The sequence below is a fragment of the Ammospiza caudacuta genome, chromosome 8 (genome assembly GCF_027887145.1).
Source record: "Ammospiza caudacuta isolate bAmmCau1 chromosome 8, bAmmCau1.pri, whole genome shotgun sequence".
NCBI lineage: Eukaryota > Metazoa > Chordata > Aves > Passeriformes > Passerellidae > Ammospiza > Ammospiza caudacuta.
In genome coordinates this window covers 33771004-34059361 of record NC_080600.1, presented here as the reverse complement: position 1 = coordinate 34059361, position 288358 = coordinate 33771004, and the positions used below count along the sequence as shown (strand labels likewise).

Sequence of the window (288358 nt, the reverse complement as noted above, 5' to 3'; positions counted from 1 at the left end):
CTTTCTGTGGTTTATGGTGTGCTAACAAAACAGCAGGCACTTAAAACAGAGTCCAAAGCTTTCAACCCCTCCAGTGCAAGAGAGCTGAACATCCTCACTACACCAGCAATGGCTGTGTTTGCTTTAATCCTCCTTGTTCCCAGGAAGAGCACCACAAACTGCTTGCTGACACATCCACATTCCTTCTAGGAGCTCTTCCATCTCCTGCAAACCCAGGTGGGGAGAGGGAGATGAGTGAAATGGAAAAGAGGAGAGAAGGAAAGCATCACCATGCTGGGATTCTGCCAAGAGCCTGGTAGAATTAGGCATTCCATTCCCACTACAGTTCTGTAGATGTTTAGTGCCAAAGACCATGAAAATAATTCAAAAATCCCTAAAGAAATGACTACATCTACCCCAGTTTGCCAAAGCATGGAGCTGCCTCCCTGCTGTGCTATGGATTTGTCCATAACAGTGTAGGTGGACATATTTAGACACTAACATCAGGCAGAGGAGCTACTGACTCAGAATCTGCTCTGAACTTTCAACCTAACAGGAATCTCCCTTTGCAAAACTTTTTCAGTCTTGAAGAAACCAATCCATGAAAAGGTCACAGAAACCTCCCTCTGAGCCTACCCAACAGATATTGCTTTTAGTTCACCCCACAAGCAAAGATACTCTTCTTTAGAGTCCAGTATAATTGTCAGAGAAGTCAGAGGAAAGACAGTTCAAGTTCCAGGGCTGTCACTTCCTTATTCATTTTGGGAATACTCTCAGATGAAGAAAAAATGTCATTAGGCTTGTTTCAAAATTTCAAACAGGGAACAACAGCAGAGTTTGACTCTTATTTGTAGTTTATGATTCTTTAGAGCAGTGCCTTCTATTTCCTTGCAATTGGCAATTATCTACGCATGGTTTTAGAAATCTTATTTTCCCAACTTTTGCTGTATAATCTTAATGAAAGACAAAGTATCTGAATAAAAAAACAGAGTTGGAACTTGATCAGTAAAACTCAAGAATTCTGTGACAGTTGTCAGCAGTGAGTAGAAGGACTTGATGGCTCTGGGTGGTTTTCACACTCAGTGTGTGTGTGTGCATGCACACACCTTCTCAATACACACAGGAATCTCTGGATCTTCTAACAATTCTGCTATGGGTCTGCAAAGCAACCTCAAGCAATCCACATTTCAGTGCCTCTCTTTTATACTTCTGTAAAATGGGTATAGTGATACTATTTTCTTCACAAGAGTGGCAAGGAACCCTTGTTCTAGTTTACAGTGTTCTGACATGCTCAAGGAGTGCTATTGAAAAGTGGAGAGTTAATTGGTTCATAAATTGTCAACCTTGTGGTTAAAAATAGCTTTAATACGTCAATTCTTTCGGAGTTAACACAGAAAAAGGCAATTACTTATGACAAGGTAGGAAGATTGGGGTTTTTTTGCTGAAATGTATCCAAATGCTAATTATTGCGTAAACAGTTTTAACAAACTACCACTCTTTGGAGGCCTCTAAAACAAACTTCAGTACAAACCAAACAAAAGCTACAGCACAGGCTGCTATGCACTCATCACACACACTTTGTAAGATATTATTATAATACTAATTGCTTCAAGACACTGTGATGTAATTATAACACCATTATGGAGACAAAACATTGTTTCCATGGTTCTGTCACGATACCCAAACCATTCTGTGAGTCTCTATCAGAATGAAACTCAGTGTGCACACATGGAGGAAACACTGGGCTGCCAAAGGGAAATGAAAGGGTGATGCTGTGAATCGTTGAGCAACCTTAAAAGAGAAAATGGAAGTGACACTAACATGATTCTGCAGAGATGGCATGATGTCCAAATTAAACTGAACTAAATCAGAGGCATTCAATTTAAATCATGTTATGAACAAGAGCCATTTGTGCATTAGTGATTCAGCTTTTTAAATGAGTCAGTGACAATAAATGACAATGTTTTGACAGTTCATCTTGAATGGCAAGAGCATCATCTGAGCCACAAGCCTTGTTTTTCCACCCTTCCTCTGATCACCTTCCAAAGAGACTGTAAGTACATTTCTGGTAAGCAGAATGGTTTCATAAAGACAACACTCTTGATATCTATGTTTACTCATTGTCAGTGACCACAAGAAGAAAGGTCCATTCCTACTTTTTTTCCCCTAAAAAGTCTCATTTTTACTATAATGTCTGGAGAACATGCTAAGACCAGATCTTATCTTTCCTCATACTATCTAGACTGTGTTTGCACACAGTGCCTTGTTTGGAAGAGTTTGTAGCCTGAACACCAGAACTCACTAGGGAGTTTCAACCAAAGTATTACATTTTAAGAAAAAGTCTTCCAAATTTCAGAATTTCCCAACAGGAATATTCCTGATTTGCTGACTTACTTTTTTTCTTCCATTTTATGATAGAAAAATCAAACTTTCTTTTTTTCCTTTTCTTTCAGCTCAAATTCCTTACCCTTCCACTGTCACCTAAGATTAATCCTCCAGTGTGAACCACTTCTCGTGATAAGTCACATCTCTGCCTTTCTTAAGACACCACATGTTGCAGGAGCCAACCTCTTAAAAAAATCCCAACCATATAGGAGAAATATCCTTCCTGAAATTGTGCACAAGTAAAGATGGGGCAGAAGCTGGAATCCAGACCAGCATTTAGGCACATTTGATTTCTTGGCTACATCATCCAGACCTGTGCATGTGGAGAGGCACTAACACAAACCCTACACTGATGTGCAGCCACTGCAGCCTCACAAAAAACCTTCAGCTGACACATCAGTGCCAAGCTCATCATCCTTCTCCTTTTCAAGAGCCTCTTCAGTTGAAGGAAATACATTGTACAATGCAGAAATCTTTCTCAAGTGACCACCCAAAGGATTAGTGAAAATGGGCTGCCCAGTAATGGCATTGATTTTTATTTGACCTGCAGTTAAAAGTCCAATCTGGGAAGGCTGATACTGGAAATAGCCTGTATGGCTCATTGCATTGAATAGAGAGAGGTATTAAAGACACATCCTGCATTAAGATGACTTTACTCAAATAATTTTCTAATTTTTTCTGACTGTCTCCTGCTTCAGGGAAGTGCAGTTGAACAAAGAGACTGAACTACCATCACCTCTTCCACTCCCATTTGAGCGTGGAGAAGATCCAGCATGTGCATACTGTAACCTCACAATTTCCATAGCAACACCAGAAGGGTCTTGTTAACCACAGGTAGCACAAAACACTCAGAGGTTTTAAACCATTCAGCAAGTCTCAAAAAAAAAATAAATCCCCAAGTACTAAATACGTTGATTAGAATTTAAAATTTTCTGATAAGAGCATAATTTTAAGGTAGCAATTGAAAAAGGAAATCTCTTTCAGGTTGAAATAGTGTTGCTGTTGCACTCATCCAGCTTATGGTGAGATAACTCCATAAGCATAATTTTCTGCTTTTTAAAAGGAAAGTATTAGTTCAGTAGTTAATATGAATCACAAGGGAAACTTTACTACAGAAAAGAACACATCATTACATCTCTGTAAGTGTTGTTTTTCTATACATCTGCTATATAAAGCTATAACACAACCTACAGCCAAAGAGAAATAGTGCAGCAATGGGGCTATTGCTCCCTCTACTGTAAATATTCATGATTTCTTATTACAGGTGATACAATGCAGGCCAAGTCATTAAAAATACTTCAACTAATCAAAAAAACCAAAAAACTAAAAAAAAAAAAAAAAAAAAAAAACCAAAAAACCACCAAAAACAAAACCCCAAACATTTTCAGAATGACTTAACCAAATTATTATGTTTCTGAGCAATGCAGTAGAAATCATATCCAAAGAAATATTATTCTTTTTGTTTGTTTTTTTCACTATATAAGAAACCAGCAAGATATGTGTAGGTTTTAACTTAAAAAATAAACACATGAGGAAACCTTTCTGCTGCTCATCACACTCTTGCTTCCTAGTGGCAAATGAAAAAAAGAAGTAAGTGCCCAGGGAGAGGCATTGTGACCTTCTGAACAGCCTCCAATTACAAACATCAGCACTGAGGAAATCAGCAAATTAATCAGGGAGAGTGGAAAATAAACAAGAAGGTGATTCATGAGTGTCGGGAGTTTAGTTCAAGCATGGCTTAAAGAAAAAGGCCACGAAGCCATGCAGCTGAGAGAAAAGTAACAGGTAGCTGTGAAGCAGTTTCAAAGCAGTTTCCAGCCTGACTTCTATAAACAATTAGTCTCTCTCAGGCATCCTTGTATAAGCAATAAAGTTCTCAGGCAGTCTTCCCATAACAAAGGTAACATCCTCTCTGGGAAAAGATGGCACCCTGGGAACAGTTATGGAAGTTTTGGGAACCGTTCGTATCACAGTGAGAACACTGATTTTGTTTGATGTAAACAATCTACGGTATTGTAAAACAAAAGGAGTGGTTAGAGTTTTCTCTGTTAGCCTATCATAAAGCTGTATTTTGGAATATGCATGAAGTTCGTTAACACTATTATTTAAGGTGACGGATCGATCAATAAAGTTGGAGTTCGATGCATTATAGGATGGTCGTTCTCCCCCTCACTTCAACAAATTGGTGACACCCGGACGTGATAGCGGACACCACGACGATCGCGGCCATCACGGGGATTGCGAACACCAAAGGATAAGTGAGGAATGGTTCAGGCTCCGAAGCAGCGGGAGCGGCAATAAGCGCGAAATTAAAGCGGAGGAAAAAAGAAAACCGCCGATACGCGCCGTGCCCTGGCGACCATAATCAGATGGGCCAGCTGATACGTGCGGCATAGAAGTCTTGGAATACGCTGCTAGGTGAAAGTGCGCACTTAAAAAGAGGTATGGAAAGACAAGCCGCATATGAACTTTTTATTACATTTTTGCAAAAAAGGCAAATTAAGGGTATAGACTTACAGAAAGAATTGCAAGGTCTTTTGGCTTATGGTCTGGAAAGGGGAGTCTTTGTGAATCCCCACACGGTTCACGAGTTGTCGGAGTGGCGTAAATTTGGTGATATATTATGGCAGGCTACGTTAGACGATGATAAAACTGCTAGGAAAATGGGTAAATTATGGCGGGTTATTAACAACGAACTGTTGCAGTTTCAGGCGGAAAAGAGGGCTGCCTATCAGGCTACTGCCGCTCACGATCGTAATAAAGAATACGATCAAGAGAGGGAGTTTGATAAAGAGTCGGGGACTCCTCCTGGCCCTGCAATGAGGACGGTTTCATTACCGACCTCGCCTCCTCCCTCGGCAGCGAGCCAGGTTCCGGTCCAGGTTCCGAGCCAGGTTTCAAGCCAGGCTCTGAGCCAGGTTCTGAGCCGGCCTGTGAGTCCGGCTACATGCCGGGCTCCGAGCCCAGCTCCGCAGGGTGCTTTACTACCCTCTGCGCCGCTTCTACCGCCTCCTTTAACGAGCCAGCCTCCCCTGACGAGCCAAGCTCCGCAGGGTGCTCCGCAGGGTGCTTTATTGCCCGCTTCGCCGCAGGCTACGCATAGCACTTCTGAGTCTCCCGTATTGCTTGCATCGCAGCAGCCAGGGCCACAAACGTGTGTCCCGTTCCCGAAAAGTAATCAGAGCCCTGGGTTGGAAAACGATCGAGCGGTGATGATTGCACGGGAAAGACGGGATGCGTGGGCAGCTCTTGCCAAAGATGCAATGGAGAAGGGAGACCAGGAGTTGATAAGCTTAGCGAGCGAACTGGCTTGTCCGGTTATTTTCACCCCCCAGGCTGGCGGAGGTATGCAAGCGACAATTAGTGCTTTAGATTGGAAGATGTTATCTCAGTTGCGAGCTACTGTTAGCCAGTTTGGCTTTAAAAGCGAACCAGCCAAGCAAATGCTCGACTATATTTTTGACACCAGTATTCTTCTTATTAATGATTGTCGTGGCATAGTTAAATTAATCTTTACCCAACATCAACAATTGCTGTTTAATGCTCATTGGCAAGCGCTCGTTAGCGAGTGCGTGGCAGTACAAAGGCAGCAGGGTGACCCTCTCCATGGCGTCACTGTTAGTGAGCTTATGGGTCTGGGACCTTTTTTTCGTCCTGAGGCACAAGCCTTAATAGGTCAAGAGAAGTGCCGGGAGGCAATAAGGTTAGTCAGACTCGCGATGGAAAGGGTAAAGGAACCAGAAGAGAGACCTATATATATAGGAATCAAGCAAGGCAGAGAGGAATCATTTAGCTCTTTTGTTGACAAGGTTGCTGCAGAAATTGAAAGAGCTGAGGTGCCAAAATATCTTAGGGGAGTATTGCTCAGGGAGTGTGCTCTCCGAAATTGTAATTCTACTACTAGGAGAGTACTTAACACCCTAGGTACTAATTGGACTATAGAAGAGGCATTAGAGAAGATGGCCCTCATATCTACGGGACAGCAGGCTTTTGTGGTAGATACGATCAAACAGAAATCAACGTCAGGAATAGGCTTGCAAGAACAGGCAAAGTCCTCTCAGAGTCAGGTATTAGCTGCTCTTGCACCTCACCAAGCGTCAGCTGCATTTGCAAATCAAATAATATGGGCCCAAAAATGCCGCTCGGACGACCAGGCACCAACAGAAGTCATCGCTGCAGCATCGGCACCTTCTTCTGTCTCCAACCCGACACCACACGAAGCCGCCGCGGGGAGAGAGCGAAGCCGCCGCGGGGGGAGCAGCCACGGGTGCAGCGGTGCCTGCAGCAGAGTCAGCCTGCCGGCGAGTAAACAAAGAATCCAGCGCAGGGGGGGGGAGTTTTCGCCCGCTCCGACACACGCACCGCGGGACTGGAGCGCTTTTTGCAGCGGGAGCGTTTCTCCCTCCCCCCACAGCCGGCAAAAGCTTCAGTTTAAGACCTAACAGCCTAATGGATGTAACTTTTGTCAACAAAAGGAAAAGATCCCTGTTGAAATTAAGAAACAAGTGATGGTAAACAAGGAAAGTTAAAGGCACTTTTGTTTTTCCTGGCAGAGACTGTGAAACAGGAATCAGCGTACTGTATGCATGGGTCAAATTTCGGCCGGTTTGGCTCGGCATTGGTATGCTGTCTTGAAATCACCTGTATTGGCAGAGACTTTAACATCAGAAGCCCGGATGGCTCAGTCAGTGGAACATCAGACTCTAGAATTATATTTTGAAAAGTTTAAAAATGTTAAGATATGTTAGACTGATTGTATGAGTGAGATGTTGTGAGTGTGCTTTTTGATATAGAAATGCTATAGCAAACACGTGAACAAAGTTATTTTAGCTTAATATTTTAGAATCAGGCCTGTAAGTAAGTTATAGTAAATGCTATATTTTATGTCTATAGTAAGTTTTATCTGTTATTAAGTAGTTTAAGTTAAATTAAATGCTAAATACTATTAAGGTTAAGTTTGTTAAGTTTATTTGCTGTTAAGTTTCGAGGTCTGTTAAGGTTAAATCATATTAGGTTTAAGATAAGTTAGATTCTGTTAAGTTTGATCTTACATTATTCACAAATAAGTCTAAAATCAGTTAGATTTTGTTATAGTTTTGTTAGAATTAAGAGATTTTACATGTAAGTTCTGTTGATTTAAAATTCTATTAAGTTTAAGTAAAGATAAGTTTAAGTAATGTTAAGTTCTATTAAGTTTAAATATTTTAAGTTTAAGTATTTTAAGTATAAGTGCTATTAAGTTTAAGTGATGTTAGATTTATGCTTTTACAATAGGTGTTTGTTTTATGACTTGTGTTCAAAGTGTTGTTGTAAACATCAGAGAAACCTTGCTAGCTGAAAATACTATTTAGTTATTAGAATTGCCTATTCTTATGTTGCAAAGAGTGTAGCACAGTCAGCCCATAGAATTTTGAAGCCAGTTAAGTTCTATTAATTTGAAAATAAGTCTGCTAAGTTAAGTATTTTAAGTGCTTCAAGTGCATACTACTTTCTCACCACTCCAAATCAACAAAGGACTGAGAATCGCCCAGCTGATGCCATTTCAGCCAAATGACTAAAGGATTACAGACTATAAAACTGATTTTGAACATTTTTGAGAAACCCAGGGAAGATGTGGATGTGAAAATCTCAAGGACAGAAAGGATCGTTTTCAGACTTGTCATTCACCTCCTCTCCAGGTTCACATGAATGAAAACAGCTAACAGCTTTCTTTTCTTAGTCCAATTACCACCTACCGTGCAATGCCTGATAAGGCCGGACATTGTAGCTCAGCTGAGGGTGGTTTTAACCCTTTGGGATAAAACGCTGTTGCCGGACGACCGGGGAACTGATTGACATTATTGAATCATTATCATCTTTCCATATAAAAGGATAGGCAAAAGAGAACTGCCTTGAATGTCACAGCCCACATTGTGCTGCTTGGGTTGCACTGTGTTGTGGAGGTTGTGATGAGACCTTTTGGGTGGATCAGTTGTCATTTTTTCGTTTATGGTGTGATACCTGTAATCGTGGACATAACTGGGAATGTAATTGGGAGTGGGCTCTACGAAATGCAACAGGACTCAACACTGCCTCAGCTTTAGATCTTTATGAGTCGCATGAGCAGAAAACCTTGGCTTATTATCGGTGGGAGGTACAGTGTGTTTTGAAAAGGGTTAAAGGTTAAGAACTGATAAGAAAAAAAGGTCAAAGTAAAAACAGAAAAATGAGGTTTACTTTTGTTATATTGCTAGGTGTAGTAGTAGCTGAAGAATTAAGGGTAATACAGTTTAATCAACCTAGAGATAATGTATGAATAACACTTGCTAGACAGATTAATCAGTCGTCGCTTTGTCTCAGCATTGCCAGTATGGTCTCCTCAAGAATTCTGCAGTTTTATTAATAACCGTGCCTTATGTATGCACAGTATGGTAAATATTAAATTGCCTATAGGGTATACTGCCAGTCAGAGTGATGGCTACCGTCAATGCCTGTTAGTTCAATCTCTTAATATTCCTTTGCATTCTCCACCTGAGGAGTTGGAGCTTTTTGGAAGTGCAAATGCTAGCATGACCAGCACTTCTGATGGTGGATGGTTTAACTTTGATTATTCTAATCCTCAAAAGATGAATCCATATAAACAAACATGGGCTACTCTGGATTCAGCTCTAAAGCCAAACATAGTGTCTAAACAACTCTACAACCATTGTAAAGGCTCTAGCATCATGACACCTAAGAAATTACCTACAGGAATATTTCTAATTTGCGGAGATAGAGCCTGGAATGGTATACCTGCTCAACCTCAGGGTGGACCTTGTTATTTAGGCAAGTTATCACTATTTCACCCTAATATATCTGTGCTGATGCAATTAAGTCATCAGGTAAGCAGGCAAAAGCGTAGCTTACATGACTTGGACTGTAGTCAAATAGGAGATCCGTGGTTCTGGAGTAAATTTAAACAAGTGATGGTTTCAGCTTTCCTACCCTGGGGTGCTGCAAGCAAAGCATTGACTCTAGCAAAACAAATAGGGTGTTGGGCTAAGGGTGAACTAAATAAAACTTCACAGATATTAGATATGTTAACTTCAGATGTACAAAGTGTTAATCACGCTGTTCTACAAAATAGAGCTGCTATAGATTTCTTATTATTAGCTCAAGGCCATGGGTGTGAAGAGTTTGAAGGAATGTGTTGCATGAATTTATCTGATCATTCTGTATCTATTCATGCTAAGATAAAAGAGCTACGGCTAGGACTTAATAAGCTTAAGGAAGAAGAAGGATTGGGAATTGATGAGTGCCTTAAAAGTTTAGGATTGGGACCATGGCTAAGAAACCTTATAACATATGCTATAGGGATATTAGGAGTACTCTTATTGTTTTTGCTTATATTACCTTGTTTCTGTAGCTGTATCCAAAAGATGGTTAGTAGGATGATAGAGAAAATGTGGCAAACTAACCTCCTTTCTTTTAAAGAAAAAGACGGGGGAAATGTCGGGAGTTTAGTTCAAGCATGGCTTAAAGAAAAAGGCCACGAAGCCATGCAGCTGAGAGAAAAGTAACAGGTAGCTGTGAAGCAGTTTCAAAGCAGTTTCCAGCCTGACTTCTATAAACAATTAGTCTCTCTCAGGCATCCTTGTATAAGCAATAAAGTTCTCAGGCAGTCTTCCCATAACAAAGGTAACATCCTCTCTGGGAAAAGATGGCACCCTGGGAACAGTTATGGAAGTTTTGGGAACCGTTCGTATCACAGTGAGAACACTGATTTTGTTTGATGTAAACAATCTACGGTATTGTAAAACAAAAGGAGTGGTTAGAGTTTTCTCTGTTAGCCTATCATAAAGCTGTATTTTGGAATATGCATGAAGTTCGTTAACACTATTATTTAAGGTGACGGATCGATCAATAAAGTTGGAGTTCGATGCATTATAGGATGGTCGTTCTCCCCCTCACTTCAACACATGAGGAGATTTACAGGGCTGAATTATACACGTATGGGAAAGCAGATTATTGAATCACACAAGCCTTCCATTCCCAGAACTGCCTCATTGCTCAGCTCAGCATTGGAACGGGATCAGGGCAGAGGTGCTGGGCTCACCCAAAAAGTCTTCAAACAAACTCTGATTCTCTGTCAAAGGCCAAAGAGGCCAAACACAATTTTATCCAAACCATCTAAAATTAGATTGCTATTGAGCAGAGGACAGAGATGAGTTGTCTTTGCACCAAATTGCTCTTTCAGAGCTTTATTCCTTTGCAACCAGAGATTCCTAATTTTAAAAAGAAGCTTCTTCTATCTTTTTGCAATTTTACAGTAATGGAGAATGAGAGTATAGCCACTAGATTTTTAGTGTAAGATTCCTGCTGGGAAGCAATATGAAATTGCCTTCTCTCTTTCTCAGTATCTGCCATGGCTCAAAGCAATCAGCAGCAAAGGGAGTCCAGCCAAGGAGGGGCTGATGGCAGGCAAATACCAGAACATGATCCTGGACTTGGTTGGTGTTTGCATAGGCAGCAGAATCTTTGATAAAGACCTCTAAGACCACAGGACAAAAAATATTCATGCCCCTCCAAACTTCCCATCTAAATATTTCCCTTCTATACTTTCTCTAAAATACTTTACAGGAAGGAATGAGATAATTTCTATTTTCTGCTGATCTGAATTCTGTAGGACAAGGTTCCTCAACTGATTAATTTTAACACAATCTCCACTCTTCAGCTTGGACAAAGCACCTCTTCTTGACTTATCACTGATTAAAATCAATAGTAAAATCCTCCCTGATTTCACTGAGCGATGGATCAGCTCCCCGTGCTCTGCAGCCCGCAAGGATCTGAAATCGTGGCTGTATTTAAACATAAGAGATTTTTCCTTTTGTGCCAGAAGGCAATGTCAGGCACTTTGGGGAGTGTCTTCCAAGGGTCTTGTTCACTCTGGGCTCCCTGCTTGGGGAAGCATATGGCTCTTGGTGCTCGAAGCCCTATAAATCTGCCTTAGTTTCAAATATATGAATGTGAGTCATTAGCCTATGATTTCAGAGCTAATAAAAAAGAACACAAAGTCACTTCTAAGAATTAGAAATTCTTAGAATTTCTAAGAATTACAAATTACTTGTAAGAATTCCTTAATTTGACATTATTGCGTCACTGACCACTCTTGGCACAGCTTTTTCTAGTGAGAAAAACTTAAAGTTCAAAAGGACCTTTTTTTTCTTTTGAATCTTCCTGGACAAATACCCAAAATAGCAGCACCATCACTTGAATCTAATTAGAACCATTTGTCAGAAACATATTTTAAAATTCAATGAGACTTGAATAGCCAGCCTTGAAATCAAACTACAATTATCCTGGCCTGTGCATAATTGGAATCACAGGGATTAATGAGCATGTACAATTGTGATATTTTTTCCCTCCACCAAAGTTTTTCATTTTAGAGGAGGAAAGAAATAAGTCACAAAATAAAAGTTGTGCATTTCAGAATATGCTAAAATAAAAAGCATTCGCAGAGAATAAAGGTGGTTTTGGTATGAAAGAAAGACTTGGCCAAGTCTGGAACTACTTACAAAACTTTTACTTCTAAACTATTTTCATGACCTGGCTAGAAGGATTTGATATTCAGGTGTGTTTGTTTTCCGACACAAAGAAAACAAACACATTTATTGTCTTAAATTTAACTTGAAAGTTCTAGGTGTTTAACCACTGACTGAATTAACAAAAGCCATTTATTTCAAGTAAAGAGAAAATACACATTAAATTACAAGAAGGAAATTCCTTCTTTACATGTACCTCCTTTCCACTTTGATTATTCCTTATCTAAAGACATGAAAAAATAAAAGTGAGATATAATGCCAAAGTGGCTTTCCACTACCTTAATGTACCTCTCACTTCAAGCTTTTACCAAAACCTTGCAGCTGTTCCTTGTTTTGTGTTGGGGCACAAAGGACAGAACAGATAGAAAACAATGAGCTTTTACTAAAACTTCTCTCCAACTGTAATTTATTAACTCACCTGACATTTCTCCCATGGTAGATTAGAGGTGAGCAGCAACAGGCTACTCCAGCTGCTCCACATCACCGAAGATGAGCGGAACTAAAAAGGATAAATTGCAAAGATCCTGCATCTTAAATCACACTGCTATCACGAAAAGAGAGATGGTGTGCAAAGGCAAGGAATAGCTTTTATTAGTTTACCAGGTGTAAGTGAGAAGCAGCAAATAGGATTTTGGGTGCAGAATTCTTCCTTTAGACCTTTGAAATACTTTTTCCTAAAAAGAGGTATACTTTCCCCAAAATATATATGTTTTTTTACTAGTAATTCCATCTCATCTAAAATGTAGAATGTTTTGCTCTATTATTTGATTTACTTATACTTTAAGGTTTGATCATCCCAGCTGCAACACTGCAATGCTGTGGCAATACTGAATTCTACATTTGTTGGTTGTTTTCTAGCTGGCTGGGGAGGTACCAACAGCCTTTCATCACCCAGAAATAGTTTTCCAACAGTAATTTTAATCCATTTCCAAGCACAAAGAGAAAAGAAATCTCCAGGTCAGATGCATGAGTAAAGCTCAGGACTCTGATTTGGTCATTATGACTGGTTTAATTAACAAGTGCTATGGTGTATCAAGGCTGTGTCTTTTCATGGTTTTGTTACTCTTCACTTAACATGATCCAAAACTTACCTTTTTACTAGCTTTTCATGGACTCTGGGTAAAACTAAATAACTAATCTAATTCAATCAATAAAGAACTTATCCCTCATTGGCATTATATACTTGCTTCCCTTGCTTTTCCCTTAGGAGAAGCTGCTTTAAAGGCTTAATGCAGACTCAACTCACAGTATATAACTTGTGGATATGCAGATTACTTGTGTTTTCACAGCTTTCCCCCATATACAGAATAAATGGTGCTTGCATGGTGTGGGCAGAGTTATCCTACTGACAACTTGTCTTTATAATGCTTCTATTTGGTGTAAGGAATCCAAACTCTTTTATCAAAGCAAAAGGTGAAAAAAACAGGCTCTGGCTGCTAAATTAATCAACAGTAGTTTCCTTCCAACTTTCACTGCCAACTCATTTCCTCCCATGGTCATTATGTTGTTATTTGTACAGCAAAAGCTGCTTCACAGGAGAAGTAGAAGACACTGCTTCTTTTGCCAGGGTCAGTAGGTGATGGGAGGAGCCCATCTCAGACCCTTGGGGATGGACTCACACAAAGGGGTTTGGGGCAGGAATGTTTCCAGGGCCAGAAGAGACATCAGGCTCTCATTTTCCAATCCACAACAGAAAAGTGACAAATAACACAGGGCAAACAAAAGAAGTACAGCTTTGTAACAACATAATTACATGATTCTCTGCTTTCACTGTGTGTTCAAATACATCAGCTCTTTCTCCACAGTAAAGCTGTGATTTAGCAGCCTTCCTGATTAGCCAACTGCTATACAGCAAGAGCTGTCTGATCATTAAGTCAGTATTAGACTCCAGCCTCTTCCCTTGCTCGCACTGAAGGCCACTGAGGTGGTTTTTCTCTCTGCTGCTACACCAGCTCTGTTCCAGGGCACCCCAGGGCTCCTCTCTCAGCACTGCTTCCATCTCCCACCGACCTCACAGCAACCTGGGGCACCCCAGGCACCACCTTGGTCTACCTCTATCCTTGTGCCTCATTCCAAGCCCTGATCTTTTTTTACAGGGAATTGTAATTTAGGTATAATACAAAACTTTAAAAAGAACCTTATTTGATTTCATTTTGTTTAGGCAAAGGAAGGAGATAGGCTTTCTGAACTTAAAGGATTTATGATAAGTGCCCAAATCAGCACTTTCACCACAATACTCCTCAAGATCACAAAAGGCAAGGTTTTATTTTATTTTCACTGAAAAGTTTGCAGTCATATTGCATTTCTTCTTATTTATAAAAAAAAAAAAAAAAAGCTCCAGAGTCTTTCTGAACCTTACTTACATTGAAATAGCATGATGTCAGTCTAATTTGTCTGAATCAGTCTGAACGATGTCAGTCTAATTTGTTCATTTACAATGACATTTACTAAATTGGGCCCTGTGGCTAATTTGGGAAACAGACAAAGTGGCACTTTAACCCCACTTGTCCTCTCCACTGTCCTAGAAATTCTTTCCTCCCTCAGCATGGAAGGGCAAGAAAATTCTGTCTGAACTGTAGAGTTTTGAAACTGAGCAAGAAAGAATCATACTGGGCAAAATGTGAGGCAGTAGAGACACCTGAGCTTCAGAAAAATACACTGTAAAGCAGAGAGTTGAAAGCACCATATCCTATTGGAAACTGTCATGCCCAGTACACAAAACCTGTGGGGTAAGATCACAGGCTTAAGCCCTGATTGCAAGATGCCAGCACCAAAGGTGTCATTGATGCCACAGGATTGAACCCCAGATTATTCCTGCAGAGCACTTCCATTGGGGCTAAAACTCACCAGCTACTGCTCCCTCCCACACAGAAGGTGATGAGAAGCTTTGGCTTTTTCATGCTCAGCCTCACTTGCCACACACCTACATCAACATGCTAGAGAAAGTTGCTACAGCAGCAGTAGCTCACTACAACATGAGACAAGTTTCCATGTACCTTTTTTTTTTACCCCTAATTCTGTTTAAGCAGGACCCATTTCAGAACTCTTGGTCATTAATGCATCTGCATAGGTGACCTCATGATTTGAGACAGGTCCATGACAACTGAAGGTGAGCACAAAAAGGGTCAAAAGGAGAAGGTTAACAGGTTCTTTGCAAGGCAATGGACATTTTTTTTTAAAGTCTGCTAATGTATATCCATTAAATATTTTGTCTGCTTATTATATTTGTGAGACTGAATAACCAATTCAGTTTTTGGGGTTTGTGATATTGTTCTCTTTGACTTCCTTTGTGCTACACACACACATGCAGGTACAAGTCTTCTATAGATTAGAAGACAATCTGTTGAGATGCCCATCAGGCAAAAATCATTACAATTATCACTGGAAGGGGATAACACCTCCTGCATATGAACATCAATTCCTTCCATTTTATCGCTATTTAAATTCAGTATATTTTTTGCTGATGTATCAACCCATACATATTTCCCTTGTTAGTGGACAAAACTGTAAGGAGTAAGGGTGAGCTGGAGGTGTTCTGCCATTTACATTAATGTCACTAAAACTGCAAATGTTAATATTGTTATTCAGTTTATCGAAAACAGGCTGAAATCTCACCAGTAATTATGATTTAGTGAAAAGAGGTTTTTAAAACAATACATTTTCTCTCTTAACACCATCTTTCTTTTCTCCATCTCCAGGGAAAACACTTTGTCTATGCCTGACTTTTCTATCTTTTTTCCATCATAGAAATTTGAGGGAGGACAACCCTATGTTTCTTTGCCGTGTTTTTGGCTCAATCCAAATCTATAAGATGTGCTAAAAATCTTGATCATTTCTTAACACAATGTGAGCATAAAACCCTCACAAAAGATTGCCACATAGTAGGAAACAGAGAAATAACTCTAAAAAATGCAGTAGGAATAAAAAGGTGTACGCAAAAAAAAATATATGTACAGCAAGTGATTTTGCTGCATCATTTTCAGCATAAATCCACAGAGAATCTAAGGAAATTATGGATTCCACTGCAGACTCCATGATAAAGAGCTCAAATCTCTCCACCACCTACACAGACTGCAACAAAAGCTGACACAGAAAAAAAACTAGAGCCAGAAAATGAGAAAAGTCTCTCTTATTTTCTCCGATTCCCACCTGATAACCTTCCTGAAGGTCAGTCCATTCCCACATGAAGATCATTATTCAGCCTCTGCCACCAGACTTGTCCATAAAAGCAGGATCATATTTATAAGTCTCTCATTAGTTTCTTGATTTGTAACTTAATGCTTTAAAAGAAATGTTTGTAAGTATCATGTGTTAGCCAAAACGGGGCCAAGCAGAGCAAAGAATGCTGCACCAATCAGCTGTGCTAATTGCTTCCACCAGCTTGCTGAAGTGCCTCAGCTGAATGTAATATGGAAAATACATTTCTCTTTGCACCACTGCGAAAGGATTTCCAACACCTCTCCCTGAACAGCTGAAGCTATTGCTGTTCTTGTGCCACCATCCCTTGATATAAATGACAGAATGCTTCTCCATTTAGCAGACACTTTTATTTGCTCTTCTCTGCTGTTTTCCCCACAAGTTCCATCTCACTATAATTTTTTGATTTAGTGCATTTCAGTTTCCTTTTCCAACCGTGCACCATGAAGACTCCTCTATTCTAGTTTGCTGAAAATTTTAATTCTTTCTTCTGCTACTTGGCTTTCTACCCTTTGATCCTTTTTTTACTTTCCAAGTAAGCCATCTGACCCTTTCATACCTCCTCCATGCTTTTTTGCCTCATTCACCCCCTCCTCTTTCTCAATTGCTTTCATCTTAATTCATCTATGTGCTCTGGCTGCCCAGTTCTTCTGCAGCTGAAAATGTAAATTTTTTTCCTAGAGACTGATAAAGCCCAGAAGTCAAAAACTTCATCTTTAATCTTATTTTCTTATTTTCAGTATGGATTCTATAAAATGGATTTGGACTTTCCACTTTACAATATACTGATGCAGTATTAGGAGAGTTCCAGTTATGTGGTAAAGGACCAAAGGAATTAAAAGTCAAAGTAAAATTCAGATGCTTTAAATATTTTGCTAATTTTGGTATTAGGTAAAATTATGTACAGATGTACACAGCACGTCCATCTTTCATTATGTACTGCTCTTTGCAACTCTCTGGTCTCTTTACATTAGCAATGCCAAAATAGACTGGTTGAAATAGACCAAAACAGGAGATGTTTATCCAAACTGGCAGGTTTTGGTGGTGGGCAGGGGATTGACCAAGATGCTCAATAAGAGAAAAGGAGTCAGGAATGTAACATTTGCCAGTGGCCTTTGTCACATAGCCTGAACATGGGTCTCTTCTGTTCCTGGAAACATCTGGACAGAGGCAATAGTATGCTGCAGTCTCCTTCCTGATGTAGAGGGCTAGAGATGTGGGGAGTGATAAATCCACAGATGGCAGAAGAAAGGAGAGACTGAAGGGCAGGGAGAGGTTGCAGTGTGAGCTGGATTCACAGAACTGGTGTGAATGTCATCTTTTACTCACAGCTTGTTCAATGAATCTCCCTCTTCCATGTCCCAGTGACCCTTCATTCTTTGATTCCGAACTTTCAAAGCCAAGGCCAGCAAGCAAACATGTTTAACACCAGCATGTCAGAGGTGCTGTGCCTTTACCTGCTGATGGCCTGTTGTTCTTATGGTGCCAATTTGACTTAAGAAAATGTGTATTTGATGAAAATATTGAGGCTTTTGATGGGATCAGTTCCTATTGCTATTCCTATTGCTATAGCTGGCAACCCATCCCCCAATACCTCTTCTTCCTCTTCTCCAGCAAGCATGGAAGTAGCTGCATGGTACATCCAAGGCTGGGCAAGCCAGTGTTCCTTCCCTGTTGCAGCAGCTTCTCTGCTGGATGCTGGCTAGGTCATAGAGAGAGGAGAGAGAAAACTGCCCTGACTGCTTGATTTTCTGTTTCTCTTTGAAGCATGGAGTTTACAGAAGAACCAGAGTGGAAGAATGACTGATGGGATCCAAATACACTGTGATGAACAGGCTTCCTCCTGCCACTCATGTAAGCCTAGGGGCCACGAAGTAAGAAAATCCAGCAACCAGGTCATAACTGTCCTTTTTCTTTTCCTGCCAAGTGTCAGAGCAGCAGGTGGCTGGAAAGGCTCAGGGGTCATTTAGGATGAGTGACAGCACACTTTGCTTCAGCCATGGCCACATGCCATTCCTATGTCATCCCACCTGCACCAGAGAATTAGGGAATGAAAATTTTGCTGCCTGAAAGACATATCCTACTTAATTTTGCTGTCCTTGGATTGTCAGATTGGATGTCAAAAAACCAAGATCAAACCAGGAACTTACAGTAAATAATTGATTTTGACCTCCCAGGCTTGATGAAAGATGTATCCTTGACATGAGAACACAAATATGAGAATTTCAAAATGTATTCAGCATTCAAACCCTTCCACCTGCATACACACTGCACTCTGCTACAGTCCAAGAGCAGGCAATATATGCAAGGCTGGTGTGCAAGGCTATTGTTCCCCTTGGCTATAGCTAGAAATAGGGAAATTATAAACATTCATGTCTCCCCTCCCTACTTAAACCAACAAGCTCCTCTTCAGACTCCATTCTTTCCGAAAGCCCGGATGCAAACACAGCCTGCCACCTGACTGGGCTGTTGGCTTTTATTTTTCTGTTTGTCAAATAATCCTGGTGCTCCAACCCATGAAGGATCAGCCTCTCTTCTCTGCTCACGTTCTTATCAAAACATGGATTAAAGAAGGAGGAACCACTAGGAGCAAGCTGGGGGAGGAAGGAGGGCAGGCAGTTTTCTGAACAGCCACAGTGTGCACATGCACAGGAACCTCCTGTGAATTTGCTTCCATCAGTGGTGATGTGGTCACCACACAGCTATCTCTGGATCCACTCATTACATTTAACAAGAAGATCATTATCTTTTGTTTTTATCATGAAATTGCCCAGGCTATGCTAAACCAAGAATTCTTCTCTCTTTTGATGTTAATTAAAGACATTCCTATTAAATGAGTTTTATGAACTATTGTACAGAGTAAGAATTTGTGGAAAAGAGTAATAGCATATAAATATGAATCACAACAAAAATCACCTATTATTTAATCAAACCCCAATAAAAACTGCTTAGTTTAATTCTCTCAAGGACTAAGTATCTATATTTGCAATTTCTCCAATTGATTTCATTCATTCCCCACAAGCTTTACTTCTGCTCTTAGCAATCCACAAGAGAAAGTTAATGTGCCCATGTTCTACTGCATTTGCACAAAAAGTCTTCAGAGGAGAAACAGAATTAAACATGATGGTTTTATCATTATATTCTGACCTAGTACAACACACAAAATATGATTTAAAATTACCTGCCTGTTGAAGCCATTTTAGATAGCAGTAAGTTTAAAAACAAATATGTATATCTAAATTAAAACAATTATGTGTGTGCAGTCAGGGTGAGTGTTATCAGAAGATTCTCAGATGGTTTCTGTGAATCCTGAAGGTGAGGAAGCCCAGAGATAGCTGCTCATTTCCCAGGTGCTATGGGGAGTCAATAAAAGAGATAAAATCAGTGTTCTGGTTTTAATTTATACCAAGCTCCTGTGCCCTTTTCTTTAAGCAGTGTTTTGCCAACCTGAAGAGCATGAAGTCCAAGTGCTGCTGATGCCTGTCTCTTGCAGATTGTTTATAAGTGTTAGAGACAGTGTTCCCCGTCTCTTCTGTGCAGAAGGAAGAAGAAGCTGGCCTTCTACTACTTTTTTTTGATGGAGGAATCTTGCTTTCTTTTGTATTCCTCCCACAGAGATTCCTACAAGGCAGCATGATCCAGCCCTCAGTAATTAAGATGCCCATCCTCTTCCCACAATTTTTAAGTACAAAAGCCAGCTCTGACATCAACAAGAAAGAGAAAGTAATATTATTAGTGCTAATTGGTTAGTAACAAATCTCTCTGGGACATATGAAGCCTATTCACAACTTGAAACAGTTACATAGGGGAACACACAACTGAGCATGAGAACTTCATCAAGAATCCTCAGCAAGCCTGAACCAGCTCAGCACTGACTTCAGCTGCCTAACCCCAATATCCAGTTCATGCTTTGGTGAGTGACAATTTAGCAACACTATTTAGCTTCTTGCATCTGTGGAAGAACTGCTTGAAGGAAGAGAGTTTCACAGCAGGCTAACTCCCCAGCATTTTCTGACCTTCAAAGATATCTCTAAATGCAATTTTAGACAAAGACATCAGGAACAGAGAAAGACTTTTATGCAGAAATAAAATAACCATTTCTATTTCGTTTGTAGACTAAAGTCACATAAACAAGTACTGCCAACTTCTGCTGGAAGTTATTTAAGATTCACCTCCAGAAGTGTTTTTTGGTTTTACTGCTTTTGAGCTAACACTTTCCTATTTTGCCTATTAGTAATCAGGTTGGAGATTATTATAACATCTTTTTCCCCCCTTCATTTCAATCTTAATTACATTGAACAGTGAAAGTCGATTAATAAATTTCCCAATTGTAAATTTTTTTTTTTTGTTTCATCTTGTGGTTTGTGTGCAGAAACACAATCCAAACAATAAATCAAATCTACGTCTACCCCACACCTCCTGAAGTGCCCACTAAGCTCCCAACATGAGAGCAGAGGTCACACTCCTCTCTGCAAGAGACCACGTGGGACAGGAAGCAAAACACCAGCACTGAACCTTGTAAAGGCAGGTCCACCATAACTCAAGAGCTGACATTTTTGGTGCAAGAAAAAGGCAAAAAAAAAGGAGGAAATTAACTAGGGGAGATGATAACTACTGGACTCAGACCAGGGATTAGAGTTATGAGTGAAAGTGAGGAATCCAGTGGGAGACAGTGAGCACAGAAACAACTGACTGCAAGTCAGAGAGCTTCTCTATGTGTCCTGACACAGACATCAAGACCAAGCCCATCAGCTTCATCTCTGAGAGTGAAACTGAAAATGAAGCTGTGAATAAGTTATAAGCCCTGAAAAACAAATCAAAGAGAAGGAAAGGGAGAAAATCCAACATCCTGATAAAAGTCAAATAAGGGGGGGAAAAAAATCCAATTTTTTCTCAAAATTCAGGTCAGTCTTTGGACATCAGATTGTCCCCTGTATAACCAACATATTGGGTCACCTTAACCTAATTCAGCCCTGAGGGGCCCTGGTTCACCTGAGGCAAGGCAGCCAGTCCCATGATATAACCAAATCCACCATTGCAAAATATCTGAGTTTAAAGTCAATATTGGCAATTTAGGCTATTGGGCAAGGATGGAGAATGTAGCCAAAAGAGAAGTTCTCCTTTATGTCTCACCACATGGAGAAGCACAGACACAACAGTTCAAGATTCCCTGACTCCAGCCAGGGGTAATTCTTCAGGGGTAATCCACAATAATTTCTATTAGAAAAGGAAAAACTGTTCTCAAGTCTTTATATTTTCAGCCTTCTCTGCTCTGGGAGTCAAAATTATGCTAACATATTCACTAGCAAGCAGAGTGAGACCACTGAATTAATTTCTCATAACACAGCAAAGAGTCATAAGATATGAAAAGATCTCCAGTCACTTTCATTACCAGGCTGGACAAAATAGTAGGCAGTGATTTTTACTTTTTAATTTTGTTTTTTTTACATAAAAGAGATATGACACAGATCCTGAGAAATATTTTTTAATTATTTGCCCAAATATTTCAGGAACTATGATGGGCAGGATATCATTGAAGGATTTGCATGGCTGTTCCACAAGTGGGAGTAAAAATGATTGCTTGAGAGATTTAGCTGAGATATACTGAGATATTGAAGACCAAAACCAGACTTTCCACGTAAAGACTGTGATGGAGCTGGATGAGAATTGAAGGATAATTCCCATCTCATAAAACAGTTTAGGAGAACCTGGGCTTAGAGGATAAATGCTTTCCTGTGACTAAAGTCTATTTTACTTCAATAATTGCTTTTCTTAGAGAAGATAATTAAGGTGAAGATGATGATGATATCAATGATTTAATGCTCTTTAATTCTACTGAATAATTTAAGGTGAAGACAACACTTTGCCTTCAAGCCATTACTTGCATCCTTTGATGGAGTCCCAGTGCTAACTAGACACATCTAACACATGCTTATTTTCAGTCATTTCCTTATTGTTTCAAGAAGCAGATAATGATACATTTTCAGCACTATTATGTGCTTTATAAAGGAAATAATCACATGCCTACTGTTAAATAAATAGTAAATTCCCTAATAATTTCAAATGTTTGAGGTTAAGGTCCAAAAGGAATAAAAAATATTTGGAGCTCTGATAAGCTCAGATTCAGAAAGCTCCCAGTGGCTAAACCAAGAATACAGGTCAGCTTCCTAGCTCAGGTAAATGAATTAATTAATAGGGACTTGTATGGATTTACATCAGTTGTACAGGCCCAGCTGAGACTCCATTTTAAATGGATGCTGGCCTAGGTCTTATCTAATTTCCTAGAAAGATAATCAAAGCTTATAATTTTCACGGGCAGAGAAGTCTGGTACTTTCTTTTTTTCCAATACATCAGGGATTTTATCAAACCTACAAAAATACTACTGAATAGTATATATGTATGTAAATTACATAACCAAGGCATGTACATTTAAGGACCAGGTTTGCAGTGAATCTGTTTCCTCATCACCCCACTGCCACCTTCTGAAGCCAATCCACTGCAGCAGCAAGCCTAACCTGGAATAACCAAGCAGTGTAGAAAGTTTAATACACTGAATTTTTCTTACAACATCTTCTGACTAAACTGATTCATTGTACTATGTTGTTAACATTGAACCAAAATGGTAATTGAAATGTTTGTATTATTAATACTTTCCTGATAGGAAGGGAGAATATTTGATATATGAATTGTGTTTTGGCTGCTACATGTAGGTAGATTAAAGGAAGCAGTTTCAAATCCTGAGAACCTAGAGGATGAAACCTAGATTAAAACTTCCCTGAATGTATTTTAACAAATTAGAAAAGCCTTGTGGAAAAACAGGTAGCTGCTTAATACAGGAATGTGCAACATTCCACAGTGAGTCAGAATTCAGCAGCAATATAGAAAACATGAAGAACAACTGGATTTCTTATGCTGTTGCAGAAAGTTTTGAGGACTATCATGAAATTCAAGTTCAGCATTAGTTGACAACACTCTCTTTTGCTGTTGCAAAAGAGAAAAACATTGTACTAAGAAATATAAACAGGGGTAACATTTATAGACAGATGACGTAATCCTCCTGTTATTCTTAGCATTGGTAAGGTCTCAGCTGAAGTGTTTTGTCCAATTTTGGGCATTATATTTCAAGAAAGATGCGTATCAGCTGAAGTTTTCAGATGAGAGTAACTCAAATTTATGAAACACAACACATAAGCAGGATTGAGCAATTTCAGGATGTTTGGCACAGAAAATGGAGTACAACATAGCAATTACCTTCAAATCTTCAAAACACTGCTGCAGAGAAGAAAGGGAAATTATGCCTTCCAAGTTCAGGAAGAAAAAAAAATAAAACAGTAAGTTTGAATTTGTCAGGGAAGATTTAAGACAGGAGCAGGACAAACTTTTTCACAGTGAAGCATTGCAACAGATTGCTCAGGAGGATGGTAACTCTGAGTGCACAGGGGGCAGCTGCTCCCTCAGTGGTGGATGCCAGGAGCCACAACCAGTTCCACAACTGGCAGGGCAGAGACCCCACCCAGGGCCCATCCCCCTGCCCCAAGCAAGGAATCAGGGCAGGCCAGGGGAGGCAGCTCAAGACAGCTCCAGGCAGCATTATCCTGCTGATGCAGCAGATGCAAGGCCAAGCCAAGAGCCTGCAGCAGACTGGGATCAGGAAGGCACATGGCCAAGCAAGGCCTGGCTGTGGCTTGAGCCTGGCACCCTATGGCATTGCTGGGGCAGGGACTGATGGCCCTGGGCTGGGCTGGAATAAAAGTCCCTGGCCCAAGGGCTGGCATGAGGGCTCTTCCAAGGATGGCTGGGCAGAATCATTAGGGCCACTGATGCCCTCAGGGCTGCAGGACATGGAATGCCACATGGAAAGGCTGGAGGTCTTTAAGGGCAGGATGGGCAGAGACATCTCTGATCAGCCTTGTGGCAGAAGAAGAGACCTGGTGACCTCTAGGCTTGCCTTCTTTGTTTTGACATGTCAAGTGTGATGTCAGAGATCTGAATCTCTCTATTGTACAACTGCTGTGGCCCACAGTGATGTTCCCCACACATCAGGAAGGATGCTTTGACAGAATGACAAGACATCACACCAGACCTCTAAAGGTCTCAAATCAAAAAGCAAATGATATCTTCCCCACTTCTGGGGCAAATATGTTTAACATTGATAATTTACATCCATAAGCTTTTTGTTCTACAGTTATAGTGTTAACACTGACTACAATTTTAGTTTGGATGATTTGCTTCCACCTGTATGTCCATAAATATTCTACACAGATAATATAAGTACAAGAGATGATCTATTAGCTGTTTCTATATAGTGGAAGGTAGATTATTTCTTCAGCTGTGCTTCCTCTGGCCCTGAAGATTTCTGGTTTTCATACTCAGATCACTTGCTCCTTCAAGTGATATCCCCATTGCCAAAGAAAGAATATGCATGACTAAATGTCCAGTAACAAATATAAAATTATAGCCAGGCCACGCTCCTGTCAAATTAACATCCTTCCAGATGTTACAGAACTAGCTATTTTCTGCACTCGCTCTGTTAATTTTAACTGTATTTTTATGACTTATAATCATTTATGTGCTTCCACTTTATCCTCCCACTTTATTTATTGAGTATTTTTGCTATAATCTTTTATAATGTGCCCAACAAATATGTACTTTGGGCACCAAATTAGTCTCTGATGTCACTGATGCTCCCCACATATCACAGCACACCTCTAAAAGAAAAGCCTAGATCAAGCCAAATACAATTATTTTGGGGGATGACATTGGATTACAGAAAATTTTTTCCTCCTCTAAATGGAGGCAAATAGGATGCATTTTTCCTGTGATGCATTTTTAATTTGTGCTTATCCCCAGATGGAAGGGAGAGATATATTGCCTGTAGCTGGACTGGCTCACAAGTAGGAGACACTCAATTTCCCAGAAGACTTATCTGAGAGTGCAAGGAATATTGGACACTTTACTGAAAGAACTGAGTGGCTGAAGGTTTTAAGCCTGGCATATAACCTGCTCAGAGTTGAAAGTTTATTCATACTTCCATGGTGTTCTGAATGAATATTCTGTATATTGTGATTTTGTGTTGATGTTTATATTGAAAAAGGAGATCAAGGTTTTAACCTGGTAACCACTAAAAGTCAGGAGGAAAAAAATTTTTAGGAATGAGGGAATTATTTTGACTATCTTCTTTCAAGGATCAGTGAGGCAAGAATATTTGTAATAGCTTTTTCCTTTCCAGACAATTGACAACAAATTAAGCATTAGGGAAGACAGCTGGAGAGACAGGGACAAAGCTGTAGGCTTCATGTAACAGTTTGCTACAGCTGTTTCTGCAGGGCTGTGCCTTTGCTGTGAGTGTGATCACAAAACATTTCCCCTGTTTCCAGCATCACTCATTCAGCCAGGACTGATTGCTGAACCAATATCCTGGTTCTGTCTTGCTATTCCTCACTCACTCTGATTTTGTGTGGCTAATGAAGAAGAGTGGAACAAACTTCTTGTGTCAAAGGAAACATCAGCATCTTTCCACACTACCTCATATTCAGGCAGTCTCTGTCAGAGAAACCCAAGAACATGAGGGGAAGTCAGTACCACAACATGTGTTTTCGGTTACTAAAAAAACCAAAGGGCAGATAATGGGTTTGGATCTAATGGCAATTGATAGTCAATACATATGGAAAGCAAACTGCAGTCTTCTCACATTTCCTCAAAAAACCAGAATTTAAAAGCTCATCACTTAATGCTGACAACACAGGAAATGCAGTCATGGATTTCACTATGGGTTCAGAAAAGTATCTTCATCCTTCTCACAGCACTTAAATGTGTGACTTCAATTCTTTTAACTCATAGAGAGAGGAAAATGGATTTGTGAATTTCTGTTATCAGTGGAAAACAACCAGGTTACAGTGTTGATGTGACTAGTTAGAGGTATTGGTGGGATTGATTCACTGCTGATCTTAAGAAAGGACCTCTCACTCATCCATTCAGCACAGTTGGGTACCCATTTACATATAGGAGGATTAACAGAGCACTGGTTATAGCACTGCTTTTATATCACTATAGCCATTTTATTTCCCAGCCAAAAACTTTAATTCAGATGAGGTTAGGCATGGATGTGAGCAAGGCAATAGATTACACTGAGATAATCAAAGGTAGATGTGGAAAAAAAAAAAAAGTAGAAGAAAAAGGTTTTGAATCAGAATCACAGAACCATTCAGCTTGGAAGGAGCCCCTGAGATCACCTGAATGGTCTGGTACAGCTCAAACAGGAGTTAAAGCTTCAAGCAGAAATTTGTGGTTAAATCTCTACTGGCTGTTGGCAACACAAGTGTATTATTTTTAAGTCTCTTAGATATTGTAACTTTCTTATCTATGAATTTCCTCCTAAAACAATAAAAGTTACAGGATTCAACCTTGGTGGGACCAACTTCATTGACCTTTAACCTCAATACTCTCACTGCTAGTTCCAAAACCTGCCTCATGGGAAATTTAAACAAATTAGAGACAATTCTGTTCAGATATTTTACTTACTGTTCCTCTATTGCTTCATTTCTTTTCATAACTTAGAATGAAATTAATATCTGAGACATTAATCTGTTGTTAGTTTCCCCCTAAACCCATCAGATTCTAGATCTCCATTAAACTTGCATACTGTGAAAGCTGTCTGTGTGGTCTTAAAGATCAGTTTCATGTCACAGTAGATTTTATATTTAGTAGAGCAATAAATAAATAGTGCTTTAGGTAAAAAATACTATTTTCACACACTTCCACTAATAAAGCATTACTCTTGTCAGTAAGATTGCCTGAAAAGACAAGTTGTGACAAAGATTCTATGAAATACCCGTGGAATTCTCCTCGTATTCCCTAACCCAAGATGTGCCCGGATTTATCGCATGGAAATTCCAAGACCCTTTTAGGTTCAGCGCAGAGCGAATTTCCATGTGCCCGTGCCGCCGTCTCGTGGCAGTCAAGCCTCCTGCACCAGTTCTGTGTCAGCGCAGTGTCACCTGCGGCCAGCGCCGTGTCTGTCACCGGCTGTGTGAGCGCTCTGTGTGCGACACCGCCATCAGCTCAGAAAGGCCAGAGCAGCTCGACTCTTACTGATGTCTCCTACAAGTCACAACTCAGCACCCTTCTGATCTCGTCCTGGTGAGAACTTCTCAGGATGAGAAGAGCATTTCATGAGTTTTACATAAAATCCTTCACTTAAATGTGGGCAGACAGACCAAAGCTAAGATTTTTTTCCCCTTTATATTTACATAATATGAAGAAGAAATTCATCATTTATAGACACATTTATTCCAAATACATCAGAAAATAAAAATGTGGTGGCAGGCTTTGTGAGCCACTGATACCACAGGTCTCCCATGCAGCAAGTCCTGCTGTAGCTGTCACTATGCATGATTGAAATTGGAGTGAGACATTGAAAATCTAGTGTAGATAATTTTGAAGCCTCATTTACAATTACACCTCAGTTTGAGGGTACATAATATATCAATCTTTATCTCCTCATTATATCTCTACCTATCCAACTGAAATGTTCTCTATTAAACTTCTGCTTCCTCCAATCATATTTTACTGTGGTCAGGACATCCCTTAAGCCTGACTTTGACAAAGAAAGTATCTGTTTTCTATAGGTTGCTTTCTTAGCTACATATTCACTGCTATTCACCTGCTCTTTTCTGTTGGCTCTATGTAGCTTGAAGGACAGGTGGATAAACAAAAATCTGTTAATTTGCTTTCTGTTAGCCAAGTTGTAGCTTTATTCCCTAATTCTACACTTACAGGGACTAGGAGAACTACCAAAATAATGTCAAACAATGATGGACGGCATTCTTGGCCTACTTGTCTTATAAAAAGTTCATTATTTTGTGAAATGCTCCCTTGTTAAGACCACACAACTTTTTTTAAAGCTCAGAGAAAAGTTTAACATTAGTTTGTGCTGGGGCTCGATCATGCTTAGGTTAGTATTTAATTACATTACTAGAACTTGTTAGTAGTGGTAGCAAGAGACTTTCAGACTTACACTGAGTGTGAACTTGCCTTGGTTTTCCTAGGCAGGTGCTGGAAAAGACCCATTTTCTGATGAAACTTGATTGACTGATTGATAGATCGATGAGTTTCTTCTCACACATTTATTAGCTTCATTTTCTTCACTTTCTCTCCTTCCTGCAACAAAGGAGCAATGTTTTACTTTATTTGAGAATTGCTCCCTCAAAGATCTCTGCCCCTCACAAGCTTATGTTCTGTGTGTATTTGTTCATCATTATTAAGCACATCAGTCTTGTACAGAGTTTTCTGTAAGACCCTGGTGTTTCAACTCACTCTGTAAATAATTTAGGGTAAGAACAAGCTTTTTGTTATTCTCAGTGATGCTTCATGCAATATGGACAGCACCTCAAGCATTAAGATTGCAAATACAACCACGTGTATGTTTTAATTATTCATCATTCAGGCAGCTCTTCCTTGGCTAATGATTTGAATATTTTATTCCACATATATTATGCTTTTATTTATCTCACATTTGCCAGCTTTTTTTTCTTCTTTTATGATTGACATTAGCATTATTTCTACACCAAATAGGGATGAAATCTGTAAGATTGTCAGCTTTTTCACAAAGGCCTCAGCCATATTCAGAACCATGTCCTGGAATTGTTTGAGGAATGTTAGTTATCTGTCAAACAGGAGGAAAAGATAAAAATGGTTTCACTAAATGGAATTAACTTTTCTCTCTGAAAGATATCTTGATTATAAATAAGAGTAACAATATATTATTATGTATGAATGCAGCTCATGGCTTTGAAGCATTTCAGTACATTAGACAAAGAATAATCTCCTTTTATTAATTCAGTTTTACCATAACAAGCAGACAGGTTCAGAGATATTCAGTGATTCCCCACAGCTTCAATAAAGAAAGCCAGTGTCAGACAGAAAATGTATCCATCTTCTGCTGGGTGAGCATACTTTGCTGCAAACCCTTGCAGTTCTACCCTGACTCTCATAACAGCTTGTTGTTGTCTTTAAAGAGTGACAACCTGGAGCTCTGTGACCGTGAGAATTTTAATTATTTATGTAATTTTTAATTCTTGTGGTTGCAGTTTTAAAAATTATTTATAAGGCAATCTTGCCTGTAGTTTCACAATGCTTCAGTTGGCAAGAATGGGCCCTGATAGCTTTCTGTATTCATTTTTCTTTGTATGATAAAAATGAAGTCCTGGCTGATCTGTGTGTCTTCAAACCAAAGGAGGGGATTGAGGGGATATTGGGTTTTTTATGTTACCTGTTGCTAAACACCTTGCAATAATTCTTCCTTATTTAAATACTGCACCCACATCTATCAGTTGAGTAAGAATTAATCCATAAACTTCCAGAAACCTTAAAAAGAAAGTATCCCAATGGCTCTGGCTCTAGTTTGGTAGTTGCCACACATCTTTTTGAGTTTTCATCTTTCTCTTTTATCTTTCTAGTTTATATTCCTTCCTTCAGCTGTTCTATTACAGTGATCTTATAATTTTTAATTTTCAATGAGAAGAATTGAAGAAGTCTCCAAATTCCTGCCAGAAAACCCTTCTCTTTTACTGTTTTGTTTGGGATTTTTCTTGACATGATGATAAATACATTCAGAATATATATTTTAATTCAAGTTTGTCATCGTTTCAGCGTAAATGTTAACATGGTAATAACAATACAATTTACAAATTGAGAGAGCAGAGATGTTGAATATTTATACACACTTCTGCTATAGTAGCCTTAATACCATAGTAATGCAGCCACATTTTCAGCCTGAGTAAATGTAATTGCTTCCAATTCTGTGTGTTCACAAGGTCTATTTGTTCAGCTAATAAAAGTAAGGAAATGCAGAATACTGACATGCCAGTGATAAACATGGTGTGTGTTTGTGAGTGTGGAGCTGCAGGCCCAGAGGGGCCAGGCAGGACAAGAGGACTGTTATACATATTATAATATTGGCTTTTCGCAAACATTAAAATGGATTCTACATGTGTGGTGTTAAAATAACTTTATTATATAGTTTTTATTTCTGTTGTTAATTAAGCTCAGACATACTAGTGAAATAGCTGATATGTTTGTGTTAAAATGCCTGCTTGGATGGATAACATCCAATGAACATAGGATCAGGACACTATCTACAAATATGCCAACTATCAGCACTCACTGTCTGAAGATGGTGTTGCCTGGGGCCAAAACAGAAGGCGATGTTTAAAAGGACTAAAACCACAACCAAGGAATACACGTGCTCCAAAAAGGTGGATCCAAGGAGGAGATAAGCTAAACAATTCTTGGAACATGTAAACTAGTTCGGGGGAAAGTTTACTTTGCATAAGGGCCTATGAATATGCAACAGGTTGATGTAAAGGAAAAATATTTAAGGGGTATCTCCGAAGATAAGTGTGCTCTTGGTTGAGTGCCAAGACGCACCTGGCCTGGCCGTAATAACCTTTGCTTTATCTTTGTCCTTTATTACACTTTTTTAATATCACAGGAGACTGAACATGTTTTTCACAGGACATAGAGCAGAGCTGCGCCAGTGGTGATGCAGGTTGGACATGAGGAGGGATTTCTTCACTGAAAGTGTGATTAGACACCGGAACGGGCTACCCAAGGATGTGGTGGAGCAGCGGCCCCTGGAGGTGTTTAATGAAAGGCTGGAGGTGGCACTGATTGCCAGGGCCTGGCTGACATGGTGGTGCTCGCTCACAGGCTGGACTCGATGAGTAGGGAGGTCTTTTCCAACCCGATTCTGTGACTGTGTGACCACTCACCTGCAGGGCTCGGTTTTCCGCTTAATTCATGTAAATTATACGGATTCCCTGCGCCCTGAGGAGAGCTGCCCGTCCCCCAGGGGCGTTCCCTCAGGGAGCAGGGGGGCGGGGTCGGACACGCACCGCCCCTCATGGCCCGCTTAGCCCCGCCCTTTCCCCCTCTCACCTCCTATTGGTCCGCTCCTCGCCCGCTCTCCGCCATCCCCGGCCGCGCTGCCTAGCTCACCTCCTTCCCCTTCCCGCGCCCGCGCCCGCCGGCGCGCCGCGAGGCGGGGTGGTTAGTCCCGCCCCCTCGCGGACGGACCGGGTGGTGATTGGCCGGCGGGGGCGGGGCAGGAGTGGGCGGGGCCGGGCCGGGCCATGGCCGCGCCGGGGGCTGCGCGGCCCCGCAAGGTGCGTGAGGGCCGGGGCGGGGAGCGGGCGGGGCGCGGGTCTCGTTCGGGGCCTCCTCGCCAGAGCCCGGGGGTGCTCGGGGGGATGGGCGGGCCTCGGGGGATCCCCATAACGACTCCTGCGCGAGGTGGGGCCTTCCGAGGGCGAGCCCGGCTCGCACCGCAGCCAGCTGACGGCGGTCCTGAGGCGCTGCGGGCCGTGCTGAGGCTGTCTCTGCCCGAGAGCGGCTCCAGCGGAAGGCAGCGGGGATCAGTGGGGTCTGAAGAGGAAAGGCTGGAGGGGCTGTGTGTTCAGCTGCGTGTTCAGCCTGGAGAGGAGATGGCGGGGAGCGGACCGTACCACTGTGTATGAATGGCTGCAGGGGTGTGGGAGGATGCAGCCCGGCCCTGCTCGGTGCGGCCGGGCAGCAGGACACGAGGCAGCGGGCACAGACCGATGCACGGGGAGTCCCACCCGAACACCAGGAAGAACAGGTTGTGCAGAGAGGATGTGGAGTCTCCCTCACTGGAGATGCTCAGGAACAGGTCAGGATGCAGAGCTGTGCCATGTGCTCTGGAATGCTCTGCTTGAGCCACTGTGTCCCTTCCAGCCTCACCCATGCTGGGATTCTGTGACTGTGATTGAGTTCCTGTGCTGTGTGCTCTGGCCATAGATCATTCCTAAGGCCCCCACAGTTCAGGTCTGTATTTATGAAGCATAGTTTCCATTTGAAACACATTTGTACATCAGCTCTTGGTGAGTCCTTAAATGTGTGGAAATTAACAAAGCATCTCGCTGTCAAGGCATATTTTGTGAATTGAAACCCACAAGTCTCAGGTTGTACTGGCAGCAGTTGCACCCTTGCCTTGAGAGCTGTAATGTCCCTTGGACCAATCCACCTTGGCAAAAGTTCTTGGAATTGGTGGGCAATAGTAGTCTTCAAGTGTTGTGAAAATACTTTAAAAAATCAAGGTGTATTTCTGTAACCAACAGGCTCTGTCTTCTGGAAGGCTGTCAGGAGCAACTAAACTAACAAATGGAAGAAATCAGTAAGACCTTATTCACTAATACCCTTTTAAACTGAGTGTATATGAGCATTTGGAAGCCTTATACTTGTCATGCCTTAATTGAACAAAAAATCCTTGTGTATATATATAAAACATTTTGAACTGAAATGTTCTAAGCAGCCCTTGAAGAGACAGGCACAAACTGAATAGAAATTTTGCATATAAAATACAGATTTCATTCATCGTGTTTTATTTATAGAAAGACTGAATTTATATAAATACTAGCTGTAGAGAAGACTTGAGTAGAGACTGAATTCTTCTTTGACATAAATTGTTAATAAACAAATAATTGTTATTATTTGCTTAACATGTTTGTTGCAGCCATGAAAAGTTTTCAGGAATAGAAAGTTACTTTGTTTCATGATGAAATTAATTTCCTTTTATTTGCTATTGTTGAATGAAAGTAAGTGGTGTTTTACTTTTTTCCCATTAAGGAGGTGGTATAAACAGTGAATTTCACTTTTTCAGGTTTGGCTTAAAGAAAGGATGCCATTCTGGTGTAAAATTCTGTTCCACTGAATCTGCCAGTCAGGTAATTAAATGGCTCTTTAACACAGTCATCCCTGTTATCTAAAGAGAAGAGAAATTGGAATACCTTGAGTAACAGAAGAAAGCCAGATTAATTTAGATCCTAATTAATTTTCATTTGAACCTGAAATTGCTCCTGCAAGGCAAGCAAGAGTGTCTGCACTGTATCTTACAGATAGGAGCAAATGGGCTTTGTGTGCAGTGAATTTGGCTCTGACAGATCTCCTCAAGGCACAGGATACATTTTGCAAACAAATAAGCTGCCTATGGACAAGGTCTGGCCCTCACAGATGCGCAGCTGCCCTTGTTACTTTTTTGTGTTGGAAGGAAAGAGTACCACAGTGTGTGCTGCAGTAACTGGTTTTGTGTAGTCCTGAGCCAGTTGTCTGCAAAATACAAGTAGGCTGTATTGTTTAAATGTACATGGAAATGAGAATAAAATACATACCTGTAATTAACCTCAAATGGAGCAAATGGACAGGGGTGCAACACACAATTTACTTATTTTGCAGAATCTGTGTGTTTGCAAACTTCCATGTAATGGAGGTTTGCAAAGTAGTACATGGGAAATGATACATTTTTTTGTTAATGAGTTGTTATTTGTCTGGTGGCAGATTGGGGTACACTCACCTCTAAAACAGCATCTTGGTTTACTGAAAGGAAACAGTGCTACTCACTGACTGACTGCAGTGCTCTTTGTGCAGGTTGATACTATTCATCATGGACTTGACCATTGTGCAGCTTTACTGAAGACCATCTTACAAAAGGAAGCTACAGGTTGTACCTATAGAAAACACAAGTTACATTTCTAGGTTCTGTAATACTCTCTTGATTTGTTTTGTTGACCACTTTTTCTTTCAATTAATACCAGGAAGGGAGGCTGTCCATAAACAATCTGGGAAAACAACTACCTTTAAATGTACTTCCAAGCCTTTGCTAACCAAAGGAAATACTTCCAAGAAGAAAGGGTTAAAAAGAATCAATACGCCTTCCCCTGTTCAAAAAGAAATTGGTAAGTGGGCTTTCTTGGGCTTGATTTATTTTTTGTTCAAGCAACCTTGAAAGACTCCTCAACTTAGTGAGATTCAGCAAGGCTTCACATAATTGTTGCCATTTGTTACAGGTTGATCCTGGGCTGGTTCCACAAAAGGATGTATTATAACCTTTTAGAAACCTTAAATGTTTACTGAACAATTACTGACATTCACAGGTGTTCAAAATTCAGGTGCATGAAAGTTGAATCTGTTTACAAATATCAACATTATCAGGTTTATCTGGTAGGAAGTGTGGAGGAGAATGGTTATACCCTTTCCCTGTTTCTCTTGGACAGGGAAGCATTGCAGTCCTATGTCTCAGTTTAGGATCCACAGCTAGAAACTCACCTGAAGTTCAGTGTCCAGCCAGGCTTTTCTCAAAGAAGGATTTGTGGAAACAGAGAAGTGTGAGTAGGAATGACAAGACCTCAAATGGTTTAGTGGTCAAAGCACTGAATAGAAAGGTAGATGGACTGCTGTCAGCTGCTTTGCTCCCAGGGGAAATATTTCATTTATTATCATTTCTGCCTCTCTGCACACTTCGATGCAATTTTTAATCCAGTAGATGAGTGGGGCCTATGGACAGGTGTGTAGCAGAATCCCCACTGGGAATTGTAGGAAGTTAGCATGTGGCTGATCTCTTCCCAGCACTGTAAAATTACAGAGTTTTAATTATACCTAAGCAAAGATTTCAATAATTATTTTAGAACTGGCCTTCTGTAGGATTTAAGTCTTTGTGCTTCCTTCAAGGACAGCTGCCTGTCCAACTGGTTTAGGTTGTTCTGTCTGGAAGAAAAAATTGATGGATTCATTTGCTGGTGAATCAAAATCTGACTGGTATCCTGGGCCATAGGATCTTTGTTTCTGTTTTCAAGGGAGCCTTCCAGAATCTGCCAGACAATACAATGGGTTTGTGTAGATCAAGAAGACAGGAAACTTCAGCTGGAGTTTTTTGTTCTTCTTTTTTCTACAGTGCCAATATCAAATAGAAAAGTTGCCTCATCTACCACACCTGCTGAGAAGGAGTTTTCCAGTGCAGCACAGACTCAGATGGTTCAATCAAATCATGTGCCTTGCAGTGACCACTCTCCTGGGGCATATCAGAAACTGTATGAGCATGTGCAAACTCAGATGTCTCTGATAACTGGCCAACCCCCACAGAAGAGCGATGAAATTCCTACTGTAGCTCCTTCTCCTACCTCAAACCAGGGTTAGTGGAACTGTTAATGTAGAGTTGACTATTTAACTGCATGAGTTTTGCCCACATTGCCCTGATCTATAAGTGTTGTTTTCTTTTAGGATGTCAAAATGTTACAGCTTTGAATTATCATTTACCTACCTCCACATCAACACTATCCCTGCAGCATTCAGCTAATTCCTTATCCACTCAGTCAGTAAGTAAAAGTTTGATTCTCACTATCAATAAACATTGAATTAGCACTGTCTACTTATTTATACATTTCCTTGTGTCAGTTTTCCTAATAATTTCCCTTTTAAAAAATTGTGTATTTCACACTGTAGTGATGCTCAGACAAAACGTTGCTATTCAAAACACATTTTATGTAGACACCAAAAATTGAAATTGGAGGCATTTCAGCTGGCTGCTTGCTTCTGCCTGGGGAATTCTGTAAAGCGCAGCAAACATGGAAAGTGCAGGAAATTATTGATTACTGTTAATTGCATTCTCAGTAATGCACACTAGGATCATTAAGCAACTTCTGACAGAAGACTTCATATATCATATGGAGCTTTCCCTGCCAGTGATCAAGGCAATTATTTCTTCAGACATGCTGTGTTATCTTGGAGTCACATGTTAAAATGCCTGTGTATTTCAGGGTATAGAATAGAGATGATGGAGAATACCAGCTGCCACCTCAGGAAATGTAGCAAAGGGCTGGAATTTACCTTGAATCTGTAAGACTGTAGATTTACCTTCCATCTGCAGGCAGTCCATGTATAGCTAGTGATGACCCTGACTTTTAAAAAATTCACCTACTTAAAATACTGAAAGGTAACAGTGTTGTCCTTTATATTTCTTTTCTTCTCTGTTTTGCTTGAATTTAAGAAACTGCTGAGGGTTTTCATTACAGAACAGCTGTAAAAGAACTGTGCTTTAATGTTGCCAATAACATTAAAGGTAATCTAAATCAGATTTACATTTTAAGTCCTTATTATACAGGAAAATTATTCCATTATTATTTGTAGTTCTTATAATTAGCAATGAATGAACAAGTTTACATTGAGTCAGACAAGGGTAGTGCTGTTTGGGATTCTTCTCCTAAAGATTTAAAAATCATGTTAATTTTTTGTTTAATTAAAATATCTTTTATGCAGGGAGTTCCTGTAGACAGTGCCAATGAATGTGTGCCAGAGATGGGAGGACCTGTGGTTTGCCCAGTGGTTTCTCCTGCTGCTGCTGCACAAACACAGTCTGGAATTGCTGTTCCTGGTGTGATCCCCTGTACAGCATCAGGAGCATTAACCCCTTCAGTGCCTGCATTGGTGCCAACACCTTGTGCCAGAGAGGTGGCCCCAGGCCAAGAGCAGCAGGTCAAAGAAGCAGATTTGATGAGGTGCATACAGGCCCTGTTACAATCCCATGAGGTGCTGAATGGTAGGACTGAGCAGAGGGGCCATCATCACTGTCCAGCAAAGCATGATGGCTCATGTGACACAGAGGAGGATACTCCTGAGGAGCACAGTGAGGACCTGGTCAGTGAAGAAGATGAATTGGATGTACTTGATGTGTCCCCAGTGAAAGATACCAGCTGCAAGACAAGTTGTGTGAAGAAAGGTGTAAAATCTAGAAAAGAAAGTCCAGAAGAAACAGCCCATAAAGTTAGGACTGTAAAGTATCTTCTGGGTGAGCTCAGAGCACTGGTAACAGATCAAGGTGAGGACATTTTCATTGTGCACTAGAGTTATTACATACAAATAACACAAGAGCTCGATTAAAGGAGTGAGCACTTCAGTTTATGCAAGTTGTATGTGTCAGGTGATATGTGACTTCTTACTGTGGCTTTTCACAGCTGTAAAACCTTCAGGATTCACTCTGGATAAGTATTAAATTATTTTTATAATATTTTAATCTTATCATGACAGCAAGATCAAAATTGTTGCTATTCCACATACAGAGCTTTCCACTGAGAAGGGTCCTGGTGTGGACAGATTGCAATAGCAGTCCCACCTAGGCTGGTTGGAAAGATGGTGGGTTGTTTTTTATTGAGGATGTAAAGCATAGTTTTCATACTCAAGCTTAACAATTTAAAATAAATCTAGTTAAAGAATAAATTTTCTTGGGGGAAAAAACCACCAGCTACTATTAAATCACTTTGCAGATTGCTTAATCACATGTAAAACATTAGTTATATTACAGATTTATAGGTTTATGGAGTCTCTTTCTTCTCTCACTTCCTGCAGGTGACTCAGAAGTGCTGAGGTTGATGAGTGAAGTGGAGGACTCTGTCTCCCTGCTCCCAGCTGTGGTGGGAAGCAGGAATCTCCAGGCTGAAATAGCTCTGGCTCTGCAGCCCCTGCGCAGTGAGAACGCGCAGCTGCGCAGGTGGGGAGCTCCTCGGGGAGCCTGGCCTCACTGCCCTGCACCTAAAGCACCTCCAACTGCTCTGCCTTCAGCTGCCTCTCTTAAGGCTCTTCCCTTCTTGTCTGGGCGATATTTGTGAATTAGAAAGTGTGCTGCTAAGGCCATACACTCCAAAAAGCAATAATTAACACGGCATGGCTTTGGTATTTTGGTAGTATCAGTTACCTCATGATGGGGCCTTTGACTGGGTGGGGTGAATGCATCACTCTGAAAACTGCACTAACAAGACAAAGTTAGCCTGCTCATGTTCTTTTTGTAGTTTATTCTCAATGCAAAAGTGTCTCTCATTTCAGAGGGTTACAACATAACTGGGTAGCATTTACTTCAGGAGAGGGGCTATATACCAGATATTTATCAGATACTTGGAAAGGGTCTTTTGTGTTGAAGAAGTACCAGAATGTAAGAAAAATATGTTATTAAGACTTCTTTATGTTTCTGAAATATTCCCTGACATTTAATTCTCAAAAGCAACTTCTCACCAGATTAAATTAAAGTGCAGTCCTTTTGAGTGTATTCTAATATTTCTGAATTTGTATTTTTTCACAATTCACATTTAGGAGACTAAGAATATTAAACCAGCAACTTAGAGAACAAGAAAGCAGTGAGAAGACATCTGGACAGAGCTGCAGCTATGAATGTAAAGTACCAATAATTTTGCTTGCTAGGGGTATATTTTTTGAAGCTTTATTACCATAGATATATAATTTTTAATTTATATATCTGTAGTTTCATATGTCTGTATGTATTGTGGCCTTTAGTGGTCGCTGAACGAAGGGGGTTTAATGCTGGAACTGCATTTGCATGGAGTGTTGGGCTGTTTTAGACTCCACATACTAGGATTTGGCTGTTCAGCTGCCAAGCAGGTTATTTTTGCTTGTGTGCCTCTATAAATGAAGATGACTGATTAAATAATTAAGAAGAAAGCTTGAGATTTATCTTGTTGAAAAAACACCCCACAATCCTTCTATCTGTTACCAAAATTCATATTACCAAGATAATTATAAAACTCAGTTTGGTTTAGAAATTCAAGCTACCACACAAAACACTTAAACATTTTATGTTTTACCTTTGGTAGTGGTTTCTTTGCAGTCCTTGAATATGATGCTCCAGAGTCAATTGAAAGAATCACAGAAAGGCCTTGATTCACTGCAGACTAAAAATGAAGAACTACTGAAAATAATAGAAAGTCAGAAAGAAGAAAATAAACATCTTGCAAAAGGTATTCAAGATAAAGAAGAAGAATTGCTAGAAAACAAACAGCATTATGACATTCATTCCACCAAGCTCAAGATTGGTGCGTATTTTCAATTTGGTTATTCTTTGTTTAGCATTTTAAAAGTCAAAAGAAGTAATTGTGTAAGTTCTTGTTGGCATTTCAGAAGTGGAAGAGGCATTAGGAACTGTGAAGAGCCTTCAGTTTAAGCTGGAAGCTGCAGAGAAAGAAAATAAGATTTTGGGTATAACATTACGTCAGCGTGATGCAGAAGTTAAGAGACTGAGGGAATTAACCAGGTACTGTTGGCTAAGGGTTTTTTTGCCTCCTGACATTATTTTTCTTTTTTAAAAATCTTTCTTGTTCCTTGGGGTTTTGGGGTTTTTTTTCCCATCCTGTGGATTACTGTGGTCTTAGTATCTTGGTGGTGGGAGGTCACATAAGCTAAACCTTCTCTTTAAAGTTCATTTTGTTACAATGCTGCTATAATTTTGTTTTAAAACAGAGGTGTCATATTCTGTGACTTCAGTTCTGTGGTAAAGTAACATACTATCTGCCATAACTTATGTGAAGTCTTAACTCCTAATAGCAGATCTATTAGATCTGTAAGGATCTATTAGCCAAAAAGAACTATTGCTGTGAATTTATTTTATCTTGAAAATAGTGGCAAGCTGGGAGATATAAATAGCTTTTTGCAGCTGTATAGTGGTGTGTATCTACAATTGCTTTGGATATGTTGTGCTGAGAAGAAAAAACTGTTGTGTGCTATATTTTTAGTTGGGACTGATTGGAACAGCAGAATATTTTGGATAGACATTTCAAATGCTTCTGTAGTTTAGACACTTCTGTGACTGCTGTGCTGACCACCAGGTGGTGGTAGAATGATGTCACATTACACACATGTTTGTGTGTATATGCTAGAGCAAATATCTAAATGTTCATCTCTTTTGATGGACAGAGCAGTAAGTTAGAAGAATTATTTCTTGTATTATGTTTTTTTATTTAGATTCAATGGGAAGAATAATTCAGTAAACCTTTCTCAGTAATTTTGGTAACTGCTTCTGTCTGCTTTGTAGCAGTTTCTTGGCATCAATTTATTTCATTGTGTGCTGCTCAAAGCAGGTACACCAGCAATAATCTGGACAACTTCACTGGGTTGTGATATTTTTGTTACTTTTTAGCCACAGTGAGCTAAAAAGAATTCAAAAAACTTGGAATTGGTTCACATATAACAATATCTAGAGAGTGCATTGCAACTTTGCCACAGCCTGATAAATCTAATGTTTTTTTCTTATGGAAAAGTTTTTAATTATTTATTTTTGGTGACTGATTTTGAATCTGTTTGGTTGATTTTACCTTGACAGAACCTTGCAGGGCAGCATGGCCAAGCTTCTGTCTGACCTCACAGGGGACAGTGTTAGACCCAAACCTGAGAAATTTCTCTCAAAGTCTCGTTTGGAAGACCATGAAAAGCAGATGCAACCTGAGCTGTTTCCTGGGAGTACTTCAGTAATGACTTACCTTAAAACATTAGAAATGGATCATATTTTGATAGATCCGGACCTTCAGTTCCCAAATAAAATTGGAGAAGTAGAAATGAAAAGTCTGTCCTATGACAAGTTTGCTGCCGAAGGAAGTAAAATTAACAGTACATTCACAGAAGAACAAACATCAGCTCCCAGAGGAGCACCAGCTCCACTGAAGCAAGATGCAGAAACAGGGAGTGATTCTGGAACTTTACTAGATGACCAGACCAAGCTGGATGAGACAATTTATATTCCACTGACCAGCAGTGCCTCTAAAAAACAGCAGCCAGTCTCTGGAAGAAGTGGTGTGCCACCCCAGAGCAGAGGGGCTTGTCAGAGGCTGGATTACCACTGTGAGCTCCCAGGCTCTGTGCAGCAGTATGGATGTGAGGATCCAACTCTGGTGGATAAATTAAATGCTGGGTACAGTGTGAAAAAGACTGTGGAAAACACTCCTGAAGTTACAGGGGGTAAAGCAAAGCCAGAAGGAGACCAAGTCCTGAGACCAAGAGGCATTCCAAGTGGGGCTGCAAAAGATGTCATGAATAAAGCAGAGCAGCCTCAGCCTGGTCCATACCCTTGTGCACCAATGCCATTTCCAGCAGGGGTTTCTCAGAAAACAGGCAGTGAAGCAGCTGATTTTAGCTGCATTTCATTTGATGATTTCTCAGGGAGGTCTGACTGGAGTGCATCTTCTTTCTCAACATTTACTTCTCGAGATGAAGAGGACTTTAAAAATAGCTTAGCAGCCTTGGATGCCAACATAGCTAGGTTACAAAGGACTCTGCAAAGTAACATGAGGAAACAATGAGTTTGAGAAAGCAAAATGGGCTGCAGCTATTTGGATAAATTAAGTTTTTCTGAAGTATATTAAGTATGGTACTGATATGTATATTTGTATTTAACAGCTTGTTCCTAGCTGTCTCAATTATGGATAGAATTTGTTCCTCATTAGGCTGTGGTGCTATTCCCCTTGATGTGTTCAACTTGAAATAACTGGCTTTTTATATAAAATATAAATGACTTTTTAAATTATTTTATACTCTTGACTTGCAAAATTAAATGCACTCATTTACTTGTGTTTTTTTTTCCTTCCCCTAAGAACTTTTGTAAGGTGCTGCACATGAGCAAGAGGTTCCACAGGTAGAGACCAGGGAGGAGCAAGTTACAGAGCAGTGCTGAGAGTTACAGTTGCTAAGTCAGGATTATGCTATTCCAAAAATAAAGACAGCCATCACTATGGGATTTTTAGTGTATGATATGTCCTATGAAAGACATGAAGAAATCCCTTTTCACTCACCACTGCTAAAACTATTTTCTCTTTGCACTGTACCTCAAGGAAGTTGATGAAATGGAGAGTCCAGACAAGGGCAAGAAAAGGATCATCAAACTTCCATTGCTTTCCACAATCCTGTTATAGGGCATGCTTTTACAAATATTTGCTTTTATCTAAAGTAAAAGGGGATGTAGTACCAGTGAATAAACACAGAACAGAAAGATGCTGAGGAACAGAAGCAACAGAGCTGACACAAAGGAGACAAATGAGGCTTTAGCTGAAAGTTGGCAAACCAGTACACTTAGGAAAGCACCAGAATATACAGCCTGAGGAAGGCATGAAAATTCTACAATTGTTGAGGGGTCAAACATCTCTTGGACATAAATACAGAGAGTCTGACTGAATCACCTGAATTGGCTCTCACAGGAATGGGACTGGAGCAGGGAATGATTCCAGTCTGTGGTTCTCCCTGACAGTGTTTAAATTACAGGTGGAGGAAAATACCATTGCTGCCATTCTGTGCCTCTTGTACCCTCAGCAATGCTTCAGAGCTGTTGTCAGGGAGAATATCTTTGGAAAAGGAACAGCAGTATGCAGACCTGAATTTAAGACTGCTTTTTCTGCAGAATTGCCTATTATTTTTTTCCTAGAAAACATTGTTGTTCTTCCTGGCACTCTTTTCTTGTATGTTTCCATGTAGGAGAAAAGTCCCTCATGGTCATCTGCTTGTGTGGACATATTTAAAGTTAGGATGCTGTCCATGCATTGTGCTAGGGAGCAGCTCTGGTTATTTTAGTTACTGGTGATTGAGTCATACAAAGGTATGAAGAGAGCACACACTTCAGAAGATGCCAACTGGCACTCCTGCTTTGCACAAGGAAAGTTAGACTAAATAGTGACTTCAGTCATTTAGAATGCTTTTAAGGCTTGGCCTGAATTTCTCAGTATTCTCCACACTCCTCATGCTCAGATTCAAAATAAGGTTGATGGTATCAAAGTGAACAGGTTTTATTAAGTATTTACAAGTAGTTTCAGTGTAGAAGCTAAGCAAGATTTAAACAATTATTATGGAGTGGGTTAAAGACAAGCTACAATAAATTCTAATCTTTAGAACTCACAAGAAACCTGAAAAAAGATGGGAAGAACATGCACTAGTAGACAACTCATTCAATTTTCTCCTTGCACCCAAGATTTGAAAGAGAGTTTTCTTCCTCGCCAAAACTAACTGCAGCCTGTCAAAGGCAGCTGTGGTGTCAGGATGCCCAAGCATGTTGCTCTTGTGTTGGGAGCACTTCCATTCACTTTTACCTGTGGGGGAAGATGTTTCACCATCTTATTTGTTTCCTCTTTGTCCTTATGAAGTCAGTTCTCTGAAAGCAGGAGGTGACTACTGGACAACACTCCTGGGCATAAAGACATAGGAGCAGGTTGGAAATGTGTCCCCCATTTCCAAGGAGGAGAAACTTAGAAGAAGAGACAGAAAGGAGATTTTTTTAAAAACAGTCCTTTGTTTTGTACTCCAGTATGTCAATCAGAGCTATTAATGAAATATAGAATTTCACATATATGGGCATTATGAATATGCACTGTTCTGTGTTCAGTAATAGCTGCTGGGAAACACCTGTTCTATGGATTAACTTGAACTGCTCAAACTGCAACATCAGTGATCATTATTTAATATTATAAAAAAATCTTCACTATGAGGCTGGTGAGGCACTGGAGGAAGTTTCCCACAAAAGTTGTGACTGTCTCATCCCTGGAAGTGTTTGAGGCCGGGCTGAACAGGCTGTTCTAGGCTTTGAACAATCTGCTGTAAGGGACCACATCCCTGCCTAGGGCAGGGGGTTGGAACTAGAGGGTATTTTCATCCCCTCCAGCCCAAGCCATTCTATGATGTGTAGCATCATCTAGGTTTTTCTTGTAAACACAGAAGTTACAAGAGTTTAATTTTAACAAATCATGTTCTGTGAAGTTGACATCTGTGCCATCCAGTGATGTGGAAAGAAAAGAAACTTCAAACATGTCATCAAGATCTTTTCCCTTTATGAACCCTTTGTGGAACCTAGAAAAGATGGGGCAGAGTACCTGAGTTTAACCCTGCTCTGCTTTCTTGAGCAATGAGTGCCTATAATCCAATGTCCCATTCCAAGAACTGGGGAATGGTACTGGCTCTCTGCAAACACAGGATTGCTGTCTTACTACTGTGCCCAATTCCATCAAAAACTTCACAAGGAACAAAACCTGCCTTATTTGCTGAAGTAAAGCCAGTATTGCATCTGTGTGTGCTAATGAGTTACCTGGGACACCAGTTGAGGTCAAGTGGCAACATCATTCACTTACCTATGGCAGGGAGGTTTTAGACCTCAATATTTCACAAAATGTGTATTAAAAAAATCCAAACAAACCATGGATTGCTAGTGTTACCTCAAGTATGTTTCTTAAGTCTCTGACTTAATGCAGGCATTCCTAACAAGGGTGATTTTTTTCCTTAGAAGGGAAAGAAACATTTCCTTTGTTACATCAGGCTAAGGCAAAAAAAAAAAAAAATTAAAAAAATAAAATAAAGTCATAGGTTTAGTCATGTCAGTGATCCCCAAATAGTGTAGATGATTATTCAAGTTTGGTCAGCCAGGACAGGTCTGCACACCTGCCACAGCACCAGAATTTACCAGAAGAGATGAAAATGTCGAGTCAGATTTTGTATATTGAAGTGGGTATGACAGATAATTCAGTCCAAACACAGATTTAGCTCTGAAGTATCCTAGGTAGATCAGACTACCCACACTAATTACCTGTTTCCAATTAAGCTCAGGCAGGCCATCTCAAGTGGATCTTCAAGATGTTCTCCTTCAGCCAGCTGTCGGGATATTCTGGAGTGTTCAGTTACATGGGTCAGGGCTTTTGCCTGCAGAGCCTTGGGTACAGAGGAGTCAAGCAGGAGATGAGGTCTTATTGCTGAGCTCATTTAACCTCTGCTTTAAGGTGAAATCCAGAATCACTGTCACTCTCATGACTGTTCTTGCAATTTGAGCTGTAACCAGACAGGAGCCTGAAGAGAACTGTCCCCCAGCCTTTGATTTGTATTGCAGGTGTTCAGGTCTCTCTTCAGCATAAGCATAGGCTGAGTTTGTTTTTACTGAGAAATCTTTTTGGTAGAGAAGAAAATAGTTTCTTTAGTCTCCAGGTTTCTCTTAATCTGTGAAAATTAATTGTTTCTATGTTCTTTACAGTCTTGGGAAGTGTATTCACTGTAGATTTTTGCCTTTTACTGCAGTGAGGTAAGGGAAATGTGCCTCTCTGTAGGCAGTCCACACTGCTTTCCCTCTCAAGGCTTGGTGGAAATGCCACAGTAACATGAGGATCTTTTTCAGGGGTGAAATTGTGTGTGAGCAAGATGCCTCAGCATGAAATTCAGATTTACACAGATCCTGTGTTGTACCTAAAAGCATCATCAGTGAATGTTTCACTATTTGAAGAGCAAACACCAAGGTGAACTGAAAGCCCAATGCTTTCACAGACATCTTCTGTTTATCAGGGCACAGAATGGAGAGAATGTTATCCAAAGGTTCTCATTGTACTCCAGGCCCCACACAAGGCTGCAGTCACAGTGCACAGGCATGGAACAATCCCCAGTCATGAGGTGACACCAGTAGCATTGCAAGTTCAGAGGCAGGGGAACATGCTGAAAATCTGCTTTTTGCATTCATGGGAATATCCATTACTGAAGTTTTTACACTGTGTTCCAAAGACAGTGTAAAATCAGTGTTTCGCTAACTGCAAAAAGAGCAGCTTAAACAGCTCAACATGTAGTGGCCATCTGTGTTCCAGCTAACATTATGTGGTTTATAGGCTCTTTAGGCATTTGAATGTCTAAAGACCACTTAGAAGTATTATTTCTTTAAAGACTCCTGGTTTTGTCCAAGCCCACAATGAATTCTGGCTATTTCTCTGCTGCAATCATAAAGCCAAAACATATATTTTCTTACTGCCTCCTCCCAGATTCTATTCTGTATTTAGAAGCTAGCAGTGCTTTTGGACTTGCAATTATGATATTAAGCTAAGTGTAAAATATTTTTCTTGGCATAATCTAGAATATAAATAGCTTTATCATCATTTTCTGGTTCTCTTTATTCCCTGGGGAATGCCAGTTCTCTTCCATAGTTAGTCTCACTAGTAAGATCATCCCAACATCACCCTTGCTCCAGCACCCCCTTTCCAAGAAACACAAGCAAACCAGGGCCAAGTACTTTCCTCCACTCCTCAAGGCTTCAGACAGACAACACGGGGAAGATGTTCCTGTATATTCCCTGAACCTTCATTCTCCTTCCCTCCCAATCTGCAGGAGTGAAGCTGTTCACCATGAAACTGAGCTCTCTCCAGCACAAGTCTTGTCTCCAACCAAAGTTTCATTTCCACTCAAAGAATTTTCAGCATGGCATTTTATGTCCCCTGGGCAACAACATGACATTCAAGGACTACTGATTTTCACCTTCCCTCTGTGACACCCAAACACTTGGTAAAACACTTGGTAAAACAAGGTTGGCACCTTGCCCATCTTTTAAACCATGACCCTCTGTGTGAGAGAGCAGTGGAGCCACCCTGTGAGCACTGAAGCAAGAGTTTGACTCCTTTAATAGCAGTCATTGACTGAGGAACAGCAGGCTCAGATCAGATTTTGAAATGAGTTTTTCAAAAGCACTCACTATTTTTATTTTAAAAACACTATCCATCATCAGTCCAATTTGCTCAGGGTAACATCTGCTGAGCAAAGATAGGCATCTGCCTGTGTAAGCTTCCTACTTCTTCCCAGAAGCATTCCTGAACAAGGTCCTGCAATCACTGTTGTGCTGTTGGGAAGCCTCTGAGAGTCACTACCAACCTTCCCTTGGCAAGTGGTAATCACCCCTGCAATCACAATGGCATGTGAGATGACAGTGAGCAGGGTGTGTACAGACTGTGGAGTCACAACCCTGCCCTGTGTTGGGTGAGCACACATCAAACACTCCCTCGTGTGCCACCACTCTCTTTACTCCACTTTTGCTATCATAATCCAGCCCTAATCCTTACAAAAGGGTTAAGAGCATCCCCTGCTCCAAGAGCTGGGCTCAGAGCACAGTCCCTGCAGCAGAGCTCTCTCCCAGCAGCTGGCTCTGGAAACAAGAGCAGGAACCATCACCCGAAAGCCATGGAGAAGACTCAGGCACTGCTGGTTCCTGAGGCTGCCTCAGTGTGTGCACAGCAGAGCTGCTATTGTTGGTGCTGCTTAGGAAATATTCCAGGGAGTGTGTAATTGTTTATGCTCAGATTCTTTTATCAACGCTTAATTAACTGCAGTTACAACACATGTTCACCATTAATATTTTAAATTACTGAGATGTTTGCTAAATCTATTCTGATGGCCTTCTTGGAAACTTCCACCAAAGGTTCCAAAAGTGACAGGGTGTAGCCCTGTGCCTGCAGTGCTTGGTCCCTTCTTGCTTAAGGGTCTTGGGCATGAACTTGGATGATATCTACATTTCATGCCCATGACACTATAAAAGGGGCCATTTCCAAAAGTTATCTGAAGCTGATTTTCCTCCCTTGTAAACAGCTCTGGGCATTTTTAAACCACTGCTTTACTCAGCTACAACAAAAGCTGTTGTCATCCAGCCGTGCTGCAGAAAGTGGTTGTTTTGGATTTGGCCACATCTTCCAAATACACTGTTTCATCAGTCATTTCATCCCACAGAAGCCACAATTAGAAACATTTTGCTCCTAAATTCCAGAAACAACTTCTAAAAGCCTAGAAATTTCCCCTCAGTTGGCTCCTTCAGCTGCTGAAGTAACTGAGCAGCAGCTTTTTCACCTTTTAAACAGGAATGCACAAAATACACCCAAAGTCTGGTTTCCCTTTAACCAAGACCTGGGAGGACTGCAAATGAAAATCACTCTAAAGTGCCTGGGTTTTGTTGAAAAGTCATTCAGTGCTCCAAAAATTAGCAGAAGAACCCTTCTCCTTTTGAAGTTTACTTTACAGGCTTGTGACAAGATTCATTACTCGAGTCACAAGGCTTGTAATTGATCATTCTCAGCCTGTGCTCAGACAGCCTGGCGGTGTAATATGCCAAGTCACCAGGGATTTAATGTTTGTGGGTTTGCAGGGTTTTAAAGAAGTTATTCTGGCAGTTTTAGGGGACATTAACTGGTCTTGTTGTTCCCATCCACCTCTTGTGAGTATTGACAATTGAGTCAAGGTTACGATTAATGTGTTCCTTCTGTGTGCTATTACACTGAATAACACTGACAGACTGTGCTCTTTTCCTCTGGAGCAGTTTTGCATTTCTTGGTCTAATCTTTGTGGTTTTATGCTTATATATTAAAGCCTTTCCATTTCCTTCCTGCCATACTTCTCTCCTTGCAAATACCACGTTGTATATGAGTCTGCTCCCATCTTCCTTCCAGTGCAACCCTTACCAGGATAAGAGTCTTCCTCAGTTATCCACTGGAGAAAACAACTCTTACCATAATGGAGTCTGAAAGTCTGTGGGTAGTTCATTATAAATCATAGCTCCAACTTCCAGGGACCCTCCAAGCCAAGTTCCCCAAAGCATGATTGTAACAGTCTGTGTACTTGCAATCAAAGTACCTCAGCTCTGAGCCTGTGAAGGACCTCTGCATCTCAGTTTTAGGATCAGGACCTGTATTTGTTAGATTATTCAGTCCTATCACTATTTAACAGAGAAGCTAATAGCTGACAGAATGTGTTAGCTAAGCTTGCTAATTCTGGTCCTCCTACTCCATCCATAATTGATAATAAATTGCTATATTCTCATATAAATTGCAATATTCTTTGCCCCCATTGTGCTCCCATTCTCCCATTTTCTGATTAGGCTGGGCAAGGAATTGCTGTTGAACTTCTTGCTAAACTGCAGTTTTCAGCAGGATTTTTCATAAGCACTTTTCCCAGATCTGATTATATTGTTTGTGTGGCAGTGGAACTCCATCAGCAATCTCCTACCTGAGCCTTGAATGTACCAAACACATTTGGAGGAAATCATGCTTTTGTCCTATTTATTTTCCTTGCAAATAATTTCTATGTTTCAATGAAAGCTTAAAAGAATCCCTAGATATCTGTAGAAGGTGGAAGCAGTGACTGTGATAGCCCTGATCTCTCAGGAGATATTTCCATGGAAATTCAGCTGAAGCTATCCTGGCCTTTCCCCTTCACCACTGAGGCCTTTCTCTGTCACCCCTGAGCCCTAATGCTGGACCTGCTGCTGGCATCTTTGCACTGGATGTGCAGTGCTCCTGGAGAGCTCAGAGCACAGTGAAGTCTGTAAGTTTTGTGAGACATAAATACAGCAAAAACTTACTTTGTTATATGACTTTTGGGGCTTTGTAGCTCTCCTGGTTAACTCTGGTCATCTGGAGTCATTTAAGCACAATTGAGTGCTCTAAAGGTGCAAAGTAAAATAGTGCTGCCCATCTTATTAGACAGACACATCTAGGAATGTGTCTTTCTCTTCTCTCATTTCTCCCTCATTTCACCCTTATTTCTTCCCTCATCTTCCCTCATTTCTCAAGGAAAGGGCTTGGCCCCAACTTATTACAGTGACAATGAATGGCAGTGAAAGTCAGACTGGGACTAAATCTTTCTCTCAGATGTGAGAAAGAAAGAGAGTAAAGGAGAGAGATTGAGAGAATCAAAGGAAATAGGGAGAAAATCTCTTTTGTAGATAAAAGAGGAAAAAACCTTCTGCACAATGGACAGCAGCAGACACCAGGCTGGTGACACTGTCCATCTTTCCACTTCCAGGATGGTTGAGTCACTGGAACACCTGAAGGCCACCTTCACAGTTAGGTGTCTTCACAATTTATATTCTATCACTTTCAGGCTTTTCCTCCCCACATTTATTTCCAAAAATCTGTTGCTAGAATGCCTGTGTTTTCAGTTTGGGCATGCCTGGACCTACAAAGGATTCCAGTTAGCTCTAGCAGGCACAAGGTATGTTGTTTCTTTGGAAACATCAACTCTAATTAAAAGAGCAGTGCAGATACAATGCCCTTGGGTGTCTTCAGTCCAAGGCATATTTGGAATAATGTGAGATGGGATAATTTCTCATCAAAGTGTAAAGATCATTCTGGGGACTAGTGGCATCACCTCCAGTTTGCTCAGCTGTAAATAAATTTCATTGAAGTTTCAGTTGATATTCCGTTGTTCAGTACCGGCAGTCAAGGCCTTGACATCCTTTGATACAATGCACAATTTCACAGTCCTACTGTCCCTTCCTCACTACCTCTAGACTGCACACATGCATAGTCACATTAAAAGCAGATGATGTTACATGCATTAAAACGCTAATATTTGCTAACATTCAGCTGTATTGAAGCCAAGTTAATTCTGGACAAAGCTGATACCTTGGACAAAGGTTATGTGTACAGAGGAAAGGGGCTTTCCTACAGCCATTGTCCAGCCAAAAGCCTCAGGTACAGGTGTGTCAGCAACAGTCAATCTGTTCCTGTTTAGGCTGTTCATTCAAACCATAATGAAACCAAATAATTTTTTTGCTAAGGATTTGGTTTTAGATCTCTTTGATTAATTGTTTTCAACCTATCATTACATTTGCCTTAATGAGATTATCTTATAGCCATAGTTCCATGAATAACTAGTTCATTCGTGTGCTCTGTTCTTCAGAAATAGCAAATTATTGGAAATGTTCTCAGAGAAAAAAGTCTTTTGCACTAGAAAAGCTGTTAGAGCTTTAATTACAAGTTTTATTGCAAATCATTTAGCACTTGAGTGCCTCTCCTGATGAATAGGAGTCTGATCTGAGTCTCAGACTTTAGCTCATTCTGTTAATTAATTATGGCCATTTTTCTGTGCAATCAACATAATTATTTCTATTGTTATAAGGCTAAAAGACTGCAAACTGAATTCTGTTTTAAAAAATGAGGGATATGTGTAGAGAAAAAAGTCCTGAAAGTCTAGTGCAAACAGGCAAAGAATATGTGTAATTAATTATTATTAGAACCTCTATTTAAAAGCAGGGAGGTTGAGGTACAGAAAGCTGCCCAAATCTGATTACACTGTAGGACTGTGGTAAAGAAATTGAAATGTTTCTTGGGTGCTGTAGCTGTGGTGAAAACATTTCCTTTTGATGTGACAAGGCTGCCTCTAATTTCCCATCTCCAGCTCACATGAGAGACACGTTTCTGCTCCTAATGAACCCACACTCTGGGATAAAAGCATTGTGTGCAACATGCAAACACGTCAGACAGCCCCAGTCAAAAATTAAACTCTGGCAGGAAAACACATAGGATGAGGTGTTTTCTGCAGTTTATTTTGGGGGTGGATTTTGGAGTAATTTTTTGGCTGTTTGCAACCCCAGCCTCTTGGATGTTTAGGAAGTAAAGGATGCAGTGTCCCAACTGAAGTGAGCATGGTTCCCACCTTACATGTATGCAGAGAAAGACAGCTGGTAGGAAGCCTCTCCTTTAAGGGGTAAAATCGCAACTGACTATTTGTAATGTTTATGAAAGCACTGGGAATTGGAATGTCTGGATCCCAACACCTTCTATTCACATGTGGAAACATCTGCTCCTCTTCTATACTTCCCACCCCTATGTGGAAAGTGTAGCTGATCAGCAAGGTTGTACTTTCTGCTGAAATCCTCATCACTTCTGGGGTGGCCCATGAAGGTGCTAAATCAGCACCACTGGGGAAATAAGTCTGAGAAATAGTCTGATTTAAGAATAGACAAAATGTACCAGCAATAATTCTAGACCTTAAAAAAACTACAGTCCACTCAAACAATTATCCAGGGATCTTTTGAGAGACACTTTTGGTGTAGGAGTTAACAAGTGTGGAAGGAGCATTGACTCTCATCTCTTGCAGCAAGCATACTGATAAACAGCCAGATATTACCATAATTCATCTGGATCTCACTTTCCAGGGCTTGGTTCTCTTCTTTAATGTAGACATTTTGCAATACTCCAACAGAAACATCCATTCTGATGAAATGACACCAAAGATCTGGGGGTGTAAGCAAGCTGTGGTTTGTACATGTTTGAAAATGGCAGAAAAGCTTGAAAAGTTTGCTGGAAGAATCTGCTGGCTATACTTCTGTTCTGCTTTGCTCCACTCCTTTAGTCTGCAGTTCACCAGAAACATATTTAGCCTTTTGAGATGTCACAGCCATCAATCTTAAAATATTTCAAGCTCATTCAAAGGAACTGTTTTTGAAAATAATAATCAGAGTTGACATCTGCATTGCAATGACATCTTAGTCTGTTTTGGAGATCAGAGAGGCAAACTAGGTACCTTCTCCCAGATTAAGGATTGGAAAGATCTTATTGCTCTTCTTAATGACTAAATATTGCCTTCATGCTAAAGACAGTGGCACACATATAGTTATATGTATATAGTTATACATGTACACATATAGAGGCAAAAAAGTCCTACAGCCACAGTATCATTTTTAAAAGACTCTAATATTTTGTTAATCCTTATGGTGGAATAACAGAGCATTAGTCACACTTTTCTGTATCCAAAGCACTTCCAGAAACGAAATCCACCGAGTGCACACTTTCAGCAGAGTGGTGTTCTGGCAGGGATCTCTCCACTGGATGTCTTAATGAATGCCAGGTACAAAATTCAGAGCCACAGCTGCCCTCCTTCCCAGCTAACAGCTTGTGCTGGAGCAGCATCAAAGCTGGCTGCAGGCGTAGCAAATGCATGCACCTGCACTGAGTAATTACTGAGCCTAATGCCAGGATGGATTAGCTTCAGTGCTCTTGTGAGAAAAGTATGGATTAACTCACAGCATTCAGCTTATTACAGCTGTCTTACTGCACATCCAGTTTTTATGGGCACTTATGAAGCAATATCCATCCACATTCTCTTTTGATTTCTGATGGTGGAGTCCTTCAGCTGTGACATTGGAGTGTACTGCAAAGCTACCCCTTTGTCTGCTTTTCTCTTCTTTTTTTTTCCATTTCAAACTCAGCATTAATTTGTAGGTTACTGCTCATGTCCTGCCACCACACATACACCTAATTTCTATTTCCAACTTTTATATGTAATTTACTTTTTAATCTCTTTGTACAAATTTCTTCCTCATCACCTGGAACCTGTGGGAAGACTTGATATCCATAAAAAACAGTTTACAGATTGCTTCTAAAAATAAAAATGGCTTTGACAACCAGTGCTGCCTGCAGTGGGTGCCCATCTAATGAGAGCTCCATTTAGACACTCCTGACTTTTGATCAGTATTTTCCTCTTCTGGAATAAATCTAGAAACATAGAAATGAACAGCTGCTACTTCCGTAGTCATTCTCTTGAGCTGTCCCCAAAACCACGTAAAATTATTCTTATTGTCAATTTGCAATTTCTTTTCTGTGAAAATGTAATAAAGATAAAAATAAATTTCAGCTCTAATGCCCTGTCTGTCCTGTGTATGCCTGTTTTGTCTAGACTGTGAGCAATGAGAACCAGACACCATCTGAAATGTTAATTTACTTTATTAAGGAAATGAGACTTATATGATCCTGGTATCTGTCTGTGTCCCTTTAATAGCTTTTGAACTCATTGCCTGATTTTAAGCTAATGTGACAGAAGAGGGGGGAAATAAGATAATTGACCTGCTATAAGTTTCAAAAAAATTAGAGGTTTTATAGAAGAGAGCAAGCTGTAAATGCCCTGAAAGCCTCCAGCAAGAATGCTCATGTAGTCTGAGATTATTCATGCAGTAAAGATCTCTTACAAATTTCCCCTCTGCAGGAAAAAAACGAAAACCCAAACACCTAGAATCTGAAATTGTAGTTGATCAGGAAAAACAAATAAACAGCAACTGAAGCCTGAGTTAGGCTGGTGCCCAGGGAATTAGTCTGCTTATCTGTCTAAAGCAGCACCACACCTTGTGATGCACAGGAGGAACTGTCCCTGGAGTGAGAAAGGGATCAGATTTTCCTGGTGCTGGGCTGAGGATCAGCCACAGGGGCTGGGGCTGGCAGCCTGTGGGGCTGGCACTGCTTGGAGCAGACAGTAAGCTGCATCAAAGCTGTGCAAAAACGGAGTTTTCTATAAGTGTACTTGTTTGGATTTGGCTGCCAAAATATTTAGGGACTGCAAGGGCATAAAGCTGCCCATACAAAAGTAGTTATTTTGATCAGAAATAACTTGAATACCCAATGTTTCATTGCAGGGCTGCAGAGAAAAGAGATGCCAACTGTGATGTCTGCAGATTCTCTGCCACAAGGAAGACAATCTATTTTTAAATTACTCTTCTCCTAGCACAGGTGAAAGGAAGAGCATAACTGGTATTAAGAAACTGCCCCTGGAACTGTAATTTTTAGTGACACTGGGCTAGAAGAGCTATGTTGTGAGTGTACAAGCAGATACAATGTATTTTACACCGAACCTGTGGGATGAGACCAGGAAGAAGAACAGGGAAAGATCAGAGGGGAAAAAAAGGAGTGCATTTCTTTTCAATATTATATGTGTCTCTGGGCTGGTACTCATTTTTGTGCTCTGTCATTTTAAGCCTGAAAGTTCAGGGACACTCTGAATTTATCCTGTGCTTAGCTCAAGGGTGAACACGAGGCAGAGTCAGCTGCTTTCCATCTATTTTCCTTCTCCTTGGAGAGTCCTGTTCCTCCCAACACAGAGAGGGCAGCCCTTGCTTTGGAGATGGAGGAGAAGGTCTAACTCTAGCAAGGGAAATTTGGCTGTGTAAATGCTAATGGTGTTGAGCCTCACTAGCAATAGTTGCTGCTTTGGAAGTGGCCTAGAGAAGGAACGATTTTATTTAGAGAGTATTTAATTCATTTTCTTTCTGCAAAGCTCCCTGTGGATGCAACTCCCCCATGGAGCCAAGCACCTGGTTACAGACCTGGTTTATTCCATCAGGCACAAGAGGGCACTGTTAAATGGGGTCTCCTCTCTTCTACACGAGAGGTTGCCTGAAGGAATATGAGAGAATTCATCATATCTCCATGCCTGGGAGCCATGGCAAACAATTAACTTTTTTAAGTTGCACTTTAGAGACAGGTCTCTTCTGGTGCTGTAAGATGCCAGCAGCACGGGGATGTATTAATTGTGTAAGTAAACTAATAAAGGACACAACCACTGTGATTTACTCATTACTTTGCAATCACAAAAAAGGAACAAGAACTTGCCTCATTTAGTTCTCACCCCGCACCCAGATTCTAGGCATCCTTTAGCTTTCCTTGGTGAGGAGATGAAGGAGGGTATAGAGTATTCTCCTAATAAACAAAATTTAACCTTTCACAAATTATTCCTCTGGTTTTGGGGGTGTTTTGTTTTGCCTTTTTTTTCTTGTAAGTGGTACCAGACAGGCAGTAGCCAATACTGATTTAAAATATATTTTCTCAGCACAGGGCTAAATTATGGAACTCCCTGCCACAGGGCACGTTGGAGTCAGAGTCCTAGCATGAGCTGAAAGAATCTGAATGTGCTCCTGGACACCAGCAAATGCTGAGTCTCAAAAGGAACAGGCATTAAGGTAGTGCTCCAGGAACAAGCTTTAACAGGGGAATATTTTAGGAAACAGGGTTCAGCCATGAAGAAAGAGCTGGGCAGCCTGACCGACAGAATAACTTGGCACTGCTGAGGTGATGGCTGTGAGGCTAATAAATACTGATTTGGCATTCCCAGGCTTCTAAGGAATCACAGATTTGTTTCCTACTTGGTAAAATTTCCCCTGTGCTGACAAAACTCCTTGTCTTGCAAAGATCAAACAATGTCTATATTTCAATTAAAGAGAAGCCGCCAAAGAGAAGGGCCAAAATGTCCTCTATTGCTTTTACATCTTATTATTAGTATTCCACATTTGAAGCACTTGAAATGCTGTTTCTACCATGGCCCATGTGCCAAAGTTCTTAAATAGTTGCTCAGTTGTCCTGTGAGCAAATGGAGGCCTTCACACTTTGTTCTCCAAGTGCTTTCTCCTCCCTGGTTCCCAGTAGGTTAAGATGTGTATGAATTAAATACACAAATGTGTAACATAAAAATGCTTTGGAGAAGGTTGTGTTTAGCAAAACAAATGGCCTGACTTGGCAGTTGGTTATTTGCACTGCAGGAGGCCTGTGGAGCCCCACTGGGTGAGGTATTTTCACAGGTCTGTAAAAGAAAATATTTTGCTTTGGGGAACACCTTCTGTCCCCCCTTGTGTCACAGCCTAGAGGTGGAGTTGGACTGTGAATTGCCCCTTTTATCTGGAGTCAATGAGCTCAGCTAAGTGGCCAGATCTAGCTTTCTTTGGTGTCCCAAAGCTTTCCTTATTCCCTAGTTATTTTCTTACTTTATTTCTCCAAGAACTACATTGACACAAACAAGATTAATTCCTGGCTTCTGCTGGTTGTTGGAAGAGCTGAGAACTGCACTTGCTGCCTTTAGGAGTGCTGTGATAGCCTCACTTGCTGTGGAGGATGCACCACGTTTTACCATGTTGGAACAGGTAAATGCCACTCACTGTGTGAGGAAAGCTACGGTAAGAAGGCTGATCCTAGCTTAAAGTAAATAAAGCTTCACCTTCCAGCTAAAGGAAAGCTGGAATTTTTTTCCAAGATATTTTAAAGAAAACTTGATCCTGCAACAGGAATCTGGAGTTAAAAATAGAATATAAATAGGAATATCTCGGGAGGAGTCTGTAAGTTTCCAACCTGCTCTCGGGGTTGGAGAACTCAGTGTGTCTGTGGTGTTTGCCCTACATGCTTTTAAATGCCATGGTGGCAGAAGTGGATTTGAAGCATATGAAATGTTCTTGGTCCTCTGTAATTCTTGGTATGTTGACAGAGCAGTTAATGAAAGGCTGTTTCAGCTGACCAGTTGGAATATAGATAGAGAATGTGCATGTGGTGAGGAGATCTGCATTCAATTACCCTCCTACCACAGACTGGCTGCAGACATGGCAATTATTCTGTGCCTCAGTTCCCTAATTCTGAAACAATGAGCTTCCTTTGTCTGACTTGTCTGTGTAGAGGAGATGCTCCTTGGGGCACCGATTGTCTCTTTAAATGTTTTTATGTTTTAGCAGTTAATACAAAGCAGCTCTGACTATCTGAGTACTACTGAATTTTCCTGCTCCTAATCAGAAGTGGTTAATTAGTTATTTTCTATCTCTGTGTTTAATTTTTGTTTTCTTTATCTAATATGGCAAAAATGTTTTTTCCTTGAATAACAGTGTTACATTTGGTTTTGGAAAACTGTCTCACGTGATGTCTTTATTTCCCTTTTTCCCCACTCCATCACAATTTAAGAATGTCAGCAATGGTGGTCCAAACTGCCATACTAAGCCACACAGACAAATTTTTCTTAGACCAAAAATTTTTGTTCTAAACAAACACATACAACTTCCACTGCAGAGCTGCTTCACTGCCAGTTATCCCCCTGTGCATAAAGTTAAATTGAAGTTTTCAGAGCATATTTGAGAGGCAAAAATATTACTACCCTGGGTGAATTTTAATGCAGTTTCTTGTGCATGTGTTTTATTCATATTAAAAATATCACTTTGGCACAAAAGCCACTTGGGCTGACTTAAAAAATGTTTGACCAGATAACAAGGAGATGTATCAGTCACTGGAAGCATTTCCAACTTGGGATACTTAATTAGACCTTATGACTGAAAATTCTTATGGTCATCAGAAGATCAACATTCCAACATATTCCTGGTTATATTTATTAAGTATTTCCTTTTTTGGTCCTAAGTGTGAATGTTTGAAAAAATGTTAATACAACCCACTTGACTTCACTGGCACATTTTACAAAAGAAGGAGGAAAAAATGTAGAAGCCACTGAAAAATAAAGGGTTCTTGCTTTGGAGAAAAACAAAGTTCAAGCCAGTGCTACAGACTGGCTGGAACTCTTCCACAGTTTTAAAAGGAAAAGACCCTATTGAAGGCTCTTTTCACAAAACTCCTTTACTTCCTTTGAATAAAAGAGGAACCGAGCACACTTAGCAGTGTGTAAAACACATTTCTTTAAGAGAAGCCAGCTTTATCTTCAAGTCCCAGCTAGTTAATCTGCTCAAAGTCATTTTTAACTTAAAGTCTGAGAAATCTGACACCACCACAGGGACTTAAAGCTTTTAGTCCAGATGGAATTTGCTGACAATACTTTCAGCTAGGGCACAAATAAAGACAGATTGGTTTCTCTCATTAAATTTGGTAAAAATGAATGTTTTCCTCTTTCAGGGGAAAAAAAATGAAGGGGACAAGTATTCATTTTCTCTCTCCCTATATCTGCAACTCTACTAGTTACATCTACATGGTATCTTCAGGTACATGTGCCATAGATGAGTGATGTGCAAATACAGCTGTTTTGGTAGTGCCTGGGAAATCCTGCATTCCCCTCCTGGAGGGGAGCATTCCCCTCAGTAAGTTGCATATTTTCACCTGCTCTGCAATAGACATCTGGCCATAAATCCCAAAGCCTGGGTATATCTGCAGCGCAACCGGGGTTGCCTTCCAAAATATAGATAGTGAACTACTTGTGTGAAACTCCTGCTGTGGGAGGTTGGAAATTCCAAATGTGCACTGGAGCATGGTCAGGTATGTGCTGCATTCACAGGTAACTATATCTTCTTGCATTTTTACTGTTTGTGTATTGGTTGATAACTGAACAGGATTTCCTGGCAAAAGCTTTTAATTACAAATGCTACATTACTCTCCCATAACTGTTGAAGTTACCTAATCTGAGCTTTGCCAACTAACAATTTTCTTGCCATGAATTAGGAAAACTTCAAATATATCTCCAAATTTATCATGTTTACTTCTTGAAGGCAACAAATACGTGTTATATAACACTTGCCAGACATTGTTTCTATCACACTGTTCTTCACTTTCATTCTCAAGGGTTGGGGTATTTGCATTCTTTAGCTTTGCATTGAAAAGAGAAAAAAAAAAGAAAAAAACAAAACAGCAATAAAATACGAATACTGTACATCTCTGTAATTATGCTGTAGCCATGTAGCCATGACCAGTGCTTCTTTCTTTAGCCTAGAAATTCAGATTAGAGACTGAAGGTTGTAATAAAAGTAAATTATACTCTGTAGCTGGCTTGGCTGGTCTCTGTATGCATAGCAATGGGTACTAACTCCAGATGTAATGGAAGCTCTCCACTGTAGATTATTGAGAAGAATATAACTGTACTTTGGTAGAAACAGTAATAGGCATATTTGCTAAATTTTCCCAGCCTCTGATGCATCTCAAATTCCCTTTGAGTTTAGCTCTGCTGAAGTGACAGCTCTAGGACACAAAGCTGTGTCTTCCCCATTCACTGTTCCCATTTCATGAAAAAGGACACAGCTAACTGCACTGTGCACAGGGGGAAGATTTTTCTTCTGTTGATTATCTTTACAAAAAACCCAAAGAAGATTTGTGTTGCACATTAGGAAAAGGTTCTTCACCCAGAGGGTGGCTGGGCACCAGAACAGGCTCCCCAGGGCAGTGGTCACAGCACCAGCTAAAGAAGTGTTTGGACAGTGCTCTCAGGCTCATGGTGAGATTCTTGAGGTGTCCTGGGCAGGGCCAGGAGCTGGACTTTGAAGACCTGTAGGTCTCTTCCAGTTCAGGATGTTCTGTGACTCTATGACAGATTTACAGGGTCAATGTGTTTCTCTGTGTCCATTTGCACAGCTCTGAGGAGCCTCTCCCTTTATGTATGACATGAAAACCAACAGGACCCTGCTGATGGATTTCACTCAGCAACAGTCAGAAGTAGTTACTGTTTTGGATGCTGTAATTTATGAAAGCTGAAGTTCTCTGCCACCACCTGTGGCTTTAGAAAAATGAAGATGCAGGATATTTGTAGTTCAACCAAATATTTGGTCTGCTAGTCTGAACAGTCTATTAGTTTGAAACACAAGTTGTGCAATTTAGTTGTGCTATTAAAATCAATCAAATTGCTAGATCTTCATTGTTTATCCACTAGCTTATCTTGTTCCAGCCTCTAAATACAAGATGATAAAACAGCTGCTGAGTTTCCAAATCTGAAATTTCCCCAGCAGCCAAAGGCTTACAGCCCTGTCACCTCTTTCCATCAAACATAGAAGTATAAAGGCTCAGATACCTGCACAAGTCACCAGATAGGCATGAACTACCTGTGTGGTCTTTTGCTGGCACATCTAACCAAGTTTTCTTTCTCCTGAACTGAGTAAACTGATGCTGGCCTAAATGTTGTATGTCAGTGTTAGTACTGCTACTATAATGTCTGCCCTCTTGGTTTCCTCCTTCCTTACATACTCAATCTCCATTTGCAGCATGAAACTCACAAGCTTTTAATGCTTTCTATGTTCACAATCAGCAAAGACATAAGCAGGATGAGGATGATAATTTAGTCTGCTGCAGATTTGGGAAGATATTATAGAGGCTCACTTTTTAGAAGATTATCTTCTAATCTCAAGAGGCTAGAAACTGCATTGCTTTTAAAATGTGTGCTTACATTCTGAAAAAAAGCATTACAAGCTCCTGTGTCAGAAATAAAAGAAAGAATGGGCTCTGGGAAATGGACAAATGTGCTCCTTTCCAATAAAGTTAATTCCCAAGTATCTTATTCTAGCACTTTCCCTGCTTAATTAGGGGTCATATCAGAAACAAGCCCTAAACTTGAGCAACTTCTGGAGCAGAACTGTAAGTGAGAAGGCAGCACATATCAAAATACAATGGTGTTTAGGTACCTCCTGAACTTTATCCTGAAAGGAGCCTAAAGGATTTTACAGAAAGATTTCCACCGAAAGAATGAATGGGGAAGAAAGCAGAAGGCAAAAGGAGAGGTTATCTTTACTCCCTCTATGCAGTGCTGCTCCTTGTTCTCCTAATCACCTGATAATCATCTGAACCCCGTAGTTCAGCTTCAGTAACTCACTTTTCCTAACACTTCAGCTGGGTAACTTCATCCTTCACTCGTTTCCTGTGCCCTGCCCTACAGAAGCTATATAAGCTCTCTGAGGGCTTTGTTGGTTACAGTCCGTGGCTTGTAAGCTACAAAAATCTAAATGTAGGTCAAGATGAGTTGAAATCTTTTAAACACAGCCAGCCGCTGTTTCCTAAACACGTCCCTGGAGCAGCTGCATGGAGGATGTTTACAATTAAAAAACAACCCTCAAGCAGCCAGTTCAGAATGCACAGGATTACTGTAGCCAGCAGCATTCATTAAATGTCATATCTGAACTTTCATTATCTTGAGCTTGATCAGATTTAAGATCAGCCTCCAAAGAAGTGGAACTATTGACTTCCAGCATCCTAGAGGGCTCTGAGGACAAAGGCCCAGCTAGAAGACAAATGGTCCCAAAAGGACTCTGGGGATGAACTGTGTTTGGACTTTAAGTGTTATGTCATTCTGGTTTGTGCTAGGATGGGAGATCCCTCACTTGTTTTTTTTTTTTTTCTTTTTCTTCTTGATCTGACTTGTGCAATTAAAAAACCCAACAAAGCAAACCCCCAAAAAAGCCCAGCAAAACAAAACAGGAAAAAAGATGAGCTCTGCTGAAAATGAGTCAATCCCTTGAAACCCAGCAGGGGCACCGTCTGCTCTCCTTATGGAGCTCAGTGGCTTTCATCACGATTCAAGTGTCTCCTACTCCTCCCTCTCAGCTGAAGGCAGATGTGGGTTCACTGGCAACACTGGGCCTTGTTCTTTGTGAGTGTTTAAGGCCTGAGCAATCATTTTAAATTGAAAGCAGAGACAGTGATGCTATTACAAAGATTGTCTAGAGCAGCGATTCCCAACTGGTAAGACATGAGAATGTTTACAAGAAAAAGGTTTCATGAAGTCTAGGCTAGAAATCAGCACAGAAAAGCATAACCATGATGCAGAGCAGCATCTTCTTAACAGTTAAAATATGTTGAGAAGAAAACTCTTTCCAAGAAGGTGTTGGCAGTAGAGTCTTCAGTCAGACCACCGAGAAGGTCAAAGCAAGCTTGTCCCTGGCTCTGTGTTACTCTTTGGTTTTCGTGTACTTTCTGTATTCTAATGCCAAATAATCATTTATCTACAGAAAACAAGTGTTCATACAACAAGCATCTTGCTTTTAACAGCTCATGTGCTGTGGAACTGTGTGTGCATGCACTGCCATCTGAAATCCACTATGGACAGACAGTCATGCACGTCAGCAAAGATCAGGGATGGATTTGGGGTGAAGAGAAAAACATTTGGCAATCCAGAATTTGCCAAAACCATGCAGTGAGAAGGGAAAAGCCCAGGAGTATCAGTCTGGCTGGATGTAACCAGCAGAGAGAGAGGTTTAACGGAGCAAGTGAGGACTGAGGTACTCAGAACCTCTGACAATAAAATAACTTTTCCTAAAGAAAAGTTTTCCTAAAGAAAAGTTTTCCTAAAGAAAAGATTCCCTTCTCAGTGATTCTGGTCAAAATAAAAATAAGCAAATAAATAAGTAAGTCTCTATTAACCTATTTTCAAAGTCCCAGAGCCTTTAAAACAGCAAAAGCATCTTGTTCTCCTAAAGGAATTAAGAAAAAGAAAACTAACACTGCCTCCTCCTGAAGAGTTAGCAGCAATTTCCCTCAGTGCACTCCCTTTGTACTGCACCTGAAAAAGTCAAAAGCAATGGCTGTAACTTTTCACGGACTCATGCTGGTAACTGCTTTCATTCTTCACAGAACATCAGGAATGATGCACCAGGAAAAGGCAGCATCCTGCACTGCCACCATGAACAGCCTACTAGGGTTGCAGGACACATGCTCTATCAATGGCAGAAAAATTCACCTCAGAAACAAAATGGAAAACACTGAGGTCTCTGCAAATATAAAACTCTTGGCATCACAGCAGGCAAGAACAGCTTTGCTGTGACTTGCTTATCTTGGTCCCATTTTTCTGAGTTGATGGCTGTTAGGATGAAACAGTAAGGGAAGAGAAAGAATTGTATCCTGGGCTGTGGTTTGCTCCATCATCCTTAAAAGTATCTTGGTGCCTGGTGAGGAGACAGGTTTTCTACGGCTTGTACTTTTTCTGTAGCAGTTCAGAACCCTGCATTAACACACCTAGCAGCAATCTGCAGCACAGAAGAACATTAGAGGACAGAAAAGGAAAGCTTAATCCACAGACCTGGGCTTTTTGTATGTCTTTCCCCATGTGTGTTTATGATCTGGCTATAAGACCATTTCAAATAGGCATTTGATTGGATTTTTTAAATGTGCAAATGAAAACGTTAAAATATCAGAGTGGAAAGGCTTCAAGTTCTCAATGTATGTGATTATACTACCTTTCCCCTTCTGGGTCTCCACATTATAAAACAGCAGTTCTAAGATCTTATTGTTGAAGAGGATTCAATTTGTCCCCATCTCGCATTTGCTCGTCTTTCTACACTACTTTAGTACTTAACACAATTACCTGTAAATGGTTTATTAAAAGAAATCCCTTGCCCCAGATTTGGATGTCCCTAGGCAGATGTGCCAGAGCAGGGGCCCTAGGCAGGCCCATGGGGTGGGGGAGGCAGGGACAGCCCTGAGGCCCCCGTGTGCCTGAGAGAATGCCCAGTGGCTGGCATTGGGACACTGCATGGCAGGGCTGCAGCTCCACACACACCCCTACACTCCCCATACACACCCCTCGGGCATCCTATCCCAGCCCCATGCAAACCTTCACATACATCTTCTGTGCTCTCCCCTATATGCAAGCTGTGCAGTTCCTCCAGAACACACACAGCTCTCCCATGTGTATTTCATTCCCATCCCATGAGAGTCCATAAGCACATTCCTCTACACTTCCCATACATGCACCCCATAGACACAAGGTCTATAACTCTCACACCCCCAGAGACTCTGCAGCGCACAGCTCTTACGGCACCCATGTGCATCCCGACAAACTCCTCACACACCTCGCAGCCAGGTCTGGGCACCCTCCATCCGCAGCCGCCCCACCTGGGCGAGCCGCGCTCCACAGGAGCCGAGCTGGGCTGGGCTGGGCTGGCCTGGCCGTGCCCCTCCCTTCGCTGGCCCTGGCGCACCCGGGGCTCCCCCTGGACCCCCGGCCGCTGCCTTGGGAGCCGCCGCCGGGAAGGAGCGAAGGGCAGCCGCTCCCACCGCAGCAGTATCGCCCTGGGCACCGCTTCCCCTGCGGGCTCCGCGCTTCCCCCGCTGCCCAGCCCGGCCCAGCCCGGCCGAGCAGAGCAGAGCAGCAGGTGGGCTGCGGCCGGAGCAGCAGATCCAGGGCTGGGCAGCTCGGGGCGAGGCGGCTCCGGAGCGTGGGGCTCTCCCTGCCCACTGCGCCCCGGGACGCGGAGGGAAGCCCGGGGGCGGGCACGGGCGGGGGGTACCGCGGCATCCTCCGCGGGGGGAGGTGAAGTAGGCGGAGAAGGAGGAGGAGGAGGAGAAGAGGGAAACCTGCTTCTCCGGAGAGGCGAGGTAGCGGCGCTGCAGCGAGCCAGCCCAGCGGCGCGGGCTGCGCGCACATGCCGGGCTTGGAGCACCGGAGCCGCGGGATTCCGGCGGGAGGCTCAGCCCAGCTCCCGTCCCTTCCCCGGCGAGAGCGGCAGCTGGACTCCGGCAGGGAGGAGGGCTCACCTACGGCTCCCCTCCTGGAGTGCGTTAATCCCAGAGCAAGCAAACCTGGTAGTAAGTACTTGTCATCTTTTATGTATGATTTTTTACAGTTTTATTTTTCTCTACTGGCAAGTAGCAAAGGATTTCTAAGATGAAGCATTTATAGGCTCGGCTGTAAGGATAATCTCTCTGGCTCTCTCTTGGCCTCCTGAGCCTTTCAAATATAGAGATACATATGTGGAGGCACATGTAGCAACATTCCTTCACTACACATCTACATCTTTAATGTTTCAGACAAAATGCATGTACTGGGATTTTATTTTTTTTTAACTTCTGCTGTTTTCAAAGTAATTTGTATCATGTTGCACAACATGCTTAGTCTCAGAGAAGGATAAATCCTGGTGACACCACTTAAACATCCTGTATGAGGATGGGGGATGGAGATGAATGTTTAAAATCATTAACTTGGCAGAGGCAGTGAAATCACTTCTCTGCAGGCTGCCTTCACGCTATGGAGCAATATGTTTTTGGGGATTCTTTGCCTTTTAATCCTCTTTCCTGTACATGCACATCTGGACTCTGGCCTGGCACTGCTCCCTGCACTCAGGCTGGAAGGGAGTGGCATGGTAGACTAGCAAGGGCTGGAGACCAGGGATGAAAAGACAGGGGATCCTTCCCTCCTCTTGCACTTTAAAGACACTTTTTGCCCTAGTCTTGTCTTCTGCTAAGTAAATCCACAGGAATACTCCTAGAGTCGGGAAGTGGAATCAAAAGTGTTTTGAAGGCTGCATTATTCTCCATACAAAGGGAATGGCTGAGAGGATAAGTGCAAATACCTGATTCCACACCCTTCTTCTAAGGGGTTTCCAAGCATTTGGAGGGGAGGGCGGTGTGAGTGTGGAGTTACATGACATGCAGAAGGTGTGTTCCCCACTAGGACTCTACAAAATTATGCTGCCTCTCTCTGGAGTGCTGGAAATGGCATTTCTGTCAGTGGAGCTGTAAGAGAAATAGTAATTTCTCTCTCATTTTAAATGTCTAAGAGGATAACTATCTTTCTCCTGCTACTTCCTGCACACATCTTTATTTCATTTTATTCTGCTAATGACTTGCATTGTTTTTTGCAGAATATGATATGTGTCTTCCTGTGCAACAATGTATTTGCTGAGATGTTTCTGGAACTAGGTTCTAGGAGAGCATTTTAGGAGCTTTCTGGTTTTATACCAAAATTATATTTACTAATAACCGAATATTTAATTTTCATCTGGCACATATCCAGTATTTTCTGTTTCCTTAAGTGATACTGTTCTTCTGTAGCTGGTTGCTGTGTGCTCTGCAGTTTGTAACAAAATGCTCATGACAACACATTTTCATAGTACACTAACGTTACACCCATCCTTAGCCTTTTACAAATGAATGCTACAGGAGAAATGTTTTAACTTCAGAAGTAACTGGAGTGATTTTGTTGGGTGTAGCAGGAGGACTGCTACAGAGGACCAGCCACTAGAATGATAGGCAGGATGTCCTGTGCTGGTGTGTGATCTATTACTGGCATTTAACCTTTTTAGATGGACATAAGCAGAAAGGAAATGCCTGGTTTAATAAACATCACAACTAGAATTTTATATAAACGTGGGAGGCTCACACCAGTTAATGGCACTGACCCCATTTTTATTGGTCATGTAGGGAAGTCTTAAAAGGTCTGCTGCAAAGAAAGTTATAAATCAGATACTCTTCTGTTGCAAGCACAGCATATGTGTCCATAGCTTTAGTTGCCCTGCTGCTTGGTGCAAAGGAGAATGAAGGAAATCATTCAGTGAAGTTCTGTTGGTTTGCTTGTATAATGCTGGAAGGGAATTATAAAGTCTGAAATAAGCTGAGATTACGTATTGCCATTGGCTTAGGTTAAATGTAAGAGACGTGTAATTTTTCACCAGTTTTTGGTCTGTTTCGTGTTCTCTGTTCTCCCTGGCTCCGTTAAGTTCATTAGGACTTCCTCTGGGCGATGATCCGACTTTTACAGTTAATCAAAAGCCATACCAATATCCTTACACAGGCCAAATACACTGTACTTAGAAACACTATAAACCAGCAGCTACAAATTACTTTCAGAGTCCTCCTAAAACAAAATGCAGATGTAAATAGAGTTCAGAACTTCTCCAAATGCTGTGCCTTAATGCTGTGGATGTCTAAATCCAGAAATGTGCTCAGAAGCTCTCTTTGAGAGCCATGTAAGGAGGTGGCTGAAGTTTCTGGTTAGACTCTGGAGAATTGGTAGCCACAGTCTGTGGTTGTTGGACTCTTCTGGGTAGTTTGAATTCAGGTCTGAGCATGGGCTGGAAGTGATCCTGGTTTTGCAGACAGACTCATCTCCTTTCATTCATAAACTTGTCAAGTACATAATAAAACATGCTGTGGTTGTTTGCTGTGTTTAGAGCTGTGCTCAATAGCTTTTCCAAACTTTATTCCACAGGTATGAGTTAGGAGTAAGGAAGGTAATTTTTTTCTTCCCTTTGCTGATTACACACTCTTCTCTCTTTGATGCTAAATTACTCTGGTTTTTTATGACCTCCCATGGAAGATGAGGTGATCCTTTCTGTCATGGCTCTGGAAACACCTTGCTGCACCTGTTGCAGTAGACTTTCTAAACTTTTCCTGTGGCATCCACTGCACCAAACAGGATCTTAGCGAGCTTTGTACAGCTGCCTTCATCCCACTGATGGCAATGCTTCCATGATGTACATTAGGGCTACATATGTTGTTTGGATTTCAGCACTGGATGCAGAGAAGATATGATTAATCTATAGTGCTGAAAAGGATTCATCAGTGAGGCCAGATGGTTCCAGGTAGAATGGACTTTGGAGTTTTTTTTAAATTTAGCACAGCTTTAAATGCCATCCACGTTGTCTGGGTTTTACTAAAATCTGTGTCTTTTACCGTATGAGTTTTGCTGAAATCTGTGTTTTTTCTGAGTAATTGTACAGGGTCTATGGAGTGTGCTAGAGCAAGGTCTGAGTCTAATAATGTTTTCATTAAGCCTCTCTACAGACAGAAGAGTAAACTAATTGCCAGACTAACATGTCATTTGGCTCTGTGAACAAGCTACTGAACACTAACTTATGAATGGAAACTTAAAAGGCTCATTAGCAACCTGCTACATGAAAGAAATGCCAAAGTGAAATGAAAATACATTTATATTCCTGTTGTTGTTGCTATTAAAGCTGATCTAGAATTCCAGTTTAGTTTTTGTGGGAATCTTAACTAATTTCATAAACTTTTTTTGCCTCTGACCTTTCAGCAGCTGCTCCTTCTATAAAAGCTAGGAATAACTGGTTCTGCTTTAGTAGGAATGAAAGGGGAATTGAGCTCTATAGAAATGAGGAGATTAGAGCTCCATGAGGCATATACCCATTTAATGCTGCTGGAAACCAAACCTGCTTGAATAATCTTAACTCTCGCTTCTGGTGAGCAGAAATTCTAGGGGAAAAAGAAAAATTCCCTTAGTGACTTATTAACAAAGGCTTTTCAGGTTTGCTGGGATTTATCATGTGAGCCTAATCTACCTTTTGTTCATCCAGTTGGCAGGCTTTAAGATTTAAAAGGGTCTGCAGAAACTCCTCCCCCAAACTCCTTATTTAATTAAAGAGGCTTGGTGCATTATTTACTTTTAAGTCTTCCATTTATGTGGGAACAATGAGTTTGGGTTAACATATTGTAAAATATTTGTGAATGCTGCATTATAAGCAGGGAAAAGAAACAAACTTTGGCTACACCTTCAAATTCACTGACCTAAATGGGTTCAGTGAGAATGACTGAATGTGAGGCTAGACATATGTAAATGTAAAGTATAAACACAGGTGTGTAGCTCTGCAACTAATTTGTCAGCCTCTGTAGGTGATTTAAAGGGCCTGGAGGAGGGTTAGTTTCATTTGCTTCTCTGAGAGTCATTGGATATGCAGATCAGGCTTTGCACATACCAGTAATTTTTATATTTTGCTTTAGTAGTTCATCAAAGACAGACTGGTAACTGTAGTTCTCTCACTAGCTCCCCCAGTTCCTTCTCCTCCCCCACTCCATTCATCCCTGTAGCTGTGAGCATCAAGTTGCAGATAAAACGACTTCTGAGAGAGCAATGGGATGCAGCTCTTGCCAAAGGCAATTAAGTGCTTAGGATTACAGTGTGCTTTACAACGTGTGTTCTTGCTGAATCCCTTTCCTCTTCTGTTTGCTGGCACTAAGCAGTTTCTTGGCACTTACCTTTGTTGTAACAAGTCTGAGCATTGCTAAACTTCACTACAGCATGTCTAGCAAGCTGCAGTGTCTTCTGTTTTGAGGATAGTCTTTCTGGTGATTCTTTACTGGGAGTCAGCTTGACCTCATCACCTTTGCTGTAATTGGATTAAATTCACTCACTTGCCAAAAACACGACCAGCTGACAGCATATTAATTCTTCAGACTGAAGTGCTGTTTTGTATGCATAGGTTCCATGGTACCAAAGGTATTTTTAGGGCTTGTGATGCAGCCAGTGTGTCACAGGATACAGAATTGTCACAGAGGGATGTTTTCAGTTATTTTCTTCATCAGAAAATGGTTCAAACAAACCACACATTCTGTATGAAAGTAGAATATGTAACCTGTGGGAGAAGAAATTACTTGCTCTATTTGCCAGTCCTGTGCAACGCTGCTGCGTCTTGTGAAATGTGATAAACTGCCCACAGACATCCTGGCTGAGGAAAGTGAGTGATGGCTTGTGCTGTTTTACCCACTCAATGCAGTTTATTTTTAATTATTGCACAGCAGGTTAAAATCATTATTCCGAGTTGTTGTTTTACTGCTTTTTTTCTGTTATTCTTCAGCAATCCTGTGATTGGAGGTATTTGCAGAGTGGCAGGATGATATCTGAACAAAAGAAATGTATCCAAAAAGGATCCTGGAACTGTGTAGTGAAGGATAATCTGATCACCAACCCTGTAGTTTCACCCAGAGACCTTTTATATACTGTTTAAACCAGTGTAATCCAGCTTTCAGTGGGAACCACTGCTAAGCAGCAAAAATCACTATCCTGATTGTTAGCCTCAGCAAAATGTTAAAGGATGAGTGAGTAATGGGGAGAGCAAGGACCAAGTTGCAAATACTCTTACAAAGAGGATTTGGGAGACACAGTATGGCACAGGCACTCTGAGATATTCCAAATAATGAAAGGATCCCAGTTTTAGCTTTTCTTATCTGCCTGGAAGTACTGCAAATTTCCTGTTTGCTGCAGAGGCCTCTGAGAGCTGTGCTTTGCAGGCAGCATGGGCCAGAGGCACTAGAGCTCCCAGCTCTGTATTCCGAGCAGGGCATTGTTGCACTTGATTTCAAGGTGATGTTGCTTTCTCTAAATTCTATAAACTGATGAACATTTCCGGTGCAAAACAATAGGCAGACAAGGTGAGACAGGGGTGTGAGATTTTCCATGTCTTCTAAATGACAGTCACAATTTAATTTACTACGTGAATTAGCAGTGCAAATAATCACCAGGATGTCTGCTCTAATACCCTATTATAAAATGCATGTAGTTCCCTAATATTTTTGGCAGTGTTGCTTATTAGGAAGTTGCTTGTCTCCTAATGGAAGACATGTATCATTCCATTAATTATTTATAATAGTACAAGCAGTTTTTTAAATACTGAAGTAAAGGGTTTTTTTCATTCACATGTTTTATGTCGTGTAATTGGAATCAATGTAATTATTAAAAAAATTAAAAAACCCCTCAGAACCAAAATACTGACCGTCTCTTCTGGACAAAAATTAAGTCTGACTGGGCGAAAAGAATAAAGTATGTGGCCATGTTCTGTAAGAAGCACTCACAGAGTCCAGGTTAGACATACACTGTATGTTCTTACACTGTTGATTGTATCAAAAGGAAAGTTACAAACCAAAAGCAATAAGCAAGCTGTGTTTAAAATACGCAGGAAAGGGAAATTTGTCAAGAATGGGCTGCTTTATTTAGGCTATTTACCTCAGACCTTTTAGGATCATAAGCTTTCCTTTCCTTTGGTGAAGAGGATATTATGTCAGTACTTTATGTCTGAAAGCGTTACCGACACATCACTAGTTTAAGTCCAGCCTGGTTTTGGAGGTGAGAAACCTCTTCAGTTCTGTGCAGTGTGAGTTTACAGCAGAGCTGTTGTGGGTTAGGCTGTGTGGCACAGGCTGCTGCTGCTGTTTCAGAGCTGACATTGTGGTCCTGGTGGCCTCGGGGGTGTATCATGGGCAGGGCCTGAGAGAACATCACAGAGGGAGCCCTGGCTTGGAAACAACAGCTGGTGTCTCACCCCCAGCATCACAGCAGTGCAGTTCCTCTGACCTCAACAGAGTTGCAGCATTCATGGCTTTCAGTGACGTGGGAGCAAGACTGGGCCTATATTCTTTTAACTGGTCTATTTAGCAGCTCTTTTCCATATGCAGTCTCCATGCCAGTGACAGGAGCTTCCTGGAACTGACAGCAGACACAAAAGACCCTCTTCTCTAAACCACTGGACCTTAAGAATTTTGAAAGGATGTTACAACAAGCCTCATAATACACCATTGTCAGGCTCTCTCTGAAGAGGCCTGCAGTGGTATCACACCTCTAAGCTTTCCAGAGGGGGTGTGATGACCCCACATGAAAAAAAATACAAGAGTAATGGTTTGGGTGGCTATGAGGAATTTTATGGTACTACTTCCCCTGGCTGTAACTTGAAACCAGCTGGAGGCATTTAGTGCTAACTGAACTTTATATAAAGAGGCAGGCAAATATCTGAGCATGTATCCTGCAGGTTTTTCAAGAAGGGATCTTGGCTTGTGAGTCTTCTGGCTGCCTCTTTCTCACAGACAGGGGAGTGGTGAAAGAAGGTTTGTTTTATTTTCTCCTACATTTCCCTTTCTTCTTCCTACTCATTTTCCTGTTCCTTTGCAGCACAGCAGTTTTTCATGTTGCTGTGAAAGTGCCTGTGCTTGTGAGTAGAGTGAACACATTTGAATGGAAGAGGCCGTGGGTTTGGGAAGTCTCAAGCTGCAGCATTCCCAAGGGAGGGGCAGGATTTGCATTCCCTCCCTCAGCCCTGCTCAGGGATGTGCCTAAAGGTGTGTCTGTGGGATGGCAGGGGGTATCCAGGAGGGAATCCCCTCATGGTGAGGGGGCAGGAGCGTGGCTGTGCAGGCCTGACCTCCCGCCTTCAAAGCACTTCCCGCCATTTTACCTCAGCCCCGGCCTGTGGGACCAAGGCTCTACTTGGGGAATTTTGCTCAAGTTTTATGCTAAAGTCAGCCTGAACTTCGGCACTGGGGTACTTATTGATGAAATAATCCCATTTTGTGCAGAGTAAAAGTCAGTTTCATGTGTGTTTTCTTATGCTTCTAAACTCAGCCAGCAGAAGCATTACTCCTTCACTTTACCTGAAATTGTGCTTTTATCGAGTTCACCTCAGATGACAATGAAGTGTTGAGTTCCCATTCAATTTATTTAGTTCTTCCCTGATACAGAGCTCAGTTATATTCCTTTTCCAAGGCATTTCCAAGCTATAGCTGTGGATGTTGATGTGACTCTGGTTAGCCTGAGGAGAAGTGAGAGCTCGCTTCCTGACTGGACCACAGTGACAGCAGAAAATGAGGTTACAAAATAAGGACTTGCAGGCACCTCAGCAGCAAGGACAGTCGGACATGGTCAGATAATTCTTCAGGTAAAATAGTGTGGGCCTTGTTCCATTCTCCATGTGTGCTGTTGACCTTAAACTTAATGTAGGATCCTCTAACTGCAAATGCTGTACCACATTTTGCTTTGTCTCAGAGGGTGAAAGCAAACATATATGTGTAAATAAGTTTTAGTAATTGTTATTCCATTGATTTTGTATTATATTGTACTTTGCTGGACAACTGTGGTAACCTTTGAACTTGCTGAGCAGTTCATAAGCACTGCAGGATCCTGTGGGTTTATTATATGCACATACACCTATAATACAGGTCCATTGTATTAGTAATGTGTGGCTATTGATAGGGGACTGTAGTAACAAGCCTACTCACTAAATTGCAGAGAAGAAAAATGCGTGATGTTTCATGTCTGTTCATGCCTGTCATGATTTCTGTGGTGAGCTTTCCACTGCTAATTCCTATCTAGCTGGTTTTCTTACTAGTGTAATGTTTTGAGCCAGATTGTGTCACAGACAGGAACGAGAGAACTTTGTCAAACTTTGTTAGTTTATCTGTGTAGCATAATTTTTTTTCCTATAGGGCCAAACAAAAATATTTTTAAAAACTGTACGAGTAACAAGATAATGAAATAAATTGAACATCAAAACAAACGATTTATTGTCTTGAAAACAAACTTGCTGTAATTGCATTTCTTGTGAGTTTTTTTTTCTCTTGTCCAAGCTAATATTTTACTTACAAGACAGGAAATTCAGCCTTGCTGATTGCACTTTTAGAGCTATAAATAACTTACTGTCTTCAAAGATGGTATTAATTTTAAAAATGCTTCTAAAATGAAACTTTGATGAATTAAAAATTAAATTAGGTAGGTAAAATAATTACTTACTGTACTGTGTGTACAGATGTTAAAGGTGTTTTTAGGCAAAGGGTGTTATAAGAGAAGTTCTGGCACTTGTAACTGGTCTAAATTGTTTCATTTCCTTTTCTTTGCTGGTTGTATCTGTCCCTGTCCCATTCTAACCCCTGTCATGAGGGGGAATGAATATTTGCTTTCTATCACCTTGCTGTTTGTTGGGATCATTGCTTATCCTCAGGAAGTAGTGTTATGTGTAGGAACTCTAAGTTGACCTAAAAAATTAATAACTTTAGAACTGCCTCAGTGTTCCAGTTAGACCAGTGTTGTGTCTGGCAAGTTAACAGGAGAATGATCAACAGCTGTTTCTTGAGATCCATTTCTCTCCACACATCTCCAGTTTCCACAGCTCTTTTGTTTAGGGTATTAGAGGCTATGTACCTGTTTAGTCGTTTAGGTGTCTATTTATGGACCTGTTGACTGGAGTTTGTTTAATCCCTTTTTGAACCCATGAACATCCTTTGCCTTCAGTCTTGCGTGACAGCAAGTTCCAGAAGCTTGTAACCTGCTGGATAAAATGTCCTTTCTATTTAAATGAGTTGGTTGCAGTGAGTACTGCCTTGTTCTGGTTTTGTAGGGTTAGGCAAACAACTGTTGTGCATTTAGTAGCTCATGGGTTTTTTGTTATACCTGGTCATATCCACTACATATGCCTTCTTTCTGAGCTGGGGACTCCCAGCCTTTTTAGTATCTCCATTTCCATCTGGTTGTCCTTTTTGACAGCTTGGTAATGTCCTCCTTAGTCTGAGGAGAACAGATCACAGTATTAAAGTTGTGGGAGGGCTCAGGCTGTGAGGAGAAATGTCCTGCCTTCCTCTTTTTCTGAGGATTTCAATGATGTTGCTGGCTTTTTTTGACTGCTGTTGAACACTGAACCAAGGGCTTCAGAGAACTGTCAAGGATGGCTCTGGCTTCCAAGTAGGAATGTTTAGAATTGATACTGCCTTGAGGAATTACTACACTAAAGCCCATCTGCCAACATTTTCCTCAATCATTTAATTTTGTTATTGATGAACATGCTGAGCAACACCAGTCCCAGCACTGATCCCAGGAATTACATTGCTGATTCTTCTCCATTTAAAAAGCCTGTGAAGCATTACTCTTTCTAATGTTCACTCTCCTACTTCAATGAATTCAGGCTTGCCAGATTGTGGTTTCCAGGTTCCCTACGCAGCCCTTTCTGCAGCTGGAAGTTATGCAAGCAAGATTTGTGATTCTCAGGCACAGACACTCTCTGTAGCTCTGGCTTGCATACCTTGGCTAGTGATCTGTAAATTCATATTTGAGTTTCTTCAGAACTTGTGTGAAAATTGTTTTGTCTCAGTGCTTTATTAACATCTAGCTTCCTTGTTCGGTCTGGTATTTCCTGATTTTACTTCAGATTGCTCTGGTTCCTCTACCAGATTTGCAACAGAGAGTGCACTGGATGTGTACATTTCCCCAAAGATTTCATCAGTAAAGGCTGATGTAAAGAATTCCCTGAGCTTCTTTGCTACAACTGTATCATCTCTATCTGTGTTTTATACACCTTTGTCATCCAGCAGCTGGACTGCTTTTCCTAACTAGTTTCCTGTCCTTGATGTATTTCAAGAGCTGTTTACTAGCACAGTCATCTTTGTTTGCAGGCAGTTTTTGGATTGTCTTTTAGCCCTTTTAATTTCCTGCTTACATTTTACTTGCCATATTTTATGGGCTCCCCTGTCTTTACTTAAGCAATCCATTTTCTGTGAGCTGACCTATGCCCTGCAATACTCTCCTAACTCTCCCTGAGTCTTCCTGCTTTTTGAACTGCTCCTTTTGAGTGTCCTCTTTTTTTTTTCCCCACATCCTTACATTATTCTATTTCTTAAAATTAAATAACTGTACATAGGTTTTGTTTGATGACCCTTACATCAGAACTGTTTTTTGTGTTACTTAACAAGTAGCCTTTATAGCTTTCTCTGGTTTGGATGAAACTTAGAAGTTTTGTTTTCCACTGGAGAGCTGTATATGGATCTAGAAAAATGATATTATATCATCCCTTTCTTTTGCACAGGGGCTAATACTGAGTATTTCTAAACATCCTTACGTGTTCTTAGTGTATAGCACCTATTAATATTGTACTACTCTGTGAAGCCATCTATCAAAACTGAAGGGCACAAGCTTTGTATGAAACTGTCTGGTGCTAATGGAGCTGGATATGTTATTGCCTTTTGCATGCATACAGGATGTGCAGTGGTAATGAAAACTTTGCATTTCTGAAACCCTGAACTAAATTATATCTAAAATTCAAAACCTATGCACTTGAAACATCCAACAGGAAGAGAGCCCTGCTTTTCCAGTTTTGCAGACATGAAAGAAAACCTGAAGGAGAACACTCGGTGGTTATATGAGAAGTCTCTGTGGACATGTTTACAAGAGCTCAAGTGTGTTTATATTTGTTCCTGTGCAATTACTGGAGGATTGTCCTTATTCCATAAAACATGTGTATGTATTTGAAGGAGGAGTACAGGTGTTTACTCTCTACAGATGCACTTTGAAGGACTGCTTGTACAGATGCAATCCAGCATTGAAACAGAATATGCAAACAAATTATTGCTGAATAATAGTGCTTGGCTAGTTGAAACTAATATTAATCAACAATACCTAGGTAGGTGAATAAATATAGGTACTGTCTTCTTTTTGCCCTGACCACAGGATTAAAGCCTTTGTGGTTTTTTAATTTTATTTTTTTTACCACTGTGGCACACCCTGTCCCCTGCTAATTGCAGAATGTCTCGCATTCTGTAAGTGGATACACCTAAATTTGCAGAGTTCATCTCTTTGAGCCTTTACTTAAGCTGTGAGTTCTGGACCAATCTTGCTTCAGATCTAGCTATGTGTCTCTGCTTTGTTGTTGAAACTCTTGGATTCCAGCCTGCTACATTTCTTCCAGGACCAGAAAGCTGTTGGAAGTGTATATGCTGTCTCTGGGTGATGACTTTACTGATGAATTACAGGAGTTCCCCCTCCTATGATGAGCTAAATAATGAAGCAGAGTTCTATATTTCTATAGTTACTGCTAAAAAATGAAAGTGAAATTGTCCAGAGCAATTTCTTCATCAAAGCTGACCGAAATAACATCTGTGGTGAAAACCTGTGCCTCATCACTTCACTGTGACACGTGCGAGGGAAATGATGTTATATGAAGCAGTTGCTTGTCATGAGAGGAGCTGATCTTCATGATACAGACAACTTCTTACAGTCCTGTATCTGACTAACCCATTCTCTTGAGTGATTTCTTATCAAGTGAAATTTCTGTGGCTGTCAGGATCTTTTGTGGCCTTAACTTTTGTGGCTTTAGCTGTGGCATTATTCTCACTGCCAGGCTTCAGAAGGATTTTCATTGTTATCTAGAGAACATCTTCTACTTTGCAGTTGAATTGGTAGCTTTATATAGCTACTGCAGCCAGACTTTCACTTGTCTAATATTTAGGTATCAATAATCTCAACAGGATAATAATTCATTGCTTTCAATTAATTTTTGAACTGTACAATACATTCCTTAATTTGGATTCTTTGCAGGATCTCTACTCGAATATTTCATGAGTGCTATGGTCATAGTCCATAATACTTTCATCACTAGGTTTCAAAACGCTTTACAAAAGAGTATCAGAGAGAAAGGAGTTTGAAAGGACTTCTCTAAAGCCTGAAAAAAGGTAAGAAAGATGAATCTTCTGTTTTTATGTCTGAATGCAAAGTTGTCTTAATTATCTTTAATGCAGGCTTAGCCTCGATTTAGCTTAATGTACCAGAAAAAAACCCCAAAACCAAAATAGTCACTTACAAATGCAAATGTACCCATGAGAGTGTTTAGGTATTATCAAATATTTAAACTCTTAGCTTTAAACTGCATGCTTGACATGCAGAATTTCTGGAGCTCACTAGAGAATTTTTTGGGGGTGAATTTTTTAGTCTAATTCACTGTGAGTCTCTAATGTGCAATTATTTTTTCCCCCTACTTGAAATTTAATATTAGTTCTATTAGTTCAACTAGATTAATTAGCTCAAAAATATGTGCTTAATTAAGTGGCAAGCCAAAAAAATAATTTCTTCCAAAACGAGAGATTCAACTTCTGAAACTGTTTTTACATTTACTATGATGACTTATTATCCATACCTGTTCTAGTCTGTTGATCAAGAAGCCCTTTAGGTGCTTATAAAGTAGACATGGAGCTACTACAAGCTGAAAAAAATAACCCTTCAAACTTATTACATGGACTTGTAATAAGTCCTGTACCTTGCCCCTTCCAGATGACTGAGTTGAGGTCCAGTATCAGAACTGGATATTATTATTTTGAACAGCTCTGTTTAACTTAAACTCAGAACAAGGATTGACTGCTCCCTTTTGTATGCTGGAGTTACACAGTACAGCAATTAACTGGGAGTTGTGTTATGCCAGCTTGCTGTGCAAACACTGAGGAAGGCCTTGTCACTGCCTCTGAAGAGTTTTGTCCAAGATGATGAGCAGCTGCTTACTTCTAGTGCAGTGATATATCTACAGATTGATAGATATGTATATAATTTTTCTAATGGGGAGCTGTACTGAACTGATAAAACTGAGTACTTGTGATATGTTTGTTTCTTTAATCTCAGGATTTACTGTACTTCTGCTTTTACTCTGCTGCTTTTCAAAAGTGTCATTTCATTCATCTTGTACCATATTCAATGGTGTTGTTAAAACAGATATCTCAGAAAGTCATGTGGAGGTTTTTCTCATTTGAGAAAGATAGGAGACCAGAATCTCAAGTAACACCTTTTTTTTTTTTTTTTTTTTTTTTTTTTTTTTTTATTTTATTACTATTTTTTCCTCCTGAGTTGTTTCCTTTCCTCATACTGTAGAAGAAAACCATTTTCAGCTTTAGACTTCTGCAGCTTCAGTTTCCAGCCCCCGGGTTTTGGTATGTGTCTGAGATAACTTTAGCATCTGGTACTGCTGGGTTTCCTCTGAAGGTACTGCTCTGAGTGATAAGAAAGCTTATAACCCTCTCACACTGAACTTTGTATGGGTTTTGGCTATAATATGCATATATGTATATATTTATATTTTTAATCTATTTTCCCCAGTCTCCAAATCATTGTCATGCCCCATTTAATTCTCTCCAGACTTTTTCAATGTCCTTTTAAGGACAGGAGTGAGGTGGAAGACATTTTCCATTTTGTGCTTGTGCGTCAAACTGAGGCCTTGCTTGAGCTTCGAAGTTCTCCAGAATGGTAAATTTAAACCAAACACTGGGGAACAAAATGCTAATGCTATGTGCTTTTTAAAGAAAAAAGGAGGGGAAGATCTAACTAGGCCCTGGGGATCCATCTTCACTGTGCCTTATTACCACAGCTTTATCCTTTCCAGTTCCTAAAGATGCTGTCACTATTGAACTCTAATGACCTGATTAATGCATTGGAAGGATGCCTATAGATTGTGGTATTGATATTATTTCCAGATGGCTTCCTGGCAGGCAGATTGGCAACAAGATGTCATCTTTGTGGTGATGAGGAGGAAGAGTGTGGATATTTTATTTTTTATTTTAATGGAGCTTGTCTCAGCAAATAAATACCAGTCATTGGGTCAGTTGGTCTGAAAAACAGTAGCCTTGTGGTAAGCTGAATTCTGTAGATTTATTGGAGTCTATAGAGTAATACAGGAAAAGGATATGATATCTATATTGCTTGCAGAGACTTAAGAGCCCTGTAATACCTGCTCCTCCTTCAGTCAGCAGGGAGCTGTCTTTTGAAGCTGCATGTATCCTGTGCATGTGAAATCTCTGGGATAATCCCAGCCGTGTTTCTTGGGGCAAATACTGGATTTCACAGGATTTAATTCAGAGAATTGAGTTCAAGCAGTAAAGCAGGCAGCAGCTGTTAAAAATTCCTGAAACACCATTGCTTAGAATTTTCTTCCTGTATTTTTGCTTCAACCAGGCAGCACTGATCAGGCTCAATATAGATGAGAAAGAGTTAAATTGAATTACTGACAATATCCAGTGGGTCAGACTGAATGAGCTGCCCTTTTGTGACAGCAGTGTAGTGTCCTGCCCACTTTTCTGACCCACAAAGAAATTGCTTTTTATTAGTGACAGTGTTTTGTGTGCATGATGGCCACATGTACAGCTGGTTCCACTTAACCCATGAGACTGAAATGTGAAGAGCTTCTTATTTTTATTGTTATAGAAAAGATTAACCTTTAATCTCCTTTTTCTTACATGAGGATTTCTTCCATACATCAGTATATAAAGTGCAGACTTGTTGGGCAGAAGAATCAGCTGGGAGACTTGGAGTGTCACAGTAAATCTGCCTTTGGATTTGAGTCCTCTCAGTCCTAGAAAAATGTTTCAGTTCCCTGAAGGGAAAAGAGACAGATTCAATAAACTGAAAATTTTCTTATTTTTTTGGTGGGATTTGCAAGCTGTGCTGTTTCACCACTTCCAACTCATTTTAAAACCAGTTCAACTGTCTGGAAAAGCTGTTGCCTGTGCCAGTGGTATTGTCCATTTGTTTTGTGCATCACAGCTTACATAGAAATTTCCCTGAACTTTTTCCTTCCATCTTCATTGCATTCCTGTTTCACACACATAAATGCCTGATACCCCCTATGGACCTGCCAGGGCATAATTTTCTTCTTTCATACCTGTTGATCTCTTTTAATGTCAGAAGAGATTAAGGTGGGATGAGATGTGTTTTGATGACTTTGAGACCACGCTTGCCCCCAGTGGTTTGCACAGAAAGTGCTTTATGGAGGTGGATGCTGTAGCTCTAAACTGTTGTTGCACACACTTTGACATTCAGCTTAGGGAGAATGTTGTGCTGTTGAACTTCCTGGGCTAGAAGAGAGGAAGATAATAAACTGCTATAAGAGTAAAAGCCTTGGCCAGTTTCAGGCCTTAATAACAGTTTTTGCTGCGAGGAAGCTCTGAAATTGCAGTGATTCTGAGCCAGGCCATGCTATAAATCTGAGATGTTGGAGACAACTTGCTCATAATGTTCTCTGAGATTTTTTTAGAGACAATGTGGTTCCTATTGCAGTATGCCTCCTCATTCTAGGAGGACTTGCAGCTGATTCTACTACTGCTGACATCAACACTGCTGCAAACTCTGTTCTTTCTCTTAATCAGCAAATATTTTTTTCTCCTAGACTGTGAAGCAGTGGTTTCTTTTTAGACATGGACTTCTGCACCCTACCTCTAGGCTGGTAGGGTGCAGAGTAGCAAGGAGAGGCTCATGGTTTTGGCTAATTCCATTTTTCTACTTTATTTAAATTCAGTTTGTGACCTGTCCTTCATCAGCTTCACTCCTGAGTTTTACATTGCTTCTTTTTACAGCCAGATCAGCAAAAACACCACAGGAGTTTGAAATGATGGATACAAGACACAACATGAGAAAGCCAACTCCTTCTGCCATAGCTCTAAACCAGCTAAATCTCTAATGTATGATTTGTGTCTTGTGTATATCTGGCCAAATATAATGCCATAATTAATGGCAACTGCCTGGTGATCAGTTTCTAGAGGAAGGCTTTTCTTTGGGAAAGCTTTTGAGGAAAACCAGTGTTCATTTCACCACTTAAACTGTCTTTCAAAGACCCACAGTAGCCTGAAAAATATAGAAGCAACCCAAGTCTTGCTCTAGTTTGGATTAAAAAATGGAATTAATGTAGACAGAAAAATATATATCAGTGTCATTGGCTAGCTTCTTCCATAGGAAAATAAATTGGGGTCATTGCTATAGATGTTTGAGAGGGGCAGGAAATGGCTTGGCTTGGTCCATCTAAACCAAGGAAATCTGAAATCGAGATTTATGTTCCCAGTGTAATTCTTAGAGTTGTGGGCAGGGAGGGAGAAAAGGAAGTGTATTCAGTGGTATGAGGCTAAAGGCAAATTGCCCAGATCTGCCCTCAGAAATGTAAGCACAACTTTCAGTAGTTTCAGAGAGAGCTGCATGAAATAATGAGAGGATAATGTGATGTGGTACACAGCAGCATCCAAATCCTGCACTATCCTTGCAGTGAATGAGACCCAGGTGGGCCTGTCCAGCTTTATTTACAATGGCTGTGCCTTACAACCTCTTTCCCAGTCTGACAATTAGGTGAAGTTTGGGTTCTTTATTTAGAGGGATTCTACTCTTTGCCATATTGGAAGTGTTCTTCTGGTTTCTCACCTGAAAATGTTCACTGTTCATTTTGCACCTATGACTGTTATGCCTCTGGTTATCGTATCCTCTCAGTACTCAGAATTATTTTACAATTTTTATGTTTGGTTGTGGTGGTTTGGTATCAGTTGACAGTGATGGTTTGGTATCAGTGGCTAGCAAGAGTGAGGCTCAAACTCAAAAGAGGGATGTTTTACCATAAGAAACAGAATGAACCTGGGGGTTATGTACACATGGAAGTTTACCCAGTTAGGTTGGAAAGATGCAGCTTTTGGTGTGGAACTGTTGCTCTCCAGAAGCACCACTGACTTTTCACTGTTCTTCTCTGCTGTCTGTGCAGGTGAAGGTGGGAGCACTGATGATGTTATGCCCATGGTCCCTGGAAATGCCCTGATTTTACCCAGTGGACAGAGAGCTGTGCCAAAAAGTTAAATAAGCCAATTCTTCCTAGTTCCTCCCTTTATATCTCAACTTTTAATTCCTGAAAATCAGCAGTGTGTTTAGTCCTCTCCTTGGCTGTACCTCAAACCTTTCCCTCAGTACCACAAAATTAGCTGTACAAAATATTACTTAAAGTTCATTACTGTGATTTGTCATTTTTTACACCTCTCAAAAGCTGTTAGGTGGTATATTATGAAGGAAATAAAGAAAATAAATACTCATCTGCAGAATCAACACATGAAATCAACTACAGTTTTCTATGAGTTTTCCTAAAAGTTATTTCCATTTGAAATATTAACTGAGGTCTAGTAGATATGGCCTGTGAATTGTTCTGTGCTTCCACCAGAGAGCTTGCTCAATTAAAGCCTAGAAATAATTCAGTTAAATTTATAATGGGGAATGTTTGAGGTGTGTCCTTTCTTTCAGTTTCACCTTCTAGTAAAGCCTTATCACACACACAGGTGCTTTGTCCCAGTGGAAGCCATAAGGAGGCTTTGAAGCTCATTTCCCACAGTTAGTGGCAATTGCCTCTGTGTTTGTACCAGTCCCCTTGGGAACTGTGAGAGCCACAGCATGTCTTAGGCTACTGTGTTGCTGTATCTTCTGCTTCCTCAGCCAGCCCAGAAAACTTAGGGTAATAAAAGAATAAAATAAAATTGTTTTATGACTCCCATTCATCTGTGCACTGAAGTTTCGTGCAAACTGATAAAACTCCATCTCTCCTCACACTAGAAAGTATCAGAAAATCCCCTAAAAATGTCTCTTGGAGCCTCATTTTAAATTACAGTTATGGGCCATATTAAAAACTCAAAAGGTAAATAATACTTGTCTCCTGTCTATTTAGGTGGAGAGCTATAGCATGAATTTCAGTTACTTCTACAGGGGCACTTGCAGGATTAACATTTGCTGGTTTGCAGAAGAATTGCTCTGGTTCTTGCCTGTGCACCAGATCTGGATGCAGTGAGGTCAAACCCAGATTTGCCTTCTTTCATTTGCATAATGTAACATTGACACTTCCCAGCTCCCCTCCTGTTCTCTGTTCCCCAAAAGTATTCTAATATTTGGAATTTGTAAACACAGGATTTTGGATTCCATATGCATCTGGAATTGATAAGCTGTTGGTATTACTGAGATGTAACCCTTTACACCTCTAACCTAGGAATGCTCTAGAGAGAACTCACAGGCGCATCTGATGGAGATGCAGGCAGATTCTAAACAGCTAAAACCAAAATGAGAAAGTTGCTGCTGAATGAGTGGAATTTTCATTGAAAACTATGTACCCTGGGGGGCAGGAGGGGGGAATAAAAACAGTAGAATCCGTTTGGCAATAAATGCAGCCATAATATTTTTGAGCCAGTGACTGAAGAGGTGTGAGTCAAATAAAGCCTGTCAGATGGCATTAGTGGGAGACAGAACCTTTTGGAAGAGACACGATAGTGAAGGCAAAAAAAACCCCACCGAGCAAAAACCTCACCCCTAAGAGAATCTTGGATTAGTTGAGGTTCAGTGAATGGCTTTGTTAAAAACACAAGAGAAGAATTTAAATAGAGAAGGCCTGATAAGGTACAGGGCATCAGAGATCTGTTTCCATAGTGACAATGTTCAAACAGAGGCCTAGAGGGACATGAATACCATTGCAGATGAACTCCACAGAAGACATCCATCTGCCAATGGGGATACTCCTGTTGATTGCCTGAGGCTTCTCCCTGTTAGTTAGATTTGGGGTGCAGGTGGTGAGGGGAAAACAAGGCTCAGACAAACCATTGACTTGACAGACTACTGCTTCCTGCCATCTCCTCATTGCTACATTTTGCATGCCCTCTCCACATATTTTTACTTTTGTAAATTTACTGTCATAATTGTAAAAATTGCATTCAAGTGTTTAGAGAAAAGGAATAGACACCTCCACCTCTACTTGCCTACTGAGGCAAATAACACTTTATACCAGTGTGGGATTAAAGTATGCATGTTCCTGTACATCTTTGTTAATTCTCCTCTGATAAATAGGTGCACTAATCTAAGTGAGCTCCTTGTGAATGTAACATGGTGCATTTCATGTTTTGTGTTGCCCACTGTCCTGATCATCCTGTAGTAGGAAATTCACCAAGCATCAGCATCACCTTGTTTTCCTAATTGATGTTTTTCCCTTTGAAATGGAAGGCCAAGCTCTGGTTAGAAAAGAGCTGTTCCATGTAAAAAATATTGTGATGTTTCAGTTCTTCTTTCCGTTTTTCTTCTCAAAATTGCTATTCTGTGGATTTTTCTTAGTTAAGCATGCTCTGCAAATAAGCACAAACACCTTAAGCTATAGCTGTATAAAACAGATTTTAAGATTAAAAGCATACTAGTCATGTCTGTCTGATACATCTTGAAAACCCTACCATCTTTGACTAAGACTGCAGCAGTTCATGGACTTGAACTTTTTTAGTATGGGCTGAATAAACAACCTAGTAAAAGAAATTTGTGTAGAAAAATGGTAGAAAAAACTTTTGTGGTTCTTCAGCAGCTTGACTTCATTGCATAAAAGACTGAGGCAGTATGGAAGTGCTGATTTTTATGAGAATGGCCAGGTTAAGACAAATCTCAATCACACATGAGCAACTTCATACTTTGGATGGATCAACTCATGCTTATCATTACCATGACAATTCTTAAATTGTTTGTGACCATATGCAGTCATTGGAGTTGCATGTAGTTTGAATCTGGTCAATAACCTGTTTTCATCCAAGAACACAAATAGATTGAATTGGGAATGTTGTGCACTCTTGACCTTAAGAGTTAGGGAGAATTACCTAGGGAGGTGTTTTGGCTTTAGTGAGATAAATGTATTAAATTTTCCCCCAAAATCAGTTAGTTGACACAAAATTTTACCTTTTAAGGTAACTTGAATGCATATTGCAAAATACTAACTTTCTGTATGTTGATTCAATAGCTCCTTTATGAAGACACATCCCAAAGGTACTCAGAAGCAGAGGGAAGAAAAGCAAATAACAGTGAAAGTGCAGTGTCTTGGCATGAACACACTAACTTTACACATACTATTCTAGTTAGACTGTGTGTTTGTTTTGGTTAAGGAAACAGGCTAGTACAAACGTCCTGTAATGGCATAGATTTAAATATATAACTTGGACTGTGATGATGACATTAAACTTGGAAAAGAATTCATTAAAAATGGATATTTTTGCAGGAACTAATTATGTTTTGTAATGAAATCCATTTTTACATATTCCATGGGGTGTTTTTTCTCTCAATCATAGCCCCTCTGAGTGCCAACAGAGCAGATAATACTCATTAAATTCTTCCCCTTTTCCACTCCTACATTAAAGGGGAGAAAAAAGTTTACATTGAAATTTCTTAGTTTATTTCCTGGGAGGAATTGAGAGCTGCGATTCACAGCCACCAGGGCAAAAGTTACTTCTCCTCAAATAGCATGGAAGAAAATATCACTTTTAACTAAACTCTGCTTTTAATGAAAGATATTATTTTACTCTGTACTATTGTATCTAATTTAAAATTCTGTAAATTAGCAGGAAGCTGAAAATTTAACTCTTCAGTTTCACTGTTTCCTTTTCTAAGGGGTTTCATTGTTAAGTGTTTCCTACTCTAGTGATGGATTTACAAAGATTTCATATTTAGTTTTGCCACTGAGCTGTCAAGTCAATTCACAGCCTGCCAGTACTTGAAGGGGAACTACAACTATGGAACACCCAAGCTTTTCTCAGTAGTGGCAGATTGAAAAATGAGGGGCAGTGTCCACAGGTTAGAGCTTGAATGGTTCCACTTGAAGCTTATGAGTGTAGTGCAGCTGTGAAATTTGTTGCCCAGAAATGGCAGAAATGGAAGTTCTTCTTCAAGCAATATTTTGGGTCAGGGATGTGTAGGGATCCTTTCCAGCTAACATTTGCTGGGATTCAGCCATTATGTTACCTGTTTTTTGGTTGACTTCTTTTGTCCTCACCCCTGAGTAAGGGAACGACTTTTTACAGCATCTCTGGTGAACTTTGTTCACCAGTTCATTGAGTCATAGATTGGTTTGGGTTAGATGGGCCCTTAAAAATCATCTCATTCCAAACCCCCTGCCAGGGCCAGGGACACCTTCTACAGGATCAAGTTGCTCAAAACTCCAGTTACCAGTTTATAAATGTGGACAGCCAGTTATTGGAAAGTTTCTGAAGGAGTCTCTACCATTGCAATTCTTCACTGTTCTGGATCTCAGCAAGTAATGGTACATTTTGATCATATTTTCATATATGGGGTTTTTTTCCTGATGTGACAAACAATCTTTCTGTTCATGGAAAGGATATTGTCTTAGCTCTCTTATTCTCCTCAATGAAGAATTACATAAATTCAGCCTAGAATATATTATTAAGATACCATGTAGAGAGGGGCCTTTGAAAAGTTGCATCTTGGAAGAAAGGAAGATACTCTAACTCCAGATTCTGTTCCTTTTTTATGTAATGTGGTTTTATTTTCAGTCATGATCCAGATCCCTCTGTGCTTTGGGTGAATGCTAGAGTAATTAAAAAGGGAAAGATAAGAATATGAGAACAGGGGGTAGGGAGACAGGAAGGAAGAGGTGAATGTTGTCATTGGTAACTGCTGATACTTAAAGTGTGGATCCAAGGTCCCTCAGGGACTGAAGATCAGAAATGTGTTTTTGTTGCTTTATAAACACTAACAAAAGACACAGCTCCAGGACAAAGGAGTTTTCACTTAGAAACAAAAAGGTCCCATCCTTTTATAAGTAAAAAATCAGGAACTCTGTCCTGGAAAGATGAAGTACCTTAACAAAGGTCACTGTAGTTACCCCTTTTCACAGAAACTGATAGTGGCACAACTCATGTGTTCTGAGTCCAGGGCATTACTGCCAAGTCATGCTTTTCTTTCCCTAATGATTTCCAACAGTCTGATCAACAAAACAGAGAGCTGGTTACCAGGGAGCCGGCAGAGCCCGTGCCTGTGCGGTGGAGCGAGTGCCTGTGTGCATTTGCTGCATGGGATAAAACCACCGTGCTGCCCTCCAAGAGCCTCTAGAAGTATTTTTCTCTCACTTGCCGTCCAGGCAAGCAGCATTCCACCTGTGGATTTGGTACCTTAGGAGTTTCCTGAGCCAGTTGCTGTTTTGGAACCTGTTGCTGCATGTCAGAACCTGGAAGCTCTCAGTGGGTGAGCAAAAAACACCCTTTTTCCAAGCACCCTTTGAAGTATATTTGGTTTTTATGAGTAGATTAAAACCAGTCAATTTCTCTGAGTTAACACTGAAGAACTAGGAAATTAGAAGCTTTCTTCTACTTCCAAAGGAATCTATATTAATTTTGCTTATTCAAAATGAAAAAATTATTGGGACTCCTATTGCAAGAGAGAAAAATCATAAAAGGCAGTGAATGATCTTGCCAAGCAAGTGTGCTACTGTAAAACCTGGCAGCAGTAGGGTTTCTTTTCCTTTGTGTAGGATTTATATTTATGTTCTCCCCTCCTGTCTGTAGTCTCCCCTTTAAGTAATATGGAAAATGTTGGTGCCAAAAAATGCTAGATGAAATATTGATAAATGTGGGAATCACTTAGAACAGAGGCAAATTAGAATGCAGCTGGTTTTCATCTTTTCTGTTGACTTGGGAGGTGTGTGTGTGAAGCATTGAGGCTACTGGTTTATATCCATATATCATGCTCTTGGAGAAGGGGGGGAACAAAAGTGCTAAGAGTGAGAATTGAACACACAACTTTTCTTTAGAAGCCTCAAGAAAAGCTTTTTGTTCCTCTCCATGTCAAATATCTCTGAGTGTATGAAACTAGTTTGTGGTATGTTTTATTCCCAAACCAACTTTCTACTTGAAAAACTTTATGGAATGAGAATGAAAGTTCGCCTACATGTCCAGCATTGCTGAGATTTGTGTCTGGGTTAATTCTAGACAGATTATAAGAAAATATTATAGTAATAAATACAACTAGGGATTTGAGAACCTACATGCAATATGTTAATGAAACATGTAATTTAAATTCTTATATAGAGCAAGGGGGTTTAGCATTGCTGTGGAGAGCTCTATCAAACTGTCAGTTCCAGGGATGGCCAAATAACAAAGTTCAGAATAAATCAGAAACAATTATTCTGGTATTTTCATAACTTGTATCCACAGCTCTGATCATAACTCAGAAAGGCTTGATAGTACTGTGGATTCAGAGATGTGCAGAAACTCCCTAGGTATGGAATGATGCCATAGGACCAGAGGGTAAACCAGGACTCTCCAGTTTGAGAAAAAAATCTTGGTTGGAGGCCAAGGTGTCATAAAACTTGAAATTATGTGGAGAGAGTAAACAAGGGATAATCATACATAGCTTCATTTGAATAAAGGGAGAACTCAGTAAAACTCAGGCAACAAACTTCAAACAAATCACCTTATATAAATATTTTTAATTTTTTTTTTCTTTAAATACAAGGCATGTGAAGTCGATTGTGGAACTCACTACAATAAAATGTCAAGAAGGTCAAAAGCTGGGTTCAGAAAGAGGTTAAATTAATAGAGGTTAAACTCAGGGGCTATGAAACGTGATGGTCTTACTTCTTAAGTCCATAAACTGCTGACTGCCAAAAGCCAGGAGGGTGTATTTGGGAAAGAATTGCTGTAAGCTTACTCTGGCTTTGTGTTCTTTCCCAAGGCAAGTGCTACTGATGGTCACTAGAGATATGATATGCATAAGAATGAGACATTGGGGCATTTTTGTGGCTTGCTGTCCAACATCTCTGGCTGTCTGACTTCATTTACAGACAATGATAGTTTGGTAACATTGCACTTTACGATCAAGCTACATCCTATCATTTATTCTCTCCTCCTTTCTTCATATATTAAGGCTCTCAGTAGCCCTGTCTGCCAGAACTTCATCCAGGAATTTTGCAGTTATCCATTCAGTGTGGCTTATCAATTTAATCAGAATGATTTCTTTGTGAGATGCTGATCCCAATTCTGTTTTATCTCTTCTGTAGCATCTATACATTCACTTCTGTTTCACTTGCTGTTTCTTTAATCATCTTGGAATCCTTTTCCATTTCTGTTTATTGAAGTTATTTACTGTTGTTATCCAGGTACTTTAGCTGTTGCTTCCCTAATTGGGACCCATGCTTCTCTCCAGCTAAAATTTGTGATTGTCCATTTTGGGTTCTAAATCCTCCTCCCCTGGAATAATGGGTGGGGGGAATTTCCTGCTTTTGTCATGGAAGGGATGGAAGTGTGGTGCTCTGGTTCATGTTTGTGACTTTGGAGGAAGTGATACTGTAAGCTGTTAGTTCTGTAAAGTTCCCTTGACTAGTGACAGACAATTGTATTTCACATGGGCAAAATGCCTTTGAGATGTGGTTGTTCTGGAGTTTGCTTGTTTCAATCTGTAACTGCCAGGAGGGAATTCCAGATCAATGGCAGTGTCCCATTAGTGGTGTGTGGGGCAGTGTGGTGAAGCTTCAGGGCAGTGCAGGTTTGTTAACCTCTGCTGTGCTGTGCTCAGAAAGTCTGGGGGTTTTTTGCTGCTGTCCCAGAGACTGGGAGTGGGAACTTGGAAATTTCCCACTGCAGTCAATAGGAAACCAGCAAGTACTTAGGAATGAGAATTGCTTTGCTTTCTGGGATCTGGCCCACTGCCTGTTTTTGTGGTTTGTGTCATAGTCCAGCTTTCACACTCCTCTGGGGGTGGAGAGGTGACAGCTTTCCTCGCTGGCCACGCACATTAAAATACAGCTCACATATGGTGTAAATGTATGCAACTCTAAGCAAGCCTTTAGGGAGCAGAGAAAATGTTTGTGCCCTCCTAAGAACTGTCCTGCTGTAAAATGCTGTCCTGATGAGAACTGTAGGTAAACACAGGATTTTTAAACTAGTGAGACAGACTTCCCCTACAAAAGAACTGGGTAAAATTTTGGGAATGGACAGATACCACAGTTGTCCTCTATTTTCTATGAGTAAATTTCTAGCTTTGGGAGTTGTGGAGAGATGTTTGAAAGAGAGCAGCCACTGCTGCAGCCACCTGAGTTGGCAGGCAGCCTGAAACAAGAAGCCTTGAGGTGCTGAATTCCTCTCATTCATTCAATGGATGGCTGATTCCAGTGGCACTGATACAGCTTTAGGGTGAGCATTAACTGTTTCATTGTGCATCACAGCAGCTAGAAAAACAGAAGAGTGTGTAATGAGGGTGAGTAGGGCTGTGTTGGGCACTCTAGTACAGCTCAGGGTGAACTAAACATTGGCTCCTGAGTATCTGTGCAGCCCCAGTCTGCTCAGTCAAATATTAGCTAGTGATGAGTAGCAGCAAACAATGGGGAAGTATGAAGTGAGTAAAAAAATAGGCAAAAGAGACCTTTGTCATTTCATTTTTGCCTGTGGGAGGTCTCATGCTCACTAAATTATTTTTCGTCCTTGGCAAGCTCAAGGCTTTTGTCTACTTGCTGGATTGGGGTTGTTACCTGTCTGGTCTGCTGGAGAGAGGGCGTAGTCTTCCTACCTGGTAAAGAAAAGTTTGAGCTAGGGATGTGCCTGTGTTACTAACAAAAGTAAAGAATAATTTCTATACCTCATTTGAAGTAAAAGTTTAATTTGAGACAATGTTGTTGCTGTGTGACCTGACTCAGGAGTAACTGACATTCACATTAAAAATGGCTTTGTGCTCATCTGAGATAGAAAACATAGAGGATATTTACATTAAGTTTATTAAAACAAACCATTAATGAAGGTAATGAAATAATAAAACTATTTTATAATTATTGATCAGTTAGTAAAATAAAGGTTATTAAAATAAACTATTCTGAGAGACTGAGATGCATCTAAAAATCTCCTTTTCTTTCTCTATATCAAACATGGCTTAATTCCTCTAATTACAGTTTGATATTGATATATTTTGAATTGCTGTTATGTTAAAGGATTTCAGTGTCCTAATTTGAGGAAGAGAGTGATAGTCTCAAAGTTCTTAAGTCTGGAATGAGGTCAAGTGATATGAAAGTAGAAGAGGAAAGTAGTAAAGCTTTGCAAGGCATTCAGCATAGTTACTTTATCCATCAAGAAGAGCTCTTGGATTAACATGCAGGTCAGATCTGCAGAAGCAAGGACAGACAGACATTGGAAACTGTCAACAATGTGGGAATGTCAATTCAAATATTTATAACTGGTTATAGCAAAATCCTCTTAGGCTGTGTCCTCCCTCCTTTTACAAAAGCTTCTTGGAAGCAGATTCTCCTTGTCCAAATCTATCTGGACATTAATGACATGGTAGATTTTTTCCAAGAGTCCTGGAAAATCAAAGAGCAGATCTAGCCCAGAATAAATCTGCTGGACAACATGAATTCTAGTCAGTGGGCCTTCAACAGGACTCGTTACCCCAGGAAGTTAGAGTCACTCCTGGGTTCATTATCCTGGGTGCCCACTGCCAGGCACTGACCTTCTGGACTGTTCTAGAGGTTTTTCCAACCCAAGGGGTCTATTAACACAAATTCTACCTTTTAATTAGAAACTCAAACCCACAGTGAAACCAGGCAGTGCAGCTTTCTTGTGCAAATGTAAAACTATCTCAAGATCACTTTAAAATCTGCCTAGTTTCACACTCTGCCTTGAGTCATTCTTTTCCCCTGGTGTATCACATATACTTTCCAAATAAAGGGGCCAAATGCTGTGAAACTTATTGGAAACATTTAAAATTTTTGACCTGTTCTATGTTCCACTTGTTCTTGTTTTTCTTAGACTTTCTACAATTGATAACTCCCTTCAGTCTGTCCCATGTTCTTCTAATCAGTTCCTGCCTAGATCTTTTTCCATTTGGCTTTTCTTGCAGACTTCTGATCTTGTTGCCACATTTTCATGGCTTGTGTTATAAATTTTTTAAAGGGTGGCCAGTATTTCCAAACTTTCCATATTCCAGTGTCTGAATCTGAGAGCTGCCCAACCCCATAAGCTGATGCAGTGTCTGCTACTGCTCTATCAGATCCTGCTGATCTTGCAGAGCTAAATCTGTGCATCCCACCTCGGAGATGGCTGCACTCCAGGGCTGGGTGTAACAAGTCATGTGTAAAACTACAATACCTGGAAAGCAGTTTGGGACAGAAGGGACACATGCATGTGTCAGATATTAATGCTAGTGTTCCTGGAGGCCTCACTGTTCCCCAGTAAAACAAGTCCAGATATTGGCTTTGTTTCTCTGTGGCTGAATTCAGCCAAGAGCATTCCTATCCAACTTCTTAAGTGGCTTAAAAACATTGAAATGAATTGCTTTAAACACTAATAAGTAATTTCTATTACTGAGAGGGGTGTATTCACTGCCAGCATGGTACTGGTGCTGAAAGTGGATTACATTAGCCTTTTGTTTGAAATCAATTGAGTTTACAACTCCACTTCAAAGCCTTTAGAGTTTTAAAATAGAGCCAGCAGAAACTGTTTAACAAGTCAATGCTACCCTGTGATTTTCATTGTTCTAGCTTTAGTTGTGAGAGGGAAAGACTTCATTTTCCTCTACTTTCACTTCACCCAGGGAGTGTGGTGCAGTACAATAAGCAGCCCATTCAGCTTTGCCTCACCACTGTGTGCTGGACTTTACCTAGGCACAGATGCCTCCCTTCACATAGCACTGCAATTCCTCCTGCACAGTTTGAGTGTGTTCTCACTTTAAAAACAGTTTTATTATTAGATTGCACTGTCCTTTTTGGATTGTTGCACCTTTCAAAACTTCAGTTATTATGAAGAATCCCTTAAAATGGATTTATGGAAGAGGGGAGCCCTATAGACTTCACACATTAACTTCTTATTTCTTTTGTATAAAGGGCAGCACATTCTTTCAGTGACCCAGGGGAAACAAGAGCAAGGGTTTAAAGCGTGGATGGTACCCTAACATTTCAAATTCATAGATTTTTAGACACTGTGTGTGTTCTTGTGAATCTAACCAACCAGGAAGCTACATTTAAACATCAACTACTTCTGAGGTGAGGGAGGTGTTTTCCTTAAGGGCTCCTCTTTAACCCTCACACAATGAAGAGGCTTCTGTCAATATAAAGAGATAGAAGGGGGAGCAGAGAGGGAGAGGGTGAGTACCATTGTTTCACCAAATGTTTGTCTTTGCTTTCTAATTTGTGACTTAAGCAGTGAGAAAGCTGAAGCAAGGTACATTTTACCCTAGTGAAAGGCTACATCAGTCTTGGTCTGTTTTTTGAACCTGCCTTGATCTGTGTTGTTCCAGCTCAGGAGAAAATCTTCTGTATTTCTCAAGGTCCACTGACTTGGAAGAAGTTGAGATGAAACATAAAGTCTGTGGAAATAGAAATCATAGCTGTTTCCTTTTTAGGACTGAGTATAATTTGTAGTTTGAGGAGAAAGTATAGGGACTGGGTTATGAAATCTGTCAAAAATATAACAGGTAATAAGAGCAACATGGACTTTTGAAATTGAGCCTGAGATGTGTTGAGCACGAGGACTTTCCTTCTGTTCCACAGAAGGAATCCCAGACAGTTCTGGATTCTCCCCACCTCTTTTCCCTTGAGGAGAGGAGGAAGGGGAGGCACAGACTCTTACTACTAAAAGACCTTTTAAATGCACTGAGATGCTTCCCATGCATGAAGTCATTATGAAGGCTGAGATACACAGGTGGCCTGTGTATGGTTCCAGTAGAGTCTGAAGCAGTCTTCCACAGACTCTGAACACCTGTGCACTCCTGGATCCCTATCCTTTTGGGGTAAGTTAAGGCTGGTTTTGCACTTCTTTTCTTTGATCAAAAATTGCCTCCTTCACACTGTCCTGAATGAAATACTTTAGCTCTGAAAAAAGTACTGTTTTCTAAAACAGTTTTACCAGAGAGGTTCTTACTCACTCCACCCCATTAACATCCTGTCTTCAGAGGAAGAAAAAGAGACCTTAGTTGTCACGTTCTTACACGTGGTTTCTGTGGCACCTAACACAGACATGTAACAGCTCTGACTTGCTGCCATGAAGACAGAAGAAAATAGAATCAAAGTTAGAGTGGTCTGACAGCATGAAATGCTGAAGTTTTGAACAGCCCTGTGGCATTTGCTGCTCAGGGCTTCCTTGTTCATACAGCAAATGCACAAAATACTAGTGATGGAGCCAAACAGGCCTCCATGTGTGAGGAAGTGGTACTTATGGATAAAGCAGTGTCTCCCCTTGTAACTTTTTTTTATAAAGCTTGCAAAAAAATCTGTTTCATCATAATTTCACAGTACTAGTGAAGTCAAGGGGGTTTAAATACCAAGTGAGTAAAGGTGGACTTGGAAATTTTACGCTGTTCTAGGGTGTGTAGAATTGATGAAAGACTGGAGATTGTGAGCAAAGGATATTTATTTTTGCTTTTTCCTGAAGACATTTGCAAGGAAGCAAGGGGGGTTGGGGTATGTAATAAACCCAGGCCTCGTGCTTAGATCTTAGAAAAACATGCTAATATCACAAAAAGGCTTTGAATGATGAACAATAACTGATGTTTACAGATAGTTTCTTCTGTTGGAGTACAATTTGCATTCTAACACAAGCTCTTCATTTTAATCACTGGCTTCCCTGTGCTGGTACAGAAAACACATCAGTGCCTTATGCTGCCAAGGACTGTGGTTTTTCAGAAGGAAGAAAAAGGCTTAATGCTATTTGTTCAACCCAGCCAGAGATCTACTGTTTATAATCTGAAATATCATAAAATGTGTTTTCAATTACCTTGTGCATATTTTTAAAGAATTAAATTTCCATCAAAGGATTTTGTGAGCTGTTTGATCTCACTGTGTCTAAAGAGGCCAATCTGACTGGAGATAGTTTTGTCTGAGCACATACAGCACAATTGTAACAAATGTGCCCTTTGAGTGTCTGTGACTTTAAGAGAAAACACAGTTTATTAGTGAGGATGGTGAGGGTCTAATTTCCAGTGTTAGCTTAAAAAAATAAGTACTTAAAGACTGGGTGTGCAAAGGGGCTAGGATTCTTTGTGTTATATGAATGACTTAAGCTTTTGTTTTCTTCTGAGTTAATCTGGATATAATATTCCATTTTCCAGGCATCTTTAAGTATGAGACACAGCCCTAACCTACTGTGAGAGCCTAGAAACAAAAAATGTAGCATTTTTGTTGCACTGAAAAAAGATTGCTTGTGATGCCATTGTGCTCAGCTCTGCAAAAGCACACAGATCCTTTGCACTGAATAGACTACAAATAAAAATAAGAAAAAGTGAAAAATTATATAGATTTATCTTGAAATAGCTATTCCATTTCCTATTAGCTGATTGTTCTGCCTGCTAAACCAAGGGTTTTTTTCAGTTTCAGACTTTAAACAGTGTAATGATGGAATTTAGATTTCTGCTGCTCTTGCATGGAAAATGTGTTCCCTAAATTAGAAAAGCAAGGTACAATATTGGGAGCCCACAGTTTTGCTTTCTGTGCTGATGCATCTTATGCAAAGAAACACCTGGAAAAATTAGCTTAGGTCTCAAGAGTGATAATTAGTCCAGTGGATTAAAGTGTTCTTGTTGCTATTTTAGCTTTGAACTGGCCTGGATATGTCTGTAGAATACTGTACTGCCCTGATGAGGCTTATGTGAGGTGTAAGAACACCTTTCCTGTGCTGGTAAAGTAGCTGGTATGTCTCTTTTATCAGTGCAGCTATTTGGAAATAATTCATCCAGTCAAGTGTGGGTCACAAGTTTTGATCTCCTTTTCCACCATCCTTTATTTCTGGGGAAGCCTGAGATGAAAGCAGAGCTTTTCCTACATATCTTGCTTCTTCCTGCCACTTACTGGTCACTTTAAATCCAGGTCTTGTTTGGACTTCACTGAAGATTGAGTAGCTCTTAATATTGCTCTTCCTATGCACCAATTTTTAGTTGTCTTAGAAAGCTGTTATCTGTCTGCACTTAAGTAAGTAATGAAAATACTTACTACAGCAAGTTAAACTGAAATTAGGTTGAGAACACTTAATTATAAATGTGTGGTGGCTTTTTATCCACCTTGCTGGCATTGTAATTGTTCCTTAGGAAATACATGTGATATCACCCATAGATGTCAGGTACAAAATAAGCAGTAGTAGGTAAAGCTTTGAAAAGACAAAGAGCCTTTCTTTGCAGGGGTCATCCATACTGAGGAGAAAGGAGAAAGCCAGACAGTCTGTACAGCAGCAGCACAGTTGTATCTAAACACAAAGGGTCCTGTTTTTCCAAGGTTTCCAGCTAGTGATAGTAGAGGCAGTAATGAGATACAGGACTGCTTTCCATCTTACTCTGCCAATTCAGCTCCAACAGAGATGCCAAATAAGTTTCCATTTAGGAGTTTTGCAGTAGAAAACAGCTTCAGCAAAATCCCTTCTTCTTTTTCCCAATGCAACAGTCTTTGCCATTTTGTGATATTTGCTACCTGTCTGACTGTCAGCAGATGAAGCAATGGAAGATTTGTATCAATGATGTGTGGAAAATCCCTAACTCATTTACTTGCCTTTTCTTAGTATTTCTGGAAGAGAAAATAGTGACATCTCTAGGGATGGCTTTTCTATCAACTGTGCCTTCACTAATGGGATTGGCAGGCTAAAGGCTCCAAATAAATCCATCACTGACATCAGTTGCATCAGAGGTGATGTTCATCTATTAATAAATCAGTAAAAAAACCAGTGTTTGTTTCTAAGAGTCACTGGAAATGGATCAAATTCAATACTTTTATCCACACTGTGTTTCAAATCAGTGTTTTGATACAACACATACAGACCCATTACTGCCTCCTGACCTTTGTGTCTCCTGAAACCTTATGGGAAATTCCCTCCTTTCAGAACCCTGACTGCAGCACACCATGTTCTGATTCTAGGTGAGAGCTGAATTCCAAGAACTTGTTGACAGAATATGAGCCTCAGTGGGGCAGAGAATTGGGGATTTTTTTCCTTCTTTATTTGTTTTTATATTTGATTTTTAACCAGTAATGTAAGGAGTGCATATGTGCAGTTCTGGATCTTATTGCAAGACAGACCCATGTTTGGTAACAGTCACTTGCTAGATAATGTATTGAGGAGTGGAATGTGGGTGACATAAAACGGGATGTTACATCTGAGAAAGCAGCTTTGGCAATGTTTTGGGGAAATATTTTGGCAGAATGGTTTGAAAAATAAGAAAATATGGTTTGGTTTTGTGATGCTGTAGGTAAGAGATCTGATTAAGCCCTAATGGACATGCAGAGAAGTGAAGGAAAGGTGAAGGAGAGCAGAGGTGGGGATGTTACAGTTTTGTGACACAATGGAGATAGTGGTACACTTAGCATATCCACTTCTGGTAGATACAATTCACAGAGGCTGCATTGGAAATTATTCAGGGAAGAGAGAAAAGAATGATGCATTTTCTGGTATAATGCTGTGAAGACAGAGATTAAAGCTCAGTCCTTTTAATGTTTAAAAAAGTTAAGAACATGTCTGTGATTTTAATTGTACCTACCTGGACAGACAGTTACTGATGGTAGAATTAGACCCAGAGGCTGGAATCCAAAAGAGATTTTAATTTTCAGTAGAGCTGAGATGCCAAAATGTTCAACAACCCTTAAGAATAATATGTCTTTAGAGACATTTTAGGATGACTGGAATGTATGACCGGGTATGTCATGGAAAAATTGGAGTAGCCAGCCAGCCAGAACACAGGACAAGGACAAATCTTTCAAGCTTTAATCCCACTTCTGCAATTTTTGAGAATTTACTTTGGTCAAAAATGTTTTAAGTGAGGACAAGTGTATGTGTCTGCCCAGGACATGCCCAAGTGTGAGATTGGTGTAGAAGCAGCAATGAAAGCTTGGGGATGTGTTAGTTTGCTGTGCAAAACAAAGAAACTTAAGGAAAACTCAAGTTTCAAAGGGTGATTTGGGTTATTTTGTCCACTGTAATGGTGACCTTTAGAAACCATCTTAGTAATTTGAAGAGAGCCACAAAGAGCAGCTGGGTAGTATTACTGTAGGTGTGTCAAGCCACAGGAAGGATGGCTGTCTCCTTCTGTCAGGGCTAGGGGAAAACTGGCAGTCTTTTAAAATGCCTCACTTCTCAGCTCATACTCAAACTGAGACACAAAAGAGGAATAAACTCTTCATCCTCTGGCTGGCTGCATTGTCAGCTACTGATAATGAAAACATGAACGGTGCTGCACAAGGAGAATGACTTATTTAGTATTAATTTGAAATCTTTTAAAGATAGTTGCCACTGTATCAGTTCCAGGTAAGCCTAAATAACATCTAATTATTAATGTGAAGATCTAAGTTTGAGATAAAAAGCTGAAAAGCAATCAGGTTTTAGAACGCAAAATTACCAAGAGTAACAGCCCAGAATTTCCACCACTGAGTGAAAAATTGTCCTGTGCTAGTGCTTTTCATGTGAACACATTCTTGTTTTCAAGTAATCTCAAAAGATTAATGAGTCTGTTTGTGCCAAAATCAACAAATCACCCCGGGTGAGAGCTGTAAACATCGTCTTACTTGTTTTGGTTGGGAAAAGCCTTGGTTTCACTGAGCCCCATAGAAATGGAACAGTGTGGTTACTGGCACAGTGGAGAAGCATTTAGGCTTATTGATTGCAGTGGGGGATATATGTTGAAGAAGGATGCATTGGAGTCCTTGGGTAGTCTAGGGAAGAGATCATCTTAAGAGAGGTGGCAAATTCTCTTCTATGGATGCTCTCAGTTTCTTTTCCTCAGTCTTCTTGTGGACTTTTCGTATGTCTCTTGGAAATATCCAGAAGCAAGAAGTAGTACTGCCTGTTTTCAAGCTAGATTGGTTTTTTTTGCTAGATACCTCTCAAGAGTAAAAGTATTTGTAGCTATTCAGAATCTCATGGAGACCAGGAGGGGTTCAAGTTTCTTTCTGTACTAGCAGTGGCACAAATTTTTGCCAGATTAATTAACATCTTTGATTAATGGAAATCCTGATTAAAGGGAAATTCTCTGAGTTTGATGTGATTGGACTTTCCTTCCCAGCCTGGTCCCCCTCCAAATACCCCTTCAGTGCAATAAAAAAAGAATGCAGACTCCCTTTAAGAGGCTACATGGAGGGAACCATAACTCTTCAGAAAACTGATGCAAGTCATTGTAATCCTTCCATTTCCCTCACATGAATGTCTGCTCCTCAAGTGGATTTAGAAATCCCCAAAGAATTTCAGATAAACAGGATTGTATTATGTATATGAGCACATACTCAATGAAAGGAGAAGCAATGAACCATTACAAGCATTAAACATGAAAAACATGAAAATTCTAGATGAAAAGATTTTTGGAAATTAGAGTCATCTGGAATGTCTGATGTTCTTTTCCTTCCTTTTATGATTAAAAATGGAATCTGGTGTAGACTTCTGGTTAAAGATATGTCAGTGATTACATTTTCAATTATTGTATTTTCCCCTGTTCATGGGTGCATGGACCTCTAAATAACATCTATATAAAACTCTTGAAGGCAGTAGCTCCATTCCTGTAAATTTGTTAATTCTGTACAATTTTGATCTGGAATCCTTTAAAGGGCTGTTAATTAAGCTTGTATGAGTTTCCATTTTTTCCTATTATTGGGTGATGTCATTGCAGGCATAAAGAAAGAATATTAATTGAGATGGAGCAGCCAAAATTCACAAGAGCAGAAGATGTTAATGGGTTTTTCTTTGATTAGAGGTTCATTTCAGAGAAGTAAGTAAATTTTTCCAGCATTTAAAGACGTTAGATTTTTATTAAGGGTTTTTTTTCTCAAGTTTTGAACTAGTGAGAGGTCAGGAGCACAAGACAAAACAAAAACTGGTCATAGGCAGGTATTGCTTAATCCTTTTTCTCTTTTTGCTCATGCTGTAATAATTTCATTGCAGAGCCAGTCTCTTGATCCACATATGGTAAAATGCAGATATTGTTATCCTCCATCAGCTAAAAAATCCTGATTTCTTGGTACTTTCACATGTCTGGTTTGCATTGCAGTGATAAATATGCATTTTCAACAAGAAACAAAATAGCCATTGTACTGACTAAAGGCACGTCAAGATAGCTCCTGGAATTCAGAAGGAACTCAGTAGTTCAAGTTACATATCTCCTTTTCTGTCCCTACTGAGTAAAAACATAGGATGTGCCAAGAACTGGCAAAATCTGACCTGCAGAGGAGGTGCTTTGGTGCTGGGCTGTCAACAGTGGCTTAATTGTGTCCTTTTTTTTTTGGATGTATGCTTTTTTCCCTCTTATTTTCATCTTTATTCCTGACATTTGGGGTTTAGAGGGATACAGAAATTTTTATCACTTCCCTCTTGTCTGGTGCACAGTCCCTCATTAGGAGAGGAAGGTTAAAGGTGTAGTGTGGTGCTGACACCTCCAGCTTAACCACAGCAAGGTGCCAGCACTGCCTGTTGCCAGAAGGCTTTGAGTCTTCAATAAAGAAAATACACCAGTTTCCAGACTGTTAATTCAGTATCCTTATTAGAATAAAGTTCACCTGGCTGTTTTTAGGGTGTTGTTAGATCTTATTTTTTCTTTTGGTATTCTTTCCCAGTAAATGAGATTTTTCATGTACTTACACTGTAGCAGCTGATATGCAGCCCTAACTAGGGTCTCTAGAGGAATCAGTCCAGTTTAGAAAGCTGGCTTGAGCCTGGAAGTTAAACAGTTTGTTTGGATGGAAAATTAATATTATGAAGCTGATTTTGATTGTTTTCCTTTAAAACAGTGTAAGACATTCTTATGTGCTGCCTTTCCTTACTGATTTGTACTAGAAAAGTCTGTGAAATAAATTATGATACATAAATATATAATTTCTTGGCTCTAATACTCATGACTTGAATGCTCTGCACTTGGATCAGCTCGGGAGAAGCTCCACTGTGCCATGGGTAATTCTCTTCTCAATGGGATCAGAATGAAAAAGCACACTTCAGAAAGCAGATGATAGTAGAAGATGCACTAGTGGGAAAACTCCTTGTTGTGAGAAGCACAAATCTAGCCCTTATTTTAAATTTCTTACTCAGATTCCCTTAAAGAAATGTTTGGGTTTTTTAAACAAATTACTCTCTGATACTACATATGTAGTAGTACAAGCAAGTTGTCTGTTTTCTTTATAGATGAGTAAGTTTGTCTCCAAAGTATTTTGGAAACACTTGAATCTTCTTCTGCTTAAATGATTTTTGGTTGTTGAGTCTCTGGTGTAATGGTGAGCATATGGCCAAAATTATGATGTCCTTTGTTGCTAGAAAACATGTTTCCTTCTTAAACATAACTCATAAAGTGACCAGTGAGAGTAGAAAATGAAATGGAAGGAGACAAAAGGTAAACCCAAATAAAGGATTCTATAAACAATTTGAGTTGGAAAGTTCAAGTTAACAGATGTCTTTCTGCAAGAGGCATTTTCCCTAATGATTTAACTAACAACAGATTTGCCTGATTATTTATTATATTTATTTGTAAACAATGCAAAACCATTGTCACCCTGTGGATGAACTGAGTAACTTGAAGCAGATGTCTCACTTAGCCATGTTTATGTGCCTCGATTTCAGTGGATGTCTGATCCTGACTCCTAAACCTGTCAGCCGTGTCCACTCTGTGTTGCAGTGATGTTTCTCATGCCCTGTAGGTTTATTACCAATCACTGCCATTAAAACATTTACTTTCCTCAATATTTGCTAAACTCAAATGAAAAGTACAGCACTTCTGGTCAGATGCCAATGATACTACATCCAAAGGCTTCACAGGACCATCCTTCTTCTGCCTGAAAATTGTACTCAGATTTTTTTTCATCCTTGTTCCACGATTATTGCTTTATTTTCATTTTGACCTAGGTCTGCAAACTTTCTATTATTATGTAAGAAGACCCACTAAATTAATAAAGAGCTTTATATATATGCAAGGCTACAGATCTTGCAACAAAGTCCTTAAGGAAAGGAACTGACATGAACTGGGACTAGGAATTTGAGACAAATGGCTGAAATTTTCAAACTACTATGTTGTATATGGTTTGCATGTATCCTTTGGTGTATTTAGCATTAACAATACAATTATTTTTTTCCGAGATGTAAAATTATTTCAAAAAACCCCTCAGCAGTTCATAGCTAAAAGTCAACTTAGTCATCTCCAAAGAATGGGGAAAGAAATAACTTTGTAACAGCACAGATAGCTTGAAAAGGCTAGAAAACTGTAAGTAGACATTTATCTCTTTTTCATCATTCACCTTTTTTTACCTGAAGCTACATGTCTTTGTGAGGAGCTTGTTTTTAGTTTATTCTGAACACTGGAAGTCCTACATTTTTAGAACAGTAACAGACATATATTAGTTAAGTGATGTGTAAGTTTTTTTTGTCTGTAACAGATAATTTAAGGCTCTGGTGATTTGGACTCCATGCAGAAGTCACAGCAGCTCTGCATAAGTGGGGTTAAAACATAGGCAGCACTTCAGTCTAAAGAAAGTAGTATAAAATACACATAGCATGGGGAAATCTGGCAAAAAGAAAGCCCACAAAAATCCTTTTCTACTGTCTGGGAGATTTATAAGGTACCATAGGATCTTCCCAAAGTAAATTTAAACTATTTTAAAAATGTAGCAAGACATCAGGAAAGTTATTGCTAACAGGTTTTTAAACTTATAGCAGGAAGATATAGAAATTAAACATTTAAGAACAACAAAATCCAAATCCTCTGGTCCTTGAAAACAATTGCTGTTTTAAAAACAAAACAAGCACACTTGGGGAGGAGCATTTCATCAAATACTCTTCCAACAATATCCAGTTCTTATGAGAATACTTTCCACTTTCCTGGATGGATGTGTTGCACAGAAGAATGAAATACTGTAACTGAAGGAGTTTGCCAAAAAGCATGATCAATATTCTGCTAAATCAGGAGAACGTTCCCATTCATTGCAACAGAACTTGAATGGGAAATACCAACCTTCCTTTAATTTGAGGCAGGTTGAATAGTAAAGCTAAGTATGAACTTATTCCTTACATGTCAAGTTTTGACCACTTGTTTTAAACTTTAAGCCCTTGCCAATATTGGGTCTGTTCTTCCACAGAGCTATGACCTGGCATATAATAAGAAAAATTAATATATTGGCCTTCAGCTGTCTTGCTACAAGAATGTAGAGAACAATTCAGGTCCTCATAATATGAGGACTTGCTTTCATGAGTAGTTTGATTCAAACGTGCAACCATGTTAATCTTGGTGGTTTTTTCCTTTTTTAACAGCTAATATGTCTAGTTTAGTTCATTATTTCTTCTGGATAATGCAAAATACATGTGCTAGAGCTGGGAAGACTTTTTAAAGTAGCTTAAACCAAGATTTTCTCTCCTGTGGCAAGTGCTGTTGCTAAAATTAACACTTACTTAGACCTGTGTCTGGTCTCCTTAAAGACCTATCTGATAATTTTCAATAACTACAGTTGTGTTTTGGTGCTTGTTTCCCATCTCTTCAAGATTTCTGTGATGGTTTGGTGTGACATGGTTTAAAAGAAAATTAACTCTATCCCAGTCAAAACCAGGGCAGTACCTAAGCTTATAAAGCAAAAGAGTAGAAGTACAATTGGCACCTTTTCATGGCAGCATCTTGAAGATTGTTAGTGCATGAAAATCCAGTGTGGCTTTAGTTCCTGTCTTTCCTCAGTGTGAGAAAGAATGCCCTGCTCTCCTGGCATGTGCTTGGGTCCTGTGCTGCCCCAAGGCAACAGAATATTGCTGAGTGTTGATACTTCCATTATTCCCTTCTTGCTTCCAAGTCTCTTTGATCATTGGATCCACATGGTTGATTGCAAGTGGAATTAATATCACTTTAAGCCTCCAGGCTCGTTCAATTTATCATGCCTCGTCCTTCATGTGTATTCAATATTAAAGCCTCCTATTGAACTGAAAACAAACGCAGTGCATTTGTCTGCTTAATTCATTTTACAAGCTTCTAAGATTCTCTGCTGCTGTGTCCCAGATAACATACACTAAAAAAAAAATCTAGGAGAAGGCTAGCTTCACTTGTCTGTGGCTTTGTGTGGACAGCGGAAAAGCAGCCACTTGCTGAAATGGACCAGTAGGTTTTGAGCTGAAACTATTATTGTGACTAGAGCAGCAAGAATCTCTGCAGCTTTACCCATTCAGGCTCAGCATGGATCTGTTTTATCCTGTTTCTGCTTGATGTGGTTTTACATTAAGCTTGGGTTTCAAATTCAGAGAACAGCCAATACTGGAAGGAAAAACTTGTTGTGATTAGGGATGGCAATGGTAACTGAAACATTTGCCAGCTTCAGGAAACTGGCCTAAGTTTTAAACTTACAAGAAACTACTTTGAATTAGGCAGTTGTGGTCTTTATTTGAATTTTGTTCTAAGGATTTCAAACTGTGATATCAAAAACCTTTTTTTCTGGATGTCTCTTTAGGCATAGCACAAATAAATCCAGACAGTGTCTGTCTTTTCTAGCACAGGAGCAACTATCTCCTTGTGGTTAATAATTGCTTTGGGTATCTCACTGACTTAGATAATTGTGCTGGGAAAAATTGTTCTTGTCTGTTAAACCAACAAACCAATTCTTAATTGGAATTCTGCTGCATCCTGTTATTTGTTCTTGCTGGCATTCTCCATCAGAAACTTAAAAATAGAAAATAGGGCAGTAGCAGGTCTTTTTGGTAGCTGTCCTGAGTGGAATTGTCCAATTTTTTTCCCCTCTGACTTCTCAAAAGAGAATTATTTTTCTTATGTGTTCATGAATTTGTGTGTGTTAAAAATACTGATGCTTGCTGGACATACTTTGTAACATCATCTTTAGAATCCTAGAAAAGCTGTTCTCTTTTGTCACCTGTGGGGTGAATCTTTCAGATGTTTGCTGTAGAACCACACATAAGCAACAATGTTGGGAATCAAGTTCAGAAATCTGGAAGTTTGGGTTCCCAATCCTCACTTGAAATATTAGATTTTCTGTAGGATTTGCTGGGGTTACTCTGTTTAAAAGTTATCAATTAAAGCAGTACAGAGATGCTTTGAAGTATCTCCACTATTTGAAAGCAGGACCATCTATGTGATCTAAAGTAGAAAATTCTCACTACCTGCCTCTGGTCTCAGATAACTGAGTCATTCCAAATATGAGGCTGCTGCCTCAGAGACAGAAATTGTACATTGTCCTGTGTACCTCACCAGCAGATTCCTGGAGGCTGGTTTTTCCTGTTAGATAAGAAACAGAATAAATATTACAGGGTCATGGTGATTGCAGATTTCACAGAACTGTAGTTCTTTAGTTCAAGATTAATGGGTTTACACTGAGCTGCCAAAACTTCTACAGAAAGATGTGCTACCAGATCCCAGGGTGGCGTAAGCTGGCTTACTTCTGTGGCCCTGTGAAAATAGGCTGATTTTAACCAACTTAAATCCTAGGTCCATACCTTCAAGCATTCCTTTCCCTTATGAAAACATACAGTAATCTTAAAAGCATTATATTTGCTCTAAGGTTGAACTACATGATCTTGGAGGTCTTTTCAAACCTTAATGATTCTGTGTTGTTGGAGAAGGCATTCATGGCCACTGGAAAAAGTAGCCAAGTGGTTGTGCTTACAGGAAAAGTAGGAACAGTATTTGAGAAATAGGGGAAATCTTCCTGTGATCTGTCATGGTACATAGCAGGAATTCCCCTGCAGACCTCTAACCTGCTATGCAAACGTCTCTGTGCTGTTCCTGCCACCTTAGCTTCCTGTGCTGTGGATCTTAGAGGTACTTCCTGAGGGTTTGGAATTTGCTGATGCTTGTCAAAATAGTCCTGTGGTGATGTGGTGGAGTTGTTTAGTGATGCATGTAACTAGTCTATATATTCATGCAGTCTTTTTTTTTTTTAATTTTTAATTATCTTATATTTATTCCCATGACCTCACAGCTAGATTCCTCAGAAACTGTACATAATGTTTTTAAAAAACCCCACCTCATTCTGATGTCTTTAAATGTACTTTAGTACTTTTTTTTTTTTGCTTTGAAACAACTGGGTGTTTAAGAATTTTATTTCTCTCAATTAGTGCTTTTACTCAAAAGCTTTTCAACAATAAGTTATTCTGCATGCAGTTTTGGGGGCATCTTTTAAATCTGAAGCCATACATTCCGTGATCAGCAGACTTGGATATGTATCACGAGGTGCAAATATTCCAGGAATTTCCTCAGCAAGACCAATGAACTTTCTGTTTGTGTACCTTTGCAGTTTTCAGTGAAATAATTCCTGCTCCCTATTTACAGGCTCTGGATATAAATTGTCTCTATAATTGTCTTTTATTGGAAGAACACTGTTTTCATTATCTCCATGAGAGACCAAAATTTCCTTCTGTAACAGGCCAAACCACCTTTTGCTAGAATTGTGACCATGCTGTATCTGAGGGAACACTGGGAAAAGCAATTTTCTATCTCTCTCTCTTACCTTCTTAGTACATTGAGATATTTTTTGTGTAAAGGAGGATCTTGTGTGGGTTCAGAGCTTTCATTTTATTTTGACAATTTCTGTGACAATTTCATAGGGTAACCTTCTGGTTGTTCCTGGTATAAAATGATACAGGTTTTATTGATATTTTCTCAATCCTCCTCTCCAATATTTATAAAATTCTTTGATATTTTTGATCTCATCAATACTAATCAAGGATAATTTTCCCTGTTTCCTTTCTTTCCAAATTAATTAAGGACCTCTTGTTCATGGACACCTGGAACTGAGGCCTTCTACATTTTAAATTGATGAATGAATCCCTCAGGCACATCTGGTTTGGAGCTTTTTGTGGAGTTTAAAAGTTGCACCCAGTCCTAAACTGGTTTCCAGAGCCTGTGGAGCTCTGTACAGAGCTCACAGAATTCTCCTGGCAAGTGCTTGTAAATGAAGAGCTTGCCTTGGACCTGGTTCCCTTTTCAGGTCTCACTGGAGGCATTGGCTGTCTTTCTACTGATTTCAGCAAAACTGAAGTGAGACAACATTACTCTGCCTGGTGCTCACCTCTGCTGTACTGCTTGTGAAATAAAATGTATGGCCAAGGACAAAACAGAGAATCCAGCCAGGTTCTGCCCTTTGTCCTCATGGCTGAAATTGGCTGCCAGAATAACTTTAACAGAGACAAAATTTTTTTTGTCTCTGTTAAAATTAAACAAATTTAAATCTCAAGGCTTTAATATGCTCATCTGCTAAGTATAAATATCTCACTATTGAAGTGGGACATAATTTAAGGGGAGTAAAAGGATGATTTTCTTAATTTATCATTAAAGAAAAAAGTCTCTGAAGGGAACTATATGCAAAATGAACTGGAAAAAAAAGATGGAGAGAACACAATTTTTGTATAAGCAAGAAGTATACAACAGAGGTAATGGGATGTGAAGAGTCAGAATCATTTGAAAAACTAGCTTTTTCCATATGTTCTTTTTTTGAATCTTCTTTAATGTTGTATCTTAAAAAGAAAAAAAAAAAAGAAGAATGCATTTTTCTGTTTCTAATATCAACGTTGCACATTTTTATTCACATCTGTGTAAACACTTGGATAATTGGTGTCTTTCTGACCTGCTCACTTTCAGTATTGGCATGCAGAGCAGTTTTTGGGATCTCATATAAAGGAGAATTGCCCTAAACTGGCAAGTAGACAGATTAGTAAGGCACTTGGGTAGGGAGAAATATAAAACACTTCGCAAACAACAAGCCTGAGAAATGGGGAGGAGGGAGTTGTGAAGAATGACTCCTCAACAACCAACTTTGTGGATGAAATTCTGTCTAAAGGGGTTTGTATGAACCTCACTCATTCTTGGATCATCTGTTTGTTCTTATGTGGGGAAGAGGAGGAGAAAAAAATGTCCTGAAGTTTCTTTAGTTAAAACTGTGGTATTAAAAAAACCTGAGCCATCATGACCCTGAGCCAGACTGCCAGTGTATCTGAATATTGGTTGGTCTGTGGCAGCCTCTGTCATAATTTTTTCTTATTTTCTCTCTGCCTGTGTGACCATAATCCTCTCCTTCCCTAGAAACTTTTTGTGTCCTCCGAGTTCTCTTTCATCTCCTGTTGATTTCTTTTTACTTTTTATTCTCTTCTTTTCTTTGTTTTTAATCTCAATTATCCCTTTTCTTCTCTGTCCCATCATTGCTAGGGATCATCTCTGCCTGGCAGTGTAATCACCTCCTACCTTTGAGGGGGGCTGAGCCAGTTACTTGTTAGACAATTTGATGTGACTTAGGAGATCAAGTCTCGATATCTTCACAAAAGCATCACAGTGCCATGTCAGGGTGAATTTGGGCCTTTCAGAAAGGGTTAGGAAAACATGGAAGACTTGATGGAAAGATTTTATTATTCCTACCAGGTTTTCCCTGCTGATGGATTAAATGTTGATATGCTCATTGAATAGATACAGTGTGTAAAGAGGGGCTAAGGATTGGATGGGGTCTACATTTCATGAGAAGAGCCATCCTAATGAATCTCCAAGCAGAAGGAAAACAGGCCCTTGTCTCCCAGCTGGAAGCAGGGCAGTCAGGGCAGACCTGGGTTTCAGACAGTCCAACCATTCTTCTGTCCACACAAGCCCCATGGAAACATGAAGGGACTCCAAACCACTCATTCACATTTTAATCTTCTTTTATTATGAACTTTTAAAGTGTTACCTTCAAGAACACCCATTGTGTGCTTTTGTAGAACGTAGCTGAGGAAATGTATTGTGATCTAAGTAACTTGCTTTAATTCTCCACTTTACAAATCCAGTAAAAAGTATGTAAAAGGGCTTTTATATGCAGTGTGGTGTTTGAATGTAACAGGGCAGTTTATGTTTGAAAGTGGAAATGTCATTAAAGGCATTAATATCTCTGCCTGCGTGTCCCACTCTCTGCAGTCTCAAATGAAAGCTGTTTCCACTTGTTATGAGAAATGGACATTTGGTTGAGATTTGAAAACTGATGCTTAAGTAAGATTAAACCAGATTCCTTCTGTCTCACTGCTTCTCACTAAGCTCTGCAATGTTAATGATTTATATATTGATATTGTTGACATTTTCATGGGCTGATTTTTTTCACCTTATAGCAATTGTTTCTATTCAGATTTATAGTGTCCTCTACAGAGTAAGAATTGTCTTACTGGCCCATATCCAGCATGTGAAAGTTCTATATTGTAGTTCAAATTTAACATCAACTGTTAGATGAATCACAGAGTCATGGGCTTGGAAGGGACTTGAGAAGGCCATCCAGCTTCTCCCATATCCAAGGCTTAATCAACTGTATGTGTTAGTCTGACAGACATTTGTATGACTGCCAGCACTGAAGATTCCACAGACTCCTGGAGCAATCTCTTCCAGGAGTTCTTAAATTCTTAATTATTAAACTTTTTCCCATATCTGAATTGTCCATGGTACAATTAAATGCTTATGACTTCACACATATTTCCTATGTACATTGAGATTAAATTTGTATTCATTTTCTTTGTAGCAAGCTTTTAATTGTTTGAAAATAATTACCACCTAGACTTCACCTAGTGGAGCCCTTATGGGGAATTATTCTGTTTAAGAACTTGTAAAAATGCTGCTGTTTTTGTTCAGTTTTTTCTGAAGTCTGAGGTGGTTTAGGCTTGAAATGCAGCAGGTAGCACTGGATGTGAAACCTTACTAGCTGTGAGAAGAGAGAAAGATGATTTCAGTGTTAGGAGTTCCTCTTGTTTGGTTACATCATTGCTAAAATCTGGCCAGTAAAGGGGAAAGAAATCCCCAGCTTGAAGGATGCATATAAGGGTTCACATTTCATCATCAGAAGAGTGCTTAATCTTCTTATCTCTGTTATATTTCTCTTGGAATGACACTCTTAAAGGCTTCACTTCCATCTGCCTATGAATACAAATGGGAAGAAGATCACAGGAAGATGTCCTGTGTCAGATGAGAAATGTGGGTGTTGTGGACCAACTGTTCTCTCTGATAGACATTGTATTATCCTGAAGTTTTCCCTGTACAAAAGTTTAGGAACTATCATTGTATAGCCCCATCTCACACCAAGGTGCACTTTTTGTGTAGGGTGGTTTCTCTTTATTTTACAGTGCCAAATAAATTGTTAAGCATTGATGTATACCCAGTGATTATTGGAGTATGCTGGTTTGCATGCATGAAAAAAGCTTCTCTTTCCAGAAAAAATAAACCTGCAGGAGAGCTTAGGCTCTGGGTTTTCTGCTGACAGTTAATGGGTCTTCATAGAGTAGAAGGCAGCTCAGAATTTGGCCTTGTGCAGAGTTATCTCAGCGTGGAGGACCAGTGGCTCTTTCAAATGAAGAACTAATTCCTTTAGTATTAAGTATTTGCAATATAATTTGAAACTTAGTGGTGTTTATCCATGGCCCTGTCTATCTCTGGCTGAAGTCAACAGGTTTCTTTCCAATGTTACCCCAGGGTTCACACACCTCAGCCAGTAAAGAACATGTGTTATTTTTCCCACATGGTTTAGAACTTGGCAGACTTGGGTCTGTCCTTGTTTTTTTGAGTTCTGGACATATTTGAAACTAAAGGATAAAGCAAAATTTAGAGGCTAAATATTCTGTGGTTTATGAAGCACTAATCTTCCATGACTCACCTTTCATGCAGTTTTATGGCCCTACTGGCTTGGAAACACGCAACAGCAGTTGACCACCTGCAGCATCAGTATCAAGGAAAGTTAATGTGGTAACTCTTTGAAATCTGGAACCTGAAAAAAACCAAACCAACAGAAATTTCACTCTAATATGCTGATTTAGTCTAACTTTCCACCACCTCTAAGACATCGCAACAACAGGACTTTTACAGAAAAACTTTTTATTTAAATCAAAGGGTAGGCAGACCTCTCAAAACTTGTCCCATGCTAATGTGCACCAGAATAAAACTTGTCAGTTCTGCTAGAAGTCTTGCTGAAACCTGCACTCAGCTAGAAGAAAGTACCATACCAGATAAAAAAGAAATAAAACTTTTATTTTAGAAGTCAAATTCTTTTTATCCTTCCTTGGTTCTTTGAGATCTTGTTTTTACATTTTCTTTTAAAGTCTCCCATCTCTATAATCCTAGACTAAATTATTGAAGCACTGAATCATTCTTCTTCCTGAGTACTCAGAGAGTCAATATATAAAAAATTGCATCTAAGGGGCTTGAATGGAAGGTGTTGTTTAAATGCTAGCAAAGCAATATTGTTGGACTTGTGTATATTGAGTATTAAAGTCTGAAGCCAGATCTGTAGTTCAAATTTATCTTGTGTACTTGAAACTTCATGCTACTGTCAGCTTAAATTAACAAGCTTCACATCCACTGGCACTGAAAATTATTCTATAATTGCAAGTTGAAATTCAAGATGATTTAAAGAGCCCCTTTTCCAAATGTATTGTGCAAGTTCTCTTAAATACCTTCTCATCTGGGTTTCCCAGATGATGCTCAGGTGTTCTGTGGTATTCAGTCACTGCTGACACATAGAGGTTGTGGAGAAACAGTGCAAATTCCACCTGCTGTGAGAGGATGACCTGAAACAAATATCTTCCTAGTGGTTTCCCTGCTGCTTGCATCACTCTATGTCCTGAAAGGCAGCACAGTACTGGGAAAATTGTTTTCCTTCCTGCAAAAAACCAGTTACTAGTCTACATTCTGCTGTTCAATGATCAAGGTCATACCCCCACCCTGAAGTGTCCCTGAATTTTGGATGGTCTTTGTCACATGTGTGTGTCTGTCATAAACACAAGCTTGTACCAGTTATTCTGTACTTGTCAAACACAAGACACATGACACAAATTAAACACAAAGGTTTTTTGGTAAGATGAAGCCTGGTGCAATCTACCTTCAGATACTCAAGTGCATGCTCTGCATATCCTGAAAATCCTTCTTTTAGGACTGTGAATGGTGTTACTAGAAGTTTGATCCTTTTTGAGACCAGCTGTCAATGATGAAATTCAGATTGAGATTTTTAGTCCTAAACTTCTCTTGACAAAGTATTTGGGTTTTGGTATATATTGAGTACTAGAAATGATCCTTTAAAGGAAAACCAGTAGAGTTTTAGTGGCAGTGACCTGCTGCTCAGTACACTGAAAACATTTCTGGAGATCTTGTCTTTTTCTTCCCCCTTTTAAATGTTGCTTATAAACTAGAATTGTAGGAGGTTTTGAAGTGAGATTGAATTACTCTTCCCAGTGTTCTTCTTTAGGAAGCCCCTTTGGAATCAGCAAGAACAAGCCCAACTTGCATCCCGTTTGCCATCTGGGTTTCCCTCTGGCTTCAGTTTGCTGCTATAAAACAATTCTTAGGTATGGATGCTGTACTGAACCTGCCCAATGCATGTCACATTTAGCTACTCGTATTTCTTCCAAGACAATGACTGCAAAGAAGCTGTTTCTTGTGGTCTCCCTTGATTTACTGCTTCTTAATCTGATGTTTCAAATTAAACCTGAGTCTTCAAATGTCATTGCATTCTTTTAAGACATGTTCAGCTGCTTTGTAATGGGTGTGCTCTTTCCTACAGTTTAATGCTCAGTGGTTATGGAATAATTGAATAATGTAGCATATCTGTTTTTAATCAGGATGATTCTATGTTATTAAAGGCACACATTAATTTCTCACTTTTCTTTATATTTCTGCACCCTTTCTTGTACCTGAAATACCCTTTGCAGCTGCTTTAATTTATCAAGAAATCTTTAAGGTGTAATTGTTCTAGGGCAAACATCAGGACTTGTGTTATACATTCCATTGCAGCCACATGAACTACTGAGAGTAAGTGAAGTTAGATATTTGTACAGATCCAGTGGGCCTGCTATCTTTATTTGGTACCCTAAATAGCACTAATAAATTGAGGAAAATTAGAGGAAATTGAGGAAAATTTACAACTCTTTGTAATTAGAAGAAAGTCATCATTGCTAGTGAATATTTTCTAGGCAGCACAGACTTGTATGGAGGGCATGATTTTCCTTTAAAAGAATATGGGTGATTTTTCATTTGTTTGTTTTCTTATAGGGTTTTATAAACAAAGATTTTTACTCCCATCCTTGTCCTCTAATAAACCTGGCTTTAAGTAATTGTATGTCACTTGGCATCATCTTGAGAGATTCCTTTACATTAGATCAGGATGAAATTCTTCACCCTTCTATGCCATTGTACCATGGAAACCATTTCAGTTTGAAGTCCATGCTGCATTAGTTATGCAAATATAATAAAAGCAAAAAGTTTATTGATTTGGTGGATTTGTGATTTGCAAATTCAACAAAAACTAATCAATTGAACCTCACTTGGAGAAGTATATAGGAATAGTTGTACTTCTTGGAAGGATACACAAGACATAGAATAAAGGAAATCTGCCACAGAACACCTTTCATCTCTAACACTGTAGGCCAAACTCCTAGAAGATATCATACATTGCTACATTAAAAAAAAAAAGCCTCACTTCATTTCAGAAAGCTCCTTCTGTGTTTTGTACCTCAAACCCTGTCAGAATCTCACATGCAGCTGCAGGAGAGCTTAAGAGTATTTCAGTATTTGAAACATCCTGAAAAACTTTATTGTTTCAGGATGAAACATAGAGGGTGCAATAGTATTTTGTTAAAATGAGACCTGGAACTGTTGAACCTGTTCTTTCCTTTTTCTGTGTATGGACAAGATTTATGCTGATGCAAAGCCTCATGGCTGATGTGCTGGATGTGAAATTCAAGGCACTGAAATGATGGGATTTGAAGAACTTGCTTCCGAGAAAATCTGTGAAGTGATCATCACAAATCAAATTGTGACTTAGTTTGGAATATTTTTGCCGTCACTTTACTGAGTTTAAGCTTTAGCACAAATTGGCACTTGATCTGTAATTCCCATTTCATGTGGGTCATTTATGTAAAAGCATATTGTGGGAACATACTCAAGGATTTTACACATATTTGCCAAAACTTCAGTTTGCAAAACTTTTGGATCATGGAGTTGTGCATGAAGATTTGGCATTTCATCCTGTTCCTACTGTGATGTCTAATAGTAGTATCAAATTTTACTGGGAAAAGATAAGACATTTAGGAGTCTGGGTTCAAAATTTCTATTTTTTTTTTTTTTGACAAACTGACTTTTCTATAAACCAGGTTTGTAAAGAACAAGAAACATATTGATGTGGCAACAGAGGAAGAAACCTTAGTCTTGTCAGTAGTGATGGGAAATCTCTCTTACTCCTGTAGTGTGAGGACACATTCAGGTTCTGCTTGACCACAGCACTTAGAAAGACAAATAGCAGAGCACAGGCACAAGATCTGAACATCACAAAAAGAATGATTTGTGGGCAGTATCCTACTATCTCCTCAAGAAAGAAAAATACTTATTTCACTTGTATTAATATTGTTTCCAGTTCAAATTAGTCCTACTTGTAGCATCATAATCCTGTTCCTATAGAGCCCAATTCCTGTTACAGTTCCTGTGTCTGAAGGAGAAGCTGCCCAGAACAGCATGGCCATGACTGGTGGCATTCCAAGTCCCCTCCTTCTTATTCCAGCTTTCAGCCTCTTCCTCTCTGCTAAAATGACACATAAATTTATCACCTTTGCTGATCCTTTATGGTTTATTGTTCCTACATGCTGGTTCTTGAGTATCAGTAGCTGACAGAAGGCAGGATACTTCCTTGTGTGGTCTTATAGGGCAAGATTGAAAAGATAGGCACAAGTCATATGGATGCAAAAATTCATGTCTGCAGTTCAGGGGAGAATGTGTTAAGTTATAGATTTGTGCAGAAATATGGCAACCACATGTCAGTCCTTGTGCATGTTAGTCCTTTGGTAAAAAAGAAGCTGTCAGGTAGGAGATAAACTGTGTGAGAAGGGGAAAAGCAAGCAGATTTAGAATAGAAACAAAACTTAATTTAAATACTGAAGATTTTGAAGCATAATAGATAGCATTAAGTCCCTGGCAAAAGTCTGAGTTCAGTGATCTGTGTAAGGAAATAAACTGTACACAGTGTTTTAAAATATGTGCTTTAAAAAAAACCACCCCCAACTGATTTTAAAAAAAACAAAGGTATAATGAGATCCAGCTTCCTGTAAGTTTATGGTAATTTTGTGCTTTTTGCTAGTTGTTCTATTTATGTGGTCCTTTACTGTAGCCTGGCTCCCACCCTCTAATATAGTTATCCTCACAGCACTTCTTTGTGGTAAGGAAGTACAATAATCCCCACTTTACAAATGGGGAGCCATGGCAAAAGAGAGGCTTAGTGACTCGCCTGAGGTCATGCAGGCAGCCCATTATGGAGCAGGGGATTCAGCCAGGGCTCCCAAACAGCAGACAAATGCTCCAACCCCAGGCTGTCTGTCCTTTAGCTCATATTTTTAAAGCACTCAAAAGGTTGTATCCAGATTTCAGAGATGGTTCAGGGGTTATTGAATCCAGTCTGACTAAAAGAGCAGAATAGCTGGACCAAGTGAAAATGTGCTGCTCAGTGTAGAGTTGCAATATCAGTAAGTCAAATAAAGGTTTTTCCGCTGGCAGCTCTGGTTTCCTCTCACTTGCCTGAGCTTGCTCTCTCATACACACACACACAAGCACTCTCTGCAACTCATTTTTCTCCTGCCTTGGAAAAAGGACTTGGTGAAAGGAAATTGGTATAATTAAATGGTTATGTAGGAAGCTGATGGTAAGTATTTACTTTTATAAAATAAGTGGAGGAGGAAAAAACCTATGAGATGGATTTCTTAGTGTTTGCTTTTTTGGGTTTATTTTTGGGAGCAGAGTATTGAGTGACAGAGATTTGTTCCCAGCAGAAAATGCTTGAAATACATTAGTCTGCTTTGGTATTAGAAAGATTAGAGGGCACACTGTGAGAATTTGTAAGGATTTATGTGCTTTTTAGAGAGGATTAAGAATTAAAAAAAAAAATCCAGATTAGAAATGCTGTTTAACCACATCACTACTCTACAGACCAACATTTGCATGGTGGTTTTCTTCTATGTTTTAATACCACAATGTTTGCATTGCAACTTCAGTTACAGTTGGTTTTGCTTAAAGACTAGAGTCTAGGTGTGCACAGCATGTGAGATGTAATGTTAGGAGTTGATGTAGCATCCTTGAAGTCTTATTCAGGAGCAAGCTTGAGCAAGCAAGAAATACCTAAGAAAAATAGTTTAGGTATATTCTTATTCTGTAGAGTTGCTTAAATAAAAGAAAAAAAAATCAGGCACATTTCATAGCTTTTAAGTGTGTGCTTTCTTCCTGTCTGTCAAATGGTGAGCTTGAACAAGATTTGTTCCCTGGAACATTATTTCTTTAAAATATTTGGACATGGTAGTTCCCTAGTAACACCAGACTGCACAACATGGAATTAGTTATTTGTTTAGGAACAGAATTCTTAAACATCCTCTAAGCTGTAAAAGGATGCTTCCTAATTATTTACTAGAAGCATCCATAGTTAATTAAAGTCAGACTTTAATTAGAGGCTTATGTTGCTAGAAAACTGCTTGTGCTGATTTGAGCTAGTATTTAATTTGTAAATTCAATCCTTTTTAGACACTTTATTTAGAAAAAGCTTAAATCTTTGCAAGATGTTCTTATGAAAAAGACTAGCTATGTCTTTATTCTTTACAGTCTCACTATACTACAACAATTTGTCCATAGTTTTTGTCCTTACCTGCAGGCAACACAAGTGTAACTTGACCAGCAACAGTGACTTAATTGTTCAGGGTTTCTTTTTTTTCTTTCTTTTTCCTTCCTTCTACACTGTTTCTTTCTTTCTTCTTTCTTTTTTCTTTCATTTCATTTTGTGTAGAGGTTGGAGTTGGACTTTTTCCATGGTATTATTTGTGCAGTGCATACCTGAGCCCAGTGATGCTTGGAGGATGAGTGGATGTTGAGTGTTGTGTATTTTCCAGCCAGGTGCCAGCGGCTGTTTCAGGTACTTGGTGCCATACCCAGGCTTCTGTGGATTTCCATGTCACAATCACCCTGTGACAGTGACAGCAGTGCATTGTACCTAAGTACAGACACTTGAGCATTTTGTCCCTGCACGGGTCCTGTGAGCAGCTGTAGTACCTGTAATTTCCCCTCTTGCTCTTTTCAGCTGTCACAATGGCACTGACCAAAGTGGAGTGCTCTTTGCCTGGGTGAACATCCTTTGGATTGGATTCTGGGTGTTGGTTGTTGGGTTCAGCTTTGTTTTCAGTTTTACTTCCCTTACAGCATTATTTTTGAAACAACATTCAGGTGACATATACTTTCTCTGATGTTGTTTTGTCATGTAAACACTCTGCAAAGTCAGTTCAGATGTGTGGGGCAGGAGATGTTTTGTTACTGGCCTCTTATGGTTTGTATTGCAGCTTAACTGCAGCTTAGACTGTGTTGCATTATAGTGCCCCCTGACAATAAAATATTTCCATACCATCTACATTATACCTAGCACATTATTGTCACTACTAGTGATCTGAAAATTTTATTGCAGGTTTTTAGTAGTGGAGACATTGCAAATACTGGCATTAGTATGCTGTGGAAAGGTGCATATTAGGAGGGGAGAAGGACATGTGTGAAGATTTATTACTTACACAGTTTGGTCTTCATCTGAAAGGAAAAATAAATTTTAGAAATGTGCTGGCAGATATGGACTCAGTATGCAGCAGTTTACAGCTGTGTAGTTGATTGAAAGTCCACTGGGGTAAATTGTGGTTTTAGCTGAGTGGAGAACTGAATTTGGAGCGTTGTCATTAATGAAAGAACAATTAGGTGAACAAATCATTCTTCTCTTTTTCAAGGAAATTGTTGTTTATTGCAGTATATAGCTGTGAGAGACTTTCATTGTTAGTCCATTTAGGTACTAAAAGTACATTTGTTAGAAGAGAAGCAAGGCTTTGATTTCATCTCGTGTCTTTGGAAATGCAATCAGTTTCTTTCTTATTTAGATGATATTGTGATTTCACATAATTGTTTAAAGCAAAGAGATTTTTTTTCCTGTGTGTGTTTTAAAGAGATGCTTATACTTGGAAGGGAGACTTATGCTGGGCTCTCAAGTGACTGTCAATACAGACATTCACTGCAAGTTTAACTTGTGGAAATGAAGGCAGAATTTCTCACTTTGAAGCTGTACGTCATGGGTAGGAAATCATCTTTATCCCATTTCTGTGTTGACCTCAGCAATTCAAATGCTGGAAACACTAGAGGGTTTTCTGGGGGTTTTGATGTCAATATACAGAAATGCTTATAGAGCGCTATGCCGGAAGAAATTTGAATTCCACAGCATCTGTGTTCTTATGAATGAGAAGGGAGATTCCAAGCATTATTTGAAAACCTGTGTGCACAATTTATCCAATATCTCAAAGGATTTGCTTTCTAAACTGTAGTTCCTGACAGGTGCATGCAGTGAAGCACAAAGCTCTGTGGCTCCACATCTTAGACCAAAACACCTTCTGGAGGTGCCTCTTTGTCTCAGTTGGCTATGAGAGAGAAAAAACTCAGATGAAATATGTGACTTTTAGACTAATATCTTCTGTGAGAAGAGCTGCCCTCTTGAACTGTTTTCTGTAAACGTAGAGAAGGTTTCTGTTTGTTGATGAAACGTGTCAGGTATGCTCTATGCAAAACTAAATTCTCAGGCTGGGTTTCCAGGTGCATACATGTGGCATTGGAGTGGAAGTCCTGTTTGGAAATGAATGGGTTTTCTGTTCCCCTGCTCCCTAGATAACTGCAGCCTGTTCTAGAAAAAGTATGCTTCATACAGTCTAGAATAACGTGGCTTTAGTTTAATTGATTTTTCTCTTGTTCAAATTGAAGTTTCACTATTTAGTCAAGTCTTGTTAATTGCAACTTTTGTCTGAATCAGATGAATATATACATAGTCCATCACAGATTGGTGTGTATGACAGAGGATTAAGATCAGAAGTCCAGCATTTTCATTGTTTTAACATAACTTATTAGTGGGTTGAGTAATTTCTCAGGTTTTTCTTTGTTAAACTTGTCTATTAAATAGGCATTTTACAGTAGGTCTTCTAATTTACATAGAAAATTCAAGGAATTAGTACTAGGGTCAGCTACTACTTTTTTTCCTAAAAACCATGAAATTTTACTTCTGAAAAATACAATAATTTTTGCTTTTTCTTGGGAAATATGAACTGTTCAGCAGAAGAATTTCTTCTGAAGCAGATAACTGTAAATAGTTCTCTAAAATGCCATTCTTGTAGCATTACAAAATTTGGTTTCCATGCTATTTTACTAGTTTATGTGCTGTAAGAAGGATTTGCAGTAAAGACTTTGAATTTCTGCAAAAGCATTTGTTCTGTACTAGCACTACTTTGCAGGGAGATATCCAGATATTTCTTAAGATCTTGAAAGCTTGGTATGAAAAATCAGATTTTCCACATTCCCGCTTGCAACTTAAATCCAGTGCAAACAGAGGTCTCTTTATTTCATAAGTACTTGTTTAACACTGGCTCACTTTTGAGACTTACTGATTTTGTTGTATTCCAGGCCAGGAAAATCAAAGTCATGGTATGAAAATATCCTCCTGAAATAAGTTATTACCTTTTAGTGCAGTTACAAAGGATGACTTCTTGGTTAAGGCTCTGGCCTGGGACTTGAAAGTTCAAGCTGAGTTCACCTCAAGACTGTGACCCTGACCCCAACTGTGGGCACAGGCACCATTCCTGGGTCTCAGTTCCTCTCCCAGAAAATATCACCTGCCACCTTAGGCTGAAGATCCTGCCGTGTACACAAGTACAGCACACACATAGAACCCCTGTCCCTGGTCTGATTCCTAGCTGGTTCTTTCATAAAAGTAATTAAACATCATATTTTCCATATTACCACTTGTTTCTCTTTTGCAGTCCACATCATGGGGGATGTGAAACTGGTGACATCTACTCGAGTCTCCAAAACCTCCCTGACACTCAGCCCCCCTGTCCCTGCTGAAGCACCAGCGTTTACTCTTCCTCCTCGCAATATCCGCGTGCAGCTGGGAGCCACCGCCAGGTTTGAGGGAAAGGTAAGAACAGAAAATGGACGGCTTCTGCATTGGGTTTTGCCCTTTCCTGAAGCTGACCAGGGGGCTGCAAAGGTAGTGAAGTTGTCTCTGCAGTATGGGACCTTTACTCAAGAAGAATACATCAGTGTTTGCCCTCCTGAGGAGGGAGGAGCATTACAGGTCTGTTTCTGTGTAGAGGAGAGTGTTGCAGAGCCTGAGCATTGCCAAGTGTAACCTTGTTGAGCATGCAGAGAACTGAGGTTATTATCGGTGAGAAACCACTTCAAGGACTGTCTCTAGTCAGCCTGTCCCCTACTGCAATTCTACATATTCTCCTACTGCACATTCATATCCCTGCATCCCAAATATCTGCCTATTCATGAAGCTTCATGTGTGACACAAATCTAACCCTGCTGCAGCGTGTCCTTCCCAGCAGTCAAGGGAGAAATCTGCAATGAGTGTAGTGGTAGTTCTGTGTCTGCACTGCCTGCTATACGTGTTCTTAACTGGAAAGAAGAAAAGAGCATTTTCAGAGGAAAGATTGATTTGTTCAGGAAAACTTGTTAAATCAAAGGGTTTAAAAGTCTGTGTAGTGGGGTGTGTATCCCCCATTTCCCTCAGATTTGGGATATTGAATTGTACATCCTGGCACAATTCCATATTTCTTTCATGTGTCAATCCTGGTACATATTCATCCTTGTTCTAGCTATCTTCCTTTCTCCTCCCTTAACCCAGTTCTTTTTCCTGGAGCTGTGAGCTTTCCCTCCCAGTCCTTTCAGCTTCCTTTGGTTCGTGTCACGCTCTGATTGCACGCTGACAGCTGCACCATCAAACTGACCGCACTGTCAGCCTTTGAAATGGTGGGACTCGTCTGACACAGGCAGGAAACTGCAACCCTACTGTAACAAAAGCAAGGGCTAGAAGGAATTTGGGAAATTCTTAACTTCTGAAACTCTAACTTAAACACAGGGCCGGCAGAGGGCATCTGATATTTATCTGATTTGTTTATGTAAGACCAGGCCAGGAACTGGGATTTTTCAACAGGAACTGTGTAGGAAAACAGGTTTTGGATTATATTCATTTTGAAGTGCTGAAGCAAAACTCAGAACACATTGTAAGACTTGACTTTTTGAAGAAAAATTGGCATTTTTAATACAAAGCAAATTTCAATAAAGTGCTTAAAACAAAGAACCAAACCTTCAAGATTTTTTAAATTTTTTTTTAAATAGATGATTTTAAGGCACCAGTCAGAAACGCTTTTTGTGTATGATGTTGGCCAGTCCCCATGAGCACTTCTGTTGTTACTCTTTATGTCTTATTTTTTATTCCCCTCATTGTTTCATCTTGTTGCAGATGCAGTAGGAAAATGGCAGTGTGTTCCTACTTTCTCCATGTGACACCTGTGTACGAGGCTGTTCTAACTCCGACTGGTTCTTCCAGGCTACGCTGCAATAATAATTCAGTGAAATCAAAGTTGAAGCATGTGCTAAGATTTGGTTTTATAGTTCTCATGTTTCCTAATTAAAAGCTCAGGTGGGATATTTCCAGTTTTTATTGCACTCTGCAGAATTTTTATTATTTAAGTCAAATGGAAACAATTGTAAAATATAATGACCTACAAGCTAGAGTGCCATCATTGCTTTGCATTTATTTTATATCTGGTTTTAAAGTGTTAATTTTCCAGGGATGCATATGCCGCTTTTAAAGCCACTTTGAAGACTGGAAGGGTGAAGTCTGAGGGGTTTTTTTTAGTAGCTTGGAAAAAAATACACAAATTCAATACTAATTAAACTGTCAAGTTTAATTTCCTTGAAGGAACAAAACTTTGATTGAAGTCCTGGCTTGGACTTGACGAAAAATCTAAATATCTCTTCTGGCAGTTCAGTATATGAGCATAGCCAAAACCTTTTAATTTTCCATCCTTAAAGTGGGGGTGACAGCATTAGTCTTTTGTTTGTGCTCTTACTGTAGTAACAGGGGCAAAGTGAGGGGGAACCAGCAGCCCCTTTTGAAAGGTGCTGTGGCTGAACAGCTGCAGGAGCCTGCACAGCTGTTGAGATCTGGCTCCATCTTCAGCTGGGTAATACAATGTTGCTTCTTCTGCCATTTAATATTCCAGAGGTTCAGAAGGACAGTTGACCTGTTCAGAAAAACAGGTTCAGAAGAACAATCTTAACAAAAACAATTTATTAAGATTTAGTAATAGAAGCCACTCAACGTACTTAGGTTTTTCTATCCTGGAAAACCTATCTAGGCTACAGATGTTATGATATGTTGTTGCAGTATAAATATTAAACCAGACTCAGGCTGAAGAAAAATAAAAAGTTTTTTAAATGGCTAGACAGGAGCTTTTCTTCAAAGAGTTTCTTTGCAGTGGAATTGATCTTATCAGAAAGAACAAATATTTTTAGAATCCAAGACAGGATATAAATCTGATATTGTGATGATCCTGTATTCTCATTAAGTGAACAAGGAAGAGAGGGCCCCAGAATTAAATTTCTTGGTTTTCTTTCCAGCAGCATTATTAGATAAGTTGTGTGAAATGGCAATTCAAGATCAAAGACAGTGCAGAAAGGGAGAAATAGCCCATAAATGTAGGAAATTCGAGGTAGAAAGAAACTGGGGCTTCCTTTAATGGGATTTTATTTTTATTACTTTCCTGTTCCTTCAACTACCACCCTGATTTTCTTACTAAAATTTCAGGAAGTTTATTTATATCTGACTGCAGATCTCAGTTTTCTAGTGGCATCTCAGCATAGAAATTTAAATCATCATTTTCAAGAGTATGAGCATGACTTTTTCTTGGAGTACAGAGTGGAAACAGTAAGGCAAAGCCAAGGTTACTTTCACTTGATACTCCCCAAAGATCTGCTGGATGGACATCTCAGTTGTTCATCAATAAATTGCTGAGGTGATTTTTAGGCAAACCACCCCAGAAATTTGTGAAATTGTGTTGTATGTTCACAACTTTTTAGGACTGGGTTGATAAGCTGTTCTTCAGTGGCACACCATGTGTGAGGTGGGCAGCTCAAGGCAGTAATGTCGTGCCCTGTGTTAAGGCATTTTAGCTCATTGTCAGAACCTTTGAGACACTCCTGGAAAAGAAGACCAAAATGTTACCAGGCTTTGTTTTAAGCTACTTCTTTCTCAGTTGTATTGAACCCTGGATGTTAACTTGTGCATTTGATTGCAGCAAGCACTTAAACTGCCTTATTTGCACATGTGTAATATTGATGGTCATTAATTTTATGAGCCTAAAAAAATACTTGTGCTATAGCTCTACTTGAGAGGAACAGCCAAATACTCTACAGACCACAAACCCATTGCCTAGTGGTCAGGAAAGAACTTTCCTCCTTGGACAAAGCATTGTACAGTTGGCAACAGTGCAGTATGGGTGGTTTTTCTGCTTCATGTGGGCCATCATACATGGTCCATTGCCAGAACCAAGATATCAAACTACTAAATCTGTCTAGTATTCTAATCCCAGGGAACTAGATTTCATGGAGCTCATGGTTTGAGTAGGTGTTGGGGTACTAAATTCAGTTTGCTGCCCATTGATTAGTTATTGTTCTGCCCTTCCCTTTCCATCACCCTCCAGGGAAGGGAGCTGGATGGTAAATTTTAGGACAAGCCAGGTCAATGTAAAATCCTACCCTTTTAATGTTCTTTCTGGTTGTTCTTCTACCACCCAGATGTTGCATCTGCTTGAATCAGTTAAGTCCAATAACTTACAGATACTTTTGCTGCTGGTCGTTGCACAGGTACTGTTTAGAAAAACACACCAGAAGAAATTAATTGGGATCAGGCAGTAAAATCAAGAGGGAGTGGGAAGATCAGCAGTGATTCTGCCATCTATTCTTGCAATGTGTTAAGAGTTAAAAGGGTAGGGAAGCTCTACTAGAATGAAGACTGTTAAACACTCCCACAACATTTATAAATTCTTTCAACTACCCACTAACACTAAAACTAATTTTAACCTCTTTTTTTACTGTGGCATGTTTTACACGCATAGCACAAGCTATGCATAGCAAAACCTTTTGTATCTTCCCTTAGATTTGGTCTCAAGGCAGCAATGTGTGTGCCATTTCCAACCCTCAGTCAGCAGGCTCTCCAGAAAAATGCCCTAATTACACCACATGCCTGGATTTCAGATGGCAGGATCTGAGAGGAGCCCATGTAATGACAGAGGATGATGACATGGCACATCCTTGCTGTTGGCTTGAGATGTTTGCTGTTACAAAATGTGCTGGGCAGCTCAATGCATGAAGCTGCAGTGGCTTTGGATCTGTGCTTTCTGGAGGGATGCCTGTTCTGAGCCTTATAAAGGAAGAAATTCAGGAGAGACCCATGTTTTCATGGGAGACAGTTGTCTGATGGAAGTGAGTGCTGTGAGAGGACTTGTGCTGATACTGTGATACTCCCAGAAACCTGGTATGAAACACTGAGGCATGTTCTGAAAGGGAAAGAATTGAAAAAGTTCTCCACTTGACTGTGGATTTTATTTGGTCTTCCTTTCCACGTACCACTGGAGCATTCTTGGGAAAAAGGTGATGCATTGAGAAGTTACTTAGATGTTTTGTGTTAGGCAGACATTGAGGTATAGACAGCTGAACTAAAAGGGAAAAAAACCCACAAACATAAAAATAAACACAAAAGGTGGCTGTGAACAGCTTAAGGCAAGCTGGTTTCTGTTTGGATCTTCTACTGCTGTGTATTCTTTCTTGGTGCAATCAACCTTCCATCATATTCACTCACCAAATGCATGTTCTCATGAGTAATCCATGCATGGTTTTATTTGGGTTTATTTTACTCTATAACCGTATATTGGCATATGGAAACAGTGTCAGCTTTACATGAGGCCAAAGTGAAAATGGCTGCTCTGCTGGGAAGTGGTTAAGGTGGGATTCAGTCAAAAGGAGTTCCCCACACAGTGTCACCTACACGCAGAATTATTTAAACACACTTCCTTTCATCAGCTGACATCCATGTGTTGATGCCCATTTTCCTTGCCTTGCCAATGATGCATCCTTTAGAAAAATTGTAAGTGTACAAGTTGGTGCTCAAGAAATTTCTAGGTTTTAGTCAGGAGTGGAGATCCATGAGCTCCACTTCTGTCTCTCCACATCTGTCTCCCTGTCACCTGTGGCCATCATAGCTATCCTCAGGATTTCCCTGGTGGAAGTATTTAAGCATTTCTTGTGTAGTCTGTGTGCAGAGCATCTGATGATGCTCTTTAGTGCTGCACTTAAAACATTGTCCCCTGCAGTTGATCTGTGCATGTGCTCAGGCCACAGCCAATATTTCTGGATATTTGGCAGCAAAGTTTGGTCAGACCTTTTGCAGAGGTTTTTTTTTTTCAATCTGCCAGATGTTCAGAAATCCTAGACAATGCTGAATATCTCCAAATTCCACCCAAACAAAATTTCTACACAGGAAAGAGGCCATGGCTGGGGAACAGTGAACATACACATATATCCCTGTTCTGAGTTGTCTTTTCTCAGGGTTGGTTTTATTATTTTGTATAATTGAGCGAGTGTTCAGTAACCCACCACCTCCCAACTGTGGAAGAAATGTGCTGTTTGATCCTATCACATTTATGTTTCTATTTGCTTTCTGTCTCCTTTCCCACTTTAATTGCTTATCTACCACCAGCTGGTGACAGGAGTTCTGCTCCATGCAGTGCCAGAAAGATTGGCTCCCTATTTTTGATTGTTGTGGTAGGAACTGCTGTAATTCAAGGAATATTAAAAAAAATAATAAGTGTGATGGTAATAATAATTGAAGTTTTTTAAAACACTACTACTAATGTACATATGGAATTAAAGATAATCTTGTATTATTTTCTTTAGTATGTCCCAAACCAGTGTTGTTTTAGCTGAAGTCAGACTACATATTTGTGCTGCTTTTGATCACCACTTTCTTTATTTCTTTACTTTTGCTTTAATGTGTTTCTAAATATTTTGTATTTTTAGGTGGAAGCAATTAAAATCACATGACAAAGCTGTGTGATTTCATTGCATCTACCTGCCCCCAGTTTGCTTTGATGGTTGACTCTGACAAGTTTATTTTAAGTATCTTTGTTTGGGTTTTTTTTTGTGACCACCCACTACTGTAGTGTGTTGTTTGAAAGCATGGCTGTGTGTCAGCTAAAGAGGAAAAGAGTGTCCATATAATTTATCCATAGGGATGTCCCTAGGGTTGATTTTGAGAAAATTTATTTCATTAGCAGAGATTTCTGGACTTGCTATTCTTCTATAGTCATTTGGCAAAAATAAAAAAAAAAAAGAAAAAACAAAAACCAATCCAAATTCTAAATTATGTATTGCTGAGGAATACATCCAAATTTGCTGAGGAAAAGGCGACATAAAATATTCATATGGTGGTGTAAAAGAGGTTCAGTCTTTAAGAAAAATAAGGATGGACTAAATGCCGTGACTAATCATAAAGTCCACTGTTTAGGGTTGATAATATACATGTATCTGAAAAATAAGTAGCTCAAATCTGTGTATTTCCAAAGAGAAAAACAGCTGATCAGCACATCCTAAATAGCTGAACAAAGCGATGCCCGGAGACTGAATCCATGTAGGTCGCAGTAGAACCAGTCATTATAATTTTTCTTGGGTTTTCTGTCCCATGATGGTTAATCATGAATCTTTCAGATTTCTACAATGTCTCATTAAGTTCTTCAGTTCTGCTTTTAATTTGAAAAATATCATCATCTTTTCCAGACTAGTCTCCCTTGCTCCTCTGGGTCAGTGCAGAAGGCTTTGTTGTGGTTGATTCCACTGGCAATAAAACTCATCATGTAGCATTGTGCTTTCTTACTTAAATAAACGTTCTTGGTAGTGCATGAAACATGACTTCAGCTTAGCATTATGATGTTTTAAACTTGATTTTTTAGGGAATTGTGCCTTTGACTCTTATCACACTCATATTAAGTTTGAAAGTTAAAAAAGATCTAGTAACTGTAACAGAACGGAGAGTAGCTGACTTTTGCTTGTGCTGCAATAGCCTATATTGATGTGAGAGGTATGAAAGGGGGGGAAATATTTTGGTTGATTTTTTTTTTCTTCCAGAAATACATCTCTAACTGGAAAGCTTTTAATTTTATTTTTCTAGCTCACCCTAAAGGTAGGACAGAGTGTTTATCATCAGATGTGCATTTGGCTAACTAGTAATATATTTGCTTTCTGCCATGATAAACTATGTTTGAACGTCAAGCTCCTTGCCTGCATCTGGCTGATGAAACCAGAAAGGTCAGGGAAGGGTTCAGTGCCATATGTAGCTATGAGAACCCCACATAAAATAGCAAAGTGTGCTTTTGGCTGTCTGTAAATGGGTCCTTAAGAATTTGCACCAAATGACTCCAGGTCCCACTTTTTAATATAATTCTGCTTTGCCCCTGTGGGAAAGGAGAATAGTCATTAATAGACAGCAAGCATTATGCATTCAGAATCTGCAGAAGGCAACATGTGGAGAAGGTTTATAATCAAAACACATCATTACTCATTGTGGTTTTGCTCAGTCCATGCTCACTCTAGCACCTTGACTCCAAAGCTAAAAATTTCTGCTTTTGACATGTTACTTGGCTCTGTTCACTCATGGATGTAATATGAAGTTTGGAAACCTACTGGGCAAAACCAGACAAAATAATATTTTTCCATGTAAAATTTGGACTCCCCAGTATCTAAATGCATGCTGAACAGAAAATTACATTGCTGTGAATTCAGCCCATTCATGAGGGGGAGAAACCTGTCTGTCTGACAGGGAGCAGCAAGGGCTGGCTGCTCCCCAGAGGAGTGTGAGCCTGGAGCCAAGGGGAGCCGTGCATGGGCTGTGCGATCACCAGCTGGCTACAGCCCTGCACCATTCCCAGCTGGCCACAGCCCTGCACTGCCACAGCCCTGCACCATCCCCAGCTGGCCACAGCCCTGCACTGGCCTCAGTCCTTCAGGCTCTGCTCCAGCAGGCACTGCCATGTGCTCTAACAGGGCTCTGATGTGCCCAGACATGGCAAACTATGAACCAGGGTCCAAATCCCAAAGGAGGATACAGTCAGGAACAAAAGGAGGCAAGGCAAGATTGTTCCTCTGTAGGTTTCCAGTTCAGTTTTTAACCTTCAGTCTGTAAGATATTATCTTGTCACTAGAGGTTACTGAAACAGCATCCATTTTTCTAGCTAAGCTTTCAGAGTTCATTGTTTAGTGTCTGGGGACAAACCTGCCTTGATCACGATTCTTAAGCCAAAAGTCATCCCAGTTCATAATTCAGCATCCCATGTGAATTCACATCTCTTGTGTTCTTCTCTTATGCTGGGGAAATAAGCTTTGAAATGGGAGTGATGTTGAAGTGTTGGGCTAGTGCTGAGGGAGCCACTGCTGCTCCTTTTTGGGGTCAGAGGTTACATGTCAAAGTTCTGCTCTGGTTGGAGCCAGAAAATCAAGGCATTCCACTGACTGATTGTCCCTGGGGTGAGTAGTCCAGTATAAGGGCTTTGAATTACCTGCCTAAATATGTTGACTTTATTCTTCCAGGGAACCAAGCAGGCAGGCTGTAGGTTAGGAGCTAAATCATGTTTGACTCACAAGTTATTAACCTGGTTTCTAGGCTGGCCATCCCACATTAAGAATATGTTGCAGTGAGATTCTAGAGATCTTACACCTTTCTTTTTCAGAGGAGTTTTAGGAAAAGACAGAGTGAAAACCTGGATTTTTTTTTTTTTATTAAAATTCTAGGCTTTTTTGATGGTGGAGATAGTTTTATTCTCTGTAAGTAAGTGCATTGTTGTAAACCTGTAGTGAAACAGAACAAAGCAATCTTTGTCTTCTGAAAATGCCATGACCAAAACTGGTACAAATTCAAAGTCAGCTTTGCAATTTTTTTTATTGCTTAGATGGAAACCTTTGTAATTCATTTGAAGAATGAGGCAAAATGGAAAAATAAGTTATTTTCTATTTTTCTGAGTTTTCCCTGCTTGTCTGCATATTTGAAAAAATACTATGGTGAATGTTACTCTGTGGAATATACTATTTATTATAAATGCAATAGCTGAGCTTACTAAAACACTAATTAAAAGTCTTACTGCATTCCAACTGCAACTTTTCATTTAAAGATGACAACAAGCTGCACATGGAGCCCAGAAAAAAGGGAGAGGCAAAGACTGACAAATTAAATAATTCTGCTCATGGTTATTTGCCTGTTGGCAATGGCATATTGAACTTACTTCATCCAGCTCTGTGCTCTCTCAACTCACATTGAATGAGAATGGTAATTTTCCTCCAGCTGCATGGTAGAGTCAAATCATAACTGTGTGGCTTGAGAGTTTGCCATTCCTTCAGTATGTCGCATAATACACAAGCAAGCCTTTATTTATGGTGCATGTATTCTTTAAATTGCTTTTGCAAAGCTTAGAATATTAATGCAATGCACACTATTTTGTAAAAGATTTGTAAAAGCACCTGCACACACATGGCAGTATGAAATCTAACTTGTGTCTCAAATGTAACTCATTTATATCACACTCCCATACTGGCAAACAGTGAATAAAGATTTTTTTCTGTTCTGTGAACTCTCTGGAACAAGAGTTCAATATACTTAAGGTTGATTTTTTTTTTGTCTATATAAATTCTGGTGTTCCTTTATAAAAGAATAACTCAGCAGTTTGTCTCTGCAGGGAGGCAAATATAAATATTTCAAAACAATGTTATTCTAAAAGCCAAAGCACTGGAAGAAAAATTATGATAGAATCTTGGAAGTACAGATTAAAGAACTATTGCAAATGGTATTGATTTCTGCTCATTCCATGGTACCACTTAAACAGCCTCATTCAACTGGAATCCTAGTGTTTGTCTGTAGTATTTAACACATACAAAGGCCAGAGTAGAGTTGGGTCCTTCTCTGATGGTCTTTCTGGCCAAAACAACAGAGGAAATAATCAGTTACCCCCTTGACATTTATGTGGGGCACCAAGGCATGGTGAGATTTATTGTCTTGTGCAAGATGACACAGAAACACACAGATACCTACCTGGATTCAGAGCAGAATGTCTGTCTTCCAGAGTTCAGTTCTCATCCACTATCCTAGATCTTTGGGAGATAAAAAACTTCTGATTTTGGAAGAGAAAATGAAGATGTGCAATGGGTGCAAACATCACAGATACCTAAGTGCCTCCTGTTGGATGCAGAGCATCATGTTCACAGTGCCAGAACTGGGTCTTCAGAGCCTTGACTCAAAGCTGGTTTGTTGGGATATGCAAATGGACAGGTTTGTCTGTTTGGGAGACTCTTGCATACCCACAGGTTTAATGGAAAACACGATGTTGGATTTGTTCAGACCTCTCAGTAGGAATGGAGCAACTGCAGTTAAGTGGGGCTCTATTGAAAGCATATGCAGAGTAAGCTCTTTTTCCACAACCTAAACAGCTACTTCTGAAGCTACTTCTGAATGCATGTGTGTTTCTCTTACCAAAATCACAGCAATTTTAGTTTCGAGAGAAAGCATTAGAAAGGGGAGGTGAGCCCACAAACTTTCTCTTAAACTCAGCATGTCTATAAATATTTATCTTGAATTGTTGAACTAGAAATTTATGGTCACAGCAATTTATACTTAGTATTTCAGTTAGTAGTTTGAGGTTTTTTCTTTTAAACTGTTGTTGCTCAGCCCTGGGATTTTATTTTCATTCTAAACACAGCCACTTGTGCATTGTACTATCTGAGTTACCTCTGCTAAGATGTTACTAAAAGGGTGTGTGAAGTGAGGAAAACTTATCAATTTCACAGATTATTACAAGGTAAAAAAATCACTGACAGTTGCTAATGAGCAGTTGATGTTTTTCCACAGGATTTTGTACTGAAGTCCTAATTATTTATGGCATAACAGTAAGTTGCACTTGGTGGAATAAATGGTGCAATGGGAAATGCCAGTTGTTTAGGCTGTCTGATGTGTTCACATCTTCATGATCCAACATTGCATTTTGTATCTCTTCATAACCACATCACTTTATAGTGAAGTTTGTTACAAATGACACTTCATGCCCATTGCTTTCTCAGCCCTACCAAGAAGCACTAACAAAGCAGAACACATAATTGAGGAGAATTTTTATAGCTTCTCCAGAGCACAGCCTTTTCCAGCAGTCTTTGTCACTATCAGCAGACAGTCGTTAACTGTGCAGGAACCCAGTAACAAAATCCAGTTTCAGCATTTTCTGTGGCCATGGCCAGACTCCTAAATTGCAGGAAATAAAAATCTTGTCTGCTTGGAAACTGATAAAGTACGGGCATGTTCATTTTAAGCACATAGTATTTGTTACCACCTTACACTTCAGAAGTGCATTGCTGCCCTTAATTGCAAATTTCATAGCTCCAAACAGATTTGCCTGTGGCTGTGTGTTTTGGGCACAGAAAGAAAGCAATTTTTTCTCAATAATAGGTCATGCATACAGTGTGCACTCATGTAAATTTGTAGAGATTCCTTATCTGTTGATAGCATGCTAAGAGCAGCATCCCCAAACTAGGAAAGTATGAAGCTTGTTTGATCAGTGGCATAGCTCCTACATAGTGTTCAGTGACATATGAGATAAATTCTTGTGCTGTTAAGACAGAAACTTTACATCAGTAAGTAAAAATACAAACAAAAAACCCCAAAAACAACCTTTCAGTCTTCCAGTGCAAGTTTTATCACAATAAATGATGAACATTCTCTTGTGAAAGAAAAGAAACAAGGTGAATTGTCATCTTTAAAAAGTGACTGCCAGTTCCAACCCCAGGTATTGCAGTTATGAAGGGATTGTTGTTATGAAAATAAATGATGGTGTTTGATTGTGCTGCTTTCCTGAGTTATCAGCAGTCTTATGACCTGATGATATCCCAGTGTCAGGCTGTGGCTTAAAGCATCTGGATTCTGTGATCAGTTCTGTGAGATAAAACAGCTAAATGTTTACAGTTCTCCTTGTAAGTGGGGACACACACACACGTTTTGCTAATGACAGAGCAAAATGTTGGTATTCATTTCATCCTGTACTTGCTCAGGAAGCTTCCTCCTGCTTCTACTTTGTCTAAAGAATCATTGTACACCTTTCTGAATTATTACTGGATAAAGGATGAATGAAGGATTGACAACTGAAAGTAAAACTTTTGAAGTCTTAAAAGTTCAGCTTTTTTTGATGAGAGAGGGGTGAAAATTTCCCAACAATTTATTTTTATTGTGTTAAACTGATTTATGTTTCAGTCTTTCTTCTAGTGCTGCCACATAATATTTATGAACAAAATTAGTGGCTAACCCCATAAATCAGGCTGTCCTGCTGAACAGGAAATTAATGAACCACTTCTGTTCTGACAGCTTTTCAAAACTCTGGTCTGATTCCTCAAAATCTTGTTTGCTGTAGCAAACATTGCTGCTGCTCTGAGATGAACTTTCCAGTCCTATCAGGAAACTTCTGACGTGCTCCTCAATTCTCTGTTACTGACACAAAGCAGCTGCTTCATCTAGAAATGTTTGATAGACATCTTGACTCAGAATCACCAAAGAGGGAAACTAGGAGAAGGATAGGGAAAGAGACATCGTTTTAGGGACTTACTGGGCTATATGGAAAAATTACCAAGAGCCTTATTTCCATTCCACAGCCACAGTTCTTTCCCTTTGAACTCCCTTATATTTGTACTGCATAATCCTGAGTGACCCTTTACCCTGCACTGAGGTCAGCTATTTCTTAGCAATTTTTTAGGATTTTAAGCTATTCAGCACCTCATAATATCTAACACTTCTTAAAAGTTGGGCCGTGGGAATAAAGCTTTGTCTTTGCAGTTTGCCTTTTCTTCTCTAAGGAGAGACTTAGAACCAGGGAAAACTTCCATTAAAATTGATGAGAGTTTCACTCAAGAGAGGGCTGCAGAGTTTATCTTTGTGTTGTGTTGAGAGCTCTTGTACTTGCCCTTGCCTTTGGAATCTTTTTGGCCCATACTGTGTGGCAGTGCTGAAGTTATTGAGAGCTGACAGAGTCATTTCTTATCATGTTGCTCACATTTTCCTGTGGTGGTGGCTTTACTTCTCTTATTTGTAACTCTGTTTTGTGTGGGGTTTATTTCATTGCCAAGGCTCTGGGCCTATTTTGTCTGGATCTCTTCACTGTTCACTCAGTGCTGTGCACTTTGGTTTCTGAATACAAACACATTCAGTCATTGTTCATCTAAGAAGAGCAGTGGCCCCTCTGTGCTGCATCTTCAGACTTCGCATTGATTCCTCCAATAGCAAGTTGGTTGGCAAGGGAGAAGTATGGTCAGATTATTTCATCTAATGGTACTAACTATTGAAATCTAAGTTCCTTTAAGTGTGAGTTTGGCAAAGTCTGAGTGTCTCCATGTCTCAGATCCTCAGCTATGAAGTCAAAGTTACACTTTCCCAAGTGACAGCTACCACTACCTATTTTGGACTGGAATTATCTTCAGTTTCTACAGAACTCAGTTTTCTGTGCACTCCTACTTTGAAAAAATGCCAGAATTTTACCACTTTATGGAGACCTTGTCATCTTTGTGTGCCAGGACAGTATCTGGATGGCATTGGAGGAAATAGCCTAAGCTTTCTTCTAGACTTTAGCCAAGGTTTATGGCATCTGCTTTTGAATTGGCAGCCAGAGGAAGGCTTTTTAAAAATGGTAAAAATACAACAATGACTAAATACAAATATTAAACAGATCTAAAGATATTCAGATATAATCTCACATTAGGTTCAGAAAGCTTATACTTACAGAAAAAAAGGTCCAGGTGAACTTTATGGGTGGTTTGCATAAAACTCTCATCACACACCTAATTGCTACAGGTCAGCTGGCTACAATGTGGGAAGAGTAAAAAGGCAGATGTTGCTGCTGGCAGAATGATTTATGAAAGCTGCATCAGAAAAGCTCTGCCAGTCTGAGACAGCAACAGCTGTGTGGAAATGCCCCCATTAGTGTAGCAGAGTTTCCAGCCCCTGATTCAGTTGCTGATTGACATCCCAGCTCCACAGACGTGTTCCACTATGCAGTGTGCTCCTTTATATCCTCTGTACAGGAAAGGGTAGAATCCATCATGGCAGAGTTCTGTATTTCAGCTGACTGATGTTTCAGGTTATTTTGTGGTTGTATGAAGACTCCTGTAACATTTCTTTAAAGCACTACAGTTAAACTTATTCCCTAAATTAAATAAAATCTGATTTAGGAAAAGCACCTGTACATGTGATTAATTCCAAAAGACATAAATAGGGCTTGAACATGCTCTTGAGAGCTGCGTAAATTGGGACTGGTGTTTGAACTTGGATAAACTCAAGGCAGCTTGACACCCAGTGCTACTCTGAAATTCCACTTGATTCCTTCAGAAAAAATATCACACAAATGGACTTGTTTAGCTTATGGTACCTGGGATAGCAGTGCTTTTTTTCAAACAGTTATACTCTAGTGATTGAGCATAAAGCCAATACTCTGTGCACCTCTGGGAACTCTTGACACTGAATTTTACAAAAAGGAAAAAAAAAGATCAAATGTAGAAGATTGAAGAAGAAATTATGTGCAGCTGCTGTCTGCTTTTCAGTTAGCAGACCATGTCTTCCATGGATAGGTCATAAATTCTTCCCTGCTGAGCACCATAAAAACTGATTCCCCTAAAGACCTGTGGGTAGTATGTGGAGTGTTTAGCACCTTTGCAATCTGCAAAAAGGGGCTGAATGGTGTGATACTGAATAAACAGACTATGCAAAACTATTTTTCAAGAGTCAAGACTAAAATTTTTGGGGTGCCACCTGCAGAAAGATCTTGTGTTTGGTGCTTGGACTATAAAGTATCAAATGCCATTTGGCACTGGTGAGTGCAAAGTAGAAAAATAAAACATGTCCTAGGTTTACAGAAAAACCATTGTTTTTTCTTGTATGTACAGGAGGTAATGCTTTGAAGTGAGCATGTTTGCTCCTACTCTGTATTCCATTTTTGCTTTAATGACACAACAGTGGATTCTAGACTGTTCTGCAGAAGAGGTAGGTTTTTCACTTTGTTTGCAAAGTCATAGCTAAGTCTCCAAATATTTAACATTTTCATGTTTAACCTTGCCAGGCAAGTTCTCTGTTTTAGAAGCAAGCTTTTAAAAGGGATAAACTATTCTTGAGATATGGTTTGTGTGTGTTTAAAGTCTCAGAAGGAGCTTAACAATGTATCATGTCCACTTTCTTTTATCAAGAACATCTGCAGTTCATTTGTTAAAGCAAACTGAGCTTGAGCCTAACAGAAGCTTTGTTACAAGACTTAAAAAGAGCTGCACTGGCCAGAACCATGTTTCCCACCTGCACCAACAGTAAAAATTAAAACTAAATCAAAATACAGCACCTATTGGGTGGGCTGTAGTTACAACATTCATGTTGTAGTCTCTACAGTTTTATAGTACTTCTTTGCTAACACTGAAATGAAGAGTTCACAGCAGTATGAAATATTAAAACAAGAAGCAGCCTTTTTCTCTAGTTTGAGAGAAACACAGCTCTGCCTACATGGACAGAGTATATGTTATGGTGTAGTATCCTCTGCTAAGGTGCCTTCACAAGTCTTTTGATCAAAGTCCAGGGTCAAAACCCATTGGCTCTTGATTGAAGTAAATTAGAGGGCTATGGCTCTCTGATGATTATGGGAAACACCTCTTTATTTGGAGGACCTAGGATGAGCCACGTCCACAGAACAGCTGCTGATGTTTGGATTGAATCTCTTGGGGCTGCATGAGAGCCTTCAACCATGTGACCTTCAGATGAGTTCATCTAATATGTAACTTGCAATAAAGGCAATAATATTCTATTTTTGCTGATACCTAGACAATGGAGGAAGACATATCTAGTCTCTACCACATTTCAAGTGTGTTATTTTTTTCCTGTATCTTTATTTTTTGGATTATAATTACACTTGCGAAATGTGTCATGCTGTTTAATGACATTTCTTCTGCTGCTTTCTTGATACAATCTGATGGCTTATTACTCCTAAGTTTTGCAAAAAAGGCAAGCAGTTTACTCCCCTCTAGAAATGAGTATTTGCTCTGTCAGGTTTGCAGGCAGCAGAATAAAGGTCAGACTTTGTCAGACATTCTGAGTAGTTTTCCACATCTCCCTTGACTTCGCCTTATGGTGACTTCTAAGGATCTGCCAAAAGCACAAGTCTGGGAGCTCAGTGCTAACATCTGACAGCTTTGGCTGAGGCTATCCTCATTTTATTCCTTTGCAGTTTCTGGTCTCTATGGCCTTTTCTGAGATGTAGGTCCCAGAAATTACTGGTTTCCTCCTGAAGATGGGCATGGAACAGAGAATAGGCTACAAAACTTTCTCAAGCTTTCCTCAATTTTTGGAATTTCTTAATGTTTAGATAGGCAGGCAACCAAATAAGCAAAGCTGTTCCTTTAAAGGAAGTGACTGGTGGCAATCATCTACCAACCCACTGGCTAATTTCTTTTGAAAGTTTATTGCTTGCCCAGTCCACTGTGGATGGGGGAAATAATTTATTCTCTTCTGCATTACAGGTACTATATGTATTAGAAAACATTTAGCATTTCTCATTACTGCCATTCTTCATTTATGACTTGTTACCCAGGTCATCCACACTTTGTTTTGTGTTGTTTTACTGCTTCCAGGCATTACAGTCTAACTGTGAATGTCCTAACTACACTGCCTGCATGTGAATAGATAACATTTCTGTCTTTCCTTTTCCTTATATGTATTGAATCTCCCAAATAAAACTGATTCTTTCATTCAATGGTTGAGAACTATACACACATAGATCTTAATTCTGGACTTTGGGGGATTACGGCAAAGTAGTCTACAGAAACAGCAGCACAACTGAACACTTGTGCTGACAGAATCTGGATGTTTTAAAATTCTGATTTCATGGGAGCAGGATTGTCTCTTGAGAGGAATTTTAGTCATCAGTGAACTAATACTTCAGTATATGAAATAATTTCTATGAAGGGCATTATTTTGAATAACAATGTCTTAAGAGTTGTAACATTGCCAGTCTAAGTATGAGTTTTGATGTGCCTGTCTATATATGATGTAATCCAGAGAGATTTTGCAAGCCAGTAAATCCTGTTGATAGCTGTCCTCTTCCTGATCTCAGTGCTTGTGTGACCTTAAACAGCAAAATGGGACATATATCTAGTCCTTAACATCAAGCACTGAACACCTCAGGCAGTACAGTGGATGTAGTGCTGGAATATGTAATGTAATGTTTGCCATCATTTCTAATAGTCTTTAGATGTTACTGTCAAACTGAAAAATATTCAGTAACAGTACACACCCCATCAATGTTTCACACTTACACTTTGGTTTTTTGTAACTCATGGCTCCTTCTTTTTGGGTGCTGTGGGTTTGTGTTCATTGTTCACCTCACTGGAGCCAGCAGCAGTTTGAAATTTGAAGTTAAAACCATAAGCCAAAAGAGTGCATCTCATTGCCTTAAACTGCTACTGCAACTATGTTTAAGTAGGCAAACCTATGTTTTTTTGAAATTTGTACATAAACAGCTCTTTTATGGAGCATAGATAGAGACCAAGTTTGAGAAAATGTTTCCTGTGCTCTTGAACAAGAAAAAAGATTGCTAAATGTGTCTGGTGTTGGTGGTCACTGACTGCCTTTCAGTTTGTGACAGTGGGGAATAGTTTGTAGGGGCACATTTTCTAATAATACTGTCCTTTAATGTACAGCTTCCATGGATTTGTTGTATTTCTTTATTTTCTTTGGGAAGCTAGCACCATCCCTTTTCAATAGCATTCTCTCAGACCCAGATGTGGAACAACCTGAACTCTGAGAGTTTCACACACCACAGGTTCTCTCTCGGCTCTTTGCCCTTGCTGTTGGTGCCCTGTTTTGCCTTACCAAACTTTTCCAGGAAGGCTCTAAGCACTTGAAGGGTCCAGACAAAAACTGAAAACTTGTGTTTGTGCTAATACAATGGTTATTTGCTGCTTGCTGTCAATTTTCCACTTGTTATTGTGGAGCAGGTAAAGAGAAGCTGCAGCCTCACTGGGACTGGCAATACTCACACAGGCCAAGTTGTAAATAAGGGTTATAGCATGCTGCTGCTGGGCATTAAATAAGCAGATAAATTTCTCTTTGCTGTGGATTTATTCAAGGCAGATGTTTTTAGTGAGCTCTGGAAAGGTTTGGAGGAATATAAAACCTGCTGCAGTTCTGGAATTGATCCATGAGGATCAAAATCTGGTAACCAGTGATTTGTTTAAGGGTCCCTGACACTTTTATGGCATGACCATGTATTTCAGAGAGGGCTGGCTCAGTTTGAAACACATTCCAAACCCAAACCTGAAATAAATCCTTGCAACAGAGCAATTCTGTAAACTTCTGCTTTCCCATTATTTCATTTTTGACAAAAAAATTCAAGAAAAAAGAGTCATAGTTTGGGAAGGGAATGACTCAACCTTTTGAAAGGAAATGGACTGCTGATAGCCTGTGTTTGTAGCTTTTGGTGTGGCATTTCCTCAATGTAGAGATGTCGATGAACACATTATTACAGAGATAGCAAGTATAAAACAAAGAGAAGAAATGGAAAAGTACTTAATGTAGCTTCAGCCATGTGATACTGGAATTACATAAATAATGGTCTACCAGAGCTTGAAGGGTCAGCTAAAAATGGCCTTGTGTGGTCCAAGAGGGCCTTAAGAATATTGTAAAAGAAAATTGAAAAAGAAGACAAGTATTTCCCATTGTTTTGACCCCAATTGTTCTCTGTTACAAGTGATAGAAGGTTAATGCTTGAGGCCTTTGGAGCTGGACTGAAGAATTCCATGAAATCACCAGAAGAAATGATTATGAACTGGGAAAAAACAGTGAATATATTTGGTGATGTGTAATTGATGACTTTGTTTTGCAGACCAGAATCTCAGCAGCTGTAAACAGATGTGGCTAGACTAATGCTAGTAAAGAGGCTGTGATGTGAAGACAGAACCACTGAAAAGGTCTTCACATCAATTGAAGTGCTACTCTTCCATTTTACTGTACTGTAGATATTTGATACATAAGTGTGAAAACAATTTTGCCTCAAATATTTTAAGTAAATCTTAATATCCAGGTGAAGCAAAATGAGAACTAATAACTCCATTCTAATATACTCTCTGGCTTTGGGTAAATCACTTAATCTCTTTGCTAGTTTCTTAATCCAGAATAAAAATGCAGGTATGAGGGCATTGGCAAGTTATAGTAAGAAACAGTTATTTGGTGCAAGTCACTTTCTGTGACAGTGAGCACATTATCAACTACCTGGAGTCAGAGTATTGTAACAATCTCATATTGCTGCTATACAACTCCCTTTTTCTGAAATTGAAATGTGCTAAGATATTCCCTGGAGCCTGTGCTCTTAGTAAGCACTACATCAATATGCTGGACTAGGGTGAGGAGTCTGGGACAAGAAGGAGCTGCTGTTTATAAGAAAAGACTGGAAAAAGACATGACCACAAAGAGCTTTAGAAAAATGCTTTGACATTTTTAAACAGAAATCAGCTCCCCATTGTGGAGGATCCCACAATTTATACTTCATGGAAGATGGCTTTTGTTTAGTTAGACTCAAAAAGAATTTGAGAAATTATACCAGAAGTAGAAAGTTTCTCCAGTTTATTCAGCATAGTCAGCTCATGACAAATGTTAATGTCCTTAAATATTGAGTAAGTAATGCCAGGGAGAAGAGGTCACCACATCACTGGGAAAATTAATTTGTCTGAACTGATATCCCAAGATTTAAAGGAAAGAGAAAAATTCTGACAGCTGTAGGTTAAGCTGCAGCAGATGAGAAACCCAGCTGGAGTGAGGTGGGGCTGGATTAAACATGAAAGGCTTTTAAAGAAGAGAGCCTAAGAATGGGTAAGGTTGGTTGGCTAAATATTGTAATTTGCAAAGTAAGTGCTGTGCAGTCAGAGAAAGCAAAGCTGAAATGAGAATTGGAAACTGAGAGGAGAATGCTGGGAGGAATTTGCCCGAACCACAACCAAGCCTTCTTCACTTCAAGACAGATCATCAATATTTTGCCCACCTGGAGGTTGAAGGGACTTCCTGTTCAGTTGCCAAATTTTGATATGTAGTTCAGAAGGCAAAATTGCTTCTTTCCCAGTGAGCAAACAGCCATGACTATTACTCATTCCAGCTCATCTTGATTCACTCAGTTACTTCATGGCTTGTAGGCAAAGGATCAGAGAGTCAGAAGATGGAAAGTTGACATATCAGAGGGGGATAGGAAAGGAGTACTGCAATCAGCAGTTGTTATGATGACTTGGCAAGCGTGCTAACAATTAACACATTCTAAAGTGACCCTCAAAGAAGATGGCATTTCTCACAAAGCAGAGGAAGAACCTTTGTCTGAGTAGTTTTTTTATTTAGTGGAATCTGGTGTATGTCTGCTTTTCCCACTTTTTTTGCAAAAGAAAGTCAGGTCCTCATCAAGTTTCAAGAGCTCCATTTCAAATCAATAACTCAGTTCTCAGTTACACCAGTCAAGGATCTGCCTGTAAATCTGAAGGAATCATTAATGCCATTGGAGGCAGGGATGTACCAGTATGGTTGTTATTTAATGAGAACAGTACTGGTTCATTTTGCTGAACATTCTTCCTTTGGGTAGATCAGTAGTCTTTTTAAGTTGAGCTTAATGTTTGTGTGACTATATGTAGGTGCTCATAATCCTTTCCTGCCATGAGAATGACCCTTAATGATGCTCTTTCAAATTGCAGCACCTTATCTTCTACTTCTAAAGATCAAGACAGAATTTGGTATGTGTCTGCCTTTTTTGCCTGTATATTGTCAGCAGCTACTATGTCTCAGCACACTTGAAAACTAGATGGCTGACCAAAGTACAGATTTGCATTATAAGCCCAATCCGTGGCAACCATGCTAGAAGTATTTGGTACAACAGCCTTGCACTCTTGCATACTCAGAGGTGTAGTAGCATTACTGCCCCCTTTTTTGAGTTTCTGAGCAGTGGGGACCCAGGAGTCAGGATTTTTCATTGGCACTCTCACTGTGATTTTGTGGAGAAACTGTTCTAGTGGGAAATTTTTCTGCATGAGTATCTATCTGTCTGACTAGTCTTATGATTTTAAGTTTGGCTTATCCAAGAGTTTTTTCATTTCATTATCTTGTGCCATTTGGCTTGCAAAGAGTATGTCTTTAACAGATGTATTAAAGAGTATGTGTCAAGAACTTTCCACTGCATTGCTAAATGTCCAGCATTTCTTCCTGATACCATCATCTGTTAAGTTTACCTTCTTTCTCCACTCTCTCTCACATCTTGCCAGGTCAGAGGCTATCCTGAGCCACAGATCACATGGTACAGAAATGGGCACCCTGTCCCAGAGGGAGACCATTGTGTCGTGGACCGCAGCATCCGGGGCGTGTTCAGCTTGGTCATCAAAGGAGTGCAGGAAGGTGATGGAGGCAAATACACCTGTGAGGCTGCAAATGATGGTGGGGTTCGTCAAGTGACCGTGGAACTGACAGTGGAAGGTCAGAAGATTCTTATACTGTTGTTTTGGTGATTGTAGTTTAAGTAAAAGAGCAAGATGTGCTAAACAGTCTGGTTAAAATCACAACACATGCCTTCTCATTGATGCAAGAGTAAAGTTCATTTACTGCACTTCACAGGTTAAGACATTGTGCAGGGAGCTACATGTCTACAATTAGATAAAATGTGAGTTCTGTTTCAGGTGTGGGTGATGATGTGCAGGTAACAAAAGTCCTAGCTTTAAAGACTTCGTTTTAAACTTTGTAATTTTCATGGAAAATTACCACTTGGGACAAAAACTGCAAAGCTGCATGCCTGGTTGTAATTGCATGCTTAATGTCAGGCAGGAAACAGCCAGGATCAAACCCAGGAATTTTTAAGAGCACATCTGCATATTAGATAGTTGCAAACTGCCAAGTTTAGAGTGACACAAAGCCAGGGAAGGATTGAAATCAATTGTACTGCTTCTCCTCTTGCAATTTGGTCATATCAGAGACCTGTTGAATATCAAAAACTCTCAGGTCACAACTCTGTCTTGAAGAAAAGAAAAAATCTGCATCAGTCCTGAAACTATCAGTATTTGGGTTTATTCAGAGTCAAAAAACTCTATTATACTCAGAGTACATACTGAAATATGCATACTTCTGACATGATTGCTGTTGCCTTCTGTTGTAAAAATTATGTGAAGTATTTATTTTTCCCCTTGTTTTAACAATTTTATGAATGACAATTTACATGGAGGTGGAAGATTTTTTAGAAGTTGTTTTCATATCAGTTTTTCTGACCTGGCTTTTGCTGCAGTTCAAAACAACTTCGGGGCAGTACCCAAAGACTGAATTTCTCATAGTTTAAGAATTATATGGCCTTTCTTCTAAAATCCCTCTATCCATCAAGATAGCAAAGCACAGAGGGTTTTTTGCTTTTTTTTGTTTGTCTTCTGTTCTCAGCAAAGATAACCACGTGTGGCTGCCTGCTGCTTGATAAACGAGTGACTGAAACATGATCTGTTGTTTCCATCTGCACGGCTGTCCTGTCTGACAGCGCTGTGGGCTCTCGTTGGGCTCTGGAACAGGTGTTTTCTCCCAGCCCGGAGCTGTGTGCTTGCTGCTGCGGCTCCGGGTGTCCCCTGGCCGGGCTCTGTGTGCAGCAGGTGGCGCTGGGCTCCCGCAGCCTCTCCCTCCTGCCGCGGCAGCGAGGGACCAGCTCCTGGGGCATCTGCAGCAAAGGTGCCTCGGGCTGGCCCGGCACTGAGAACCCAGCCAAGTAAAGACCTTTCTCACAGTCTGAAAACATCCTGCTGTCTTAATTTGAGGTACTGGTGCACTATAGAAATTAGACAGTGTTTCATTCAAAAAAGTATTTTTTCATGAATAATCTTCAGCGTTGTTACAACTGAGGCTGGGGGTTAGACAGCAACTCTGCTAAAGCTTGGTTTTGAAGTTGGAGAGCCTGACTTTGAACTGCAGATGACATAACCTTATACTGCAGGTGTTGCATTCCTCCTTTATGTTTCTAACCTGGAGAAATGCAAATTTACATAGTCTTTATTATCACTAATTCCTCAATTAGTGATAATTGACAAAACTTTGGTAATTAGCAATAAAAAGTGATAATTGGTGATAAACTAATTGATAATTAGTGACAAACTAATTGACAAAACTTTTGACTTCCTGTCTTTCTGTCCTATGCTTACAGGAAACCCCTTGATGAAATACAGCCTGCCATCCAGTGCCAAAACCTCTGGGTAAGCAATCTACTGCCTTGGATATTGTTTAACAGACACTTAAGTATATTTTGGTTGGAAAACAAGTAAAATTACTCTTTCTAAAAGTCTCCACTTACCCCAAGCAGAGCAGCTACTGTGAGAGCTGCTGGCTAAGCAGAGTGGTTGAGGCAGTTAGGAAGATGCACAGCTACTGCTCCAGCATACTGACTGAGGAATTAATGTGGCTGAAAACAGAACATCCTGCTGATGTTGCACCCTCCTGCCTAAATATTGCACCCTCCTCTGCTGCAATTTTGCACCCTCTTCTCTACTCTCTGATATTCAAGAATTCTTCTCCACAGCTTCCATGTGACAGTCTCTTTTTAAAGCCAGGGCAAATACTGCTTAAGGAGACATCAGTAAGAAATAAAAGCAACTGAAATCAGCATTCTCACACACAGAATTTAAATATTTCCAAGCAACACAGTGGGTAAACTGTAGTCCAGAAGAAATAACTGTTCTGGTTTGAGTAACTTTACCAAGAACAGTTGATGGGGTGATATAAGCTGGCACATAAAAGCCTGCTTGTATTTTGTGCACTTCAGTAAGCATTTACAATTATGTGAATGTCATTGTTTTGAAAGCCTCAGGCCTAATTCTTCCAACAGCTGAATTAATTTCTTTATAAATAGTTTGAATTTAAGCAGAATTTTCTCTGACTTATCTCTGGCACTGAGTCACTCTGGATGTAGGCAAAAGCACATGTTCTGATTATGTTAGTGATTAAAATACAGATGGTTAAAACTGGAGTATTTAATTTCATCATTAATATGAAAATTATTTTTTTAAATTTTAAAATTAACAGATTACAGCACTGAAAATGGTAAGTAAAACTGAGTAATCAGGACACATGATTTTGCATGATAAATTCTGTATTGCAAATTACCTAGAGATGTACGCACAGGATAAATAATCAAAACAAGAAAGGACAGTTAGGTTGCTGTTAGGTTTTGTATACTCAGACTTCACAAAGTACTGTCCTAATCCATTGTATTGCATACAGCTAGAGTGATTGTCCTCACTTTTCATGCTCCTGTGTTTTCCTCCTCTTCAGTATTAATAATTCTATGAGAAGGGAGAAGAATTTAAAAATTACACATTTTCATTTGTTCATCTCTAGAAACCAGCCATAAAGCTGCAGGCCAGCTAGTAGTTGATTTTATTTTAATTTGTTATGTGTATAAATGTATAAATATAGACTCACCACCTAAATATGGTTACTAAAAGACTTTAGTACAAATTTATGTTCTTCTTTAGTGATATGAGAGAGAGATGACATTAAAAGTTATCAGATATTTAATTATACGATAAAGTGATTTTCATTGTAGCATGTTGCAGTCACCCTTCTCTCAGTACTTCTGGTCCTCCTGCCCATGTAAATCCTTTCATTATGGTATCATCTCTTGCTTAGAAACCTGGAGCTGCCCATATGGCAACCACCCTGTCTTGGCAGCACCTTGGGCTGAGGCGATGCGGTCTCTGTTAGTATCTGACACCTGGTAGAAATGGTGAGGTATTGACACATCTTACTTGCATGTGGTAAAAGGCCATCTGGAAAAGAACGCCTTAAAAATGGTTCAGTTTGCTTGAAATTAAATGTTAAAAAAAAGAAATCACCATCTGCCATCTGCTAATGTGTCTTTGTTGTACCAAGGCTTCAGAGCAGAGTGAGTGTGTTCCTTTTGACATTAATGGACCTGAAGTTGCACCTTTTTGGTTTTTTTCATGCTATGATGCTGTTTGATGTTTTATGTTTTATGGTTGTGTAACTGTTTACAGTTTTGGACTACAGTCACTGATGCCATTTTTGTTTCATCCCACATATAATTTCCCAGCTGTAGCAGCCATGTAAGTAGAACTGGGAATTTACACTTAACAGTAACTCACCTGGGACAGGTGTACTTTGGTTTTGTGCCTGCTTGGTGTTTGCTTTGAAAACATTGTAGCAAATGAGGTTACAAATAAAAGTCTTCCCCAGACTAAAAGTACTTACCAGGACCTGTCAGAAATGTTGCAAAACCAAGGTGCTGATTCATAAATCAGAAATTACGGTGTCAGTTGCATTCATGAATGAAACAAATTGCATGATAAAAACCTGTGAATGGTATACGAGTGTGCAAAAATAAACTCTTAGGAGGCAACAAAAAAACAGGAAATGGGGAAAACTAAATGCATGAAGTGTTTCCTATCTTTTGGTTTTCACAGCTCTGCTTATGAACAACTAAAATGGTCCCCAAGATCTATTCTGTGTATGCCAGTTGAGGGTGCATAACATAACACAGTTGCATGAGGAGTCAAGAGCAGTCATCACCAGCATTTCCATTTCTTCCATGGCCAAGAAAAATATTGTGCCACTACAGCCGGTGTTGCCACCAATGATATACTCTTGTTGGCAGACCACAGGTCTAAAAATGCTTCCTGACATGTGCTCTAACCACAACAGCTTCCAGTTCTTCTGTAAAACCAGAATGTCAATTGCCTTTGCAGGGCAAGACTTGCTGTTCCATCTGTGGAGCAGAGGCCAAGCATCTGGGGAGAAAGTCCACCCAAGTTTGCTACAAAACCCAACCGAGTTGTTGTGCGTGAAGGCCAAACAGGCAAATTCTCATGTAAAATTACAGGACGACCTCAGCCTCAAGTCACTTGGTCTAAGGTATGATTTCCCCAAAAGTTTTTGTTTTCCTTCTCTTTTGAAATTTTGTGCCTTGCAAGGATGAAATGCACATTGAAGTCTTAAGTGCCAGTGTCTCCTTTGGGCATACACAAGATTTCCAAACACATTTTTTTCTTTGTAAGGAAGGAGCTTTCAGATGAAATTAGGTATTATGCTGATTGGGCCATTTTCATTGAAACTGTCAGTCTTTTAGAGAATTACAGTTACTTACTTTGGTTTGGAAGGGCAAATATATGACTGCTCTGGTGGCATCCTGCTCCCCTCCACTCTTCAACAGAACCTCAACTCTTATAAATTCTTCTATTTTCTCTTGATAGCTCCAGGTTTGTGGGGGAAAAAAACAAAAAAAGTCCTCAGAGAACAGGAAAATGCTTCCAAGTCATCGTCTGCTTTATTCCAGACTTATCCTTGTCTGTAATATAAGAGGGTCAGGGTACATCCCCAAACACAGGCAGCCTCTTGCAGTGTTTTTGTTTGGTTTTTAGGGTTTTTTTGGAATTTTTTTTTTTTGTTTAGGGTCTTTTTATTTGTTTTTGTTTGTTGTAGTACTTTGGTTTTCTGCCCTCTTCACGTTTGCTTTGAAAACATTGTAGCAAATGAGATTACAAATAGAAGTCTTCCCCAGACCAAAAATATTACCAGGACATGTCAGAAATGTTGCAAAACCAAAGTGCTGATTCATAAATCAGAAATTACTGTGTCAATTTCTAGGAATCTGGGTATAATTAACAGGGAAAGGTCAAAACCAAACTGAGATGAGTAGGTGGCAAAATAAAGGAAAAAGAAAGCCTCCTGAAGATGTGAATTAGAAAATTTTGGGCACAGTTAATTGTTTTGTTTATACCATAGGAACATTATTCATAGAAGGAATTTGGCTAAAGGATAGGAAAAAGGCAGTTTGACCTAATGTTTTACTAAAAAATTCTTGCTCCCCTTCTCTTGACAGTAGCTAGTGTCTCATGGTGCCTTGTGGTATTTGCAGGGTGATATTCAATTACAGCAAAATGAGCGCTTCAACATGTATGAGAGAACAGGCATCCAGTTCTTGGAGGTGCACAACGTTCAGCTGGCTGATTCAGGAATTTACACCTGCACAGTGGTGAACAGCGCTGGGAGGGCATCTGTGTCTGCAGAGCTCACTGTTCAAGGTACAGCAAGGAGTTTGCAGGACAGAGAAAAGGGGCCACAGACATTCTGATAAAATGTCTCTGTTGTGTTTTTGGTATTTACAAGAAACATTCACTTCTTCCCATTTTCTTCTTCTCTCTTTCTCTCTCTGTTCATTAAATGATGTTGTGATAGCTTGGAACATGCTACAGCTGTAAAAATTGTGATGGTTCAATGAGAAAAAAAGCAATCCAAGTGCTTTGTAACAGATTTCTTTAAAAACACTTTTTCACTTTTACTGAGACTTTGATTTCTATGTTTTGAACATTGATTTGATTTTCAGCAAATGGAACCTGGCACTTGTCATTATAATCAGTAATTAATTTTGTATTTGTTGAGTACTAGTGCCAGATGCACATTTATGCCAACTCCCTTATGGGAGGCAAAATTCTATCTATATTTGTAGAACTAGGAAAGTAAAGTAAAAGACCATAATTCTAAATTATGAGAGAGGAAAAAACCCATCCTAATAAGATTAAAATTCAGTCTTCTCAACTCCCAACCCAGCTTATTTCACTGCTTGTTAAGGAAACAAATATATTTGCATAAATAGAATGTTCTATTTCATACATGCATTATCACATACAGCTCATTTTGCAGCTTGATGCTTCTTAGGCTGCCTGCTGCATCAGCCTCAGAATCATACAGCCTTCAGCAAGCTCACTAAAGAGGAAGTTCATCAGTCAGTGGGTAAGCAGTCACTGGGCCCAATTAAATAATTAAATCCACAGCTGCTGGCTTCTGCTGCAGTCATGAGCTCAGTGGGTTACATGTGCACCCAGCAGTGACTTTTTTGCTGCAAGACTTTCAGTTTCACATCAGTGTTGTCACACTGAAAGGTATCAAGAATATAAATAACAAATGGATGTACATTTGGGATGCTCAGGACCACAGCTAACCTTTCTACAAATTAAAGCTGTACTTTTTATCTGTAAGTTCCAATCTGATGAAGCCATTGTAGAATAAGCTTCTACAGTTTGCCTCTTCAGCAGAGGTTGTACAGAAAGGCCTGTTTCTTTCAATAAGCCTTTTATCCAAACATAAAACTCGATTCCTGATTGCTGTCCCTGGAGTGGTGAGCTTTCTGTTCTGTAATGGCTGCATCTGCCTTGAGAGATGATGCAGAACTGGGGTCACAAAGTCACTTGTGGTATATGTCTGCTTCAGACGCTGACCACATCTCTGAACAATCCATTCTTTCTTGGATTAGTGCAGGACAGTAAAAAGGGCACTCTTTTGCAATGCTCTTGATTAATTGGATGGTTCCACTTACCTAACCTCAGTATATAATACCTAATTCTTTCATGATCAATTAGATCAAGTTGCCAGAGTTGCTGCAAGATGTTAGCAGACAATCAAGTGGCTCAGAAGTATTACATGTTCTTTCAAAGACATACAGTCTCATATATAGATATTTTCTTCCAATAGCTATACTTTTTCCCTTAGTGGAAGGTGAAGAGGGAAGAGGAAATATTCTTTTAATAGACAAGGTATTGTCTATTAATACCATTGCATGGTACTGTCTTGTCTGCAGCCAGTAGTTATGAAGCTTCCTTTTCTGCATTTATCCAGTCTTTTTAGTTTTCATTTCTATATTTCTGTTACTGTTTGACAGGTTTATTGAAACGAGATCAATGGGTTTTCATCCCTCTCTCATCTCAGCTTTTGTTTGTGTGTAAATAGATTCTTTTGGTCACTCTGAATGTCATGGCAAGTTCAAGCATTAAGTTGTGAATTTTTGCTTACAAAACACTGTGGAAATCAGGATATTATGCATCGCATGATTTTGTCTTTTCCCTGAGGCAGAGATGCTGAAAGCATTTTTATGAAGTGCTTGTTGATGACTTGAAAAATTGGTTATCTTGCAAATTAATTATTACATGTCTTTCTACTGTAGTTTCTAGTCTCACAGCTGACAACAGCATAGGTGCAGCTTTGATCTGACCAGGAGAAAATAAATTCCATCCTGAAATCTTAATTAGAGGGCAAAGCAGAGATGTGTTTGGTATTTGACCTGGTATGCGTTTCTCTTCCCACAACTATTTATCTCATGCTACCCCCAAGAGAAACAAACACTGTAAAGGTTTTTGAGAATTCATGGAGGATTACAAATCAGGAGACTGATTGTGGGTCAATATGTGCTCAGTTTTATCAATGCAGCTGATGAGGCACCTTGGCAAATCACCATAGCTCAGCCGTGTTCCCAGATTTCCTGGTGGTGTTGCCAAGTGAAGAAATGCTATGCATTAGCTTTTGAGTTATTCGTGTTAGTCATGATAATTCTTGCCGCACAGCAAATGGGTTGGTAAATGTTTACAGGTGGGTCCAAGTTTTGGGAGGTTTTACTCCTCTTGACTTAGTTCTGTGTTTTAGCCAGAGGACTGCTGCTGTTTCACTGTGAGCATGCTCAGGTGTAGGACTGATTGATGGCTTGTCTTCCTCTACCTCTGAAAACTCTGTAGAATTCCCATAAGATTTGATAAGCTGCTTCCCAGTTGGAATCTCTTCCATGTATCTCTCCCCCATCACAGAGCTTTTGAGGGTCCCTGAATCTTTAGTTCTGCAGGGTTGTGAGAATATGATGCAGCAATGTCTCAAAATGGAGCAAGACCTCTTTGTGTTTCAGCTGAGCAGTTTCCTGTTGTCCATATCAATTCCAGGTGTGGTGATAGTCAATCTTGACTTCAATGAATTAAAAATTTGAAGAGTGAAGGTTCTTAAGTATATTTCTTGCTTAAAATCTTCCAAATTTTTGGAATTGTGCACAGAATGGTGTGTATAATTTGCCTGTTTCTTCTTTTGTATTTCAGGTCCAGATAAGACCGACACCTGCACTCAGCCACCTTGGTATGTTTTTACTGGAGTACTTTCTCTGACTTTTTAATTGCAGTGCACTGATTTTGACATTTACTGCATGTGCTTTCTTCACAAAGTGATACATTTTGGGGGAGTCAGTCTATATTTGGAAGTCAGAAAATGTTTGCTTGGAATAAGATACTCTTTTGCTGCCTGATTCAGCTGTCTTGGTAGACTCACAGGAAATAGCTGGTGGAACTGGTGGCAACATTATGAAGTACAGAGTTCTGGTCTGGTTCAGAAAAGCAAAATTTTGTAAAAAACCAAACTATGTGAGCAGAAATTCTGCCTTGTACCAGAGGGTCAAATGCCATTTTTGGAGTTAACACTGAATGCACCTTGTCAGTACTGAGCTGGTTGTTCTTTCCTGTCATACACTAAACACCCTATGGCCATGGTCTTTGCTGTTGTCTGAAAATACATACAAAAGTAGAGGTGAAGTAACAAGAAAGAAAAAATAATATTTAGGCCTTTATTTATAGGGATTTTTGAAATTAAATTACTGTAACTTTTAAAATTATTTTACAGAAGTACTTTTCTTCATTAATGGGAAATGCAGGAATGAAAAGTTCAAGGCTGTCTGTGCAAGACACTTTGATGAAGGCCAGTTGCTTTATAGTCATTGGGATGTTTAATCTGTTCTCACATGCCCTGGATGAGATTTCTCAATGGCATGCTCACACTGTCCTAACTGCAAAGTGGAATTGAAAATGCTGTGCTATTCTGTTTTTCAGATCTGTGTGATTTTTAGGAACATACATGAAAGTAAGTTTAGTGTAAATGAAACTGTGCAGCACTGGAAGCAGAACTCCCCATGCATGTGGTTCTCCAGAGTAGTTTTGCATCCTCCATCATTTATTCACACACGCACACAACACACACACACACAAAAAGATGTTTTGTAAAATGAAAAAGTCTTACTTCCTGAAAAGTAACTGCAAATCTCAAACAGTACATCCAACTCCAGCTGAAGAAAGTACCCCAGTAAATATCCCAAGTCTCCCTGAGAGAATAAATTAATGGCACCAAGTGTAGCAAAATAGAGCTGGGCTGGAAATTGCTGCCCTTATTTCAGATGTGTTCCAATTCTGGCTTGGAGTAATTCTGTGGATGTGTGAGACACAGACAGTGCTCTACAGCTTGGGTATCAAGGCAGTCACCTTCAACGAAGGAGACTTAGATTTAAGTCCCCCAGCTGGTCAGCTGCTCTTGTGCTCCCAAAGTACTGAGCAGCAGATCAATCATAATTCTGAGAAACTCTTCCTAACAAATGCATAGCTGATATTGTTACATACAGTCAAGTTTTAAGGTGCCAACACCCATTCTTCCTCCCCAGACTTTGGTCTGTTTTCCTATCAGTCCTGTTTTGAAATTACCTGAATTACAAGGCACCATAATTGGAAATAGTAAAATTACTTCACAGTTTACATTTTCATTTCCCTTTAGGGAAGTAGTTTATGTGACATTTTAAGCTACATTATACATGACCTCAATTTATTAAAGCATCGAGTAGTATTACATCATGGTCATTCAGATCTCATGTAATTGCTTCCCATCTAAAGCAGTGCATGCAAGGTTAATGTCTGACTCACAAAACATGTTAGAACTTGAGCAGTGGACTTGTATCCAAAAATTTCTGAGTTGACATAGTGTCTGAGCCCTGATTTCATCTTATGAAGCTTTTCACTTCACCTCTTTAACCCATCTTCTTGATCTGTGTGAAAGAATCTAAAGGTTAATCGGTTCACCCTCTTGCTGAGGGCTTATATATTTATGTCATTAGTGATGATAATAATAATGAGTCTTTATACAGTGTCATATATCTCCAAACTTCTCATTTTCCTTCAGCATGCCACCAAAACCAGCCACACTTGCTGTTAAAGCTGTTGAAAATTCAGAATTCAAACAGGCAACCAGCAATGGGATTGCTAAAGAGCTGAAATCCAGCAGCACAGAACTCATGGTTGAAACCAAAGACAGGGTGCCAGCAAAGAAAGAATCCTTTTACATCACCAGAGAAGCCAAAGAAAGTAATCAAGGACAGCACCAAGAAATCAACACAGAACATAAAGAAGGAAAAAAGGGACCCCAGGTCTTGCAGAAAACTTCAAGCACCATCACACTACAATCTGTCAAACTGCAACCAGAACCAAAGGCAGAATCCCAGGCCCTTTCCATCAGACAGGGTGAAAACAGGAAAAGGGGTGTGCAGCTCCTGATGTCAGCTCAACAAACTCCACCTCCTACAGGGCACATCAGTCCCAGGACTAGAGAAGCAGAAAACAGGTTTGGAGCTCAGGGGGCTGTAATGGAGGAGAAGAGGGAGCCCCTGGGAATTCCCCCTCAGTTTGAGATCCATCCGCAGAGCCTGGAAGCATCAGAAGGCCAGGAGATAAAATTCAAGAGCAAAGGTAAAGGGATGAAAATTATTGGAGCCCCTGGGTTTAGTCAGAAAGGGATTCCCTTTCTATGTGGAGAAGTAGAAAACAATTCCTAGTTCTTTGAAAGTTGCTCTCCTCCTAAAGCTTTTTGGGAACAGATGCAGAATCCAATGCTGTTTCCCCAACACTTAGTGAAGTTTTCAAACCAAACGATGCCATGGTGTCCATCTCCTCTCTCATCTGGGGTTTCCCCAGATGTAACCAATGCTGCTCCTTCTAGGAGATAGTTTTAGACCCTCTTATATGAGGGTACAAGAGTGAAAATGGGTGGTACGCTTTCCAGAACTGTAATTAGTGACACTCGCCTTGAGCCAAAAAAATCAGAGGATAAAATACAATCAGTCACTTCATGTCTCTAGGGGCATCTATTTTTATGTCTCATATTTGATCAGCATGATCTCAGAGCTTCCTAACAGCTGAAATGACAAAGTAAGAATTAAAAGAGAGGTTTAGAGTTTGCTCCACAGAATATGAATGGGTTTTAACCTCTGAGAAGAGTAATGATTGTTGCATTTTGCTGAATCTGGGTAGTAGATTTGGAACACTTCTCTTTTTTATTTAATTGCAATTTTAGAAAATAATCTGGAAGCATTTTCCTTTTTTTCTTTTTTAATAACATTTACACTTCAAAGTGTTCACATAAATGAGAAAGAAATTGGTTTTTTGTTTCTCTAGAGACAAAAAAAAATAAACATGCAACACCATGGTAATTTATTTCATTTCTTGATGAGTCTTGCCCCATGAGTCCAGATTATAATTTCCCTCACAAGCCTTGAGCATTTGGAGTGGAGAAAAGATTCCAAAGATCCTGGTACATTTTAAACAGTTTATTTTTCAGGTATATTACTAAAAACATGAATTGTTTTCTGTCAGAGTATCTCACACACTTCGCAAACTTTAACTAATCCATGACCCTGTTTGACAGGGAAATAGAGTCCCTATCACAGATAAACAGGGAACTCATCCAGTTTTTTATTGCAACCACTGGATGCCTTTTTGTATGGCTCTGGACCCAAAGCACAGACTCTTACATGCCAGGCAAGGTGTCTGCAGGGAAATCACAGTGGGACGTCCCTAATCCCTTTAATAGGTAATCTGAGAAACTCTGCTGAGAATCCTCTCTGCAGGGGGTGACCAGGGTTGCTTTCACTGCCCTTCTCCCTGCTCATGCAGCCTCACCTCAGGCAGGTCCAGGATTATATCAAGGTGACCTTTGAGTATCCCCAGGGCAGGGAATGTCCACAGCCTCTCTGGGCAACCTGTGCCAGTGCTGAGTAAAGAAGAGTTTGTGTTTGGCAAAAACTTTCTCTGTTTCGGTTTCATATCCATTTTGTCTGTGACTTTTAGAAGAACAGTTTTCAGCCAGAAGCTTTTTTCAGATATGGTTTTATATGTTACCAAGTATTTGTTATTTTAAGAGATGGACTAGCCGAGAAGTTTTAGAAGATCAGAAATGTCAACATTTCTGACAGCAGTTTTGTGTATTGCCCATTAAGGTTTATATAATTATGTATGTGTAAAGTGTACCTAATTTATACTAAAGTAAATAATACTAATTAAATATATACTAAGTAATGCTAATTACAAATACCTATTCATAAAAGTCCAAATGTCTGATTGTCCAGTTTCAGGGAAGCCAAAACCAGATGTGGAGTGGTTCAGAGAAGGCCAACTTATTAAAGCTGGAGAAGATGTCAAAATATATGAGGAAGATGGAGTTCATTGCCTATGGATAAAGAAAGCCAACTTGAGGGACAGTGGATCTTACAGCTGTACAGCTGCCAACCCCAAAGGCCAGACTTCCAGCAGCTGGTTGTTAACTGTCAGAAGTAAGTAAGTTCTTGTGAGCCCATCTGCACTTTGGAAACTGTGGCTGGAGTTTTTTAAGCTGTCAGAGGGTGGTCACTACATAATTTTGTTTGACTTCTCAGTGTAGGTTAATTCTAATTCCTATCTCTGTGTAAAGTAGTGTGCAATAGCTGGCAAGCCATCAGTTTCCCTTCTGACATATTGTGGGTTTTGTTGTTTGTATAGCTAAAACCATCTCAATACATGGTTTGTACACAGGGAGGCCTATTTTCTACTCATATTTCCTGTTAATACTTGTATTTAACATAGGCCGTCAGTGGGTTTATTATTGTTGTTCTGCATTTAGTTTTTTTGAAGTTGCTTAGCATTTCTACACTTCAAATTTGAAATATTTTTTGAGTACCAGCCAATTCTGTGCAGTAAGGTGAATAAGAAGAAAGGGGCAGGAGTGAGAACTATGATTTGCTAAATTTAAGAACATGTCCCAGTGGCAAATTATTTTAAGCTTGCAGGCAGTGTCCTACTGGTCTGCCTGAAATTTTTGTTCATTCTAGCAATTCCTGTCCTCAGCTGCAATGTTTTCATCTGATGTTAAATTTTGTTCTGGATCCATGTTCATGTTAATGCAATTTTTCTCCATTTACTGTGCCTGAAGTTCAGTCAGGATACCCAAGATAATTTCTTTCTGTCTCATGAGAGACCTTTAAACTGCATCCTTAAGTCACACTGTTTCTCACTGGGAGAAGACAAACAAGAGCAGAGAATTAATCATCCTCTTTTTTGTGCTGAGCTCTCTGCTAATAGGCTTCATACACTTCTAGTCATGGGCTGCAAATTACGGATTCTGGCATAGGAAATCACCACTTAAAGCAGAGCTTGAGGCCTGGCAATGCCTGCTCAGGCGATGAGAGAAGAATGCCTTCTTTATACCAGTCAAAATTATTTCTATCCCTCAATAAAACATTTCACCATGGTTAGCCCAGCCATTTTCATCTAAGCATACTTAGAAAAAGGCTCCAAGTGGTAAAGCTAACTTCATTAATTTCAGTTGAAGGAACTGTTTTCATTTTGTGCTTTAAGGGCCTAAAGTGGAAGAGGTTGCTCCGTGCTTTTCCAGTGTCTTGAAAGGATGCACTGTGAGCGAAGGGCAAGACTTTGTGCTGCAGTGCTGCGTGGGAGGGGTCCCTGTGCCCCACATCACATGGCTTCTCAATGGTAAGGAATCCCCTGCTCTGCAACACCTGCATGAACGCCCTGACACCCCAAAGCGCGCTCAATCGCCCTAACACAGCCCGCTGGGACGCCTGAGGAAAGGCCTTTACAGGAGCACCGAGTGCGCGGAAAAGGCGCCGTGAGCAGGGGCTGTGCTGCCGCAGTTCGGCGAAGTGACCAGCAGGGTGCGCTGGTGACACGGCTGTGCCAGGTGCGCTACCTGGGCTGTGTCACACGGACACCCCTGTGTCCGCTGGGTTACCTGGGCTGTGTCACACGGCTGTGCCGCTGCTGGTGACATCCCTGTGCCAGGTGACTTACCTGGGCTGTGTCACATGGCTGTGCTGCTGCTGGTGACAGCTGAGTTACCTGAGCTGTGTCACACAGCTGTGCCAGCTGAGTTACCTGGGCTGTGTCACACGGACATCCCTGTGCCAGGTGTGCTACCTGGGCTGTGTCACACGGACACCCCTGTGCCAGCTGAGTTACCTGGGCTGTGTCACACAGACATCCCTGTGCCAGGTGCGCTACCTGGGCTGTGTCACACAGACACCCCTGTGCCAGCTGAGTTACCTGGGCTGTGTCACACAGCTGTGCCACTGCTGGTGACATCCCTGTGCCAGGTGCATTACCTGGGCTGTGTCACATGGACATCCCTCTGCCAGCTGAGTTACCTGGGCTGTGTCACACGGCTGTGCTGCTGCTGGGGACATCCCTCTGCCAGCTGAGTTACCTGGGCTGTGTCACACAGCTGTGCTGCTGCTGGGGACATCCCTGTGCCAGGTGAGTTACCTGGGCTGTGTCACACGGCCGTGCTGCTGCCCTGTGCTGAAGACTGTGCTGCCCCCCTGCTTTTGGCAGGAGCTTCTGCTCCAAGCGTAACAGGTTGGCATCATGTTCCCACAGAATCCTGCAGTTCTAAGCAAAGTATCACAGAATATTCTGAGGTGGAAGAGACCCACAAGGATCATCAAGTCCAACTCTTACATGAATGGCCCATACAGGGATCAAACTTGCAACCATGGCATTATTAGCACACAGAGCAGCTGAAAACAAAATGCATGATTCCAGTTGTACAATGCAAACAACCTTAAGGTGGATATAGGACAGCAAGTGATCATTTAAACATCAGTAATTTTTCAATACATGGGTTTATGCTTTTCAGTCTGAGTATTTAAGAGGTAGGGAGGAGACCAATGCCTGATTCCACCCCTCCATCAGCTGGGTAGGTCCTAATAGTGTTAGCAGCTCTGTTCCCAAGATCTTGAAATCAAAGCTCTTCTGCTTTCTTCTCAACTAGAATATGTTCCTTGACATTCCAACATTTGCCTAAAACTGACTAAAAAAAACAGTGAAATATTTTTTACTTTTATCAGACAATATAATCCCCTACCCTGCACTGATTACACAGCTGAATAGTCAAGTTTCCTTAACTGCCTCCTAATATCAGAGCTAGACCCAAAAATCAGTGTTTTGCTTCGATTCCAAATTATTTCAGTGATCCAGGCACTATGTGCTTTGGCTAAGTACTCCCTCCATTAAAAGCCATATCTGAAAAACACTAGAAAAATTTATTCAGCTTAACTCTTGATCACCTCTTTTACTCCTGAAGTGCAATTGATTTTTTTTTCAGACTCTCCCAGGCTATCTATCTTTGAGTGTGTGTGTGTGTGGTTATTTTAAAATTAATTATTTGCACATGATCACTGTTTTCCTTTAGCTATTCAGAGTAAATGGGCTAACTGAGAAAGGTGGCAGGGCAAATGAACCATGACCTTGAGATTGGTATGTTCCCACAGCCTGGGCTGTTCCCCTTCCCAATAACTCCATGTCCAGAATAGAAAGGCCAGTGCTTTATTTACAACACAAAACATTTGAGTAAAGGTTCTGACACTCTCCCATTGGACATCATTTGTTTCTCTGTCTGAAGGCCATGCTGAAGTTCCTCCTTTGCAGATGTGAGCAGAATCTCCGGCAGTTTTGCAAGACTAAGAATTGTCTTGCAGCTCAGGAGCAACTCTGAGTCAGTCATTTCATGTTCATATTCCAAGGTACCCTTGCTCTTAGTGTTCCCTTAGACATTGACTGATGTATTACATTCAGTTATCTTCACATGCAGAGCATCTTCCTGTCTCAGATCACTGACTGCAGGTTGATTTTCAAATGACTTACAGCTCATCAGGCACAGATATATGGTCTCCATTTGTGTAGCCATGTTCTAATCAGAACACTTTTGTCTCCTGAGAAACAAAGCCTAGACATAAATAACCCACATGTTCCTGTAATGCATTGTGCCCCTCTGCCTTTTTTAGGTCGTTTATTTTTTACTGACCTTTCTTCTTGCTGAATCCATATGTCTGTCCCTGTTCAGGTATAATCATGTTTACATTGCATCCAAGCTTCTAACTTCAGTTGGCTCAATATCACAATGTAGGTGGGTTTTTGTTTTTTAGTTAGCTGGATTTCAAACCATTAAAATTCTGTAAGTGAGAGTCAGTGCATTAACTCTGCTCTTAAATCAAAAGTCAGTGATGAGTCTTCGTAACAGAAGCACAAGAAACTCTCATAATAATAAAAATCAGACACATCATGTATTACTCTGAAGACACAAGCACACGACTTTCATTCCAGGCTGCTGAAATATATCACTATAGTTTAATGCTCTTCTGTCTTGCATGGGACTGTGAGACATAACTGTTTATATACCATTTTGATACAAATGTGAAAGGATTATAAACAGTTGTTTAATGTTGATAATTCCATGTACACTCCTAGGGTTATTATTTTACTTAAGGATCAAATTGGCTGTTGTGATATCCACTTGAATGCAAACATTTCCTTCCTGTCTACCACCTAGCTAGATACTACAAACTCCATATTTATATCCCTGATCAAATAAAGGAGAAAGTTGTAAAATATTACTCCAAGCAGACATAACAGTGCTTTTGGCAAAATGACATGGTGGAGTCTTTCATCAACTGGCCACATGAAGAAAACAGTATATTCACAGTATATAACTGGGGGCAGGCAGACCAATTCTGTTTTAAAAAAAGGTTTGTGAGCATCTGCTCTCCCTGTCTGCAATATAAAGCTTTTTATATTCACAACTGAACTCTATTAGGACAGAGGATAAAGCAACATGCTGTGAGCAACCCCACTACTGTTCAAAATACAGCACTTTTGCAGAACTCCATAGAAATAAAAATCACATGGAACAGGATGTGTAAAATTCACTAGAAAATATCAAATTCAAGTTGTCTTCCAAGCATGACAATGATAACAAACCAGAATTAATTTGAGCAGAATAGTGGAGAAAGAATGTATATCTTGGTGAAATAATGAATGCAAAGACCAAGTTATCAATCATAAGAAGCAGAACAGAAGGCTGCTTTGAGAAAAAAATAAGAAAAAAGAAAAAAAAATAAGGGAGGCAGCAGGACCTGCTCCCTTCCAGGCTGGCCATCCCTGGACACTGAGCAGGCTGCATGGTGTCCAGTCTGCCTTCCCCAATGTCCAGGGAATCCACACCACCTGAGAGCTGAAAGGAACTTGCAACAACTTGTACAATGTTACATCCAAGTACTACTTTAGATACCAAGACTATTTACCAGCTGTGACTGCGTACCAATTCAAAATATTTTCCAAGCATTAGACAGGTTGACCTCTCCTTCAGGTCAAGTGAGACAAAAAATAGATGATGTATACTCTGCATTGTCTGTAATTACTTCTCACCATCTGTAAGGATGAGTAGTTTTCCATATTCATGGAGAGTCCACAAATAAGAGCTACCTGACGGAGCTACGAGTTTCATCCAAGCTCTTACTCTTCTCTGCAAATCTACCATTAAACCTTTTTTCCCAGCTTTTTCAAGGTGGTTCTTTTCTCCTTTTGTTCTCCCTCTACGTTTCATTTAAGTTTCTTTCTGAATTTTCACTGATTTACTGGCAATTTCCCTGAAAGTGAAATTCCTGTGTTTTAGTTCTGCCCTTACCAAAGCCTTATAAATAACTTTTTAGGTGTGCTCTCGGTGACAATACTTCAGTGTGTAACTCCAATCTTTACTCCAATACTTTATCTTTTTAAAATACTTTCTAATTAACTTCTTTTTCAATTGCAGGAATAAGGAGTGTATGACTGTTTTAAGTAACTTTTTATTCATTTTGCTTTCTTTGTGGGTTTTCTTTCTCCTTAAGTTTAATTGAACCTCTTTCTGCTGAATTTAAGAACAATATGACCAGGACTTTAGCATAACAATTCTCAGTAGTGTTTGGTTTTAGGATAGCTTTGTGATTTGTCCAGAAAGCTTTTAATAAATGGGCCAGGGGAAAATTTCCTTTCTTCAGGCATAACATGCCAGCAGAAAGGTATTTTTTGTTATTGTTCCTGCTGCCAAGCTGTCCTCGAGATTTGACTGTTCTGCCTCTGGAGAAGGGAACATTTCACTACTGGGAGAGTTGTTTTTATTACATCAAAATATAAGTACTGTGGATGTGACCTAGAGTCTTGCTGCAGGTTATTCCTATGCTTGTGTTCTTTTTCTGTGGTCTAATGAAAAGACTGTTCTGTAAGTGAATTCACTATTTTTTGAATAATGCTAAAAACTAGCCAGTTTTGTTAGGAGCTGAAGTAAAAAAGACTCCTGGCAAAATGTGAGGACATGTTAAAGAGTCCACATTTTTCTTTTCCATGCAGAACACTTTCCCTATTAATCTCCTTACTTACAATAGAAATATAAGGGCATTGTTCTGCTTTTCATGGTGGAGCTTTTATCCCAGGTGTGTTTCTGGTACAGCATCATAGCATCATTTGTCACCACTAACACCTTCAATGTCAGAATGCCAGGCAAGGACCCTGTCAGGTGAGACATTCTGTAGGTGAACTAGGAAGGCAGTCCAGTGCCCCTTGTCCTCTAACAGAAAGCTTTGTCTGCTTGGGCTTTAGCTCAGCCTGCGCGTATTTGAATGTAGTGCTATTACCACATGCAGAAACGCTGTGGTTTAGTGTAATAGTTCCAACAGTCTGAGTGTGACTGAGTGAAAATGAGCTCAGAGGAGCCAGTAATAAGAATAGATGACCTGTGACAAAGGTTTGAGAGATTTTATTCTAAAATTCTTCTGGGTAGTTGATCAAATATTCACCTCAACTTTTCATGCAATAGAAAATGTACTAACTTAACAGATGGTTATAAGCAAAGGATGAAGATCATCTACCACATTTTATAATGTATGCAGGTATTGGATGATGCTGATTTTGGCAAATGTTTGTATTTCAGAATGAAACTGTGTATGCATATAGATAGTGCACAGATAATAACTACCTTCTGAGTTGGCTTCCTTTGAACATCAGAGATGAGAGAAAAATCTGTCCCATCATTTCATTTATCCTGCTCATTGTGCAGAACTGGTTCATAAAACCCCCAGAGCTGTGTGCTTTAAAATTATTTTGGCAATGAAATAAATTTCAGTCTTTTTTGACCACAAACTCCCGAGCAACAGACATCTTCAGATCAGTCCTGCACAATTTCTCTGCTGTTTCATCCTCTTCTCTTAGATGACCATGATTTCTATTTCCAGCATGATGTTTATGCACAGGTATAAGGCTGGCTTAAGTATTGCATACACTGGGAAAGCAACCAAAGATGAGTCAGTACTGGAAACTATTTAATATTGGGAAAACAGATTGCAGAAGCATTTCAGAAAGTTAAGGCTGAGACTCATGACAGTTTCTGAAACAATAACAAGACAACTTTAAGCCATCTATACTAATATTTAAGCATGTCAAACCAATTCAAGGAAGCAGTTTCTTAAAAGGAATTTCTTTAATAATCACATGACCATGGATGAGACTGCACCCTTCTGTTACTGGCCATACTGTAGTGTAGATTGACTGCTTCTGTAAATCAGCTTCTTGGTTCCATTTCAGCTTTTACTGTCTCTCTTGGAATGTTTCCACTACAAAATACCCCTTAGAGGACTTCAAGTGCTTCTCCATGCCCAACAGATTTTGCACATCTAGCTTTCTCTGCATTTTATCTAGTTTCAGGCAAATTACAAGATGTCTGAAGCAAACACACAGTTCTGGTCTTATCCATCTGAAAGAGAATCCAAAATGAACTTTTATCCTTTTGCTGCTACTCAAAGTAGCATGCAGTGAATCTGGTGGTGAGCTTTGCCTGACAACCATGTTGTGCTTTGTGCTTGGGATGCTGCTGGTTGTAGTCACTAGAGAGCAGTGGCTGTGCACAGAGTGGGATTTGGCTCTGCACTTCCATGGGCTGGCTGGTGTTAGGCATCCAGATTTCACTGAAAAATTGAAGTGCTTTTGAAATTTGTGGCTGATGTATTAAGTCAGTTCTTTTTCTTTCTGTCTGCAGACCAGCCAATTCAATATGCCCATTCCACTTTTGAAGATGGAGTTGCAAAACTGACTGTCCAAGATGCCCTACCAGAAGATGATGGAATTTATACCTGTCTGGCTGAAAACAACATAGGACAGGCATCTTGCAGTGCTCAGGTCACAGTCAAAGGTGAATATCTCAGACTATTGTAATTACTACAATCACACAATCTTTTTTAACAAAAATAACTTTGGATCTTTAACAGAGGTGGTTGTGAGTGGATTCTATGTTTTTCCAAGCTTTTGTCAGCTGGGTACCTCTTCTCCCCATTGCAGGTGTGTGCAACTTAAGTGCTTAAGTACTGTGTAAAGTAATAACCACGTTTCAGAAAAAGTTATTAAAAGTGCTTTGACCTTCCCAAAGGCTTAGTGTACAGAGCAGTGAGGCTGTTCAGGAAAAGGTTTACCAGTGTAAGAAAGGACTGGGACAGCTGAAAGTAAAAAAATAACTGCAGTATCACCAGTATCACCCATCAGAGAATGTTACAGGGAGGAGGGAGATGCTTCTTCTTCCTCCTGAAAGGCAGAGCAGAGACCAATGCCAGGGACTGCAGCTGTGATAGCAAATGCCAATATTCTTGTTCTGTTACCAGGATTTATCAGATGTAATTCTGAGCAGACATCTATCAGCTAACTGATAGATAACTTTAAATAAGTGGAATTTTGGTAGTGAAAGTATCAGAAGAACATCGTAGTAAGTAATTGAGGTGACTTGTTGTCTCAGAAATCTGACAGAGTGCTGATTTGACAGAATTGATTTGTTCATGAAAGCCATAATTCTGTACTAGAATCTCAACAAACGCATTCTAAAACACCACAATTCAAAATGAAGACAAGAGATGACAGAATTCCATGGATAGTGAGGTAGTATCCATCAATATTATGGTCTTTATTCTTTCAATCTCACCTGGCATCAGTCTATTCAGGTGTTTTGTTTAATGGCCTGGAGATTGTCCCCTCCTGCCTCTCCAGTCCCTCTCCCTCAGACTCTCCCTCCCTCTACAATCAAGCCTGTATTTAGTATTTTTCACCTTCAAGTGATTTTTCCCCAAAGTTTGTCACTGCCTGTCCAACAGTGCTGAGGGATAGCTACCAAGGGAACTATTCCTTTTGTTTATGACTAAATGATACCTGCTGTAAATTTGTACATTTGGTTAGGTGGGAAAAGTACCCTGATCCCTGTGATCTCAAGTTTTGTCTTTGTTTACCAGTGTTCTGGGGTGTTTGTCTACAGCTCTTTAGTGTTATGCCTGCCCTATTCTGTATGACAAGGTTAAAATAAAAACAAAGTAATTCTGGTAAACCTATGAGTTAATTTCTTGATCACCAAATAGGAAATATAACCATCCCCTCTCCACCCTTCCCTCCTGAAAAATGGCATGAAGTAAGAAAGCATCAATGTAAAATAAACCTGAAACTAATCTGTTCTCAAAGTTATCAGTTATGATTTCTCTGAAGCATTTCATCTGCATTAGCTAAAGGCCAGTGAAGAGTGGTCCACCTCAACGGAGCTGTTGTTGACCTGGGGTTTTCTGATCCATGACTGGGACTCAGGAACCAAAGGGACAGTCCCCTCTTACAGAGCATTTCTGAGTTATTTTAGGGCTGACAGGCAGTGCTAACTTGGGAGCCTTGCCCTGGGCTTGTGTGCTCTGCTGAGCTATTTCAGGCCATGGAGTCACTCTTGCACTGTGTTGGATTCCTCTTGCACTTTACACAGTCTGGGCTGGAAGGCTGCATTGCCACCCTCATGGGAATTGGTTTCTCTCATCTGCATCCTATTCTATTTTCTAGGAGTCATGGAATAGGGAGGGGGAAGAATAAGAGCAGAATTAAGAACATACATGACATGTATGTCAAACTACATGTTCAAAATTTTTACAGTTTTAGCTCTCCTATCTTCTTCTTCCCTAAAACTCACTATGTCCCTGTGAGGATTACAGTAATTTTCCCCAAAACTCAGATCAATGTGGATTTTTCTGCCAAAAACAGTACCAAATTTAAAATCTAATTTCCAAATCTCTTATCTGTTTGTGTATATTTTTCCATCAGAATCTCTATCAAAAGCTTCTTGGCATTAGAGTTCTCTGAGTCTCTGAATGCTGCTACTAAGGTTTCTCTAAATGCTCAGCCTGTGCAAACAGATTACAACAGAAAATGTATGTGCAGAAAGGGAGAAAACTTTAAAAATCCTCTCCTGACCAAACACTGATTTTTGGAATAAAGTCTGTAAAATCATTTCTGAATTGTAACCCATCCTTATCCAGGTCCTTTTTGTCTCCAAGATGATTTAAGGAGTGCTGTGCTCCAGCACTCCTTAAATCTGAGCACTGCAGTGCTCAGTTTATTCATTCATTGTTAGAGAAATATTTTCCTTTTGTATGTGAGAAGTAAGCCATATTTAATCTAAGAAGGAAGGGATGTTTTTGGCATATCATCAGTATCAGACAAGTCTTAGAATCCAGCTTTTTCTTAACTTGCTTCTATGGTCTTTGGACACATCTCTGTCTAGGTCTACATTTCAATCCATACTGCCATTTTTAGCTTTGCTGTTCTACTGCAGTAAGGATCTCATGAAGGGACATAGCTGCTCTGATCACTGGGGAAATTTTACCTGGAGTGAATAGCCTCTCTTAACAATAAAACTCAAAAAACAATAAAAGTTAGCAGCAAGGATAGTGAGTGTCAAACAGTGCAATTCACATCTGAATTGTAGTACAAGATGATCCTTAACCTGCTAGTAGGTTACAGGTGTTATCTAGGCACACATCATGTGTTCTAATGAACTTCTGTGAATTCTTTGCCTTTTTGATGGTCTATTACTTTGTTTTTGTGAAAGGAAGTTATTGTAGGAAACATTTTAAAGGTCCTTTTCCCAGTAAAGGGTTACTGTTCCAAGTCCAGTTAAATACAAGAGTGGGATTTTTTCCAGTAGTTTCAGCATAATTTGCATTGGGCCCTGGATAATGAGCTAAGCTAATTGTGGCATAACTTTCCTTCTAAGTCATCAGTCTCAGATTTATTTATGGTTGTCTTTTTCTTCCTTATTCTGTCTAGCACTGGGCAAACACAGTATTACTCCTTAGTTTTGCATGGAAAAGGGTGAAGGTACTTAGTTATTTTTAGGAGGCTTTTGGCACTGTATCAAAAAAAGTCCCACATTTCATATGGATGGGATTCATATAGAAATGTAATAGTCTTTAAAAAATTAAAATTCATCAGTCTTCTGCTTATTTAAAGTGAGAAATTACCATATTCAGATCACTTCAGATCTCTCTGCTTAAGTAAGTGATCTGAAGGCTGAGCAAGTTGGGATAGATCCATCAGGTAGTCTGTGGAGAAACTAAGTTCATCAAGGTGAAGCTGATTTTGGCCTTGTAAAGCACTAAGTAGATGAGGTGAGCCCTGACAGCTGTCCTCCCTCTGTCAGCAGTTTCTCAAAGCTGACACACAGGTAGAGAGGAACTACAGAGACTGAGCAGGGCTCCCTGGAGAAAACAGCTTAACAAATGTCTTTACCATGAGAATTATTTCTAACTGAACCTCCCAGTTAGTGGGGTGCACTGGGTAAATGCTAGATCATTTGGCCTAATGCATGTAAGCCTGAGAAGTGAGAAACATGCTCCAGTGTTATTCAAACACTCAATTATAGAAATTCCTGAACTGGTACCATTTACTACTAAATGTAGGATTTTTTCTTTTTTCTTATGCATTTTCCCTTTTTTCCACACGCAGGAAAATCAAAGTTTGGGAGGCTTTGGGGCTGATGCACATTTTATTTTTAAAGTTTTTAAACAACCTCTGCATGACTGATTTGTTCCTGTTATTGTATGTGCAAGCTATTGTATTTGGTGTTCACATTTCATATTACAATTTTCTTATTGTTCTATGATATGAAAATAGGTATACAAGCCATTTTTAAATACACCAGGCATCCTACTTAAAAAAACAAGCAAACCAACCATCTCTTAACAGGAATTTCCAGAGTACATTCAGGTCACCTGAAATATATGGTGATTGTACACTGATGGGGATTGAAGATACTCAGTTTTATTTATAATTTAATAATCAGACTGTGAATAAATTATGAAATTATTTATTATGAATTTAATAATAATTTTTAATCAGGGTGGTTGAATAGTTTAATCAGTTTTTTATGAACAGGAAACTGAGGCGAGGAAAAGTTAATTGACTCTGGATGCACATGTGTAGTGAGTTGGTGTTACTGTTTTGCTGAGGCTGTGACAATCAGAGTATAGAAGCAATACAGATGGAGGAAATAACTGGTATAGTTGGAAGGTAAGGCCAGCTCCCAGAAATGGTGATAATTCTTCAGGTCTGCCTCATTCCTGAGATAAACCCTTTGATAATGTGGTTGTCTGACAGTTACTGATCACTGACAGGGAGCTACAGGTCAGATCTACCTGTAGAAAATGTGTGTCAAAGGGATGTTTAATTACCTGACACTCACACCAGTACCTGGGTGTGATACACATTATTATGGACTGCAGGAAGAGTGGGAAGAGTGTGGGCTCTATTGTGCCAAACCACACCAATACTGCATGGGTAAGCTTCTCTTATTTTGCAAACAGACTCTGCACGTCAGAGGGGTGATTGCCTGGTCCAGCTTTCTCTAGGTATGGTATCAAGCTAGAGCCCTTGCTGGGACTCCTAGGAGAATGTCCTCTGCCTTGCAGCTCTGCAGTAAATGACAAACAAAATACCTGACCCACTGCACACTCCTTGAGATTTCTGCAGCCCCCCTGCCCCAGGCAGCAGCACCACTGGCTGTTTCAACATGGAGCACATGAGGAGTGGGCAGTGAGAGCAGCAGGGCAGGCTGGCAGCCACAGGGCTCCTGTGGGCTCTAATGCTCTGCAACCACACATTCTGCTGATGCTTGTTGTCTGCACACTGCTGGTTTTTTGTTTGTTTGTTTCTTTCTTTTTTAATACAGGCCTAATACTCTTTGTAAGCAAACACTATTCAGCAGATAGAGCTGCTCCTGCTTATTAGCTCTTGACCTCATTTCTCTTTCCCTGCCAGCAGTGCATTTGCCTGGACTCACATCTGTTCCCCTTTCTCCCCCACCACTTTCTGTTCATGTTATTTTCCCAGTGCAGCCTCCCCAGCATAAGTGTCTATGTTGGGCAGCCTGTAGCCCTTCCAAGCCGATTACTGTAGTCATTCATTGGTCACTGCACGAGCAGATTAGAGCCACCTGAAAGCCTGCCACAGTCCCTGCTGCAGCCAGTTTATCAGAGCAGCAAAGGGAGATGCTGTCTGAAAAACCAGTTTGTTTTGTTCCTGGCACTCTCCCATCTGGTGTGAGTGGGACCATAAAATATAACCAGGTGGAAGAAAACATTTCAGGTAGGAATCTTTTCCTTCAATTGTGAGAAATGCTGTCTTCAGGTCGTGGGTTGTTTTTCTTTCTGTCTCAGAAGGAGCCTTCTTAGACATTAATCATTTAAAGAAGGTTATCACTGCAATAAGCAGCCTCTCTTTGGGAGGCCACAGCTCTGTTTCTCTGAGATCCATATTTCTGCCAAAGGTAAGCAAAGAACACTCTTACTTGCCAACACTGATGAAATGTTTATGACAGCTTATCAAAGTCACTGCTTATTTGAAAGTATTTTGCTTTATTTCAAGCATAATGTAAGTGATTAGAGATTACTTTACAAAATATGCCAGTCTAGTCCTATTAAATATCCAAAAGGCATTCCAGAGCAGTAGCTGGGTGGGACCACTTGTCTGTAAGAATTGGTTTCAGAACACTAAGTGAAAGGGAGAGGGGTTTTGTTACTCTATTGAAAAGTGAGAGATAAACTGTCATGACCATCAAAAGAAACCTCTGTTGCAAAGCTTTCAAGAGTGTCCCAAAGATCTCAGTCCAGCATTCTGTGTGGTTCATCAATAGCTATAACCCTTCAAAGTTAGTTTGGGGTTATTTTTTTTAAATTGCCTTCTTGCAGGACCTCAAGACCAAATGTGGAACGGAATGCCAGCTAGAAACCAAAATGAAAGGCAAAAGCAAAACGTGTGAAAGCTCTTAATGATAAAAGATGTGACATCAATATAAAAAATGCACTCTAAAGACAGTTTCTTACTATAAATCATTTCCAGAGAAAGGGGAACCAAATTTGGATAAAAATGAGGGATGACTGCATGCAGAATAAGAAGAATTTAAATGTCAGATATTGCATTAATGTTTCTTATAAATGAAATTAAAAGGTGAGATGCTGACAGAAAAAAAATTAAAAAGACAAGAAAGAAATGAAGAAACTTACCCTTAAATCAACTATGACACATGATCAAATACTGTGAGCATTAAATTATTGTGTACTAGAATAACAGAAAACGGATGATTATTATAACAGTAGGGAACCTGCATTGGTCAAAGGGCAAACTGTCCCACCTTGGATTGCCAAATTCTGTAGTGTTCTAAGTTTCAGCTGAAAACTGGAAGTCATCAAAATACATATAAAACCTGTTCACTGAATATATGCCTGCATAATTTTGAAAGCAGGGGTGTGATTTTACCCCAAAGAATGTTTTCAAGAGCAGCTGATGTGGATTAGCCAATGGGAACTCCAACAGCCATCAAACTACCTGACGGGATTTGCTCAATCTTTCAAACTCTCCAGAAGCTGCCTAAGAGAAGCATCTGTAATTGCTTTGCAGCAGAGGAACAGAACAGAGGGTAGGAACCTTGTACAGCTGTGTGCTACTGGAAGTGCTTCTCTGCAGCTTCATTTTAAAGAAGGCCTGACTGTTGGGCCACATACACAGATCCTCTTTTTTTTTTTTTTTTCAGGGTAGTGTTTTGGTACAAAATATTTTTAATATGAATTAATCAAGAAGAGAAAACTAACCACAAGCAATGCCATACTGGAGCTACCTTATCTTTTATGGAATTAAATGCCAAACAGGTCTTGCTTTAGAATACCTTCCTGACACCAACTATACCCAGAAATACAATGTTTTTGTGGTTTTTTCTCTTTTTTTCCTCTTTATATTAGTCTAACTTAAAATTTGGTTTCTTAGCTCTCAATCTGAGTCTTATTTGTCTTTGAGGGATTCCCTAACAGCATTCTTAGTACAGTATCCTTTTGATTGCTCACCCAAGAGAGGAGCTGAACTGTTTTAATATTACCACAGGATAATTAATTTTGTTTCCCATGTGGATTTGCCAGAGAAGGGAAAGGCTGAAGGGGCTGTAACTCTTTAGATTGATGGCATCTTCAGGGCCACATGTGCTTTATGTGACTGCCTGTTCTTACTGTGCTTCCATTGCATTTCAGCTCATGCACAGCCCAGTTTTTTCTCTAATGGAACTGGTATATCTATGCATCACGACTCCCTGCAATTAAAGTAAAATCTACCTGGGCAGTCACACTAAAATTGAGACTGTACATGTGAAGGTGAAATAGAACTGACTCAGTAGAATTCCTGTTTTCATTGTGGAGCTGACCTGGCTTGACCTAGCATACATGAGGCACCTTTCCTGAAGTTCTGCTTGTCAGACTGGTCTCTAATGCTGGGGAATTTGTAACCAGTGGACAGCTGAGCTGCCTTACAAATGTATTTGGTAGGTATACAAGCTCTCAGGCCTTCCATGGAGTTGCTGTCTGTGACAAAAGAGCAAGTGCTTGATGTAAATAACTTACAAACAGGGTAAGTCATTAATAAGGCAGACAGTTCTCAAGGCAAAAGCAAACACCACTTTGGCTGCAGAAGCTTCCAGTGAGACTGTCAGGGAGGAATTTGGTCTGCTGACTGCAGAGTGGTCTGCTTGAACCCAGACATCTTTTTTATCTGACCCCTGCACTCTTCTGGAACTTTCTCTTGAGGAGGGGAAGGAGAGAGGGAGGTAGGGGAATGCAGTTCTCTTCTCTCTAGAATCCAACAATGGGGCACAATGGATGTTTGAAAGCTGTGCCAGGAGAAGTTCTGGCTGGACTTCTCAGGAATCACCTTTTGAGAGAGTAGTCAAACACTGGAACAGGCTTCCTGGAGAGGTGATCAGTGCCCCAAGCCTGTCAGGGTTTAAGGGGTATTTGGACAATGTCCCTAACAACAGGACCAAACTTTTTGTCTGCTCTGAACTGGTCAGGCAGCTGGACTAGATAATCCTTGTAGACCCCATTTACCTGAGACAGTCTGTTCTATTCTGACTGTTCACCCACACCATGATTCTTACTGGTGCAGCCTTTTGATAGTGGGATTTCTGGTGTGCCATCTCAGTTGCACAGAATCATAGAATGTGCTGAGTTGGAAGGGATCCATCAGGATCATGAGGCCCAGCTCCTGGCCCTGCACAGGACACCACAAGAATCCCATCTTGTGCCTGAGAGCCTTGTCCAAATAGCTCTTTAATTCAGGCGGGCTTGGTGCTGTGACCACCTCCCTGGGGAGCTGTTCCATTTCTCCTCTGTTTGCAGAACAAACTGAGCTGGCAAAGAGGTTAAAATGCTGACCTGCTGGTATCCCATACAAAGGAAAGACCCTGGGAAGAAGGAGCATACATGGAGCTGCAGGATAGGGCTTGAAGCCTAGCCCAGAGTAAAATAAAGATTTCCAGACAAGATAAAGTGGAACTTGGTCTCCTTTGTATATCCCCAGCCACCCTGACTGGTACAGGCTTAGGGCATTGTCAGTCTTAGGTTAACAGTTTTTCTGTGTTGTGCAAGGACAGCATGCAGACTATAACTTGTTCCAGCTCTTAAATCTTACCTTCCATTTACAAAAAACAGACTATAAATGCAAAAAAATGATGGGAGGTAAATGTGTAAATAACATTGCTAGGTCATTGAACACCTAGTTCTCATGACCTAAGTTTGCAAAATGGCATACTAACCTGAGATCTCTAATAAATCAGAAATGTTCCTAGATGTCTCAGGAACATAAAGGTCTCATACGTTTTATGCCATTATAAATCAAGTTTTGAATTTTTGAAAAACTTGTAGAAAATGGTATGCCTCATGCCTGAGGCAAAGACACTTTACAGAAAGACAAATGTGTGTCTTCATATTAATTTTTTGCCTTATAAAATCTCTTAACTTTACAGATTGTATTGTTAGCTTAAGATTTAGAAATGGCTGGATTTGTTTACACCAAAAACATTTGAGGATGTGAAACTCTTTTCAAGCTTGAGATCTGTGTGTGAACCCAAGTCTTGTTTTGAGAGGTTTTAGTGGAATCTGGTGCTTCTCTCTCTGAGCCTGCTCACACAGAGCTTTGTGAGTTAAGCATTCTCCTCAGCTCAGTGAGTTATTGGCCTGTGAGCCAGACTGATGTTTAAGCACCATAAATGGTAAATGTTGCCGAGGCAGCCCTTCCGCACGGCTCGGAGCAGGCATTGCTTGGCAGCCAACCCCACAATGCTGGCAAACAGATTCCTCCAGTATAATTAAAGCTCTTGTAAGACTAAACACTGCGAGGTTTTGCAGTGTTCTGAACATAAGGCAGCAAACTCTCTATTCTTTGTGTGTCCTTGACTTGTGACCAGTTGTAACCCTGGCCTTGGCCACTGAGTTGCTGCACTGGAGCTGTGTGTAAATGCAGTGCTGTAGCTGATCCAGCTTGAGCTGGGGGCTGGAAAGGCCAATCTCCGGAAGCTCCTTCCAAGCTCAGTTATTGTGTGATTCTGTGCAGTGCCCAGCATGCTGAAGTCCTGATATTTCAACAGGAGATGTCAGCATTCTGCAGCTCACATGAAAATGCCTTCAGTACAGCAGGGTAGGCAAATTAACAAGAAAATTTCCTAGACTAGATGATGTCCATAAAATGTTAACTGATTTGACTACAGCCTGGGTAAAACCCAGGTCTAGTCTTTGGAAACCTTCTTAAAGTTTGCATCCTCATATGGATATTCTTCTTCAGTTTCAGCAGCAAATCTGGGAATGGCACTGTGCAATTATCGATTCTTTTTTTCCTTCTCTCAAGGATATAGATTTATCTGTGTCTTTTACCCTAGAATATAAATAGTTGGTTGCATAATTGCCATTAAACTGGTACTAGGTGTATTGTGCAATTGACTTGTACTAGGTTAGCTGTTCAGTGCAGCATGAATTTTCCCCTTTTCTATTAGATATGCACCTTCAGCTCAATAATTGACCATTGCTTATCAATATAAGTATGTTTACAAATATGCTGAACTCCTAAGTCCTGATCCAGGTCAAGGCTTAACAGAATTCAAGTTTATTTCAGTTTAGACCCACATCTAACATTAAGATTCTTCTTGCAATAACTTCCAGTCTGCAGATATGCACAAGTTAAATTTATGTAAGGACTCTTTAAAACCTGGATTGAGAAAATTCAAATAAAAGGAGAGCATTTTTTATCGCTCTGAATTTCTAATAATACAGGTTAATAAATAATCCATATTTGTATATAGTCACTGTAGATTGATCATCTTACATTGATTACACAAATCATGGAGTACAGAATAAGAGATTAGTAGAAATAGTTTTACATCAAAGATAATATATCTTTTCCCATTGCCATCTGAATATACTGAGAATTTGTATTTTTCCTAAGAAATTGAAGGAATTTAAATTCTCCTTAATCTTTATGGATTTAATGCAGTAAGTGGCTTTTTTAAACATAGATTTGAGTGCTTATTAGAGTGCCTTTCTAATAAAAAATGAACCCTCAGGGGTAAGGGAATGTGGTGGGAAGAGCCTATATTCCTTTTGCTTTGTTGAAAATATATGTGGGTATTAAAAGTACCGTTTACATGCTTTGCTTACTATTTCTGGTCTCCCAGGCTGTGTTTCCCACTGAGCTGTGCATCTTATTACTTGCTGTTTCCCAACATTCATGCATATTAAAGCCTGAGGAAGGGCAAAGAACAGGAAATTTTTAAGTGGGATCATTGTGATGGACTTTTAAATCTATCTTTGTAATACCTTATCAAAAACCTGTTGACAGAGGGATCACTGTCCATTAGAAAGGTTCCAACTGGGCTTACACATTATGCCAGGCTCTGTGCAAAAATTGTTCTCTGTGAGATGCCTCTCAGAAAATCATAGCTCTCTTCTGCATTATCTTACACTATTTAACCTGTGTAAAACCAACAGCTGTGGCTATAAAATGGTGGCAGCTTTTGTAAGCTACAGTAAAGTACACTAGACACAAGGTCTGAAAAGAAGTCATTGAGATGTACCTGTGTTTAATCAAGCCCATCTGTAGGAGCAGTAGGTAGGGCTCTCTGATGTCCCCCATGAACTGCCTTGGCATGATGGGGGGGAGGGAATTGAGTGCATCAGCAGAAGCTGATTGAGGAAAGGAAAGGGACAGAGAAAATTAACTGGCAGAGAAATTTTTAGTAACTGTGTGTTGACTCTTGTATTCTTAGTTTTCATTCTTAGAGATGAACCTACTCCTACGTGAGAGCAAAAAGAATTAAGAGTGATGAGGGAGCTATTAAATGGCTGTAGGTGATTAGAGAGCATTAGCATAATAGACAGAGATCAGATCTCCTCTTTTTTCACATCCAGCTGAATAAACTTGAGGATGCATAGATACATAATGAAGTCATGCCTTTATGCTAATGTCAAACAAAATTTTCCTTGGGTTCCAGATTTCCTTTCTGGTGCCAGATGTGCCGTATTCTTATTGTCTGTAGTTTTGGCAGCAGAAATACCCTGCAGTGTTATGAAAGAGGATGTTGCAGCCAGAAGCACAGTGACTTGCAGTATCTCAGCGGAACTTTACCTCTGCCTTCTTCTTTTCCTCCTGTCCTCCTGCTTTGGGCTCCGAGGCCAGCACTCCCTGAGAGCATATGGATTTTGAACCTCAGCAGAGTTTATGTGGTCAAAGGGACTTTAGAGGAATGAAGGAAAGCAAGCACTAATCCTGGCCAGGACTTTCTGTGCAGTTTGTTATTTGTGTCCTGTTTTCATTTCTGCTTCCCTACTGTTTTCCTGGTACAGGTCATGGATTTTGTTCCTGATGTGTGAAACTAGCAAGCACCTAGCAGTGACCAGGGAATGTGAACTTCTATGGTTGTTGCACTTGAAGCCATCCTTTTCCAAACAGCTTTTTGTGTATGGTTTTCCTTTCAATATTTTAGTGTCAAAATAAGGCCAGGTGTTTTCAAAAGGAAGTAAAATCACACAGTATCTTTTCAACATAAATAGGAATAAGAGTTATTTGCTTAATCTCAAATGATCAGCATCCCATCTTTTCACTCCAAAATCAATTTTATTGTTGTTTTCCAGAGAAGACCTGTAAGGCTAAAATTAAAGGAGCCCTTAGGTATATTACATGTAGAGTACTGCTATTACTTTGTAAAATTGTGAAATATTAGAGCATTCATCAAACGCTGAGTCACTGCATAGTGCTATCATAAATAAACAACTAAAAGCATTTACAAGCTTTGGAAGAATGTGAAAATAGTTAACATTCAGGCTTTGTAATTTGGCCTCTGCAAGATTGTACCAGTCCCTTCTGAAAAAATGCAATGATTTTAGACTAAATAACAGAATTAGAATGGACTGCATTTTCTTGTGTAAAACATCTGTGAGAAACTAAAGTTGTCAGTAGGTAACTTTAATTTTTTCTAAGTCTAGAAGTCCACAACATCAAATTTTAAGGGAAAAAAAAATTACATTAAATCAGCCCTCATGCTTTCTTAATGAAATAGCATTTTTGTGTTAGAACTAAAGTCTTTTAAATTGTTGCTGCTACATCAATAAATATTTGATTATTTTTGTGATACTCTGATTAAATTGTTGGTATGAAATGCTGCTGATTAACATACACTTTTAAACAACAGCAGCACAAGATTTAGGATCTCCTTTAAAACTATATATTTTTAGAGTAGGGGGAAAGCTTGTGTTTTGAAGAGAACCTGTTCAAGTTGCCATGAAATCAGACTTATTAGCCATATATTTGCTGTGTCCTTGATGACACGTTTGGGTAAGAATACTGGTTGTTTTAGCCATGATTCCTTTGTTGGTCTAGAGCCACACCTCTGCTTTTGTTTTTCTTTCCCTGCTTTCCTCTTCTTGTATATCTGCCTTCTAGATTTGCAGTGTTATCAGTTATTTCAGTAAAAAGGATAACAAGAACTTTTATTTAACTATACTTTTCATTCTTTTTTTTTTTTCCTATGCCTTTTTCCTGTCTTACAGGGCTTTATTGGTTTTTTTGTTCCTTTTCTTCCTTTCTTTTTCTCGTTTTTTGGGGGTTTTATTGGCTTTTTTTTCCTTTTCTTCCTTTCTTTTCCTCCTTTTTTTCATTATGTGGATTTCTTCTTTCCCCCACATTTTGTGACAGAGTTTCCCTTTGAGGGACAAAGGGATTTCCTGCAGGGCATTAGAGCAGGGAAGGTGCATGTGCTGATATTGCTTAGTACAGCAGTTTCTCTGAGTAACCATTACACAACAGAGGGCTATGGTGAACCACAGAAGTTTATTTCTCTGGAAGAGTTTCCCCCAGCTTCTTGGCTATTTTCTGTGCAGCATTAATCACTTCCAAGCAGGTGCTGTGGGAAGCCCTAAGGCTGATCAGTGTGGTCTGATGGTGAATCAGGCACTGCAGAGTTGTGCTTCCATAGCACCAATCCAAAGGGGTCTCACTCAGGTCCCATATTTCCATTCTCACATGCATCAATGTCTCCCTGCTCAGTGCCAAGAAAAGACCTGCAGCATGAGCCAGTGAGACAAGATTTTGGCTAGAAAAAGCTTTGCTAGAGAAGAGGAAAAACTTCCCCTCCAGGCTGCTTCCAAATTTATGCTGAGCTCAAATTACCCCAGTACAAATTTAACTTTTTACCTCCAGGAGGTTCAGTGGGCTTTCTCAGTGAGTTGCTGTCATTGTTTTCTAATAACTAATTTTATGAATTGTGGTTTTCCTCCGGCCTGGCACTTTCTGTAATACTATTTTGGATGTGATTTATATTCTTTTGAAAATTTTGAAGGTAGGGATAAGCAAAATAAAAGTATTTTCACTTGTGGATAGAACGTAGGGCTGGAATTTTAAAGGCAAGACGTAAGAGATCTGAAAACAAGCTAAACCAAACAAAAAATGTATCCAAGGGACTGATAAATATTTATGACTTTTATATTTGGTCATGATCAGTGTTTGGGCTTCAGAAGTGTTGTTGCTCAGGTTTTTAGAGCAGGAGTAGACTTCCTGATCTACTGTACCATATAGATCACAGTTAAATGGTCTTGTTTCAGAGCCTCTGAATGGCTGTGGCTAGTGGAAGCAGCATATCACAGATAGACTTAAGAGTGGATTATTTAATTCTAAATTCCCTCAATATTTGATTGTACAGCCTCAAAAGAAAAATTTTAAAAGCCCTAATCCAACAGTTTTCTGATATATATTGATAACCTCAGGTTTCAGTCTTTCCCATCATCAATCAATTGCTGAAGTGAAGTACAGGAGGGGAGGGTGGTGACCTGAAACCTATTGGATATTGACCATCTAACAATCTAAATGGTTTGTAATTACTCACAGAGTTACAAATCCTGTGCTGCAGCGAGCTCACATTTCTACATTTCATCAGTCACAGCAATGGCAACTTGTAACATACCCTAGGGTTTTCAGATTAATTTAGCAGTGATTACAGGCACTGAATTTTTGGTTACAAGTTTTTGGGTTGCTTTGCTTTTTTTTTTTTTTCACCTGAGCATGTGTACTTGGGGAAAAATGAGTGTGATTTCTCAGTGATACTTTCTGATATCTGTTAACAATGATTTAAGATGATTCTCGGAAGGAAGACAGTTCCATTCCTATTTCTTGTCTTTCTGCTTGGAATACTGGCAAGGCAAAACAGCTATATTAGGTGGTTTCAGTTATTTTTGCCTTCTGAGAGCTGAAGCAAAACCACTGTCTCAAATTCATATTGAGCCTAAGGTCAGTTAAAGTTTGTCATGAAAATTCCAGTAAGAGACCCCTTTTGTTCTTTTTTTGACTTCACAGAAAAGAAGAGCAGCAAGAAGGCAGAGAATGCACAGGCTACAAAGTTAAACAAGACTTTTGCACCCATCTTCCTTCAGGGCCTGACTGACCTCAAAGTAATGGATGGAAGTCAAGTGATAATGACTGTGGAGGTATCAGGTGTGTAGCTATAGAACAGTATTACATAAAAAACTAAATCCTGCTGCAAAGTGTGTGGTTTTTTTCCATATTTTTAGCAGGTGTCTTTGCATTTGGAAATAATATTTCTAAGAATCAGTTTTTAAAAGCTAGGTTGGTCTAATGTGATCGTCAGCGTGGCTGAACATTCTCCATATTTAACATGTTCAGATCTGTAGAAATGTTTCTTGACTGGAATGATATAATGATATAAGTTTAATATGGGTCCTCTTGTTGAAGTGGACTTGTAATAGCTTTTGTTGTGAACCAAAAAAGATTGAGTTCCTGTCAGCTGGGGTAAGATTAGTGCTACAGAAAGAGCAGTCCTCTTATGAACTTTGGTATCAGAAACTCTTAATAACCATCTTTGTGGTGTCTAGAACTCATTTTCCCTCTCATTTTGTATGCATGCTTCCCTAAATCATTTGTATTTTAATCATAATAATACAGACCATTTCACATTACACAGCACTGACAGAGTTTATAATAGAAATTCCTGAATGTTTTGGAGATGAAATTGCAGAATCAGGTGTCAAAATCCCCAAACTTGTTCCTTTTATTAATTGACATGTGGTGGGGTTTTGTGTGTGTCTCAGATTTTTGTTGCTTGCTTATTTTTAGCTAACCCATCTCCTGAAATTATCTGGCTGCATAATGGGAAAGAAATCCAGGAGACAGAAGATTTCCACTTTGAGAAGAAAGGCAATGAGTACAGTCTGTACATCCAGGAGGTGTTTCCTGAAGACACAGGCAAATACACCTGTGAAGCCTGGAATGAAGTAGGAGAAAGTCAAACACAAGCTACATTGACAGTTCAAGGTAGAAAACTCCACTTTATAAAATGGTGAAAGAAAATCATTATTCTATTGTGCTGGAGTAATTTCTGTTTAAAATACATGAGTGTTTATAAGGTTTGTTGTGAAGGACGCTCAAGTTCTCAGTCTCTGCATCTGAATTAAAAAGGATGTTGAGCAGAAGCAGCTTGAAAAAAAAAATCTTTTCACTCTGGAACATTATGTTACTATTTCAAAAATGCATTCCTGAGTCCTATTTCTAGGGACAGTGCAAAACTTCTGCTAAATGCAGCTTTAGATTACAACTATCAGGCTTACTTAACTATGGATTGAAGTGAACCTTTTAATATGTTTTTGTTTCTAATTGAAATCCTTAGTCTTTGAAAAAGCTTTTTAGGAGCTAGGTATCCTGGCTTTAATGCTAGCATTGTAGTGGTAGCAGGTGAGGAAGACATGATTTTTGCAATCTGAGAACTTGCTGCAAAAAATTTGGCTTTAAATCTCCTCACATAGTGTTAACCCCACAGCAAACACTCAAGTACCTACAAACTTTCTGTGCCTGGACACACACTACCTTTGTGACAGGGACTTCTTCTGGTACTACTGAATATTGACATTTCCTCATAGCCACTACTGAGAATTAGTGGAAATCACTGTGAGACTTTTATTATTTTAATGTAAAATATCTTATCTGCAGTGTTTGAGAGAGCTGTTTAGTCTGCTGTCACTGTCTGCTCTGAATTCAGACCTTCCTCTCTCCCCCAGTTCCCCCTGAGATCTGGCCTTGGGGTCAGTCTTCTATATTAAATGCAATTTTATGCAATTGTTAATGATGATTTATTGCATGAGCTCTCAACTGCACAGCAGTCATAGTACTGTTACTTGGCCTTAAAGCTATTCCTACCCCTATTCTCTAAGGACAAATCTCCAAGATTCCTTTTAGGGCAGCTTTAAAGTCCCTTTGTTTTGCTCTTAATATAAGCTTGGATCAAGCCAGTAAAGTGCCAAGTAAATGATTAATTTTAGTACGAACACAAGTTACTTCCAAAATTAAAGTCTGACTTATTTTCAGATTAAAAACTTATACCATGCATGTTCGAAATAACTTTCCTTGCCTGTGATTGCCTTCCCTGAAATTAGTTAGCTTAGTGGTGGCATTCAATCTTGGCATTTTCTTCTGACTTGTAAACTGTGTTTGTAAACTACAGAACCTCAGGATGGTATTCAGCCCTGGTTCATTAGCAAACCAAGATCAGTGACAGCAGCTCCTGGGCAAAATGTCCTGATATCCTGTGCCATTGCTGGAGATCCTTTCCCCACTGTTCACTGGATTAAAGATGGGAAGGAAATAATGCCGGGATCAGCGTGTGAAATCCTGCAAAATGAAGATATCTTCACACTGGTCTTGAGGAACGTGCAGTCACGTCATGCAGGGCAGTATGAAATTCAGCTCAGGTACGTTGTCCGTGAAAAAGAACCAATTGGTTATATTAAAGACCAATTATTTATATTTACCTTCAAGTTAAAATTCCCACTCAAAGAAGACAGGAGTCCCATCCTATTCAAGTGGAACATTAGGGTACTAAAGGAACAGAATATTTCTGACGGATAAAAAAAGAACTAATAAAAATCCAAGAGAAGAGAGGAAACACAAGAAGAGTCAGAAAAAAAACGACAAAGTAGTATGGCTTCTTTTTGTGATCCTATAAAACAAAGCTTTGTGGCAGCAATGTGGGAAGCAATTTCTAGCAAGGAAAACCAAAATCAATGTCCTGAGTTTTGGAGCTATTGTTTATCATGTTTGGCATCTCTCTAGGTATTTGTAAGGATGCCTCTTTCCATGGGAACAAGCTTTCTAGGGAGGGCAGTTACACAAGATCCATACCTTTAAGGGGAAAAGTGTTTCCTGGCCATGTTTGAAATGTCTGAATCTTGTAAGCAAGTTCTCTCCTTTTGCTGACATATCTTTGAAATAAGGCACCTTGATGCTTTGAACATCTTGTCATTCCTACAATATCTGGAAGAGTTGTTTTGAATTTAATTGTATTTTATTCTGGTAGAATAATTGGACTTTAAATGAAGAGTTAGATTTGCTAGATCCTTACCTTTTAGAAAGTGCCACAGCGCTTTACACCTGCAATGGAAATCATTCTGTGCTATTTACTGTGCATAGATGTAGTTCCTTTACTTGGCTAGTGTTTGGGCCTTTCTTTATTAAAATTACTTCATCATCATGAGCATTTGAGTCCATTACACTGGAAGAAAATTATCTGGTTTTCTCCACACACTCACTTTTTAGGCCAGGTGTACAAGTCTGAATTATCCTTTGCCTACTTGCAAATCAATTACCCATATCTTCTTAATGCAAGAAAGGAGGGGATTTCTTAATAAATTCAACCTATTTAGCTTGTAAACAATGAGTTTAATTTTTTATAGACATAGTTTTTTTCTAACCAATGTGGCCCAAATGATGGATATGTCACTATGTAAATGTCTCCTAGCTTGAAGGTATGATTTCATGGACTATGACAGGCAGACACAAAGAAGCTTCAGTATATTTTAGTGTTTAAAGTCAAATGAGGCACTTATTTTTCTTCAGAAAAGGATGTTTTAGAAAATTACAGGTGTTGAATATCAAGATTTTCTATAATGTTTTTCTATACTTAATTTCAAGTCTTATTAACATTTATGTAGGTAGAGCCACATGTGCTATGACCTTCCTGCAAATCAGCTCTTCAGTAGATTTAGGCCCTTTGTAGTCTGCAATAAGCTGTGAACTGGCTCATTTCAGAGCTGGCTTTTTTGCAATTGGCCCAGGTCATCTGGGACATTCATAATGCTCATTTGAGCAGCTCATGTCTACAGAAATCCTTGCATTTATTTTCCTTTGGGGATCAGGGGTGTTCTACCACTCAGTATCTCTGGCAGGATTAGAAATGCCGGTTCAATTTCATTCAGGTCACCAACCTCAACAGGAGACAGCAGAAACTGTGAGAATTGCTCCTTGCTGCTGGTACATTTCCACACCTCAGTGTGTTTGCCCTGGGCATCTTCTCTTATGATATGCTGGTTCCACTTGGAATGAAAAGACAATGAGATATTTCAGCAAAACTTCAGGGGTGGAAGAATGAAAGAGGACAAAGGAGAGCCAAGAGAGTTTTGTTGGGACTGATGTAGGACTGTATTGATCAGGTGTAGTTGGTGATCACTCAGATCAAATTCATCACTGGAGCTCTTTTTTCAAAGTAGAAGTCTCATATTATCATAACTCTGGAATGTACACTTAGAAAGGAAACTATTCCAGACAATGAGTAGATGAGAGGAATTTTTAGGGGGAAGGACAAAAAGTAAAGTTGTAGCTCTAAAACAAGAAAGCAGATTACATGCTAGTTGTAGCCATTCCCTCTTCCTTTCACTGCAGAAATAGCTGGGGACCTCACAAAGATCCGTGCATACATTCTGGCTTTTTCTAATCCATAATGAGTAATGCTGTGCTGCAATTACAGCAAAGGGAATGCTGATACCTCATTCTACCCTGCTGTCATTTGTAAAATTCCAGTGAATGATCAGAGAACAGAAAGTCATATGTTTTTAGGCACTGGATGTGTACTGTGAGTAACAGAGAGGTAACAGCCTCAGGCATATGAAAGGAGCCAAAAATCAGCTGTGTAACTTTGAGTTAGCAATAGAGTTGCAGTAATCTTCAGCACTAAATAGTCTTGATGAAACAGCTGTTGAACTGGCTGCATTTGTCTTGAATACTTGATTAAGAAGTGTTTATATATTCAGAAACTGTTTTAACAGTACCTGAGAGGAAGAGAGCTGTGTTTTGTGTCTTTCTCTCAAAAACTCCTACAAAGTCCATTAACAAATATGGAATAACTGAGGAAACATAAATCAATTCACTAAAGAGTTTACCGAGTTGACAGTAGGCTATTTTTAAACATAATCATTTTCATTTCAAATAAAATGTGCAGCTCCTTTTCACATATTAATTTTAGAAGCAGGTTGCATAGCTGCTCTTAGGGAGTCACTCCTTCTCCAACTCTCTTAATTTAGTCCAGGCACAGTTTCCTATTAGTGTTAATTATTTTACCATTTTGTTCTCCATTATTCTTAAACTCTAAATTCTGTCCTGATACCTCCACAATTCTTCTGTTGTGTTGGCTGATCACAAATTAAAACTTTGGTCTTAATCTGTTTGATTAAGATCTGTTTGACTCTTGCTGGTTCTTTCTCCTTCAGTTAGAGTGAGCTGATAAGGGTGTGGAACCCAGTGTGATCCTGGTGTTATCCATCCATGATTGTTCGTTGGCTTTCCATCTTACCGTCCCTCAGCATTATTTAGAAAACATCTTTGCTTTGCCTTATACTATTTAGCAGACTTATAAGACTGGATTTTTAGCCCCTTCTGGTCCTTTTTTTTAAACCTACACAGGCCTGATTCCTCTATATTTGCATTTTTTATTTTAATTGTCTTAATAATGTTCCATTGAGCCTGTTATGTCTCAGGCTCTGAGGAATAGTGCTGCATAAATATTAAAAGAACAGATTCACCCACTTCTGCAGCTCATCTATTGAAATTTGGACATTTTACAGCCTTCAAAATGCTTAAAATGGAAAATAAAAATCCTTTTCCCTACTCATAAAAACAAAGATACCTATTTCCCCTCCTATCTTTTGCATCCTTCCAGTGATGCAGGCACTGGTATCCTGTTATCCCAATATGACTTTTCCATATTCTTTCAGTGCGTACATGATAAATGTGAGAACTGGACAGAGACTGGGATTTTTGAGCAAAACATTTATCTTCATAGCAACACAATCAATATGAGACACCTCAGAAATCATGCTGCAGTTCCTTAAACAAATCATCTGCTTTTTTATCCTTTGTCTTCTCAGACATGAAGTGTTTTTCTTCTCCCACACTCCATCTTCCATACAAGCTTGGTTAGTGTTGATTAGTATTGATTTAGATATTTTGATAAATAATGTAAAAGCACTCCTAAGATTACATTTCATTAAGCTAAACAGTAAATATAGCTCTGTCTTTCTGTAAAATTCAGTTTGCAAACCTTGTTTTCTCCTATTAATACATTGTCTATTTTTAGAGAAGAAAGCCATTACTCCTTCTTGTTCCATCCTCCCACTTAGTGCTGTAAAATGCAAATTAAAATATTGTTCTTTCAGGTACAAAAAGCTTTTGGCAAAACATTCAAGTGAAGTAAATGAGTGTGTCCTCTTTGAAGCCAGTAGAGCTGTTCTGCTTTATACCAGCTAGAGTTGTGATCCAGTAGATCATCTGCTTTCTTTGGGGCTAAAGCTTCATGAAGTCTGGGCTATCTCTCCATTTTACTCACAGAGAAGCTTCAAAACCTCTTTCTGAGGATTTGCAGTTACCTGTACTGAAGCACCAGCTATAAGTCGGGATCAACTTCTTCGCCCCTTTCAGTTCATTCTTGAAAAAATGTCATTTACACTGCAATATTTATTTCACACTTGGTAGGCTGGTAGGAAATTTCAGTATGTCCCCTCAGTATAATTACAACTGCTTTTTTTCCTGCTCCTCCAGGGAGTGCTTCCTAGGGACATGCAGACAATAAGTCTCATCTAAGGTTCAGTGAAAATATTTGAGTAGGTTCTGCCAAGAAACTAGTATTTCAAGATATTTTGAACATAAAAGCCATTCCAGAGAAAACTGATCCCACAATAGGACACAGAGCTATTTTTAAAATTGCCTCGGGCTTTGCAGCTGGGGTTTTATTTGTTTTTGGTGGGCTTTTTTATTAATATTCCTTGACATTTTAAAGATAAGACCTGTGCATGAGCATTCTACAGAATAGTCCTGCAAAAGTCAACAGTTCCAGGCACTTCTTCACAGCAAAGCTACTAAGCACAGGTTTTATCCATGTCTATCATTATTCCACAATAACAGAGCCACTAAGATCTGTCTGGGTTTTGTTGACAAAATGCCAACACAGAGAATCTCAAGCTGCACAAGTAATGTTTTTATTACCTAGATTCAAAACAGGAGAGATGTGAAAGACTTGAAGATGTGCCCATGTACTGCGAGGCTCTCTTTTTGCTAACTGCCCCTATGCATCTTTGCCTTGCCTGGATTCTGAAATTGTATAAATGTAAAAAACATTTACCAAGGTTCTGGAATTATTCTTGATTGAAATTGGTATTAAATCACCCAATCCTTCTTCATTTTTCTTGGCTTGTTTCTCTTTTTCCATCCTGTGATCTCCAAGCTGGGTCAGTGTTTTTAACTTCACCTTTTTAGACTCTGTCACTGAATTCAGAAGACAAGAATTTGTTCTCCCTGCTCCTAAAATCATCAGTTTGATTTCACTGGGAGCAGGCCTTACCCTGGGAAGGCTACACTTTTGAACAGACACAGACTCAAGTTTTGTATCCAGTAGTCTGCTTTTCAGCCATTCATGAATCAGAAATCATAATTAAGATCAAAAAACTACCTTGTGAATAATTTTTCCATCTAGGTACTTGTATGTCCCACAGTTGCCATAATTTGTAAGTGCTTCCCAAGGTTTTAAAAATAGAAAGAACAAAATGCTCTCCTACTTTCTTACCCCCTCCTTTATTTTCCAAACCCTGTGAAAAATAGCTTACTTTAGAAGGATTTACTTTGCCTGCCTTATTTGCTTCTTCGCATATGCAAAGAATTTGCAGAGGGAAAGATGCCTTGCAGAAATGGGTCCTGCAGAAATGCTGCCATTCTTCACAGTGTCAGGACCACATGCAGTATCCCTGAATTCCTCTCCTGGGACACTGCTGTCTCTGTTACTTCAGCCTCTCCCACTGGTGACACAATTCTTGTGGACAAATATTTTTACCAAACAGTCATGGCAGAAGCTGAGCAGGGCTGCCTCAACATTTAATGTACTCTGCAAATTGTCTGTACTTCAGCATGCATGGCTTGTCCTTTGTCAGCTCTGGATTGGTTTTAAGTCCTGAACAGGAGGGCTCTTCAGGTAAACCAGCAGCCTGTTAAAGCCCTGCAGAACTGGTGAATGAGCAGCTCCAGAGCTTAAAAACTTTGGAGAAGCAGAGAAAAAAACCTCAGGAGTTCCAATAGCAGCAAAAGGGGCCAGTTTGAAATGCATTATATGAAAACAAGAGATTTTCAGCAATGTTGCTACCCTGCCATAATTTTATGCCAATCAGTATGTTGAGAGGAGGTGACTTGCTATTCTTATTATTTATCTTTCCATTTGTCTTAGCTTCTTTCTATTTCTCGTGCTTCCAAATGGAGGCCACACATATGAGTGAGTAAGAATGGCAGATCTCCAGTGCAGGGCTGAGTTCAACGCTCTGTGCCTTGACTTGGATCCTCTCCTGCCCTTTGGACAGTTTCTGTTTGGTACTCAGATATTATCTAGTTTTTTGTATTGAAGGAAATGAGGACTGTGGCTTTCAGTGCTGTCCTCATGGATTGCTTTCAATAGCAGTTTGTAGTGTACATATTCTGACTTAATGGATGTCAAAGTGTTAAAACATTCCTCTGGTTTCTTGTTGTTAGTGGTCTTAAGATATGTTTCTATCAGCAGGGCCTTTACTTTACAATCAAGATACTTTGATCAAACCTACCAATTTCTTTGTAGTTTTCATGGTAGGCTGATCCACTGTTTCTCTTTCTAAAGCAATAGAAATCAAGGGAAATATATCTGAGAAGGTGATGGCACTCATTGCTCTTATAAAGACAAAGTTTTGTGCTGAATATGTGATTCTGTTATCTGTGTTATCTTGCCTTCACTGCAAGTTAAAAATGGTTGAAATTATAGGGGGTTTTTCACACAAACAGTACCATATCTAGGAAAGTATTTCCATGCTCTATTTAAAAACCAGGCCAGACAATATATTTATGGCAAGCTAGCAGTCCTGAGTCCATGTTTTAAACGTCAGGGCTAAGTGGACTTGAAGGTGCTCTTATCTAGCAAGTTCAAAGCAGAACACAGCTGGGAAAACCTGCCTCTCTTGCCCTCCTCCCCTCCAACACATGTGTTTTGCTCATGTCCAGGAAATGTTTTCAGTAGCAAAAATTGGTTTTGCTCAAAAAAGATAAATAATCCAGGACTTTCTAGCTTATACCTAAATTGGGAAGGACAGAAGTGTTTTCACTAATAAAAGGTATTTCTAGTCCTTAATCAGTTCAAGTCTGGTTTTTTAATAGCAGTCAGGGGAGTGGTGGCAATAGTTACACAACTGCTGCCCCGGGGGAGTTAAATTTTGCTTTTGGCATCTCCTGTGTTAAGCAGAGAAGAGCTGTTTGGGGCTGGAAGAATGATATATATCTGCGGGAGGGAGGGAACTGCAGGGGAGCGGGGAGCACTTTAAATGAATTCTTTAATGGGAGCCCTTTCCAGAAGGCATCCGTGGTATTCCTCTGCAAAAGGAAGAATAAGTACTCAGCACCATATATGGTGACACTTTTATGTTTTTTAATATAAACATGTGCAGGCTGGAGCAATCCGTGTGGATGGGTTTTGCTGATTGGTTGGGCCAGAGGGGAGGGAAGGAAATGAGACCCTGTTTTTAATATCTTAACATTAGAAAACTTAAGAGCTTGGGTTTGAATAAATAAACAGTAGGCAGAGTTGGAAGGATTTTCAGCTTTGTAAAATAGCCCTTTCCTCTGTCTTGATTTTCCAGCTTTTGTATTTGTTTTCCTTTAGCTTGTTTGTTTGCAGCTGCTTCATTCTGTAAATTGCTTTGATTTTTGTTCAGGGAGTATGTTGTTCCCAGATAGCAACAGATCAGTAAAAGCTATTTGAGATAGCTTGGCTCCAAATATAAGGGGACCAAATTGACTCAGTCAATCCCCTCAATGCTGGGCATAGAAAAGGGGAATGGCACACTGGGTTTGAGCTGCTTTAGTGCAACACACAATCACTTAGCTCAGGCAAGTTACAGAGGAAGAAACCCCTGTTTTTCTGATTTCACTTAAATATTTCAGGAACCAAGTTGGAGAATGCAGCTGCCAGGTGTCCCTGATGCTGCGGGAGAGTTCAGCTTCCACAGCAGAAATGCTCAGAGAGTGAGTATTTTTCCCAGGGACTTGCATGGGTGGGTTCTATTTTTTGCTCCGTTAATTCCCTGCCCTTACAGACCCAGGCTGGCTGCTGTTCAACCTAATCCCCAAATGTGACCCAACAAATTGTTTTCATCATACAAGCTAAGCACATTGTACCAAGCCAGAGTAGAGATCTTTTTTGTTTGTGCCCTTATATGGCTCCTGAAGTCATCATTGATGCAATAAACTAATGGAGTGTGCTCCTCTAATCAACCTCCCCTTCTATAAACACATTTTATTCCTGCTCTGAGATTGTTCCCTGACATTTTTAAACCAGCCCCTTTCCTGGCTCTCTCTTTCTTTTCTTTTTCGGATCATAGTGGGAGGGAATCAGCCAGCTCTGGAGAGCAAAGAGATGGTGGAGATCATGGTAAACTAACATTTGGTAGAACAAGTGGCTTCAAAAAGAACAGCAGTGTAACCAGAGTAGCTGAGGAAGAGCAGGAGGACGTCCGAGGCGTGCTGAAGAGGCGAGTGGAAACACGGGAGCACACAGAGGAGAGCCTGAGGCAGCAGGAAGCTGAACAACTCGATTTCCGTGATATTTTAGGCAAGAAAGTCAGCACCAAAAGTTTTTCTGAGGAGGAACTGAAAGAAATCCCAGCCGAGCAAATGGACTTCCGAGCAAACCTGCAGCGGCAGGTCAAGCCCAAGACCTTGTCAGAGGAGGAGAGGAAAGTCCATGCTCCCCAGCAGGTGGACTTCCGCTCTGTGCTGGCCAAGAAGGGCACCCCAAAAACCCCATTGCCAGAGAAGGCACCACCTCCTAAACCTGCAGTTACAGATTTCAGGTCTGTGCTGGGCTCCAAGAAGAAGCCACCTGCGGAGAATGGCAGCGCCGGCACCCCTGCACCGAACGCTCGTGCCAACTCTGAAGCCCAGAATGCGACCCCCAATTCTCAAGCCCCTGTTGCCAAACCAGCAGTGAAGAAAGAGGAGAAGAATGACAGAACCCCAAACTGTGAACGTGGGTGTGCCGTGGTGGATGGCGGAATAATTGGGAAAAAAGCTGAAAACAAAGCACCAGCAAGCAAACCACCAGCAAGCAAAGGAACAGCACCCTCCTTTACAGAGAAGCTTCAGGATGCTCAAGTAGCTGATGGTGAAAAATTGGTCTTACAATGTCGGATTTCCTCTGATCCCCCTGCAGCTGTCACCTGGACTCTAGACAGCAAAGCCATCAAATCATCTAAGTCTATTGTCATCTCCCAAGAAGGTAAATGAATTGCATTACAAGCCAGCTGGATGGCACACTGTTATATCTGGCTCTTGATTATTAATATTTAGTTCATTAAAGGTAATGCAATATTTATTTAAGTCCTGTGCCAGTAACTGTTTCCAGATGCAGCTTTCTTGTTATTTCAGTGGAGTACACAAGGAACAGTATTGTTTGACATTTCTTGCAGATTCCCCTTTAACAGCCTGCAGATGTAAATTTTATAAAGTTGAACTTCTTGCATTTTTAAATGCTGTTTACATTGCTAACACTGTTTAAGGAGCTGGTACATGATGCTTATTTAAACTAAGCTTTAAGGATTTAGAACATTGAAAGCATAATAATATTATTGCTGGTTTACAAATTCTAATTGAATTCTTCTGTATGTTTAATATTTCATGCTTTTTATTGCAATAAGAAACACAGAAGCAAAGAGGGGTTGTGTCATTGAAAGAAATTACTACAGCTACAAGTTAAGGTCAGAGTTGAGAACAGATTTCCAGTGTATTTAAAGCCCCACCACATATGCTTCTGTTGCCATTACAAGCAGTGAAATATTTGAACTGCACTGGCTTGGTGACTTGAACTAACTTCAAAACTGTATAGAATTTGGTAGAAATCCTTAGAGGGAATACTTATTGTTTTCAAACTGAGTGATTCCCTTATATTTCACATTTTGGATGATCAAACCCACTAGACTGTTTTTTGCATGAAATTTAATGTATCTAGACAAAATATATTTTCCTTGGGGCAAAAATAGGAAGGAAGGACAATTGATAGCACAAAAAAAACCCCTTCTTTACTTCATATGTGTTCCATAAAACACTGAGGAAATTATCTGGAGAATTATATCCTCTGGCACATTGTAGCAAAAATGTTTGTGTTCACAGTGAGAATTACAGCTTGAAACAGGGGTCTGCACTCTTATTTTCCAATCTTCCTTCATATAATCCAGGTTATTTTTAGTGTTACCAAATGATAACCAAATTATTATGCAGAACAGTTCAGCACAACCAGTGAATCCCTGTGCAGTGTTCCAAGCAGAGTAACACAGGTGTTCTCCTGACGTGGATGCAGTCAGAAATTGCATTGTCCTCAGAGAGGCTTGGGGTACTTGAGTAGAGCATTAAGGAGATACCAAAGTAAGCAGATGGAGTAAGGCAAATGGTAGCAGGTGCATTGTGTCTGGCCTGTGTCTGAAGTAGCATAATGTGTTTTTTGGGGGGTTTTTTTCTGAGTATGTGTTGGTTTTCAGCTAAGGGGACTGCATAGAATAAGGATCAGTATCATGTACCTGAGCAAACATTGACTGGTGGAAATGCCATTCTTACAAAAAGGACTGACAGAATCAGTCAGCTTAGCCAGCCCTATGCTGGAAGCAAGATTTCAAGGTTTTTCCTGGAGTTGCTCAGAGTGGAAAATAAATTATATCCCAAAGTTCCATGGTTCCTGTCAAAGTACATCAGATAGACAGCACCTCTGTACCAAAGCTTCTGAGCTATGGTGGAGCCTCCTAAAGTCCCAAAGCTTTAGTGTTACAGTGCTGCAGAAAGCTGTTTACTTCACTGAAATAATCAGAGTAATTGACTATTATAATCCCCCAACTCTTAATCACTTTATAAAATGGTATTGTGGAGCTGCAAATCGAGGGTAGCTGTTTGCAGTGAAGTGATGCTGATGTCCACAAATGTTCAGTCACCTGTCAGAGCAGGGCTGGAGGCTTCTCCCATCCAGGTTGTCTGGGCTGGGTGACACTCCTGGTCACAGCACTCCAGAGTGTCAGGCTGTAGCAGTGCTTTCCACTGAGGTCAGGATCAAAGCTCAGCCCTGCAGAAGGAATTCACTGTTCCAGGAGTGCTTCCTGCAGGGGGTGAAGACACTGTCCTTGTGTTCCACTTGTACCTGCACTGTTGCACTTTAGCCATGCTTAGGAGTCAGTGTTGTCAGTATCTCAAAGTTAAACTTTCTTCTGCACATATTTGCAGAGGCTCTTGGAAAGAAATATTACACAGGGCTCTGAGTTTTGTCCTTTAATGGAAAGACAAGGAATGAGGATTAGAACTATTTTTTTTAAACCTTATTACATACCCTCTGGTACACTGGGTGCATTGCATGATGGTCAGTTTTGGTTTTTTTCCTGACAGTACCTGCTAGCTTTGGCTCTTAGAGCAGAATGTGTTGCTGCTCTCTCATTGTAAGACTCTTTCATGCCAACTGTTAAGTAATTAACTAGGTATGCATGATACTTTAAGTTCCAGATTTCATAGAGATTCAGTTTTCTCTGTTTCCCTAATTAGGAACACATACTTACTTGAGGGAACCAAGAGAGGAGAAGGAATAACTGGAATAACAGACTGAAACTGAGAAATAGCAAATTCAGTCAGCATCAGGAAATACTGTTCAATAGGGAAACTGAATGGATTAGTCTCATAGATAGTGTTTGGAGCAGCTTTAAACACAGAGAGCAACAAGAACACTGGATGCAGCACACAGCAGGCCACAGGAAAAGTCCCAGTTTCCATCCTTTGCCCCAAACACTGAAAATGCAACAGCATCACACCCACAGGTGTGCCTCAGCAGCAGTGCCTCTGTTAAAGCTTGGAGCAGCATTTAGTGGGCCCTGGAGGTAATGCCCTAGAGTCATCCTTACCTGGAAGAGGGTTGAGTCTGTGGGGAACAAGAGAAATTCAGAGCAAAGAGACATAGCTCAATTTAGATCTTGCAAAGCCATTTCTTTATTTCTTTGCTATGACCTTGCCCCTCCTTGTGTTCAGCAACAAAATTCTCTATAGAGGAAGAGGATAGTCTAGATCTGTTCTTAGCCATTTCACCAACTGCTTTGTGGTATTGTGATGTTTGGTGATGACCATGGGGGTTTTTTCCAGATTCACCAGAGGTATTTCACAATGACTTACATGTTCTTAATGAGCTGCATACTGGAAAATTCCTTATCTAGAGTAAAGCATGTCCATCTGCTTCTTAGCCACACTACTAGCCCATCTTAGTATGGAATATTGTCCCACAGACTAGTCAGTGTAAGTAATGCATGAACTCCCAGAATGCTATGTAATTGTGTTTTGGAAATTGAATTATTTCTCTCTGTCATTCCCAGAAGAGAGAAAAAAAAAAGGCAAAAAGAGACAGAAGTTTGCTCATCTCCTGGTGCTAAATATGTTGTGAAGGTAAATACATAAAATTCAATTTCAGGAACATGTGATTAAACAGTGGCATATTTGGCCAGGAAGGTCAAACTTAGTTAGAAATATACTTGTTTGTAACAGGTTCACAGGATAGGCAAACTATGTAAGAACTATGTGTAGTCACTCACTGAAAATAACTTTCCTTGGCATATTTGTCCTAGCTGATACTGAGGCCCTTTGCCAGTTAGAAACAATGCTGTTCACAGGTCTCCCCTGTGCTTGCAGAGCCTGACTGACACTAAATTGCCCACCCAATGCAGTTTAGCCACTGGAGTGCAGGAGAAGGGAGAGTGCCATCCCTGCTTCTGCACCATTGGAGAAGCCTGGGTACAAACACCAGCATCAGAATAGTCTGTGACTGGTAAGGCCTTTGCCAAAAGAAGAGCTAAACCCTGCTCAAAAAATGCTTAGGCATATTTATGCAGCAATTGGGTGATTTCTGGTAATCTAGTGCTTGTAGTGTATTCCATTATTCCAGGGTTAAGTTTAGTTAGAAGTCAGAATCTGGGCAGCATTATCCTGAATATCACAATCCCAACAATAGCTGATAGCATGTCATTTTCCCTCCATTTTACATTTCAGCTATTTTCCCTTTGAAATCATGAACATCAGTACACTTTTTCTTCCATTCCTTTTTACATTTCCCCAAATAGTACTCTGTTGGTTGATTGGCAGGATTTTTGGCTTAATGTATCATTTTTATGATGAAGTGAGGTCTTGCACTATTTTTCTGATGTGGAACAATTTATTTAATGGTTTGATTTTATATTTTTCTTCTTTTAAACCTGTCAAAGTGCAATTATCTACATTGCTGAGAAAGATATTAATGTGCTTTTTGCCCATTAAAGATCAAAATAAGTGGTTGCTAACAATAAAAAGAGGGTGCTCATAAATTGGAGCATTATACATGCATACAGTATGGGGTAGATGATGCATGGTTAAGAGCCTCTTTAATGAGAGGCTTCTTTGCTTGAAGTCATGGGGGGCTTTTTGTTTGGAAAAAAGTTTTTAAGAAGGCTCTAGCAGACATTGCAGTGAAGTTAGACATATAAGGACAGAGTAGAACAATTTTCCTCACAGAGTGAACCCTTTAGAACAGGACCCATTTTGTTCTACATTTGTATAGCACTGGCCCAGCAGTGCCCTGTGCTACTCTCCTGCTGTCCTCTTGGACAGAAAATCCACTGAGAAAGTTCTTGCATGGCTCAAAAAGTTGTTCTGTAAGATGGCAGTGAAGGGGTTGTGCACAGCATCCTTAGTAAACTGGCCAGCTGAGATGTATGAGTGAATACAAGTCTAAACTCACACATTTGCCATTTTTTAAGTCAGCTTGCTCTGCTTTGTTTGGATAGATTTAGTACTCTGTGACTATATAGATGGAAGAGGAACTTTCTAATGTAGACTCAGGTAGCAGTGATGCTGTAGCTCAGAAAATGCCCTGAGTTTGTGTTGCTTTGTCTAAACCAGCATTTTTTTCTTCCCAAGTTTCTTGGCAGCGTAGAGATTTGGTAATCTTATTAGTAATAATGCCTTAACAACTTTCTTGTGACTTAAGTCCTAAATCTTCCTACCAGTCATGCAAGTCTACATCTGCCAGTCCAGCTAGGAACTGCCGTGACTTTTTTGTTTTCTTTTTAATCAAATTTGAGCAAGAATTTGCTGTATGACACAACTCTATGCACTGCTGAAAGCAGATGCATTTTGCACTCTACAAAAGCTTCTTCAGAAAGTTTAAGGTTGGGGAGATCATCTGAGCATCAGTTCTGACACAATACCATGTTTGTCACAGGCCACATTTCCCTCTGCACTGTCATTTATGTCTGAATTTGTTCTCTTCCAGAAAATGCATGAAGTGTGGTTTTAAATACAGCAAAAGAGAGATATTCCTATAACCACTGGCAACTTATTGCAAAGTCTAGCTATTCTAGTAAGAGTTTTGTTATTAAATCAAGAACCAAAGCAATGCCTTATTTCTAACTTGACAGAAAGGCTTTAGCTCTGCAACCAAGATAGCTTTCTCCTTTTTTTGAAACTTGACAAGTCAAGCTCTTACTGACTTTCTCTCCATAATGCACTTCATCCAGCCCTTGGAGGCTTGGGGTTGTTTTGTTTGGTTCTCTTTCCAATACCTCCTCTCCAGTTGCTGTTAGTTTATTATCCTATTTAGAAAAGAGGAAGCAGGATCATGTGTGGGTATCAGCATCAGTGAGAAGGAGATCACCTTCCTGTGGCTGCCCTTCCTAGAGGTTATTGGTCCTCCTTCTACCTCACAACTTTGGAACTCATGTTTGTCATTTCTCTATTAAGCCTTTAAACCTCCTGCATATACAGCATCCCTTGCTGCCATCAGAGCTTTTCTTTTCACTATCTCAAGCTCCATTTTCTTTGAGTGAATGGGTCTCAGCTTAACAAGTAAATGACATTGTTTAGGAGGACTGCTCTGCTAACTTTTCCCTTTCCAAAATTCTTTCTAGCATCTGTAAATTTATAAAAGTTAATTTATGAGTACTTCCATGTCATAGACTAAAATATTTAATAACTTGGGTCCTAGTCTGATCACAGAGGAAATCCACTAGAAACAGACTGAGTGATGATTTCCTATTGCCAGCTTCTTCAGGAGATCTTTATTTTGGACATTCCTAAATCAATGTCCTTTATATAGTAATTAATAATTAATTGTATAGCATTAACTAAAATCAGAATAATGTGATTTATCACAAAATATTCAGTAAGGGTTAAGAAATTACCTTTGCACAGATACATTTGCTGGTTAAATGTCTAATGTTGGGAATCATGAAAGTAGGTTTCTTACATTGTTTTCCTTAAAACTCTATCAATTATCAATAATTACATTTGACATTTTTTCTACTCTGAAATTCATGTGGTTTTTTTAAGTGTTTTTTCTGTTGTCATTGAAACTGTAGTCAGTATTTTCCTGGTCAGTCCACTTGTCATTTTTAAATATGACTGTGACACTAGCACACATTTGAACTTGCCCAGAAAATTTAAGATTTATTAGAAAATTAGCTCTGTAAGCCAATGAGTTCCTTAAAAAATTATTATGTCTCTTAGGCACAATTTTTCACAGACCAGTGTTTATTAATATTACCAAAATATTCCACAGTACTTTCTTGTACCATGGGATACAAATGAGAAATCCATAAACTTGAGTCTGCATCATGGGCAGGAATCAGGAGGTTGGCCAGCTAGATGCCACTGTGGGGAATGAGACTAAGGAGCTGTTTTTTGTTGGTTTGTGTATTTGTTTTATATCTGAGGTTGACTTTCTGGGGAGTTTCATGGAAAGAATGCAGAAGCCTAGAGATATTTTAAACTGTCTTGCACTATTTTTTGAGTAAGTCAGAGAACCCTTTAATAGCTCAAAATTCAAGAGAAAGGCTTTGTGTGTCTAAACTAGAGTCTCCAGTAAAGTATCAGCTTCTGTGGCTAAGTTCTTTTCTAGAGCTGCACCAGCCCCAATGTCTAAGTGGTAGATTCCAGTATTCATGTTTATTCCAATCCTGCACTTTGTGACAATGTTTGAGATCATCCGTGGCCTGCTTCCTAAAAAGAGTTGAGGGCTGGGGTGAAAAATATATAGCAAGCATTTTTAGCTGACTGGGATTTGTGAAGTGCCAGGATTTTGGAATACCCAACTGGAGTAACCAGTCTGGACTTCCTGGCAGCTCTGAGAAAATAAGCTTATTTCAGGTCATGATGGGGTTTGCAAAGGAAATACCAAATACTTCATTGAAAGACATTTGGCCTTCTAGCCCCGGGAATTGACTGTAGCTCTAGATCACACAACATAGGCCTGGTTGGGAAGTTTCCTGTCCTTATGAAATCTCATCAAGTTTTGCCTGGTTTTCAGTGGTTTGGGGTTTTTTTCCTGGTTTTCCATGAAAATGAGGTTTTGATAACCATGCTACCTAAGCCTTGCCTTATACTCCTGATCCAACCTGGCCAAACTTTCTGATCCATTGGCCAACTCCATACCAAGTCATAGTAGTCCACAGCTCCATGAATACTAGTGGCTGTATAAAGGAAAGTGACCCAAATTATCTCGTTTTCCCTTCACTCCTCCATTGAGGGCTGCTACTGTTGTATCTGGTGGCAGCAAGAAGCCCAGCAATCCCCATGTGTTTTGCATGCGCTGTTTCCTGGGGAGAAAAAAGAAGTGGAGGAAAATAGGATGCAGATTATTTCTTCTAGGAGGTGGGAGTTAGGAGGAAGAAGGACATGGCCCTTGAAAAAAAGCACATTTCCTTCACCCTCTTTCTCACAAAATAACTTCATTACATGAGTGTTGGGGAGTGACTCTGTGTCACATTAGTCTTCAGTGAGCTGAGGAAGGGCTTTTGGGCAGGTAGAAAACTGCAGAAGCTAAAGTAAATTCTGCATTGTTCCAGTCCCTTAATGATTCAGTTATTCTTACAGTAAACTTTCCTGCAGTAAAGTGGCCCGTGGTCTCCTTCACATGTATGTGTCCTTGTTCCATAGCTTATGGGTTTTTGTAATAGCATCTTTAGGTTTCAATGTGCAGTCTTTTCTAATCATGTTACATAGATTTATATAAATTCTTAGACTGGAAGTTATCTTTGGCTTGCTCTCCAAATGTCTCTTTAAACAGCAGAGACATGTGAATTTATATTTGCTAGATGCCTGCAAGAATACTTTTCTAATGTCTCTCCTCCATTTGGAATGGAACTGCAGCTCGTGACATTTTTGGCTTCAGCCTGACTCATGGAAAAGCGTTGCCTCAGGGAGGGCACGTGGATTTTCTTTTCACCCTGTGGTTGGCTGAGCACAGCCCATGTGAGTGAGGGGTCAGTGCTCCTCTTCTGAGACAGTTTTCATATCATTTCTCAGGGGAAAATAGTCATTATTTAGAGCTGCTTGATTTTGTGGAGGATTATAAAGTGGGGGAAAAATAATTTTCTTCTAACGAATGTGTGTTTTTGGCAAACCAAATTTGTTGGAAACCATTAGAATGTTTTTTATAAGATTTTTCTTGAATAATGACATCCATTTTTAAAATGAGAGAAAAATCTGAATGCCAAGATCATAATTGCCATGCCCAAATGGAGTTCATCTCCAAAGAGAACCAGTAAATTCCCAAAGTTCTTCAGATGGAGGGGAGTTCTTCTGCAGGTCCTTTTAATGGACCAGTATCACCTGTGCCTGTGCCATCTCCCACATCACAGGGGATGCATTTGATGGGGAGCCTGGGGTTGAGCACTCTGGGAATCTTCCAGTTACCACAGAGAGAAAGGTGCTGGAAAAATTCCTTACATCTCAGGAAACAGGGTAAATGTCTGGAAAAAAAATCCATCCGTTCTTTAATTAGGAATGACTGTGAGAAAGTCAAACAGAGGAAGGGGGAAGGTTTTACTGCAGCTGAGGTAAGTGGAGGGTGGAGGAGTTCTGGACAGGCCAACAGCAATGGGCAGAAGTGCACAAGGCCTCAGGCTGTGTTTAGGGGACAGACCCAGCTTTCCAGTGAAGAAGGAGAAAGCAAGCCCACACTTCAATTTCACTTAATTAGGGATATTTGGAAGGGGAAAGTGTGGAGCATTTTAATTGGGGGTCATCCTGGGGAGGAAAGCACTTCATTGTTCCAGGCAATGCAAGCGAAAGTAAGGGACAAGGTTCTTCTTCCTCATCCCTCATCTACTGGGAACAACTTCTATTTTGGTTCACAGAGTTTTCATTTTTAAGAGGAAATGTATTTCCCTTGGGTCGTACCAAGCTTCCCTTGGTAAATAACAAGCATATGTCGCATCCTGTGTCTGCAAACCCAATTAAGTCAAATTTTATGGTTTTGTTTGGAAAGAAATGGATTTGTTGCAGTGATAAATTTGATTGCCACTAATATGTTGGACTTTCTAATGGATGTTTTATAAGCAGTTATTCATTAGGCAATTCAAGCAAAAAGAAAACGTCTTTCAGTTGAGTTTTTAAACTTAGGCACTGAGCTGAAGTTCTGCTCTTACACACATGAGAGCAGAGTGCTCAAGGGAGTGCTAGAGACGAGGCTGCATCAAAACTTTGATAATGGTCACTGGACAGTAACCCTCTTATTTACAGTGCTACACTATGAGCGCTTTTGGAGAAAAGTCACCCGAGTGAGGACATCTGATCTTTGCTGTAAGACAAGAGCAGCAGAGGTGCTGCTCTGGGTCTTCTCTTCCTTTAGCAACCAGTTCAGGGCTGCATGGACTACTTGGAGTATCCTAGGGAAAAGGAGTAAGATTCAATTTTTGATTTACTTACCATTAATAAGGCTCCAATAAGGTTGATTTTTTAAGGAGAGCTTTCTCAAGCAGAAAAGATCACCAGTAGTGAAGGACTGGCTTATTTCTGCTCCTTACTAGCACTAAGGTTTTTGTGAGCTGCAGCCTAACATGCATTTGCTCTCTCCCTCCTCTGTACAGGGACACTCTGCTCACTGACCATTGAGAAGGCCATGCCTGAAGATGGGGGCGAGTACAAGTGCATAGCTGAGAACCCAGCAGGGAAAGCTGAATGTGCTTGCAAGGTGGTGGTAGAAGGTGAGTACTGTGCTGGGTACAAGAAAATTTTTCCTTAGAACTTACTCATTTCCAGCTTGTTTCCCAAGAATGACCTTTAGGGGCTACTTACACACACACACACACACACACACACACACAAAAAGAACTCTACCTCCTTCCCTTCTGTACTTTTTGGTCTACAGATAATTCAATGGCTACCATAAAGGAGCATGAGCAGAGAGACAGTACAGAACCAAGGGCTCTGGATGCTTTGTGCCATAATTTGTATTCTCCTCCTGTATTCTCCTCCTCCACTGTATTTCTAGAAGGTCTTTAGAGCAGTTAGCTGAACTTGTAAGATGTGTTTCTGAGCTGTGTGCATCCTTTGAGAGCCAGTGAGAATTGCCTGAGTGTCAATCTGCCTCAGGACTGCGTGTGGCACATCTACAACTCCCCACTTCTTGCATTCACAGATGTTTGGTTGTTTGATTTTCTCATGTAAGTGAGAAAAAATAAATTAGCAGCTCAACCACCCTTATGTTCCATAGTTTTAGAACATGGACTATTTACAGGCTGAGGTACTTGTTTTCAGCCATGGTTGTGCTGATGACACTGTACTCTTGTTCATTAGTCTTGGCCTGGGGCAAGGCCTAGGTGAGGCTGTATGACACAGATCTATAAAGCTGCCATGGAGTTCAAATTATTTAAGGGGCTTTAAGTAACCAAATGTCCTTCTTATCAACTCACCTTCTTGCGAATTTATTTCTGAATAATCTAATACTTTACATTGTGACCTAAAATGAACACAAAACTAGACAACAAGCCTAATAACAGAACTTGGGTACTGAACCTTCACTGCTGTGTTGCAGATGTGGTATCTGTGGCAGGAGATCTCAAAAAGAATACTATTATTTTTTTCCTAATGTTACATGACACAAGGTAAGAATGTGACTCTGTAACTCCTTACTAAAGACCAGTCTTCATGTAGCTGGAAAAGAAATTGATTAAATATTGATTACAATTAAATATACCTGTACCTTCTGTGATACTATGGTCACAGTGTAATCTGTCTTGGATATTTGATAAGCTATTTTTTATGATTCTGTAATTTAAAGTAATAAATTTTATCAGTGCTGAAATTCAAAGAATAGGCTTTAAGCAAAATCTAGTCACTGAAACACCTGAACCACCACAGATCCAGAGTGTTGAAGGATCAGATCATCAAAAGCTTAGCATTCAGTATTTCTCTAGAGCTGCCCTAGCAACTCTTAAGTGTCTCAGTCACTTATGTGTTTTTCCTCTGTCTTCTGATCTCCTTCAAGCAGTTGCTTTTCTTCCTGAATCTTCCCTTAGCCTATTTCCCACTTCAAGTTTCCTGCTGGACAATGCATGCTCTAGGAGGCTGCAGGTGGAGTTTGGCTTGCAAAGTTTGTTCCTGGGAGGCTGTGAGCGGCTGGCCTGGTGATGTGAGTGACATTACCTCAGCTGCCTGGCTTTCTGTGGTGCTGGTAGGAGCTCACTGCTCACATCATGCTGGGCACCAGGGTGACCACATTCCTTACCTCCATTCTGGCTGCCTCCTCTGCCTTTTTCATCCTCCACTGGCATGCTACTGAGAAGAGATTTTTGACAAATGGCACCATAGCAAACTCCAGCTATTTAGGAAAGACGCCATTTGATATCCCGTGTCTGAGACTGGCACAGGGGATGACTGTTATTTTTAAATTAGAATTGTGATCTAAAACAAGAGTTCAGATTTCTCCCTTCTTCAGTCCACTGTCAGGATCCCAGATGCTGATTTTTAGACTAAGTAACCACAGTCATTATATTTCTTTTGACATCAGGGACTCAGGATTGGAGGAATGCTTGATTTCAGTTGGCAGATCTGAAAAATCTGAGTGTCTGAACCCTCACACAGCTTTCTGCTCTGAATTATTTACTAGGAAATTCTTGCTTCCTCTGTTAGGAAGGAAACTTAGATGAATTTTCACACACTGTCACCTAGAAGAAGGTGACTAAAATAGATGTTTCCATAACATTTATGTAATCTTTTTCTCTGTAGCTAACAGCTGTCTCCCTCACAAATACTCTGAAAGCTGAATATTTGGAAGCTGTAAAGTGAAACAGCCATTGCTGAGATCATAATCTATAATCATACTCTTTCTTCCAAAGATAAATGTCAGTATCAAACAATGAGGCAAGCAGAGCTTGTTAGGATTTGCATTTTAGGTCACAGAATCCTAGAATAGTTTGTGTTGGAAGGGACCTTAAAGATCATTTTGCTCCAAACCCTGCCATGGCCAGGGACTGCTTCCCACAGATCAGGTTGCTCAAAGCCCCATCCAGCCTGGTCGTGAACACCCCCAGGGATGGGAAGTCCACAACCTCTTTGGGCAACCTGTGCCAGTGCCTCATGACCCTCACAGAGAAGAATTTCTTCCTAATATCTAATCTAAACTTTGCCTCCTTCAGCTTAAAGCCATTCCTGCTTGATGGGGCACTGCAGATCCTTGTGAAAGTCCCTCCCAGCTCTCCTGGAGCTGGTTTATGTTCTGGAAGGGGCTCTAAGGTCTCCCCAAAGCCCTTTTCTCTTCAGGCTGAACTGCCCCAGCTCTCTCAGCCTGTCTTCATAGGAGAGGTGCTCCAGCCCTGTGATCATGCTCAGCTTGGAATAACCTTTAAAAAAAGTTGCACCTTTTGTTTGTATCTCGTGTGGGATGCACATGGAAGGGAGCTTTATTGACTCCTAGCTGTTGGTATAGCCTGCAGTGATGAGCAGTTTCTGGATAAGAGCTGTGCAATTGTGAAAATAGTAGACTTTAGGTCCTGTGGTGTCCCTTTTGCTGTTTCTATTTAGGAATAAACAAATGGCCAAGAATATCTTCTTGGAGAGATTTAAACAGATGGAGGAAATGTTACTCTTCGAAATGGGTTAATCTGAATTGATCACATAGACAATGGAACAGAAGAATTACTTTATATCATTTCTTTTGAATGAAATTATGTTTTGATATGGCTTTGTTTCCGTTTTCTCTGCACTGCCTAACATGGTTTTGTGCACATTGTATTTGGTCTATTCAGCTAAAATACCTGTCAGCTTAGATGGGACCTCTTGTCTAGCTGCTTACTTGGGTTTGGATTCTGCTTTTGTAGAGGGTTTTTCCCTCTCTGCTCCCTCTTCCTTTCAGAATGTGACAGCAAATCTCCAGCAAATCTGTGCAGAAAATTCTTCTTAAAACCCTAAGGACAGTAATTTCCTCTAACTTTGCAGAAGGATACTAAATAAACCTTTTATTAGACAGCTTTTTCATTATTGATTTTCAAATAGGATTTGTATTTTATTATTTGTTTTGATTGCAGATACCTCAAAGACCTCAAAGTCTGCTGAGAAGAAGACCAAGAAGCCTAAGACCACACTTCCCCCAGTGTTGCCAACAGAGGGTAAGTGACTGTGATTTGATTTGCTTTATTTCCAGTGGAAACAAAAGAGTGCTTTGGGATTCTGTGGTCGTCCCCTTCTGTTTGCAGACATAGGATCAGAAGCCTGTGCTGTTTCTTTAGCCCTTGCACTTAAGTCATGTGAAATGAGTTTTTGCCATGTGGGGATTAGAAGTAAGAGCCCAAACTGCAAGTTCAGGCCTCACCCCTCTACTCTCTGTTTTTCATAATGGTGCAATAAACTTGTGACACAGCTTTATTTTTGGCTGCCTCTCAAAGAGCACAGAAATACTGGAGTAGTTTGCTTCAATTTGTGCTGTGTCCTGTGTAGACAATATGAAGTTTTACTATTGGTAAGCAAAGCATCTTGACTGAAATGCCCTGTAGAATTATCTGTCCTTTTTTGGCATGACCATGGAGAGTGATTTTGCAAATTTTGCATTCTTTTTTTTAAGCCTTAATGCTTAACTTGCTTCTAATACTTTCAGAAATAATAAATTAGCTATAAATTCCCATGTTTGCTACTCAGCATACATGCATTTGGTTAAGAGGAAACTTTAAATGCTAAAGGCAGGACAATAATATCAGTTTAGGAATTCCTAACACCAGTACTACTTATGAAATTAAGGGATACAAATATCTCTTAAATCAAAACTGGACTTTGAAAATTGTTTATCTAAAATGTCCGCCATGTGAGTTCCTAAAAAGATGTAAAGACATGGTTTAATGGAAATATGGAATATTTTATCCAGCTCTCTCAAAAAGTAAAAAACAAATAAACACTAATCTGGTCTTCCAGCAAAAACATTTTTAGCTGCTTTCAGCAGAACTCAGAGCAGTTTTATGGTTATTGATGATCACAGATAATAACTGTGCTTCTGGAAATGTGACTTACATAAAACTATGCCCTGGGCTACAGCTATTTCTGAGTTGCTGGCTGAGCACTGTAACTCTCTCTCCAGCTTCTCTTTGGAGATGTGGAAGAGTCCCACTGACATGCTCCACCTCTGCACCTGAGCTTCAAGTGCCATAAATAATAACAATTAACAACAATGATTTTGTTATTGAACATAGAAAAGAAAATTTTAAAGCCATTTAAATCTCCATGAAAACTATGTTTTGAATTGTGCTTTCTATGCACACAACACACACATTTCCTCTGATCCTCCCAGCAGTGTTATCAATTGCAGCTTTCCCAGGAGAAAGTGTGAGTTGGGAACTAAGTCTAAATATGGAGATGTATGACCTGATCCACATCCTGCTTCTTTTGCTTCTGGTTTTAGTTGAAATTAAAATAGATAGCAAAACAACAGTTACCAACTCTGGCTGCAGAAATCTTTGGGAAAAGAAAGTTGAAATAATGGGGAATGGTTTTTCTACATGGCATATTATTTCAGTGTTTCAAGTTCTTGAACTTCTCATAAGCTCTTTTTTCCAAATTACCTTTAACACATCTTTCCTGCTGCACAGTAAACATCAAGGAAACCAGAGAAAATGTTAGGAAGCTGGGCTTTGAAAGAGTTTTTGGAAAAGCTTTGAAAAATACATATTCAATTTTAAAAGGATTTGGCTGCAGAGATTTCACAGGTGTTTTTTTAACATCTGAGGAATGTATTTGGTCTGAAATAAGTTTTTATTTGTGTGTTTGTCAGGGGTAAAATATACAAAGCAGATCCAGTGGACTACACTGTTCCAATCTACCCTGAAATTCTTATCAGATACAGAGACTTTAAAGTTCCTTACCTGAGAGAGAATAGGCTTTACAAGTCAGATGTTTGTCTGTCTTTACTGTATATCTCTTGAAAAGAAGGCTAATAGAGAATAACTGAATTAAGGTGTCTCACTCTAATAAGGAGATATATTTTTACTCTTATCTTTTCTGGGCTTTTTTGCCACATTGAGTTACCAACACTTTTTTGCCCCGTTGAGTTACCAGTCCTAAGGGCAACTAGAGTGTACAGATTGATACTGAAGAAAGAGAGAGCAAAAATTCCTCATAATGTGACTAGAATTAACAATTAATAGATTCTGAGTTTTACGTAGTGAATTCAGTCACAGCAGTATATACTCTATAGGACACAGAGACTATATATTCTCTGTACTTTTCAGAAATACTTTTTAGGAAAAGATCCCTATTTTCCACATTCTGTAAAGAAGTGCAAGTCAAAGTTCATGGTCAGCAGCAATGTAATTCTTTTCTCCCTTCAAATAAATTACAAGCGATCCTTGTTTTTTTGCCCTGGTAAACTTTCAGGAAAGTAATTAACTTGAGGCTCCTGAAAGCAAAGATCAATACATTTCTTTCTGTGGAAAAGAGTGAATGTTGGCAGTATGTTAACCTGTAGAATTTGTCTCACTGTGAGCTGCTGACTCAGGTTATTTGGCTGCTCATTCTGACAATGTTATTTAATTACTGGAAGCTTGGGGTTTGTAAGCTACAGAAAACCAATAGTAAGCAGAATTTGGGCCATTGCTTCCTTTGATATGCAATACATACTAGGTTCTGGTGTAGAAAAAGAAGAACATCTTGAAGGGAGCTGTGTGTCACTCAGGGATTAACAACATCTCTGAATGGATGCTTGCAGTGTTTACTGCAGAAAGATTGCTCCCATGCTGGCAAATTACAAAACTTACAATGTATTTCCTTTTGCTTAAAATTAATATTGTGTCACCAGAATTTAGTAATAATTATGCAACCCTCTAAGGATAAATAGAATAAATTATTGCTTCTGAGAATAAGAAACAGATTTACCTTTGAATCTGGGTGAAATAAAAGGAAGAAGAGAGGAAGGCCACCTCTGGAACTGGTTCATTCTTTACTGACTGCACTGACTTGAGCTTTGTCACTTGGGTCTTTGCTCAGTGGATGTCAAATGTTACTGAGTTAAAATAATTGAGTGTATGTTTCTTCTAAAAGAGGCAGTGGAAAATGGGACCCTTTCATTATTTATCATGCTGCACACTGTGTGCCATGCCAGAACAATCAGGGGGTAACGTAAGGGTCCTCCTGGCTTGACACAGCCCTGGAGCAGAAGCACTAAGCCAAAAATTTCATCACTTGCACATTTCTCTAGAAAGCTTTGAAACTGCCGTGAAGGGATTTAGGCACCCAGTTCCCTTTGAAATTAAAACTTATTTCAAATTAAGCTTAAAGGGAATTGCTTATTTCAATTACCATAGCCACTTGCAAAATCTTCAGTGCTTATTAAATAAATGTTTTTGTCGCAACAGACTGTGGAAAAATCAAAGTTCTGCTTGAGATTTTTAAGAGTAAATAAAGATTTGAATGTTTACAAATAAATATTCCTTTTTTAAAAAAAATATTACTACTCCACACTTGTAAATATTTTGTTGTCCTTAAGCAGAGGACCAAAATAGAAGGAATTAGCCCAAGATAAGGCAGATTTGTTTGTAAGTCTAGAACCCAGATTTCTTGATCCTCAGTCTCAGGATTAATTTGCATGCAGCATTGAAGATACTATAGATTTTTTAAAGTGGCATCACAATAGTTTACATAAAACATGAGCTTTCCAAAAGGACTTTTTTTCAAGATTTGCTGATGAAAAAGGAGTATTACAGCAATTAGATTCTATTTTTTAAACTACACTGTGGCTGAGCTGTGCAACATAACTTTACTATAGTAGGAAGAAACTGTATCCCACTTATGGCTACTGAGAGAAAAAAAATAGTTTAATGCTTTAGAAAATAATGCTCATAAATCTAAGCATTGGATTAAAGTGTTCAGAAAGAAATGCCCAATGTGTTTGTAGGGCTAACTTACAGCACTACTTCCAGTAAATATTAAGGAATTGCAATTATTACCTGTCACAATTATTGTTATGAAAACCTGACAGGATATCCTGGATCCCCTCCTCTGAGTAATACTTCTTAAACCCACTGTTCTCATCTCCAGACCACATACATTGAAGGGCTGACCCAGCATAGAGTTTGATTGCACAAATGTAAGTGCTTCTACTCAGTTAAAAATAAAATTGCATCAAAGAAAACAATTTTTCTACACACTTGCAAGTTATTTAGCAGTATTTGGTAGCTTCTGATAGAAATCTTTTAAATATGCTACTGTATATAACGTTTGATTTCATGTCAAATACATTTTTGGCTAGGTAGCTGTATAATAATACAGCTGTTACACAGGTAGCTATAGTCTCTTGCTGATAGTTATTAATAAATGTCATCACTGGCACTGTCCAGAACAAATCCTTCAGAAGGTTTCACTGTCATCTTCCCAAATCTGAATTTTTAACATCATTGGTACTTGAATGCTAGGCTGAGCAGTGACATCTCTGGAACAATGCACCATTAAAGTAAATATACTAAACAGGACCCCTTATTATGTTAATATATTCTTGTCCATAGCAGGGAGAATTCTAAGTGTTAATCACCATGGAAAAATTATGAGTCAGTGGCCAAGTAATTGGCATGCAGTTTGTTATTTACTCTTCAAAGAACAATCTTGTCAAAGAATCCAAGTCTGCAAGCACCATTTTAAGAAAATGTTATTAAAGCATTAAGCTTGATGTGGCCAATTTAGTTAGTATATAATTAAATCAGTAAACACTTAAAGTTTTCTATTGATTTCTGTTCTATGAAAATAATATGAAACGTGGCTTAGATGAATATGAAATGTTTCAAAATCTTCATTTCATGACAGATTGTTTTGCCCTAAGTGTAAAATGTGCCACTTTCTAAGGGAAAAACTCAATTACTAAGGAAGTTACTGTTCTGGTCAGAGATGTCTTTTAATTGCAGAAGTGTGGGCACTGGGTAGCAGCTGTGCTCTGTGGCTGCTGCTGACCTCTTTGGTGGCTGGGATAGTCTGGGATGCTCTTGAGGGTCAGTGAGGCTGTCCAAGCCAGTTCCCTCAGTCCCATTCATTTTCCTGAAGGCTCATGCTGCTTTTCTCCTGGCCGTTGTGAGATCTGCACATTTTCTGCACAGTGAGTGCAAGTACTTAGTGTGTTGGAACAATATTAATTACATTGTCAGAGAAGCCTCTAACCAAACTTTTCAAGGAAAAATTAATCTTTTTTTCCTAAGCTGAAAATTCCACTCTTAGTACATGTAAATCAAACTGCCATTAGCTGGTTTTAAGACCTAAATAGGATTTCTCTGAAACTCTAAATTATGAAAGGTGCTGCCTTCATTCCTGAGGCTCGAGGGTCCAAAGGTGCAGAGCTGTGCCAGAAGGCCCAACAGCCAAGTTGGGCTGAGGTAAACAGGCAATGCAGGATTTAACCTGTTGACTCTGAAGGTTGGTTGCTTCCACAGATGAAAAATAAATCTGTTACTTTAGTATAAAATGAGCAATGGAGAAACACTAATTTGTTGTCCAAATCCCTTCTCCTGAGTGCCCAGTTCAGCACTGTTGCTCTAATGCTGGGCATGTATTTTGAAACTCTGCCAAGTTACTCTACAGTTCTCATTGTACTGACATTTTCTGAGTTAATATTAGCACAGAACAGTATTTTCCACATGTATTTCATGGAGTCCTTCCTACATATCTGTGTGTTGACAGAAGAAGACAGAAATGTTTATTGACTGTCTTACAGAGAGAAAAGTGAATAGTTTTTGCAATGTGGCCTCGAACTGAAGAGGTGTCATGCTTCATTAATTTACAGTTATGTTGTTGGCTAGAAATTGCACATCTGAGGTATATAATAGAAGCATTAAGTTTCTTCTCTATAAAACAGGGAACTAAATCAATTGGCTTAAATAAAGTCGAAAAAGCATACAGCATGTAGCTTTTCCCATTGAAACCATTTGGAGCTCCTGAATGTCCAGATGACCTGGCAGTGTTTTCCTATGGAACAGACTGGGTAGCAGGGTAGTAGCCTACCTTAGACTCCTGTCCCTACACACTTGGGCACAGCTTTTTAGTGTCTAATTGCAGATATTCTCCAAGACATAAAAAAGGTAAAAATTAAACTTAAGAAACTAACCTTGCTAACTTGTTCCCAGCAGAGCTCTTAGAGCATTTTACATGGCCTGGGTTGTTTGTGAGCTCTGTTTGATACTGGATCTCTTCTGCACTGCTCAGATTTGCTTTAATTGTAGAAGTTGCTCAAGAACAGTGCTACTAAACTGCTATGGAATTGTTTATTCCTTCAGCTGAGCTGTTTTCAAATACTGAGTTATTTTCAGTGTACCAGATGATATTATTGAAGCTCTGAGTGTGGTGGTATATCCTAGCTCTCTCGTGACTGCAAAAGTGAGTATTTCCTGGGTTTTATTTTTGTTTTCAGAAGGCAGAGGCTGTATATGTCTCAATTAGAGGACAATCTCTGCATGATTTAGAAACTAAATACGGGATGTTGCAACAAAATGACAGTTGTTTTTAATGAAAAAAAACCAAAAGCTTTAAAAAACCGTTATGAAGCACACAAACTCAAGTAACTGATTTGCATGGGATTAAGTTTTCTAATTTCTGCTTGTCATCAAATTTAAGACAGAGTTGCTTTCTGGTTCATTGTATTTAGATATTAAACAGTTATTTGGAAACACTATGATAAATTTGCCCTCTGACATGCAATGAAATGAAACTGTTTAAACTTCCAAATCTTGATGAAGTTTTCAAGCTACTGAAGTGTTCAGTGCATTGTGTTTGTCATTTTCCTCTCTAGCAATTAGCACAGGTTCATGAATGTATAAATAAACTTTCTGCTACACTTGTAGCCATCATTTTCTCCTGTTTCATCTTGACTGTGCTAAAATCTGTAATGAGTTTTTGTACCATCAACTAGGTCTATGCCAGAAGCAAGGGAAAAACAGAATAATTGACTACTTTGAACACAAGGCCAAGTGTTTCCTTTTTTTCTTTACTTCTAGCTCTCGGTCACTGCACTCTTTCTGGCAAAGCAGGCAGTGGTGAAAGTTGACAGAGAGCAGTCACTTTTGGTTCAGACCCGGATATCTACCCCCCGGGTTTCATTTACATGGGGGAGAGAGAGACCTCATGATCTCACATCCCACAAGCCTGAAGGATCCAAGTGGGATGGGGAAGAAGGAGCAGATACTTGAATCTGGGCTTTCCATAAATATTATTCTTATCATGCTGTCTGACACATTACAGACATGCCTTCTTTTTTCAGTTTCTCTTGAACTCTGAAAATGCTGAAAAAAACCCCAGTTTAGTTCAAGATGAAATCTTGGCATGTTTTGCATGAGGGTAAAATGTTTTTTTATGTATGAAGGTATGTCATTAACCCTTCTTCTCTCCTGACCTAAAATGAGGCTGTTCCACAAGCAGACAGAAGCAGGGGTAGGTCTTGTTCCTTATGCTAATGGAGTTAGGTATTAACTGTACTTGTTTACCAGGTGCTGAAATCCATCACTACAGAAGACATGCACATAAATTTAGGCATGTCCCTCAGGGAAGACAGTAGGAATTGTGGATTGGTTGGAAATACTATCTTGAGTACTGATGTTTTTTTCAGATCCTAAGAGTTTTCCTTCATGCTTTATGAAAGCAAGTTGTGCAGAGAGCCATTTCAGGGGAGGGCTATTCCTATTTTTAGTAAAATTCCAAAAAAGGGAAGCAAAAAAGAAAGAGGGAGGCTTCTGAGCATATCTGCTCTCACAACTGCACCATCAGGGCAAGGAAGGGCACAACCAAATGTCTGGCAGCTACCAGCCTGGTTGGGGTTTTTCCTCTTTTTGCTTTATGTCCCCCCACTCAAAAACAAGCTCTGTAAGAGGCAAACTTGCCTTGTAATGTTTATGTTGTTTCTAGAAGGCAGATTCATTTAAGGGGGAAATATTAGTCCTTTTACTTCCAGGCTGATTTTCAGCATTGGCCCTTTTCAATGTAAATACCAAAACTAAGACAAACCATCTTTAAGAAAAAAAAAAAGGCATCAGAAGCAGACTTGAACTAACATTTCCAAGAGGCTCAAATATTTTAATGAAAACAATCATTTGACCTTGTCAACTTTGAGTAATCTTACTAGATTTTTTTTCACTAACTGTCTCCAGCAGCCTTTGAAAAAAATAAGTTGCATTTCAAAGCAATGCATAAGATGAGCTGGTATTTTTAAGGAAGATCTAAGAACAGTGGGGTGTACACTATCAGGCAAAGAAGCCAGCTGCATAGAGCCAGAGACCTGTCCTTGTACTCATCCCCTTCCACCCTGCCCCAGCCTTTCATTTCTGCTCAGGGATATTTGTGTCTGCAAAACAGGATATTCAGCCAGACCTTCCAGCAACCCTTGGCAATCTGTATGGTTTGATGAAGTCCAGTGACAGTCTGTATATCCTCAGTTCAGTGAATATAATGTCCTGGTGGGTAAAAACTAAAATTTAAATTAAAAAAAAAAATGTACCTACGTATAAAAAGCATTGCCCTAGCTGAATGAAGTGATGAGTTCATGTTCTCTGCTTTGCTGTTATGGAAGTCTTCACTGAGGTGAGAGTCTTTTAAACTGGCTTAAGCGTAGCTGTTCCAGTGTGCATGCACCTTGCCTATTAACTAAGGTACTGCAGCTAATACACAATGTTGGCCAAGAGGTTATCTTTGAGTGAAAATCATGCTGGATTCAGGAATTTGATTTTTTTTTTCCTGAAAAATAGCAACAGTATCTGCAGCCCGAGATGGCACTTGACAAATGGCGCTTTTTCTTCATCCTTGTTGCTCTTTGTTCATATCAGGCTTAATGGAGTGCGGAAGCAATCAAATTCCTGTCATTGTAGCTTTTATTAAAAGCCATTGCAGCTCTGAAGAGAGACCCAAAAGCTATTCCATTTCAGTTTAGAGAAGAGCAGAGTCTGATGTTGAATACAGCACGTGCACAAACAAAAATGTTTACATGTTTCTAAACCATGTAACTGAGTGAGTTTACATGGGGTTATGCATCTAATGAGTAACTAATGGGTTTTTTCCATTAATAGGGGTGTTTAAGGGCAGATGAGAGGCCAGACTCTACAGGCCTTACAGCTGGCACCTGATCATATACATAGTTTCATCCTCATAATATAGCTCCAACCTGAGATAAGAGTTTCAGCTCAGGGTGTGATCACACCAGGACAAAGAGGAAAGCTGCTCTGAAAACAGCACTTGCTGCCTTTGCTTGTACAACTTGGGCAGGAAAGAGGCTGTAGAAATACATTTGCTGTCACCACAGCAGCCAAGGTGCATGTTACTCTGTTGGTGGCCCAAAAGTAATGTGTCCCTTTCATGAGTAGTTGTGCGCTTTGAAGGCCTCAGTTTAAAGAGGGCTAAGTCCCCATGGAAGATGTGGCACGACAGATATCTTGCTTACAGCCTGGTAGTCCAGTAATACAGGATAAACACCTCACAAGTACTCATCTAAATCTTTAACTAGTTCTATTGGGCTGGTACTTGTCAAAGAAAGGCTTCTTTGGGAAATATCCAACTATTCTTTTTTGTCTCAGCCATAAGTACTGTGAGAATATCCTACCTCTCCATTTTGTGCTTCTGGTTGCTACAAAATCAATACATTCAGAGCATATAAAAGCCAAGCATACTTTTAGGGAAAATTACTAAAAAATGGAAAGAAGGTGGAAAAAATTTTTCTGTATTCACTGCATAAAGTTTTTCAGAATAAACTGAATAAACACTGCTGTTGACAGCTAAGCCATTAGATATTTTTTAAGTAGTTTGATCTTTTCACATCCTACATCACCTACTATCTCCAATTATTCTAAAAATCAATCTGTCTGTTGTTTGAGCCATAGCATTAGACTCCTACAGTGGTTTTGCAACTCATGGCTCCTGAGTTTCATGGAGCATCACATGATGTGTTCCAGGGTATCATGCACAGCTTGTAGTTTGCTGCAACCAAAAGGCTTAAAATCAAAAAACTGGTTTTATTGGTCTCGTGAAGTTGGGGGATATTTTGCTGCTCAGTGTCTTTCTAATTGGAAATAACTAAATAAAGAAAAGAAAAAAGAAAAGAAAAGAGAAAAGAAAAGAAAAGAAAAGAAAAGAAAAGAAAAGAAAAGAAAAGAAAAGAAAAGAAAAGACCAAAATATTCAAAACTTTTGCATCTGTTATGACTGTCACTAGGCACCTCTGTATAGTCTGCCAGATACTCAAAAGCACTTAGCACATGCTGCTTCCCTTGGAGGCAATAACATCTTAAAAGCCAGACTACTTCAATCAGGCTGCCTAGCTGAGCATAAGAAAATAAGAAATGTTCTTTCACAGCAGAGGCCATTCTCTGACCACGATGCTTAGAATAGCAGGCAAAAAGATAGTGCTGTAAAAGGCATGAACTCCTTCGCTTCTGGAATTCAGTGGTTTGAAGGCATCCAGACTGTTGTATTTAATGGCCACCACTATACATAACTCCTATGAATTTGTCCTTTTGAACCTGTTTGTGTTTCTGTATTGTAAAACATTACTTGTTTGTGAAGGTGGGTTATGGATGTTATATTTAACTCGGTGTTTCTCTTATGCCTGCTGTCTGGTAATATAATTGGGTGACCTCTAGTTCTAGTTTTGTGAAAAATACTTATTAGCCATTTTCTCTACTGTTCTTCTACTTACCCTGCACAATTTGTAGAACACTGTCTACGAAAAATTTATGGACCCAAATTTCAAGTTCTAAGCCGTATTTTTGAAGCTATGACTTTTTTTTTGAGAATATAGCAAAAAGTTATCCCTGCTTAAGGAAGAGAATGAGGCAGAGGGATGGTGCTAATACTTACTTTTGGTATATAGCTGTTTCTTTGTGAGCTCAGCAAGTGATATGAGAAGCAGCACATGGTGCTAACTACTCTACTTTTAACTGAGATCATTCAGCATTGATTATGCTGGAAATCTGAGCAGAAATTCAGTATGAGATGGGTCTTGGCCCAGTATTTCACCTGTTAAACTGCTGTAAAGAATAGATGATTAGAGACTGTGGGAGAAGTGTAGAAGATTTCTTTGATTCTCTTAAAAGTTCCATCTTCAACTCTGAATATTCTGAGGATCATCCAGAATAATAAAAGTGGTTTTTAAAGGTATTTTTAATTCTTTAGTTTTACATGCTGGAAGAACATATTTTATTTTCAAGTGCCAACAAAGCATTGCTATGGATGTTTGTGGTTAGGCTGGTTCCTTGCAGAGCTCGCCTTTGAATTCACCTGGTTTTTTGTTTGTTTGTTTTTAATTAGGTGAAGCAACAGTGAAGAAGAAACCAGCTCCAAAGACTCCTCCAAAAGCAGGTAATTTGTTGCATGTGTCACCCACATTTACCAGTGCAGCTGTTTGCCTACTAAGTTTGTTTGCATGTGTGATTAAATGGTCGGTAAGTCCAACTTGTTAACACTGTACTAAGAATTAAATTATGAGCATCCAAAGAAGTTACTCTCAGATAGACTATAGCAAGATCCTACAAAGTGTCAGTAGTGTGTAACTTATGCCCTTTTGCATACCCACAACAAACCTTGGCTTTCTGCGAAAGAATTTTTTCTGTGTATCACAGAATCCTCTGCATGAGTAGCTACCACAGAGAAGGTGACAGATTCTACTTTTCCTCATCACTGGCATTATGGTAACCTGTTGGTGTGTTTCCAGTCTTTGAGGCAAAGCAATCTATATTTAAAGTTGCAAGGAAATTTCCCCTATAGGAACCTCTTTTCATTGTCTTAAAACTTCACCAGACTTTTAAACGGTCCAAGCTGCTTTCTAAGCCAGATATACACCTCAGCCTAGCTTCCTTCAGATATTTTCAAAAAGAAACCACTTCTAAAAGGTCAAGTCTAGAGCAGAGGGAACCTACTTTGTTTTAATTACTTTAAAAAGGAAAAGAAAGCACTTTTTTCATGCACAGTAGCTCTGTGCTTTGTAAAGAATGTTACATTTGGCAGTGAGGTCATTGTATTACTAGGGAATGCCTCTTACCATTTCTGTCAATATGTCCTCAAGTCTGCCCCCTTCAATACACACAGAAAAGAATAATTTTTTTATCATGCTGCTTTTATAAGCAGCAGTATTGGTTTCACCCTGGAGTTGTCCAGCCTATGATATTTCTGGCCTCTGTGCTTAGCAGCTCCCAGGGGTCTGACACTCAGCAGCACAGCTGAGAGCCAGGCAGGAGCACTGTTAGCAGGAGATGTTCTGCCATCTATTGAAACTCAGGCAGTGAGAGGGAACAGAAGGAGGAATGCCTCATTCATTAATAGAAGGCAATGAATGGGACTGCGAGGTTTAAAAGAAGCACTGTGATACAAAAAGATCCATCATTGCTCATGGCAAAATTTATTGTGATGGAGAAAGACATCAATTTCCTTCCTTGTCTCTCATGATGTTTCTGTGCCACATAATGTTTATTTGGCTACTGAGATAACTATAGGCAGATCTGGAGTCTTAATTTTTCTGAATTCTGTTGATGAAATCAGGGAGCAGCTTTGCAGACCCCCTCAGCACATGCAAATTGATAAGAACGTAGCTGGAGCCATTTTTCAAAAATACGAAGTTCAAAAGAAAAAGAAGATTTTCTGAAAAACCCACAACGAAATTTCATAAACTATATATTTGGAATTGGTGTTAGGTGCCAGTGTTTTTGTCTTTTGGATGTCTGTACCTTGGTCTTGCATGAGCAAACTTTGGAATGGGTAAATTGTTATTGCTTCACTCCCCTAGAATTACCAAATCCACCGAATTTTGTTCATTGCAAGCAACAGGTAACTGCTAATCTGAAATTCAAATGCTGCTGTGAAACAGCTGAGCAGAGAAATGTATGTGTTTTGAATTTTAAGAAAACTTAGGGTCATTTAAAGGGTTATTTAATTTGTTATTTTTCCCTTCAGCTGCTCCTCCTCAGATTACTCAGTTCCCAGAAGACAGAAAAGTCCGTGCAGGTGAATCAGTGGAATTGTTTGCCAAGGTGGTGGGGACAGCACCCATAACTTGCACCTGGATGAAATTCCGTAAGCAGGTAAATTGTTTTCTGGTTTCTTTTAACAACCATTTAAAAAGCAGAGCTGGAAAGGAACACCATTGACTATCTCCCATTTTTGCATCTCCCTTCCCAAGGAACTGGCAAAGTCCATCTTGTTCCTGCAGATTGTTCTCCTCACTTCTACTGAAAACATTTCACTGATGAAGATTTCACAAGCTCCATTGGCAAATTATTGCAGTGTTTAAATGGCTATAGTGTTAGAATTTTTTTCCTAATGCCAAACCTAAACTTTCTTGCAACATTTTAGACCCTTTACTGCCTGTCCCCTCCTGTTAAAAATGATAGCTTCTTTGTGAAAAGTCTTAGACCATGAATTAAAGGATAACTGATGGGAAAGATGCAGGTATCTGAAAAGTGTCTGTCACAGGGGGCATTTCTCTCCTTTGAAAATGACTCCTTCTTTGTTGATGCTGGGTCTGAAGTTATGTCAGAGGGGCAAAATACCATTTAAAAAACTTGAGTCTTGCAACACAAATGTCACCATATAGGGCACAACAAAAACCCATGTCATGAGTGCTCTCACTCTCTAGTTTTAAAGTTCCTTCTGCATGAATTAGTATCTTTAAACTATATCACATGTCCATAAGGACAGTGTCTAAAGAGAGTTGCTTTAACAAAGCTATTTAAAATCACTTTAAATCAAATAACCCAATATACAGGTTCAGATTGGAAGATGAAGTGTCACGCTAGGACAGAGCAAATATAAATATCTGCTGTAGCTGCTGTTCTGTTTATTTCGTTCTGAACTTGTCATGCACTCTATAGAACACAAATAAAAACATCTCCTCCTTGAAGGAAGTTTAGACTCTAAATCCAGACATGTCAGCATTTAATTGAAAGAATTCAAAACAGTTTGTTAGTGCAAAGGGTATTCCAGAGTCCATCCTTGCTAACTCCAAATGACCTCTTATTTTAGGGGAAAGGGTAGTTTTTTTCCTGAACTCTTATATTTCCTTAAATTTCTTTATCTTCAAGCCTGGAGTTAATCACTGCTTTCCACAAAAAATAGATCTCAGAACCTTCACTGACATTCAGTGTTTGATTTTGCTAAGCTCTGTCTTAACATTTAGGTAAAATGTGGCCCTCAAAACTGAGTTTCTGGTTTGTGAAGAATTCTGAGTTCAGTGTTGAATACACCAATTCTATTTACCTGGATTTTAAGGCCTTTTTTATATGCATGATCTATGTGATAACAGCAGCTAATATGTGATGATTAGCATCTCCTAATGCCGATATCAGATCCATAACCTGAGATTCAGAGTATTTTTCTCCTTTGTAAAATGCTATTTTTACCATCTGTATACTTTCTTCTTTAGTTATCCACTATGAGACAAAGTGAAGTAGTGCAAAATCATAAATTAAAATGACAAAAAAATTTAAATTATTCATTCTGGTGAATGAGGTACAAAAGAAAAAAAAAACTTCAGGAAGGATACCAAACACTGTAGGAGGACAAGTGAGGGCAGCAGTCTCTCATTTATTAATTTAAAAGGGGAGCCACTTACTGTGTCCTGTGATGCACTATAATTTTGCTTTATGTTTTTGCTTACACTTCACCACATATTGTTTTAGACTTGGATTTCTTCCTTTTCTATAACTATGGTTGATTTCAACTCTGTTCTATTCCCAGTCCTAAAAGTGAAAACCAGCCAAGTGTTTTGACAGTTTACTGGGAGTTACTTGTAGTTGTTATTTGAGCTGATCCAGCAATTGGTGAGCTACGATTCCAGCCCTGCTCCTGTTTCCTCCAGCTTCCTCTCTGTGTTTCTTCCTCACATCCCCTCAGGTGCAGGAGAGCCACAGTGGCCTCTCTATCTCTTTTGGGTATTCCAAAAGAGTATCTTTTGCTTTTAGAAAGGGAATGTCATGAATCTGTGACTCATACTGTTGTATGCCATGGCAGTGCAGTGGAGGGGTTCTGGAACTGTGCTGAGCTAAAGAAGGGAAAGCCTTGGAAAGCCTTGGAAAGCCTCTTCATCAGCTGAGTCCATCACTGAACACTGCCAGCTGTTGAAGCTTCTCAACTACAACCAGTGAATTTCTTTCAGGATCCCAAAGTTCCAACCCATGTTCCCCACAGCCACTGCAAACCACTGAGCATCCTTTCAGGGCTGTCTGTTTCTGCATCCTTTCAGGGCTGTCTCTGCATCCTTTCAAGGATTTCTCTGCATCCCTTCAGGGCTTTCTCTGTATCCTTTTGAAGCTTTCTCTGAATAATGCAGATCTAGTTCTACTATCACCCCTTGACTAATTTTAATGAAGCATAAAGAAACAGTTTAGAATCTCAGAAGTATGTTGGCAAGGTAGAACAACTTTCACTAGAGTTTAACCCTACATAATCCCATTTGCTAACTTTCTATTTGAGTCATTGTAGGAAAATATTTCTGAAGTTACTTTTGGGCAGATAGCAGTGCATGTGTTTTTCCTCAACTGAGGAAAGAGCAGGGAAAGTCCTCTTCTTAAAGTTTTGATTTCTTCTCTGAATATATGGGACAAGATAAGGCAAGCCGAATAGCCTTCATTTTTAATTAAATTCTGAGAATGGCTTGGAAGAGTCACTTATCTAAGAAGGAAGTGGTGGGAGGAAGAAGGGCATTGACACTGTGTTGTCTGTTTCATAAGAACACAGTGTACAGCTTCTGTAATTGCAGGGTAGCATTATGAGGTTTTTAAAGAACTGTCATGTCTCAAGCTAATGCAGATTAAAATCTAAGTCACCTTGGCCATTTATGCTATGATGGCTGTGTTTCAATTAAAAACTAGTTTATAATATGCCTATGGTATTCAGCAGAGATTTGGATTTTTGCTTCTCCGGAAAATTAAAATGCTATGGGAAAGCTCAATATGCTCTTTGAATGTCTCTCTGTACAGCTGTACTGTTGTATCTCTATTTCATATAACATTGTCTTCAGTTGTTCTAACCCAAAAAACTGCTACCCTGGTTTGTGTGGAAGTACAGAATGAAGCTGGTTAAAACAAGAGGGCAGCAGTCCCAGCTGGGGATGGTCTGCACGTTGGGCTTCTGAGGGGGATGGCAAATGAGCTAAGGCTAAACCCTTGTTCCACTGTGGTTTCTTTAAGATATGTAAGACCAAACTTTGTTCTTTTGGCAATTGCACAGTTTGCACTTGCAGCCTGTCAAAGTTAAAAAGTGACACACCTTTTCCTTAGTGGGGTTCCAGCAACACCAGTGCTCCCTGTGGCCTTTGCAGGACTGGAGCCCTTATAATGTTCCACTGCATTTCTAGATTATTTGTGTGGATTACACAGTTTATCAGCTGGACATACTTCTGTAATAGAGTTATCTGCAAATAACACTCATATGATAACATTGTATTGTGCTTTGAGCTCTTTCACGTACAAAGAAATCTATCACATAACTTTTCTTTCAATTTGGCAGATTCAAGAAAATGAATATATTAAAATTGAGAATGATGAAAACAGCAGCAAGCTAACAATATCATCAACAAAGCAGGAACACTGTGGATGCTACACCCTAGTTGTAGAGAACAAACTTGGCAGCAAACAAGCACAAGTCAACCTTACAGTTGTTGGTAAGTCCAAATTAATATTCTATTTATATACTTACTCTTCAGACGTCAGCCTGCATTTGCATTTTATATAATGATATGCAACAGGTTAAATAAAATAATCAGTTAAATTAAGAAGACTGAAATAAGAACTAGTATTGCAAAAAATGTATAGTGACATTGTAATAAGGACTATAAGTTAAGATCTGTAGGGCTATACTGTGTTTATTTGGAAAAAATCCTAATTCCATGGTGATGAAGGCATAAAATAGATAAAATAGCTCATGCTTAAAAAGAAATGCCCCCACAAGATAAAAACAGCTCATGTCTCCATTTCAAATTCCTACCATGGTCCATTGTTTCACAGGGGCAGAAAGCAGCGAATAAAGAAAGTCTGTTTAATATTTTGGAACCCTTCATCTGTGGGTTTTTACACAGGTATCTTAAAGCTTCAAGCAGCCTTGTCAGGTGACACTCCCAGGCCATCAGGTTTGGTGCAGAGACTCTGGACAACTGCACAGACATGCAGACTGGCAGACAGTTGCAGTTTATTTGCAGATAAAGCTGCAGCCTAGTGAGGATCAGCCAAAATCTAGATCTCTGACATCTGGAACCCACCTTTGTGTGGATGCTTCAGGGAAATCCAGGGAATTTCTGCAAGCCAAGATGTGATTTGGCTAAAACATCAGTCTGTGGGATAGGTCTGCTTCAGAGGGGGTTATCACATAAGGTGGTGCACTGACAGCCACAAGGGTGTGAGCAAGGCAAAAAATGGCCAAAAGAGGAATGTCTCAGGCCTAAGATTAATTTCTGACTCCAGTGAAACCTATGGCAAAATACCTTTAACCCAAGTTGGACTGGAGATTCATTCCAGCACTCCAGTGAATACCATACGAGGTTTAATGAGTACATTAAAAAAATGTACTCATTAAATGTAATGAGTACATTAAAAAAATGTACTCATTTTTTTAATGTACTCATTTTCAGGTACAATATCCACTGAAGCAGACTGAATGTGACTCAGTTGCATGTTGCTCTACACATTGTCATTACAGGCTTCCTGATTATTTAAATTAATTCCTTTAATCCAGTCTGAGGCTTTAATTGCAGTTAAAAGATAACTGGATGAATGAGTATAAATATCAAGCGAATTCCAGCAACATGCCAGAGAATTCAAGAACAGAAGAAAATAGAATCAGTATTTTTAATGATGCATAGATAAATTGTACTACCCCTCCCAACAGTGGGTTGTACAGGTCAGAACTACAGCTAGGTTAAAAACTAACACCACTGGTCCTGGAACAAACATATACATTTCTCTGGGTATAGGCTTTGGCTGCAAAACCCCAACACAGCTGATTAGTGGCTGGAAGAATGGCAGGAGATTAATTGCTCTTCATATTTCCCTCCTTTTCCCTCTTTCCTAGGCAACTGCTGCAGGAAGATAATTGTAGCAGGTTATTGGGCAAGATGGATTTTTTTTAGCTGCACAAGGCTGACAATTCCTATTATCTTGTTACTGTGTGAGCCTTGACTCATTATTATATAAGTCACTGGTTTATTTCCTTTGGAGTTAATTGGTTTGAAAGTCTTTGAATTCTATAACCTTATAAAGCTACATCTCAGCCTCCTGCTCTGCTCTTCCCTAAGAAATGTGCCAGAGAACCGTGGGATTCCCAGAGATGCTTTTGGGAGAGTTGGGTGAAGAATCCTTACAATGTGCAGGAGTTTGCCATGTGTTTTGGCTGATGACAAGATCTCTGTTTCCAACTAAAAAGAATAAATTCCATCTTGTACGATTGCCAAGCTCTTCAGTGAGACATCTCGCTGATGTCAGCACTGCTGAAGGCGTGACAAGGCCTCCTAGCTTGCTGCACATGCATTTTAAGGCCAGATTCTTCCATCTGGGCACTCACAAATGTGGGAAAAGGGAGCAAAAATGTCTTCTTTATAGGAAGGGGGTTAGAATCTCACTATGACATAAAATCCTTCACACTGTTTGCACCTTTAAAGGTGTCAAATGTTCACTGAAGTTGGAAGGTACTTTTCTCTAAAGCCTGTCAGTCAAAATAGGGAAGTTGTGTTTCTCTGAATATGCAAAACCTGGCACTTCTGAGCCTACCAAAGCTCATCCTTAGTCCTACATTCCTGCCTGCCCATTGTCTCTGCACCATCCCAAGTACTGGGAAGGAACTTGCTCTCTCTGCCCTGACCCCGCTTTCATAGCAAGCATTGGTGAAGAAAGTCCTGGTGCTAGAGATCAGCTCTGTTTGCCTCAGCCCTTTATAAAAAGCCTCTAAATTCTGTGTGAGCTGCCTCCCTGTGAGTTTACTGGCACATCCATATGTCTGTGTTGTGTGCTCAAAGCACTGCTGCCTGACCACACTGCACAACTGAGCCTTGAATGTGTTGAAACTACAAATACAGAACATTTGCGTTCTGGAGGAGTGTGTCTGAGCAGACCCAGAGCTGCATTTCTCAAAGGGCTAAGAGGCTTGGCTCTTCTGAATTTTAGCAAATCAAAGACATTTTTTAAAATATAAAATGAAATTATTATGGAAATAAAGATGCATTTATTTTTTATTATTATTACCTCCTTATATTAATAATTATTACATATTTCAATTTATTATTACCTCTTACAACCATGTAGGTTTCAAAGGCTTCATGCTGATGGGGAAGTTTCTTATGTGAAAGACTCCAATAAACATTTCTCAAATTAAATTTGGACTGTAACACATGTTAAGGAGCAGGTTGCCCAACAAAGTTGTACAGTCTCCACGCCTGGAGGTATTCAAGTTCAGACTGGATAAGCATCTGAACAATCTGCTCTGACCTTATAGCTGATCCTGCTTTGAAGAGAAGGTCTAAAAACCTTTCTGAGGATATTTAAGACCATCCTGGATCTTGGTTTTATACTTGCAGTTGTCAAAGACCTTTCTTCACAAAAAAATAACATTATTGATTTAACTTCCAATAAGAGGACAAAGGATTGAGCTTATCTGCAAGGATTGAAATCAGAAATGAGCCTACTATGATTTAAACTCTGACTCCTAGATTGCAAACTCTATCTGAGTACAATTTGTAGAAATTATTTTTAATAATGACATTTAGGGAAACAAAGATACTTTGCATTCCTTTGAATTTAGCTCCCAAAGTCTTCTTAAATTTAACTGTCAGACTCGGGCCTCAACTACAGTCTTAATTAAACTGTGCAAGAGTTCTGACACCTAAAAGCATTTAAATAATTTATGATTTGATGCTGTTTGGGTCATGGGAAAGGATGCTCTTGAAAGAAGCCCAGCTTCATCATATGTGATTTATTTTATTTAATGAAATAAAAATTAACAAAATGTCCATTACATTCAGCCTTCAGTGTGAGCTGTGTGCAGTCCACACAGCAAATGCACTGATACATAAACAAGTTAGAGGAGACTTTTTAAATAATGGTGTGATGCTGAGCACAGAGCCCTCAGCCACAAGGACTGAGCCTTGTGACTCATTGTGTAACTTTGTACAAGCACTAATAATATTGGGAGACCTGCAAGTCTGTGAGACATCCAAGTTAAGCAGTGTCTTCTTTGAAAGGGTTGACTGGTCCCAAAATGTCCATGTTGAGCTCTTCTCTACTGTTATGATCAGCTCTCTTAAATAAGCAATTTCCTTAGCTGACTGATCTCTCTAGGGAGACTTTGTAACATGCTTCTGCTCCATAATCAAAACAGCCTGATGTGAGATTGAGCTAAGGATTTATAGCAGTGTGTCAGATGGAAGTGGACGTGTGTTGCCAAAGCTGTTAAATGAGCCAGTGATGAGCTTAGTGTAAAACATGACTGATTTAGGCAAGGTAGAGCCCTCAGTTTACAGTGACAGCAAGGAATATGCATTCCTTTCATGCCAGTTATTGGATGTATTTGATATATTTATCGAAATTATGATTCTGAACATTTTAGCTGTGTGATAGCTCCAGGTCTGTAACCACCTTTGAAAAAGAAACTTGGTTTTCCTACTGGCTAAAGCTGGGTACTATGACAGTGTCCAAAGAATAACACAGAATTCAACAAGGGTATCTGGCATTAGAGAAATAATCTGTTCTGCAGCTATGCCACAAACTTGCCACATGCTTTTGGGCTTATTGCTTCACGTTTCCATGCCTACTATTCAGGAACTTTTTGATCATCAGTGTGTAGTGAATATTTTGTATATCAGTGCTGTCTTCTAGGTTTTTTTTAAGACAGAACTAGAAACACACAAACTACCGAACTGGGGCCTGATTTTGACCATCCTTGTTTGTCTTTTATAAATCCTTTGGGATCTTTACTATTCCTGATGTGGTATTTTGTGTTTATATATATATATCTATACATGTATATGTATTGTACATAAACACACACAAATATATATAAGTATCATGGTGATTAGTAAGCTCTATGGTGTAGATATATGCAAAAGAATAAGAGCAATGTCATTAGACCCTGAGAGGCCTAAAGTTAAAAGTTATGGTGGTTCTATTACTCTCAGCATTGGTGCATGTACTGTGATTTGCAGCCTTCTCCGCTGTTGGAAAGTGATAAACCAAGTACTCAAGGACACACACACACACACATATATATAAGCATGTTGCACACAGGCATGCAAGTAGTATTGCATGAATTCACTAATACCTGCTCCTCTGCTCCATTCCATACTTGACTTGGGATGTGGAAGTTACTTTCTGTGAGGAAGATGTTACTTCTATGCCTTTAGCAGAATATGTCTGAGCACAGTCTTTCCAAGCACAGAGAAAATACAAGTTTACTTGAGAACAAGGTCTGATTATCACTAATGCAAACAGTCATTGAATGTAATGGTAGGATTATTAATTGCTGCTATGAAGGGCTTGGTTCTGCTTCCACAGAAGTCATATATATGCAAGCTATATTAGAATTTGTTTTCTCCCTCGATACTCTGTTACAAGGAAACATGGTAGCAAAACCAGCAGTGCACAGTGACCCTTTCAGCACTGTGAATGCATGGTGGGAGAGCCTGAGAAATCTGGCTCACTGCTCACCACTCAGACAGAGAGGACCCAGTGGTCAATGTTCTGTGCTCCCTCTCTGGAAAAGTTAAGTGCAGACATCTGGGAAGCAGACAGTGAAGCGAGACATCCATAGACATTTTGACACTGAATATTGCAGCTCAGAAGTGCAAATATGAATGATTCTGAAGTTCTTTTTTTGAAAAGAATCAGATAATATCTTGCAGTATCCATGTGATTCCCTGTTTACAGTCAGGTCAAGAATGCAGTGAATTTCTTAAGAATATGTGGGTGGATTCGCTCTGTAACCTTCAACCTTTCAAATTCCTCTGGATTGCTGGAATATTTTTGTCACTGGTTTTATGGTTAAAGGGCAACTACACTGGTGGTTAAGGAAGAGATGTCTTATGTTGCTGCTGTTGTAGTTCAAGAGTATAGTAGCCTCCACTGTCAGCTTCCCACTAATGCATAGTGGCTCTCCAGCTGTACCAAAACAAAATTTTCAGAGAAAGACAAAAATGTGTAGAGGAAAACCAGTTTACTCTGCTCTGTGCATCTGTGCTGGCACACTAATCCAGGTTTATCCCTTGAATGGCCATGTAGTTTCAATGTCATTTCTGTTAGGAGAAATTTCAGTAGAAATCCATGCACAGTTACTTTTTCATGATGGTTACCTTCAGCTTGTTTTTGAGGAAGAAAATAAATATCTTGACAATTGCAACAAAATTCTTATATTTTACCTAGTTACTCAAAAATTATTAATCACAACTCCTCCATGCAAACATGGGGTTCCTAAGATCCAAACTCACTCCAGTGGAGACTAATTCACAGATAATCCTACTGGGGAAACTCCTAAAATTTATTGTGCCTTTCAGTGGGCAGGTTTGAGCTCTAATTCAGTCAGTTATCAAAGCAGATACCTAACGTGCAGCACATGAGTAATCTGAACAGCTTGTTGATTCAGGCTCAGGAGCAGATGGTTTAGAAAAAGGCTCCTGAGAATGCATTATATATTTGTTTGTTCCATTAGGGCTGTGGCAGAAGGAGATGTTCTTGTGCTGGGCATTTGTGTGGGAGTGGTGAGCTCTGGTTTCGTTCCCAGCTCCATTCTCCTGTGTGTCCTTGGGCAAGGTCATTTTACACTTCCGTGCCTCAGTTACCCCAAGAGCACAAAGTGATGCTCTGGGGCCACCAGTATTTGTGAGCTACTTTATCCACAGGTCTCAAAAGGGCGGTTTTTAAATAACTTCATTTTCTGTCAGAGTTGTCAGGAGGAGCAATCTGCTGAGAGTACTCTGCAGTGGATTTTACAGGGGAGGTGTAAATTTCAGAGTCTGGACTAACAAATCTTTACCATGGGGTTCTTGCCTCTGCTGTTTTTTAGGAGAAATCTCATGTTCATTTCAGTTTCTCATGAGCTGTTTTGCAGGAAAATGCAGGCATTTTTAAATTTAACTTCATGCTAAACCTGTGGCACACTAATGTACAAGATGTACATTAGTTACAGGAGTTAAGGAGTAATATCTCTACTTGTAGCACTGCTCTCCCTTGGAAAAAGAGCTGCAGGGCATAGTTTTCCAAGCACAGCAGCGAGGTCTGCCATGACCCCGAGCCCTGTCAGCAATAGTGCCGAGTTCAGTTATGACCTTTTATGGTTTCGCTTTTCTCCTGCTGATGGATTTCAAATGAGAGCTTTGCCAGTGCTGTCGGCATGGACAGTGTTCAACTGGCTGTTGCAGCATATTAAACACCTTCCCTGGCTAAACAGATTGTGGAATGGAATTAAATTGTTTCTTTCTGTCTGTTCTTTATCTGCCAGACAAATATCACAATAGCTAATAATAGTATTATACAGTAATATGATAACTGGATTTAGAAAGAAAACAAACCAATTTTGAGAACAGATAAAGAAAACTACTTCAGAGTCATTGTTTCAGTGCTGTCTCTGTTCATAAAAGAAAGGAAAAAATAACTTTTCAGAGGCTGTGGTTGTACTGCTCTCAGTTTTCAGAGGCTTTCTGCTGGAGCAATATCTCTGCTTTAGCGCCAGGGCTGTGCGAGCTCTTAATGCACAGCAAACTCCACTGCCTTCCTTGGCTCAGCCTGACCCTCACAGCAAGTAGCAGAACAATTTCCATTTCCCTGCACACACTTAGATAAGGAGATTGCTGCCTTTTTTGGTCTCTTGGAATGGTTCTTGTGTTCTGAGGGCTCTGTAAACTGAGCCATGTGGAGAAGGCAGTGAGGTCTCGATAGCAGTCTCATGTCACGTGGGTGTCCTGCATGAGCTGTGGGTTTGCCTCCACTGCAGAGAGAGAAAAAGTCCCTTTGCTTATGCAAAGGAATTTTCACAGAAACATGGAATATTCTGAGTTGGAAGGGACCCACAAGGATCATCGAGACCAACCTTTAAGTGAATGGTCTGTACAGGGATTGAACCCACAACCATGGTGTTATTAGCAACATGCTCTAACCAATGCACCACTGGAACAAAAGGCAATCACATCAAGTTAAACTTGTCTGATAAACAGCAATGATTTAAAGGCCAAGCCTGTTTATGTTTTATGCTTCTCAGAGTGCACAAATACAAATTAATTAAAGTTTACTTCAGGCTGTATATCAAAACCTGTTTACCAAAATATTTTTGAGAACTTATCTGAGGAAGGAGTGCAGCTGAATTCAGTTTGAGAGTAAATAACAAGTGTGTGTTTCAGTCCTGGTATGGTCTTAAAAGTGGCTTAAACATTTCATGTGGGGCCACCTCATCCCATTATCATTTGCCCTAAGAATACATGCCACAAAGAATAAACTGGAATCTGACCTTATTGCTTTTGGGGTAGTGGTAATTTACACCTCCTTTTCTTGAGAAGCAGAGGGTTTTAATCTGTGCCTGGTTTGCTGAAACATAAAGGGCTAAAAAGCACCTTCACATCACCTCCAGTCTCCTCTTACTCCTCTCTGCTTGGCTTATGGCTCACAGCACGCAGGAGTCACTCCTGCTGCTTCATCTGTGCTGCTGGTGTCAGCAACTCAATGCAGCCTCTGTGCTGCTGGGCAAACAGTCCCTGAGACAGGTTTGAGGCCGAATTTGCTGCTCCTTTGCCTGCCACAGGGCCTTGGAAGACAGCTTGGGGCAACCCTACTTGTATTCCTAGAGAGATTTATGTGCAAAGGCATTGGAGTTTGTGGGATTCTGACCAGGTTCAACAGAACTGCATGAATACAGCCAGTCTGACCATGATCATCTAGAATATCATAAGACTTGATTTAGGGGTGCTATAAGGTAGCCAAGGCTGGAGTACCCCTAGTTTCACATGGTTAAGGTACCTTATGGTGGCTTTCTTTTGTTGCATCTAACAATGAAATTGAAGTTAGAGCTAAATATTTTAAATTAGTTCCTTCTCCTACATAAATGTGCACAAGTGCACTTTTGGATGCCCTGCCTTTGTTCTAGTTCACATATTGAATTTAGCTATGGATTGTTCCAGAAGAGAAAGAACAAAATTGTGTCCATTAAAGCCAATGTAAAGCCCTTATAACATAAGCCTAAATATGACACATGATTGTGCATGTCAAAAACTGCACATGACATGCAGCAGAATATTGGAGACAGGCAGCTCAGAGACATGAGTGGTATAGTAAACACTAAAACAGAAGGACAAAATAGAGAACTGTGATTGTCTTCCCCACTCTTTCTCAGCTCATGGGATGTTTTTATTGAAAGCAGTTAATTGTGCTGATAGAGACTTCATATTCCAGAAGGGAATGTAGTTTGGCAAGATATTCTATCTTTCAATACAGACAGATGAATACAGGGTAACCTTTAAAATCCCCATAGAATAAACTATTGAGAAAGAAAACAGACACATGGAGAGACCATCTGCAGGTTCTCTGAATGTGCAGAGCTGTAGAATACCATCCAGTCTGATATCAAGTCATTTTTAAGCATGTTAAAATGGTACATATACGTCTGTCATATTTAAAAAGAGCAAAGATTAGGCTTTCATTCCTGTTTAGGATCTCCCATAGCAGCTACTACAGTATTTATACACTGAGCAGATCTGCAAGCAGCAGCACAAGATGATAGACTTCAAACAAAAACGTGCATCTTCCTGGCTCAGTAGAGTCCAGCCAAGATTGCAGGTTTTCATCTCTGCCTATTGAGAAAAATGCCTTAGGAATACAGAAATGTTCCCAAGGCTTGCAGATACTAGTCTAAAGCCATGTGGCATTTCCTTTGCCACTGCTATCCCCTTGGCCATGAATGCTTTCTCTGCAGTGCTCACATACCTAAGCCTTGCTTCTGTAAACCATGCAGGCCAGAGGGACTCCAGTTGTCTAGGTGAGTCATGGAAAGAGAGCTTACTGAGGGAACTGGGACCTAGGAAACTGATAAATCATGCCCAGAGTTTCATTTGGAAATAGAAGTGTGTTGAAAGTCAGCAATGAGAGAGTGTATTTTCATGTCCTGCACAGGAAGCAGGTTACTGCTGAAACATACTGCTGAAACTGCTCTGCCAATGCTGAAACATTGAACACAATCCCCAGATCAATTCAGTGCACAGCAGTAAAGCAACCTAACACTTTATTTTTAAAGCAACACATACATGCAAGTCTGTCTGTGTGCATAGCAGATGTCAGAGAATCTGCACTGCTTTGAAAATCTTCAGCAGATGCCACTGTAAAGTGATGGACTACTGGCTTGGCTTTTTCTTCAAAGTGTTTTCCTCCTGCTATCTGCAACTGCTCTGTTCTGTTGGGATTTAGGATAAATAGGCTGTTGCTTACTCCAGCTCTATCTGCATTTTGAAATGATGCAGTGATTACATAGGAGGAAAACAAGACACAGGGCTGAATATTCCATTCCTGTAAAGATTTAGAGAAGGACAGACAATCATTCCCAGCAAGGTCTGCATGATAACAAGTTCTAGTGAAAAGAAGAAGCTGCTGCCACTGTCTGACTAAAATCACCCAATCCATGTGTGCCATGCCAGCAGCTCTCTGATGGCTGCTATGGGTATGGTACAAACAGGCTGATACTGCACATGGTGTGGGCACTGAGTCCTCACTTCTTGCAGCTCCAGGGAGGCTGGGACAGGAGCAGTACAGGGAAGAGGGGTGCTGCTGTTTGGGCACCAGGAGAGCAAGACTCAGTTCTCATCTTTGCTACAATCTCTCTTTCTAAGCTTAGACAAATCATGTAAGTCCTCTGTGATTCAGTTCATTGTATATCTACTCTATAAATTCATGCTTGTTAATAGCCCCTTCCATTCTGTCAGAAAATGAGGTGAGTAAAATGTGACCATGAAGCAGGACAATAAGCTGTTCCAGAGGTGAAGGATATCTGGTCTCTGACATGTGTTTAACAAAACATGTGCTGTATAATGATGACTCCTAGTGGAACGGTGTTTTAAGTGTTGCCAAAATGAACAAAGATAATCTTGATTCTGGCAGTCACTTTTTCTTCCACCTGGGGGTTCTCATACTGAATGCAGTGGCATACTCAGTGTCTACCTCCCTTCCTCCCTCAGTCTTTTCCCTCATAATCAAAAATTTCTATTTATATACCTTCTAATATGTTTAAGTTCTGGAGGGAGATGGATTTTTCATCACAACAGAACTAAATTTTTTTTTCAGGGAAGTCATTGGGCAATGAAACTTGCACTCTTCCAAATAGTGAACTGATACTTAACTATCTTGATCAGATTAGACTGTCCTAATTTCCCTCTCTATAAGTTAAGCCACAGGAGTCAGAGGAGAGGTTCCTCTGTCCAAGAACCAAAGGCATGTTTCTGACAAATTGTGGCTATTTCTGTCAGCTCAGTAATTTTCCTAGGAATGATAATTTGAGTATGAAGGGATATGGTCTCTCACAGTGAGGCTTTGATCAAAGTCTACAACAGCTTCCCCCAGCATTTGGATGTTTTTATTGCTAAGAAAGTGGCAGTATTTTTTGGCTGCTTTGTCAGCTCTGCCTTTCCTACAGAGCGAGTGATAATATCCATTAGCAGCTTGAACAAGCAAACTGGGACAGGATTTTATCAGTCCATGTTCAGTGTAACCATTGTTTGTAGCATCTCACGCTTTCTGTCTTTTTTGTTTTCCTCTTCTCTCATTTATCCCATCCTTTGATTCGTCTTTCAACCTTTGGCCACTAGTTCATCCACATCAACATCATCATTATTTTGTAGGTTTTGCTAGATTATTTCTGAGAGGATTATTTCCAGAGAAGCTATTCATTCCCTTAGAAGTCTTTTGAAGTGCATAATTCCACAGTTAGTTTCTAGCAATTTATTTTAAAAGCCATCATTTTTCTGTCTTAGAAGAACATTAATTTCAATAATTAATCATTCAACTAAATCTTGAAAAAGTCATATAACTGCAAGACTGTTGTATTTTCTCAGGTGTTTGCATAGTTGGCTGCACATCTACACACCAGGGTCTGGTGATACTGGTTCTACTAATCTAAATAAGGATTTCAGTAGCAATCCTCTAACTGAGGAAATACAGAAGTTTCTATCTCCCACTCCTCAACAATTTCCAAAATGCATATGAGATTTTGAAAATCTCACTATTTAAATTATATATTCTAAACTTAACTCCTTCTTCCCAAAAAGTGCACTAGACTTCCAAAAACTGCACATAGATGAATTTGTTCACTAAACTGTTGGCAGATAAACCTGTCACCCTTCGAGGCCTTTTTTCCATGCCAGCAAAATGGTTCCTGTATTTCTGCTACCCTGGTGTCTTTGGATGAGTGGCACTTTCTGAGGCTGTGAAAGGTGAGCAGTGGCCCAGAAGTGTGGAAGCAGATAAGGGAGCTGAAGGAAGCACATCTCAGCAGTGGGGCTGTTACAGGGGTGTTCCTCACCAAGGAGTGGCTTGCACCATTGTGCGAGATTGCAGGCATAGCTAGGACTGGTTTTAGTCTCCACAGTTTCTATAATGATAGCTGTGAAGCAGAGCAATGGAATGGAAAAAGAAAGGCCAGGAATGCCCTGCTGAAGTTCTGTGTGACCCTCACGGTGTGCGTTGTGTGTGTTTTTGCAGACAAACCAGACCCACCTGCCGGCACTCCTTGCGCGTCGGACATCCGCAGCTCCTCCCTCACGCTCTCCTGGTACGGCTCCTCCTACGACGGCGGCAGCGCCGTGCAGTCCTACACCGTGGAGATCTGGAACTCGGTGGACAACAAATGGACAGACCTCACCACCTGCCGCAGCACCTCCTTCAACGTGCAGGACCTGCAGCCCGACCGCGAGTACAAATTCCGCGTGCGAGCCGCCAACGTCTACGGCATCAGCGAGCCCAGCCAAGAGTCTGAGCTGGTAAAGGTTGGAGAGAAACAAGAAGGTCAGTGCTTACAAAGAAAAACCATCTCCATTCAGCTGAGCTCTTCCTTAAGAGTTCCTTAGCGAGGCCAGAGAGCTGCATGGCCTCCTTCCCACTTGTCTCTGTGGCTGTAACTGTGCTCAGGTCCTTCACAGACTTCATTTGGGGGTCTGACCACATCAGTTTTGCATACTTGCACTGTGGAAACTTGGCTTCAGGGATCCCAAATCCCTGCCTTGTGAAAGCAAGCACTAATTCTCATTCTGGCTTGCTGGATAAGTGCTGGCTGAAAGAATTCTGCAGTTCAGTGCACAGGTAATGGGAAATTAAACCTTTCACAGATGTTAGACATTCAGTCCATGCCCAGCTGGAAAATGATGGTTGGTAGCTTACCTGAAATATGCCAATGGATTCATTATAGTTTATACTGGACACACCATGGAAAAACAAACCATAAACGCTGTCCCAGATTTGCTTTTGGAAATAATGAATGTGCTTGCTGCTAGCCAAGCATAGAATATGCAGCAGAAGATAAATTGGCACCTTGCAGCTAGCTGTATTTCCCATGCTTTCAATCCCAGCATGATGGTGTACCTCAGTCCTGTGTCCCCTAGTACACCCAGCCTGTGAATTCAAGGCTATCCTACTTAGCATGTTGGTTTTGCAGCATTATGGGGTCCAAACTTTTTTAGGGTTTTTGGTTTGACTTGCATGTACTTTTAAAAATATTTTTCCATATTTTTTACTTCTTAATTTTTGTTTAAGATCTTCTCAAAGGGGTAATAGGGAGAGTTCAGTTGTTGTAGAAATTATTCAGGAACTGGTACAAAATTTGAAACACACAAATATCAGCATTATTTTTCAAAACCAGAAAGTGACTACATATTTTTGTGCACACCTCCATCCACCTACTGTGCAAGGATGACTTTGACAGTCACCTTACCAAAAAACCCAGAGCAGGAATTACAAATTTTACCAATTTTCCTGTCTTTGAGGAGTGCGCTGTGTGTTGTATCTCTCCCTCTTCATTTATGTGTGCAGGGCTTTGGAGCTTGAAGTGTTCCATATAACCCTTGTGAAGTTATCTTTTATTGCTAAAGGAAGACAAAATGATAGTAAAGTGATGCAGCATCACACAACTGTGTAAGCCTCTCAAACAAAAGTAAATCATATTTCTCTTCAAGTGCTAAATTGGATGCATGCTGAGGAATCACTTCCCTCTATTTGCAAGATTTAAAACCAATCTAAACCAAGATGCACCTTCTCTTCCAAGAGGGGAAAATAACATTAGGAGTAGCAATAAAATTGAAAGGAAGCTAGATGTTATTGGCTCTTCATAATAAAATTCCCTGTGTTTGAATGCCCTCTTTCTTTAGTTGCAGGACAAACACGTTCTGGGGCTGGAGACCTGACTCTTTCTATGTTTTTGCTAGAACAACCACTACCTATACTGGACCAAAGCAAACAAGTTATTTTTCCATTGAAGTCTGAGCATTTTCTTACATAGATTTAGTACAAAAGGCTAGAAAGTGTATGAGTCATTGCAATAGACATTTTTTAAAAAGCAACAAAGAAGTTGTTTTGAGCAAAAAGAAAATGTGTTCTGTTTGCAGGAGGGGGGAGGTTGTCTTTGTGCTCTCAATTCTAGGGCTAACTGATTTCAATTCTTGATATTGCAGATAGTATGGAAAAAGAGCAAATCATTTAAAGTGTGATTTTTCAAGTGTGAGACTATAACTGGTGCTTTAATTAAAGGCAGTGGAAAATGCATGTTTTCAGCACCTGTCAAAGTCAGGACTTTAAGCTGCCATCTTTGTGAACCCTTAGCTGAGTAACTGAGGATTTTCTAGGCTGCCAAGAAGTCTGATTACTGATTTTCATACTGAGGTGGCCAGCACATATTAGCAATGTCAATATGATCTTAGTGAAGAAAGGCATGGCTCAATTTTCACATTGCATTTGAAGAAAACTAAAATAAGGTTGTAAGTCTCAACAGATTAAAGCGTGCATTGCCATGTTTGAGGAAAATTTGATACTGTTGACTCGCTTCCGAGAAAGGTTTTAGCACAGCTTTTCAGCACTTACCAAGATCAGATATGTACCACTTAGATAATTTGGGCTTCCACTGGTGGACCAAACTGTTCCTATTCTGTGGCTTCAGTGCAGTGTGGCTCCAGAACCGGGCACTGACTCCTTGTCTAAGCAGTATTTGGCAGGCATTACCTACTGGCAGCCTGGCTGGGAGCAGCTCCCTTACACAGCCCTTAAAAGGGGAGGAAAATGTTATGTGCTCTGTGCAGGAGTGGTTTGTAGCTGAGGAAGGTCTGAGAACAGCTACCCCGGGTGGGGAAGGCTCCCTTCCCTCCCTGCTCTTCTGGTAGATCTCTGCAAACCAACTCTTCTGTGCAGGAATATGCAAGGGTTGCAGCTCCAGACAAAACAGAGAGAAAGGCTTTAGCAACAGACTTGATTGGTTTTGCTACCAGCACACAGATGCAGCATTTTGTGTGGCATGTGAAAGGGTGATGCCTCAGACCAGATAATCTGCTCCCCCTGCACCCTTTATTTCTGTTGTTTTCTACTCATCCTCTGCATCTAACTCTGTGCTCTAAAGCACCTAACAGCACCCAGAGTACAGCATTAATTTAATAACACAGATCTGCTGACACAGGGGGGATAAATCCCTTGGTTAGGCTTGCACCCCATGATGGAAAAGTGCAGTTTCAGCAGCTACAGGAGAATTAACTATGTAACAAACAGCCTTTGCAGTTTTTCAAATCGCTGGTCACAGCCACAGGTCTTAGGAGCAAGCCCAAGTGGTGTAAGTGATGTATGACAACATTCCAGCTATAGCCCCTTTCCCCTCATTCCTGCAGGCAAAACGCAGTGCTGCAGGCAGTTCATGTAAATGAAAATTGGAAATGAAAATCAGGACACTAAGGCCAACTTTTACTCTGACTTAGGTCACTGGGTTCACCTGTCTTTGAGTCTGCCTGCAGAACTGAGGCTCCTTTTGAACCTCAGTGATTACAGAATTCAGCCATGCTCAGGGGAATGCTTGCTGTTCAGATTTTCTCAATATTTTGAGTCTGAAAACTTTATCTGGGTGCTTTGCAGGGAATCTTTTCATGTACTTACTTGCCTAACTTTTGGCTTCACAATTCAAAAAAGGCACATCAAAGCCAAGAAAAAAATGTCATGGAACAAGAAGTGTTATTGATTTTAATATTTTTAATTTGTTTTCTATTTCCCTGAGGCATTCTAAAGGCATTTCTTAGATGACTTTGAATTGATGCAGTATGCTGAGATTTCTAGTAGGCAGGTATAATTGACAAGTACTGCAAACCACAGGAATGTGATTCATTCAGAAATGGTGACTAGATAGTGACTGGATAGTCAATAGTGATGAAGAAGTGGTGAAGAGATTTTAATTATGAAGTTAATGCAAAAACTCCTTGACTGCTTTTTGCTGTTTTGCCATAGGGTCTATCAGTTGTCCCTGTCACTTTGAATAATCCATGTCACTTTGAATATCTTATATGAGTGAATATATTTATATAAGTATATATCCCACATAAAAAGTTATTCATGTCTTTTTATTTTCATCACAGAACCTAAAGAGGATGAAGCAGAGCTATCTGACGATGGTAAGAAGTGCATGTTTTAACACAAATCTGTGTCCTTCATTCATGTTTTCTGGAGGTTTGTAATCACGGTCCTTAATCTTATTTGTAGAGGAGAAAGAAACAGAGGTGGAATATCGGACAGTTACAATCAACACTGAACAGAAGGTGTCAGATGTCTACAACATTGAAGAAAGGCTGGGATCGTAAGTACTGGGCTGTGCTGTTGAAGACACACAATTTTCAAGGCTACCAGCCAGTTATGAAGATCATGTGCATTTATTCTTTGACTGTCTTGTACTTTCAACATCCCAGTTGGGCTCCTTTCTTGCAGTAAAAATAGTTTTCAATGTATTTTGGCTTCCACTCCATAAAGATTCTTTGCTCCTATTAGCTGATAATTTTAAGTAGGCACTACATGTATTTCTGGCAAATAGAGCCCACATATGAACAAAGCTAGAGGATTCATTCGTTTTTCAGTGTCCTAAAAGCTATCTGAAAAGAAAAAGGTACACACTGTATACTTGCATTTCCATTATATCCATTAGTGGTAATAAGATTATCCTGCCCACAGGCTGGAATCTCTGTTGACAGCAGCCATAATCCCAAGAGCATTAATACTATTGCTGAGAGAAGGTCAGTGATTAGCCTGGCTGTTTCTCAGGGCCCCAGCTCGTGCTGGTGTGAACTGCAGGCCATGATAATCCTTCAGTGATCGGTGCTGAAGGCCAGGGGATCCTCTGTGCTGCCATGAACAAATCCTGAGAAGTGTAGAGGTAGAATTGTACATTGCAGCAAAGGGAAACAATAGTGCTGAAGCCTTGAGCATTCAGATTCTGATTTCACCTAAATCCTGTACCTGAGATGTCCCACCTTCAGAGGTGTATGACCTATAGAAAACTGTGTGCAAAAAGACCTGAATTAAAGCCTGGTAGGAGTCCCAGTTTTTGAACTCTCCTATGTAAGACTTGTTAACTGGAATGGCAGAGTATCTCTAAACATGGTATTCATTCAAAAGTTCTTGCAGATCAGTATAGAATATTACTTGATGCTAAGAGATTTTAATTTCAGAATGGAATGGTTGTGCCGGAATATTTAATAAATTGTGCTAGAATATTTAGTAAATTGTTGCTATTTGTGGTGGCTCATATATTGTAAAAACATTTTATGGAAATAGTTCTATATTTTCAGGGGAAAATTTGGACAAGTCTTCAGGCTTGTTGAAAAGAAGAATGGAAAAGTTTGGGCAGGAAAATTTTTCAAAGCATATTCTGCTAAGGAAAAAGAAAACATAAGGGAAGAAATCAGCATCATGAACTGCCTACATCATCCAAAACTTGTCCAATGTGTAGATGCCTTTGAAGAAAAAGCCAACATCGTTATGGTTTTGGAAATGTAAGTATGAAGCAGAGCACACTGACAAAATTAATAATGTTGAAAATAGTTGTGTGTACAAAAGTAGCAACTTAAAGACACAAGACTGTCAAACCCTTCAGGATTTGCAGAGCCTGGATGGTTTTCAGATCTTGCAAGTTTTTCCAATTATTTATCCGACTTGTTTAAATTGTGTTAGTGAATCTGTGTTAATATTTTAAAAATCAGTCACAATCTGCTGTAACAATTGTTACTGTCTAGTTTGCTTGTTTCGTAAAGTACATTTGGCGGGGTTTTGCAGCTTTACTCTTATTGTCCATTTGGGAGAGGTGACAACAAAATTAGCTGCATTTTGGACTTTCATTTAGAATCTAAAATGTGTTTAAGGTGAACTTTAGGAAATTCTAAACTTGTGTTGAGCAGTCTTCACAAACAATAATGACCAGCATGAGCAATATTTATATCATCTATAGTGCACCTGCTTAGTCTAAATCCCATACTTGTGGCAGTACCAACTGGAAAGAAAATTAAATCCTCATGTTTTTCCCAAAAATTTACTTTAGTTACAGTTCTGCTGCCATATTTACTTCATGTACTCTCTGATGCAAGGAGAAGCAGGTTTTTTTTTTGCTGGCTGGAAGTTCTAAGTAAGATATAAATTGTTTGAGGCAAAAGAGACTATATGTCTATTTTGCTTCCTTGGCACTTGCTTAGATTATGTGCAAACTACTCCTGCACTGGCATATTTCAGAGATGGGATTTTACAGCCCTGGAACTTATGTGCAGGAAGGTGTTTTTATTTTTAAATTGAGCAGTTGAGCAAACTGCCGATAGTAAGGGAAGGGAACCCTAACTAGCTTGGAACTGAGAGCTGGCAGACCTAATGGAAAACAGGGAGATGTAGAAAGTCTGGAATAGCATATGGCTTTATATTCCATTAGTTCCCCCCTGACAGCAAAGGGGGTTTACTCTTTAAAAATACAGAAACCTGCAATCAAATTTGAAGTAGTTTTGTCACCCAGCCTCAGTAGGATGTGGTTTTAGTTTGGGGTGAACGCCTTCTCTGGTTTTTCAGCCCCCCAACATTTCCACTGTGTGGAGCAGCAGCAGAGCAGTGAGGAGCTGTGTGGCATGGCCTCTCTACTGCCATGTTACCCAGCTGCACAATCCCAGCCCAGCAGCTGCACCTGTAGTGATAAAGAGCCTCCAAGGGATCAATTCTGCTGTAGCTGTCAATATAATATTTCTTAGCATATCAAAGAAGTTGTGGGAAATAGCTTTAAAAGTTCTTACAATGGAAGCTGTTTGTTTCATTTCCATCAGAGTTTAAATGCATGGATTTCAAATAAATCAGGCTCACTTGCTATCAGTCTGTTTTAAATCAGATTTTAGCAGTGACTGGCATTTAGGAATCCCCCTTCTACTCAAATTGATGAGAAGCACCCTTTGATTTTTCTTCCTGTTATTTATTGTAAATTGTTCATTTTAATTTTATTCCCATACCTTTCCTGGAACCTTTTAAACTTCATACTCTCTCCTTTTAATATTTCTCATTACACTATTTTATATGGTTTGATTTCATATTCAAAATAAAATCAGACTTTTTATTATTACTTTTAAATTAAACACTATAATGATATGCTCTTGCCTGGAAACCATTACACCTAACATTTACTGGAAGTCAGAGGTAAATCTCAGGCATTTCCTTTTCAAATATAGGAACATATTGGTTCCACCATAAAAATCTCAGTTGAAAAAGTAAATCTGAAAATAGTAGCATGTTGTCACTTTAATTCAGCACTGAGGGCTAAGTGCCTCAAAGTTTTATATACTTCAGATAGTCAGTTTATTTTGACATAGAACAGAAGGAGATTATTGTGTTGCAAATTAAGATTATTGGAGCAAAATGTCAGCACTAGGTTCTATCATTTGATGTGATTTAGGCTAGTACAAATTAATCGGGTTTTTTATTTTTTTCTAAGGTAGATTTTTAAAAATGCACTTGAGTATTTGCCTAGGTTACTCCAAGGTAGATTCTTCTCACTGTTCCTACTGGACCAAAACCTTAGATGAGTATTCTGTGATTCCATAGATAAGAATATTTTCCTATATGACTCATGTAGAGAAGACTGAAAAGAGGAGAATCCAGAAAAAAAATAGAGATTTGGATTCTGAACTAGTTGTGACTGAACAAAGCCAACTTCTCCTCCTGTGTATGTGTAGAATCTCATTCACATTGATTTTATTCAGCTTCTTAACCTGGCAAAAATGAAATTGGATTTGGCTCCTGATATAAATGCAAGAGTATTCACCCCATAAATGCATTGCAGTTTAATCTACCATTGCTACCAGGGTGTTGAGAGCTCCCATGGTAAAAACAGCAGGCAGGTGTATTAACAGTGGTTTATTTACAAAAATATACTAAAAAGTGGGCCTTGAGATAATGGTACAATTTCTGAAAAGTGTTCCCTTTAGGGATCTGGGAAGGGTGGCACTTTTATAGTAAAAATAAGTCGTCACTATCTGCATTAAACAGTGAGAAACAACTGGTGCATTTTAGTACAAGGATGATTATCATTTGGAGTTGCAGAGTAGTCCACATACAAACATTTTTCCTGCAGATGTTTTCATAAACACCCATACTGGTTAATGCCTTAGCAAAGCAACAACACACTAGATCCCCTGCATGTTTACTCAACAGGTCTGGCAATGCTATTGCTTTATGTTACAAATGTGCTCTAATCCAACATAACCTCGCAGTTTGTCAGGCACATGCTCTTCTTACTATTTTCATATTCATAGGAAACCACAAATGCATTTCTAATTACATATTTTCTGAAATTTTGTAGCCAAAGCAAGAAATGCATCCAGAACTTCAGATGTTTCCAATTCAGTTTGGTTCATGAGGGATATAATCATATATCTGGCAACCTGCAGGCATGGCAAGGCCGCCTTTCAGCTGCGTGTTTTCCTTCTGTAACTGCAATGTGCAATTGCATTTGGCAATAACCATGAACCCTGCAAAATATTAAACCATATAAAGACCATGGTGTGTTTAATTTCTAAAAGCAAAGCTGCTCTTCACTGTGTGCTCCTTTCTTTATGGGTCATTCACCCGCAGAAAGAAAAAAGTATTTCCCATCTTTGGATGCAGGCAGATAAACCAGTTGAGTGATTAATCAAAATTTAAAAAACAAAATAAAATCAACAAAAAATTCCAAAGAAACAAAACAAAACACAACACAAACTCAAACAAAAACAGAATGAAAAAGCCTACCATACCCAGTAAGCCACAATTTAAATTATGCTTTATTAAATCTAGGTTAAAAATGTCCCACTTCAGTTGCACGAACAGTTCAATCCAGGAGATGCTACCCTGGAAAGAACAATTATTTCACATCCTAAATTAGCATTAAAATGGAATTGACCTACAAGGAGTGTGATCAGGGCTCAGCTAAAAATACCAACACTTTAGAAAGTGTTGTGGGTTATATCCTTCTCCTGTCATGGCTGAGGAGGAAATTCCCTCTGAGCTCACTTGGGTCAGTAATTTACCCTTTGAGCTTTGCATTCCAGTTAACCATAACATCGGAATTCTTCCTCCTTCAGCCTTAGTCACTCTCAATCTCTCTTCCTGAATTTTTGCTCATCTCTTTGCAGTTTTGTCCTCTTTCCCTGGGACCCATTTCATGTATTTTAGTTTTATTTCTACATTATGTTATCTGCACTTGTGCACTGCTGGCTCACAGGAGGGAAGGGAGAAATGGGAAGTGTATGCTCAGAGTTGGGAGCAGTGCTAGGAGCACGTGTCTGCAGGGTGGCAGTCACAGAGCACACACTCCACTGTCACCTGCAGGTGACACAGTCCCAGAGGCAGGATGCAAACCCCTCCTGCCTGGAATAACAACAGTGGTGTCTCACAGTCCTCACCTGCAACACGGATTCAGAACAGAAAACATCTATTGATTTATACCACACAAAGAGGGGATTCTTCCCACGTGACCCTTTTATCTATGGAAGATGCCATTAAAAAACACAGATTGCATCCTAAAGTGACTGCTGTGCTGCAAGCTGGAGCTCTCTGTATTGCTGTAAAAAGAAAGCCTGATTATTCCCCAAATGAACATGTTACAGAAGTCTCTTTTTATTCTGTCTTTCATAGGGTTTCTGGAGGAGAGCTCTTTGAACGGATCATTGATGAAGACTTTGAACTGACAGAGAGAGAGTGCATTAAATACATGAAGCAGATTTCAGAAGGAGTTCAATACATTCATAAGCAGGGTATTGTTCACTTGGATCTGAAGCCAGAAAATATTATGTGTGTCAACAAGACTGGTACCAGCATCAAACTCATTGACTTTGGTCTCGCAAGGAGATTAGGTAATGAATCTCTGCCCATTTCAGTATCACAAGGGAGAGGGCAGGACAAGCAGTAATTCATTCACTCTCTATTATATAGAGAGTAAATACATGTTTCCTATAAATATTTCTGGGTTTAGGAAAAATAGAAAAGGGAAAAGAAGACATTCAAGAATGAGAGTAGGGCACCTCAGCTTTAAGAGGAGTTTGCAGTGGGGTTTACAGAATGTATGTGTTTCCACAGCAGGATATCCCTGTAGATTCCACCTAAAATACACAGTAATACTAATATTAAAAAATATTTACATTTGGTACCATAAAGCACTAACTCTCTAACTAAATACTTCATGAATACTACAAATCCTTGAAACTTTTTTTAACAGCAGAAATCAAGGCGATGCTCTAGAAGTTTTTCAGATAATTACAGTAATTTTACATTTTCCTGCCATTTTTATTATTTCTTATCTTAAACAGCAGGATATTGTCATACATGTTAAACATAAGAGGAATTTTATAAAGAGCTGTGTAATAGCAGTACTTGAAAATAATGCAACAAGGGGAAATTCCATTTTACAAGCCCTTCCTCTTCCTACGCTGCTTTTTAGCTGCTTTCCATCATTCATTTTGGTCTAAGCTTCCAACATGATCTGCAACTTGATAGCCAAAGACCTCCAGAGGTTCTTGTCTTCATATTGTTCAGCTCTAAAAAGCATCCCTTCAGTGTTAAACAATACCAACATCCCACACTGACCTTTTTTCATCTTGTATTTTCTCAAAAGAAATAAAAATCATTGCAGGAATTAGAAGGAAGAACAATAGTTTATGAACCTGTTACACTGGGAGAGCTGAGATTTGTGGCTGTCCTGACATTAATTGATTGGGAAAACTTACATGAATTCCTACTCTCTATGTAATGGGGTCCACAGCTGGATTCTTGCTTGAAATCTTTTGCCTTCCCTCTTTGAAAAAGTATTAATTTAAAAATTTTTAGTACTTATTTAAAAATAAATAATGATTTTTCAGAGAGTACAAGTGAAATACTACCAACTACCTTTTGTTATCTGCCTAAATGCAGCTCATCCTACTTCTTTTAACACTTAAGTAACAGACTACTGCATTCCCAACAATATAGCTTTACTAAAACAAACTGGAACTGCTATGTTGAATGAATAAGGGAAAAGAAGTCTGCTTTGAAGAATTTTAGATGATGTTCTGCTCCAATAGTGTATTAAATGAATCTTGGTCACATGGCCACTAAGATGTTTATTTTATTTATTTTATTTACTGCCGTTTCTGTTCCTTCACCAATATAGAGCCAGTAGAGTTCTGGGAACATGAACTGATTTAGTTCTTGTTCAGAAAACAGATGAACAGTTAACTAAGTTCCAGTGCTGCTATTTTTGTGTGAGAGGTGTGGGAAAGATTTCAGCCCATGATGTTCCAGCTGTCAGCCTGAAAACTGTACATTTACTGTGGCACTGAGTGGATTTCATCAACAAGAGATATAAAGTAAACATGGAATGGCCTTTTTATAGAAACTTCTTCAGCTACCTTTTTAACTTCAGAGCACAGTGGAACCCACATTTAGCAAACAGAAGATGCTGTTTTCAGCAGCCTGTTCACATCCACCAGCTTTCCCACTTTTCTGGTAATCTTGTGGCATCACAGTGCAGCCACGGCTGACAGCAGCTTGTGAGCTGTACTGCCATAGGTAGGAAATCTCTGAACTCCAGATAACTTCTCTCAGTGTAGAAGGATGACAGCTGTGGGCACTAATGCTGATTCTGATTTTACAGTACTGTGCATTCATTTGGCTTAATATGCTGCTAATTCTTGTCAGGTTCCATTGTAGGTATTTGCTATTCATCAGCCTGCCATTCTGGGTAACTCCATCATGGGTGGCATTCCCTAGGAAGGGAAAAGTCCTTTCCATTCAATGCCCAGCAAGCAGAAGCACTGTTTTAATTGCAAAAAACAACTGTAACATGTCAGTTCCATGAGCAGAAAGCAACTTATACTGTTTCATTTACTTACAAAAATAGCTAAAAACACTTCACTAATACCTGCTTCTTGCCAGTTGTCTTATGTGGTGCACTGAGGGCACATTCCTCCTCCTTGTGTTCCTTCAAGCTTTGTGACTTTGAAATTGGCTGTCAAATTCACTTTGACATTGATAGATGTGGGATTGGAGCCCTCATCCTACAGACCTGACCCTGACTGAGCAGAAACTGCTCAGCCAAGGGATTGCTGAAGGGAGCAGTGGCTGATTCTGCACTTCAACTTCTGAGATTTAACTTTTTTTAACTAATGCAAACTAGTGCCTCTAAATATTCAGTGTTTTCATCAGCTTTAAAGATATTAGGATCAGCTCCTGCTGCAGTCATCTCCTGCAGCTAATTAGTTCCCTTGCACTGTCAGGAAATACCAAAGCTGCAGTGGGATATTTTCCTGACCTTTTTTGGTGTGCTGAGGAACACATGTAGAAAATTGTTTAAGATAAACTTCTTAAGGAGAAAGAGAATGGTTTTTTAGTACTGTAAAGATATATTTTTTAACCAGCTGATTATATACAGTGTCAGCAACAGTTTCCAGCTAGCTTGTCAGCTTTCTATCTGAACTAAGGGATATCCAAACACAGATCTTACTTGTGTACTAAGCTTGTAAACAACTGGGTAAAGACTTGACATATTGCTGCATATAAAGGGTCTTACTCTTTTCTTTTCTTTTTTCTTTTATACACAAAAAATGCTGTGTCAGTTGTTTCACGCTGTATGCTTGCACTCAAATGCCATGTTTTCAAAAAAACCCCACATTTCTCTGACCTGTGGGCAGCACATTTTATACATCAGCCTTTTGCATACACAGTTGCTCATGGTAGTTTACACAGTGCACAGAAAAGCCTCCAAACTTGGATGTGAAAATCTGAGCCTGAGATTTAGATTATCATGATGAAGCTTTTAGAAAACAGATTCATTGTGATAAATTTTAAAATGAAGGCAGATGGGAAAATGGGATCTTGGACTTTCTGCTGGCACTTCAAAAGGGAAGGTGATCTCTGAGTCCTCATTGCCACTGTGGAGAGCACATTGCCCTTCTTTCAGGCTAAGTTACTTTAGATGCCATGTTAGAAAAAGTATCATACCTTTTGCAGTAAGAAAACTCTGGTTATGTGACTGTAGGGATATTGTGCAATACTTTTTGAATGTGCTTTTTAAAGGATAGTCAGAGAGCGGGAGGGTCTTGATGTTGGTGAATTTGCATGGAAGGTTCTGAGTAATTTCCTGCACCTACTTCCAGGCATCCTTCTCTCTGTTTCTGTCTCTAAAAATGATGGGAGCAGGGAAAATGTATTAAAATGAAGTTTCTGCAAATAATTTACTATAACCATATAATTTACTATAACCATATCTGACCAGAGCAAAAAAAAGGTGTCATAGCATTTAAAATGGGAAACTGGCACAACTGCAAGTGAATTGTTGTGGTTGTGCTCCATAGTTGCCTCAAGCATGGTGCTCAATCATTAGGCAAGTTATTAACCCTATAGATGTTTCAGATTCCATTTGATAAGCTGGGGATTTGGGTGCCTCAAAAGAGCACCAGCTCAGGTGTTTGATTGCATTTCATGAAATGCCTTAAGAGCTTTCAATGGAGCTAAGTTTGGGAGTGGAGTCTGTACTGGGATCAGTATTTATGTTGTAAAACTTCGTAAATTAAGTTCTGGTAAATAAAAATATTCTGTTCAGATTCTGTTTTGTGGACAAGTTGCTTTTTTTGCAGACTCTTCAGTACTTTGACTTGGTGGCTGTTTGAGGATTTTCTAGCTTTTCTCTTGATTGCACAGCTGCAGATCCCTGTACTCCTGGTAACTTTAACAGGAGCAGGACTGGAATGTGTTACATCTGTTTGCCTTCCCATCCATATCTGTTTTGTTTAGATGGTAATCTCTTTGGGAGAGCAGTGGTTCCTCACTAGGACATTCTACTGTGCCTAATCTGGCTGCTGCTGTTGCACAAAAGATAAACCTAATGCAATCTCACTTAAGGCATACACTGATGGTTCAGGCAGACATGCAGACTGGACAAGAGTTTCTCAACCTAAATCCAAGCCTGTTTCAAGTCAGACACAACTTATATTCTGACATTTTTATATTTTTACAATGCAATTCTATTACTGGAATGTGGGGTTTTTTTCCTCCCCAGTCCGTAAACTATTCCTTAGTTTTCTTTTTTCCTGACCTTGCTTATTCTTTTCTTCTTCCCATCAGATTTAGAACAAGCACTGATAAAAATGAGCCCACTGAGATTTGCCTAAGAATTTTTAGCTTAATGACTCTGTGTTTCACACTATGTTGGAGGGTAGACACATCACTCACTTGCACACTGGCAGCATAATCTGGCAGCACTTGGTTATGAACAGGTTTTTCTCTTACCTCCATCACTGTATTTTCCAGCAGGGCAATGCTGGTGGGTCAACACAAGAAGAATGTCAAGCCAGTTCATGCCTCATGACCTTATTCTTTCAGTTCATATTGGAAGCAGTGGCTTCACTGTAGATCATGTTAAAAGCATCCACAGAGTGTTTAAGCAGAGCAGATCTAGAATACCTGTGCTACAGGCCAGCTGAACAGGAGTTTGCAGCAGCTGGTGACTGGCAGCTGGTGATTTGTGCTTCCCCTTGACCACAGGTGTGCTTGTAGGCAGCCTGGTTTTGACAGCATGCCCAAGTCCAGCTTTACCTGTGGGTAATGATCTGACTGGTGCACATCATCTGCCCCTTCTTTTGTTTTACTGTTGGCCTCACTTCAAATTTAAAAGCATGCAACCCACTATTGATTTTCTTTCCTGTTTATACTAGAAGAAAATGTATTGTATTGAAATAATTATTTCCTACTGTTACAATTTTATCATGACTGTTTCTTTTTACCACAACATGCAGAGCCCCAAGCTTTGATAAATGTTCAATAATTTGTGAAAACTGTCGTTTCTTTCTGACACTGGAGTGCTGCAGTTCTCTTGTGCAACTGCTAAAGGGATGGAGGCTCAAACACTTTTTTACTTCAGGACACACAATCTGAATTAAGTACTGATGTCTCTCCTTTTTCATCGATTTGGTCTTGTGGAAGCTCCTTGCAATAGGAACCTTCTTATGTGCCTTATACAGTGCTGTGTGTGCTTGAGGATGCTTAATAAATAATTCTTCATTGCTAGACATATATCAGCTAAGAAAACAGCAATCCAGGCATCATTTATTTCTTCTGATATGGATCTTTAATGAAACCACAAATATTAGGGCAAATCTGGTTTTCCAGTTACTGGGCAATAACTGGTTTTTGAAAGTTTCCATGCAGCAGTTAATGGTTTTCTCTTTCATTCTTCACAGAAAATGCAGGCTCTCTGAAAGTTCTCTTTGGGACACCTGAGTTTGTGGCTCCAGAAGTTATAAACTATGAACCTATTGGATATGAAACAGATATGTGGAGTATAGGAGTTATCTGCTACATTTTGTGAGTACTTTTCTATTCTTCTTCCTTTAAATTCACAAATCCTGACAGTTGCTGAACATACAAAATTTTCATCAACTTCTGAAGTTTTCAGGCCTTTTTTATTCTAATTAGCAGCTCCAGCATGTTTAATAAAACTTTGCTGCTCTCTGAAGGGTGCAGTTGGTAAACTGCAGAACAGGCAGTTCTGGAAATTCAACTATTTGATGTTGTATCTCTTACATCATAAATCAGCAGCGCTCCATCTCATTTAAAAAGACAATGTGACTGTTTTATTATTAACTTTGAACAATTTTTCCTTTCCAGATGTTAAAAGAATTATTTGAGGATGCACTAATAACCAATAATTTCCATTATTTATTCCATGAGAGAAAACTTTTGCAAAATTTTGGGGTCTCGTGGGACACACTGAAGTACCCCAGCATTGCCATATCTGTTCACAGTGCATTTTAATTTATTACCAAGCACAAGCCACTGTATAAGTACATTTTATAAGCAACATGGATTAAGCTCATTGCAACACTTTAGCAGATCACAGAATCACAGAATCACAGAAATTCTAGGTTGGAAGAGACCTTTAAGATCATCGAGTCCAACCCATGTTCTAACACCTCAGCTAGATCATGGCACCAAGTGCCACATCCAGTCTTTTTTTAAACTCTTCGAGGGATGGTGACTCTACCACCTCCCTGGGTAGATGATTCCAGTATTTGACCACTCTTTCTGTAAAATACTTCCTCCTTAATTCTAGCCTGTATCTCCCTTGACACAGCTTGAGACTGTGTCCTCTTGTTCTGTCTGTTGTTGCCCGGAGAAAGAGACCGACCCCCAGCTCACCACAGATGGTTGGCTGCAGCTCTTGGTTACATATTTGAGTATTAGATTTGATTTTTATATATTATTTGATGCAGCATGTTTATAAACATCAGTGAATCTAGAGAAATGTATATGGAAATAGTATCTCCTTGCCTAGGCCAGCAAGTGGTTTTCTTCCAGCAGTGATTTTACACATTCAATGCCATATAAACAAGTGAAAAGAGAAGGTTTGTTTGGAGCATGGTTCTTTCTCCCTTGTTCCAGCTTCAGTAGTAAGTCAGTGGCAAATCTGCTTTGCATTGGTTCTTTTAAAAGACTCCTCTCTATGCCTTTCTTCCTTTATTAAAGAGTGGTATCCTGCTCCTTGACCTGGCAATGCACAGTTGTTTGCCTCGCTTTTACTCAGTTGTTCTCTACTCCTGCTTCTCTCATGAGCCTGCACTTGTTCCGGCTCTTCTCATTCCCAAACCAAGCTACACAATTTCCTTACTTGGCCTATGCAAAAGCGACCACATCAACTCTCTCTTGCTCCCAGCAAAGCCTCGGAATATTTCTGTTATCTTCAATTTCAGATGCGAAGTGTACTCCATGCCTCAAGGTCGCTTCGCTCTGCCAGTTTATTTACAGGACTTCTATTTTCCATTCACTCCCAAGCACTTCTCTCTAGATCTGGAAAGCTGCTTTGGACGGTTCCGTGGCTGCAGTCAGGCAGCCCACCCAGGCAGCAGCGCGGGGTCAAACGCCCGTGCCCCGGGACGGGAGCGGGCTGGGCGGGCGGCACCGGGAATCGCTCGGTGCGGGCACCGGGAATCGCTCGGTGCGGACACCGGGAACCGCTGGGTGCGGACACCGGGAACCGCTCGGTGCGGACACCGGGAACCGCTCGGTGCTGGCGGCACCGGGAACCGCTCGGTGCGGACACCGGGAATCGCTCGGTGCGGGCGGCACCGGGAACCGCTCGGTGCGGGCCCCGGGAATCGCTCGGTGCGGGCGGCACCGGGAACCGCTCGGTGCGGGCCCCGGGAATCGCTCGGTGCTGCAGCGCCGCCTGCAGCCCGCCCGGCCCCGCCCGCATTTCGGGGAGCCGCTCGTCCTTCGGGGCCGCTCGGTGTTTGTTATCAGCGCCCCTGGCGGGTTCCCGTGCGCTCCCGGTGAGAGCAGCGAGGCACCCGCCGGGGCTGGCACCGAGCGCTCGGGGAATGCAGCCCGGGCTGCCGCTGCAGGGCGGCGCTGCTGGGGAGCAGCGGCATCCCCTGAGACAAAGCGAACGGAACGGGGGGAAAAGGTGACCTGTCCTGCCAAAGACCTGTCTGCTTCTTCCCAGTGCCAAGCAGGGTATTTGGATGCTGCACCCTTCAGCTGATGGGGTTGGGTGGCGTTACACTCATTCGGCTGATTGGATATGCCCTGAGAAATATGTTATGAAATAACTTGTTTGGTGAGGTATATTTAAGATCATTTAACCCGTCATGAGGGGAAATCTACATTACCCAAAAACAATGAAGAATATTTCTTTTGATGCATTGCTTTTGCCACCGTAGTGATTAGCAGTGATAATCAGCTTTTGTCTTTCTTGCCATAAGAATAAAGTAATAGAAGTTAGGGAAGACCCATGAGTCATCACTTGGACTTCACCTCTCCACCCCAGACTATTCCCAATCTCTTAACTTTCTTACAGCCCAGCTATTTTCACAGACTGACAAGAATGAGCCATTACCAAAATGACCTATCACATCATCATTACAGAATGTAAATGAAAGTCAACGAGAACTGCATCTCTCTTTAGTTGCAGCTCTGCTTTCCCATTTTGATTTTAAGCTCAGAGCTACCAAATCTCGTGCCTGAAGTGCAAGACACACTCACTTGGTGTCTACTTCACACAGTGAGACATCACTGTGCCCATCACCTGGGCATGTGCATCCCCTCTCCCCTTACCGTGGGAGTGGGCCCATGCAGGCAGAGCAGAGCCCTGGATGTAAGGGCAGCTCTGCTAGAGGCAGCTGATGGCCCAGAGCTGCTGTGCCCACCCTCTGTCCCAAGGGAACAGCAGGGAGCACACACAGCATCACTTGACATAACACCTGCCTGGAAAGTGACTGTGTTTCCATGATGTGCTGCACAACAATGAATACAAACTGGCTTTAGCAGAGAGCTGCTAACGTGATCTCTGTGAGTGAAGGGTCTTCCCTGCAGTGGAATAAATGGTTGGGTTGTAATCTTAAGTAGGAAGCAGGGTGACAGCACTCCTCCAAGACCCTGCGGCAAAACCTCCCCCCAGCCCTCTGCTTTGCAGATGTAAGTACAGATACTGCACTCCCTGCTGGGATACTGCATCTGTCTTCCTTATGGCAAGACTGATTTAATTCCATCCTACAGTTCATAGGTTCCCTTTCCACATTTCTAAACTACATATTAAATCCTTTTTATCTTCCTGGATAACTTATTCAGTCCTGTCTCTTCATCTGTCTTTGTTCTTCCTTAAATTTCCGTTTGTATTCTCTACCTCATGTTTTTATCTTCCACTTTTATCTTGTACTCTGTCCTGTTCTGCATCACAGTGCTGTTCCACATACTTAAGTTGATCTATTGCTTTTGAAATAACAGGCCACAAATATTATAGCTTGTGTATATCATCTCCATTTATGTCTATTTCAATGTTTCTTTCTGCATTTACAATAATCTGTATCTAATGAAGGTTAAACCTCCTGAATTCTTTCCAGCTCTTTTTGTTCCCTTTTTTCTTCTGGGCATTGCTGAATTTACATGTTTTTTTCTATTTCTAGTTTTTTTCTGATGATCAATTTGGATAGTCATTGTTCTGAATATTTAGTAATCTGAAACAATTTCTAGTTTTTGTTTCAAAACAATTTTCAGTCTAAGGTTTCAGCACTGCATGGGTGTACATTGAATGTGGGGGTTGCCCTTTTCCTTCTGGCACCAAAGGATCCAAGTAGTTTCAGGGAGGAATTGTCTGTGGCTGATTCAAACCCCTGCTTGTGTTCCAATGAGGAACACATTGCTTTATCAGTGCCAGGCTGTGTTTATCTTTTCAGCATAGTGGATTTCTGTCAATTAATATTTTTAATATACTTTATCTTAGGCTGTGTTTTAATATCACATTTGATCTTGCTGCATACTCTTTCCCTTCAGCACCTTCCTAACAGCACACACCCCGATTCTTCAAACATTCTCTTTCCCTTTTATCCATTGTGTCGTTCATCACTGCTCTTCCCCCTCCCTTGTTTGGCAGTTTGGGTTGGTTGAAAGATCTTTCAGCATCGTTCATCTTTTGGGTGTGCTGGCTTGGAACCTGGATAAAGCAAGGCTTATACTCAGCTCTATATCATGTTAAAAATTTACACCTCTTTATATTAAAGATGGGAGAGCACTCCTTGTTCTTTCCTTAAACCAAGTTAGGAAGGCTTTAATGTCAGACTGTACCGCTCAAAAGAAAATGTTTTATTTTGTTCAGTGGCACTGGCAAACTGTGGTTCCTCATTAATCCACTGGGCATGTAAAACAAGGAGGAGAACAGCAATAACACCCTGGCTTCAGCCATGAGCTGTCTTCCTTTACATGGACTCAGGGAGGACCTCCTCTTCCAGGGAGGACCAGAGTGGGCTAAGTGTCCCATGGATCAGTCCCTGACAAAATATCCTCAGACTATTTGTTTGCTGTAGTTCACTTGAAAAAGAATTAATTCTCTGCATGATCTCCAGGGTGCAGGTGTCATCCTCCCAGGCTTATTTGACATGCCCTGCACAGGTTTATCAGAAGTGCCAGCAGTGCCAGGGAGTTGGAGCTGAAAGCAATGCTTGCAGAGGAATGCTCACAGTCTGACTCTTTAGACAAGCAGCAAAGCCATCTTCCCTGGATTAGTGGGAGTCTTAATGCAAAGATTTCGAGTTGAAATGCCATGGTGTTTGTTACAGAAGCAATGAAATCTGCATCCACACTGGACCCTTTTCATCGTAACATTTCTAAGCCTGCACTCAGAGCTTTGTTAGAACAGACCAATAAATGTTAAGGAACTCCTAGAGGATAAAATATATTTCTTCTTTATTTAGAAGTGGAAACTGTGAAAGACTTTCTAAACAAATGGTTCTTAACATGCCAGGAAGATGCCTGGTAAAGTAACTGGAAAAATGTTTTCAGTAAACAGCCTGCTGCTTCACAGTGTAAGCTCAGAGTTAATTTTCTGGAGCAGTAGCTCATCTTTATCACTTCAGCATTCCAAAAAGAAATTGTTTCCATTATCTGTCAAAAGAGTTGCTGGACCATTATTACTTTAAATGGCTATTAAGAAATGAACAGCCAAGACTTCGGTCAGTGAAATCTGTGCTAGAGATAAAAATTGCTGGCTATAATCTACAGTAGTTCCTGGATTTTGTTTTCTGACTAGACAAGGATCTAGTTTTCCTTAGAAGTATTTCCACAACAAGCAACTGATTCACAGTGCAAAACTGTAGTAGAGAGAGAAAATTATTTTAGCTTTGTAAATCTGCAACAGCACATTCAGAAATATGAAAATAGGTTCATTGAAATATGAAAATAGGTTCATTGAAATGTTTGAATGGGGACTGTTATACTGGTGTTCAGAAATGACAAAGTGAGTGGAGGCTTAACTGAGAGAGATCCACCTGGTAATTTAACAAATGCAAGGGATAGAGCAATCCTACCAAAGCATTTAAAATTTTATCAGATAATTCTGTAGTACAGTTCTAAAATATTTTTTAAAAATACACAAAAACAAAAACAACAACCAAAGAATTTTTTTCCTTCTTGAATCTTCTCACCCTTAATTCATCCTCACCCTTCAAAAGCTGTGTGGGACATGCAGCACAAGTGCTGCCTCTTACAGCCCCACAGAGCAGTGGTGTTTCTACATGAAGCAATGCCCCTGTACCTAAAGCAGATTTTTTAGTATGCACAAGTTCTCTCACTACTGCAGCTTTAACCTCTGGAAATAGCCCAAAATCTTGTCCAATGTGGTGCAAGAGCTGCACAGCACTATTTGTGGTAATACTGTGCAGAGGTCACCTCTGGCATTCTTCAATCAAGTGTTGAAGGGAAATGTGATTTTTATTGCTCCGGCTGCCCAAGTGTGGGCACGGAGCTTAACTGGATGAAGAGAAAATGTACATCCCCTCTTTTGACAATGAGCTAAAGGAATACTTCACAGACCTGTCATTGTGTGAGCTGCTGGCTTGGCTGAGACTGTTGTTCTTACCACAAGGTAAAAACGAGACAAACCAGCAATGTGTGGAACCCAAAATCAGAACTGTGGTCTGTAGAGATTTATCACTAGTTAAAACACGATGGAGAAGACTGACATTGTCATAACTGACAAAAGTTCAGATGTTGGAGAGGAGGTGGGTTTAAGGCCCTGCAGGAATGCTCTGTGACTCCGGGACAGAGATTCCCGTGAGGGCTGCAGGGGGTGCGGGCAGAGCAGAGCCCGCGCTGCCCGCAGCTGTGCCAGCTCTGCAGTGCTCTCCTGCCAGGCACAAACCTTCTCCTCCTGTAAAGCAAGCATCAAACACGGGGAACAGTCCTGTAAAAAGGCTTTGTGGAGGCATTTCTGGTACGTTCATCTTTCAGCTTTTGGTAACCTGTGCCTGTTATATCTTCATACATGGGTTTATGCCACATTACCCATTTACAAAGTCAGGATTCACTGCTGCATTCGAGTGCACCACATGTAATGGAAAGTAAGACAGCAAATACATTCAGTTCTGATTTACCTTGTTCTGCCTGAGAATAAACAAACCTTTTATCTTCAGCTCATGTATTATTACTAAGAAGCTTCTGAAGTACACACATAAGATTCTAGAGTCTGCTGTACTGCACACAACTTCCAGAAATGGTAAAAGATTTAGTGTCTGCTCTGTGTGAGACTTCAAAGAGTGTGCGTTTCTGCTTTGCTTATAAAATAAAATGCTTGGGAACAAATCAGATGTTGAATGTAATAAGAGCCTAAAAAGAAGCAAAATAACTTTGAAGGAGATCATTCCATTATTAATCTCACTTTATTTGACCCCAATCTTTTTTAAGCAGTCTGTTCTGTAATATTCTCTGGCACCATGATATTCATATAGTATTATTTCCATGTAGTGTTTTCAAAACCCTAATAAGTTACACTTATTTTTCTATATTTAAAAGAATGGAGTAGTACTGGTTAACACAATTGTGCAGAGAAATCAAATAAAGTCTGTAAAAATTCATGAAGAATAGGTTATTCTGCAAATTACATGCCAGGAGGACCTGGAAAAGTGAATAACTTGTAGTTCTAGGGAATAAGCAACCTTTCACCTTTAAGTTTTTACTGAAAGTGGGATATGTACAGGCATCAAAAATATCCAGATGCACAGTGTAATAAAGGGTAATGCTCGACTGAAAAAAGAGACTGCAAAAATGACACCATGATGTTCTGTAATTGCCTTTCACTGGCAATTTATCAGTTATATTGTATAAAAAGCCTTGGAAGCTCAACTTAGGTTATAGGAGAGCATTATTTCCATTTCACACATCATCGTGACTGATGGAGAACATAAAGACCAAATTGCTTGTGCATGCATCTGCATAACTCCACAGCCTGCAGTGATGCAGCATTGCTTTATCTGTTTGTATAAGTCAGGGTGGGTTTGTTTACAAAATAGCCTTGTGGATTTCATTATTTCATTATGCATCTTTCTTCTTGGGGTCTTTTTGCAGGAGTGAATGAAATAAAATGTACAAAAACCCCCTTGGTTTGACAGTAAATGCAGCAAAATCACCCTGAAATTAGATGATCTCTAATCCCTTCCAACCCTAACAATTCCGTGATTCTGAGGAAATGTCAGGGGGCAAAAAAAGATATTCCACCAAATTTGGTGTGAAAAATCTAGTCTTAGTTACGCAGAACTAGACAAGTCATTTACTAAACTACTTTTCTCCAATTTCACCCATTTCTAATTCTCTTCAAAAATGTCTTGGGAAAAGAGAAGGAAACAAGAAAAATGTACCTTTCTGTCCTTCCCATAGGACTATCTGTAGTTAGTTTTGAGTCCTTTTAAATTTAACTTAGTTTTTAAAGCAAGCTTTTATTAGTAAAGAAGTGCAGAGCACAGGAGATGTCACACGCGATTTAAACTCGCTCGCTCCTCCGGTAATTTGCAAATTGACGCGGTTTGTTCTGTGTCTGTGTCTGCTCCGTCCCCAGGGTCAGCGGACTCTCTCCTTTCATGGGAGACAACGACAACGAAACCCTCGCCAATGTCACCTCAGCAACGTGGGACTTCGATGATGAGGCTTTCGATGAAATCTCTGACGATGCCAAGGACTTTATCAGCAATCTACTGAAGAAAGACATGAAGTAAAGGCTGGATTTACTTGCTGCACTTTGTGTGTTTGCATTGAGCCGGAGGTGCCTGTCGTGTTTCCCCGCTGTGCATCTCCCCAGGGCCGCAGCACCTCTGGCCATACTTTATAAGGAGCTGTGCGTGCCCATGTGCAGCTCTGGATTTCACTCGCAGGGTGCAGGGGCTCAATGGAGCTTTGGAGCTCTTTGTGCTCTTCCCTCCCCTCGGGCGAGGTGCACTCGGGGCTTTTGTGTGGCCACTCTGACCCCCTCTCTTTCGTGACACACATTCCTGCGTGACACGTTCTGTCTTGTCTGAATGGGTTGCAGTTCTGCCTTGTGTCGCTTTTAAGTGTGGTACCTCTGAGTAGGCAGCTTCCCTATAAATGTAGTAATTGGGCAAGAAAAAAAAAATCAGAGTTGGAAACTCTGTTTGCAGAATGAGTCAATGAAAGGAAACATACTTCTTCCAATGAGTTTGCAAGTGGATGGATGGAGAACAGAGGGTTATTTACATGTGCACCCTGAGCAAAGTGAAGAATAGGTGGCAAGAGATTTGGACATTTCTGTTCTGTGAGATGTTCAGGAGACTCTTAAGTGCTGGGATGGGGAAATCTCTGTAGATGAAGGAAAGGAGATCTGGGACAGGGTTCTGGCAGCATGAAGCAGCTGAATCACTGCCATTGTGGCTCTGCTGTATGTGTTCCTTGCCTAAAACAAATGGCTTTTCCTGCTTTGTTTTATAATGTTTTATTAACACTTAAAAATACAAAATTTTCTCTCAAAAAGATCTACAGAAATTGTGAAAGTGAGTTTAAGAAGTTAGAATGGCAGGGAAAGCAAAACCATGTGATCTTTGTTGCTAAATTTAGGAAACACAAAAATCAGCTTCCAGAAAAGAGAAAAAAAAATGTTACCGTAGGTAGGTTCCTCTCTCGTTATTGACAACACTGACTGGTCTTTTTATACAAAAACAGGAGTCGCTTAAATTGTACTCAATGTCTTCAGCATCCCTGGCTGCAAAAAGACACCAAAAACATGGAAGCCAAGAAACTTTCCAAAGATAGGATGAAGAAATATATGGCCAGAAGAAAATGGCAGGTAATGAAGAGGACATGGAATTGGGCTGGATATCCTAACAAGCCTCATTATTTTTAATGTTTATGATTCTGGGGAACACATCACACAGGGGGTTCCTGCTGCTGTGGAAGCTGCAGCGTGGCCAGGGTGGGAATGCAGGACAGCAGGTCTGGTTCCTGCAGCTGGGCAGGAGGAGGGTGCACAGCTGCACATGGATTACACAGGATGATCCCATTTCAGGCTGCTGAAAGGCAGGAGCTCAAGTATAGTTTTTGCTACTCTTCTGGGTTTCTCTCTCTCTTCCCATGCCACTGAGAGCTGGAGGATTGTGTAATTCCTAACAAACCTGAACAGTACAGGTAAAACTTGCCTGCCTGGCCTTCCTAAAGGTACCTTAATTTATGGCAGTTTAATTCTACTAAGGCTAGAGTTCTGTCTTGTTGGAACCTCCCTAGCTTCCCATGCATTCAATCAGACTGGTTTTCTGTAACATATTCAGTCTCCCTATCTTCTTTTTTCCTAATGCTGGAACTGAGTAGCAGGTCCATCTGTGCCACACTGATAGCTACAGGAATTGCTGTGTGAAATCCTGGGGCCTTTTGAGTAGCCTATGAAATACTAACTTGTGTAGGTCTACCTTATACTCCCTCTTACATTCTACTCCTTTCTCGAAGCTCATGCAATACAAGTGTCTATATTAAATAAAATATGCTCAAACTACTGCCCTCATAGTTTGAGCATATTTTAGTAGCCTGGTGGTTGATCCTGGGTCCTGTCAGAAGTCTGCTCCCATCATGCAGATGGTGCTTTCTCATTCATTTTCTATCAGCTCGTTATCCATGCTGGATGAAATTCAGCCCAGCCCAGCCCAGCCCAGCAGGCAGTGGAGGGAGGCGTTCCCCACCAGAGTTCAGTCCCAGTTACACAGGACAGGGCTTCTCTGCTGGCCCTCCTCTCGCACAGTGCTTTTTATCCTCAGCTAACAGAGACATTCATTTAGGTATGAGTTCATCAGGGGAAGTTTATATCTGCAACTAAATTTGGTAATTCAGTCCAGCCTGCTCTGTCTCTCCTAGAACAACTGAGCTATATATAAGCAGTTTGTCCACCAATTCCAGTGAGGTTTGCAGAGATCCCAGATAATTTGTCCGAAGCACAATTGTTGCAGAAAATCACATGCCTGTTGGACTGGATTGATCAGAAGCCTTTTCTGTTATGTCTTAGAAAACAGGCCATGCTGTCAGAGCAATAGGAAGACTGTCATCCATGGCAATGATTTCTGGTATGAGTGGGAGGAAGGCCTCTGGGAGCTCACCTACAAGCCCTATAAATGCTGACAAAGCAGACAATGAAGGTAAGGATTTTTTTCTGTCCCATATTTTCACCTGTCTCTGAATCAATCCTACTAAAACCTTTAGCAAATTGCTAGAGACCAATTGAATTGGATATTACTGTGCTCTCTCTCTCTCTCTTTTTTTATCTTCCTATTTTTTAAAGAAATCTGTCAAAAATTCACTGTCCTTATATTGTCCTGCTAGTCTAAATGTCACAGTATAAGCCCAGGCAGTAAACCCTTTTCTTTTTAAAGCCAAAGAATTAAGGCAGGTTTGTCAGCTGCACTTTCTCTGGGTTTGGGAATGCATGTTTATACAAAGATGACAGTGATGTATTGCCTTCTCATGCAAGCAAGCAATGAAGTATTAACACTTGCTGTAACCATGGCACACACCCTGCCCTAACCATGCTCCTCAGACAGGGCATTTAAGGAAATGTCTATTTTACTCCCATAGGTCCCCAGATGAAATGTGAATTAGTGGTGTGTAACAGTCAGATGTTACAGTTCAGCAGTGCAAATGTTTGACACTGATAAAAATCAAGCAATTTTGACAAATCCACATAGACCGTGGGCCTGATACAAGTGGGGCTCGTTTATCCCTCTGCCTAGCAAAAGTCCAGCTTTGGTTAGAAACAAATTCAAGGGAAAAATACTGAGGATTTGCAGCATTGGCCTTGGACATCCTTTTTTTTTCTATTTATGGCCTGAATCCTTTTCCAGCTGCAAAAGATTGGCACAAAGCTAAGCAGCCAACGTCCTTGCTGTCCCGTTAGTCTGACAGAATTAAGTGAAATAAAAGGTGCTTTCATTACCATCTGGTAATTAAAAACTAAAATACATCTTTTGAGAATATGCCCTGTAATATTGTTCACTACCTCTTTGCTCTCCTCCAGATGCTTTCCTCGAAGAAGCTGAAGACAGGCCCCATGTAAAGCCATATTTTACTAAAAAAATCCTTGACTTGGAAGTTGTGGAAGGAAGTGCTGCTAGATTTGACTGCAAAATTGAAGGTATTTGAATAAGCATGTCTATTTCTTTCTCTTCTTCCTTGTCAACTTTCTGCACTGGGTAATTGTTTTACTTTTTCAATTTTTACTTCTGTATTATTGTTGAGTTGGTGCCATTTCACTTTACCAGTATCCGCACAAATGTGTTGCAATAACAGAAATTATTTGGAGCTTGTTCTGTACTTGCCTTAGAACAGAAGTCTCCAGGAGTCCACGTGTGAATCACTAATTAAGAATAGCAAGTGAGAACTATAATTTGATTTTTGAGGGAACAGTAAGAGCAAGATGCAAAGTAGAAGCATAAATTCCAATAGTATACTCTTAGAGAGTGCCAGCCAGACACCAAGAATTAGTAGGAGGTCAGTTGTCTGAAAGGACAGACCAGATCAGGTCACCTCAAGATAACTTTAAGCCATACATACATTTCATTAAAGGCAAAAAAGTCCCTAACTGCATATGCATAAGAAGTAAAGATAGTATTCTTGTGCTGGTCACATAAATCACATCTAGAAAATACTGTTCTGTTGCTTGGGGGTTTCTAACTTATGAGTTCAGGAAAGAAACCTCAGACTGGAATATGCAAAGTATAATGAGAAGACACATAAGGAGTGTGAGCATGATCAGCCCAAGAGTCTGAAGCCCAAGAGCACTGGCACTTCTGCAATGAGATTGAACCTTGTGTGTCTCAGCTGTGAACAGAAACTAGAAATTCAGAAAGAAGAGCTGTGAAAACAAAATGGGTGGGGTCAGTACCATCCTGCATGCGTGCAAGTAAATTTATAATCTTAAAATGAGGAAATCAGAAACTGCCTCATCGACTTTCTGCTTGCTCCTCTGCTCTCAATCTTTCCCTGCCTGGGTTTCCTATCTCACAGTGGAGATGTGAGGATGGATTATTATTGCTGATGGGTGCTCACTGTGGGGGGTACGTGCACAAGTACTACGTGGAATAAAACAGATGGATGTACCACGGCTGATGTTCCAAACTTTGCAGTGTATTGCTGCAATGTTCACTCTGCTTTAGGGATTCCTGCACTTTATTTCTGCTCAGTGGGGAGTTATTCTCCCCTGGGACTTATCCTCCCCTCCCAGTCCAGAACTTGGCTGAGATCACAAACCTTCAATTTGTTACAGCAGCCAAGAGTACTGTATAAGGGATTGTTCTGCAGCAGGCGTTGTACAGCCTGCTCCGAGGCTTAGCAGAGCCATTTGCTTCACAAAGGGCTCTGAAACTCCTCTTGAGATGCACAATCAAAATGCTTTTCTTAGACTTCCTCACTTACCCTAACAAATACAGAGAAAGGGAGTGCAATGTTCAAGACAGGCTGGATTTTAAGGAGCAGATTAAGAAGAGGAAGATTCAGAATAAGCATAGCAAAGCAACATGAGAAAGGTATTAAATTGTAAACCCAAACCAGTTTACCCTTGAAATTATAAATCTCGGTGCTGGGAGCTGTTGTCTCCGGAGAAGCTGCAGTGTAACGTGAGCCTCAGATGCACTGTCAGGAGTTCCCTGCTGGCTGATGGCTACAGCACACAAAACACTGTCTGCAAGCACTGCTCAGGGACTGGAAGGAGGAATCCAGCGAGTACTGCAGTGCTCACGAGAAGTTTTTGCTATTTGTAAAAAACAGTTTCAGGTAAATGTGAAGTAAAAAAGCCTCACATCATCTACATTTATTTTCCATAGAAGTCAATGAAATATTTGTCTATCAACACATAGGCACGTCCCCACACGGGAATTAGAGCGCGAGGTAATTAGTGCTGAGTTAATGCTCGTTCATTGCAGTGCTGTTCTCTCTCTGCTCTCGCAGGCTATCCCGACCCTGAGGTGATGTGGTTCAAGGACGATCAGCCTGTCAAGGAGTCCCGTCACTTCCAGATAGATTACGACGAGGAAGGGAACTGTTCTTTGACTATTTCTGAAGTGTGTGGGGACGATGATGCCAAATACACCTGCAAAGCTGTTAACAGCCTTGGGGAAGCCACGTGCACCGCAGAGCTCCTTGTGGAAACAATGGCAGAAGGAGAGGGAGAAGGAGAAGAAGGTGAAGAGGAGGAAGAATGAAACAAGGCTAAAATAAAATATATTTAAAGACTCTCCTTATAAGGCTCAGAAAACCAAGTTATCAAAAGCACCTTGTGTGAAACGTAGGTCTTTGGGGGGTTGTTTTTTCAGCATGATCAGTTGATACCTGTTAGCTTTATGTATGGGCATTATTTCCAACCAGCAGGCTTTTTAAGTTGCTAGCATGATTGGATTGACTTTAAGCAAGCCATCAACTAAGTTGCCCAAGCTACTTTTAAAATCACATGTATGGAAACTAAGTTATATTCTGAACATCTTAAAGAAAAATAGTCTATTTACTGAGCTCATTGCTCTTTGCCATCACTTTTCTCAGCCAAAACCGCAGCTAAGTTGGCTCCTCAAGATCTACTTTAAAGGAATTGTTGGCCAGACATGCAGTGAATCTCTCCAGTGCTGAGGAATAGGCTGAGCTGCATCTTCTCTAAGGGAAGGTTTGACACAGCCAGCATTGCAATTTGTATGTTGGCATGGTTCATTTCTTGTTTCCTTTAAGCAGAGTCTCACAGACCAAACTTCAAACATTTTCACTGCCTCTGACAGTGAGCTGTTAGTGCCCTTGTATTTCTGGCAAGCATTAAACATCCAGGTGGCTTCCTGAGATACTCCTGATCTTGCTTTTAGCCAGCTGATCCCACTTTGTCATCTTTCCCTTATGGAGCCTGTCACTTCAGTGCAGTTGCAGCTGCCTACTTAAGAAACAGACTGAAAACACAAAGACTGAGAATATTTTCTGTGTTTCTGGTCAGTCTGATAAAGACTTACGATTCATATATATGCTGCTGTGAAAAAACAGGTTATTGCACAATCGGTGATTTCTCTGTGCATGTCTGTGAATGGAATTCCAGGTTAGTTAAAGTTTTACTTGCATTTATTTGGCAATTGCAAAACAGATTTCAACTGATGATAAGCTGGAAACTCCCACAGATTTTTTGAGTAGCCAAAAAGATAGTAGCCTGGATTACAAACTCCTCTATTCTTAGCAATTTCCAAAGAATCTTAACCTATATAGGACCTATTTCTACCTTATGAGCTTGACTGTCTTGTTTTTGTCTTGAACCTGCACCAGTAAGGCTGTTGCGTTTTTTAAAAACGCAGAAAAAACAAAAAAAATCCAAACCCCATTTTTTTCTCAGAAATGGTTAACGCACTCAGACTTAGTAACTTTGCTTTCCTTTCACAGTATTGGCACTTTTTAATTTTTTTTTTTTTGTTGTTCAGAGGTAATATCAGAGGCTGCAAGGTGATTATGCATAATCCAAAACCAGTGTGTCTTATACCTATGTATCATTCCAAAAGTGATTCTTTTTCTTTTCCACTTTTTGTGTGCAAAGTGCAACCATTTGCATTTCAAAGGTTACCTCTTCAAAAAAAAAAAAGACATTACCTTAAATCCTCACCATTAAGTAGTCAGTGTACTTTAATACAGGTGTGTACATTACCAACCTTAGGTTGTTTGATATTACCTAGTTGTGTATGTTTCATATGATTTGCTCTTCTGCATTCAAAGCTCAACTAATGTGGGTGACACAACGGTTTGTAACTGCTTTACTCTTTGTTGCTAAGTTCAGATTGCCAGCATGTCTTTCTTTTCAATTGATAAAAACCTCTTGTTATACTAAACACAGTATTGCCACAACTCCTTATACAGAAAGGTTTTGAATCTGATTTAGAGCATACAGAGCTTTCCTCACTTTTTTTTTTTTAATGTTTTAGGCAACGGGGTGTATTTTATACCTTAATAAAAATATGCTAATGTTCTCCCTGTTTGTTAAACCATCAGAATTGCAAAGATGAGACCGCTACGGCTGTAGTTACTCACGGTTCCTAAATAAATACTACCACAAAGCACACTCCTCGTATGCTCTATTGCAGCGTCACCGCGTCCACCTTGGCCAGGCCTCTCCTCCTGCCCCTCAGGTGGCCACAGCAGAGCCTCCCTGATGTCTGTGGTGCTGCTGCCCTTCTCCTGCCCTGGCTGGTGCTGAGTGGAGGCTGCTCTGCCCCAGTGCCACCAGCTGCAGCCCGGGGCTGGCACTCGTGGCCTCGTGCTCTGCCGCGTCCCCAGTGTCACCACAGGCCTCCATGGGAATGTGGATGGGGCACCAGGGTGGCTCTGGGCTTGTTTCACAGTTGGGAACTCCCATATGGTGGGGAAACATAGAGTTCTGGAAGACTGTGGGAGGAAGAGAGAAAAAAATCAGGGAAGACTCAATGTAGATACTGACTTACACCAATGTTTCTAAAAACTCTAAAAGAGATTAGCACAAATCTGCTTGTGCTGCCTTTATTCAGACTTCTGCTGTCATGCAGCCCACATCACCACAGGCCGTGCAGGACCACACAGACTCTCCTTAAAGCAAAGATTGTGCAAACACCCTGCTTGTAGCAACATGCTTCTTGAGCAAATCCTCAGCCCTTCCAAGAGCCATCTCAGTAGGTGTGCCCCACTGTCTCATGACTGTACTGGCTTTGTTCAGTGACTGTACCTGGCTGTGTTCAGTGACTGCTGGTGTCCTAGTGCAGGGAGGCACCTGCCTGAAACAGGAAAAGCCCTGGCTCTGCTGGGCTGCCCTGTGGGCACAGCAAGGTCTGTGGGTGCACTGGGTATCAAAGCCCACAGACTCAGAATTGCTGTTCCTGCACAGATCTTCCCTTCCCTCTCCTCCTTCACTACTCCTTTTGTGTTCCACAGGTTATAACCTGCCTATTTTTCATTTGCCCCAAGGATATTCCAAGGGGTTTACCATCTCCCTCTAGCTTCCTATTAACATCCATTCTATTCTGCAGGAAACAATGACCTCCACTTCCAAAATTATGTGACATGCATCTGATTCAGCTCTGAGCAATTGACTGCAAGCTGTATTTGACCTTGAATTTTTTGCTTTGTTTGATGAATAGAATTCCATTTCCACTGAAGAAAGATATTTTATGTACTTGAAACTCTGTCTCATTTTGCCAGCCGTGGTTTAATAAAAGGCATTATCTCTTTCTATAAACCTTCCCTTGCTTGTATAATGTTTGCAGAAGTCCAGTCTTGGGGTGTCATAGGGCTGAAACCCCAATAGCAGAGGTTATGCAAGACACAGGAACTGCCAGAGGTGGGCCACTTAATTCTCCTTGTATTTCTTTTGTATAACATTCAGTCTTCTCAGGAGACAATGGAGAATTTGGGGCTGGCTGCTGTTTTTCACTACTTGTGTTTCTGCATTTGCAGAAACTTAATTTACTTAAAGACCAAACTGTCCAACCTTCCAAGCATGCTGTGCACATTTCTGCTTGATGAGGAGACCTTTGCTAATTGCATGTGTGGCGTGCAGTCACTGGGTCCCCATTTCCCTGTGCTGACAAGGAAAGCAGCACGGGACTGCACACTCCTCTCCTCTGCAGTGACTGTCAGACTTAGCAAACAGAGGCCTTTTTTTTTTCTTTACTTGCATACATGAATAATGAATGATTTGTTTTTCTAAAATTTTTTACATTTGTTGAAATATTGCACCAAAGCATAGCTGTTTGAAAATTGAGTTCTCATAAATCATCTTGCCTTTTGAGCCCTATTGTCTGCAAGAGATATGCACATGAATTTATAAGCCACAAAAATACTCACATGGAAGCAGAATTTTCTGAGATGGGGAGTGAGGCTTATGCTGTTATTCTGCACTGCTCATAAAGGGACTGCACCACGACATGCATGGGAAATAAACCGAGAAATGTTTATGGGAATGGAGAAGTAACTCCACAACGTGTTTACAATTTCTGTAGGGGAGAAAAAAAATAAAAATTCTTCTGTTTTGGGTGTTCAGAAAGGCAGTTCTGTTTCTTGCTGGGAAAGTAATGCTTTCCAGGCTTTTGCTCTTGTAGGGAGCTTCAGCAGGAAATGAGTTACAACTTCTCGTTCACACAGCATCACAGCATTGTAGGGTGGGAAGAGACTCTGGAGATCACCCTGTCCAATCCCCTGCCCAGGCAGGGTCACCAGAGCAGGTGACACAGGGACGTGTCTGGCTGGGTTTGGAATGTCTCCAGAGAGGGAAACTCCACGGCTTCGCTGGGCAGCCTGTTCCAGTGCTCTGCCACCCTGGCACACTGTAAAGCAGCTTTTCCTCATGCTGAGGCGAAACCTCTTGTATGAGTTTATGGCCATTGCTCCCTGTCCTGTGGCTGGGCACACCGAAAAGCCTGGCAGCAACCTCTTGGCACCTGCCTTTGAGATATTTATGTGCATTAATGGAGATCGCCTCTCAGTCGTCTCTCCTCTGAACTACATTACAAAAGTGATGAAAACCTATGAGATATTCCATAAATAACCGTACCAACTAACGCCGTTAACGTCTCTAGGGACACGGGACACCTGTCTGCAGAGGGGCGTTTTGAACCAGCCCTGAAAACCGAGCGCTCAGGGCGCTGATCCCCGGCCGGGTCCCGCTCCCTGCCCCGCGGTACGGCCGCAGCTCCCGGGCCGAGCCGGCCCCGCGGCTTGAGGGGCGCGGGCGCTGCCGCGGCTGCGCGGAGCCGTCCCCGCCCGGCGCGCGGGAAGTCCCGCCCCGCGCCCGCCGAGCGCCGGCAGCGGGCGGGGCGCGGGAGCCGCGAGATGGCGGCGGCCGGGAGCGGCGGGAGCCGGGCGGACAACGGCTACGGCGGGCAGCAGGCGCGGCGCAGGAAGGGCCCGGGCGCGCTGGCCACGGGCTACCTCGTTATCTACAACGTGGTGATGACGGCGGGGTAAGGACCGGCCGGGGCCGCTCGCGGGGCTCCCCGGCGGGGGCCGCCGCCGGGGCGCGGGGCTGCGCTCGGCCGGGCTGTGGCCGAGGGTGGGTTCGGCGGGGCAGCGAGGGCAGGGCAGGGCTGGGCAGCGAGGGCAGGGCAGCGAGCGGGGCCGGGCCGAGAGCAGCGGCCTCTCTCGCCGCCGCCGTGGCCGCGCTCCCGTCGGTCCCGAGCCCATGGGCTGCGCCGCCCGGGGCCGGGTCTGTGCCCCCCGTGCTGTCAGCGGCCCTGCCTCGCACTTCGGGTCAGGCTCAGGCGCACAGCCGAGCCCTCGCTCACCGCTCCTCGTGCTGGCGAGCGGCTCCTGCGCGTCCAGGCTCAGCTGCCTTGCCGCTGTCCCGGCTCTCGCCGTGCTCTGTGACCGTAACCCCGGCTGGGTGCCCGGGGTCCCTCGGCCTGTCCCTGCCCGGCCCGGGTGAGCCCTCAGCGCTGCCCGCCCCGCCTGTCCGGCTGCCCGTCCGGAGCGGGCTGTGCACAGCACGGGGTGGGTGCGGGTTCCCTGAGAGCTGCCCGGCTCTGCCATTGACACGTTCATTGCTCTGCAGCAGCTCTCACATCCAGCTGGCCGTAGGTTCCTCACATCACCATGTCTGTGGTGTAGAGTCCAGCAGGTTTCACTAGAGGTGACCCTAAATACAGGGAATTTGTCCGCAGCAGTAGTTAAAGGCAAAGATCTTGAGCCCTGCAGGATTTCTCCGTAGACCCTTCAGCTGCTCTGTAATTTGAGGTTGGAAGCTGCTTTTGGGATGTGTGAGCTCCTGGACCAGCTTGGTGCTCTGCCCTTGCCCTGCATGGTGTAATGCAGTCTGGGGCCAATTGGTGCTTGCTCAGGTGTGTTCTCAGGTACAGAACTAAAAATAGTGACAACTGGGGACTCTCAAGAGAAAGGAGACTTTTTTCTTCTTTTTTTTTTTTTTTTTAATTAATTTGTGGCTGTCGCATCTCATTACAATCCAGATAAAAATAAAACGGTCTTTTGAAAGATTAAGGATATTTGGGTGGGAGAAGAAAAGAGCCTTTAAAATGGATCCCAAATGGTGATGTTTTCCACTAGATAAACCCTGTCAGGTGAGGAGTTGAGCAAACACAGTAGTGTCATGTTAGGGGGAAAGGTTAGTGTAGAATTAATATAGATAAAATCCACTTCAATCAGGCAGTTGGACATGAAGATTCTAGCCTTTGCTGGTGGCAGCTGATCCTGTTTCAGCTTACAAGATATTTCCACTTGTGTGGGTCAGCGGTAGGGGAGCTGGCAGAGCTCGGTTCTTGTGAGGTGCTTGGTACACCCGTTACCCAACAGCTGTGTTACTGTGAGATGTCACTGAGCTGGTTGATGGCTCCATAGGATATTTGCAGGGTATTTCACTCAGAGGGCAAGGATAATTACCCACCAGTTTGATTTAAGTAATCTGTTGTTTCAGAAATAATTGCATGAGTAATACAACATGTTGCAGGCAGTCAGGAGAACTTTTTAGTTTTGTTGTGGTGTCCCTGCACAATGTTAAGGAGTTCACCTCTGAACTCTTCTAAGAAATAAAAGCATTTCCCTGCTTATTCTGCTGCTCATATGCAATTCACTTGTGTTTATAAAAGATATAAAAAACCTGAGAGAGAAGCTGTGGTATAAATGGAAGGTTTTCTTTGTGGTCATGAACTTTCTGTCATGGCATGTGAGCTCCTGGGCATGGGAAATTTCTTTCTTCAAGAAAGAAGAACAAATAAAAAGAAATTGAGGGCTGGAAGCTCAGAAATAAATAGCATAAAGCTCTATTTAGCTTTCTGTTGGCATATAAATCTTGACCACAGTGTTGCCCATTTTTGTGATTTACATCAAATCTCTTAGAAAATTCCACTCTTGGGTGGGATGTGATTTATAGTGCTTTAACATGAGCTGCTTTTTTTCTGGAGAGGGCTGTGATTAAATGATTTCTGCAGTTTGGGGAGTTACCATATGAGTTCTGTGATCATGGTCATATCTCTGTGTTGTCTCTCACTTTTATTTTGGGGTAGGTCACCGAGGGCTCTCGCTGATAATTCCTCTTCAAATGGATGAGGAGGTTGCACTTCCCCTGGACACTGCTGAACTTCCACAATATACAGGACTGAGCTTAGGAAAAAAGCTCAGTTTGTTTCTTATTATTGTGAAGCCTTTTAAAATGGTAGTTTTCTAGAGTTGGTTGACAGAAGCTCAGTTGTTCAGATGAAAAGATGGAAAGATCGATACACAACTGGTGGCACTGATTATTTACTGACCCCCTGTCAGTCAGAGTGCTCAGACTTAGTTTCTCCAACTGCACTGCCTTGGGAAGAGAATTTTGAAAAGAAAAAACCAAAAAATTCAAGGTGCCCAGGTGATGAAGTGATGCTCTAACAGCACATGGGATTTTTTGGAAGTGGTTTGTTTGGTTTGGTTTACAAAAGGCTTATAAACTAAAGCACACAACAACATTGTTGTGCAGTAAATAGGTACTAAAGTAAATGTTTTAAAACCATAGTTGCCTTAAGTATTAACTGTTTAAAATAGATCAAGTGACAGTTGAAAAATGTCAGCATAGCTACTGCATTTACTTTGCATTTATCTTGGCTTAGCTAAAGAAAACACAACTTACTCCAAAAATAATAGATCTTATTTCTAGTTTCATGCTGTAGTGCACGTAGTGTATGGATTCCTACATAAAAACGCATACAATGGTTTTTACAAGAGCAAAAACAGTACAAAAAGCATGGGTACCTGTGGATCTCTGACTGGAGCTGCATGCACTTACTATGGTTCATGTTTTGGGTGGGTTTTTTTTAGAAATGGGACAATCATGGTAGAGGGGATAACCAGGACTGCAGTTGGTTCTCAGCTGTATTGCTCAGGTTTTGCTGCCCATGGTTCACAGCCTTAAGCTGCAGAAAGCTCTGCATCTTGCTGCTCTCGTGTTCAGGCAGACTCTTTCCCCATCACAGAGTGAAGCTGTGTAGTCATGCCTGGCCTGGCATGGGGAGCTCATTTCTGGAGGCAGAGATGCAGCGTAGAAATGATTGTTCCTAAAAACTGCCTGACCAAAATCACTGGGTAGTGCTGGGTGGGGAGTTGGGGCATGCTGCTAGAGCTGAGTATAAATGTTAGATAAGCTGCTTTAAAAGGTTTCTTATTTTTAGTCAAGTGCTGTAACTGACTAGTACTTCTGGGTATAAGTAGCTGGTGGTGGTATAAACAATGAATTTTAAAAGGATTTCACTCAACCAGGTCGATGGTAATGCAATAGCTTTTGAATGTGCAAGGGCTTGTATTAATCAGTGCAAGGGTTTGTATTAATCAGTGTTACTCAGTGTTCCAGGTTATGAGTTTCATTGTCCATGTCTTCCCTGAGTGCTTGTTGAGAGTCAAAGTACACTTCTCTCTTTCAGGTGCAATCACTGCATAGCTCTGCTGTATTCTCTTGCATAAATGTTACAGAACCTCAGTAAACTTTGCATAAGAAAATGCCTTTTTATGACCTGTGAGAGAGACAAGGGAGTTTACCTAAGGACCTGAGCACAAAGCTTGTCTATCAAGTCTGACCAAATTAAAGTAGAAAAACTCTGTGTGTTCAGTATACATTTTTCTTATTCTGGATTAATCAAAGAATGGTAATTGTCCCGTTTGGAGTTTACAGACAGGGTAACAGTAATTTAATGAAGTGTAACTCCAGGTGGAGTTCAGTGTGTAGGTCAGAGAAATGAGCTTTCATGAGACAGTGGTGTCTTTTGCTGCCCTTCTAAACTTCTTGCCAAGTTCCGTTTTCAGCTGATATTCCTTGGTTTCACCTTCTCCTGTTCCATTTTGTCTAGTCCTAGAAGGTGAAGAACTATTTAAGAATCACAGAAGCAGGACAGAGATACTAAAAGCTTCAGCACAAACCAGGCTCAGCTTTCAATTTCGTATGGATTCATGCTCTGATCTGTATCAAATGCTTTTTGAAGGATAGGAAATGGAATGGAAATACAGTCCTGCTGGAGTCAGTGATCTGGCAGGAGGGTGGGGCAGAGCAAAAGGCTGGAGCTCCTCTGGGAGCTGTGGGATTCACCTGTCTCTGCTCAGGTGAGAATGGTTGGCAGGCACAGCCAAGAGCTGGCATCTTGTGCAACTGCAGAAATTGCTCAATTCAGCAGTTTCTCAACAAACGTGGAAGATCAGGAAAAACAGAGAAACTTGACAGATGAGAAGAGTACAGTGTCAGCCTGCTCTGATTCCTGTCCTAAAGAAGAAGCAGTTGGTGTTACAGGGGACAATCACTAATACTCTGGTGCTTACTGGTTTATTCTGCACTGAAGTCCAAATACAAAATGAATCGGATTTATTCCTTGTAAACAGCAATCACTTTGCAAATGTTTGTCTTTTGGTTTCACAAGATGGCTTTAACTGAAATAACTTGTCACTCTGTAGAAAGGGAGGGCTTGTTTCTCTTTCCCATTTATCTTCCCCACTCCCCCTGCTTTACTTTGGTGCTTGTCTTCCAGAAGTTAAGGCACAAAGTAATTAGCTTTCTTTCAGTTCTGCTAACAGATTTTGTTACAAACACAAACTTGGATGGCAGTTGCTTATTGTTGAAAAATCTTCAACAATAAGTAACTCTTGAACTTCACTGCGTGTTTCAAACAATTGTTACATTTGGGATAATATGTGCACATACTCTGCAATATCCAAGCTAATGTGGTACTTGTAAGATTCTTGTATGCTGTAAATAAAGGGAATTTCTTCATCATCCCTGTTACAAAACCACAGCTGCACACTTTTTTCCAGAGGGTGAAAACTATTGTGTAGTCAGTGGGCTTGCTACATGTCTACACATTGAGGTGAGCTGTTAGCAATGACACTTGGTGATTTACACAGGGAGTTTGGAGGGAGGTGGAGGTAAAACTGGGTGGCACTCAGAGTAATTGAGCATTAGACAGCCAGGATGAGCCTGTCAGTGGAAGGTTTGGGGGCCCCTGTTAAGGATTCTCCTTGACCAAGCAGCCCCTTCTCCCCATATTGCCAAAAGCAATTGGAAATAAAGCTCACTATAGATGCTATTTTCAAATGAAGAGTGTTTGACTGGGGTTGACCACTCACCTTGGATTTGTGGTTTGGCAAAGGCTTGACTGAAGAATTTCTCATGCTGGGGACAAGCACCAGCTCTGGACGGCTGTGGTACTTAGTGAAAGCTTCATCAGCCAGGATGAAAATTGTTTAGGTTTGTTTAAGTTACCTGAAGGGAAAATGAGCAGGGTTAACAGGTCACATTGTTCACATACAGTTGCAGTTACATGGGCATGGCTTACATAGGCTCAGATATATTTGTTGGTTAAAAAGGAAAACTGGGATGGGAATGGCCATGCTGTCTTCAAGGCTTTAGCAGGCTCAGTTTCCTTGAAGTTATTCATCTATAACCATTTCTCATATAATATATGCTCCCAGCTAAGCTGGATGACCTCTCATAGAGTCCAGGAGTTTACTTTGAACTGAACCAAAATGTTAAAATCCATTCCTTCTGAATCTTGTTTATGTCATACTGCTCTAAGCTGGTAATAGGTCTCACTAGCTGTCAGGGGTTTTCTGCTTCAACTGAGAAAATATGATGCCAATCTGCCATGAATACATTCCATAACTAATTAAACAGAGCTCACTGAAAAATAAATTGAGACATTAGAGAAATTGCTGCCATGTTGGTGCTGAAAAATGCTTTTAAAATGCATCATCTTTCACTTGGGTAAATTTGTAGAAGATGCAAGTATTTGACATTTCCAGTTTTGCAGAGTTAGTGTATTTCAGGACAGTTCTGCCTGTTGCTTCCTCAAGTATTGAAAGAGAGATTAAAGGTTTCTTTTAATTTATGCTTTGCTTAATGTCTCCTTTTGTCTCTGTTTCAGGTGGCTCGTTATTGCAGTCGGCCTAGTTCGGGCATATCTGGCTAAAGGCAGCTACCACAGCCTTTACTATTCAATAGAAAAGCCCCTGAAATTCTTCCAAACTGGAGCTTTGCTAGAGGTGAGTGTAGTCCTATTCCCTGGCCTTACTAATATTTGCATGAATGTGTTGTATTTCTTACATTTACTTTCATTCTGCTGAAGAGCTCACACAAAAGCTGAGTTTTCCTTTTAGCAAGAGGGAGTTTTACTGTCTGCTATTTAGCTTGGGCAGCAGAGCTAAATATTAATCTTAATCATTGAAATGCAAATACTGAATCTTAAACACTTGTAACAGAACTAAATATGTGTCTGAATTGCTAATTTGAAATGTTAGTGATTTGAATTTTTCTTTTTGTTCTAGATTCTGCACTGTGCACTTGGTAAGCTTGCAAATTTTCTGTTTACTATTTTTATAGAAGACTGAACTTTTAGCAATATATTAGCAAGAAAAATGTTACAGTCTGTGAATTGCTGAATTTACTGCTTGCATAACTTACTAATTTTTGTTTGAAATACATTGCAGTTTTTAACTCCCTAATTTGAGAAGTCACAAAACAATTAAACAGTGCTTTAGCTCCTATCTGAATGTTTACTAGCCACTACTTAAAGATGGTGTTGAGGTTCCCAAAGCTGCAACTACGAATTTGGCATTTTTCATCATTGTCCAGGCAGCCACATAATGGAGAAGTTATTGGATTATAGGTTCATAGTGAGTTCTGGGGGATGCTTCAATAACCAAGTGAGGTGTTGGGAGAGCTGGTGCTGGGAATGTGTCAGCAGAGGGCAGTCTGGTTCTGTAGTTAATGAAGTAGTTCTGACCCTCCTGAATCATCCAGCTGCTCTGAAAATGTCTTTAGAAGGCATTTCATGAACTGTGCACAGATTACCCCAGGAAGGGAATGATCATATACACCTCAAATTAATGTAAAAGTTTCTCAGAGTAAACTGTGTGTTCATCTATTTGCCTGTGCTGCCAAGGCAGTCCTTCCAATGCTGTTTAATTTTACTAAATCTCAATTACTGTTTTTTTACCAGAATAAACATACTTAAAAAAAAAGTAAAAATTAATATTAAAATGTACCATTTTTAAGGTCTTATTTAACAAGTGGCAAGAAGCAGAAGTTAAATCTTGGAACACTGGAGAAAAAACCTTGCAGATAAAATGCTAGTTTTATCATCCTAAATCCATAGTGCTTTGCTGTTTTCTCAGTTGATTTGAGGTGTGGATCCATTTAGCTCATGTGATCCTTAGTAGCACAATTTAATATTAGAGAGAGCCATTAGGAGCAAGTGGCAACATTTTATACTGGTTTTATTCTTTTTGCTTTCCCTAACAAAACTCTTTTGCAAAAGACTGGTTTTCTTGTAAGTGGCTGTGGATTATATTTTTTTCTGTTAATGGAAGTGTTTGTCAGCTAAATGAAGTGAGGGGGGTTTGCACAGCTGGATGCACTGCTGCTGTCTGCTGCAGTCTCACTGACTGTAGCACAAGTTCCTATGGAAGGAGAAACAGGAAATTTGCAGATTCCTTTGCCCCTGCTGAACTAATTGCTCTAACTGGAGCTGTAATTCTCTGTCAATAGAAAAGCTTATGTGTGACAGATGGCTGTGTGTATCAGCATAACTTTTCTCTCTACATCTTTTCAGTAGAATCTGAAATGTTAGCATCTGTGAGGCAAGTCCTTCAAAATACAAGCATTGATAGGGGAGTGTCTCTGTGAAGCATGGTTGAGAACAGGACTTTGACATATGGCAAAAATTTAAAAAATGCAGAGCTGGAAAGGAGGTAACGTAGTCCAGAGACCAAGACAGTGGGATAAAACTGAAGAGAACTATGTCTGTAGGATTTTCCTTTTCCCTCTCAAAGAAGCCAAAACATATCAATGAAAATAATTCAACTGAAACTTGTTTTTGGCTTTTCTTACTCTCTCTTCCTAATTCATTTTCTGTTTGGTCCCTGCATCTCTCTGAGGCTGTTGGGTTGCTTGTGGTTTGCATTAGCTTTACAAGCACTTTTTACTGTCTCTTAGGAGCTACACCTGCTCTTTATCATTTCACTATTAGAAGAAAATAAAACTTTGAGATGCAAACTGTAGAAATTTTGTGTAATCTTACAGTCTAAAACTATTCCTGCTCTGACAGACCTGGCTGTGTAGGGTCCTTTTACTGACAGGTCAGTTGGAACTTGCTGGGAGAACCAGTGATATCTGCTTGCTTGAGAAAATCTTCAAGTTGCCTCTGTACCTGCCAGTGCATCAGCTGTTCCCTGGGATTTGTTTGTTGTGGGGTTGGTTTTTTTGGTTGGTTTTTTTTTTTTTTTTTTTTTTTGGTTTGGGGGTTTTTCTGAGTTGTATTTCCAGGAAGGAGCTACAAACTTTTCATCTATTGAAATATGGGCTAGATCAGTGTTTCTGAAAAAGACTTATAATTTTTGATGGCTCTTTTTTCTTAGAGTATACAGTGCAAAGCATATTTATTGTCTTTACTTTTTAAATCACAGTAATGAAGAGTATCTTGGATATTTTAATCAAACAGGATTATTTGAAATTCTGTATCCCAGAAGCTGTTTGATTGGAATTATCTGATTGAGCTGTTCTGTGTATTGAGGACTGTGCTGTGATTGCAATGAGATCAATTACATTTGTTTGCATTTTGATGCAGAAAGCCTTGTCAGGGGATTCGCACTGCATTATGCTGTATAAACATACTGAAGGACTGACTTCAGAATTTCAAATTAAAAAAAATTATATGCTTTCCTTCCAGAAATTTCAAATAACTGGACTTTGGTATAGCTGTGTTTTATTTCCCCACCCTACCTCGTTAATCAGGCATATTTACTAATTGCAAAATATCTTCCAGGCATTGTCCCCTCTTCTGTTGTTCTGACTGCTTTCCAAGTGATGTCAAGGGTTTTCCTGACATGGGCAGTAACACATAGTGTAAAAGAGGTAAGTCAAGATACAAATTGATAGAAAAGCTATTGATCCATTCTGAAAAGTAAGTGTTGACTGCTGTCTTATTGTCCTTAAAATGTCTTCTGTTTGTATCCCCCCATGGGAAATTGTTCATATGAATTTCTGTGGATCAAAAGAAATAAAAACAGGTCTGATGTCATCTTTTGTTGACAGTCAAACAGAGCGAGGTCTGATTCTGTCGCTGTGAGGCATCTGGCTCCTGGATAGATTCTGCAGTCCTTACTGACAGTTACACAGCTTCCAGTGTGTAACACAGAACACAGAATTTGGTACAGCCTTGTAGTGTTCATCTCACTCGTGCCAGCATTAAAAGCAAAATCTCATTGCCCTCCTGCATATGCAGTTCACTTCCTGTGGCACCTGAAACTCCCCCTCAATTGTTTGTGCACAGCACTGCTCCATGCTCTCCATTGTCACTCTCCAGGGTAATCTTTCCTCTGTCCTTCATTCAATTTTCTTATATTCAAATGTAGGTAAATTTTGGGGGCTGAGTGTTTTTTCTCACTGCTCACCACACCAAACAGTGCTGTACTTTAGGCAGATCTCTTTAGAATCTTTTGGAAGCCCTGTTTTTTGAACATGATTTCTGACAGCTATTTGAAAATCTAGACATGCTTTAATTGGTACAGGTTATGGTGACTGATTCATGTCATCTGAATCCTTGTAGTAGCCCAAATATGCTGCATCTCTGCTGTAGCCAAATAATTTTACTAGTTTTCTTCTCATTAAAGAAAGAAATTAGTCTTGATACCAGTGTCAGCATGGGTGCCTGAAATAAGTGACAGTCATTTTATGCATAAGATTATTTGTGACTTGAATGGAGAATGTCTTAAGGAACTTGGCTTACTACAAAGTCTTGAGGGAAGCTGCTTTCTCTTCCTTCCTCCAAACCTGCTATCAGAGCATCCATGCACATGTAGAGTAACATCAGTCACTGTAGTTCCCAGCAATTATCAGTCCTTTCTGGTATTGTGATGCTTGTTCATGTGAAGCTTCAGTTTCATGCTACTTAAAGTGGAGGAATGTTATTTTTCTCAATAAACATAAAACCTTGGACTTCCCTATTGGTGCACATTAATGTACTCTGGTCTCTGTTTAACTCACCAGAAGTAAGTACTAGGTTTTGATTAAAAAAAACATAATCTCAAGATGTTAGATTTTATATATATTTATAAAATGCTTACAATAAATAGTTTTGGAGTTTTGCTTGTTATCTATATGATTTTGGGATATCTGGTGCTTCATAAAAAACAGTGATAATCTGTTTTTATGAATTGTCTCCTGGTTTTGAAGTAACCCAAACATTAAAGGTTACATTGGAAGGATTAGAATTATTCTATGTGTTGTCTGTTAGACATCAAAGAAAAACCTGTAATGTGATTGTGGGTTAGGTTTTTTTGAAGCTTATGCCCACATTCTCACCAGAGAAAATTGACAAAATGGGAGCAATGAGTGTAGCCAAATATTTGACTTTTAACAAGGATTCTTTCAACAATATTCCATGCAGATTTTTTTCCCCACACTTGTGTGGTCTTATGGTTAAAGTCTTGCAAGAGACTGTATTATGTGTTACTTTTTTAATGCCTTAGTAAATGGGTATGAGAATGGCTTGGATGAGGAACCCTGTGATGAATTTCTGACCTGTGACTTAGAGCCAATAAATCAGAGGCTGTGTTCTGCTCCCTCCCCTTGCCCCGACCAGGGAGCTGCAGGCTCACATGGGGAGATGTTTTGCAAGTGTCACAAGTGTTCTACTTTCTCTAAAGGGCTGTCTGCACAAGTGAGCTCCATGGTGAAGGCCAGGATTAAATTCTCACACAGCTTTGTGGAACTTGTAAGCGATGCAGTTGCATGATGAGGTCCTTGTAAAACAAACTGCAGTTTTCCTCTTTAACTTTTTGAATGAGACTTGTTCAGTATCTTGCTTTTCCAGACTCTCTTCATATATAATACAGCTAAAAGAAGAAATGTGTATTGCATCCTCCTTCTGTCAGGATACACTTTTGGAAATGTGATGTGATTTAAAGCATGCTTCTTGCCACTAACTTGTTTGTGCTTTTTGTGGACTTCAGTGCTGCTGTGTTGTTAAACTCAATATGAAGTTATTCACAATAAATGTTAAAGCATGGCAATGTTAAAGCACTGCACACTGAGATTCTCCTCACCTGCACTGTGGGAGCAGTTGTTGGTGTTGTGGAGGGGGGCCTGGCACATCACCAGTGCTGGCCATTATTCAGAAAGGAACCAGTTCAGTGAATTTTACTGTTTCCCCTGCAAAGGAGGGCAGAGAACAAACAGCCTGGTGTGAAGGGCAGGGAGAGTGTAGGCATAGGAGAACAGAAAGTGCCCTTCAGCTCAAAAGAGGTCTTTTGGAATTTGTGTGAGCAGTGAGATCATCTGGTGACATCATGGCAGGCCTTTGTGGAGTAGTGCTGGTAGATAATTCTGCACCCAGTTCTGATGGGTAATTTAAAAATGGTGTCAGCAAGCATATATTGCTTATCCCATTGGGCTCAGTTACTGATGGGTTGCAAATAAGTGTAATTTATATTTAGAGGAACTTTTGTAGAACACACAGACAAGAGATGCTGTGAAAACATCATTTAAAGCATGTAGAATTGGTAATTCTAGTACCTGCAGTGGGGAATTGATATCTTCAATCAGTAGTAAAGCATACTTACTTAAAAGAGGGAATGACATCTTAACTTAGGATATTTAGGACTAAGTTGTTGTAAAAAGTCCATGATGGAAGGGTCAGAAGTCTGAATGGCTTAGTACAGTTGAAAAACCTGACTCATCATTGCTTTACATCTATGTAAAATTAAAACAATACCATACAACACAATGGTCTATCAGGCCCCTTGTGCCTACTGTGACATTTCCTTTTTTTTCCTCTGAATTTGATGTTTTATTTTTTAATTACTGCACCAGAGAACCAGCTCTTTGGAGAGAGACATGCTGTTCCAATATTTTCCATCATTACACTTGCACAGTGCTGCTGGTTTTGCTCTTCTGCATTGGATTGCTTAATTATGTGTTTAGCTGAAATTTTCTGCAAATTTGTCAAACTGTTTCTCTTAATGTAGAGAAATTTCCCTTTCCAGTCTTAAGGAGAACATTAAAAACCTCTCAGGCTTTATTTTGTCAACTCCCAGTTCTCATCTTTGCATCTTAAAAGACAGTGGTTTCTTTTATATTTTAGCAAACATTGTTGGCTATTCACAGTATTTAAGAAAAGCTGAAATATATCCAGGACCCTCCTTGCTGATATGTTGGCTTGAAACACATGCCAGAAATCATGCCTGTTGTTTGATTGACCCCTATTAAAAGAGTTGGATAAATTAGGTGTAAATAAATTTTGACTTGTGTCTAAGACTTCCATGAAAGACTGGCATGAAGAAAGTAGTGGAAGAAGAATTGAATTCTCAGGGAGCATTGGCCTTAGTGGTTATTGTGTATTTGCCCTGTCTTCAGCTTGGAGGAGGAATGATGCAAATGCAGCATTAGCAGTGGCTAAAAGAGTAAGGACTCCTGAAAAATTGTTTTTCCTTAGATAGGGAGACAAGCTATGAAGGCACAATCAGTGATTCTTTAAGTGACCCAACAGGGTTGTGTGTTTCATAATGGGGTGAACTTACAATACAAAGGAGAGGGGGAGACCAGACCTTGGAGGCAGTGTTAGAGATGTCATGTGCTAGAACTGGACTGTAACTGCTGTAATTTCCACTCCCATGTGTATGATTCACTGGTAGCACCCCAGTTTCTTGTCCTTGCTCATATCCTTGGGTGCTACTTCAAGCTCCAAACTTTGGGTTTTGACTTTTCCCATTTCCATAGCTAGGGAAAGAAGTGGGATTTAAAGCACAGGTTGAAGCCTGGGCCTCACAGGTTTAGATGAACTCATCACTAAACTGCTACTCCCGAGTTGGCCAGAAGATGCAGCTCTGGAGTGCTTGTCAAGCACATTCCTGGAGCAGCAGCATCTGCTCACTTTTCCCTGTTGAGAACTAAGAACTTATAAAGCAGACCTCAAACAGAATTAGGATCCTGCAGCAATGTCTAAAAATAGATTGGATCTCTTCTCTGAAAATCTCCAAATGATTTTTGGATTTTGCTCTTTTATGATGATGTAAGGGAGATTAATATATAAACAAATTATTAGAATGTGGGAAAAGAAAAAGAATAAGTTTCTTTTGCTGCAGAATGCAGTGAAAGTGACCTGAAATGTTACATGCTGCAGAACATAGATTTACAGCACAATACTGATTACCAGCAGCTCTGCATTCCAGGATAGCTCAAGATTTCTGTATAAATTTTTCTGGGTTTTGCAGTCTGTAACAAAGCTTTTTCTGGGTAATTCCCTTGGAAAAAATTTCCCTTTTTTTACCCAAAAGTATATTAGCAGTCCCCTCCTATTAAGAAAATTCTGATTGTCCATATATATATATATACATTCTTGACCCTTTTTTTTTTATCTGTTGGTTTATACTTTGTCCAAGATGAATAGAGTGCGCTACCCACATCTCCTGACTTCCTTTTCCCTTTTTTCAAGAGTTGGAAGAAAAGAGAAAATATGGGCCCATGTGGTTGGGTTCTTTTCATTCCCACTGTCCACTGAATTTGGGCTCAAGGTGCTCATACAGCTGGGAATTCTGTTGAAGAGTAGAGGGAGAAGGTTGAATTAAAATCATGTCTGGTCCCTCAAGAGTTTGTTCTGTGGGTTTGTGACCCCACATGTACTTGAGATCCATCAGGAACTTGAACCTCATAATGATGCTCCATAATCTAATCAATATAGCTCTTCATTTTAAAGTACATGCTTTTGAGGATTTGCCTTATAAATATCACACATAAAGGCAGTTTATTACAGAATGGTTTGGGCTTGAAGGGGCCCACAAGGATCACTGAGGCAGCTCCTAAATGATCCCATGCAGGGATCAAGCCCACAAGCTTGGCATTATTAGCACCATGCTCAGAGCAGCTGAGCTGATGTCAGGGTTAAAATGTGGGGGGAGTTGCAGCTGCCTCACTGATGTGTGAGTGACATAAAAGCTCCAAGAGGTGTAAAGCAGTGAAACGTGATACTGCCTTGAGTGTAACATTAGAGGAACTGTGCTAGTTACAATAAGCAGAAAATGGAGCAAGGAACAGTGAATCAGGTGCCTGTCAAGCTTACCTGAGGTGAGACAATCTGAGCATGGTTCTTCTCTCCTGCCAGCCTGAGATCTGGTGTTAGCTGTTCTGCTGCTGCTCAAAAGTAGCACCCAGTTTCTGACCAGAAAAGGAAAACAGTGCTTCTGCTCAGAAGCACCATGAGCTAGTATCAGAATATTAAGTGTATGCCAAGTATCAGGTGTTAGACCATTCTTTCTGCACTAGGAGACAGTCATAGGACTGAAATAGAAGCTGGTACTTTATAGAATGGGAAGAGTTAAGAATTATACTCAGCTTTTCAGGATTTCTTGTACAGGTTTATTCTTGCTCAGAATATGAGAGCTGAAGTTAACTGATCATGAAGCAGAGCTATTCTTAAGCAACCAGAAAAATTCAGAGCATGATAAGAAGGGTTTTTACTGTTGTTACTAATGTTGCTTTTAAGCTCGTTCTTGGAGTCTGTTCTCTAAAATGATGCAGTAAAGTAACCCACAGGAATTGATTTCTTTGAGGTTTCCTTGGGTCTGGTGAATAACTGGTAATGCTCAAGCTCATACAAAGCCTTTTCTCTGTTCTCACAGGTACAAAGTGAAGACAGTGTCCTCTTGTTTGTAGTGGCCTGGACAATCACAGAGATCATCCGTTACTCTTTTTACACCTTTAGCTTGTTAAACCATCTCCCTTATCTCATCAAGTGGGCCAGGTCGGTAGCATGGTAAAAGTTACAGCCTTAAAGCACTGATCTGACAGGGTTATTTCTCTTGTAAAGTAGTTGCAGTGCAAAAAATTAGATTCTGCCTTGAGGTAATTGCCCTGTTTGTGAATGTGGCTGCCTAGCTTCTTTCCAGCAGATTTTTGGGTTACAAAGATTTATTACATTGCAAGCTGAAAGAGGCATTTGTCTGAACTCATTTTCAAAATAATTGTTTGTCAGAAACTGATATGTAACAGTAGGGGATGTCAGAAAGTAAACTGACATTTAGCAGTAGTTCTTGAATGCAGTGGTTGTCATTGAAATTATATTTAAGCTCATTGATTAACATCAACTATATTTGACCCTGTTTTAAGTAGTAAAATTACTTCTACCAAAGAGTTCAGAAATCAAATTAACAAAGTGTGTATGTGTGGAGAATAGCTTTAAAGACAATTTGTAGATTGTCATATAAAATCTTTAAGTATTTCCAAATGATTGCTGATCTGAATACTCACCTTGCAATAGTGCTCATACCTTGCCATTCTCTAATCAAATAAGATCTAAGAAAAAGAAATACTGAGTGGAGAATTCAAAATTTGAATATCTCTAATATCATTTAACAAACATTTTGTCAGAGTTTGTAATAACTTTTAATTCTTTCTGTGTTTCATTCTAGGTACACTTTGTTTATAGTATTGTATCCAATGGGAGTCTCAGGTGAATTACTCACAATATATGCTGCATTACCCTTCGTCAGGCAGTCTGGCTTGTATTCCATTAGTTTACCTAACAAGTACAATTTTTCATTTGACTACTATACATTCCTGATCCTGGTCATGATCTCTTACATTCCAAGTAAGTATGAGTTTGTTAGGTTTCTTTGTATTAACAGCTGTACTGGGAAAAACGAACAATTGTGGGATTAACATACATAGGAGTAACCAATTTAGCCTGCTGATGACCTTGTTTAATTTTTGCATGGTTCCCAAAGGTTTCTCATGGAAATTTCAGCTTTTGCTGTTTGTGTATGTATGTTTTCCACCCCCTCCTTTGTTGTTTTGGAAACATGCTGTTTACCATAGTTTTAGAAATAAAAAGAGAAAAAGCTCTGGATAGACAGAGATGAAAGAGGCACTGATGTGTATAAAATGCCTTAGAGCCTGAAAAAGTGACAGTAGAATTACAAAAAATCAAACAAATCTGGAAATTTTTCTGCCCTGCAGTCTGTTTTCTTTGTATTGTGTGCATGCAGTTATGGCAGCTTTTGTCATCTGCTTCCACATTTAGAGTTAAATAAGGCATTTTGCATTTTATTAAAAATGTGATTTCTCTAGCAGAAAAATTAATAGTACCTGAAGCCTAAGAACAATATCAGTTCATCTCTTTAGAGTGTAAAGGCAATAGATAACTTAAGCAAAAAGTGGATTAGGATATCTTCTAATAGAGAATTGGTGACCTTGACCATGTACTGTGCATCTTGCAGGCCTCTCTTGACTCTTTATTGACTTGGGTGTGTTTTCTCCTCAGTCTTCCCTCAGCTCTATTTCCACATGCTGCATCAGAGGCGGAAGGTTCTCTCCCACACTGAGGAACACAAGAAGCCGGAGTAATTCCAACTCCTTTTCAGAACTTTTCAAACATCAAAATGCTGCAGTTTTTCAATACCCAGCACATTTGTAAAGAGTATACCAAGATAAGTCAGAGGTAAAAGACCAGTAATTTAGCAAGAATAACTAATAAATCTGATTTCAGTGAAATTCCAGGATGTCAAACATTGAAATAATTTCAGCTTGCAGTGCTTCGGAAAACTTAAACTTTATATGGCTTGGCAGTTAACCTTTTCCTTAAATGATGTGCTAAATGGTTTTCATTTATTACTAAATGCCTGAAGGTTGCAGTATGAGTGATGAAGTTGTACCCACTAAATGCCTGAATTGGGATTATATTACTGATACCTCCTTTTTTAAGTGCTTGACTGCATGCCAGAAACTGTATGTATTGCTGTGAAAGCAAACAATATGCTCTGGAATATTTCAGGATAATGTCAGAGACTTCAGTGGAGAATGTAATCTGGGCAAAGTATTTGAATTTAGAAAGGTAGGTTGTGTATTTAAAGGTGATGGGAGCAAGAACAAGAAACCAGTTATGGAAAATGAGGGGAATGTGGTTCTTTAGGAATTTAAACAGTGTCTGACCAGAGTGTGCTCTCTGAAGATCTTGTTTAAGCTGATCACTCAGATGCTAATATTAATTCAGAGGCTGTAATTCTTATCCAAAACATTAAAACTACCCCAAGCACTGCATCCCTGAATACTTTTTTTGCATATTAAAAAAATAAATAATACTAACTGTAATACTTTAGTGGTATCAGTAATGAATCTAAACAATATAAGGAGGTAGTTCACCCAGAAACAGGTGCAGTTCTCCCTTTTTTACTATAAATTATCATCTCTAGTCATTGTCTGTGATACTCATCTTTCAGTGCTGAGGTCTGCTTGGTCTCCTGTGTTTGGGGGCCCTGTTCCTTAGCCTGACTTTTCTCAAGTGACTGAGGTCATCACTCTGGCACATCCAAGCAGGCAGTTCCAGGCACTCAGCTTCTGAAGTGTTGCAGAGTCACAATCTGCTCCTTGCAGAGCAAATTCTCACGTGTTACTTGCTGCCTTTGCATGGAGGACAAGCCACCCTCGTCTGCTCTTTGGAAAGAGTGGAAGACCACAAGAAGTTACATTCTCCTAGGTGCTTTCTCAGGTTCTCAGGCGTTACCTTTCCTTGGAAGGGAAAAGGAAAAGGAAGGAAGGAGCTGAGAAAGGCTTGTGGTGAGGCAGAAAGCATTAGTGCTGTGTGAGCTGTGCCCAAGCCTAGAAGAAACTTCTGATTGGGAGCAACAGGGTGGGGAATGAAGGGAACAAAAGGAGAAGGTAAATGAATGGATATCCAGGCAGAGACAAAAGGAAATGTAGGTTATGGCTTTGCTCTGTTAGGAATTGATGGCCAGACAGTCCTGTCTGCAGCCAGTGGGAGTCACTAGACATGTGAGCCTCTCTGGCTTCCCTCTGGTCATGATTCAGTGCACAGATGAGGTGTGACCCTCCCATGCTGCCTGCAGTGCTGCCTCATGCTGGGCCTGCCAGCACTCCCCTGCACATGGCCTGGTTGTGTTTGACACATCCCAGCTCTTCTAAACACAGCTGGGAGGTACTGAGGACACAGGCTCTCTGTTCTAGCAGTTGGGAAGAGCTGGATTTACAGTTATCATATACATTTATTATATACAGTTATTCAGATTTATGCTTGTCAGAGCAATATTAAAAAAAACCAAACTTGTTATTTTTCAGTGATTTTTCTTTGGCTCCATCAAAAAGACTGAATTTCCCTGTGTCTGACTATACAGAGCCTTTCCTGTTCAACACAAACAGGGTTATTATAGGCAGAGAAAGGACAAGAGACAATAATAATCTTTGTTCTATTTTCAACATTTTGGAGCCAGTTATTGACTGGATTATAAAACACAGGAGGTTGTAGCAAGTTGGGTGTTGGTCTTTTCTCCCAAGTTACAAGCAGTAGGACTAGAGAATACTGCCTCTTGTTGTGACAAGGAAGGTCTAGATGGGATATTAGGGAAAATTTCTTCATGGAAAGAAATGTCAAGCATTGGAACAAGCTGCCCAGGGACATGGTAGAGTCACCATCCTTGAAGGTATTTAAAATACCTGAAGATTGGTGCATGAGGATGTGTTTTACTGGGATTTTGCAGTGTTAGGATGATGGTTGGACTCAATCTTAGAGGTCTTTTCCAACCCAAACAATTCTGTGATTGTATTACTATGGCCATATACAACCTCAAAATGGTTTTGGATTCAAAGACGCAACAATTCCATTAATTTCTGTATTAGGTTATGAGCTTTGTTGTAGTGATCTGAGAAATGTTACATTATTCTAAAGTCATTGTTTGAAAGTGTGAGCTTCCACCTCTGAACAAAAATCTCCTTTTGCTTCTACTTGCTATTAAAGAAGTTAATGTCAATATTTCTGAAGGATGTCATCTAAAAGATCTGATTTCCTGATGTACTTAGGTTACTGGATATTGTCAATGCTCAGCTCCTGAACTTTTCTTAATTTGATTTCTGTGCCCAAGTAAAAGATTTGGTTTCAAATTTGTTGGTCCAATTTGGAGATAAAAAATGGCTGTGTAATATTCCTGCATGAATAAGCAAGCTCCAGGCTCTGTTGATGAGAAAGATACAGAACAGATCTACAACAGATAGCACTGGCACCATGGAAAAGCAGAGCAAGCTGCCAGTAGTGAGAAAACTTGTACAACCAACACCTTTGCTGAATAGGCTTTAATATGGAATATTTACTTTAATTGAAAGTATCAGTTTATGACAGATATGCAAATAAACTATGGCCTTTTAAAAGAAAATGGAGTTACTTTTCTTTTCAAAAGAAAAAGTAGTTGCGTTATCAGTCAAAATTCTCACCGGCAAAGATGATTTATGGATTATATTCTGAAGTCTGAATGTGCAGTTAGTGTGTACAAAAATTCAGTGCTTTATGTTGCAGTGCTTTTTCAAGTTAAACTTCCATGGAAATCACTGGAAGGTGATCTTGAGAGAGAACTGTAGTGTGATACCCTAAAACTGTTTGGGTTGTTCCCTAATACTGATTTTGCTGACACATGTGGGGTTTCTTCTCCTCATAAGAGAAGTTTCCCCTCATCTGTCACTGAAATTGTGGTTTCTTGAGCTCTGTAACAGAAGCTTTGATTGGTACTGTGTCACAAGTGCAGAAGGGTTTATTTTCCCCACAGACTGTTTACTTGGCTTGCATGTTCTCTCTCAGCCTCTCCAAACCAGCAGGCCCCCCTGCTTTGGTGCTCTCTGTTGTGTGCACTGGTTCAGTTGACAGCACTTTCTGTTCTACCATGCCAGCTCTGAGTTAGTCACTACCCTCCAAAAGACCAAGGTTTTCACCAGTGTGTGCTTTACAACTGGAATTGTAGACATGTTCATATTTGTAAATTACAGTAAGAATGCAGGTTACAGTGCAGGTAAATTGTAATTTTTTCACAATGTGATGTTTTTATCAGAGGGTTTTTTTCTTATCATTATGAAGGTTGGCATTTGTGTGGACCAATCTGCAGTTTCATTTTAAAACTTATCTTTCAGCTTAAAATTTTCATGAGTATACATCAAATCATATATTTTGATGTATATGTCAGTGAAACTTGGGTGAAAACTATATACAGTCATTTTTGTATTTTTTTCTATGTTGTGAAGAATAAAATTGTAATTTTATAAGTCTGATTCACTAAGATTATTATAAGTTAAATGTATTTTTTGTATATTTAGGAATCTGATATTACCTGGAGCTCTGAAAGACTTAAGCATAGATTTTTTTATGCATGGTTGAAAGATATTTCAACTTGATAATGCAGTGAAATGGTTTGTATGCTAAAATACTAGTCTGTGTTGTTGCCTTGTGCAGTTGATTCTGTGCTCTCTGCCTGGATTTGGCCTACTGAACAGTGATACTAATTGCTATAATCCAAATAAAATAATTCTGAACAAAATATGTTGTATTGTTACTGTTTAAGGAACAAAAGCAGATACTTTGCAAGTATGAGTTAGGGCTGTGTTTTTATTCATTTGTATACAATGTGTATCTTCTAATTTACAAGTTCTTTTTAGCATAGGTAACTCTGGAACTCGGACAAAAGAAATAAGAAACTTCATGTTGTTATTAATGCTCTGCTTTCCACATTGAAAAGAAGTTCTCATAACAACACATTGAACTGACTGTGTCAACACTCAGAACTCCCTGAAGGATCCTCAGTTGAGTGTGAGCTCTTTGTTCTCCTGCTGTTTTCTGTACTTGATGCTGATGGTTTCCTTCAAAAACAAAATTGAGTATTATAAATATAGTGGAATGCTAAACTAATGCAACAGAGTACTTCAGAGTTCATCTACTAAATATAATATGTCTGCTACCACGGCAACGTTTTTAGCATTTTTAACACTTCCTGAGAGAGATTTAAAAACTGTGTCTGGATGACATTAATGCCCATAAATAACAAGTTATAATCCTCTAAAAGGAACTGAGTGGTAGCTGCAGAGTGAGTGCTATTATTCCAGGCATATGCTTGTCATAAGATTGCACAACTACAGTGATTTTTTTGTTGACTGAGAGGGGATGAAATGGTGTTGTCATGCCCAGCATCAGCACATGTCCTACGCATGATGGCTGTGACTTAGCACTGCTGTGTAATTAAAAACTCAGAAATGCTGTGCTGGAGAGGTGCTGAGCTCTGCTTGTGCCTTGCAGGAACTATCACTGGCTATTTGTGTTTCCTCTCTGCAGTTTGAAAACAGTGTCTGTGGAACAATTTTAGTTCCCTAGGGTAACAGTAAAGAATCTGAAAAGCATAAGGATTCTGTGGTTGTCAGCAAATTAATGTCACAGTAATATGTAAGGCTCATCTTAAAGCATTGGCAGTTCTTGATATAAGACTAGAGGAGGGATCTGTGCTGGGCTGCTGAATATAAAATAAAAAGGTGTGAATATCTGTGTGATTCAGTTTCATGTGATGTGAACTGAGCATTTCTGCTGTTAGGAGTGATTGATTCAAGCCACCCAACTGCCTGGAACTTCCATTCAGTATCAAGTGTCTTTTAAATTCTGCTTCCTGTCTCCTAAACAAATGCTCTTCCACACTTGTCAGAAGACTCACAGTGGTAAGATAATTAATAAAGCTCCTTAGGTGGTTTCTGAAGGCTGCCTTTGAAGTAGTTGCAATTTCAAATGTGGATTAAAAATTTGTAACTCTTTTAATAATCTTGATCACTAATTTCCAGAATAATATTTTCCTTTACAGATGCGCAAGATCCTAAAGCTCTTTTTATGGCCTCACAAATTAGCTTGGGCATTAGTGTTATCAGAAATATTTTTTTCTCTTTGATGTGCCACAGCTGCCTCTCTCTAGATTCAATTTATTCTGTGCAGTTTGTACATAGAAATTTTACATTACCTGTTACTACATGAGGGTCTTATTATTGGCAAATTCTTTGGTGGAAGCTTTTTGCAGAAGCTTATTCAGCTGAATTGTGAGCAGTGAAGTGCCTTTTGTCCTGTGCTTTTGACTCTCCTGCTGCAGACAGTCTGCACAGTCTTCTGTGAGCAGTAACCACTTGCAGCAAGTATTGGCATTTTCTACTTTGAGCACCAGAACTTGCAGAATCTCGGCTCCTATGTAATTACATTCAGCCTCTTGGGCAGGACAGTGGATGAGATAACCTGAAGAATACCTATAAAGGGATACAGGCATTTCAGGGATCTTCTTTAACCTCAGTTTTAAGTTGATGGCAGTGTAAACATCAGCACTTTGTTCTTTTCTGCACATAGCATGCCCACAAAAACCATCACTTGTGGAGAGTATATAGGAAGTGGAGGACCCTCTAATCAGCCTGGCAATAGATGGCTTTTATGAAATCAGTTTGCCATTTAAAGGTTTGTTTGGGTAAAATACATGCTCTTCACTTACTGGATAAGAAAAGATAATGAGTACTGGCCTCTATTTAATAATCAATGAAATGATGAGATGAAAGAGGAGAGGTGCTGCAGGTTACAGAGCTGTACTACTGTGTTTTCCAAAGAATATTTGGGCATTGACAAAACATGAAACTTACTTCCTGTTCCCTTTGGAATGCAGTAGTTGTTGTTCTTTGGGGCGAGGGTGGTGGTGTTTGGTTTTGGGTTTTGGGAGGGATTTTTTGTTTGTTTATTAAGACAGAACAGCAGCCCTTAATGGAAATGCTGCAATGTTTAGTCTAGTGTGCTGATGACATGAAGTTTGTTTTATTTTCCTCCAGGTGTTTATTACAAGACTATAAGGAACTGGATGCACTGAGTTAGGTGCTTTGTTTCAGTCCTTCATTCCTGTGTATAAACCTCTGCTGGAAAAGTTGCTGGTTTGATAGTATCAAATGAGTTTCCTTACCCAGCTTTTTGGTGCAATTTAAATTAAGTAAAAAAGTACTTTGTTAGCAAACTGGAACAGTGGAAAAAACTGTCTTGCATCAGCAAGAAAATGGATGTGAAATTGAAAGTCAGACATTGCTGGTTAGTTTTGGTAGTAAGACTGGATAGTGTTACTTAATAACTAGATGCTAAGTAAGAGAGTTACTGTTACAGCCCTTTGGCAGAAGCAAACCCTGCAGTCTGAAAATTCTGAGTTATTCTTTAAGAGGTATTGCCAAGTCAGACAATGTATGGAAACCTGCTCCAGGCTTACAGGTGTGTTCAGACAAGAGACAGATGTAAGCATTCATGGGCTCTGGGCTCCAGGTTCCTGCTGATGCAGAACTGCACATGAGGCCTAAGCATTTGGGATTTTGAAGGAATAAACTGCTGATAGAAAGGTGTAAAACTCCTACAGAAAGATGTAAAACTCATATAGAAAGATGTAAAATTCCTACTGTTGGGCTCTGAGCTTTGTGCAGCCTCCAGGAGTCCACTCAGTACAGACATTTCAGTCCTGTCCATTGCTTCGCTGCTATCCAAAGGTGATGAGGTAAAGCTGCTGCAGTTAACAAATGGGCTGCAATGTTCACATCCTGTGTCAAAAACTGGAATCCTTGGCTGTTTTTTCCCTAATGTCAGGATTATGTGAAATCTCTGGAATGACCACATGAATTACATGCATTATGGGGAATTTCATGATGCAATCCTCTTGTATTGCAAATGTGCACATGGAGATCTGTACCCCAGGTTTGCTTGGACTAAACAGCATGGGCATGCAGGAAATTTTATTTCTACATTTGGGGTAAAATATGGGTGCTGCTATGAAAACACTGATAAATGTGATTAAATAAGCACCTTGTCTTGCTAGGCTCCTTGTGTATCCCTAAAAAAACCCAAAAGCCAGTAATGAGTCAGATTGTTTTGGGTTGGGCTTTTTGTTTATTTTTTAAGTCACTGTGATTTTGTTTTTTCACTATTTTCTCACTTCTGTTTCTATTCATTTTGAATCATCAGATTACTGGGAGATGGGTGGTGTGGAGCAAGAGAATTTGTAACAGCAGCTTGTTCAGTTTGAGTATTTATTTCATGGCTCCAAGCTGGACTGTGTGATTATCTCTTGGTTTCAGAGGGCTGCTTTGGATATTCCAATGTTCTGGATTTAATGCTTCCATGAATCTTGGAGTGCATGAAGACCATGAAGAGTGAAATGTGACACAGATGTTCTGAGGTCACTATCTAGTTGGTATTCCCCATGTAAAGTAAATAATGGAAAGAAAGAATGCTAATGTTTGTCTGCTGCACCTGTTGTAATAATAATAAAGTAAAAAAATGTTTTTATACACATTTTGAAACTACATGTGAAACCAGAATTTATGTGAACTTGTATGTTGAAGAAATTTAGATCTGCCACAGTAAATCTCTGTTGACTCCCTCATGGCTTCCTGAAGGTTCTTGAGGAGGTGAAATCATTTGAGTGATTTTGTGCAAGTGTTCCCTAAGTCTTCCATGTGTTTACTTCCATTTTGGTATTATTTTAACCAGATAAATACTTTTTTGAAAAAGAGGCATGGTTCAATTTTAATCCAGAATTTTACGAAGATATTACTGAAGATACTGAATTGATTTTTGCCCAAATACCCGACCCACAAAGAATTAAAAAAAAAAAAAGCTTTTATGGGGCAGGTAGAATTTGTGAAGGGTAGGCTAGACTGGAAGGTGCAACATTAACTTTTCTGGATAAGGAATAGGAAGTTTCTGTTTTTCTACACAGTATTGTGGTATTTATATTTGTTGATCTCTGAACAGAGTAAATATTTTATATGGACTTGTATGCAAAGCACACTTGTATTGATTAATGTCATAATTTGTACATAGCCATGTTGGGACTGAGATACAGAAGCTCCTCAATTTTACACTCATCCTTCAGAAAATGGCTGGGCTTAGTTGTTAAAGAAAAAGCCAACTCCTCTCTATGCATAATTCATTAACAAAGTATGATTGCCTGAATGTTCTCGTAGTAAGTGCCAGGCATTTTTAAATGACTTCACAGCCACCCAGAATATGCAGTGTTTTGCTTTCGTGCATAATTTTTAGAGTGAGACAAACATTGTATCTTACTGCCATTTGTCATGACGTTCCTGAATTAGAAACGAGAGGCAGGGCTTGAGGAAACTGCGTGGTAGAAGGAAAGCTGTAGATAAGCTGTGTTATGGTCTGTATCCTTAATATTAAAATATCCTGCTTGTTGCCTTTGTTCTGCTACTGTTCTATGTCTTCCAGTACCATCATCACCTAGAAGTGGGCAATAAAGGTTTTTGCTATCCGTGTGGAATCATACATTGTCTTTGTCACAACCCTGTATGTCCTCATTGTGTGAGGTACCCATTTAGTTGGTGCTTCTTTTAGCTTCTGAGACACTTTTTAGCTTCTTAACATCCTTGTTGTTCTCACAAGCTACAGATTTTCTGCACAATCTCTTCCAAATGCTTCCTTACCTCTCTTTAAACTCAACACCTCGTATTTATCTACCTGTTTCTAAAGTTACAAACTTTTGGTTGAAGACTTGTTTTCCCCTGTAGCAAGGACAAAACTTTTTTCCCCTCTGGCTGAATTTTATTTATTTTTAAAACCCTAAAATTGATTAGGCATCAATTTTTATAACATTACAGAAAAGCAAAATTGTATGTTTTGCATGTTCTTTTCACTGTATGCATAGTGAAAAGAAACATGAATGGTAGAATTGAAACTACCTTTTTCCTGATACCTCTGTATATAAACTTCCTGGAGAAGGGGCTGTAGCTTACTGTGACTGGAGTCCTGCCAAGGATTCAGGCTTCCAGAGGCTTCCATGATGCAAAAGATAAGCAAAACCTCATTTAGTCCCAGTGGTGAAACATAAAAATCTTAAAATTACTTGGTCTTTTATCTGAGCAATGCTTTGTTGATATGTAGAATGAAATGTATCAAGATGTGGATGTTGAATGTCCTTGGTTTTTACACATGCCTTGATAGTAACTTTCTGTGAAGCAGAATTAATTTTAGGGTCACCAATTTTATGGATCACCTTTCTCCTTTTACTTGGTTTTACTGTGAAAAAGTGAGATCTTTCACTGCTGGCTTTGAGAGAAGAACTCCAGAGTGGGACTTTGTGCACAAAACAAAAAGACCTGTCCCAGTTTGCAGCTCACTGAAGAATTGTTTTACTGTCTTTATCCCTTGGGTTCAGGCACTGTTCAACCAGAGTAGTCAACTACACAATAATTCTTGAGTGTTGCTTTACTCAAGCAGAACAAAAGTAGTGTATGGATAGTGACAGTGTTGTACAATATCACAAGAAATTATAAATTCCATCTGAAGGGCAGTGGTA

The 288358-nt window shown here is 40.0% G+C and overlaps 3 protein-coding genes across 5 annotated transcripts; all 3 read left to right on the top strand.

The window, feature by feature from the left end:
- The first annotated feature begins 31253 nt into the window (after nt 1–31253).
- Nucleotides 31254–41229, top strand: CCDC14 (coiled-coil domain containing 14). Its single transcript, XM_058809735.1, has 13 exons — nt 31254–31631; nt 32259–32314; nt 32801–32864; nt 33565–33637; nt 33732–33872; nt 34868–35104; nt 35194–35288; nt 36229–36787; nt 37315–37456; nt 38053–38132; nt 38571–38789; nt 38875–39007; nt 40073–41229. Exons 1-13 carry the CDS (start codon nt 31254–31256, stop codon nt 41043–41045), a joined length of 3150 nt encoding a protein of 1049 aa, XP_058665718.1. The 3' UTR covers nt 41046–41229.
- A 22733-nt stretch (nt 41230–63962) lies between these two features.
- On the top strand, nt 63963–259316 carry MYLK (myosin light chain kinase). 2 transcript variants are annotated; one of them, XM_058809539.1, is made up of 32 exons: nt 63963–64079; nt 118845–119002; nt 140263–140470; nt 142164–142212; nt 144721–144886; nt 145890–146055; nt 148885–148921; nt 150779–151341; nt 152997–153200; nt 154261–154395; nt 160766–160918; nt 175729–175866; nt 176506–176703; nt 177887–178133; nt 185656–185736; nt 186093–186988; nt 196623–196739; nt 200061–200141; nt 211275–211325; nt 212913–213040; nt 216465–216618; nt 228662–228964; nt 232555–232590; nt 232679–232772; nt 233758–233961; nt 238103–238320; nt 243679–243802; nt 251817–251969; nt 252932–253055; nt 254259–254388; nt 255264–255380; nt 257192–259316. In XM_058809539.1, exons 2-32 carry the CDS (start codon nt 118853–118855, stop codon nt 257443–257445), a joined length of 5679 nt encoding a protein of 1892 aa, XP_058665522.1. In that variant the 5' UTR covers nt 63963–64079; nt 118845–118852; the 3' UTR covers nt 257446–259316. The 2 variants fall into 2 exon arrangements, with proteins under 2 accessions (XP_058665522.1, XP_058665523.1); XM_058809540.1 differs by lacking the exons at nt 63963–64079; nt 118845–119002; nt 140263–140470; ... (24 more) ...; nt 251817–251969; nt 252932–253055 and adding an exon at nt 253931–254034.
- Nucleotides 259317–262043: 2727 nt separating this feature from the next.
- Nucleotides 262044–283763, top strand: HACD2 (3-hydroxyacyl-CoA dehydratase 2). 2 transcript variants are annotated; one of them, XM_058809541.1, is made up of 7 exons: nt 262044–262185; nt 268108–268225; nt 268508–268526; nt 271006–271094; nt 276857–276978; nt 277646–277824; nt 278497–283763. In XM_058809541.1, exons 1-7 carry the CDS (start codon nt 262055–262057, stop codon nt 278577–278579), a joined length of 741 nt encoding a protein of 246 aa, XP_058665524.1. In that variant the 5' UTR covers nt 262044–262054; the 3' UTR covers nt 278580–283763. The 2 variants fall into 2 exon arrangements, with proteins under 2 accessions (XP_058665524.1, XP_058665525.1); XM_058809542.1 differs by lacking the exon at nt 268508–268526 and having other exon boundaries at nt 262111–262185; nt 278497–283621.
- The last annotated feature ends 4595 nt before the right edge of the window (nt 283764–288358 follow it).

Coding starts and splice junctions, on each gene's coding strand:
- CCDC14 (XM_058809735.1), top strand. CDS start 31,254: ATGGCCGCGCCGGGGGCTGCGCGGCCCCGCAAGGTGCGTGAGGGCCGG. Junction 36,788..37,314: donor AGCACTGGTAACAGATCAAG/GTGAGGACATTT, acceptor CACTTCCTGCAG/GTGACTCAGAAGTGCTGAGG. Junction 39,008..40,072: donor AGACTGAGGGAATTAACCAG/GTACTGTTGGCT, acceptor TTACCTTGACAG/AACCTTGCAGGGCAGCATGG.
- MYLK (XM_058809539.1), top strand. CDS start 118,853: ATGGGGGATGTGAAACTGGTGACATCTACTCGAGTCTCCAAAACCTCC. Junction 144,887..145,889: donor CTCAAGTCACTTGGTCTAAG/GTATGATTTCCC, acceptor TGGTATTTGCAG/GGTGATATTCAATTACAGCA. Junction 228,965..232,554: donor GGTTGGAGAGAAACAAGAAG/GTCAGTGCTTAC, acceptor TTTTCATCACAG/AACCTAAAGAGGATGAAGCA.
- HACD2 (XM_058809541.1), top strand. CDS start 262,055: ATGGCGGCGGCCGGGAGCGGCGGGAGCCGGGCGGACAACGGCTACGGC. Junction 271,095..276,856: donor TAACACATAGTGTAAAAGAG/GTAAGTCAAGAT, acceptor CTGTTCTCACAG/GTACAAAGTGAAGACAGTGT. Junction 276,979..277,645: donor TATCTCATCAAGTGGGCCAG/GTCGGTAGCATG, acceptor GTTTCATTCTAG/GTACACTTTGTTTATAGTAT.